The sequence below is a fragment of the Tachyglossus aculeatus genome, chromosome X3, assembly GCF_015852505.1.
Source record: "Tachyglossus aculeatus isolate mTacAcu1 chromosome X3, mTacAcu1.pri, whole genome shotgun sequence".
NCBI lineage: Eukaryota > Metazoa > Chordata > Mammalia > Monotremata > Tachyglossidae > Tachyglossus > Tachyglossus aculeatus.
Genome location: NC_052099.1, coordinates 23,123,565 through 23,411,922, shown reverse-complemented (window position 1 = coordinate 23,411,922; position 288,358 = coordinate 23,123,565). Strand labels below are relative to the sequence as shown.

At 41.0% G+C, this 288,358-nt stretch overlaps 1 protein-coding gene across 1 annotated transcript; it reads right to left on the bottom strand.

Annotated features, from left to right (window-relative positions):
* Positions 1-107,564: 107,564 nt before the first annotated feature.
* DNAH5 (dynein axonemal heavy chain 5) lies at positions 107,565-287,718 on the bottom strand. The gene is made up of 79 exons (XM_038770441.1): positions 287,662-287,718; positions 279,320-279,454; positions 277,501-277,585; positions 271,581-271,744; positions 270,194-270,415; positions 266,777-266,914; positions 264,950-265,126; positions 262,832-262,945; positions 261,877-261,984; positions 260,327-260,449; positions 259,325-259,540; positions 256,612-256,719; positions 253,425-253,510; positions 251,560-251,881; positions 249,277-249,483; positions 246,892-247,063; positions 245,923-246,068; positions 244,912-245,077; positions 242,028-242,270; positions 240,800-240,990; positions 240,494-240,584; positions 238,882-239,015; positions 238,250-238,451; positions 237,781-238,016; positions 236,967-237,185; positions 235,632-235,694; positions 235,117-235,355; positions 233,353-233,593; positions 232,587-232,786; positions 231,857-232,010; positions 229,795-229,958; positions 227,875-228,031; positions 226,506-226,718; positions 225,151-225,375; positions 223,834-224,006; positions 222,101-222,279; positions 221,526-221,713; positions 221,043-221,237; positions 219,401-219,535; positions 218,229-218,336; positions 217,500-217,653; positions 214,854-215,000; positions 211,873-212,114; positions 209,020-209,196; positions 208,256-208,457; positions 206,759-206,901; positions 206,257-206,391; positions 203,221-203,343; positions 202,314-202,527; positions 200,418-200,641; positions 198,394-198,592; positions 191,749-191,921; positions 189,824-189,954; positions 188,535-188,688; positions 186,951-187,218; positions 181,884-182,115; positions 152,896-153,010; positions 152,472-152,648; positions 148,267-148,470; positions 147,441-147,620; positions 146,404-146,541; positions 143,365-143,500; positions 141,933-142,249; positions 140,521-140,676; positions 139,841-140,023; positions 135,920-136,163; positions 134,780-134,894; positions 134,147-134,337; positions 132,011-132,132; positions 131,196-131,345; positions 129,770-130,015; positions 127,471-127,690; positions 126,266-126,471; positions 121,710-121,913; positions 119,710-119,925; positions 116,021-116,233; positions 114,581-114,733; positions 114,167-114,398; positions 107,565-107,901 (listed from the first exon to the last, which is right to left on the bottom strand). The coding sequence occupies exons 1-79, from the start codon at positions 287,716-287,718 to the stop codon at positions 107,750-107,752; spliced, it is 13,884 nt and encodes a 4,627-aa protein (XP_038626369.1). The 3' UTR covers positions 107,565-107,749.
* Between the last annotated feature and the right edge of the window lie 640 nt (positions 287,719-288,358).

Below are 288,358 nucleotides of genomic sequence, written 5' to 3'. Positions count from 1 at the left end.
GATTATTAAAACGAGACAAGCGATATTCAGGACTATGGTTGAACAGCAGAGTTTTTCAGTGGAAATAGTGTCAACTGACATTATTGCACTCAGTTACTTCTTGACACTTTCTGGCATAAAAATAGCATATTTATAGCACAGGTTTAGACAAGTCAAGATACTGAATGCTTAGCAAACTGGTGTCATCCTCTTTGTTGTTAGTTGTTATTGGTTTCAAGGATAATAAGAACCTATCAAGCATGAATTAACTTGAGGCAAAGTATGAAATCCTTCCCCATGCATCTGGGGAAAAAAAGAGGATGATTTTCATTTATTCTCAATCACAACATTACATTTCTTGTCATTTTAATACCTCATACCTAGAGTTGTGAAATATCCCACATGTTATTTATATAAGCACTTTGTACAGTGCTCTGCACACAGTAAGTGCTCAATAAATATGATTGAATGAATGAAAGGCATTAGGGTGTCCCATGTAAGCTGGATATTCATTTGGTACAATAAAATCAATAACTGTGCATTTGAATGTAAACAAATTGAAATTTTTCCATGAAGACAGACTCCACTATGGAATTAGGTAATCGACATGGGTCTCATTCTGCAATGTGAATAGAATTTTTCAATTCTTTTCTTCCCAAAATATACCACTTTGGCCCACGGCAATACTTTCACACCAGTTTCAATTTTTTTGTTTGTTAAATCAAGGGGAAACTCTGAAAGGACAAAGTGGATAATGTCTTACAGCCTCTAAATCAGAATACAAACTGTCATTTTTGTGAGTCCTTTTACCTTTCCATTCCAGTGTTATAACTTTTGTCTATCTTAAGTTAGTAGTATTTTCTTCATTGTTGAAAATATCATTTGAATTCCTCACTTTGTGTGGCCAGAATACAATAACAATGATGGCAATAATGGAACTGTTCGTGCGCTTATTATGTGCCAAGCCCTGTACTAAACACTGGGTTAGATATAAGATGAACAGTTTGGACATAGTCCCTGTCCTGCATGGGGCTCAAAGGGTATTGAATCCCCATTTTTACAGATGGGAAAACTGAGGCCCAGAGAAGTGAAGTGACTTGCCCAAGGTCACCAAGCAGGAAAGTGGAAAAGCAGGGATTAGAACCCTGGTCTTCTTATTCCTAAACTCAGGTTCCTTCCACTAGACCACACTGCTTCTTGCAGAGAATAGAAGTATGTTCTCATTGTAGCGTGGGGAAGGAAGAACTTCTCTGACATCCAGCAATACACCTCAGACAATTCCTCTGCCACTACACATTGAACAGCTCGAGCAACAAGGGATGGTAGCAAAATTGTAGAAGTTAGAGTGAGCCGTATAAAAATCTTTCTGTACTATGGGGGAAAAAAGATGAGGGCTTTAGGTGTCTGAGCCTTCATACTAGCTATCTCTGGGGCTCTTTTCAGCTGGAAAGGGGTTGGAAGGACCCCAAAACTTTGCACCCTGACAGTCATGTTCTTGCTGGGACATGGAGAGCAATAAGCCAGTAGGCAGACAGGGGTACAACACAGTGTGAAGTTCCCCACTTTTAGCTTTATCTGAATTCCAGGGTCTCCCAGGTGCTAAGAAAGTCCAGTGGCCAGACTGCATTCACCAATCCTCTATCCTCAGCCAGGGAGTATCAGACATGGGGCAGGACATCATCTGCCTCCAATGGATTCCATTTTATCTGCCCCTTCCTGCTAATATGTGGCTCCTTGTTGATCCGTGGGTGGGTCAACATTTTTCTCATCACTGTATTAAATTGATCAATCTGATTGTTTTGAGTTTTTCACACTAGGATTGTGACTGCAGATTTTACAAACTAAGCTCTCAGTTGCTAGAACTGACTTGGACCCATTGGTGAATGGCCCTTATTAAGTACTTGCAAGTTAGAGAAGAAGCATAGCCCAGTGAAAAAAGCATAGGCGGACCTGGGTTCTAATCCTGGTTCCTCCACTTATTTGCTGTGTGACCTTGAGAAAATCACTTAACATTTCAGTGCCTCACATGTCATCTGTAAAATGAGAATCAAATACCTGTTCTCCCTCCTACTTTGTCTGTGTCCCACCTGACTGACTTATATCTATCCCAGCACTTAGAAGAGAGCTTGACAGTAAGTGCTTAAATAATTTTTAAAAAAAATCAGGTGACATTTATTCTCAAGAACATTGCTTCTCTTGGTGGGGAAAATTGATTTTTCCAATAATAATTAGATATTTAATATTAAACATTTTCTATGCGCCAAGCACTAGAGTAGATACAAGATTACTATATTGGACACATCCATCTCCCACATGGAACTCACAATTAAAGAGGAAGGGAAAATGGGTATTTTATCCCTATTTTACAGGTATGAAACTGAGGCACAGATAAATGAAGGGATTTTGCCCAAGGTCACACAACAGGCAAGCAGAAGAGCTGTGTTATCCAGCTCCTGATGTCCTCCCCCATTCATTCATTCATTCAATCCAATTTATTGAGTGCTTACTGTGTGCAGAGCACCGTACTAAGCGCTTGGGAAGTACAAGTTGGTAACATAGAGATGGTCCCTACCCAACAGTGGGCTCATGCCTTTTCCAGTAGGTCATGAATTAGACCGCTCAATTAGATTCTTCTAAACTTAAAAAATCAGCAATAAAGATCAAAACTCTCCATCTACCAAAGTCTAACAAGAGTTAAATACATCACACTGCATAGCAAGATGAGAAGACAAGCAATTGTGTTTTCAAAATATTCACAGATTCAATTTTTTCCAAGGTAGCATATGGCTATATTGTATCATTTCTTTATTGGTGATGTTATTGACTTGTATTATAAGGTTCCACCAGGTGTTTATATGATAGCTTGCCCTACAAATGGTTAGATACTGAGACAATGAAATGAAAAATATTCATCTGAAATTGCAATCCAGATGCTATTTTGAAGTTGTTTCCTATAATGCTTTCAAAACCTTTTGGTTTAGCAGAAATTGCATTTCCCTTTTCATTGATGTGATACCTTGGCACAGAAAGCCTTCACCATGGCAGTAAACTCTGGGATTGTAGAAAATAGAAAATATCCCTCTCAGAAAAACACGTTAACATAACAGATTTTGAATCTATTAAAGCCACAGACATTCTGATTTCCCTTACAATTCAGGTGTAAAATTCAATTCAGTTGGGATGTCAAATGATATATATTAAATATACTGTCTTTTCAAATGCACTGATAATACAGCCCTAAGATAGCTATCTCTTTTATAATTTTATTGTATTTCAGAGTTGCTATGATGAACTACGGGATATTTATAGCACATACTGAAGGTTCTAGATACAGAAAACCACTACATTTAGAAAAATTCCCAATAATAACAATGAGTTAATCAAAAAGGCCTGACCCTGGAAGGTTTCTGGGAGTGAACATTTTTGTTTCCTCTGCAGTAGTAAAAGAAGCCAGGAAACCACATATCTGTTCTGCTATAAATTCACCTTTAAAGTGTGCCCAACCATTCTTGCTTGCTTTTTTCATGGCCCATCAAATTAAGTGGAGAATAAACTGGGCTTTGGAACCCAAATGGTGAATCATATTACCCAAATAAATGTCAACATGCCACAAAGTCCTTGCTTTATCCAGAAAATTGAGATTCATTCTACTGTTCAGAGGCAGGGTATGGATTGACAGAGGGGGAAGGATATTACAGATCGCTGAGGAAAGAAAGAAGAGACAAATGAGAGACGTACTGACCTAGCAGGCATAACTGAGGGCTACTGGGATCATTCTCATAACTGGAATGTCAATTCAGATGGGCCCAATCTCCATGGAGCAGAAAAAGATGACAGGAAGGAGGAGCTGAAGAGAAATATACTAAAGCACTTAAAAAGTTGGTGTGATGGATTGTGACAATAAAGAGGATGGCAATGAAATGGTTCGAGTTCAGCTACAAAAGCTGAAAACAGAGAAAGTGCAGTAGGTGACTGCTATAGAAAGAGCAAGATTAGGGTAGAGATTGAGGTAAATTTTAAACCACCTCCTGGGGCCATTTCAATCATCCACAGTGGTCTGGAGTATCAAACTACAGGTACCTGGAGAATATCAAATACAGTGTCGGAAGGAACTGGATGTATGCAGACGATAGCTGAGCAATCCAGAAAGGGGAATTTCCTCCAGAGAAACAATATTAAAGTCTGTTTATTTATAATGAAGAATTCTTGGGAACTGAAGAATAGAAGGGGAAGCACCTCCACAGACAAGCCTGAGATTCTCAGATTTAACATATAAGGAGCTGCAATAACATAGCTCTCATTCTTCAGGAACATTAAATTTTAGGAAACAAGTCCTGCGGAGAATTAAAATATATGTCCACATCTCAACTATAGCTCTACATCTATTTATATATACAGAGAGATATCTATCTATATGAACCATCTTTCATTTTCAATAATAATGCTATTGTCTATGAGATCCTATCCAAAAGATTGCAAACGTGACTGAAGAGGTTTATGTGTCGCCAGCAGACTGTAAACCTGTTTTGGGCAGGGACTGTCTCTCTTTATTGCTGTATTGTACTTTCCAAACACTTAATACAGGGCTCTGCACATAGTAAGTGCTCAATAAATATGGCTGAATGAATGGATGAATGACCTGCCATTTTATTTTCATGCACATAGTCTCTTGATGGGCTACAGGACTTGTCCACTATTAGATCCGCCTCTGTTTTGGGTCTTGCCTCCTGATTTCCCAATCTCTATGAAGTCAAGCTGAACACCTCAACTTCAGATTGCTACCCGCTAAACTGGTATGCTAGCAACTCCTCTATGTTGCATTACTCAAGACCCAACTTCATTTTGCCTTTAAATGATCTCTTCTTTTTTTTGTGGCGTGTGTGTGTGGTGTGTGTGTTTGCGCGTGTGTGCACACACTCATGGGACCTTGAGTTCCTCATACAGTAGCTCCTCAGATATCATCCTCATGTCATCCATTCTCTTCCCATGCTTTGTCCATCCAATGCTACAGTGTTGCTACAAGCAGTGTCTTAATGCTGGAGACCTAACTGCAATCCAGCCCCTCGCTAATGATCTTATCCTGCCATTTGAAGTTGGGTGTTGCTGCATAGGAGCAGTGTGGCCTAGGGGAAAGTGGCCTATTGTGGCCTGGAAGTGAGAGGACCTGGGTTCTAATCCCAGCTCTGCCATTGTGTGACCTTGGGCAAGTCATTCAACTTCTCTGTGCCTTTGTTCCCTCCTCTGCCAAATGGGGATTCAAAAGCTGTACTCTCACCTAGACTGTGAGAGCCTCATGAGGGACATGATTGCCTTGTATCTACTCCATCACTTAGTACAGTGCTTGGCATATAGTAAGTTCTTAAATACCACAATTATCATTGTTGGTAGGTGAAGCTGATAAAACTGTTCAAGGAACTTGATACATTTGTAGTAGGTTCCTGTGTTAGTGTCCTTGGAATAGTTGGTTCCCACAACAAATTTATAAACCATAAATTTGATGAGGCTTAGAGACTCGGCCAAAATTCCCCCCACAAGAAGTCAAAGAGCAAGAAGCAGATTTTTTTGAAGCATTGCACCTATGAAGACACAAAGTGAGAAAGGCAAAAAAGAGAGAAAAAATAGAAACCAAACATAATTTAAAGGTATAATTTTATAAAAAAAAGAAAAAGAACCAAAAACTTCCAACAGAACAAAACAAATGTATTGAAGCCCTGAATGGGTGAAATGGAAAATTTATTCTTTGAATAGTTCCTTAAAAAAGGAAATATTTCAGATAGTGTTGGAACTAGGAAATAGACCAACTTGCAAATTAGTTTTTAATTTGATTCAGAAGGAGACTAAGGAATGTAAAAAGATTGGCACACTCTCCATCAGGAGGTCTGGCTACATTACAGATCACTGAAATTGGATAAAAGTGTGCTGAACTACAACACATTTGACGAAAAACTAAAAAGAACCTATAGCACTGTAAAAACAAAGCCAAAAAGTACTAATCTTCAGAAACAGAAGAGAGAGCCTTGAAATTAGCAGCCTACAGATTTGTTTCCAAAATTGGGTAATGGTACAAAAATGAAGTGGAAAATCTGCAAACAGAGACAAATGGAATTACAAGCAATAAATTCAGAAGCCTAACAAGGCTCTACCCAGATGGTGCAACAGAACTCGCAGACTGACTGGGTACCAGGCAGAGCAGTTGAAGTTCAACTTCACTCAATGCCAGAGAACTCGGAACAAAGAGCATTTCATTCTCATAAGGGGATTTAAAATAACCAATAGCTAACAAACCAGAGATGAAGGACAATATTTTATGAGGAAATGTCACTTTGCAAAATAACTTATGTAGCTTCACACAAGTGGCTTGTTAAGGATACCTGGAACATCCCTCTGCTTCCAAAGCATGTTCATGGCTAAATCATCCTCACTGGAATGATTTGGATCACTGGGAATTTCTACAACTTTTCCCAACAACCTGTTCCGGAGTGAAATAGCAGCCCTCATCAGTTTTCCCTTATATAATTAGCTTGTAATAGTAGTAATTGTGGCATTTGTTAAGTGCTTACTATGGACCAAACACTATACTAAGTGCTGGGTTGATACAAGATAATCAGGTGCTTAGCAGAGTGTATTCCACTCAGTAGTTGCTCAGTAAGTGCCACTGGATTGATTAATTAGTATCTAAAAGCATTGCCTGCACTTTAATCCTCATGGCCTGTTCTAGGAGGAGACTGAAAATAACTATTCATAGTCCTCTATATTACAGCCCCCAATATAACTGACATCACTAGGAAACCTTTCCTGTACTGTATTTTAGAAAATATCTTTTCCAATTCCAAAGGTATTTCTTGGAGCTTAACTATTCCTTGAACAAACATTGATCACCTCAAAAATTTATAAGATGACAAATTAAAGGGGAATAACTTCATCACTGGAGAAAATAAGGGAAATTAGCAGATGAATTAAGTAAAAAATTTTGAAACGTCTGGGCTTTTTTAGTCTCCAATTTAAAATGACACAAATTGCAGGGATGTGGATAAATATTAAATAGTAATGGTAGTATTTACTGAATGCCCATTTGGAGTGTACAGGTGTTTGGGAAGTATAGAATTAAAAAAACAGTATATATTGAGCAGTTACTATCTACGGAGTACTGTACTAAAGCTTGGGAGAGTATAATACAACAGAATTAGAAGACATGTTCCCTGCCCATAAAGAGTGTACAGTCTAGAGGGGGAGACAGACGTTAATATAAATAAATGATTTATAATATAAAATTTGAAAAAATGTACATTAGTGTTGTGGGGTTGAAGGTGGGGAGAATATCAAGTTCCAAGAGGTAACAGATCCAACTGCATAGAAGGGAAAAGGGGAGAGCAAGCCGAAGAAAAGAGAGCTTAATCAGGGAAGGCCTCTTAGATAGTTGTGAAATGTTTCTTGAACAAAAGAAGTGTATAACCTAGAAGGGATGGGAGGAAAAGAGAACGAAAGAGAGAGAGAGAGAGCAAGCACTCACTTTAATACTTAAAGATAACTTTATTGATTTACTGTATTGACTGAGATCCTATCCTCACATGTGAATGTAGCTGAAATAGACCAAAGGGTGTCTAATATTCCCTTCCACAATTTGCACATAAACAGATACCTTGTTGAGGATATATCTTTCTCCAGCTCATTTCAATAATAAACTCATAATGAAACCATAACATATCCAAAATCCAAACTGGGTTTCATACAAAATGTGTTTAATTTGCCAACCATAAAAGCAGAGCACTGTACTAAGCAACTTAGCAACTTCATCATCATCATCAATCGTATTTATTGAGCGCTTACTATGTGCAGAGCACTGTACTAAGCGCTTGGGAAGTATAAATTGGCAACATATAGAGACAGTCCCTACCCAACAGTGGGCTCACAGTCTAAAAGGGGGAGACAGAGAACAAACCACTAACAAAATAAAATAAATAGAATAGATATGTACAAATAAAATAAATAGAGTAATAAATATGTACAAACATATATACATATATACAGGTGCTGTGGGGAAGGGAATGAGGTAAGATGGGGGGGATGGAGAGAGGGACGAGGGGGAGAGGAAGGAAGGGGCTCAGTCTGGGAAGGCCTACTTGTACTGAGTACTTGAGAAGTACAAGTCGGCAACATATAGATGGTCCCTACCCAACAACGGGCTCATGGTCTAGAAGGCTCACAGTCTAGTATGGTAGGAATGTCTAAAGGAATATATTTTGCTGAATCTAAAACATTCAATATTTCTGAAAAGGACCTCAAATAATGATTATCAAGTACTGGATTGAATTGCTTCTTTATCACAAGTTTCTCAGCTCAGTAGACTGCGTGGAGTTTACTCAGACTTTGAGAAAAGAAAGCACGTAGGTGCAGAATTTGGGCAATAAGAAAATTAGACTATTAGGAATATGACTCCAAAGGCTAATGAGCAATATATATTGCTCCCATAATTTTCCAGAAAACATAAGTTTGCTGGACTAATTTGTTGCTCCAGTAAATCGTTTAGGTAAGCACATCTGTTCATTTTGTCATTGTCTTTATCTTGCATTTTTATGCCCATTCTGTTAATACATATTTTAAGCTTTACACTTCAAATTTTCCATATGTTATGGTTTGTTTCCATAGTGATGCTAATATTATGCACTGAAAAATACTTAGGAATCCCAGTTGGTTTGGAGATGGATGGATTCTCCCTTCAGTGAAAGGAGCTTCTGTGGGAGGAGGAATGTGGCAGAGTGTCTCTGGCCACAAATGTTGCACCGTGGTTTCCAGAAGCCAAAGGCCCCACCTCCTCAAATTACCAGTTTGTCTTCAAAATGTGAATCCATTACTCTCATTTGCTTGCAAAGTCACCCTAAAAAGCCTATTCACCTATCATTCTCGTATCTAAGTGATTAATCAGATCTTTAAACTGGGTTCTAATCTTATCTCCTCCACTTGTCTACTAAATGACCTTGGGCAAGTCATGTAACTTCTCTGTGCCCCAGTTACCTCATGTGCATGCCTTATACTTGAAAGACAGGATTTTTACAATGCAGAATATTGCCAAATAAAACAAAGTACAAGGTAAATTAGAATTCAGCTTCAATATTTGGGCTCTAAAACCTACTTCCTATTGTTGTTTATGGATGGCTAGTAAGAAATCATAGACTAAAAGCCTCAACTCCAGTCAAAAAATTTGAATTGCAATCTCCATTAGTTCCTAGGCTCCAACTTGACACCTGTCCACATGTTTTGTTTTGTTGTCTGTCTCACCCTTCTAGACTATGAGCCTGTTGTTGGGTAGGGACCATCTCTATATGTTGCCAACTAATACTTTCCAAGCGCTCAGTGCAGTGCTTTGCACACAATAATCGCTCAATAAATATGATTGAATGAATGAATGGATTTAGGTGGCAACTGGCTTTGTAGATAATTGTATTATTGACCACTGAACACTATCATACTGCTTTGTGAAACATTGACCTTGGATATTTGATTTCAAATTATTTGTTATAACGTTCATTTTGGGGTCTTGCATACCATGGCACAAGCAAATGAGTCGTTTCTGTTCGACAACACACAACTGAAAATTCCCCCGGATATGTCCACCCTAGCTGAATATACCATTTATGATTGCCTTGTCCAAAACCTGGTCATCTGAATCCCTCCATTGTACCTTCTCTGCCTCAAACCATCTGTCCCAGGCTAATCAAACCCAATTAAAATCCATAGACTACAAAAAGACCCAAGGAAGCCCAGAGATAATTAAAGCAGAGTCTCTCTCTCGTGATCTCAGCATCAGCTCCAACACCAGCCTTAATTAACATAAAGGAAGGTTGGTGGGACGGCACAGCCGACATGAATCTTCTTAAGAAGAGAGATGATGTGATGTGTGGGCATAGAACAGAACTATGAGAGATATACTGACACAGGATCAAAATTAAGACTGACCTACAGATCAGAAACCAAAAAGAAGTGCTCACTTACTTGACCTGAGACCATGGGGGATGGAAGACAGGATCAGAGGAAGGCCTGTTCAGTTGAGGGAGATTAATAAAGAGGGCATGTAGGCTGGCTGCCAGCACCATCAATGGATATTTTAGTTGAGTGTGAATACTTGCTTGTTCATTCATGAATTTAGTACTGATGAAACGGGTTGATTCAGAGCTCTAAAGAATGGATTTTTTAATTTATGCCAACAAGAACCCAGCAGACACAGCACAGAGTAGGCAACCTTGGATTATTTTGAAAAATCATCTATATGAGATGCAATTAAAAGTCAAAGTCCACATTTAGGGAAAAGTAATGGATACTCCTAAAGGATAATGTAGTTCAGACACTTTTAGTTATTTCCCTGAGGACAATGAGTTCTGGGAAAAGTGGAAAAAAAAAACAAGTAAAACCTCTGAGTATCTTGAAAATAAACTGATCCAAGAGCTGAGGGAAGAAGGCAGAATAATGAAAGCTGAAGCAAGGAAGGAGAACTAAACAAGAATATGTACTCAGAATTAAGATTTGCAACAAAGATAACTGTATCCAAATAACAGACTGAGTCATTACTAATCAAGGAATTAAGGAGAATGAAAGGGGTTTTTACAGATCAACCAAGGAGGAAGTAAGGTCATTAATAAATCTTGATAGGACTGAAATCCACAATGTACTAAAATAATTGAGAAATTCAACTAAATTAGCAAATCTACTTTTAATGGGAAAAAAAATGAAATCAGTTTGGAAACTGGGGTGCCAATGTTCACCCAGTTAAAAACACATCACAGATTTTAACAAAGTCCGCCAAGATGTTTATATTTAGACTAGATTAAGTTCTAGAATGAATCCCCTTCACCACAGGATTCTTAACTAGGGGTGGAAACCAATCAAACCATCTTTAATTCTTTTTTTGGATGCTAAAAATAAGCCTTGACACTATTCAGGGCTCCTATAAAGAGGAATTAATTCACTCTCTTTCCCCAAACAATCATTTCTTTTCTGAAACTGTCACCAATGAGTCATATTAGGCCTATAAATAGGGATAAGAAATATTATAGAGCCTTCTGAAAATACTAATACCACATAAAGAGTAAATAATTCTTCTATTATTAGTCATCTGAGAAGCAGCATGGCTTAGTGGAAAGTCAGCGGACTCTGATTCTAAGTCCAGCTGTGCTGCCTGTCTGCTGTGTGACTTTGGGCAAGTCATTTAACTTCTCTGGGCCTCAGTTCCCTCATCTATAAAATGAGGATTAATCCCCATCATGAGCCCCATGTGGGACATGGACTGTGTCGGACCTGATTAGCTTGTATCTACCCAGAAGAGTCCGTGGCACATAGTAAGTGCTTAAATACCTTTCAGAAGGGGGATGCAAAGGTTGATGCAAAAAGGTGAAAATATCTAACAACACCTAGTTCTGCCAGAATTGTAATGTATATCCTCCACTAGACTTTAATTTCCTCAAGAGAAGGGGTTGTTTCAACCTACTCTATTCTACTCTCCTAGGTGCTTATTATGGGGTTCTCACACAGTTAGTGGTTAAAACATCAATGGTTTGCTACATGTTTTGGCTAGAACATTGCTAGGGAATAGAAAAATGTTCTTCCAACAGCATGATCCTGTTTAGAATCAATCAGATGATGAGACTGCATGCGGTAAGTTCTACAAACCATGTTTACTGCCACTATATTGTCTGTTGACTGAAATGTGGGGATTGTATGCTCATAAAACCCTGTGTTACAGAAGACATATGTTGAATTCGACCCTACATTTCCCTCACTTCATTCTAATTATTTAACATCTAGGGATATGTTACTGGTGTGAAAAGAAATACTTTGAGACCAATAGTCCAGAAGAATTGAAAATGTTTTCTTCCTTTAAACCAAATATTAATGGGCAGAAATTTTCCCACCTTGCAGGTGCAGTTACAGCAATGACATACCTACTGTGGAATGATTGGAACAAAGAACAGAATAATGAAAATACATTGCAGCTGAGGCGCATTTGGAAGAGATCATTTATGAAAGGTGAATTTATGTTTACTAAAAGCCAGGGAACAAAGAGAATGGGTGGAAAGGTAAACCATAATTTCACTGCAACATGCACAACTGCACTCCATGCTACATAGAAATAAAACGTGAATTTGTCTTAGGGGCAGTGAATAATTTATTTATATATTGCATCCTGAGAGGATTTTTTCACTTGATTTTTTACACAACAGCTTTCTTTGATTTGGGGAAAAAAATATATATCTTATACTATAGAGTGGGGTTTTTTTTTCCATGGTGAGGGGAAAAGAATCCCTGAACAGATGTTGAGTTCTGATCGCCAAACACATTCTGCTTTTGATGTGAGCCATGCTCAGAATGGATTTTTTCAGAGCACATTTGCCAGTGGTAGTCCTTACTGGGTAGTGTACATTTAATAGCAGGGAGGGAAACAGTTTGGTGCTGTTTATAGATGCCAGGGAAAAGCAGAAGGGAAAAAAATGTGGTGCTATATACATACTATGAAACACAGAGGTATGGTCAACCCAGCAGGTAACTGCCTAGAACATGGATAATACACACCTATTAGGTGAGAGAGAAAATAATTCCCTCAAATACAGGAGATAAAGCAAAATGGGTGAAAAAAATCCCCCAGCTTAAACAACGAAGGCAGAAAGATTGCCAATAAAAGCAGTTGTGCAGAGATTTTACCATTTAGGTACAAGTGCTACGTGGCCACCAAACTGCTGGCATAGCTCCAGCCAAGCTATCTATCAATCAATCAATCTGATGTTTGGGGGCTGAGTCCTGCAACAGAACAGCTGAGGGCAAACAGGGCAAGATGAAGGTCTGCAGACTGTGCTGAGAAAAACAAGGCATTAAACCAGAAACTTCATGAAACTGAAGCCTTTCCAAAAATGTAATTTTTGATTGTAAAGCTATTTTTAACTATAGCAGTGCTGAAGAGATGAAGGAGGGCATACAACACTGAGCCAAAGAAATAGCAATCTACGGGTACTTTGGAGTCAAGCCATTGTACAGTAAGTAGAAGATATTAGAATAATAATGTTTTATATTTATGGAAAGTGCATCATGCAAATGGATTAGAGTAAGGATTACATGAAGCTCTATGATGTAGATAAATTGCGATTTGTCAAGCATAAAGGGGAGATGGAAGTGGGTATAATGCACTACCATACACGGAATGAAATATGGCTCCCTGTGATGGACTTGGTGAATAAAATTATCTTCATTAACATAGCCAAGCACCATGAAGAGGGGCCCTGAAGAAATATCTTCAGTCAGCAAAGCAGGGCCTCAGATGAAAAACTACTGAGATAGACTTAAAAAAAAAACAAAACCACAAACCAAAAAAAAAAAAGGGCCAACGCTATCACTAGGAACTTAAAGTAGCATAAAATGTTATGTCCATTGAATGTTCTGCCATTTAATCAAACTTAATCAAGTGATAAAGGGCTGTCTTGGTGCCCTTGATGCTTTAATAATTTGCAACAAGCCTAGCTAATTCAGCCTGCTGAGCAGGTGATGCAAGAAAAGGTTGTGTTGTGGTTTTTTTTTTTTATTAATCTGGCATGATGGCACAGAAGAGCTGCTCATTTGGGTTGACCAAGTGGAAAGAGCATGGACCCAGGTTTTAATCCTGGCTCTGCCCCTTGCCAGCTGTGTGACCTTGGGCAAATCATTTAACTTCTCTGGGTCTCAGTAACTTCACCTGTAAATGGGAATTTAATCATCCAACCTCTGACAGACTGTGAGCTCCATGTCGGGCAGTGACTGTATCTAGCCTGAATATCTTGTATCTACCTCAGTATTTAGTATAGTTCCTGGTGCGTAGTGAGCACTTAATGAAATAGCATTCAAATAAGAGACCCCAATCCATCCCAATATACTGGTGGGGTTGACTAAGCCTGGAAGGCAGTTCCGGGCCCAGCTTCACAACCAAGCCCAATAATTTAATCATGATGATATGAAGCTGCCTACTTACTTCATAACCTCTGAATTAGCTCTAAGAAATCATCAAAAACTCCACCAAGATGGGGTGGGTGGGTGTGTTAACTCTATCATCTGACTGGAAGAGAATAGGAGGAAGCAGATGAAAAGAGCTATCAGTACAAACCATTGCTCTGGGATGGGACTAGGGGGAAGGATAAGGAGGCTACAGAGAGAAAAAAATATGGGGAGTGAGGTTAAGGAAGTAGAACATAAGAGGGCAGGAAGCAAAAGGAATGAGAAAAGTCAATGGGGAAGGTGGGGGAAAGGGAAAGAGGTGGATGAGTAGTAGAGTCTTACGACAAGACTTTACATCTGGAGCCTTGATCTCCTGTTATGTGGCACCAATCTCTTAGAAACCAGTCATTTTGCACAGTTCTAAAAACCCCTAAAATTTGCTTAGAGCTAAATTTTGGCTCAACCTCTAACTATTCAGGCAGCTACCCTATCAGTAAACATGAGAGGTCAGAATGACAAAAGCTGCTTACGGAATTGGTTGATTTCTACTATTATATCATTCCCGTAGTCACTGCTGAAGAGTTGCACTGCCATGTTTATGCAAGGAAAATGTGTAGCCTTGAAATGTGACCTGCAACTAAAGGAATGAGGCATTCATTCCAAGAGCTTTCTGTTTCCAAGGAAACCATATTCTTTATCGACACATATTTACAATGGCTCTCACAGTGGCAGACTAGGTTTCCTTATAGAACGAGGCAAAAATCAGGATTCTGAGTTATAAAATGTATGTAGAAGACTAAAATGCTAAATACGCTTCATTCTTCATACCCGAAGGCCATACGGCTTTATGGCTATCGATGTATGTGGAATTTCTGGAAGCACCAATGTGCAATCAGCATTCCCTTCTATACTGAGAATATGCGAAAAGGGTCCCTTGGTATGCAGCGGTCATCCCCGTTGGTGTTTGCAGCTCTGCCTCCTTCTCAAAGTCTGCACGATAGCATTTCTCTGATTGCTCAATGCCACTGTGACCCAGAATCCTAAAATCTCACACTTCCTCTCCATTTTGAAAGTTTCACTTCACTTGTATTTATAGTATTCTTAATAAAAATACGAATTACAATAGCTGTGGTATTTGTTAAGCACTCACTGTGTGCTAAGCACTGTCTGAAGTGCTGGGATAGATATGGGATTATCGGGTCAGGCACAATCCCTTCGCCTCTTTGTGCGCACAGTCTCCCCCTTCTAGACTGTGAGCCCACTGATGGGTAGGGACCGTCTCTATATGTTGCCGACTTGTACTTCCCAAGTGCTTAGTACAGTGCTCTGCACAGTAAGCGCTCAATAAATATGATTGAATGAATGATTGAATGAATGAATAGGAAGAACTGATATTTAATTCCCATTTTCCAGAAAAGAGAGTTTAGTGATTTGCCCAAGGTCACACAGCAGTCAAGTGGCAGAGCTGAGATTAGAAGCTAAATATCCTGACTCCTAGTCTGGTGCCAGTCCTCCTTGCAGTCTCTCTCTCTCTCTCTCTCTCTCTCTCTCTCTCTCTCTCCCCCCCCCCCCCCCCCCCCACCCACCCATCCTTTACTTTAGAAGGTGATGTTACCGACAGTGCTGGGTGCAAAGCACAAGCAAAGCACACACCCGAAATGTCCACTGCATCACTAATACTCTCAAACCCATAATGATCATAAGGAAACAGGGCTTAGTGGAAAGAGCTTCAATCTGGGGCTCAAGTTTCAGCTATGCCACTGAGCCGGCCACTTAACCTCCTTGGGAATCAGTTTCCTCATGTGTAAAATGGGGCTAAGATATGTGTTCTCCTCACCTCTTTGATTGTAAGCCTTACATCTGATAGACCACCACTCTCCCCATCTTCAAAGCTCTTCACAGCTCCTTTAAGAAGCTGTTCCTAACCTCTCATTTCTCCACCATATTTGCCTTCATTGCTGTGATGCCTACAGACTTGGGTCTTTACCCCTTAAAGACCTGGATACTCACCTCATTTCCAGCCCCACAGCACTTAGGTGTGTATTCTTCTATTCTGCTGCTTCTTCTACCTTTATTTCAACGTCCGTCTCCCCCAGTGGATTATAAGATCCTTGAGGGTAGGAATTACATCAACCAACTCTACTGTACTACTCCAAGTGCTTGGTAAAATGTTCTGCATGCAGAGGACACTCAATAAATACCACTGACAATTTCAAAGCCTCATCATTTGAGTTACCAGTCAACACCTCCCAAAGATTAAATCTCCCTTTAGCTCTGTTCAGCAAGTCTTCATTATGAAATATTATGAGTTTGAGGAGTATGAAATATCTGCATATTACTTGTGAAACTAAATATTCATCTTTAGAATGAGTTTAATCCTTCGTGGTCCTTTCCTTTTAACTGGGAGTTTAACCATTAACAGCCCCTGAAATTATACAGTCACACCTGGGCAGATAGACTAGAATATTCTGTTTAATAGGATCATGTTGAATTTGGGGTGTTACATATCCAAATACCAGATGATAATATTGTTGGAGTAATATTAATGTAGAGGTGATATTTCTGTATGATATTTCCCTCCTGGTTATATAACTGTAATAGTAAATGTGGTATTTAGTGCTTACCATGTTCCAAGCACTGTACTTATTGTTGGGGTACATAAAATGCAAGCAGTTCAGATAGTTCTCAGCCCCACATGCGGAAATCACGATCTAAGCAGAAGGGAAACAGGTATTATACTCATCACTGCAGATGAGGAAACTGAGGCACAGAGATGTTAAGTGGCATTCCCAAGGTCACACAGAAGACAAGTGGCAGAGCAGTGATTAGTACCCAAGGCTTTGGGAAAGTCTCTTAACTTCTCTGTGCCTCAGTTACCTCATCTGTAAAATGGGGATTAAGACTGTGAGCCTCACATGGGACAACCTGATCACTTTGTAACCTCTCCAGTGCTTAGAACAGTGCTTGGCAAATAGTAAGCACTTAATAAATGCCATCAATATTATTTTTATTATTATTGTGACTCCAGGCTCATCTTTTCCCTAGACCATGCTGCTTCCTCCTTTATGAAATACTGCTCTTTGGTAATCCCACACCCCCAAAATAATATTTATGGGATGCATTAAGTATTTAATGTGTGCCAAACACTGTGCTACACACTGGGGTACGTACAAGATGATCAGATCAGACCAATCCATGTCCCATATGGAACTGGATCATTTTATCAGTGGTATTTAGTGCTCAATTCTGTACTAAGTACAGTACTGTACTAAGCACTAGGGAGAGTACAGAGTTGGTGGACATGTTCTCTACCCAGAAGGAGCTTATAGTCTAGAAGGGGAAACAGACATAAAAATAAATTATGGCTATATACATCCAGTGCTGTGGGTGAACCCCAATTCAAAGTTGAGAAAACTGACAGCCAGGTAGTTTAAGTGACTTGCCCAAGTACACAGAGAAGTGTAGTGGCAGATCTATGATTAAGGTCAAGGTTTTTGACTCCCAGGGCCACCATTCCTTCTACTATGTAACATTGCCTCCCTGAGAGCACCTAACTGTCCTATTGGTCTTGCTCCTATTTACTTTATGTCCAGGGTGGTTAATTGGAGACGTGAGCTCAGGCCTGTTCTTCTTTCCCATAATACATGAGAAGTAAATACGCATAGTTTTGCACAATGAAATTAGCATCACTTAAAACGGTGAAATATTCAGGCCCTAAGACTCCCTTGTGTATGGCTTTATTTAATGGGAAATGTTTTGCACTTATGCAAAGGAACAAAAAACTTTCTAGGATATTTAAAACTGTGGGTTATTTACTATTTGAAATTTGAAACTATAAATATGTAAGAGTTTACTTGATTTTGCTCTACCTGAAACTCAATTGCTTGAAGTATTTCCTGCATCTACTTCATTCATCACCTTCTCTTTCCTGTTTTCCTTGGAGAAACAAGTTACTTAAAAAAGATCTATCTACATTGCAAATTCTTTAACTCTAGAAACACTGCAATATTCACTTGCAATGTTTCATGTGAACTCAATGAGTATCAATATCTACGCAATGTCAGACACTAGTTACCTACACACATAATTGTACACAAAAGATAGTACTCATAAAACCAAATTTCATTCAACCTTTTTACTTTTATATAGAAAGGGATTTTTAAATGGGCCAGAATCTACAGATGTGTGAAAGTCTAGTAAGCATGTTCAAAGAATTTCAAAAACTGGTAAAGTATTTCATTTAAGTATATTTTTTAAAAAAACTCGAAGCCAGTGTACTAAAGATTAGATTTACAGTCTTCTAAAAACTAATCACACAGTAACTGCAAGGCAATATTGGTAGCATGCTAGCTTTCAACACTATGCTACTATACCTAAGGTTATCTTCATCATTCTTTTATCCAGGGCCTAAATAGTGCATTAATTTGTTACTGGATGTACACAATGTAGCCCCTTCTTTCAACTACCTTGACCTATTTTCACTTCTTTTGGTGGTAAAAAATATCCAAATAATGCATCAAAAACATAAGGGCTGACACTTCCCATTCTCAATCTTCAAAGCGCTTAAAAAGCCTTCATCTGAGTAACATAACAGAGGAAAATGTATTCTTTCTAGTTCAAAGCAATTACAGTTATTTTTAACTCATACCTTAGTTATAAAGGCAACACTTTTAAGACAAGACAGTGACTCCAAACACATGCCCAGATATTGAGGACCAAAACCTGATAGTGCCTAATTTATCTGCAACTCAGAATAACTGAGAAAAGGCTCCAAGAGGGACAGGGACTTTTCTAATCTGATAACTTTGTCTCTACCACAGCCCATAGAACAGTGATTGGCACAGAGTAAGCACCTAACAAATATCATTAAAACAAATGAAATGAGCTTATGGCCTAGAAAGGAGACTAAAAAGGACATAGTAAGCACTTAGAAAATACCATAAAAAAAGATAGGACCAGATGCCCATGACATTAACATTTATGGTTACACAACTTCAGCCATGATGCTGTGAATTTAGCAATCCTCGGGTCCTCACTTTATTTCCAGTTCCTGTATTCCCATGGTCCTACAAATTTCCATTACATGATTGTTAATCAATTCCTATAACCTAGGTTGTGGAAGTTCATGCATAACTTTTCAAGTCCTCCCTTTTAACAGCTTTCCATGGGGAGGCATGAAGTTGAACTTCACAAAAGCTCTATCTACTATTTTCACAAATTTTGGGCCTTCGTTTGTGACTTGTGTCTGGTCTTCAACCACAGCAGATGCTTCAAGAAAGCACAGTCATTACTCTCTGATCTCTCTTTTTTCTTCCAACCCCAGGGAAAAGCTCTCAATCTAGGTTCCAGCTCAGCTCCCTGTGAAAGAGTAGTACCCTCAACATGTATTAAAGGGATGGACATTCACATAAGCATCCTGGTTTTCAAAACCAGCAGTGCTGCAGACTATAACCTCTCTAAAGGAGAAAAACCACTTCCAATTCTGCACTGAATTTAAGTCACTTGACTGTCTGGAATAAAAGGAGCCCTCCAGAACACTGGATTATCATTGGGCAAGAGATTCTATCAGCAGTTTCTCCCTCTTTCTGAACTAGTACTCTTCAGCAAAGATAATGTTGATGAATGGCCTGATGTTCCCCTCTAGATACAAACTATATCCTGGTTACTTTATTTGGGACTATAATCACTTGGGTTCAAAGACCACTGAACTAGGGCAGCAGAGACATCAGTCAATGACCTAGTTTCAGATCTGCTTGACAGGAAAGATAATTTACTCTACTCTTCAAATTAATCTTCCAAAGCCATTAAAGAAATTAATCTAATTGCAAGCAGACCTTTAACATAATTACAACATAAACTCCATCAGGATAGGAGAGCAAAGGCTTCTAGATCATAAGAAAAGAATGAGAGTCTATATCCCTGGAGGAAGAACATTTCCTTCAGTAACCCCCACTGATAACACATCACACTTACATGGCATTTGCCCCACTAGCTAATTAAATCTCCCAAGACCCTTTTGAGGTAGAAAAAAAGGCATCTCCATTTTGCAGTGGAAGTTGGTCATCCCCAAAACTCACTAGCTAGCACTTTATTACTTAGAAAGCCCTAATAATCTTCATTTTTGTTACTCCCAATACAAGAAGATAGATTCTCAGTGTGGAATCCTTCCACCCAAAGAAAGGAATTTAGAATAATCAAAATGTAGACTGTAAATTCCCTGTAGGCAGGAAACGTGTCTACCAGCTCTACTGCACTATACCCTCCCAAGTACTTAGTAAAGTCCTCTGCAAACTTCTGCACACAGTGAGTGCTCAATAAATACCACTGATTAACAGTCATCCTCCAGAGTAAGGCAGGGGCTGGGAAAGAAAGCCAGTCAACAGTAGGTATCAAGTTCCTAGCATGTGCTGAACATAAAGTTAACCATTTGGGAGAGTACCCTAAAAGTAAGAGGCACAATCCCCTCCATAGTAACATGAAACAATTGTTGCCCCATTGTGGGTAGGGGCTGTCTGTAACTGTTGCCAAATTGTACTTTCCAAGAGCTTAGTACAGTGCTCTGAACAATGAATGAATTCAAGACTGGCTAGACTTCAAATGTGGTTGGGGGAGAGGAAATTTCTTGCTTTTCTTTCTGATTTTACCTCTGTTATGGTACATCAGTAAATTTTCCAGCAATAAAAAGCACATGTAGCATTTAAACATAGCTAAATTCGGACAGGAAATGTAGATGCTTCTTTCACCCTCTGAGGCTAACTTTTATGTGGTCTCCAAAGACCACATAACCTCATGGAAAGACCACAGAACTGGGAGACAGAAGGCAGAGGGTCTAACCCCAGCTCTGCTCTGCATTCTTGGGCAAGTCGCTTACCTTCTTTGTGCCTGTTTCCTCTTCTGCAAGTACCTGGTTCTACCTCCACCTTAAACTTGTGTGGGACAAGGCCTATGCCATTTTGGGAAAGGGACTGGATCCTCTTTGATTATCTACCCCAGCACTTAACATGGTGCTTGGCACATGACTACTTAAATACCAGTTATTATTAACCTAAGAAACATGTTTAATTTCTTATGTCTGCCATATTTTCTTATCAACTGTCAGTGCCCTGGTTTGTTAATGTGGTCAAATAATCACAGCACTCTATTCGAAGCTTATTATATATTGGAGTATATATAAAGTTATGAGTTTCATAACCTCACTGCCGCACTGAGTTTCTTATCAAGGGTACTTTCTGAGCACTTACCATGTGCAGAGCACTGTACTAAGCACTTGGGAGAGACAATATCGCAACCTATTTTATCCTTATTGTAGATGAGAAAACCAGTCCAGAAACTTGGAACCAGAGCCAGAGGCAGGACTAAAACCCATGTGTCCTGTCCCTCAATCCCCTGCTTGCTATAGAGCCAGGTTGCCTCCCATTCTTTTGTGAAGTCAATGAACAGAGTCAAAGAGTCTAGGCACTGCTTCTCACACATTTTGTGAAAGCCAGAAGACCATATCTATAGCATTACATTTGGTGACAATGGGGCATTGTTCCATACCAAGTCGAAGCACCACAAACCTGCAGTAGCCAAACTCTTCACTATCATTAGTGTTTTCCTGGAAGCAAATGCAGAAACTCAATGGACTTTTTTCAAAGACTTGCAATTCAACTAAGTCCATCTTCAATAACAAATATCCTACAGGAGAGAATGTGTTTGGATAACCACTCTACTTCTCCCTAGAGCCTAGCAGAGTGCTAGATGCATAGTGACTCGTCAATAAATATCAGCTGGTGGCTGCTAAAGAGTGTGGAGTAACCAGCTGCCTCAGAATCATTAAACTAGATTTACACATACCCAGATCCAAGTCATCTAATGACTTTTTCCAGAATCTATAAAACTCCAAGACATGAACCATGCCCTCTTTGACCAGTTTCCAAGTTTCCTCCATAAAAGAATATTAAAAATAATAGCATACATGTTTTCCAATCCCATTTCTATTAAGGCAGCCGCAGTGATCAGTTCTGCAATTTGCCTTTCTATATTTTACCGCACATTTTATAAAATGCAGTTTGGCTGCTAATCCTGGTGAGTTTTACCTACCCTTGATGTCCTCCTGCTAATTACTTCAAGCAAGCCTAGTATTCCTGATTATAATCTTGTGCCTTTTAAATAACATCTAGTTAAAAAACAAAATGTATGAATTCTCTCTTTTATATGTTTGTTTTACAATTTAAAGATCTTTCAACTCAAAAAGATGAGTCATTTATCATCCTCATGGCCCTTACATGTTGCAAGTATTTGTTTGTTCTATTAATGCCGTCGTTTCAACATGTTTCTAATTTTTTGTGTGTTCAGGTACCTATAAGTATAGCAATACTCTTTTAGAAAGTAGCATGTGATATAGGGTTATTTGAAAATTGAAACTTCATTATAAAACTTCCCCACTGGGCACAAGATTTCTTCATCCAACAAGCTGGACAAATTCCCAGAATGCTAACACACTGAGTGAATTTGTGCAATGATGTTTTCAGGATTAGTGATATTCTGTGTGACATCACAGTGGGGGAGGAAGGAAGACAGTAGGTTGGATTCAAAACTAGGTGTGCTGCTGATTCCCATCACCTTCTAGAAAAAGGTTCAAATCAATACCATGCCATGGACAAATGCCCAATACCATCTGAAATAGTCCTATTCCAAACACAATGGAAAATTATAGAAAATCTGTGGGGGAAAATTAAACCTTTGTTCTCAGTGTTTTCTGTGCTAATGATGGGACTTGATTTATATTTCCTGATCACTCATCTACTTTGAAAGGTTTAAAGCAAAGCATTTCCCCAATATGAAGATATTTTTTGATATCATTTCATTTCTCAGAAGTATCTACCCTGGGTTACAATTAATAATCCCTTTCTCTTCACTAAAGCACTAGACCCACCCATAATTCATGATATTACATCACTTTTGCACAGACGATCTGAGAGTGCATCACTTACTGGAAGAGAACATGCAGAATTATGAGTCTCCTTTTAAGCTGCTCTGGGGTAAATTTTACTGACAATGCAATTTATACTGTTATATCATGCACTCAAAGTAAATAGTGTGGATTTACTTACTCCACAAGGACATCAGTCATGAAGACTTCAAACTGCCACTATGCATGTGGGAAAAAATGTATTTTTATAATTACAGCCTTGTTTCAATCACCATTACATGGTAATTGTCAACATGAAGAAAAGCTTCATTAAATTTTTGTGATCATTCCACTGGGAAAGTGAGAAAACCAATAACAGAGGAAACAAAAACACCCAAACTCTGTAAAACCCAGGTAATCTCTACCCATGTTGATTTCATGAAGCTTAGAATAAAAATCGGGATGTTATAATTAAATTGGAGATGCAGCATGGCTTAGTGGATAGAGCACAGGCCTGGGAGTCAGGGGGACTTGGGTTCTAATCTGGCTCCGACACTTCTCTGTGCCTCAGTTTCCTCACCTGTAAAATGAAGATTAAGACTGTGAGCCCCACGTGGGACATGGACTGTTTCCAATCTGATCAGTTTATGTCTACCCCTTAGTACAGTGCTTACCACATAGTAAATGCTAACAAATACCGTAAATAAAAAATTGGGAGGGAAGTCCAGGCACAAAGGTTTGCAATTGAAAAAGTGTGGTAACATTGCTCTTCCAGCCATGGACGGGAAATAATGATGGTCTAATTTTGTTAATCCTGTTTTTCTTAAAGTTTACACTTGCCAGCTATCACTGAAAAAGTTACCATGACAATCTATGAGAATTGAAGTTGCTTAGAACCAAATGATTCATGAAGCACTTGGACACAACAGTAGCTGAAGCTATCACACTCTAATAATACTCATGGGACATTATCAGGCTGAAGATATATTCCTAGCCCTTTAAGGTTATGTTTATCATTTGTGCTATAAACAGAATATCTTGGCCAATCAATTTTCCATCACACAGTAGCTTAAAACCTGCTCCCAGAACAGCCAAAAGCTTGAAATATTCTAAGCTCTATTTGACTCTTTTTCCAATTAACTCCAAGGTCCATGAAGTTCCAGTTCTCAGACACCCCAAAAAGCAATACTGTTTTGCCTATAGTCAGTTCTGCCATGATGTATGCTTTCCACTACACATTTTAATAATAATCATGATGGCATCTGTTAAGCGCTTACTATGTGCAAAGCACTGTTCTAAGCTCTGGGGAGGATACAAGGTGATAGATAGTCCCACGTGGGTCTCACAGTCTTTATCCCCATTTCACAGATGAGGTAACAGGCCCAGAGAAGTGAAGTGACTTCCCCAAAGTCACAGCTGACAATTGGTGGAGCTGGGATTTGAACCCATGACCTCTAACTCCCAAACCCAGGCTCTTTCCACTGAACCACGTTAGCTGCAATGCTAGTGTGAAAAGAACATTCTTTTGAAATCACAGGCCTGTGAAGGCTCAGGATGCCATGTTATCAAAACATATTGCTTGTGTGCACACTCACGGAATCAGTACAAGAGTTTAGGGTAGGGCAAGTTTTCCTTAGTGCAACCACTGCATAAGAAGAAAACCAGGAGTGCGTCCACTTAAAGGGGAATCTGCCCTCTCCAGATTTGGTTATTGCTCTAGATTTTCCCTCACTCCCCAATACACCTTCCACATTTTTCAAGATCGATTCCCAAGGAGAGAATAATTGGGCCTGAATGAAAGGATTTAGAGCAACATGCCAGTTCTTCCCATCCTATCATCTGAAACAGACTCCTTAGGAGCCAATTTACAATGTGTAATTTATTCCAGATGCCCAGTCAGAATAACTAACACTCTTGGGCCTTTTCAGAGAGCGGGTTGAAAATTGTTTAGCTGGTTGAGTTTTCTCCACATCTTTCCCCTGAATCATTTGTCCAAGACAAAAATCTATCATTAGGGACACTATGTGGTCTGCTTCCCAGTCCACAGGCTCACTGCCAGCTTATCCTTCTCTGCAATTGGCATCTCTTCTCCCTGAATTCTATCTACAGCTTCCTAGAACAATCAGAGGGATGTGTCACAAATAAGCTATCTCTTGATCGACTCATATCATTATTATGATTTCACCTCTAAAGCTAGCGTATTTTCTCTATTCCAAGTCATAAGGCAGCTGATCAGATGTAGTTTCCAACACATAAATGCTCCTTCTGAATAAAATGAGAAGAAAACTGAGGCTCAGTGAGTCTAGATCAGGGCTAGCTAACTCTTGACCTCCAACTAAGCCGAGACAAACTGTCTAAATGATAGCACAGACCCATCACCAAAGATATTGCCAATTTCTTGAAACCAATCAGTTTCAGTGGATTTTGATTCTCATCCAAACTGTGAATTCATTTCTAATTAGCAAGATCAAGCAGTCATCCAATTTAATATTTATAGAGGGAACATTCACTCATTCAATCATATTTATTGAGTTCTTATTGTGTGCAGAGCACTGTACTAAGAGCTTACAAACTGCCTTTAAATTAACCATCTAAATTCCAGCCTCTGAAGTTTACAAAAATGAAAATCCACTTGATCTGTATCATTGATAAACCTTAATCAAACAATGGTATTTACAAACCTTAATCAATCAGTGGTATTTACTCAGCTACTAGGTCCCTTGTGGATCCTCCAACTAAACTCCATGGAAGTGTATGAACGAGATTGGACCACCTCACTTTGCTCCATTGTTGATAGGGAGAAGATCAGACGAAACACCTTCAGTCCATACTTCCATGAAGTAGTATTAGAATCTGGATAAATTTCTCAAACTAGCAAAACTTGCTTAATAGAGCAGGGATTAGGTCTTGTGATAGTGCATGATGCAAGGTTTGTAAAGTATGCTGATAGCAAGGAGACACAACTTTGCTACTCTTATACAGATAAGATCTTGTCTTTTTAACAGTGTGGCTTTAAACTGTAGCATGGCAATCTGGAAAGATTTGGTAATCAGTTTTCTTCATCACCAACAGTGGACAATGGAGATGCCACACGATTTTGAACCCTGTGGAATTTCCCTAATGTTCTTTAAACATGTCTAAGCCTCATTAAAAGCAAATTTCCTCCTAGAGTCCTTCCCTAAGAACTTATTTCCTCTTATCACACTCCCTTCTGCATTGCCTTTGGAATTTCCCCCTTTATTGACCCCTTCCTCAACCCAACAGCACTTATGTACATACCTGTAATTTATATTAATGTCTGTCTTCCCTTCTAGACTGTAAGCTCATTGCGTGCAGAGAATGTGTCTACCAACTTTGTATATTGCACTCTCCCAAGTGCTTAGTACAGTGCTCTGCACACAGTAGACGTTCAAATACAATTAACTGCAATGTGGAAATGCTTGCACACACCAAAGGGATGTCTAGCATGGGCAGCCAATATCATTGCAGACAAAACAAGTGAAGGAAGGAAGGAGGAAACTGAAGGTGCTAAAGGCATCTCACAGAACAGAAACATACACCACCATAGCATCCCTGAAGAGTACAGATAACATATTGTTTTGTATAGCACTTTAATTCACGAGCATTCTCACATGACTTTTCTCATTTCTACCCTCACAAAACCCTGTGAGGTAGGCAGGAAGATTTTATTATCCTGACTTTACAGATGAGGAAACTAAGGTCCAGAGACTTTGCGTCATGCCATGGGCACATGGAACACAGTGGCAGGGCTCAGACTCAAAATCTGGGTCCTCCGGCTTTCAGACTGGCTCTCAGTGGAAAGAGCCCAGGCTTTGGAGTCAGAGGTCATGGGTTCAAATCCCGGCTCCACCAATTGTCAGCTGTGTGACTTTGGGCAAGTCAATTCACTTCTCTGTGCCTCAGTAACCTCATCTGTAAAATGCGGAGGAAGACTGTGAGCCCCCTGTGGGACAACCTGATGACCTTGTAACCTCCCCAGCGCTTAGAACAGTGCTTTGCACATAGTAAGCGCTTAATAAATGCCATTATTATTATTATTAAATATCAATTGAATGACATCATACTGCAAAAATGGCAATATCACACACAGGTCTGCTGGGTATACCTTCCAGGACTGAGGATGAGGTATACGAGAATCAGCAAACTTGAAAACTAGGAAGAGTAAAGCCTTTTAATCCCATTTCTGAGCAGCCACTCCCACAGTTAAAAACTAGAGAAAATGGCTCCCAGAGGTCACGGAGCACTTGCCAAGAAACAGTCAGAGAGGATGGTCTGCTCCACTTCTTACATGAATTAACTTTTCAAAAAGAATAATCACAAGAACATCAATGTTGCTTTACCTTGATCCATTGTTCTATGAATTACATAAACATAAAAATCTCCACCAAGAAGAGTAATTTCTATACTATTTGCACTCAAATATATTTCATGTGCCGGTCTCTCACCTAATAGTTTTGGGGGAAACTTTTCGCCCTTAAATCTGCAGGTTTAATTACTACCATGCTGTTCATAGTCACCATTTAACTTCTGTTCTAGCTGTTTCATTTATCCTGAAAAACAGTGAAACTGTGATAACCTACTGAAAAAGTTATTCCCTGGTGAAGGTATTTTTCAAAAGAGAGGGGAGAGAGGAGAAAAGAAAATGCAACACTTCCCAAGTTCTTCAAGGTCACAAACGGCCTCAGTGCCTCTCTTTGCTTTCCACTTACTCAAAGCACTTCATTTTCTCTCTTGCATGTCTGTTCCTTTGTGCCACACATTTTCTTTAGACATTGTCATATCTTCCAGAATAAACTAGTTATCTCCCCCACCCCTCTTTCTGGCTCCTGTTCTCCTAAGGAGAAGATTAAGTAACTTCATCTTCAAGGTGTGTCACTACAATTGGTCTCAGGAAAAATTCTTGACCAGCTCACAAAAGTAAGCATTGCCATAGGATTCTTAGTACATCAAGGCAAACTTCCTGTCCATCAAGGGCAGCAGTAGTAATTGTAGTGTCTGTTGAGATGCTTACTCTGTGTCACAAACTGTACTAAGTGCTGAGATAGACACAAGACAATCAGCTCCCACATGGGACTCACAGTTAATTGAGAGGGAGAACAGGTACTGAATTCCCATTTTACAGATGAAGGTACTGAGACACAGAGAATGTAAGTGACTTGCCCTTGGTCACTCAGCAGGTAAGTGGCAGAACCGGGATTAGAACCCAGAGCCTCTGACTCCCAAGCCCAGGCAGCTTATAAGAATATTTACTGAGTGCAGAGCACTGCAAAAGTGCTTAGAAGAGTGCAACCAAATTAGCAGACATCAAGGCGCTAACGATCTGGCAACAGGGATAGACACTAAATTACAAGTAAGGGAGGCAGTGAAGTATAAAGATGTGTACATTAAGTGTTGTGGGACTGGGGTGAGTACCTATATGTCTAGTGGGTATTAATTCCATTACTGCTAATTATAATAATAATGATGGTATTTGTTAGGTGCTTAGGATGGATACAGGCAAATCAAGTTGGACACAGTCCCTGTCCCATGTGGGGCTCATTGTCTCAATCCCCATTTTACAGATGAGGTGAGGCACAGAGAAGTGAAGTGACTTGCCCAAAGTCACACAGAAGACAAGTGGCAGAGGCAGGATTAGAACCCATGACCTTCTGACTCCCAAATCTGTGCTCTATCCACTACAATCGTATTTATTGAACGCTTACTGTGTGCAGAGCACTGTACTAAGCGCTTGGGAAGTACAAGTTGGCAACATATAGAGACGGTCCCTACCCAACAGTGGGATCACAGTCTAGAAGGAATGTGCCCAGCACTGTTCTAAGAGCTGGGGAGGTTACAAGGTGATCAGGTTGTCCCACAGGGGGCTCACAATCTTAATCCCCATTTTACAGATGAGGTAACTGAGGCCCAGAGAAGTGAAGTGACTTGCCCAAAGTCACACAGCTGACAAGTGGCAGAGCCGGGACTTGAACCCATGACCTCTGACTCCAAAGCCCATGCTCTTTCCACTGAGCCACGCTGCTTCTCTAAATCACCATGCTACACCATGGTGTACACTCACTACACCACTACACCATGCTGCTTCCTAAATCTGCATCAGGAAAAAAGTATTACATAGAGCAAAACAAACATCTGTGGAGATTGCCCCAGGTAGAAGAGCATGGAGCAAAAATCTGGGTTCTCCTCTGATTACAAAATTCATAATAGGGGCCTATCATGATGAATCTCATGCAACAAACAATCCTTGCCTTTAATGCAACTAAGGATCTACTGTCTCAATTTCAATATGTTCCCTTCTGGAGTCTCTCTCCTGGCAAAAAACAGCAAAAAAATACTTTAACAGTTGTGTTATCAGTCCCCCTTGCAGTCCTTTCATGCCCCAAGCTTAGAGAGAGGCTGGAACTGCCAGTCACTTAGGTGAAGCACCATAAGGGGTGGTTGTTAATTGAGATGGACAATTCTACCTATGCCCTCCAAAGGATCTCTCTGGGAACTCTTCCTTTCACTTTGGCACCACCTCTGTGCCCAACACATCACCTCCGGTGGGACGTGTTAAGTTGCAGGATAGTGTCTGGGCTTCAGGAAAGGAGAATGGCAGACACAGCACGAGTGGATCAAAGATCACACGGCTGTATTACAGAAAACTGTCAGGTAGCATTTAATTCTAATGAGGAAACTTTTGAAAAGGTTAATGGCAGGGAAAGAACATGGCCAGAAGACACTGGAAACCACAGCAGCAGAAAGCTCCCATTATTTTAGCTGAGCAATAAGATGCCACTCATGTGCCCTGCTGTGAAAGTGATGAACAAAGCCCCCGGCGTGATTCATGCTTCTTCATTTCCTTGAGTATAAGCCAAGCTTGAGATGCTATTTGGAGGAGTTGGCTATCTTTTAAGGTATCCAATTTGACAGAATTTATCTGAAGCTCTGAAATTACAAGGTGAACGGATTTCTACACCCCAGTCCCACCAGCTGCCAGCTATCTCCCATGCACCAGAGATACTAGCAATGGGTTGATCAGAAAGCCATCCATTTGAAAGCAGAAAATAACTGCCCTTGGTAAGAAAAAACATCTTCCTGCCCTTCAAGAAGTTCAAAGAGAAGCAGTGTGGCCTAGTGAGAAGCAGTGTGGCCTAGGGAAAAGAGGCCTGCAAGTCATGGGACCTGGGTTCTAACACCGGCTACACTATTTGACTGCTGTGTGACCTTGGACCAATCACTTCATTTCTCTGGGCCTCAGTTACCTCATCTGTAAAATGAGGATTACAACTCATGACTCAAGAGTCATTAAGACTCTTCTAGACTGTGAGCCCACTGTTGTGTAGGGACCATCTCTCTATGTTCCCAACTTGTAGCTCCCAAGCACTTAGTACAGTGCTCTGCACATAGTAAGCACTCAATAAATACAATTGAATGAATGAATGATTCTGAGCCCCACATTGGACATGGACTGTGTCCAACCTCATTAGCTTGAATTTACCCCAGCTCTTGATATAGTCCTGGTACATAGTAAACACTTAAATATCATTTAAAAAAATGATTTGAGAGATTAGTTCACTGGATGGACCTGAAAAATAAGAAAACATGTTATCTCCCTTGTATAGTAATAATTATAATGATGGTATTTGTTAAGCTCTATGTGCAAAGCACTGTTCTAAGCACTGGGGGATACAAGGTGATCAGGTTGTCCCACATGGGGCTCACAGTCTTAATCCCCATTTTACAGATGAGGGAACTGAGGCACAGAGAAGTTAAGTGACTTGCCCAAAGATATGATATTGTCAAAGCCATGCTGCTTCTCTATCTCTTTTAACAATCATAAAAACTTATAGCTGGAATTAGTCTTTAAACCACCCACACCGGATTCTCATGACTAGTCTGGTATATTAGTGAAGGGCTCTTTAAACAGTTTAGAATTAAGTCAGAAAATAATGAAATGCTTTATTCCTGGCTTTGCAACACTAATCACAAGAGCAATAAATAGCATGTTTGATGGCTCTCAATCCTCTACCCCAAACACTTGCTCATATGACCTCCCATCTGGGGCTGTCCAGTAGACACACTAGTTTCCAAGACCATTTGAATTTAAGAAGCCAGAGATATAGCAGTTATTAGTTGTACCTCTAGTGTAAAAATGCCCATGTGCACTTCCTGTCAACAGGATAATGTACCTTTTTCCTCAGGGTCTGAGCACTGTTTACCCTAAAAGGCAAGAGACAATGAAAGGGGTCCAACTGGATTTCTAGAGACACAGTGTACAAGTGTGCAAAGCCACTCAGTTCCACACTCACACCCATGGATATATTCTCACCATAAATAGCATTGTCTTCAAACTGAGTGCATCTCTATAAACTTATATGTTGCTTCCTCCTACAATCCTGAGAAAGAAAGGACTTTTCCTCAAGACCACTGGTAGATTTCAATTTCCATTCCCCCCAAATGTTTCAGAAAATTAAAACACTACCTTTTCCCTGATCCTCTAGTATTAATTCTACATTGGTTTCAGCAGGCTTTTTTGATCACAAAGGGTATTTACTAAAAGGCTAAAACCCATTAAACTGTAATCCACTGACTGTAGAGAAAGGAGATTTAAGGCCCAAAATGATTACCTGCATTGGGACTGAACTGCAGGATGCATGCAAAAGTATTAAGCATACAGAAACATTCTAGGAAGTCAGTTCGAAAGCTTTTAGTGTTTTGGCCAATAGTAGGTTCTTGTTAGCCCAATCAGTTTCATTCTTTTAAAGGCTAGAGAGCATATTAGTTTTTTCTCTTACAGGCAAGGGGTTCATAGCTTTATCTCCATGAAACTGTTGCACTATTTCCACTTTCACCTAATCCAGGGTCCTAGGGCCCCACTCCTTTCTCTCTTTTGCAAAACTTTCCCCAAGGGACCATGCCCTCCATCAAATGGGTTCCTCATGTCTAGGTGGGGGCTGGCACTTTCCGGGATGTGAGGATGCTGATGAGACCTGTTCTCATCCTTCCAAGCTTCAAGGGTCTCATCTTCCCCCTGGCTGCAGTTGATAAAGGAATGTACTTAGCTCTGCCCAGGGTCATTTCACAGAGAATCAAACAGGAGCCATTTAGAACTGCTAGTTCCCATTGAAGCCTCCCTTTTTATCCTGAAAGAAAGAAGACAATAATCTCCCTTTGTCAGGGCTGCCCTTTCATGAAGGGCAGCAAGAATAAATGGTGTAAACGGATGCGAAGCATATTTGCAGTGCAACAGGGCCGAGGATCTTTTCTAGGAAAGTTTCTCAATTTCAGGTTCTTCAGTAAGTTTCCTTACAAGTTGTTCCCAGTTTGGTAGAAGAATTGGTGTTCAACAGGACTTTGTGGCAAAGGATGAGAGTAAAGTGAAACTGGAGCTATAACTTCCTACTTCAGTCATCTTCCTACTGCTCCCACTATTTGTGAATCATTTTTGACTGTGTCCTCCATTATAAGGAAAGTTCCTTGAAGGCAGGAAACTTTTTGTTGTGTTTAATACAATAAGTCATGTAGGATTAGTACAGTGCTCAGTAGGTGCTCAACTAATACCAATGAATAATTAAAAGTTACCTGGAGTGAATGACGCCATCCTTTCCAAAGGGTGAATTTTGATGTTCATTCAATTGTATTTATTGAGCGCTGTGTGTAGAGTACTGTACTAAGCTCTAGTGATGCTTAAAGGAATGATGGGATATGTATATAGATACACACATATGCAGCAATAGCACAACTGACACTGATGTTAATTTACATTGGGAAGAAGCTACTCAGCTAAATTCAAAAACAAGTGCTTTACCAATGCAAGGTTAGAGCTGCATCTTTCAAATTTTTAAAATATTGGAACATACTGAGTATATGGCATGGAATTTATTTCAGCAAACAAAGCCCTGTCCTTTGTAAACCTTTAGGCCTTTCTGTCCTTTTGAATCTGAAACTGCCCTCACTCTTAACATGGAGAGAATTGCTAGAGTACAAGTTTTAGATTCCCCAAAGAATCATGTTAATTCAATGTCTTCTCTCACTCTGCTTACAGTCACTGATAAGAATAATTGTGTCATTTTCTTTTCGATTACCACTCCTAGACTCTTCTGAAAAGGGGATTCACTTGATGCTATTCAAAGTTTTCACTGCAGATTGGCACCAGAATGAGCATTCATCATCGACTTTGGAGACTTCATTGCTGTCCTTAATCCCCCAGAATGAAACGGTAATTTTAAAAGTACCAAATGGACCCATTTCTGTTACCTTATGGTTCTCCTAGGGCAGTTCTGGAGAAATAAAAAAGCATCTTTCTTCTCAAAGCCATTTAAAGATGATGTCAGGCAGTCAATTGTATTTACTGAGCACCTATGTGCAGAACACTGTACTAAGCACTTGGGAGAGTACAATACAACATTGTAACAGACACGTTCCCAATCCACAGTGAGCTTACAATCTAGAGTGGGGTTTACAGTCTTACCTAGGCACATGGGCTAAAAAGAATCAAGCCCCATGTTACTCTGGGTGTAATGTTTACACCTTGGGCAGTCACTTCATTTCTCTGTGCCTCAGTTACCTCATCTGTAAAATGGGGATTAAGACTGTGAGCCCCAGGTGGGACAATCTGATCACCTTGTAACCTCTCCAGCACTTAGAACAGTGGTTTGCACATAGTAAGTGCTTAATAAATGCCATTATTATGTTTATCAACTTTAGTAGGCACTAAGCAAATGAACTAACTAAATCTTTATGGTAGGGAACATGTCTACCAACTCTGTTGCATTGTTCTCTCCCAAGCGCTTAGTACAGTGAAATGGTACATCCTCAACCAATGCCATTGACTGATTGATGCCTGACCTTCAGGAACTTAGGCAAACAAAGCACTTGGGAGAGAACACTTGGTAGACACCTTCCCTGCCCACAAGGAGCTTAGACTCTAAAGGGGGAGACAGACATTAAAATAAGCTATGGAGATGTACACAAGTGCAATGGGGCTGAGGGCAGGGCGAATATCAAGTGCTTAAAGGGTATAATTGGGTATATGGGTGACTCAGAAGGGAGAGGGAGTAGAGGAAGTGAGGGTTTAAGTCAGGGAAGGCCACTCGGAGTAGATGTGAGATAAGAGTGAGATGCTGGGGCTAGGCCAGCTTGACCAAACCTTACGCAGGCAGACGAGGCAAATTCCCAGGATTCCATCCACTGGATGGGGAGCTGTAAGCAGTGAGGCTTCTGGAGGCCAAGATATGGCTGCTCCTGTGGGCAGGGAACATGTCTACCAGGGACTGTGTCCAAATTGACTTGGTTGTATGCACCCCAGAGCTTAGAACAGTGCTGGCACATAGTTAAGTGCTTAATAATAGTGGTATTTGTTATGTGCTTACTGTGTGTCAAGCACCATTCTAAGCTCTGGGGAAGATACAGGATAATTAGGTTGGACACAGTCCCTGGCCCACACAGGACTCACAATCTAAGTAGGGAGAACTGGTACTGAATCCTCATTTTACAGATGAGGTAACGGAAGCACAGAAAAGTGAAATGCCTTGCCCAAGGTCACACAGCAAATAAGTACTGGAGCCATGATTAGAACCCACGACCTTCTGATTCCCAGGCGCATGCTCTACACACTTGGCCACACTGCTTCAGGGCTCCTAGCTTGTGAGCTTTTAAGGTGATGGTAACTGTGCCTGCTATTTATATTTTGTGTCTATTGCAGCCCTCAGCACAGTGCTTTGGCACCTGGTATGCACTTAATACCATTGTTATTATAACTACTATGTAAAGTGTTTAAGGAAGAGACACACCTGTGTTCAGTTGCTCAGAGGCCCATTCATAGATTTTACATGTATTATCATACACTGAATGAAGCATGATGAACAGCTGTAGGGGATAGAGGGAATTAAAAAATTAATAAAAAATGAGCAGTTTATATGGCAACCAAAATACCTGCAATGTTTGCCTGCATCACAGCTCTTCCCATGCAGAGTAATGTATAATTTTTCAGGAGGACGACTGCCAAGGATGACTGCATTAACCTTGAATCATTGCTTCCTCTAGGCTGTAAATTTCTGTGAACCCGTGATGTGAAAGAGTTGGAAGAGAAGAGCAAAAGGAAGGAAAAATAACACAAGAAAGCCTCCATGTGCCTTGCCTCAGAGAAGAGACTTTACTAGAACTAGAGTTTGTCAAATCAAGGGCAGAAATCCATCTTGACCCAAACAGGGCCTGAAATTCCCACAAGGAATGCACAGCATTGTTCAGCTATGAATTCAATTTTTGTTTCTCTAACATCTTTGTAAGGTAAATGGGAGAGCTAGCTATTCCTTTCACTTACAGAGAAGTCATACTTTAGAAGGATTCAGAAACATGTCCAAGGTTACATGGAAATCAGACAGAACCTGCAATGAAATCCAATTTGCTTGAGAGCAATTAGTGGATGAGTCTATGTAAAATGCTTTGAGTTTCATATGAAAACCATGATTTAAAGCAAAAGTACTTATTACTTCCTCCTATTTAGACTGTGAGCCCCTTTGGGACAGTGACTGTGCAGGACTTGATTATCTCGTATCTACACCAGGGTTTAGTATAGTGCTTGGCACGTCTCTATATGTTGCCAACTTGTACTTCCCAAGCGCTTAGTACAGTGCTCTGCACACAGTAAGCGCTCAATAAATACGATTGATTGATTGACTAAATACCACAGTTATCATTACTTCTATTATACCAGCTCCTCAGGCTTTAAAACACACCTCACCATTCACTAAATGATGGAGCAAATAGTCCTGAGTAGAAGTAGTTCTAGATATTCAGGAGGCCCAAGTATGTTCCCTGCATCACCAAACTGAGGATTTAAGTGCACTTCAGACTCAGGCCTAGGGGCTGAAGGAGGGGGCTGCTTGCAGGTACAGCAGATCAACATAGCTAAAGATTTTGAGTGCTCACTCTGCGCAAAGTGCTGTAATTAGACACTTGGAAGAGAACAGAATTAGTGAACATGACCCCTACCTTCAAGCCATTCCTCTTTTTCTGGTCCCCAACCATACTCATACAGCAATGATCCTGGGGTGAATTTGGAGGCCTCTGAAGAAGTTCCTTAACACTAGCAACCTTGTATGACAACCTGGTTCATTTGTCCCTAAGATCAATTTGGGGTCTGAGCTTAAACAGAAAAGGAAGGAGAAAAAAACCAACGACTGTGTTAGAGAGCAGGAGAGAACATAGGAGAGGAGCAGGATTCACATGTGTCAGGAGAGTTGCCAGGGCATTGAAACACTGGCTTCTTTCCCATTGCTCCCAGTTCCCACCAAAACTAACTCTTTCCTGGACAAAACACTCAACTAGGTGAGGTCACAAGAGGAGGAGGCCTGAACTGCTGCTCGTGTCTTCTGAGTGTTCCAGGAAATGTTGGAGTTGTCACCAAGAGACAGCTGGGTCAAGTGTCCCTCTAATCCTTGTGCCTGGAAGCAGCCCAGCACCCTTCCAGGTTCCACTACTTTTCCAAGAATGTCTAGGATCCAGCATAGGTCCCGGGGATAAACTCCAGAAAGCTTTGGCCTAAATTTAACTATAAAGAGGAGGTTAATCTGGGATAGAGGCATAGGTGATGGGGTCAAGGAAGGAAGGAGTGGCTTAAAGGTAGGACTTGTGTCTACAAATTTTATTCTCTCTCAAGTACTTCATTACAGCACTTTGAACAGAGTGAGCACTCAAATACGATAAACTGATCTACTGTACTTGCAAGCAACCTACTCCTACAGCCTCTACAGACAGCATTTGAACTGATTTGATCAGTGATGGAATGTCACGTACCATTACATGTCACAAGGCTATTTCCCATTTTTCAGATGTTAGGAGCCAGCAATTACATTACTCTGAACAAGTCAGAAATTAGAGCCAACATTAATAAACATGAAATCATGTAAACTGCAATTGATGGGAGAGGGTTAAACCCTCAAAAACATTTCCTCTGAGAGAATTTTCCTATTGGCATTTAAGCTTACCCACAGTACCATTCAGTAACTCTGGACGGTAGAACTAGCAGAATGCAATCTTTCTCTCGCACATACTTCTCTTTTATTGCATGACATCTGCTGGGTTTACTTTGCCTGATATTTGCTATGATTGTTATCCACTTAATTTTTTTTCCTCTCCCCTATAATCTTCAATTTGTCTATATGGTTCTCATTGGAGGATCTGGATTTGACAGCCAACAAAACTCAAAACCATTATTTATCCAGAAAGAAGGTACAGAGCCAAGGAATGAGTTTGTGACCTTCTCTGACTTACTGTCATGCCTTCAGCCTAACCTAAGGGCCTTCTTCTAGCAGAGCAGTGACTCACTGGACCACATTTCACCCTCTCCACTGATAATGACAGCCAGGATAGGAAGACTGTTTTTGCTTCCTGAAATGGGGACTGAAACCTAGGAAGGGAACAACAATTTTGTTTAATAGCAGTAAGTGTTTATATGCCAAGTTAATTAAGTTGGACACAGTCTAATGCTACCATTCCCCAGCTCTGCTTAAGGTTAAATCTCCTCAGTGTCAGGGATTGACAATATTATGGAGACTCCAAACCCTGAAACAGTTTGGGGGTTACCCTGAGGTTTGTCTGGCAAGTTCAACTTCAAAACCAGGCTCCAGTGGCTTTGGAGCAGGAGAAGATTCTCAAGATGGAACAGAGTCCTAACGCTCCCATGACTTGGAAACTCTACGGAGGCTGGAGAATTTTTCCAAATTAACCCCCAGCCCTAACCACAAGCTGCTATGATTAGACAGAAAAAGAGCCTTGAATTACTCACTGGCCTTTGCTGTTACCACTTGGCTGGACTTCATGCGGCAACCACTGCTTAGATTGAGGACCAGGGGTCATGTCTAATTTCCACCTGTGTATTGTTTCCCAGTGCTTAGTACAGTGCTCTACATACAGTAAGCACTTTAAACAGTATTTATGAAGTTCTTGTGTGCCCAGTACTTTTATAAGCAGCGAAGTAGATACAAGTTTATCAGGGTAGATACATGTAGCAGCATGACACAATGGATAGAGCAAGGGGCCTGGAAATCAGGAAGTCATGGCTTCTAATTCCAACTCTGTCACTTTTCTGCTGTGTGCCCTGGGTCAAGTCACTTCTTTGTGCCTCAGTTACCTCACCTGGAAAATGGGGATTGAGACTGTGAGCCCCACATGGGACAGGGATTGTGTCCAAGCTGATTTGCTTCTATCCACCCCAGACTTTAGAACAGTGCCTAGAACATAGAGAGCACTTAACAAATACCACGATTATTATTGCAGTACTTGTCCCACATGGGGCTCACAATTAGAAGGGAAATTAGGTACTGAACTCCCATTTTGCCATTGAGGAAGCAGACACAAACAAGTTAAGTGACTTGTCCAAGGTCACAAAGCAGGCAGGGGGTGGAGCAGGCATCAGAACCAAGATCCTCTGGCTCCCAGGCCTGTGCTTTATAATAATAATAATGGCATTTATTATGTGCTTACTATGTGCAAAGCACTGTTCTAAGCACTGGGGAGGTAACAAAGTGATCAAGTTGTCCCACGTGGGGCTCACAGTCTTAATCCCCATTTCACAGATGAGGTAACTGAGGCCCAGAGAAGTTGTGACTTGCCCAAAGTCACACAGCAGACAAGTGGCAGAGCCAGGATTTGAACCCATGACCTCTGACTCCAAAGCCCAGGCTCTTTCCTCTGAGCCTCGCTGCTTCACTAGGCTGGCAACACATGCTTCCCACATAGTAAATAGTTACTATTACTGCCCTGGCAGATATCTGGAATGAGGGTAACCATCATTTTCCAACCTCCTCACATTAATAACACACCCTAGATCACTGCATTTTCATGAGCTCTTCATGTTCAAGAATTTCTAGAGAACTCTCTGGTCCCTGCTTCCACTTCACTGTCCTTTTTGCCCACTCTCCCAAGGCAAAATGTCACCTCAAAACACCCCTCCTCCCTAAGATAACATGTCAGCTCATCCCTGCAGCAAAACAGCTCAGTTCCTGAAGGGGAACAGAGAAACAAATGTGGAAAAGAGCTCTGTGGGTCAGATGGAAACATCAGTGAAACCTGGAGAAATACAATTGGCAAACAAATCACAGGTCATTAGTGCTCACCTGGACTGCACTTTTCCATAGCAGTTTAATTGTATTTACCCAACAGTTAATGAGCCCTTGGTTTCTGTGCAGGTCAAGTCTGTAACATGGAACTGTAAACTCAACACCCACCAACATTCCTGATTATGTTAATACCCAATGTTTGGGTGAGCGCTAAAGCGGAGATCTATTCTTAATGAATAATTTTATTTGGTTTACCAGCAGCAGAGCCAAACAAGCAACTGCAAGACAGCTGGGACTATGCCCTTTCAAGCTATATTTATGGCAATTGTCCTACTTGCCAAACCCTCAAGGTAGCCCTCCAAGGGCTGTGAGAGTTTTGCCAAGTAAACAATCCATCCTTTATGTGTTGCTATACATCATATATGATAGGCCAACTGCCTAGCTGACAGCCTAACATAAAGGGAAGAGCATAAGACTGGAAGTCAGGAGATCTGGGTTCTAATTCCAGCTCTGAGGGACCTTGGAGAGTCATTTAACCTCTTTGTGCCTCACCACCTATAAAATGGAAAGAAGACACCAGTCTCCCTGCCTCTTAAATTGTGAGCTCCATATGGGATAGGGACTATATATGATCTAATTATCCTTCACTGAGCTCAGTGCTTGGCACATAGCAAGTGATTATTATTATTATTATTAATAATAATAATAATAACGGCATTTGTAAAATGCTTACTATGTGCCAGGCACTGAACTAAGTGCTGGGGTAGATAGACACAAATTGGGTTGGAAACAGTCCCTGTCCCATGTGGGGCTCAGTCAAAATCCCCATTTTACAGATGATAGAACTGAGGCCCAGAGAAGTGAAGTGACTTGCCTGAGGTCACACAGCAGACAAGTGGTAGAGCTGGGATTAGAACCCATGACTTTCCAACTCCCAGGCCCACGCTCTTTCCACTATGGCATACTGCTTTCCTAACAGGTTCATAATGGAATTTGATAAACTGTTCTTTTTTTGCATATGAAGATTTCATCCTTGTGCCCGAATGCTAAGAGATCACCTTTTTAGAGAGATCACCTTTTTACCCTGTTCTAATGAAAATGAAAATGTATTGGGCCATCTTTGGGCCTCTGTCATAATAGTAGCAATAATGGCATCTGTTCAGAACTTTGCAGAGTGCTTGGCACATAAGCATTTGAGTAAATATAAAATAATCATTTCCCACATGGGGCTCACATTCTAAGTTGGAGGGAGAACAGGTATTGAATCCCCATTTTTCAAATGAGGGAGAGAGAAGTGACTTATGCAAGGTCACATTGCAAGTAAGTGGGATTAGAATCTAGGTCCTCTGACCCCCCAGGCCCATGCTCTTTCATTAGTCCAGGCTGCTTCCCATTTTGGTGAGCATAACATACCTAAGTAAGGCTAATAAAGATAGGTGGATATGAAGGGTGCTGTTAAAAGGCACTGCTCTCTCCAATTTAAGGCAAGATTTTAGGCTAACTACATTATGGAGAACTTTAGGTTAGGTTTAGTGAAGAAAAAATATATTCATTCATTCAATCACATTTACTGAGCGTTTACTGTGTGCAGAGCACTGTACTAAGTGCTTGGGAAGTACAAGTCGGCAACATATAGAGATGGTCCCTGCTCAACAACGGGCTCAGTCTAATTTCCTTCCTCAACCCCCAATCAGCAAGATGTGCTCGATTTATTTTGTGAGTGTGGGTGCCCCACTCTCTCACTTGACCATCAGCCTGCATTTCGATATGTACCTCTAGTCATGGAACATTTTATCAGCAGTAGACTATGCCATACTATCACCCTTTCCATACTGAGGAGTATGGTACTCAGATTGTCCTAATTAAGACTGGAGGATCTGCATCTTGCTAGAGCCAATGGAAAAGCTCATGCAAGTATAACCCCTGCCTTTCTTCCTGAAAGGCATAAATCATAGACAATAGGTCCTGGTTTTCACTAAGACCACCAATCTTGAAGCAGTGGTAGGAAACACAGAGAATGAAGAACAGTAGGATCAAGCAGCTGCACTGCAATGAGATCAGCAGAGAACATAATAAACAGGGTGGACAGAAGAAATGCTTTCAAGACACACTGTATCAAACCATTTAAAAAAATATGGCATAGTAGTGGCAGAATGGAAAACAGTAGCAATACGCAGCTTATCCTGGACGGAGGCAATCAGAAATAGGATATCTTGAGGTACAGTTTTCAGGAAGATCATGTCATCAAGAGGGACCAAATATAATGGGTAACAAATACCAAACTGCATAAAGAGAAGGTATTTTATAGTCCCACGGTATGAATAGAATGAATAGAATTCATGTTGTCATGTCAACTATACCAATAAAATTCTCACCATCAGTAGTATCATCTTCAAACTCAAGCAGCAGATCTTGTTTAACAAGATCATAACTAATTATTTTTAAGTATGACCTCAAACAGTTCTGAAATTAAATAAAATGAACTCTTCCTTTGCCCGGCAAAGAATGAGGGGCAGGTGACCATCTAACAAATAGCCAAAAGCCAAATCTCTCAAAATCTGACAAAAAACAACTCTCAAATCATACAATATACACAAAACCACACCAACACCCATCTCTATTCCTAACAATTCTAATCTTTGTTCCAGCACCAATAAAATTCTACAGTGACTGATGGGAGGGGGGGTTTGAATTTGATTTTGAGTATATCGATGAATGGCTGTGAGCATTAGAAGACATTTGTTGGCTATTGACTTTTAGGCATTATGTTTTCAGTTAACACTCTAAAACTTTTGCTGAAAACAACTGAACTACACTCACACCAAGACAACTTCTTGTTCCAAAAGACCCTGTTGACTTAATTTTCTTGACTGCTCCATTTTTAACAGAGTACACCTACTCCCCACCCCATCTCTGAGGTTCAGGAAGAGTTGAAATACCTGAATATCACAATGTGGAAAAGAAGACTACTTTTAGATCTATTTAGGACCCCAAAATGCCAAAGATATCAGCTTTTCCAGAAAGATTTCCTTGCTAAGAACTTTTAGTTAAGTGGCTCACTGTACAGATGGTTCTTTGCAATGAATCTGAATCTTCTGAAGATTTCTCATCACCAATTTCAACTCATCTCATTATAAAGCAGATGGTTTGGAGCTAGAGCCCTACCAACTTTCCACAAGCAAAATTCATAACTTTTTAAGCAAAAAAAACCCTGAAATATGACACGAATATAATGCTTTCAAGACCTTTGGACTGTCTGTTATTTTGCTGGCTGGTTTCTAATTCTATTGCTCTAATAAGAATGGACATACAGCCCTGAAATAGCCACCCATTTGCAAAGTTGCTGCAGGTTAATTTTTAACCTGGCAGGAGATGCTGTGTCAGCTCTACTCATTTTTAACAACCTACCCTCTGGCAAAAGCCTGCAGACACTTGCTTACAGCTAAGGGTAGGGTAAAGTAAGGAGCACTACTCTCTAGTCTAAATTTCTTTCCTGGTTTCTGCTCACTTTTTCTCATCAAAACTAAAGACAATCAATAAAAATTAAAAATAATAATTATGGTACTTGTGAAGTACTTACTCTGTGCCAAGCACTGTTCTAAACACTAGGGTAGATACAAGTTAGTCAGATTGGACACAGTCCCTGTCCTGCATTGGCCTCACACTCTTAATCCTTATTTTGTTTTGTTGTCTGCCTCCCCTTTCTAGACTGTGAACCCATTGTTGGGTAGGGATTGTCTGTTGCTGAATTGTACTTTCCAAGTGCTTAGTACAGTTCTCTGTACACAGTAAGTGCTCAATAAATACGATTGAATGAATGAATTTTACAGATGAGGTAACTGAGGCCCAGAGAAGTGAAGTGACTTGCCTGAGGTCATACAGCAGACATGTGGCAGAGTTGGGATGAGGACCCAGGTCCTTCTCTACTCCCACGATCATACTGTAGCCATGCTGTTTCTTCCACACTTTTAAATCAAGTATTTTTTAATGGCATTTAAGTGCTTACTAAGTGCTGGGGTAGATACAAGCTAATTAAGTTGGATACAGTCCAGGTCCCTGACGGAGCTCACAGTCAATCCCCATTTTACAATAAATACGATTGATTGATTTACAGTTGAGATAACTAAGGCACAGAGAAGTTAATGACTTGCGCAAGGTCACACAGCAAGCAAGTGGCAAAGCCAGGATTAGAATCAATCAATCGTATTTATTGAGTGCTTACTGTGTGCAGAGCACTGTACTAAGCGCTTGGGAAGTACAAGTTGAACTCAGGTCTTTCTTACTTTCAGGCCCATGCTGTATCCACTAGACCATACTGCTTCTCAGTTCTGTGAGATGAAGTTGCCCAAACCCAGATTTGCTATGTGCATTTTCAAGTGACCACCAATGAGGTCAAGTATTACCTCTAAAAGGGCAAGATTTCTAATCGGCATCCCAAATTTGATTGCTTTCACTGAATATCACTACTTTAGCAAACTGTCCCATGATGCAAAGATAGGGAAAGGAGGTGGAAACTAAATCAATAAAGTCAGCTCCACAATAATGTGTTTCCCTAAAAAGCTGCCAGGGAAATTAGGGAATGTTTCTCCAACAACGGGAGCCTGCTTGGGTAGAGGATCCAGAAGAAATGGGGCAGAAGCTGGATGAGAGCCATAACTCCAAGAGAAATTAAACAGCACCAGTCATTAGGGGTAGCAAATGCAACAGGGCAGTGAAACCATCTTTACCTGCACTCATGATAGGATTGGTCAGTCATATATTTATCTGATCAGCCACATGAATGTTTAAAAACCTCACTGCCCATCTTTTCTGAACCCAAAGCTAGGTAGATAAGTAAACTCTCCTGGAGGTAAATCTGTATTTATCAGAAGAGTATTAATACCCCCAGGCCAGCAGGATGCCACTATCCATTTGCTTATTTAACTCACTAAATGCTACCATAGTGACCTGAAGCAGTTTTGTGTCTTTCCCATCCATGTTTCCTCTGACCTGCAAAAGTGGTCAGAAAGGTTGGCAAGATTACTGGTCAATTCCCTGTTTCACTTCCACACACCTTACAAGGAACTCCTTTTTCAAAATGCCCAAATTCATTCACTAGGAAATGTTCACTCCACAACAATTGTGAGGAATAAAAATAAATGATTGTGTTCTGAAGATCTCATTTGCCTTAGGATCACTGGGAAAAGGTTTTGAAATTAATATTCTTTTCTCATAAAAAGATTCATTACATCACAAAACTTCATTGGTGGTTGGAGATTAATTACAGATCTGGAGGCTGCTTAGGCTCTTTTAGAAAAAATGGTAGGTAACTCCTGAAGGAATACAAAATGAAAAACCCCACACTTAAAGGATAGCCAATCCAGGAAGACAACCATACGTTCTCTATATCAGTCTTGCGTTGATTAAGTTAAGAAGTACTAAAATTCCATGTTTCCGACCAGTCACTTTTGTTTTCTTCCCTTTTTGGCCATATCAGGTATAAATATTTTCCAACATCATAATATACACATCTGAGCACTATCCAGGGGGTCTGAAATTTGGAGGATGGATATTCTTAAGAAGTGTTCTCAGAGCCAACAAAGAATGCTGATATAAGCCTTAGACCTAAAGGACTGTGTTATGTTACCATCACAACAGACAGCCTTATCAAGGAGGTGGGGAGGAAGGAGAACTGAATAAAGATGTGATTGAGATCCAGTTGGGCCTTGACAAGACTGAGCCTACAGAAAAGCCAAACTAAAAATAGCCATCTAGCCATCTTTTACCTCCCTAGCCACTGTGACACTACCAAATAATAAATGGCTGTTTCTTGCTGTTAATATTGGTTTTCCTGAGGTAAGCTCATTTAAGACAATGTTTTTGTAAAATTCACTTTCCAATCTATTTTACCCATATAATGCAACAGTGCCTGGGACAGAGTGAGCACTTTACAAATTCCACTATTATTATTAGGAACATAATTCTTTCATCTTTTCTTTACATTATTCATTCAATTGTATATATTGAGCACTTTGTGTGCAGAACACTGTACTAAGCACTTGGAAAGTATAAATTCGTCAACAGAGACAATTCCTACCCAACAATGGGCTCACAGTCCAGCCAAACTTTTCTTAGCAAAAGAGAGGTATGGAAAAATTAGAGTTAAGGTTGTCTAAAAAATTCAAAATTAAAAAATCCAAGATGTTATATGTCCAGCAACAATTCCAATTCTCACTTTATTCCATAACCAGAAGATTCAGTGAGGGTGAATATCTTTCTCCTCACTAATTGCTTAAGGTGGCTCTAATCACCTCATACCTATACTACAATAATTTTTTTTGCTTAATCCCAAGCATACCACCAGCAGGCCCCATTTTACCTGAATGTCCATTTCTTCCTATTATTCAGCCTCCCCAAAATCTGTTCCCAAGACATTACATAAGAACTGCTAACTCTACTTCAGCCCAAAGAGTCCATCCTTATTAATATTCTGTCTCTGACAATGGCACTAGAGACAAGGCTATCTTCATATCCAACTTGGTGATAATAGATGAGTCATCTCACACTTTCTGGCTTTTCCATTTACATCAGTAAACTTTCCTTTTAACCCATTAAGGACCTCTCACCACAATTTTACACCAACCTGTCTTGACACTACAGCTGTTAAACTACAGGTCTTTACAAAGCTCAAAATGCCAAGGCTGAAATTACTAGTCACAAGACATCTAATGAAAACTCATCTACTAGGACTAGTAGTGGAAAAACCAAAGAAAAAGTAGTTAATGATAATAATAATAGCATTTATTAAGCACTTAGTATATGCAAAGCACAATTCTAAGCACTAGGGAGGTTACAAGGTGATCGGGTTGTCCCACGTGGGGCTCACAGCGTTAATCCCCTTTTTACAGATGAGGTAACTGAGGCACAGAGAAGTTAAGTGACTTGCCCAAAGTCACACAGCTGACAATTGGCGGAGCCGGGATTTAAACCCATGACCTCTGACTCCAAAGCCCGGGCTCTTTCCATTGAGCCACGCTGCTGCTGATACTTCTGGGCATTTCAAAACTTACTAAAAAGTTTAAAAAAATGAAGAAGAAATGGGGAAAGCAAAACCAGAACAAACACTTATACTCTATATATATTTCAAAACATACACACACTCTTAGACACAAGCATTTTACATACCATTCACAGGGCAGTTCAGCTCAGCTGCTCCAACAAAACTCTCCAGCCAACGGGAGGAAGCAAGAAAAGGCCTTATGGAGCCTCTCCTCCTAAATTTAAAATCTCTGTTGGGCTTGACGATTGAATCTTAGTCCCCATAAAATTCTGGGAAACGTGAGTCCCCGGCATCAGATGCTACTAGAATACATTTATTTCCATACAGTCGTTTTGCCTTAAGTCCGCCTCTAATAGAAGCCTAAATGTTTCCACAAGCAATCGCTTCCAATAACAATTTCCTCTGGCAACAAAATGAAACCCCACAGAGCGATGAACTTTCAATGGGCCGTTTTAGGTCAAGTGCCTTGGCCCTAGAAGTAACAGAAGTTTATGACCTACCCTCCCTGGAAATTCTTTTGTTCAAGAACCATAGTCACAGCACGAGGTGCGTAGGCTAAATGTGATTAACAGATTACCTCCACCTGCATATGCATATCTATTACTGTCTGAGTGGCTAGTCAGCAGCTCTAAATACTTAACCTCAGTACAGATCTGTTGAGAAGTGTAGAAAAGTGGGGTAAGAAAAGATAGGTAATCATCATCATTAGTTATTGCGCACTTTCAGTGCACTGAGTTCCTTCCTTGAGAATTCTGAAGTAGGAGCTTAGGAACATACATCGGAAATAAAATACACAGTCCCTGTCCCGAGGAGCTTCTAATTATAGTAGGAAAGATCGGAAACAAGTTGTAAACACTCCATAGGTCCAGGAGATGTTTCAAAGAACTACGCTGGCTTTTAACAGCACTGAAGGTGGCGAATTTCATCGAAGAGTGAGTCAACTGCCAAAGATTACGTGGAAAGTGGGGAGCACGGAAATGTACAATGAAGCAGCTGTGTCTAAAACGTGCTGTTCTGAAGCAGCCACACCCAAACTCAGGAGTAGCCTATTAGGTAGATTCAGAAGCTTCAGGCAGCTCTATGCTGTCCACTGAAATTCTGGCAGGGCATTTGAGGCACATCTTTTTGGTGAAGCATTAAAAGTACCCTAGTTAGCCGACACTGTTTTTTATATATTATCCTAGCATTCACCCTTATAACACTGAATACCTCACCTTGGGACCTAACAAGCAACTGATGGCTGGATGAGAGGGAGTTCAATAGCAGAAGCTAGCAACCAGAAGACACAGCAAACAAAGGTCAGTGAACTAACGGCAGTATTTCTCTCCGTGCTCATTTCCATTCCCTCTGAAGGAAGTCTTAGAGCAGTGGTTTGCTTTTGATGTTCTAAGATATTTGTTAAGTTGCAATGATTTTAAAGCCAAAGATAAGTAATTCTAAGAAGAGGTAATTTTGTCTGAAATCTAGTTCAGATGGATATTTGACAGGATTTAGTCTCCTTACTTCACAAGGGGTACTGTGTCACCCACGCAATGGATGTTGACGCCAAACCACATTGAAAATTAAAAGGCCTCTGCTATAAGTAAATCTGAGAAATAACGTGAATTGTATTTATGAATTGATCAGTCACTTAAGAAAAATACAAAAATAACCCCAGTCAATCTAGATGGGTGAGTTATACTAGTTATGACTTAACATTAGTTTTATTGATCTGGTTTGCCTCAAAGAGTTTTGGAGGAACTGAAATCTGGTCATGTCACAAGTAGAAGATGTCATTAATGCCTTTATACAGTGAATCACCATTTTTCTTCACCACAGAAGTTACTGGCACTCTGTTTGTCACCCATTTTGGTTAACTGTAAGTGTTTGTGTGTGTGTGTGTGTGTGTGTGTATTTAAAGATAGATTTTCATTCAATCGTATTTGAGTCTTTACTGTGTGCAGAGCACTGTACCACACGCTTGGGAAGTACAAATCAGCAACATATAGAGACAGTCCCTACCCAACAACGGGCTTGCTTAATTTGACATCTAAAGAAGGCCAGAATTTCCCTTTCATTATATTTAGGTCTGGCCTGCAGGAGGCCAATCTTCACAATGTTTCATGTATCTTCACCTGATACATGTAAAGTCTCTGTCATGTGCTGACTTCCAAAGCATTTATCTTCATCATAACTAAGGCAACACTCATCAAAGAATCCCTTGTAACTCATCCTAGTTCTATGTATCTCAGAGCAACTCTTTATGAAGTTATATGGGGACTATAATGAGGCTATTGGATAAGCCCTGCCTGATTTTTTTACACCACTCTCACCCAGCTCAATCCTGCAGATTTTAGAGAAGAAATTGCTTTAATGAAGCCCTTTTGTTTGAGGTTGTTCTAAAAACATTCCAACAGACTGACGTGTAATCAGACTTCCCCAGCAGTGGGGTTCTACCTCTTGCCGTGTCCATGTCTTGATCTGTCACAGAACCAAACGTGCAATAAAGAAACAAAGCAGTAACTATAAATGGAATAATAACTGTTCCTGTGGATGGGAAGCTGATTTTGAAAGTCTCTTGATATTGAAACAATATACACTGGTGGGGGAAAAATGAAAGCAATAATAAGTACATATATCTTTATCATTTCCCTGGTGAGCTTTCCTTTTGTTACTGAAACTAGAAATCACTAATTTGGAGTTGTAAATGCAGGATGGGGGCCTGGAATGTGAGAATCATCCTTTAATCAAATCGCATTGGAGGGGTTGGGCTTAAAATAATAAGTCTGCTGTAGATAGTGATGTAATTTCTCCTTTAAATTTAAGCATTTATACTCATTTAGTAAAGTTCCTCACCTAAGAAATAAGGAGCTCTAAACATTCAGCTGAAAGTAAGAAATTGCCATACACTGTAAATGAATGTGAAAGCCATTTTCTGATATTTTCTGATATTTTAATTTGATTCAAGATTTAAATGTGGTTTATAGAATTATCACTACAGTGAAGTAGAATTACTGCAGTATTGTTCAGGACAACAGGAAAGGAAATGCAATCCCAGTTTCCTTTATTAGAAAAAGACATTATATTTATATGTATCTGGTGTAAAAGTCTGTATTATAAGGGATGAAGGCATTTCTCCCTAAAGATAAATGAACTAGGGAGAAAAGCTATACAGAATGTGAGTTGTTGAATGCTTAAAATACAAGCATTAGGACTGAATTTCTAATTAGCAGGAAATACTAAAAATGTATTGCTTTGCTTTAACCTTCAGCTCCCAATGTCAGGGTCATAAGGTGGTCTCCTTAAACTTTCCTCAGATTCACGCATGAGATAAAACTAAAACATAAGTGGTTATCCTTTATATTAGACTTTTATCACCAGAAATGTAAGATTGACACATGTTTATAAACACGTACAACCCCAATACACCCAATTTGTTCTCAAATACTAATTGGAGAAAGTATTAATTGAAATCTGATTTAGACTGTACCTTTTCTATTTTGATAGGAAGCGTATGCCATCCTATTTGTATCTCTGACAGTCTTAGTGTTCCAAAATGCAGTTGGAACTTTGGGTCTTATTAATAATGGTGGTATTTCTTAAATGCTTACTATGTGCCAAGCACTGGGGTAGAGTCAATATAATCAGACCAGACTTTAGTTACACCCATACCATTAATTAAACTTTACCATCAAACTTGAAGGACTGCTATATACATCTAATCTAGTGAAGTTTTCCCTAAGTTCTTGTGTAACTCTTTTAGGAGCACTTTACTAAAAGTGGTCCATTAATCCCTGCTAGAAAGGGATAATTTCAGAATGATGTGCTTGACTGGCTACTGATGGCTTGGACTCTTGGCATTCTTAATCTGAAATCAGAATTTTAGGAGGTTTCTGCTTGTCTAGCAGGGATACCAACCCTTTCTGAAGATCTCTTCCTGGGCAGGGATCATGTCTACCAACAATATTGTTGTGTACTCTCCCAAGGACTTAGCTCTACACACCTTTGCGCTCAACAAAGGTGCCTTTGCACTTAATAAATGCCATCATTATTATTATAACATGTTTTGTAGTAGACCTGGAGATTGAATTTAGTCTTTCCCACACTGTTATCGCTAACTAAACGTTATGTTTGTGCCTATGTATAATATCCTTCCTTACTACATAGATCTGACTCTCTTCAATTTCTATTTTACTTTGACTTTTCTTCCACCCAAGCCCTATAATCAGCCCCTAAAGGCATATTAATTCATCACATTCAGACCTGGTTTCTGTGGTTTCTAATAAGGATGGCAATGCTTGAGACAAATGGGAGGCTTTCTGGGAGAGTAACTCAGAGCCTCTCTCTTGGGGAAAAGAGATATCACTTTATCATTTTGGATCCTTCTGGTTTGCAACATTAAGTGAATGTGGCTTTGTGTGGCCATATTAATGCTAATGCTCAAGAGTTTGGAACTACTTACTGTGCATAAAAAATAATGAACTCTTCCTTGATCTCTCTGAATTTCTACCAATATTTCTCATCTCAAATGTGATGAATAACGAATGTTCAACAAAACTGACTGCATTTGCAAAGTCAATAACAGACTCATAAGCAACACAGCATTTTTGCAAGAAACACAAAAGATGCAGTTGATTATTTTTTCATTAATGTAGCCCACACTAGAAAAGAAAACAAACCAACCCAGATTCATTTTTTGACTTTTTGTACCACCTCTCCTTCATTCTTAGAAACTTTTTAATATCAAAATGTTCCCACTGTTTCGCATTATCTTAATTTTAATGCTATAATGAAATAATGTTATGGAACTCTTAAAACCTGTTCTTCTCAATGTATATGTGTTTTCTTTTATCTCTCCAATAGACATGGTATATATTCATTTCTCAAAAGTTACAAGAATAGTCCAAACTTTTTGTATGTTAAAAAGCTGGTTTTCAGGTTCAGAAAAATTCTTTTCAATTAAAAACTCTAAGAATATTCATTTCAATATGGTCAGCAGTGGTAGCATTCTTCATTACCTGAATAAGACTCTCATATAGCTTCGGATTGTCAATTGGGGCTGTTTATGGGCTGCTTAATATATTCAGAGCACTGTACTTAGTGCTGCAGAGGGATTTGGTAGACACGATTCCTGTTCCTAGGAGCTTAGGGCCTAGTCCAAATCCCAGTCCACCTACTGCAAAACTATTTATGTTTCCCACTGTTTTTCTCCACCCTTATAGTAATGGGGAGCAAAGCAGCATGGCATAGTGGATAGAGCACTGTCCTGGGAGTCAGAAGGTCATGCATTCTAATTCTGACTCTGACACTTGTCTGCTATGTGACCCTAGGCAAGTTACTTCACTTCTCTGTGCCTCAGTTACCTCATCTGTAAAATGGGGATTGAGACTGTGAGCCCCACATGAGACAGGGATTGTGTCCAACTTGATTGGCTTGTATCCACTCCAGTGCTTAGTACAGTGTCTGGCACAGAGTAAGTGCTTAACAAATACCATCATCATCATGGTTAATGGTGATGCTGATCATTATAAACTAGCAATTAATTATGCCTCATGATAAATGGCTAGAGGTCATTGATTTATAAATGTAGTGCTATCAATCAGTGGTATGTATTGAGGGCTTATTTTATTTTATATTAAGTGCTTACTATGTTCCAGGCACTATACTAAGCCCTGGGGTAGATACAAGCTAATTAGGTTGGACACAGTCCCTGTCTCATATAGGATTCACAATCTCAATCCCCATTGTACAGATGAGGTGACTGAGGCACAGAGAAGTTAAGTGACTTGCTCGAGAAAGTCCTGGGCCCATCTCAGGGCATTGTTTTTTTGTTTGGTTTTTTTTTTATGCAGAGTACTATATTAAGCAGTTGGGAGAGTACAGTACAACAAATATGTTCCCTGCCCATAGGAGCTTCCAGTCTAGAGGGGGGCACAGAAATTAAAATAAATAATGGATATGTACATAAGTGCTGTAGTGCTGAGGAAGGGGTGAATATCAAGTTCTTCAAAGGTACAGCTCCATGCTCATAAGAATTCAATGAAGAGCTCTGATATCGAGAATTAAGATGAAGGAACGCTGCCTAAAGTAGACGAGAAGTAGGTGGGTGTTTTTAAGTAGGAAGAGGTGGAGTAGCAGGATCTCCAAGCCAAAACACTTCTATTTCACGGATTCACTGAAGAAGCCTTGAAAATGAACCCATGCCCACATTCCCACAGCCCCCATAAGATCAGATAGAGAGCTAAAAAAATATGATCTCTCTTATCCTGATCATTGAATTTTCCCAAGCCAGGGGAAATCAAAGCATGTCTGCTGAGGGTAGATGGTCTGTCCTCTTAGCCTAGTGAGATGGGAAGCATCAGAAAGAATTGGGAGGAAGGAGACGGCCCTTGGTGGTGGAAGGGGCCCTCAGTTAACAAGGGTCAGATTCATTCCAATTTTTCACACCAGAAGGGGTGTATGCGTGAGTTTTAAATTTATTGAAATATTATTCGTCTAATTTTTAGGCCATTATTGGAATGCTAATTTGCTTCCATTATGTTATTACATTCTTATCTGATGCCTCGTACTCATCTTGGTTTTTCTGATCTATTTTACATGACAGAAAAAACTTCATTAAAAAGATATTTGAATCCAGAAGAGATTTGGTGCAGAATAATTGCATCCTGTAATTCTCAGACCTAGAGATTAACATAGAGGTTTGTTTCCAGTTTCAAAAGGCCTTCTCATTAGTATGACTTGCACATGGTAGTGATGCTTAGGTAAAACTGCTGTAAAAAATCATTTTGGACACTGGATTAAGGAATGTTTTGGGTTTTTTTTTTCCACTTAATGGGCAGCACATAATTTTTTCCAAAAGGGTGGTCTAGGAAATTATTTAAACATTCTCCAACCGGAATAAGTAGAAATGATCATAATTGTATGCTTTTACTCAAAGACCGAAACAGACTGAGAAGGAAATGGTGGTATAAAAAGGACCGGGCACCAGTGCTAGCTTTTGAGTTATTATTCGGGAAACTGAAAAAGACCCATCGGTGCACCAGGAAGGCGAAATAAATATTATAAAGATATTTTGAAGCAATGTTGCTAGCAATGTGTCCGAGCAGTGACTATTGAGGGGTGACCACCCTTAACAGACAGACCACCCTGATGCATAGCAACTGGGAGTGGGGTGACACTTCAATCAGTCAATCATATTTATTGAGCACTTACTGTGTGCAGTGCACTGTGCTCAGTGGTTTTGAGAATGCAATATAACAATAAACAGACATATTCCCTACCCACAACGAGCTTACAGTCAGTCTAAAGCAAAGTCTTTGTGAAGATGGGGGTGTGAAGAGGCAGATTCAAAAACAGACACAGGACATATTCAGGGCAAATCTTTAGCCCAGCACCGTGCTACTGGAATGTACAACAATGTGGGAAGGAATGTTCCCCTTCTCCATCCCCCCCCAACTCTCAACCCCCTCCTCTACTTTCCCATCCTTCCCAGCAGTATCTTCAGAGGAGATCTCCTCCCTCCTCTCAAGTGCCACCCCCTCCACCTGTGTTTCAGACCCCATTCCCTCTAACCTTATAAAAACTCTCATCTCTTCCCTCCTCCCCTCCTTAACTTCCATCTTCAACCGCTCACTCTCTAATGGTATCTTCTTCTATGCTGTCAAACATGCCCACGTCTCCCCATCCTAAAAAAACCCCTCTTGACCCCACTTCCCCCTCCAGTTATTGCCTCATCTCCCTCCAACCCTTCCTTTCCAAACTCCTAGAGTGAGTCGTCTACACTCGCTTCCTCGAATTCCTCAACTCCAACTGTCTCCTGGACCCCCGCCAATCTGGCTTCCATCCCCTCCACTCTACCAAAACTGCCGTCTCAAAGGTTACTAATGACAGCCTTCTTGCCAAATCCAATGTCTCCTGCTCTATCCTAATCCTCCTTGACCTCTCAGCTACCTTTGACATTGTCGACCATCCCCTTCTCCTCAACACGTTATCCAACCTTGGCTTCACAGACTTCATCCTCTCCTGGTTCTCCTCTTATCTCTCTGGCCATTCAATCTCAGTCTCCTTCATGGGCTCCTCCTCCCCCACCCATCCCCTATCTGTAGGGGTTCTTCAAGGGTTAGTTCTTGGTCCCTTTCTGTTCTCCATCTATATTCACTCCCTTGGTGAACTCATTCTCTCCTATGGCTTCAACTATCATCTCTACGCAGAAGACACCTAAATATTCATCTCCTCCCCTGTTCTCTCCCCCTCCCTCCAGGCTCGTATCTCCTCCTGCCTTCAGGACATTTCCACCTGGATGTCCAACCGCCACCTAAAACTCAACATGTCTAGGACTGAGCTTCTTATCTTCCCTCCCAAACCCTGTCCTCTCCCTGACTTTCCCATTACTTTGGACAGCACTACCATCCTTTCCATCTCACAAGCCCGCATCCTTGGTGTCATCCTTGACTCCGCTCTCTCAGTCAGCCCACACATCTAATCCATCATCAAAACCTGCTGGTCTCACCTTCAGAACATCGCCAAGATCTGTCATTTCCTGTCCATCCAAACCACTACCTTGTTGGTACAATCTCTCATCATATCCTGACTGGATTACTGCATCAACATCCTTTCTGATCTCCCAACCTCCTGTCTCTCCCCGCTTCAGTCTATTTTTCACTCTGCTACCTGGATTATCTTTCTACAGAAACATTCTGGGCATGTCACCCCCCCCCTCCTCAAAAATCTCCAGTGGTGGCCTATTAACCTTCACATGAAGCAAAAACTCTTCACTGTTGGCTTCAAAGCTCTCCATCACCTTGCCCCCTCCTACCTCACCTCCCTTCTATCTTTCTACAACCCAGCCTGCACACTCCAATCCTCTGCCACTAACCTCCTCACTGTGCCTCCTTCTTGCCTGTTCTGTCCCACCATCTACCCTTGGCCCACATCCTCCCTCTGGCCTGCAATGCCCTCCCTCCTCACATCCACCAAACTAGCTCTCTTCCTCCCTTCAAAGCCCTACTGAGAGCTCACCTCCTCCAGGAAGCCTTCCCAGACTGAGCCCCCTTTTCCTCTGCTCCTCCTCCCCTCCCCATCACCCCTACTCCCTCCCTCTGCTCTACCCACCTCCTCGCTCCACAGCACTTGTGTATATTTGTACATATTTGTTATTCTATTTATTTTATTAATGATGTGTGTATATATATATATAATTCTATTTGTTGCTATTGATGCCTACCTACTTGTTTTGTTTTGTTGTCTGTCTCCCTCTTCTAGACTATTAGACCGTTGTTGGGTAGGGATGTCTTTATTGCTGAATTGTATTTTCCAAGCGCTTAGTACAGTGCTCTGCATACAGTAAGAGCTCAATAAATACAGTTGAATGAATGAATGAATGTCAATCCATTGATGGTAGTTCACGCTCACTATGTGCAGAGCACTGTACTAAGCACACTTGGGAGAGTCCATTACAACAGAGTTGGTAGACAATGTTCCTGACCACAGTGAATTTACAGTCTAGAGAGGAAGACAGGAATATACAAATAAATGATGATGATGACATTTATTAAGCTCTTACTATGTGCAAAGCACTGTTCTATGCACTAAATAGACAGTGGATATGTACATAAATGCTGTGAGGCTGTCAGCCACACATCAGAGTCTTACCCCATCAGGTTCATTCTCTAAACAGTGCTACTGTGACTGGAAAATTGTCCTAAGAATTAATCAAATTGGAATTGAGTTAGCATTTTTATGTGAGAACAGGGGCGAAAAGGAGTGGGGATTTTATTGTAGGAGAGGGCATTAAGAAGGACCAAACTTCAAAGAACTGAGAGGCTGGAAATCTGCTACTTGGGTCTTTTGGGCCCTGACTTGGAAAATTCTAAGGTTTTGTTAAAGACTTGGGCTGAGCAAGGCTGTAAGTTTTGCTCCAAAGCCAGGGGGCCCCTATGCTTGCATTCAATCCTCAATGACTGTCATGCTGTGGCCAATTCAAAACAATTGTAGTCATTTACAGGAAGTTCAGATATTTATAGTTGTGAACTGAATCAGCAAGAAATAAAAAATGACGCAATTTGTGGTGAAACATCTGCTTCAATGCCTCTCAAGTGACGGCTGCTTAGTTTCCTGACAAGCAGGGGAATGATTCCTTTTGCCTACACCAAACAGCCAATCCAGCACAGAAGAGCGAGTTGGAGTCCCTTCTACGGCCTCTGTCCACAAATGGTTTGCCAGCTTCAGTTGATTCTAATTCCAGATTGTTGCTGGTTATGGTGTCTGATGAATGAGACAGAGAAGACAGGGCTTGTTTTCAGATTCCAGGCTAAATACCTGGCAGGTAGAAATTTTGGCCCCAGGAAGAAAAATCAGTTTGGAAAGTATGATAAAAATGAGGGTCTGATTTTTCAAAACCAGAAGCCTAAATTACCATTGCGGGTGCCCCTCTAATATGAATACAGAAATATCCAATCTTTATGTTATTCTCTTCCCAAATAACAAAATAGTATTTAAGTACTTACTATCAATCAATCAATCAATCAATCGTATTTATTGAGCGCTTACTATGTGCAGAGCACTGTACTAAGCGCTTGGGAAGTACAAATTGCCATCACATAGAGACAGTCCCTACCCTACGGTGGGCTCACAGTCTAAAACTACTACATATCAAAACTTGTACCAAGTATTTGAGGTAGATACAACAGAAGCAGATCAGATAAAATCTGTCCCATATGGGGCTCAAGGTCTAATGGGGAGGAAGAACAGATAGTTCATTCCCATTTTACAGATGAGACATCTGATTGTGAATATTTATTGTATGAACTTAATTCTTCCACACTCTTTTAAGCTGTTGATAAATTTTATATCATATATGTGAATGTCTCTAAACTCTGTTCATACCATTGGAACTGTTGCCATGGAAACCAAGGAACATGGAAAGAAAGAGTGAAACTTTCATTTAAAGTAGAAATTGAGCAATATAAGCAAGGGTGTAGCATTACATTGCCTGGAAAAACTCTGCCAGAAATCCAGCACCACACTGAAATAGAGCAATAATATCATCTCCTCACCAGGATTCAGTGTTTTCTCTCTGGGGGAATATAACACAGCATTGTCTTCATTAGTTAATAATAATTATGTTATCTTGGTGCTTACTATGTACCAAGCGCTGTACTAAGCTCTGGGGTAGGTACAAGATAACTAGGTCCCACATGGGGCTCACATTTTAAATAGAAAGGAAAGCAGGCACTGGATCCCTATTTTGCAGATGAGAGAACTGAGGCACAAATGAGGTAAGTGATTTGCCCAAGCTTACATGATGGATGAAGCTAGGATTCGAACCCAGGCCTTATGACTCCCAGCTCTTTCCCCAGGGCCATGCTGCTTCTGGCCTAATTTTGTTCTGCCGTAATGTGTGTCTTCACAATGCATTTTGGCTACAATGCTGTGAGAGAACTAAACATATTTCCAACACTGTTTTGATACAGTGCACTGTGGTAGGAAAAATTATTGTGCATAATATCATGCATGGTGAGTACTACAAACAGTGTGTGTTTTCCTTTACATGGTGTTCTGTGAGAACAAATTCTCCACCTTGGAGAGTTTGGGTGCACTGGTGTAGTCTGACTCAGGAATAGTTGATTACTATAGTTTCAAATTGTATATTGGGAAGCGTTATATAATTCACTCCTTCTAATGTAACCACCCCAAATTAATAAAATAAATATTTTTCTAGCACTCCACAAAATCAAGTGCTACAAAAGCTTGACTTCATAACAAATGAAGCACTACACAGCATTTGGGGTGTGCCAAAATTGAAAATATCACCATTTTGCAAATGTCAAAAGTGGCTCAGGTCTAATCCCACCATAATGGCAGAACTGAAGTTGGAATCTGGGATTCTTGATTCCTTACTCTGCTTCTTTCTGATAAAATACCTCTTATGTGGTAAATTCTTCATCACTTTTTAGTTCTTAAAGTTGCCCATTATACTATCTCATTACGTGCTAGCTCTTAAATAGGGTGAGACCATAGGGTATTTTTATGGTGAACAACAGTGCCTTCAATTGATCTAGCTATATTCCAATATTCAAAACTTAAGAATATCACCTGGACATAAAATTCCCTAGCACTAAGATTCAAAACTGTCAAAGATAATATGCAAACATTTTGGTTCGTTTCACAGTAATGTAGCTTATGAAATGTGGTACAGAATGGCACATGTTTCTCAATATCAGTGTCTGCCACTGCGATCTCAGATATTATGATCCATGATCAAAGTGCTTCTGCTAGCCTTGCCACAAGAAACAGCGTGGCTCAGTGGAAAGAGCACGGGCTTGGGAGTCAGAGGTCATGGGTTCTAATCCCCGCTCCGCCACTTGTCAGCTGTGTGACTTTCGGCGAGTCACTTCACTTCTCTGTGCCTCAGTTACCTCATCTGTAAAATGTGAGCCCCACTTGGGACAACCTGATCACCTTGTATCCTGCCTAACACTTAGAAGAGTGCTTTGCTCATAGTAAGCACTTAACAAATACCAAAATTATTATTATTATTATTCATGAGGATCAGACGAGAGAGTGTGGATGGTTCAGCACAACCATCACCACTATAAGGGACACAAGTTAAGAGCATGTCCTGAATTTCCCCTAACCTCCATCACTCAAGTCTACTAAATTTAGCAGGCTGATGTAGCAGCTCTTGTTGGTGAAGAGACAAAAGTGCTTCTTGGCACATGACTGAGCAGCCCATCCGAGAGAAGGGCTAACCCTCCTCCTAGCCCTGGTTGGGCAAGGAGCTGGCAAAGATTGGTAGGTGGTCCTTTCATCAATCAATCAGTGGCATTTATTGAGCACGTACTGTGTTCGTTGTACCAAGTGCTTGAGACCGTGCAATACAACAGAGTTGGTAGACAAGTTACATTCCCCTAAGGAGATTACTACATTAATTTGTTTTATATGAAATAGTATGTAGGAAAAATCTAGAGGATTTCTCTATAAACACATTAAAGTGTTCTATAGGAATGGGCAAAATTGAAGCGGCTAAAATCCCTACCCAATGATATAATGACCGTGGAAACCTGATTCGGATCATGGATTTATGGACAGTTCACAGATGTTCCTAGCACAGATGCTACAATAGCATTTGGACCCCCTTTGGGAGGATTTGGGTGATTTAATTCAATTTTTCCAACTAGCTAGATTTAAACTCTGGGCTTTATAAATCTTGCAGCTGAGTTGAAAGGGATTCAGTATGCAGCAGGAGCCTGTTAGGAATCTACAAGCAAATCTGCCATGGGCTGTGATGGAAGGCAAGCCACTTAAAAATGATTAGGGTTTATTCCTGGGAAGACGCTCCCTTCATGGTCACTGCTGTCATTACCCGATAATGTCCCTGACTGATTTGACAGTTGGCCCTGACTTTCCTGGGAGTTCTTCCACGTCCAAATGTTGCTGATCGTGGGCACTCCATCTGGAATGATGTTTGGCTTCCATTGCCTTTTAGGCTCAGACACATTGGCTCCACAGAGGGGCAGCCCAATCCCTCAGAAACATCGCCAACACCAGAAGACAGTTTGGGTTTTGTTACACAAATTGGAGAGGTGATAGCTCATGGAGGTGCCATGTAAAAGAGCCTCTCTAGCCTTGGATTCATTCTGACCTTGTTGACTTGAATCAAAATTAGGCATTCCAAAGATGATTGATTGTTCTAACCTTCAAGTTAGCTTGGTGAAGATCTGAAAGTCCACCAGTGTAGAGCTCTGATGACATTTGTTCCATACCTATAAGTACTATGCATAGGAACTCTACTGAGATCCCTATGTATTCACCTTTTTTTTGCTTTTTATGGTATTTGTTAAGCACTTACTAGTTGCCAGACACTGTACTAAGCACTGAGTTAGAAACAAGCTTATAAGGTTGGACACAGTCCCTGTCCCCCATAGGTTTACAGTCTTAATCTTCATTTTACACTGAGGCACAGAGAAGTTAAGTAAATTGCCCAAGATCACACAGTGGTAAGTAGGGGAGCGAGATTAGAATCAAGGACCTCTGACTCCCAAGCCTATACTTTTTCCTTGGTACTTTATAAAGAGTAACCTAAGCCCCTCTTTATACTTTGGGAAGCCATGTGGCCAAGTGTAACGAGGATAGCCCGTGGAGTCAGACGATCTCAGTTCTAATCCCAACTATGGGTTATGGTGGGCATGGCAACAAGCAATGAATGATGACACAGATACCAATGAATGGCTCACAGTCACAATACTCCACCACTTTTCTGCTATGTGACCTTGAGCAAGTCACTTCACTGCAGGCCTCAGGCTCGTTCCCCTAGGCCAATTTGCTTCCCATGACATGACAAAGCTTAATTTGAACAAAGAACAAAGGTGTGTAAGATCCCAGGCAAAACGTTATCCAGAGGCGAATTAACAGGTATTGTAATGGCCACACAATGTTCTCAGTTCAAAACGTTTTACTAAATCTAATCTGTCTCTGTTGATTGTTTCAAATCACTAACGTGTTTAGGAAATAAACTGAAGAAAATCTCAATATAGTGCAAAATTTATTGTTTTGATTATATTCTGTTCATAATCTTGATATGTAAAATGAGATTGTCTCTCATTACTCATGCGTCAGTGTAGAGTTCCTAATTAGTCTCTGATTATGATGGCATCTATATGCAATTCATAAAGAAAGCATTTTGTTAAAAAATAGTAAGGGCAAAAGTACTATTTTCATATATGGATGAAAATACAAAAAAAAATTTAAAGCAGAAACACTATCAATAATAGAAAAACCCATTTCACGAATATAACCTCTAGTTTTTCACTAGTTCAATTAATCTCTTCATACATAATTTACTTCAGTAATCAGATTTTTAGAAATATCTATTCTATTTTATTTTGTTAGTATGTTTGGTTTTGTTCTCTGTCTCCCCCTTTTAGACTGTGAGCCCACTGTTGGGTAGGGACTGTCTCTATATGTTGCCAATTTGTACTTCCCAAGCGCTTAGTACAGTGCTCTGCACATAGTAAGCGCTCAATAAATATGATTGATGATGATTAGAAATATAAGAGATTTAGTACAGACTAGGCTGAGCACAAGATAATCAGGATGACACAGTCCCTGTCCTGGCTCGTGGGGAAGAGATGAGTAAAGGAATGAGTCTTCTAATATGCACACCTACTAGTTTCGGCATGATCTTACAGTGTGTCTCAAGAAAAGATTCAAACAGCAGCTGCCGTTTACAATGCATTGTTATGAATCAATGGTATTGAGCGCTTACTGAGTGCAGAGCACTGTGCTAAGCACTTGGGAGAGTACAATAGAATTGGTAGACTCAAACCCTGCCCTCAAATAACTTACAGTCTAGTCAGTGAATTTCAAATCATCAAATAATTTTTAGATTGTTTTTAGGTTTACATAGGTTTACAGTCTTAATCCTCATTTTACGCTGAGGCACAGAGAAGTTAACTAAATTGCCCAAGATCACACAGTGGTAAGTGGGGGACCGAGATTAGAATCAAGGACCTCTGACTCCCAAGCCCATACTTTTTCCTTGGTGCTTTATAGAGAGTAACCTACGCCCCTCTTTATACTTTGGGAAGCCATGTGGCCAAGTGGAAAGAGGCCATCCCGTGGAGTCAGACGATCTCATTTCTAATCCCAAATATGGGTTATGGTGGGCATGGCAACAGGCAATGAATGATGACACAGATATCAATAATTTTTAGATTATTTTAGATTGTTTTTAAGATTGTTTTTAAGATTGTTTTAGATTGTTTTTAAGATTTTAGATTGTTTTTAGATTTTTAGATTGTTTTTAAGGATTCTGCTGTCATACCAATTCCAGTGAATAATACCATTCATATTAGTGATACTTCACATAATCTGACCATGAGAATTGAACAAAATTTTGGGGAGTGACCTAATTTGTCCTCACAAAGACATTGTTCAGACCATGGCAAGAATGTCTAGAATTTATCATGAGAGAAATTTTTGTCAGGATGTTCAGATTTAATTTGATTAAATTACCACAGCAAAGAAACAAGGAAGAACAGTAGCTCGGTGTGTACCCCAAAATATGAAATTAAGAATTTACTGGAGATGTTAATAATAATAAGAGAGGCAGCCTGGCCTAGTGGAAAGACCACGGGCCTGGGAATCAGAAGGACTTGGGTTCTAATTAACCACTGGGGTAGATAACAGGTAAATAGGGTTGGGCATAGTCCCTGTCCCGCATGAGGTTCACAGTCTTACTCCCCATTTTACAGATACACAATACACAATATAAAATGTTTTTCACATGGCCTAGTGGAAAGGGCATAAGCCTAAGAGTGAGAAGGTCATGGGTTCAAATCCCAGCTCTGCCACTTGTCAGCTGTGCGACTTTGGGCATTTAACTTCTCTGTGCCTCAGTTACCTCATCTGTAAAATGGGGATGAAGACTGTGAGCCCCAAGTGGGACACCTGATCACCTTGTAACCTCTCCAGCACTTAGAACAGTGCTTTGCACATAGTAAGTGCTTAATAAATGCTATTATTATTGTTATTATTATGTGCTAATGCTTAGAGAATATCCTATTGTTTATTAGTTCTTCTAGTTGTCGTTGTGGGATGCTTGGGCTGTCAACCTTGAAAAGAAGTTACTGGTGTATATAAATGAAATGGTCGGTTGAAAACTCTACACAACATTTCATTTTACAAAACCAAGCCATTTTTTTCAAAACTTCTTATTTATTTCTTTTCTCCTACCAGAACCAATGTATAAATCACCTGGTGCAACAAAGCCTTGCTGGGTTTTTTTTTTTCCTTAGTCACAGAATAAAAGAGGCCCTGTGTATTTATTTTTCCCTTCTGGAGCTTAAAAATGGTCAAACTAATTTTAAAAAATTTGCTCCTGGGCTAACAGCTTGTATGGTGTGTCACATTTCAGCCGTGGAGGAAAATTTGACAATTGAGTTATACCTTGAGAAATGCAGGGCTAGATAGAGAGGCAGTTGGGCTGTTTGCTCTCACTGAAAAGTAGTATTCCGCACAAAAATAAGAATGAGAGATGCAAAATCTTGTACTTTCACTGATCTGTGAAATACAAAATCTCTAACTGGACAGATTTCTTTAGCTCTGCCGTGGGACAGACATTCGGAAACAAGAGCAAATACTACAGCATAGCTGGACTCATTAAGCAGTGCATATTATCAAAGCATATATTTCACATGAAAGTGCCCTTTGCACTGTTTTTTTTAACAATTTGAAATCACAATTCTTGATAATGTGGTTCTGTAAAACAAAAGATGGCTATTTCTCCTGTTCCTTCTTTAGTTGGCGGTATATCAGAATTAAAATTCAAAATTCCTGAAACTCTAACCTGGGCTTCTTGTTTTCATGAATACTGAGGGAGTCTTATCACGTTAACTTCCAAACTCCGAGACAGACTTCTCTCTCAAAATCTTGAAAAAGATTGCCAGGAAAAAGGGAGCAGAAAATGGAAGAATTTTCTGTGTAATAAATTTCCCTTAGGAGCAGTGCAATAGAGCAATTGGGAATGTGATTGGGATCGGAATCGTGTGATCGTGAAGATTGTGGAAGGAACAAAGAGAGAATTTTTGTTCACCAAATCCCAAAATACTAGGACAAGGGCTTACACGGGACTCCTGGGAGAAGGGAGCAGGCCTATAAACTCTACTGTATTGTTCTCATCCAAGCTAGTGAAGTGCTTGGCACACAGTAAGTATTCAATAAATACCATTGATTAAAGTCCAAAATAAATCCTAGAAAGAACCTCTTCACCCTCCACCATAATAGGCATGTGGGAGTGGTTATTCATGAAGTTGTCTGGGCCCAAAATATCATCAGGTTCAAAGAGGGGCTTGCTCAATTTGTAGATGAGCAGTCCTTTATGGGTTAGTAAAAGAAAAGTTAGGGATGTAGAGGAAAAAGGCTAGAGATGTTAGACGGCACTCCCTAACCATTAGGAAGACCTCTATCACAAGGTTCCATCAAACATCCTGCTGTCACCGTCAAACAATTGTATTTATTGAAGAGCTACTATGTGCAAACCACTGTACCAAGTAGGGGTAGATCCAGTCCCTATCTCAAGGATCTTACAATCTAGCAGAGGAGAATACATTAAAATGCAAAGGGAGGACAAAGGTTAAGTGGATATCTTCATGAGTCAGTGCTTGAATGATGGGGTATATAATAATAATAATAATAACAATGGCATATATTAAGCATTTACTATGTGCAAAGCACTGTTCTAAGCCCTGGGGAGGTTACAAGGTGATCAGGTTGTCCCACAGGGGGCTCACAGTCTTCATCCCTATTTTACAGATGAGGTAACCGAGGCACAGAGAAGTGAAGTGACTTACCCAAAGTCACACAGCTGACAATTGGCAGAGCCGGGATTGAACCCATGACCTCTAACTCCAAAGCCTGTGCTCTTTCCACTGAGCCACGCTGCTCTGCCAACTACAGAAGTAGCATGGCCTAATGGAAAGAACATGAGCCTGGGAGTCGGAGGACAAGAGTTCTAATCCCAGCTTTACCACTCACTGCTGTGTGACCCTGGATGAGTCACTTAACTTCTCTGTGCCTCAGTTTCTCCTCTGTAAAATGGGGGTTACCATGTGAGCCCTATGTGAGACAAGGACTGTGTTCATCCTGAATGCCTTATATCTTCCCCAGCGGTTAGTATAGTGCACATAGTAAGTGCTTAACAAATACCATTTTAAAAAATAAGAGGTACTTGGGTGCTTAGGTTATGTGGCAGTTTCTGAAATGTCAGTTGTAGGGTGTGGAGGAAGATATAAACTGGGGGAAAGGAGACAATACTGGGCTGGATGGACAATTGTTCCAATCTTAGAGTGACAATGCCTCGCTGCTAACTGGTAGCCATCCTGTCTCTGGCCTGGAACTCCCTCCCTCCTCAAATCTGATAGACAATTACTCTCTACCTGCTTCAAATCCTTACTGAAGGCACATCTTATCCAAGAGGCCTTCCCAGATGAAGCCCCACTTACCTCATCTCCCACTCCCTTCTGCATCACCCTTAGCTCTTTTCCCCTCCCAGGCCCACAGCACTTATGTACATAACTTTAATTTTATTTGTATCGATATCTGCCTCCCCACAACCCCCAGACTGTAAGCTCATTGTGAGCAAGGAATGTGGCTGTCTATTATTGTAATATACTCTCGCAAGTGCTTAATACAGTGCTCTGCACACAGTAAGCACTCAATAAATACAATTGAATGAATGTTTTTATGCTCTTCCCCCAGCCCCTGGTTAGGGTTTTGGAGGATCAAGATAGTTGCTGTTTTTTGACACTCCCTTCCAGAGTGTCAGTGTCCTCTGGTCCAGAAGTTGAACAAGGACTTGTCTGGTCACTGTTTAGGTAAAAGATTCTTCATCCTATTTCAAACTTCATTACATGTTGTAATCCAAGAACTGAGACTCCAGTGTGTCTGACCCAGAATGAAGTCAGATAGAATATATCCTAGAATAGATCTGCTCCCCAGGATTTAGCGCTGGGATCGGAGGTTGATGAAGAAGAGGGATTGAAATAGCCCTCTTTGCTGTCCCAGTAGAGGATGCTTGATGGTGATCTGATCCCTGGATAGGAAGTGGCCTGTGAGAAGGCACAGATTTGGGGAAGCAGGAGGGACCCTTTGTAGTCTGATTATGTGTTGAAGAGCCAGTTAACAGCTACTTGCAATTCAGCACAAATAATGGTGATAATGATAGCATTTAAGCACTTACTATGTGCCAAACACTGTACTAAGTGCAGGAGTAGATACAAGATAATTAGTTTGGACACAGTCCCTATCCCTACCTATGAACTAAGTAGGTGGGAGAACAGGTATTGAATCCCCATTTTACAGATGAGGAAACTGAAGCACAGAGAAGTTGTGACTCGTGGCTCAGCAGACAGAGCCTGGGCTTGGGAGTCAGAGGCCATGGGTTCTAATCCCAGTTCCACCACTTGTCAGCTGTGTGACTTTAGGCAAGTCACTTAACTTCTCTGGGCCTCAGTTTCCTCATCTGTAAAATGGGGATTAAGACTTGAGCCCCATGTGGGACAACCTGATCACCTGTACTCCTACCAACGCTTAGAACAGTGCTTCACACATAGTTAAGCGCTTAAGAAATACCATCATTATCATTATTATTATTACTATTGCCTAAGGTCATACAGCAGGTAACTGACATAAACGGCATTAGGATCGAAGTTCAGACTCCCAGTTCCATGTTCTTTCTGCTAGGCCACACTGCTTCCTGTTTTACATCAATTCCAAATATTCCCAAATGCCCTGATGCACATTTCCTGAGGCAAAATCCATGGAGTTAAACTAGAGTTGGCAGTGTCCATAAAACCAATTTTAGTTCAGGGGTAGTCCTGTAACTCACACTTCTTTTCAGAATCTTGAGGGCAGAGACTGTGTATTATTGCCATTAATCTCTCCCAAGAACTTAGTACAGTGCCCTGCATGCCGAAGGTGCTCCGTAAATACTTCCACTTGCTCTCAATGGAAGGTTCTTTTATTAGTCGCTGCCATCCCTGATCCAACTATAATCATGCCCAATGAAATCTAAGGCTTTTGAGCTGAGCCACCACAATCATTAAGGCTAGAAATTTTTCAAGCAATGGTAGGCTTTCCCGTGTTTTAGAATAAATTCAGATTTTTCCCTCTCCTCTAAAAACCACAGTCCCAGGACATTGCTTGCATAATTCCTTTCTAGACTGTGAGCCCGTTGTTGGTTAGGGACTGTCTCTATATGTTGCCGACTTGTACTTCCCAAGCACTTAGTACAGTGCTCTGCACACAGTAAGCATTCAGTAAATACGATTGAATGAATGAATTAAATACTTTTGCTAAATATGATTTACTGTAGTCTTTTCATCAACGTTATTCATTGAGCACTATGTGCACTGTATTAAGCTCATGGGAAAGTATAATATGACATTTGGCAGATATGTTCCCCACCAAAAACAAGCTTATGGTTTTAGAGGGGGTAGATGGACATTACCATAAATGAATAATTTATTATGTATAATTTTAAAATAAGTGCTGTGGGGTTAGGGGTGAGTAAAATATCAAACGACCAAAGGTCACAGATCCATGTGCATAGACAACGCAGAAGGGAGAGGCAGCAATAGTCTTCTATTTCAACCCTTAATTTATTCCCATTCTGTTTCTCTACTGGGGATGACTTTAACTTAGTGCCCTAATTTTCTTACTGTCCCACTGCAAGACAAACCCCAGTGTTCCAGGCTGACATTTGATGGAACTAAAAGTACTTGGGCATAAGGGTTTATCATGCCATAAAATTATATCAGGAAACATTGCATTCCTAGTTCCCTTCTTTGTAAAGTGAAAGAAGAAACTGTCTGCACAAAGTCATTGGGTAGAAAAATGTGTTTTCCTTCTCTGTTTAATGCAGTTTATATGGTATCAGTGTTCTAACCTTCTCTGAGAGATGCTATGAAGATTTATCATCATCATTATCATTTATTGAACGCTTATTTTGTGCAAAGCACTTGGCTAGGAGCTGGGGGGAATTACAAGTGAAGACTAAGATGTGGTCCTTGCCCTTGAGGAGCTCACAGACTATCAGGGGAAACAAGAAATGTGCTCATAATTAGATGAAACAAAAAAGCATAAATAGCAAATACACAAGCTTACAAAGGTGGAGGGGGGATTAATGTAGGAGAGTTCTGTGCAGGGGAAGGAGGGAGAGGTTCAGTGAAGCTTTAATGGCAATGAATAACAATAATAACGATAATTATGGCATTTAGGTGCTTACTATGTGCCAGGTACTGTTCTAAGCTCTGGGGTAGATGGGGAAACAATGGTAGTGCTAATAGAACTGGTGAAATCAGGGGACCTTCACCGTGGGGAACAGCACTTAAGAGTCAGTGGGGAGTGGGGATATTTATTCTTTAGGTAATATCATAATTCCTTGGTTAAAGTGCAAGATATATCAGGATTTCATTTCCACCTACTGATGGGAAAGGAGAAGCCATTCTGCCACCTTTGCCATTCTCTCTGGGACAAGTATAGGGTCCATCGCAATATTATTACATTAAAGCTGGCCTCTCTCAAATTTGAGGTTCCTCAGACTTGTAGTTTAATAGCTGAGCTGAAATGCCTTCAGATTCCCTAGATCCTAATTTCTAATCTCCCGTGCAGTCAATGAAGCACCATTGTCAAAGTCTGACAAATCACAAATGAGTGAATTTCTCCACCAATGCCAAAATGAGAGAGATGTTAAATACCTTATTGAAATGCACAGCGAATTCCTTTATTGCCAGAGGGCTAAAGTAGCTTTCAATACTTTATTACAACTTACATGTGTTATTACTGTCTGGCACAAGAAGCTTTCTGGAGTTCTCCTTTACTTCATGGGGAAAATGTTTTGCTTTTTTCTCTCTCCACCACAGTACCAGGCTATAATTACCACCAAATATCCTTATGCAGGAACTGGGAGGGAGGGGGCTATTTACATATTTAAATTAAATGGTTACCTCCCTCGAATAGCGTCTGCCACAATTTCTCAAAATCTGTTGCTTTTATCTCTCGCTCCAAAATCCCCATCACATATGCTGCCTAGGATTTTTTTTAAAAGACGAAGTAAGCCAAACTTGCCTGTTACTGTTTTGTATCGTTAGGCAAAACGCTATAGTTCCACTTACAAAAGGTTCCCAGAAATCCTGAAAATGCTTGCAGAAGATCACAGATTTTTTAAAAAAATTCCTTTCTAATCTGTGAACTTCATAGCCCATCTTGACACTGTTTTCAGAAACAGGGAACCCCAAAGCAGTTTTTGAGTAGCCCTTTGGTAGTACCACAAAGTGGCCATTTAACAAATAGCCTTCATTTGCAGCTGTCACTCTAATTAGTTGAGCCTCTATGCTCAGTTCTTATTTCAAGAAGGTTTTTTTCCTAAGAAAATACATCTTCCAACTTGTACTTCCCAAGCGCTTAGTACAGTGCTCTGCAAACAGTAAGCGCTCAATAAATACGATTGATTGATTGATTGATCTTCCTGTGCACTCTATCCAGATATTTTAAAACATTTTATTTCACCAGACCATGGTTTTCCTTCGCTTTTAAAGGTGGGTGCTGATCCCACCTTCTCCAGAAAGTCTTAATTGATTAATCACAATATGCTAGTCACATCAACCCAGACTTGTACTTCCCAAGCGCTTAGTACAGTGCTCTGCACACAGTAAGCACTCAGTAAATACTACTGAATGAATTCCTAGCCTCAGCACTTTGGTACATGTGTATATTTGTGAGTCCATCCTCAAGTCCTTGCCATTGGGTTGTAAACTCCTGGAGGGCAGGGAGCATATGTCTTCTGTTGAACTCTCCTGAGTGCTTATTACAGCACTCTGCACTCAGGTGCTCAATAATACCATGCATGAAAGTGTCTGTCTAGTATTTAAATCAGAAGTGCAGCTCTGTATCCTATTTGTACAGCTTGAAGTAGTGGAAAAGGGCATGTAAACTGTAAGCTCTTTGTGGACAAGGATCATCTCGACCAACTCTGTTGCACTGCACTTTCCCAAGCACTTGGTTAAGTGGTCTGCATGCAGTAAGCACTCAATAACTACCAGTGACTGATCTAGGCTCATTCCTTAGGTACTATAATATTACAATCTAATTGAAAGTTCAAAATTGAGAAGGTCTTGTGCTGTCCTTAACTGCCACCGATTTGCTGGCATCAAGCACCACCCTTTTAGTTCCCAGAGATTCTCTTTGACCAGAAAAATGGTGCTCTTTGGATTTATTTCTAATTTTTGAGAGCTGGAATAGAGCAGTCTGTGTACATTGGTTCTTCAATATCCTTTCCTTTACTCTCTAATAACCTAAAAAAAATTCTATTTCAAAAAATGGAATGATTCTCCTCCATGTGAGAGGTGGGAGTACACTTACCATCATGGCTCTTTTCAGTGCCAGTCTCTGCTGTGGGAAGACAGCAATCTGGTATGTCTATTTATATTTTTCAAATCAAAACCTACAGTAAAAGAAATCTGCATAATCAAACATCCAAAATTTGAAAGTGAAACTATCGAGTGTATTGTTGGCAGACATACATTTTACCTCTCTGGAGTGGACAACACATTGTAAGGTATTTAGAACTTTAAACAGAATGGGGGAAAATGTTAACTGCATCTAAACCACTTCTCCAAGGTTTCATAGTGACTAGATGAGTAGACTATGCTGAAAATATACTGGATTTTGGTTCTGTAGCTCTTCCTAGAGAACCTAAGGGCAATAAAAATCAAAGAAATACCAATATTCTATGCCACAGCCAGTCCTGAAAAATGAAATGAGGGAGATAGGCAGTTTGCAATAGGGAATGTGACCAGGAATTTTCCCTAAGACACTATCACCCCAAATAACTGGATGTGGAGTGTGAGGTCTGCTGCCTTGATAGATTGAAGCAAAGAGTTTACTATGCATCTACTGGGTGCAGAGTACTGTCAGATTGTGGTATTTAAGTACTTACTATATGTTAAACACTGTTCTAAGGACTGGAGTAAATAAAAGTTAACAGATCAGATACAGTCCCTGTCCCACATTGGACTCACAGAAGTAGAATGAAAAACAGGCATGGAATCCCCATTCTACAGCTGAGGAAACTGAAGCACAGAGAAGTTGTGACTTGTCCAAAGTCACACACACACTGACAGAGCAGGGATTAGAAGCCTGGTCCTCTGACTCTCAGTTTTGTGCTCTTTCCATTAGGCAATGCTGCAACCCTATAACTAAGGGGTACTACGTGTTAAGGTGATGAGTGAGTTAGGGGCAGGGGGAGAGAACCTAGACCAGAGCCCTAACCACATCCATATATGTGTCTAGTTATTTAAGACAGCACAGATTCCTCTCGTTTACAGAGTTGGAATGTCAGGGAACAGAGTAAAGAAGAAAGAGGAAGCTCAGAACTTAGTTTCTAAATGACAGGACTGTCCCTTTACCTCTGTTGTGCTTTCCCAAGCACTCAGTACAATATTCTGCAAATGGTATGTTCTTAATAAATCAACAACAATCGTATTTATTGAGCGCGTACTATGTGCAGAGCACTGTACTAATAAATGTTACTGATTGAGCCTAACCTCCTATTTACTGTGTGTAGCTGGATTCATTAGACACAGATCCCCTATGTAAAGTGGGGTATCAGCTGTTTTTCCTAAACAAAGAAGAATCGGGCAATATTTTTAGGAGTATGTACGGTGTCGAAAGAATTTTGCTTAAATCTCAAATTTCCTATGTGGATGCATCTGAGAAATCTTCAAGTAGACTCTCAGCTTGACCTAGCCAGACTAAATAGAATGTCATTTAGCATTTTCAGAAGAAAAGAGCTGAATTTCTTGACCTTGAATCAATAGCCTTGGAGGTGTCAGGAGCCAATTAGCTGCTTTTGGGACACATTTGACTTATTCTGGCCTTTACAGACCATTATTACAATCATTTCCTTTCTTGTATATCTTGTTTAATAATTGCCTTGAGCAGTAAGCTCTCGGCAGATTTTAATACAAAGGATCCATTTCCTCCCTGCTAATTTGGTTTTATAAGGTGTTATGGGGACAGATGATTGTTGTAATGCTAATATGAAGCGCTGATGTGTTCTCTCAGATATTTAATTAAACTGGTTTCCCATTTATCTTGGCAAAACAAGCTGAACCAACTTAACCTAAAAAAATCAGTAGTCTACAGCCAGTATGTGTAGAGTGGGTGATGCTACTGCACCAAAGTTTCCTTTGAAGAGTCACCTTTTTGGCTGTTGGGTAGACTATTATAAATGGAATTGACTCTTTATAGTTGTTTGTCCCTCCCGAAATAGAGGGGGCAAGTTAAGACAGTGGAATGAAAGGGACTCCTGGATAGGCAAAAGAATCATAATAAATGATTGCTATGTACCAATTTCTGGGCTAGAGTCAAGACAATCAGATCAGACTCAGGGTTCATCATCTAATAGAGAAGAGAAATGGTGTTTTTTCCCCATTTTACAGATGAATACATGAAGGCATAGAGAGGTTATTTAACTTGCCCAAGGTTAAACAGCACTCAGTGACATTAGTTAGGTCTAGAACCCAGGCCTCCTGGCTCCCAGACCCAGACTTTTGGACTAGGCAGGACTGAAGTAAATTTCTATCTAGTCAATCCACAGAAACTGCTCAGGCATAGTAAAAGAGCAGGGGCCTTGCAGAGGATCTGGGTGTTAATCTGGGCAAGGCTTTGAATTTATCTGTGATTTAGTTTCTTCATTTTAAAATGGAGGGAGTTAAATCCTTGTTCTTCCTCCTCATTAGATTGTGAGCCCCAAGTAGGTCAAGGACTGTGTCCAACTTGATTACAAACTTCAGTGTTTGGCACATAGTAAGGACTTAAAAAATACCACAATTATTCTTATTATCCATATCCAAAACAGCAATGAAATTCAACCAAGTATCGAGGACCGAAGTGGAGCTCCCCAAGGCAAGTAGAGTCAGGGGCTATTTATGGGCTGCAGTGGAGGGACTAGAAGAAGGATAAGCCTAAGAAACGCTTTAGAACAAGGAAACTGGATTGGTTTTAAGATTCCGGGAAACAAAACAGCAATAGGCAAACCAATCCAACAGTGGATGGTTCATTTGGAAGAAAGGTGTGAAACCAGCCTGTGATGGAGAAGAAACAGTCACAAATAGTGAAGGAACCTTTGGTGACTAAAGCAATTTTCATAAAAACAGTAGGAAAGGAAGATTTGGGCTTGAATTAATCTCTTAAGTCACATTCATACGCAAGCAGTACTATTGTCTGTCTCGTCTCTGGAACTAAAGGATGGTAATATCTGTGCTATTCTGAATGCTTTTTTGTTTTATTTTGGTCCCGAGCACAGTTCATTTGACTTATTGTGTATTCCAAGCGCTCCCTCCAAGAATCATAAACCTGCCTCTCTCTCTCTCTCTCTCTCTCTCTCTCTGTAAAATTGCCTGGTGGCCTTCACCTCTCTAACAAACTCCTTTTTGATGGATTGTTGCATCCCGGAGCATAGTTACTGCATCAAAAGCAGATTTGTTTCATTGTCAGTTCAGCTAACATAACCCCATCCAGCCCTAGGTAGACATGATCAACAAAGATCTAATTTATCTATATTTTACATTTGTGGTGCAAGGCCTTATTCTCTGCATCAAGTCAAGCATGCAGATAGATTTTAACTAATCCAGTGTCTTTTTATTCCATGTCTTTCTTTTCTTTGGATCAATAATACTATAATCTAAATACCAAGGGACTAGTAGCCCCAGCTGCATAGGCAAAGAGTACCAAGCTACAGAGCAATGCGGGGGGACTCAGTATGCACCTGGAAAATGATGGTACTAAGCTTAATACAAGAAGTCCCCACAGAAAGAATTTGCCAGGTTTAAATTTCTAAACTGCCCCAAATTGAAATAAGAGAATACCAGCCAGTCACTTGGTAAGCATTTTACTACGTGCTGAGCATAGTACTACGCACTGGGGAGATACAGAATAATTAGGTTCAACACTGTCCCTGTCCCACATGGGGCTCACAGTCTAAGTAGGAGGGAGAACAGATATTGAATCCCCATTTTACAGGTGGGAAAACTGAGGCACAGAACTTAAGTGACTTGCCCAAGGTCACACAGGAGGCAAGTGTCAGATCTGAGATAAGTCGAGTCCCCTGACTTCCTGCCCTGTGCTCTTTACACAAAGCAGAGTGGCATAGAGGATAGAGAATGGACCTCGGGGGCAGCAGGACCTGGGTTCTAATCCCTACTCGATCACTTGTCTGCTGTGTGACATTGGGCAAGTCATTTTAACTTCTCTGGGCCAGAAATCAGGAAATGGGTTTGCTTTCCTGCCCAGGAATGTTAACTTGAAAGCCTTCTTGAGTGTGACAGATCTCATACCACTCTCAATTCCTCCAAATAATTACTGGCATTCTGTAATCTGCTGTTTAATGCTTCACCCTCTTGCTGAGAAACAGTTAAATCTGGAATTTGCAAATTTCAATTGCATAATTTTAGCATAGTTCAATGTGGTTTTTATCAGATTCTTTTGTTGGAAAGCTAAAAGTCTAATGTGAAAGATCTGCTTCAGTTTTAAAGATGAATTCTCCAACAGTTCTACTTAAAAGCCATTTCCTTGGGGAAGTAAGAGATGATGACTGCAAGGTTCCGGCTGTCACTTTATGTCATTTGTGTGCCCATATGGTTACCATTGGTATTTATAAAGGGAGGCTGTGTATCCTAGTGGAAAGTTTTTGGGACTGGGAGTAAGGAAACCTGGGTTCTAAATCAGTTCAGCCACTGGCCTTCTGTGCAACCTTGGGTAAGTGTGCTTCTAGGTACCCACTATCCCTACATTTGTGAAATTCAAATGGGATGGATCTGGTCTGAGTTGATAGTCTCTCTCCCCCAGTGCACAATGAATTGACAAACATCCCAGACTGAGCCCCCTTTTTCCTCTCCTCCCCCCATGCCCCCTGCCCTTCCTCCTTCCCCTCCCCACAGCACCTGTATATATGTTTGTACAGATTTATTTCTCTATTTATTTTACTTGTACATATTTACTATTGTATTTATTTTATTATTGATGTGTATGTAGCTATAATTCTATTTATTCTGATGGTATTGACACCTGTCTACTTGTTTGGTTTTGTTGTTCGTCTCCCCCTTCTAGACTGTGAGCCCATTGTTGGGTAGGGACCACCTCTCCATGTTGCTAACTTGTACTTCCCAAGCACTTAGTACACTGCTCTGCACACAGTAAATGCTCAGTAAATACGACTGAATGAATAAATAAAACCATAATTTTGTATTATTGTATATAAGGTTTAAAAGACTACATCTAGACATTGTCATCCCTGCGTAATGTTTCTCACGCTTTTAGAGCTTGTTACTTCTGTGCAGGACATGATGGATTTTATAGACAGCTAATCCTATAAGGATGGCTTCAAGTTAGCAGCAGGAGAGAGTTTTCCCCACACTCTCTTAGGTCAGTCCTGAGAAGACAGAGCCCATGACAGTGCCGATGTGTTACGATGGAAGGAGGGAGAGGTGGATTTGAAGGAAGAGGCGGCTTTGTTTCAGAGGGAGCTTTCAGCATATTGTTAGGTAGGGACCGTCACTATATGTTGCCAGTTTGTACTTCCCAAGCGCTTAGTACAGTGCTCTGCACACAGTAAGCACTCAATAAATATGATTGAATGAATGAATGAATGAATGAATACAGCATGGGATGATCTGAGTGTTAAGTACTAGCAGGATAGGATGAGGGAGAGGTTACTGGAAATTGACTGGTCCAGACTGAAAATGGTCTTTATTAAGTGCTTACTGTGTGAAGAGCTCTGTACTAAGTGCAGAAAAAGAATACAAAGGTGGTGATTAGAGATGGCTCCTGTCTCTGGTGGCTTGGGTAGAAGGCAAGGGCCATGTATGACCATGTAGGGCAAAGCCTGACTATTCAGGGACAGCCTTCTCTTCCACTGGTTGCTGGGGTGGCCAGGGCAGAGGAGAGGGGTGTTTGGCCTCCAGCACCTCCAGAAAGCTGTTGTCTATGGGATAGATTCCTGGGTTCATCATTTCAATCAGCAATGGTATTAAGCACTTACTGCGGGCAGAGCACTGTACTAAGCACTTAAGAGAATACATTAGAGTTGGTTGACATGATCCGTGTGCTGTAGCAAATAAATCATGTTTGTCTCTTAACACTGTTTTCAGATGATTCTTAAAAATCAATCTCATTTTTCTCAGAGATCCAAATTCCCTTCTGTGGGATTGAGAACCAGGCGACTCCATTAGCCCCAATTAAGACCGGGCAGGGCTTGGGATCTTTCGTAGCCAATGAGCACTGGCTTTGTTCCATGCACGGTCTGCCATGGTCAGTCAGGAGACCTAGGAAAACCTGATCCAGATTCATCCCTGGCAGCCAATGAGGAGGCTTCTGTCAGGAAAAGTCCTCTCAGTCTGCCAGAAAAATGTGTGTGAATCCTTCCACTGGCTAGTATTCATTCTGCTAGTCCCAACCATGAGCCTGATTTAGTCTCAGGCCAAAATATCTCTTTGCCATACACAGAGTCAGCCAGAGAAATAACACTGCAATGATTCCAGTGCCAGAGATAAAATAACCCTAGCAGTGGCACAGTTTGTCCATTTTTCTCTCCAGATCTTTCTTCCCAAAATGGATCCTAGCCATAGTCTCGATTTTGCAGAAATACTGTATCAAGGTAAGGTGCTCAAAATGGAGCTGTTTTAAATGTTTTAAAGAATATTTTAGATATTCTCATACCAATCCAGAAATTTTCAAATTCTAAGAGTTTTGAAAAAATTTTAAAGGAAAAATTTATTTAAATTCATACTATAATAATGATCATTTTTTTAAGTACTGAATTTAAAATTCTACCACCAGCATCTTCAGAATGGAAACAGGGATTTTTTTTTTTTCAGCCACCTGAATGCTGAAGGCGATTGATGGATTGGTTGGTTGGCCAGCCTTGAAATGTCAGCATTAAGTAGGCAGATGCTTCTGACAAAGCTTCAGGGAAGACAGAATATACAAATTTGATCCACAAGCTAATGCTTACTTACCTTGGACTCCCTTTTAAGAGCTTGATGTCTGCCTGAGTACCTAGCATGGTTTGCTAATCACATACCTGTAGTAACGGTGTAGCTGAAACCATGACCTCCTGTCAGTACAATTCTGGGAATTGCCATTAAGGTGTAATGCTCTGCTTGGTGTGCTGGTAATTATTAAACCCAGGTTTACATATGAACTAACCCTAATCTGCGATCCCTCTTTGATGTTATGATAAATTTCCTTTTCATCAGGAAACCTTTAGAGTTGAAAATAATTACAATTAAAAGGACAGCCCCCAAGCTCGACTCTGCCCACAGTATAATGTAGCAAGTCTTGAACCCTATGAAAATGGAAACAAATGCCCCACAAAAACGTTAAAAATTTCATAAAGAATCCAAACAAAAATTACAGGTGCCAAGTTCTTCATTCATTCAGTTGTAGTTATTGAGCTCTTACTGTGTGCAAGGCACTGTACTAAACATTTGAGAAAGTACAATACAACAATAAGCAACAACCATAAACAGACGCAAGTTACTGGAGACAACTTGATATATTGCTTGGGAGAGTTGACCAGAAAATTGCATGGTTTTTTTTTGTTGTTGTCTTTTGCAGAGAGATCACAATGACAGCTAATACCAGAAGACACCTGGGAGGCAATAAACCTCCTCCCTTTTTACTAGAAAGAACTTTCACTCATTCACAGGCCTCCTCCTATTCCTAAACCATTCCCAGTCCCAGTGAGTAATAAATATTTCCTGGGAATTCCTAGGGTATGTCGCACTGGACTCTGTGCTTGGAATAGATGTGAAAGTACCATTCAATTCTCCTATAACCCCACATAGAGGAAAAGGCTCATGATTACTGTTTACTCAAGCCCTGATCCGTGCAGCTTACAAGTGGATTACAGTTTCTTTCAACCTCTCCTTGCATTCTTTCCAAGTACACGTTTGTCATTGGAAAAACAGTCTCACTTCCCAACAGCATTCTACCCAAAATCCTCATTGTGGAAACACCGAGTGTTTAGACATGAACACTTAGTCCCTTACGATTCAGTAGGCAAGGCAAAATAGGAGAGCATATAATCAAATGAATTTGAAGCTACAAACTAATTACCAAGAGTGTGGAGAGAGAAAGAATGGGTCAGGAATGGTCCAACTGGCGTTAGTTGGCCTCTGATAATGTAAAAGGGAGGAGAGAGGTCATTTGATAAAAATAATTATTATTATTATGGTATTTGTTAAGTGCTTACTATGTGCCAAACACTGTTCTAAGCACTGGACAAATAGGATGAGACTGTTGACCTCAGGGAAATGAAAAGCATATTTCTCATTTGCGAAAAGAACTAAAATCTTAATGTTGAGGCTGTCAGCTTTCTATTTCCCTCTTTAGCTGCATGTTGGTCTCAGAAAGGATAAAGTTGCTCATGAGAAAGGGAGAAAGAAAAAATACTGGTTATGCAGAAGTACCACTGCAAATTTAGCACTTGATCCCTTAGGAAAAGATTAGCTAGTCCTCACATTGGCCCACACCCCCACATCCAAATCATCCAAACCAATGGCATTTATTGAACGCTGACTGTGTGCAGACCCCTGTATTAAACGTGCACTTAGGAGAGTACAATACAACCACTTGGTAGACATGTTCCCTGCCCACACATGCAGAGCTCTTGCTGTCAACTAAAATAAAAATCAATATAACACATACACCTACTATGAAAACAAAGTTTACTGCCTTTTTAAAAGGTAAGCATTTCTTTTACAATTGTATAATACATTTTTATTTTAGTAAGCCCATCTATTCACAAACAAAAATGATGTCTACATTTGTCTTTCATGGCTGTTTAATGAGAAACCGTTTAGTCGGTGATTTTTTTAATAAACTGTCTTATAGAGAAGGCAGAAAACTGACCTATCCTTCAGGGATAGTCTGAAGCTAAAAATAAAAAAACTGTACATATTGGTAAATTGAACTTTTCTGAATGTTAAATTCTAAGGTGAAATTTGAGGAATTGAATTTGTTGTATACATTTGCATACGACCTAAACTCGATTTTGTTTGTTTTTCCTATTTTCCATTGTATTGAATAGTTACGGCTTTCCTATTACCTTGTAGGTGGTAGGTGGAACCATAACTGAAGATTTAAAAAAATATCTAATCTCATTCCCTTCTGGGAATTCTCATCCCCCATTCCCTCTCCATCCCCCATTCCCTCTCCATTCCCCATTCCCTCTCCATCCCCCATTCTCTCATCTCTAAATCTTTCCAATCTTTCTAATACTTCTCAGCATCTGCTTGGGTAAAACCCCCTGATTCAAGCATAGGGGTTTATAAAAATTACACTAATTGTGGCATTAAGTACTTGCTGCCATTACTGTTATTATCATTATTACTGTGTTCAAGTGCTTACTATGTTCTCAATGATGGATAGAAACAGTTGAAAGAGCCCGGGCTTTGGAGTCAGAGGTCATGGGTTCGAATCCAGGCTCCATCACATGACTGCTTGTGTGACCTTGGGCAAGTCACTTAACTTCTCTGAGCCTCAGTTCCCTCATCTGTAAAATGGGGATTAAGATTGTGAGCCCCAAGTGGAGCAACTTGATCACCTTGTATTCCCCCCAGCACTTAGAACAGTGCTCTGCACATAGTAAGCACTTAACAAATGCCATTATTATTATTATTATTATTATTATTATTATTATTAATCAGGTCAGACACAGTTCCTGTCCCACACAGGGGGGTCAGTGTAAATAGGAGGAAGAAGAGGTGCTGAGAAGCAGTGTGGCTCAATGGAAAGAGCACAGGCTTGGGAGTCAGAGGTCATGGGTTCAAATTCCACACAATTGTCAGCTGTGTGACTTTGAGCAAGTCACTTAATTTCTCTGGGCCTAAGTTACCTCATTTGTAAAATGGGGATGAAGACTGTGAGCCCCACGTGATACAATCTGATCACCTTGTATCCACCCCAGCGCTTAAAACAGTGCTTTGCACATAGTAAGCACTTAAATGCCATTATTATTATTACTATTATTATTTTGAGGTATTTAATCTCTGTTCTTTCATTCATTCATATTTATTCATTCAATTGTATTTACTGTGTGCTTAATGTGGGCAGAGCACTGTATTAAGCACTTGGGAAAGTACAAAATAGCAATAAACAGACACATCCCCTGTCCACAACGAGTTTACAGTCTACAGTCTGTTTTTAACAGAGAAGTTAAACGACTTGCCCAGGGTCATACAGCAGGCAAGTGGCAGAGCTAGGATGAGAACCCAGGTCTTCTGACACCCAGGCCTGTGCTCTTTCGACTAGGCTATGCTGTTTCCATGTGCTGCATACCAGGCACTGAACTAAATGCTGAATTAGATACAAGGTAATCTGGTTGGACGCAGTTCCTGCACCACATGGGGCTCACAGTCTAAGGGAGAAGGAGATTAGATATTGAATCCCCATTTTACAGATAAAAAACTGAAGCACAGAAAAATTAAGTGACTTGCCCAAGGTCACAGAGCGGCAAGTATATGAGCAGGGATTAGACCCCTGACTCCAAGGTCCACACTTAACCAATAGGTTTAAGATGTGATCCCCACCCTCAAGGAATTTACAATCCAACTCAACAGGCTAAACACAATTAGAAGCCCTGGATGTTTTTGGCTCTTAGCTGACTCAGTGTGTATACATGGATGTCCCTTTAAGATCCATCAGATTGTGTTAAATCTTCAGTAACATGGGGATAACAATGATTTATTTCCCAAGGTTATTAACGTGATAAATGAAATCAAAGCCTAGGAAAGTCAAGTGCTTTGAAAATTAACTGAAGGCTTCTATTCCAATAGCAAAGAGACTCTTATGGATACTCAATGGCAATATTAATCTTAAGAACATAACTGCTTCCTAATGGCCTTCTGTGACAAATTCACCGCATTCTTCAACTGAGGGGAAAAATGCAGCTGATTCAGTTCTTTTGATGATACACTCAAGCCAGAGGAGATGAGCAGGAGGGAACGGATTAAAAGTATTTCTTGCCCCACCGACCAATCAATGGTATTTGAGTGTTTCTTGTGTGCAGAGCACTGTACTAAGCACTTGGAGGAGTACAGCAGTTAGTAGGCATGTCCCCTCCCCACAAGAAGTTTAGTCTAGTGGGAGACATGAATTATGGATAAATACAAGTCCACAATTAAGGTCATACCTCCTCCAAGAGGGCTTTGCCCATTAAGTCCTTCTTCATCACCTCTGCACTTTGAGCTGTGACCTTTGGGCCTTTGATACTTGCCCCACTCTCCACCCCACAGAACTTATATACGTATCTATAAATTATATATTATAGATTATATTAATGTCTGTCTCCCCTTCTAGCTGTAAATTCGACATGGGTAGAGAGGGCTTCTGCCAACTCTGTTGTACTCTCCCAGGCTCTTAGTACAGTGCTCTGCACATAGTATGTGCTTGATAAATGCCATTATTGATGATGACGATGGTGCGTAAATGTTGTGAAACAGAGGGTGGGGTGAAAAACAAGTGTTTAAAGGGTACAAAGCCTGTGTTAACCTTTAAACAACCTGTATTTGTTCCAGTGTGCTGGCTGAATAATGAGTCCAGCCTCAGTAGTCTGCAGCATTTGATTAGATGCAATTAAAATCACATCTTGACTTTTACAAAGCATCACAGTCCAATTAAATACCTGAGACTCTTGAGAAAGCAAGAAAAGCAATTGGCCCATTGTTTTCATTCCAAAATGAAATCCAAGGCAGAAATTGAGCATTACAGCCATGAAAGGCAGAGCCAATATATGACATAGAGGGTAGAGCAGATGGTCTTGGTTTTCTGGGGATATTTGGGAAACCCATTTGTCTTCAGAGACTGGGGAACCCGATTTCTAAGATAAGCATTTGGAATTGCTGGCATTTCCTTTGAGGTGGCAATTATTCAAGTAACTAGCTGATTTAGGTTGTTAATTAAACTGCAGTCAAAATCAAGGGTTTCTTGATTTCTAGAGGTTTGAATAACAGATGAATTTTAGAAGCCAGCACTTTTCATCAACACAGCCCTTACACTTTCACACCCTCACACCGTTCAACTTAGTGTCTGCCTCCTCAGCTAGTTCATAAGCTCCTTAAGGGCAAGGATCATATCGTCTAGCTCTGAAGTACTCTCCCAAGTGCACAGTTCTTTGCACACAGCAGAGGCTAAGTATTGACTGGGAGAGAAAGAAACTTGGCAGTAGTTGCCTGAAACATTGGACATGAAACATCCTGAGGGCCATTCCAATAACCATAGACAAGTCATTCACTGTTAATGAAGACTTTCTCCTTTCTCATTATGGACATAATATAGTCAGTTATGAGGCTGAAGAATTTTTCCTCTTTTCCTGTTTTGTTGCTTTTGGAAAGCACTGCCAAAATTGCAAAGTCTGACTCAGCTGCTCCCAAAATGCGGGTGACTGGTGAATTTACAGAGGGTGTCCCCTGGATTTGAAGCATCTGTGCATTTAAGAGATGAAAAATCAGCTGGTGATATTTGCCCTCCATTTCTAACAATCTAACTCGAGTTATTTTGGACTGGCTCCTGTTCAGTATTGTTACTGATGCAAACCAAGAGTCTGAGGGTGATTTTAGAACAAAGTAATTTTCATGACTTACTGTGTGAAGGAACTTCTCCAAAAGTCTATTCACTTGGATTTTCTCTGGGTCAACATATGTCCAACTGAAAAATCTAAGGCAGCTATTAGATTCTACACCTGCCTGCTCATCTTAGCCCAAGTTTAAGCTGATTGGCAACAGGGAATAGAATCTGTCCCAGTTTTGTTCCATCGTTCTAGCAGTTTCTCCTGAGTTTGTGTATTCTTTAGTTCAGTTATCCTCATTCACTGTGAGTTCAGGATTTGTGTCAAACTAAAAATGGCCCTTCATGTAAAAATTTTGGCCTAAGGTGCAGTCCTATGCAAATACAATAATAATAATAATAATAATAATAATAATAATAATAATAATAATAATAAAAGTTCACTCTGAAGTGAGTGGAGTCCAGTTCCCTGTGTAGCCCCAGTGGTGATTTGCCACTTCTCCATGCTAGAGAAGCAACCCTACCTAGTGGGAGTTTAATCCCAGCTCTGACACTTGCTTGTTTTGTGGCCTTGGGCAAGTCACTTAAATTCTCTGTGCCTGTCTTCTCATCTGTAAAAATGGAGATTAGACACCTGTCCTCCCCCTTAACCTCCCCACTGAGAAGCAGCATGGCATAGTGGAAATAGCTCAGACCTAGGAGTCAGAGTTCCTGGATTCTAATCCCAGTTTTTCCAATTGCTTGCTCTGTGACCTTGGGCAAGTCACTTACCTTCTCTGTAGGTCAGGTCCCTCATCCTTAAAAAATGGGGTTTAAATACCTCTTCTCCCTCCCTCTTAAACTGTGAGCCCCATGGGGGTAGGGGCTGTGTCCAACTTGATAAACTTGTATCTGTCCCAGTGCCTAGAACAGTGTTTGACACAGAGTAAGCGCTTAACAAATATCATTATCATGAGAAGCAGTGTGGACTACTGGAAAGAGTACAGACCAGATAGAGGACCTGAGTTCTAATCCCAGCTCCACCATGTTTTGGCAAAGTCATTTAACTTCTCGGTGCCTCAGTTCCCTCATCTGCAAAAAGGGAATTCAGTACCTGTTCTCCCCACTACTTATACTGTGAGCTTCATGTGGGACTGCATGATCTTGTATCTACCTCAGTGCTTAGTATGTGGCACAAAGTAAGCACTTAACAAATACCGCAATTATAATTATTATTAAGATGTTGGACAGGGATGTGTCTGGCCTGCTTATGTTTACCCCAGTATTCAGCTCAGTGCCTGGCATATGTAAGTGCTTAATATACACCATTTATTATTATTGTTATTACACCCTTTGGAGGAAAAAAAATCTACCACCTTTTGAATACAGCATGCAAATTCCTCTTCACGGATCCTTAGGACTGGACATCATCCATCTTTTCCTAGGGAAGGCTCTATCTAGAATGTTTCTCATGTTTACGATACACAAACAAGGGAAAATTGCCCTTTTTTAGCAAATTATATGGTGTGGAGAGGACCAGATTAACATTGCTGTGGATTTGTGGCAATTAAATTTCACGGGGCCTCTATGCAAGTGTTTCTTTCCTAATTTTGAAACGAAATGATCAAAACAACTTTTAGTAATGCACTAATAGTCTTTTATTCACAAAGCTATGCTGGGACTATATTTCATTCTTAAAATACATAGAATATGCTTTTAATTCCAGATAGCCTACTTCTTACTCTAGAATAGATGTTATATATCCCACAAGTTCGAAGATTTTATATCCAGTGCTTAGATGGAGTGAACTGAACATAATACCCTAAGTCCTTTCCACTTCCTTTCAAACAATAGTACCTATTTATAGCTCCCGGATTTCATAGATCAGTTTGTCTACACAACATAAAGAAGAACTTCTGTAACTTGAAAATATCCCAAAGTTGTGGTCTCCTTTGACCTATGAATTTTTTTTAAGTGTCCTCATTCTCAGTCTGAACCAGCTCTAGTTGTCTTTACTTCACAGTTCTTTTCATCTTTTCCCATTGGCTCAAGGAAAAAATTAATTTAGTATAGCTATTGAATGAACTTTCAAAAGCCTCCAGAATAAGAGGGTTTTAAAGCCTCCATTCCACTGTCTTCTTCACTCCCTAAATTTACTCCCAGGAATTCATCCCAAGTTGCCCGATACTTAAAAGAAAGAAAAATCAATGCAATGCTCTTTATTAATCCCAATACTTTAACTATGCAAAATAGGAGAAACAGCAAAATTGGGAAAGAGTCCTTTAGCACTGCAGCAACTTCGCTAGGATGCCTTCCTGGATCAATCACTGTCACACATTTCAGAAGCCCCAAACACAGCACACATGACAGAAAGCACAAAGCCAGGCACTTTCAACATTGCGGCTATTCCACTACCGGTTGGTAACCATAGAAACAATTGAGCCACATTAGCAATTCCCCACTATAACCTTGTGTCTATTCCTCCCTGAACGTTAATGCTGTCCCTATCAGTGATTCAAAAAGCCTGAAGTGAATAAAGCTCTTAATTTGCAGTCAAGTTTAAACTGAGAAAAGGGTGCAGTTATGCCCTTTGACAACTGACCCTTTAAGAACCATGAAGACATGTGGGTGAAGGGGACGTAATATGATGGGTAAAGGGGCAGAAACCAAAATATTTATCTCACTGATTCTTTATCACAGTCGGTCCTCGTGAACAGGACTCACATGAGGGCCTGGCAAATGTGATGTGAATCAGCACTAAATCTATCATTCCTGCAAGCTGTGCTTTCTGGAATAGTGAGTATTGTGATTATGCCAGCAGATTCATGCCTCTGGCACTAGAATTTGTTGTTATTCATTTCCTCTGTTATTTCTAGGACTGACCCTCCAGATCACGGAGGACATATTGGACCCCAAAACAGTGACTTGTTCACTAATAAACCACCAGCCCCAGGGAGACTTGAATATTTTCAAAGTACCTGCCCAGTGGCTGTGGCACAGAAGGCCACACGTCATGTCCCAAGAAGCAGCGAGATCCTTTGAACACATTCTGGACAAGGCTGTCTTATTCTGCCAAGTTATGCAGTGTCAAAACAGTCTGAAGTGTAGAACTGTTACACTTTTCTCTCAAATATCTTGAAGAACGTTCAGTGCTTTGACCGTCTAGCTCAATATCCCCTTTATCTCTCTCTGGTGCTCTTCTACTTTAAATAGTGTCAGTGCTATACAATATATGAGGATCCCTGTATCCCTTTAAAGATTTCAAGGGTACATTGCCACCCATGCCAACACCATGCAGGGGGCCAGACCTGTCATGTCAGAGATATAATTAATGACAGAAATTTCTGCAGTTTTTAGAACCTCAAGAAGCCTTTGGCTTTCATGACTCCTGTTCTCTGGACAATCGGGTCAGAAAATTGAGTCCTTGATCTGCACTATTCTGAAGCTCTTGACTTTTGTCTTTGTATTCTTATATTGTTCCGATTTTCCCTTTATAATCTTTCCTTGGGTACCCCTCACCAAACCCCCCACACTCTCCCATTTCAGATGGCAAGGGCCAAGGACTGAATCTTATTTATCCTTATCCTTATTTGTCCTTTATAGCACACTTCCCAAGGGCTTAGCACAGTGTTTTGCATATGGATCCACTCAAATCACCCAATCAGGATCAATCAATCCTATTTGAGTGCTTACTGTTAGCAGAGCACTGTACTAAGCATTTGGAAAAGTACAATATAACAGAGTTGATAGAAATGTTCCCTGCCCACAGCGAGCTTACAGTCTAGAAGAAATCAGAAATGCTGTAGAGGAATAGTATGTGAATCAAAAACATCGTGATCATGCTGAGGGGGAAGGAAGGTACAGTGCTGTGCACACAGTAAGCTCTCAATAAATATGAATGAATGAGGGAGAAATCAATCACTTATTGTATTGTATTGTAAAGTATTCATTGAGCACTTATTGTGTGTAGACACTGCATGGCATAGTGGATAAGTATGGGCCTGAGAGAAGGTCATGAGTTCTAATCCCTGCTCCACCACTTACCTGCTGTGTGGCCTTGGCAATCACTTCACTTCTCTGGGGCTCAGTTCCCTCATCTGTAAAATGGTGATTGATACTGTGAGCCCTATGTGGAGTAGGGACTGTGTCCAACCCGATTTGCTTGTATCCGCCCCAGTACAGTGCCTGGCACATAGTAAGCATTTAACAAATGCCATAATTATCATTATTATTATTATTAAACACTTACGAAGACTAGAGAAGAGAGTGGAAGAATGACAAGAGGAAGGTGGAAAGAAAATGAAGGGGATGAGTCATGAGGGTAAAGACAATACGAATAAAAAGAAAAGAGGAAGATTAGGCACATCGTACAGCATCTTCCATTTCTGTAGTCTCAAAAGTGCAAAAGACACTTAGTACAGTGCTTCTGCTTCACTTAGAGAGAAGCAGCGTGGCTAGAGAGAAGCAGCGTGGCTAAGTGGAACAAGCACGGGCTTGGGAGTCGGAGGTCATGGGTTCAAATCCCGGCTCCGCCAATTGTCAGCTGTGTGACTTTGGGCAAGTCACTTCACTTTTCTGTGCCCCAGTTACCTCATCTGTAAAATGGGGATGAAGACTGTGAGCCCCAAGTGGGACAATCTGAGCACCTTCTATCCTCCCCAGGGCTTAGAACAGTGCTTTGCACATAGTAAGCGCTTAACAATGCCATTATTATTATTTTAAGTGCATAGTACAGTGCTAAGCGCTTAGTACAGTGCTAAGCGCTTAGTACAGTGCTCTGCACACAGTAAGCGCTCAATAAATACGACTGATTGATTGATAGTACAGTGTCATGTTAATTTTGTGCTCTAGCACCATCTAGCTAATAGTGAGTGTAACTTATATCACTTTGATAAGAGACTTGAGGGGCTGGCAAAATGCACAGAGAGAACCACAAAAGACACACTGGAAAAAAAGCAGAAAGACCTGAAAGGGAAAATAGTTGCAGAAATAGTATTTATTAAACACCCACTGGGTGCAATGCACAGTACTAAGTACTGGGAAAAGTATAACTGAAGAACGAGACAAATGAGAAAACTATCCATTTTAAAGTTAACAGAACAATGGAGGAAGAGGCCAATGGTACGTACCTGTTTTGTACTACTTAAAAATGAAAAAAACAAAAAGCAGTTCCTGAGCTCTTCTTCTGAATCTGCTTTATTCCTTCCCAATTTAGTCCTTGTCCCGGTTTCCAACTTTGTGAGGTATTTCATGTTGCACACTATCCTGAAGGGATTTACATTTGAATTACATCTTCTAAGTTCTGTAAACAGCTTCTACATGATCATTCTTCTTGTGGACGCCCAATGAATGAGGAAGGAAGAACTTTCATGGGCTTCAGGGCTGGTTCAAACTATGCAGTACTGCATTTAGTAGGCCATATCATCACTGTACTTACTTGATGAGCCCTTTTATCCTGCCTTTTGTTCCCCATGTTGAATATGAACATTTTCAAACTGAATCACTGTTACTAAATCAGGACTAACTTTGGGGGTTCCATTTTATGAAGAGGAGAAAGATTCTTGAATTGCAAATGCATCCAAGAAGTACTAAAATACCTTTCGCTAGATTGACAATGTACAAGTTGCCAATCAAGGCAGTGGTTGTTGCATCAGGAGAAGAAAAATGAAGGTTGGTTCAAGGAGGCAGCTACGAGGAGTGTAATTCCAACTTAATAGTATTTATTGAGCATCTACTGTGTAAGTACTGAACTAAGTATTTCCCCCTCTAGACAGTAAGTTCTGTGTAGGTAGGGAATGTGTGCACCAACTCTGGGGAATTGTACTCTTCCAAGTGCTTAGTAAAGTGCTCTGCACACAGTAAGTGCTCAATAAATATCACTGATTGATTAATTGACTGGGAGAGTATAATAGAATTAATAGACACAGTCCCTACCCTCAGAAAGCTTGCAGTCTAATGGGAGAAGACCCTTCAGAGTAAGGGCTATGAAAAGAAAGTTAAGTGATATATTTAATGCAATCTACTAAAAGTCCTATGTGTGATACCTTTTGTAGTTTTCAAGTCTTCTGCAAAATGAAACTTCTCGGAGATTAATTTAGTCTTTTTTATCAATATTCCTGTTGGGAATAAAGAATCTAAATATAGCTAGCAAAGCAATTTAATTTTTGCTGGTGAAGTTTATTGCAGATTTTGAAAACGTGCAAATAACTTTCTAAAGAGTATCCATCTCTATCCCTTTCATCTAATTTAGATTGTGGACCTACTGTATTGTAATCTTCTCTTGCTTGGAGCCAAAACCAATCAATCAATCAATCAGTCATATTTATTGAGCGCTTACTGTGTGCAGAGCACTGTACTAAGTGCTTGGGAAGTACAAGTTGGCAACATATAGAGACAGTCCCTACCCAACAGTGGGCTCACAGTCTAAAACTAATGCAAAATGACTACAAAGACCACAGCTCCATCTCCATATGCAGGTAAGCACAATATCAAATTCTAAGGGGATGAGCATTTGCAATTATCTGACCTGAAATTTAAGAACAATTTATTTCCATTAATAGCTCTTCAAGATCACCCTTCCAAGCCAGCCCATCATCAGTCACAATTATCTAAATATTCTGTCAGTGCAGATATCTAAGTGTCTCTGAAAAGAAATAAAATATCCTCTTTTCCCATACAATGTTTAATATTTTTAGTATTTTCAAGGTAAAGTTAGGCTTGGAGAAACAAAAACATGGATTGCAACATCCCTCGTCACAATATGAATGTGGTGTTTTGTTTCTGAATAGTGCTAACTGGTATCAGGGCACTGAGATCATCTAAAATATAAAGGAACAGTTTCAAATGTATTTGTCATTTAGCCCAAAGTCACAAGTTTGCCATTGGGCCAAAACTGTTATTTCTATAGATATGGGTTCAACCCAATAGAGTATGTTTTCTAGTAATGTCGTCTTTTTTGAGAAACATTTAAAATCACTATCTGGAGAAATATTTTTTAACAAGCTCTGTGTCTCGGTTTGGCAGCCATTCCAATTTGCCTGATGAAGCTATTTTATCAGAGATCCCTCTGCATTTAATGTGTGTGTGTGTGTTTCACACTGTGTCCAACCATTCTGGTGGTAGCATATGGTTAGTTTTGTTAATTGGGCTCTTTGTTATGCTGTGTCTGCAAAGCTTCTTTTAATTTATATTCAAATGTTTGTTATCCTCTGGCAGTCTGTTTTTGCTATGTCTGTGTTTATTTTGTGACCCATGACTATAGCATGTTTTTCAAGCTGTGTTCTGGCAGATTTTTTACAGATGCCTACCATGTGTTGGCTTCCTACTGTGGTGTAATTCCTTCTTGGCTTTGTCTACCTAGCGAGCATCTGCACCGTACGGTATTATTGCAATGTGCTGTAGTTCGAGACCAAGTCTTTTGATCTGACAATTTACCAACCCTCTCATCAGCATTTTGTTAAGATAATTTCGTCCTTAAAAAGTAGTCAGACTGGAAAATTTGCACTGGCCTGGCTGACATTTTCCAGCACTGCACCCTCTCCCTCTCTCACCTTTTCCAGCTCTAGACCTCCTTTTACTGCTGTCCCTGACTTGAGGCTGAGACTGGACATGTGGTAAATATCTGGTGGATAAGCAAGTCCCCACGCAGTCTAAGCACAAAAGAGATAGACCTGAGGAGATGAGTGGCCATTTTTAAGCCTACTGCCTGATTTCTTTTAAATTTTTTTTTTGTAGACCCACAGTTCAGTATCCTTTAGGTCCAACAAGACCTTTATAAGAAACAGGACTAATTTTTTGTCCTGGATGGGTTGCTGATTGTTGGAAACGAGTGTTGGGTGAAGGGAGAGCCATGTTGCTTCACCAAACCTGTGATAAGGCACCTCTGGCTTCAGCCCTTCTGTGTCTCACATCAGAAGCTAATGAGAACTCTCACATAGTAAAAGAACAATTCATAATAAGGAATGCATGAGCCAGCCCAGACTTTTCTCCCATAGACTTAAGGAATCTAGTAGAAACTGAATAGCACATATAGCCTCTAATCTAGTCTAGGGAAACTTGGGTCCCTTCCCAATCTGTAGGGAATTTCAACTGGTCCTGAAGGGCTGCAGGGTTTGGGACTGTCAAAGTCAGATAAGCAGCATGACCCAGTGGATAGAGCACAGGCTGGGAGGCAGAAGATCCTGGGTTCTAATCCTGGCTCCACTGCTTAACTGCTGTGTGACCTTAGGCAAGTCACCTAAGTTCTCTGTGCCTCAATTACCTTATCTGTAAAGTGGGGATCAAGACTGTGAAGCCCATGTGAGATAGGGACTCGGTCCAACACAATTTGCTTGTATCCATCCACCCCAGTGCTTAGTACAGTGCCTAGCCCATAGTAAGTGCTTAACAAATATTATTATTATTACTGTTCCCCATGATTTCAAGACGGTTCTGGATGGGGAGATCAGGACTTTCCCACCAGCCCTGCAGTTTCACATACCATATTCACTTTGGGCAGCCCCCTAATCTCCAGAGGGCCATGAGTGCATTAGAATGAGGTATATAACTGGAGTGGGGTTTGGGAAGGAAGCCAGTGAAAGTAATAAGAAAATAAAGTTGCCTAAAGTGTATTAGAATGAATCTGATCAGCAGTCACTTTTTTTTTATCTGCAATTCTTGTTTTTTTTTCTTTTTTATTTTGTCTTGAATTTACTTTAGACTTGCCATCCAGTTTCAAAAGATAATGTCATCCTTCAAAGATGACCCTTTGGCAAATGCAGGGCTCAACATTGTGTTTTAAAATATGACCTCCCTTATGGTGCTTCTGGCTATGCTAGGTTTTAATAACATGCATGGAAAATGTTGTAAAAAGATAGACTATTAAGGAAAATAACTTTATAATTGACTAAAGAGTGATGTTTTGTTACAACTTAGAAAGTATGGAATCTTCCATTGCATACCTTTCCCTATAAGCATAAGAAATGCCACCCTGGGTGGCATCCATCCAAACTAGGACCTTGTCTTTAGCAGATGCGCCATGCGTGGTTTAACCTACTTTAGACTACTTTAGACTTTTTTATTCCTTTTCTCCATCTAAAATTGACCCGAAAGACATCTTCAGAAAGAAACAGTTGTGGGGAATTTGTGGCATCTGATAATTCTGAGTTATGTGATTGAAAAATACATACCATTTCAAAGTGGAGCAATGTGGATCAATTTTTCTTCATTTAAGATTATAATATTATCAGCTTTCTTGAGCAAATCTAATTAATTAAAATAATCAATCTTATTTACTGAGCACTTCTTGGGTGCAGAGCACTTGACTAAGCTCTTGGGAGAGTACAATTCAACAGAGTTTATAGACATATTCTCTGCACACCGGGAGCTTTCAGTCTAGAGGGGGAGACAGACATAAAATTAGCATCATCAAGACCTGTAACCCTCTATTTTAGTGAGCCTTTTATATTTCACTTTATCATCATTAATGATGGTTTATGAACTAGTTACTTCTAGTGAGGTCAGATCTATTCAGTTGGATGTAGAGTTATTTCAACTACCAGGCAGAGCTGAGGATAGTAACCTTAAATCATCAAATTAAATTTGGATTTATGTCCCTCACTTTACTAATTCTCAACAAACAGAATAAGCATTTTGTACAAAGCATTAAGCCCAAACCCTTGCCTATCCAGGCTCCTTTTGTTTTCAACTGAACAAAACAAAGAAGGATGATATTCCTATGCACTGAAGAAAAACAGAAAATGTTAAATGCTTAATATGGCACTTAGATACTCAGAAATTATGTCCCTTCATACTGTAAATGTAGTTAATGGCATTAGGAGAGTTAGATTTTTCCTCTTGCTAATGAACAGAAGGATCAGTGCTGAATAGCTTTCATCCTGACGGTACCCTTGTATTTCCCTGGAAGCATTCCTCAATCACTGTATGTTAAGCAGTTAGTACAGTCTCCACACAGCCACCACTCAATAAATACCACTGATTAATACAAAGATGGAGCTGTTTTGCATTACTTATTGCTAAGGGAAACTGTACAAAGTTAATCGTTCAACTCAATCAGTGGGCTTTATTGAGCCACTGCTGTATGCAGAGCACTGTACTTGGAAGAGTACAGTATCAGAGTTGATAGACATGTTTCTCCTTCTTCTTCAATTGTGTTTATTGAGTGCTTACTGTGTGCAAAGCACTGTACTAAGTTCTTGGGGGAGTGTAGTATAACATCAGACACATTCCTGCCCACAACGAGCTCACAGTCTAGAAGGGAAGACAGACATTAAATTATGGATATATACATAAATGCTGTGGGCGATATCAAGTACTTAAAGGGTTAAGATCCACGTGCATAGATGACGCAGTTGGGAGAGAGAATAGGGAAAATGAGAGCTCAGTCAGGGAAAGTCAGCCTTTTGGAGGAGAGTTTCAAATAAAGCTTTTAAGGTAGGAAGAATGGTCATCTGTCTAATATAAAGGGGAAGAGAATTCCAGGCCAGACATAGGACGTGGGCAATGAGTTGGTGGTGAGATAGACAAGACTGAGGTATAGTTAGCTAGTTTGGCGCTGGAGAAGTGAAGCAGGAAAGCTGGGTTATAGTAGGAAATCAGGAAGGTAAGATAGAAGGGGGCAGGCTGATTGAGTGCTTTAAAGATGATGGTAAGGAGTTTGTTGATGTGGAGGAGGATGGGTAACCACTGGAGGCTTTTGAGGAGAGTATAGACATGCACTGAATTCCTTTTTTGAAATGATCCAGACAATAGAGTGAATTAAGGACTGGAGTGGGGAGAGACAGGAGGCAGGGAGGTCAGTGAGGATGATGATGCAGTAGTCAAGACAGGATATAAGTGCTTACATCAGCATAGTAGCAGCTTGGATGGAGAGAGTAGCTATCATGTGCAGGAATCAAAGATGAAAGATAAAGAAATTAAGTGATTATTTCATTCTCTGTTTCTGTGAATGATCTGAAACATACCTAGAGTGGCTACTAATGGCTTTCAAGAATGCCAGTTGCCACTTTACAACACGGAAGCAATGGATGTACGCTGTGGAAGTGTTATAACTTAATGGCTTCATAAGGACACAGGAGAAGATGCCTTTCAGAAAATCTTAAGCATTCAGAGCAAATGGACATGTGACCCCGTTTTTGGTTCTAGGCCCACTGCATTCCCCAACCAGGTCCCTAAAATCACAGGTGCCACCTCCGAGCTGTGGGATTTGGTGGCAGAAAGCCCCCTAGGAGGGGGACCTAGTGTTTAAAATAAAAATACTGGACATACAAGTGTCCCCTGTCCCATGTGGATTTGGAACCCAAAAGAGTTGCTGAAAACGGGACTGCCATTGAAGTTTGAAGCCAGGCAAATGTTCACTCTTAGTCACGCCAGATTTTGTCGAGAGTTGTAGCCACAGGACTTTGGCACAGAAAGCAGGCAATCCTAGAGAGCTGTAACTAGCAATAGGGAGACTCTTTAAATCCAAATTGTTGGGAAATCTGAAAGATAAATATTCAAACTGTGCAGTGCTAGCCTTAGCAAAGAATAAACCACAAATGCGAACAAATTCAATCAATGGTGTTTGTGTGCAGAGCACTGTACTAAGCATTTGAGAAAGCACATTACAACAGAGTTGATAGCTGCAATTCCTGCCCACAAGAAGTTTACTGTTCACAGGGGGATACCGACATTAAAATAAATTATGGCTAGAGGACATAGAGCATTCAATCGTATTTATTGAGCGCTTACTGTGTGCAGAGCACTGTATAAGATATTTACATAAATCCCTTAGGGCTGGAGTATCAAAGTGCTTAAAAGGGACAAACACAAGTGCATAGTTGATGCAGGGGAGATGACAGATAGGGGAAATAATAAAGGGTTAGTCTGGGAAGGTATCTTGAAGGAGATGTGATTTTTAGGGGGTTTAGAAGGTGGGGAGATGGACTGTCAAATTCAAAGGGGAGCGGGGACAGTGTGGTTTCCAGGCCAGAGGAGGATGTGGGAAAGGGGCCAGTAATGGAATAGACATAATCACCATGTAGTAAGAGCTTTAATCCAGCTATGAATCAGACTTTGGGCTCAGTGATTCTATATAGACATATAAAATTTCAATCGGTCTGGTGTTTCAATGCTGAAGCACATTTAATGAGAGAGGTAGCATCCTAATTTGGACGTGTCTTGAATTTCATTTCTAGAAATGAGCAGCCAATTTTTTGACTCTAGGAGGGATATATTGTACTTGATTTCAACTCAGTGCTTTTCATTATTAATAGGAAATTTGGATTCTTGTTTGGGAAAGCACAGTTGAATCTCACTTCCCCTCACAGACATCAGCATGATCTCAAGAACCTAATCTGAATTTCTGGAAGAATCCTGGGGTGTGGAAAGAGTTTCACTCAGAAATAACATATCACTATTTTACATCTCCCTGTACATCTGCCAAAACAGGTATTACCCTCTGAATAAACTGGGATAGAGCAAGTCTCTGAGAGGCAGAAAGTGGAGAAAGGGAGGGGAGAGAGAGAATCCAGAGAAAGAGCAAGACAGACAGACCATTCACACAGGTGAAAGGGAACTTGGACACACAATGTCACACATAGATATGCTTTCAGGGTACTGAGTAGAAAGGGCTGGAAGAAGTGGAAACAAACAGCAGGTAAACATAGCAGCAGCTGATGCTGGCTCCCCAGAACTCCCGTTATCTGCTTCCTTGTGATTCAGTAGGCTGCTATTCTCTGGAGTGGGTAGAAATGGAGAACAGTCCCAGAATCCCTGGGAAGCAGAGGGCTGCAGCTGCTGTGCTCACTGGTGTCACAACCTACCACCTCCTACCTGTTTTGCTCAGCTCTGTGTGGCTGGAGACTTTGGAAAGTTTGTGATACCACCCCTTCCAGCAGACCTAAAAGTTGCACATTTGCCCATACCTCCATCGTTCAAGGGGATGGTGGGACAATGGGCTAATGAAGAAGTGTGGCCTGGTGGAGAGAGCGCAGGCCTAGGAGTCAGAAGGACCTGGATTCTAATCCTGGCTTGACCAGTTGTCTGCTGTGTGACCTTGGGCAAGTCACTTCACTTCTCTGTGCCTGTTACCTCATCTGTAAAATAGGAATTAAGACTGTGAGCCCCACGCGGGACATGGACTGAATCCAACTTGATTAGCTTGTATCTAGCCCAGGACTTAGTACGGTGCCTGGCACATAGTAAGTGCTTAACAAATTTCATAAAAAAAAAAAAGATGCAATATGGTGTGGTTCCCCCAAGGCTAGGCTGATAATTCTCAAATCTACCTCTCCAGCCTGACCTCTCTCCTTCTCTGCAGTCTCACATTCCCTCCAGCTTCAGGACAGCTCCACCAATAGCTCAAACCTAGCATTTTCAAAACAGAATGCCTCATCTTCACACCCAAACCCTGTCCTCCCCCTGACTTCCCTATGACTGTAGACATCGTCATCCTCCCTGTCTCACAAGCCCATACCCTTGACATTATCCTATACTCATCTCTCTTTTTCAACCCACACATTCAATCTGTCACAAAATCCTGTTGGTTTTACCTTCACAGCATCTCTAAAATTTGCCCTTTCATCTCCATTCAAACTGCTACAATGCTAATCCAGGCACTCATCATTTCCTGCCTTGACCATTGCATCAGCCTCCTTGCCTCTCCCCTCTCCAGTACCTACTTCATTTTTCTAAAAAACAAAACAAAAAAAAGAAACTGTTCAGTACTTAGTTCCCCACTCAAGAACCCCCAGTGATTGCCCATCCACTTCTACATCAAACAGCAATTCCTTACCATCAGATTGAAAGCATTCAATCAGTTCTACCCCTGCTACCTTACCTTACTATTCTCCTGCTACAACCTACTCACATACTTCACTCTAACTCCACAACCAACCTCTTGCTTCACATTCTCCCTCTGGCCTGAAATTCTCTGCCACTTTGTATACAGACCAACATTCTTCCCACCTTCAAAACCCTTCTAAAATCACATCTCCCCCAAGAGGATTTCCCTGAATAATTTTCTCTACTCATCCTCCCCTCTTTGTCTTCTACGTACTTGGTCTCTACCCCTTAAGCACTTGATATTCTTCATCCCCTCAACCCCACAGCATTTATATACAAATCTTTAGCCTCTGCCATTTTCCCCTATGTTATTTATATAGTAATAATAATAATGATGGCATTTATTAAGCACTTACTATGTGCAAAGCATTGTTCTAAGCACTGGGGAGGTTACAAAGTTATCAGGTTGTCCCACGGGGGGCTCACAGCCTTAATCCCCATTTTACAGATGAGGTAACTGAGGCACAGAGAAATTAAGTGACTTGCCCAAAGTCACACAGCTGACAATTGGCAGAGCTGGGATTTGAACCCATGACCTCTGACTCCAAAGCCCTTCTCTTTGTCTGCCCTTCCCTCTAGACTGTAAGCATCTTATCAATCACTTGTATTTCAATCAATCCCTAAGGGCAGGGATCATGTCTACCAGCTCTTTAGTGCTGGACTTTCCCATGCTCTTAGCACAGTGCTCTACACACACTAAGTACACAATAAATACTCTGCACCCACTAAATACACAATAAATACCATCGATTGGTAGGCAGCCTGGTCTTCTGGCTGAAGGCAGGGCAAAATGATGAATTCTATACCTTTTTCAGTGTTAATGAGAAGATAGTGGATAGAGTACAGCCCTGGGAGTCAGAAGGACCTGGGTTCTAGTCCTGGCTCTGCCACTTGTTAGCTGTGTGACCTTGGGCAAGCCACTTAACTTCTCTGTGTGCCTTAGTTATCTCATCTGTAAAATGGGGAGTTAAGACTGTACGCCCAATATGGGACAAGATAATCAGGTCTATTACTGTTTATTCATGTGAATAATTGGTGTCCAACCTGATTGCTTTATATCTACTCAGTGCTTAGGACAGTGCACATATAGTAAACACTTAACAAATATCATAAAAAATGGCTCATTCAGTTCATCACCCAAGTGAAGACAAGTGGGTGATATGGCTTAAACCCCAAAAAAGTAGTAAGCGCTTAAATGCCATCAAAAAAAAAGTGTTCTGGAAAGACTGATGAATCTTTTAGAGGCCATTTTTGTCCATTTCCTAGTAAAGACTGTGCCAGCCAGAGTTAAAGAGGCAGTTGATATGGACTCCTCATTGAAAGCCAGGAATTTGGCAAGAAAAATCAATAATAATAATTGTGATATTTGTTAAGCACTTCCTATTTTCCTCCTTCCCTGCTACTTAGACTGTGAGCCTTTTGAGAGACAGGGGCTGTGTCCAACCTGATTATCTTGTATCTATCCCAGTGCTTAGTACCGTGCTTGGCATATAGGATAAGCACTTAACCAGCACCATTATTCTTCTTATTATTTATGATTCTTTTAGCAAAACACTGAGCTAAATATTGGGGTAGATGCAAGATAATCAGATCTGTTACTGTTTACTCATGTGAATAATCAGGAATAAAATTGCCAAGCTAACAAAGATCCCCCCTGTTCTGTTCATCTTTTCCTCATAAATCACTAAACCAAAGCCCCAAGTAAATTGGAGGTTTTTCCTAATGCAGAGCCAGCCGCATTACCTAGAAATGCACCAGAGAGAGGACAAGCACCCATGGGGAAGTTTCAGCTCTGGACTTGAGTCATGGCAATAAGGTGACTTTTGAGCAAATCCTGAGGGAAGGAGCACCAACCCAGCAGGCGTTCACTAACCTTTCCTTAAGCACACTTTCTGGCAGCATCGTGAACTTCCTGATCTCTTCAATTCGAGAGGCACCTATTTCAAAGCCTAGTCTAAATGTTAGCATCTTTGAACAAAGCTGCTGGAGAAATGTTGCACAGGCATTGCAGAACAAAATCAAAGATGAGGACTGGGCTTCATATTCATCCCATTCCATCTCCCTAACAACCCTCAGAACAGAGGCAGGAAGACATATCTATTTTTATTTTCAATTGTTTAATTCAGCCATATTATCCTGACACATTTGTACTGTTAACTGCCCTAATCTTAAATTCTTTGTCTTGCTCCCACTATTCGTAATCATTTCTGTTTTCCTGCTTCACCATTCTTTTGAAAGCTCCTTGAAGGCAGGGAACTTGACTACTACTTAGTGTGGTATTTTGCATGCCACAGCTACATAAATGTCAATGATTTATTGGCCATTATTATTATGGTATTGTTCGGTGCTTACTATGTGTCAAGCACTGTTCTAAGGCTGAGGGTAGATTCAAGCTAGTCAGATTGGACACAGCCCTTGTCCCAGATCTTTTCATAGCATAAAAATTCTCTGTGCATCAACAGCTATGTCATTTTGTTTTCTTCTCCAAGGATAGCAAGTATTTTCTGGCTGTAAGGGTCAAAATTAGATGCTTGAGCCTGGCTCTCATCCCTGCAAACAGGAGTTTTTGCACTGCCAGCTATTTCAGGCTCCCTTTGGCTTGGACTCCGTAGAAAATTTCCCTATCACCAAATTCATTGTCCCCATCAGCACTGATCTGTTGAGTTTTGTTGAATATTTCAAGATTGCATAAAATGTAGGAGGAAAATGGATGTGTCCATCTAATACCTGCTTCACGATTTTCCATTGAATAAACTTCCTAGGAAGGACATAATGTGAACAGGCAAATGCTGTGCCAGTGTCAAACATGGCCTATTTTCTCTGTCTTGAAGCCTTTTGTATTTCCCAGGTTTATGATTCCCCCAGGCTTTTAGTTTTAAAAAATGGAAATGAAAAGATGAATATCTTCCTTGATTTGTGTTCTTAACTTGGGCACTTACCTAAGGGTTTTAATCGGAATTCCTTAAGAATCAGGATAAAAAATGTTACTCCTGCTATTAAATTCCATCATTTAAAAAAATGAACTAATTGCAGATCTACTTCCCAGTAGGGAACAGAATATTGCCCAGTGTCTTTATTAAGCTCGTATACAAAATGGTTGGTGTGTAATTCATTTCAGAGAAAAATAGTTTCATCTTAGCTTTCACAGTGCCATATGTGAATTGCTGTTACAAAGATACACATATGTAAGGAAGTTCTAATATGTAATTCCTCTAGTTCTTCAGATCTATTGACTGCTTACCTTATTTCAAAGATAATTTTAAAATTGAATCATTTTCAGAAGAATAATTTTAAAATCGATATCATCCCTTAGCAGAGCAATCAAAACATAATTCTAAGCATGTCTGGTTTTGATCTTATAAAATAAAATACAAAGGTATTAAAAGTAAAAATAAAATAAGTTAAACACTTGATTACTGCAATGTAACTGGTGAATTGTTCAAGATACCAGGAAACTTTTCTGTAGAAATGAGAGCCTCCCTCTACATTTTTTTCAGTAACCGGAAGGAAAATATCATTTAGACTCAATTTCTCCTCAGAGCTGTTTTGTGGCCCTCAGCCACATCACTATTGGGTCTTGGCTCAGAATTGGGCAAGGGGACCCTTCAGGAACACTGGAGTTTAATAAGAAATAGTGTCTTCATTTCATTCACATAAAAAAGAAATGTGCAGAGCACACAATCCCAAGAAAGCCACTGAATCAATACTTATATTTTGTTCCTGTGAATTACTATTGTCTTTGAAATTGGTAGCAGCCTTACATTGTAGTTTCACTCACAACCTACACAAAAGACTTTCCCTACCATCAAGGCTAGGATAAATAAAATAGTAGATGTGAGGCAATTATCCAAAGAAACTCTCGTTATTGGGGAACAAGAAATGGGTTTTTATTGACTGAATGATCAGTCAAATATTAATATTTTTGAGTACTCATTGTGTGCAGAGCACTGTAATAAGGTTTTGGAAGAGTACAATACAGTAGGGTTGGTAGACAAGATCCCTGCCTACAGGCGCTTACAGTCTATATAGAGAATCAATATTGACTACCTACATCAGTCAAATTCACTGAAGCAGCGTGGGCTACTGGAAAGAGTACAGGCCTGGGAGTTAAAAGACCTAGGTTATAAAGTCGGCTCTGTCACTTGTCTGATTTATGATCTTGGCCTAGTCACTTAACTTCTTTGTGCCTCAATTACCTCATAAAATAGGGATTAAGACTGTGAGCCCCAAGTGAGACATAGACTGTGTCCAGCCTGATTACCTTGTATCTCCAGCATATACAAGAGTGCCTGGGATGGAGTAAGTGCTTAACAAATACCTTTAAAATCTAATTGCCTGTTTCTACTTTGTTTATACAAATTAATTCAGGACCCACAGTTGGTGATGAGCTATGGAATTTCCTTTCCAGCAGAAGAATTTCCAAGACCTTATTCCATATGTTGTTTTTGTTGTAATAATCATGGCATCTATTAAGCCTTCACTTGGCAAGGTGGTCTGCACTAAGTACTTGGGAAGTACAGAATAACAAAGTGACAAATTCCTTGCCCAAAGGAGCTTGCACTCTAATGGAAGAAGAATATTTTCAGCTAGAATGTTGTAAATTCATAGATATTGAAAATTTATAATATTGTAAATATTGTAAATTGTAGAATAGAAATAAAAATATTTACAACTCAAAATAAATTCATCAGGCATATGCTATGGAGTATGTAAAAAAAAAAGCTCATTAAGTGCTATAATTGAAGCAATCGTGAAAATGTAACTGGGGAAAGTTTGTTGGAAGAGGTGGGATTTAAGGAAGGATTTGAATATGGGGAGAGCTGTGATCTATCTGCTTTGGGGAGGAAGTGAGTTCCAAGCTGAAGGAAACAGCCAAACTGAGAGGATGGAGAAAAGAGGAAGAGTTGAGAGCGAAGTTCAGCAACAGCTTCGCTGGGAAGGAATGAAGACCCAGAGTTGGCTTATGGCAGGAGACGAGGACAGATAGGTAAACTGGGATCATATGGCGGATATCCTTGAAGCCAGTTGTGAGGACCTGCTGTTGATGTGAAAGGACCCAGGGACTCACTGGTGGGTTTTGAGGAGGAGACGTGCACTAGAGTGGTTGGGAAGGGAACAGAAAGTATAGTTGAGTGGATAGAGCACAGGTCTGGGATCAGAAGGACCTGGGTTTTAATCCCAACTCCACCACATCTCTAGACTACAAGCGCACTATGGGCAGGGAATGTGTCCGCTAATTTTGTTGGATTCGCTCAAGTGCTTAGTAATAATAATGATGGTATTTGTTAAGCGCTTACTATGTGCACAGCACTGTTCTAAGCGCTGGGGAGGTTACAAGGTGATCAGGTTGTCCCACGGGGGACTTACAGTTTTAATCCCCATTTTACAGATGATGTAACTGAGGCCCAGAGAAGTTAAGTGACTTGCCCAAAGTCACACAGCTGACAATTGGAGGAGCCGGAATTTGAACACATGACCTCTGACTCCAATGCCCGGGCTCTTTCCACTGAGCCATGCTGCTTCCCCTAGTATAGTGTTGGGTAGGGATCGTCTCTATATGTTGCCGACTTGTACTTCCCAAGCACTTAGTACTGTGCTCTGCACACAGTTAGTGCTCAATAAATACAACTGAAAGAATGAATGCACATAGTAAGTGCTCAACTAAAATGACTGAGGTCTGCTTTGTGACCTTGGGAAAATCACTTTATTTCTCTGTTTCTGTTACCCCATCTGTAAAATGGGGATTAAAACTGTGAGCCTCACATGGGACATGGACTATGTCCAACCTAATTAGCTTGTATCAACTCTAGTGCTTAGTACAGTGTCTGGCACAAACTAAGCACTTAAAAATTACTATAAAACAAATAAATGGAGGGCGGGGAGAGTGGATTTCCCCACCTGGTACCAGCTAGAAATAAGGCCAACTCCTGGGCCAGCTCACAGGGAAGAATGGCTTCTGGATCTCTTGACTTTTCTCCATAAACCAAACATCAGTCTAAGGCAAAGCGCTATGAATGGGGACCAACTATCTAATTATCGAATCGCTCTTGTAGAATTGAAAAGACCAGAATCATAATTACCATTGACTAGCATGCAGAATCTATCAGTTCCTCTGTATTTTTTTTTCACTATCATGCTGTTCATCTATTTTTAGACCCAATAAGTAAAGAACCTAAATGCCAGATTGGACCATTGTGTTATTTTTAAAATTCTGTTCACCTTCTGAAGTTAGACTATTCTCAAATAATGGTCTTATGGCATTGCACTGTTTATAGCAATCCAACAGTCAATCAATCAGTGGCATTTATTGAGCATGCACTAAGAGCTAGGGGAGAGTACAATGCAACAGAGTTGGTACACATGTTCTTTCCCCACAAGGAGATTAATAAATTACAAATATGTACCTAAGGGCTGAGGAAGAGGTGAATACCAAGGAGTTAAAGGGACAGACTCAAGTACATAAGCAACACGGGAGAGAAGGGAGTAGGGGAAATGAGGACTTAGTACTAGCAATAACTCTCTTGCAAATTTTTACCATCAGCATAGCTTAGATGAAGATAGACAGACATCCACTCCCACAAACATTAAAGAACCTTTTCTTGACACCATAATGTTTTCTGTTGGTACTACCGGTGAAAGCTTAATCTACTGGTTTATTGGTGACCTTGTAAACTGAAAGGAGCCATATGCTGTATCATTTTTCTGTACATCAGAGAACAGAATTTTACCTTATGAAAGAAACCAAACAAGAATCAGCTTTCATTAAAATCTGGGAGAAGCTCAATATTTCTGCCCCCTTTTCTTCTTTCGAATAAACTGAGATGAAGGATTTTTGTCATTAATCTGGAAAAGGTTAGGAGGATTTAACACTTTGAGACTCTCCCCCCTTCTTTCTGCAAGATTACTCTGCTGACACCTACTGGATATCACCCAGGTACTGTTTAAACAATCGTAGAGATGGGGCAGGGCGGATAAGAATTTGGTAGCCGAATGCTGTCTAATGTGACTGTTATTAATTTTTCAAATAGAAGGATCAAAATCAGAGGTTGATACACACCAAAATTCTATAAGAAAAGGCACCGTCTTTCAAAAATGTATTTTATTCTTAGAGAAAGTTGGAATTTACTTTTGAAAATTCTAGGTGATAACTTAAGGTCAAGGTAATTATAAGGTAACCAGACATCCTGATTTTACCAACTCTATTGTATTGTCCTATCCCAAAAGCTTAGTACAAGGCCATGCAGATGGGAAGTGCTCCAAATACCATTTATTGATTAGGTGGGACCATCATATTTTGGAGAAGGTCTCTACCACCTGATTAACCTAAAATGAGAGTGGGTGTGAAGTTAGCATTGTAAATCCTGCTATATGTGAACATGGTGGGAGAAAGCCTATCAGCCGCAGTTGTCAAAGGTGGTGGCAGGAGTGGCACCGCTGCAGAGGACTCTGTGCAGAGCACTGAACTAAGTGCTTAAGAGAATTAGACTTAGTAGATGCGCTCCCTCCCACTGGAAGTTTATAGTCTAATTTCATCCCCCTCATCTTCAATAGTGGCAGCAGCCACCTCAGCCATTGTGTCCGAGGCTGAACTGGCTTTTTCCAGGCTAATGATGTGAGTTTCTGCTAGAACCAGCTGCAGCAGGGACTCCTATTCCTAGGCTAGAAAGGCCAGAACTAGGGCGACCCAGCAGCTTCCATGATTGCCGCTGCCCTCTGGCTATCACCCAGGCCTTTCCAGGCAGAAGCACAGTCGGAGGAAGGGAACCTTTCTGGAAGGCCTGAGAAGCTTCCGTGACTCACACTGTACTTACCTATAGCTTAGCCTTGTGGCAGCAACAGTGGCAATCGCTGAACAGTAGCAGTGGTGGTGATTCCTGGGCAGGTGGTGACTGCATTTGTGAGTCAGTTTATGTATCCATGTGTCAGTGTCCATGGGCCCCTTGGGTCTATATATATATATATATATATATATATACACATATGTGTGTGTGTGTGTGAGACCTTTGTCCCTCTACACTTAATCAATCGTATTTGAGTGCTTACTGTGCTTACTGTGTGCAGAGCACTGTACTAAGCGCTTGGGAAGTACAAGTTGGCAACATATAGAGACAGTCCCTACCCAACAGTGGGCTCACAGTCTAAAACCATATCTTCTCTAACCTTCTCTAACTATATCTCTCTCTTGTCTTTCTGTCCTCTCCTCCTTCTTCATCTGCCCCCCCCCCAAAAAAAAAAAAATATCCTTAAGTGATTGCTGAATATTTCAGTCCTTTTATACCATCTGAGATACTATGGATTTAAGGAAAGATGCTAGAGGGAAAGTGTACAACTTTCAAAAGTGATGCTTCGGTTGGTAAAATCCCAGCTGTGTGTGAGGGAGGCTTGAAAGACTGGTGCCTGATGGATAATATATGCCTCATTGTGGACTTGTGTCCTTCGCTGCTCTGGAATACTTATCACATACCAGGTGTCTGTTTTGACACTGACTGTTGGTTGATCTCCAGAAAACTTCCAGGTAAGGGGAGGCAGCCCTTCTCCCAAATTCAGTCCACCAATCTGGCTTGTCTGCTCTGCTCTGATGATCACCCAACTGTCTACCACTAAATCATTGCATCTGAAGCTGCCTGTCACAGTCTTGATGAACTTCAAGGCTGCCAAATTTGCTTGGCAGACACTAAAGGCCTGGTCTGTTAATGGTGTGATTTCTATCTCCTTTCTGCCAACATTAAGGTTGCCAGATGTTCTCTTTTATATGGGATTATTACTTTACAAAGGAGAAGAAGTGTGGCCTAGTAGAAAGAGTACAGGCCTCAGAGTCAGAGGACTTTACCCGGCTCTACCACTTACCTGCTGTGTGACCTTGAGCAAGTCACTTAACTTTTATGTGCCTCAGTTTCCTTATATGTAAAATGGGGATCTAATTACTGTTCTCTCTCCTATTAGCCTGTGAATCCAATGAAGGATAGGGACTGTGCCCCACCTTTTATTTTTTTTGGTTATGGTATTTAAGCTCTTACTATGTGCCAAGCACTATACTAAGCACTGGGGTAGTTACAAGATAATCAGGATAATCTCACATGGGGCTCTCACATTCTTAATCCCCATGTGCAGATGAGGTATCTGAGGCACAGAGAAGTTAAGTGATTTGCCCAAGGCCACACAGGATTATAACCCAGTTCCTCTGACTCCTGGGCCCATGCTCTTTCCACTGGGCAACACTGCTTCTCCGGACTTCAGGACCGAGAACCTGCGCAGATGAATTGATGACTGTGCTAGTGTCTTACACAAGACCAGTCACATTCTCTCTGCCAGTCAGGCTGCTGCTGGAATATGGAGTGCAATGAACAAGTAGGAGGGCAGGGATGCAGCCCATTGTCAAGTAAATGTGTAGTCTTTATCCACATTAGCCAGCCAATGGCAGAATCCTGACTAGAACCCAGGTTTCAATCAGTTAATCATATCTTTTGAGTCCCCTGACTCCCAGAATCAGGCTCTTTCCACTCAACCAGCAGCAGGGCTGGCGTTTATTAATACTGTATTACTGGTCCTAGTTTAGTCAGAAGTAATATGATTATCATTTACCCTTACAGCTGTAATTATGGAGTCATAGGAAGCACGACTGTTATAGCAATGTTTAAAACAGTGCCTGGCACATAGTAAGTGCTTAATACCATAAAAATACACACACATACACATTCAAAGAACAGGAATTGCCACAAAATCTTTACAAATAACCAATGAATACCTCTTCAGTTCATCTAAATTATCTCATTTAGACCACACCAATTGCCAGTTTTTTTTTAAACTATGTGAGTTGCCTTATTTAAAGCCTGTTAAAACTGATACTGAAACTCCACTAAATGTATTACTCCCTTCTAAGAAGATAAAGAGAAAAGAAATACCAAGGGGAAAAGAGGAAATGTGAGAAAATACAATTGGATCCTTCTTTCATCTTAAAAACATCTTTCTTGCTAAAGAAAAAAAGGAAAAAGCAGAGCATCAAATGTTCTACCCATTCTTTTTGACAGATCTTCAATCTAAAATGAGTAGTATTAAAGTGGAAATAAAAAGAAGTGGATAAAAGCACCTGTAGGTCAAAGTTATCATTTGTGACCAGTGCAATTTTCAATGACACTAATAAAATGAAGGTCAGGGATAGAGCCGATCTAAAATGGTCTTTGTATTTGCTCTAGCAGTATGCTTTGGATTAGTCATTGAGGAGAGAGATATAGAAGGGGTTTATACACATAAACTCCCACCACAGACACAAATGGTTATTCTTATAGGTCACTTTAGGAGCATCAATGAATATAGGGGACAAACACCTGCACAGAACAGTTGGGAAGCACTCCAAAGTTGAAGCAGGCATGTCTCCCTCCATTACAGATTTCACATTTCCTTCTGAACCTCAGAAGCAGTCCGGCCCTAACTTTGAAAGGCAGTGATATAAAAAGATAAAACTGATATATTTTATACAACGTGATATTTAGAGTGGTTTAAAAATGTATGTCCAGTTCTGAAAGATCATGCCAACATTCTTCAATGGTGCAAAAAGAAATGTGAAATAGCATATTCCCAATCTGTTAAAATGAGAGCTACAGTTCAGCCATTCAGAAATACGTGTTTAATAAAGACTTGCAATATTACAATCTTTTCTTCAGATGGTTCATGATTACAATTATCTTGTATCTACCTAAGCACTTAGTATGGTGCTTAGCACATGGTAAGAGCTTAACAAATATCACACTTATTATTCTTATTACAATTACTATTTTACCACATCCATAAGTCCAAATAATTTATCTATTAAAAACAAAATGTGCTTAAAATAAAATGAATGCTTTCCCAGATGACTAGTAATGTCCATATTGGTAGTCTGCTGCTAGAATAAACTGGTTGATGGCTATTTATCTCCATACCTGGAGGTCAGAACTACCCCCCCCCCCCAAAAAAAAAATGTTTCCTTTAACTGGGTCTGACTCAGAGATTCAGCACTAAATATTATTACATACCCACCATAGTTACAAAAAATACAAAGTAGGATGACTATTTGGGTAACATGCTTACAAATAAGGGTAAAAAGGAATAAGCTCAAAACAAGAGAATCAAAAGTTTGTCCAAGTTGAAATAAAAAGAAAAAAAGGTGGCATATCCCACATAGTTCCTCTGAGTCATGAGAAGCAGCGTGACTTAGTGGAAAGAGCACAGACTTGGGAGTCAGAGGTCGTGGGTTCTAATCCTGGCTCTGCCACTTGTAAGCTTTATGACTTTGGGCAAGTCACTTAACTTCTCTGTGCCTCAGTTACCTCATCTGTAAAATGGGGATTAAGACTGTGAGCCCCACATGGGACAACCTGATTCCTTGTATCTACCCCAGCGCTTAGAACAGTGCTTGGCACATAGTAAGCACTTAACAAATGCCATCATTATTACTGTTATTATTTAGAGGCAAGCCCATCTTTTTTCTTTGGGATGCTAGCTTCTCTTCTCCCATCCCCACCACCATTCTAGTTTAGTGGATGAAACTCTGAAACAAAATCTAGATAGCCTTGGAAGCAGAACATACAGCAAGCTACCTATGTGGCTTTAGAGACATGGTTTACAGCTCGCTGTTCACTTACAATATAAAAAGGAATGTGGTGGTCTTTCAATCTCTACCTTAGTAGTCAAAGAACCCAGGAAGAAAATCGTATAGGAAATTACTACCAGCTTCTTCAAAGCACTAAATAGAGCACTTTCCACCCAGCTGGTGTTCAATAAGTATTATTGATTGGTTGACCTTGAACAGCACCCAATATTGATGTAGGATAATGTTACTACAAAGAGAAAACTTATTTCTTTGGAATATTTGGGCCCAAAAGCTTTTACCCCAAATCCTCAGGGAAAACAATGAAAAACTATACCTGACAACTAAATGATTTATCATTACTTGACATCACAAAGTAAGGCAACTCCACGCAGTATCCAGTGCTCAGGAGATTGGACAGTTCTCAGATTCACTGCAGCAATATAGTTCTGGTCGGTTCGGATTGGCTTCTTGTAGATAGGACACGGATACAAACGAGGATCTTTGGAAGCTAGAGGGGGAAAGGACAATCAGTAAAATTCAACTTTAATGGGCCAGAGCGCAGGTTTATTTCTATACTACACTAATTCCTTCTACAGAACTGTTTAGTACCCTGAAGTACTGAGTGGTACTAAGATGGTCTGAAAAAGTAGGTAGATACATATTCCAAAAGATTCCATAGTGTTGGGTTTTATATTCTCTGTAGAATTCGGTAGTGTCCAAAGGGAGGTTAACCTTTAATTGAAAGTTCTCATTTTGGTTAAGTTGTTTAGAGTTACAATGAATGACACAATATCTGAAGTCGCACTGTTTCAACTACTTATGGCTTATACTTGAATATGGCCTCCTATTTTTTATAGCATTCTTCTCCGGCATTCATTCAGCCTTCTATTTACTACAATTGCATTATCTGGGCCAGTTTTTCCCAATTAAATAATAGTTTAATAGTGCTTAATATAGTGCTCTGAACACAGTAAGAGCTCAATAAATACCTTTGATAAGACTTTATTCTCCAAGCACTTTCACATTTCTTATCATTTTTATATTCACAACATTTAGGGGCATTATCCCCATTTTACAAATGAGAAAACTGAAACATAGAGAGGGTAGCTCCTGGGAAGCTTTGAATGATAATGATTATTATGGTATTGAGTGCTTTCACTGTGCTAAAGGCTAGGATAGACACAATCTTTGTTCCACAAGCAATTCACAGTCTAAGAGGGAAAAAGAATAAGAATCTCATTGCCATTTTACAGATGAAGAAACTGACTTGTGTTAGTTAAGTGACCTGGCCCAGGTCACTCTGCCTGCCGGTGGTATTTATTGAGCACTTACTGTGTGCTTGGGAGATTACAATACCACAGAGTTGGCAGAAATGTTCCCTGCCCACAACAAGTTTACAATCTAAAGGACTCCCACATTGATGTACATCACAGAAGGCTAGACTTCCTTAGCAGCAATGAGAAGGAGCATAGCCAAGTGAGAAGCAGCATGGTCTGCTGATAACAGCATGGGCCTAGGAGTTAGGTTTCTAATCCCAGGTTTGCCAACTGCTTGCTGTGTGATCTTGGGCAAGTCGTTTACCTTCTTGGTGCCTCAGTTTCCTCAGCTGCAAAACAGGGATTCAATATCTGTTCTCTCTCCTACTTAGCCTTTGAATCCCATGTGGGACAGAGGTGATGTCCAACCTGATTAACTCTTATCTGCACTAGCACTTAGAATAGCGCTTGACTTGCTTAGCAAGTACAATAATAATTTTTAAACTTTCTCCACCTTAATACTTCTCCTTTCCATCACCAAGCAATCCACTTCTCTCCAGGTCATGTTTCCTTCCCTTCTGGTCCTGAAATGAATCCTCTCTTAAGATACTGCTAGTTTTTCTAAGATAAAGTGTCAATTGATTTCAGAGGTAGAAAGAAAATCTTATCTTTGCCCTCAGAGAGATAACCTGATCTAAGGTAGGATAGCCATACCCTTAGGAATCCCAACAGCATACAGAGGTGAGTGTATTAGCCTGAAAACTCAAGCAAATGTACCTGTATTTCTCAACATGCTCTTTTCCAGACATACACTGAATTGCTCAATCAAGCAATCAATGGAATTTTTTGAGCACTTACTGCATGTAAAGTACTATACTAAGCCCTAGGAAGAGTACAGTACAACAGAATTGGTAGATCTGGTCCCTGCCCACAAGGAGCCTACAGTTTAGATGGGAAGACAGATATTGGGAAGGCAGCATGGTTTAATGGATAGAGCACAGGCCCGGGAGTCAGAGGATGTGGGTTCTAATTCCGGCTCCACCACATGCCTGCTGTGTGACCTTGAGCAAGTGACTTAACTTCTCTGATTCTGGGTGTTACCTTAACTGTAAAATGAGGATAATACTGTGAGCTCCATGTGAGACAGGGACTGTGCCCAACCTGAATAACTTGTATCTACCCCAGTGCTTACTACAGTGCTTGGCACACAGTCAGCTTATTAAAATTATTATATTAAAATTGATTTTAGTACTTGGTGATACTGGGACACAGCAGTTTCTTTATGAAGAAACCTCTGTACCCCTCCCCAGACTTTGCCATAACTGTAGACAAAAAAACACCGTTCTCCTTGTCTCACAACCCCATAATATTGGAATTATCCTTGTCTCATCTCTCTCCTTCAACATTCATACTTAGTTTGCACCCAATCCTATCAGTTTTACCTTCACAACATATCTAGAATCCATCCCTTCTTCACCTTCCAAACTGCTACCACACTGATCCAAGCACTTACAATATCCTGCCATGACTACTGTATTAGCCTTCTTGTTGACCTCCCTACCTCGCCCCTCTTGAGGCCATATTTTCGTTTTAATGCCCAGATAATTTTTCTGAAAAATTGTTCAGTCCATATCTCTCCACTCCTCAAAAACCTCCAAAGATTGCCCATCCACCTCCATGTCAAACGGGAACTCCTTACCATTAGCTTTGAGGCAATCAGCTCTCCCTCTCCTAATTCACCTCACCACTCTCCCACTACAACCTAGCCCACACACTTTGATCCTCTAACACCAACCTATCACTGAACCTCATTCTGAACCTCTAACACCAACCTATCACTGAAACCCATTGCCCACATCATTCATTCATTCATATTTAATGATGATGATGATGGCATTTATTAAGCACTATGTGCAAAGCACTGTTCTAAGAATGGGGGAGGATATGAGGTGATCAGATTGTCCCACGTGGGGCTCACAGTCTTCATCCCCATTTTACAGATGAGGCAACTGAGGCACAGAGAAGTTAAGTGACTTGCCTAAAGTCACACAGCTGACAATTGGCAGATCCAGGATTTGAACCCACGTCCTCTGACTCTCAAGCCTGTGCTCTTTCCATTGAGCCATGCTACTTCTCTATTTGAGTATCTGAGTGCTTACTGTGTGCAGAGAACTATACTAAGCACTTGGGAAAGTACAATACAGCAATAAAAACAGAAAATCCCTGCCCACAACAAGCTCACAGTCTAGAGGGGGAGATTTGGAACTCCCTCCCCCTTCATAATGTGATGGTCCGCCTCTCTCCCCATCTTAAAAGTCCTACCAAAAGGATGTCTGAGAGGCCCTACCTGAGTAAACAGGAGAAGCAGCATGGCTCAGTGGAAAGAGCACAGGCTTTGGAGTTAGAGGTCATGGGTTCAAACCCCAGCTCTGCCAACTGTCAGCTGTGTGACTTTGGGCAAGTCATTTAATGTCTCTGGGCCTCAGTTCCCTCATCTGTAAAATGGGGATTAAGACTGCGAGCCCCCCGTGGGACAACCTGATCACCTTGTAACCTCCCTAGTGCTTAGAACAGTGCTCTGCACATAGCGCTTAATAAATGCCATTATTATTATTAAACCCTCATTCTGCTATTTGCCCTCCTTTCTGCATCACTCATCCACTTGAGTCTGTATCCCTTAACCACTTGATAATCACCCTACTCTCCACCATCACTTGTGTAAACATCCTTATGATCTGTCATTCCCTGATAAGTAGCTTATCTTAAATTCTCTCTCCCTCCAGACTGTAAACTCCTTTTGGCAGAAATCACCTCAACCAAATCTACTGTGTTTTCCCGAATGCTTAGCACAATGCTATGCACACAGTAAGTGCTCGACTGATACCACTGATTGATTCGAAAAGTTACATATATACACCACCCTCAACTAAGAAGGATTTGATGAATGGTCAGAGTAAAAGATATGTTCTTTCCTGTCCATATGATCAAAGTAGTAACCTTGGTGGCTGAGTCAGTAAAGGAGGAAGGAAAAGAAGCTTTTTCTCTCACAGTAGCCCTGCTGGTGGTCCAGGCGGTTCTATTAATAATGATGGTATTTGTTAAGCGCTTACTACGTACAAAGCACTGTTCTAAGCGCTGGGGGGAATACAAGGTGACCAGGTTGTCCCACGTGGGGCTCATAGTCTTAATCCCCATTTTACAGATGAGGTAACAGGCACAGAGAAGTTAAGTGGCTTGCCCAAGGTCATACAGCTGACAAGTGGTGGAGCTGGGATTCGAACCCATGACCTCTGACTCCCAAGCCCAGGCTCTTTCCACTGAGCCACACTGGTTCTATTCCCATTTCTTCCTGTTGGGGCTGTGCCATCAGGGGTGAGGCCACATGGGGTTTTTCCCTTAGGCGGCAGGACCAGCAGGAATCCTGAAAAATAGCTGGCTAATATGCGCAGGCAAGGCCACGGTGGCTTCCAGGTTAACTTCTTGCTATGTCATGGAGTCAAGGCAGCAAACCATTGCTATTATGCTGTGGCCACTTTGACTATTAGTGGGTCCTGAATGTAAAACAAAAATCTTGGCTTACACTTCACAAGACTCATTATAAAACTGTGACTTTGAGAGCTCTTTGATCATTAACCTTACCTGCTCATGTGAAAAGGAAGCCGTAGCCAATTACTTAAATTAAAAAAGAAATATGATTTAAGGCTTGCAGATAAGGGCAGAAGCCGCATTGTCCACCAATAAACTACTTCGTGAAATGCTACATAGTGCACTAATGCAAACAATCCAATTCTGACTACCTAGGGCAAGTGAGATGGAAAAATACCATGCAAAAACATGAGTTTGACTGTTCAGCTGATGTTTTATTTCCTCCCCCACTCACCTCTTGCCAGTGCTGCTAATGAGCAGTCAAACTGACTAATGTCCAGGAGGAGTAAGGATCACCCCCAAATTGGAGAATCTGTTCCTAAATAAGCCAGAGTTAACTTCATTATAAAATTATTTAGCACAGAAAGAGTGAAGAACAGACTACTTTAAATCCAGGGGGAGAGAAGGAGAAAGCTATGCATCCTCTATGCCTGCCTCAAAACATAGAGCATCCTTGTATGGGCGTGAGAATTGCTTTCCGGAGCAGAGCTGCCACTCACTCTTGCCAGATTGGTTGTCCATATGGCAGTTCCTCGAAGGCCAGGGAATTCCCTCTGCTGCCTCCCCCCCAACAAAAAAAAAAAATTGGGGAGGGGGGGCACTTTGACCAAGGAAATTCTGGCAGATTAAAATGCGTCATTTGCAAAACAGTCATCAAAATATGATTCTCCCCTGCTTCATAAATCGATAAGCAAACACTTTATACAACTTCTACAGTGTATTATTGTGTTTTAACACAATTTTGGAGAAGTAGTATGGCCCACTGGAAAGAGCACAGGACTGGGAGCCTAAACCCAGCTCCACCACTTGCTTCCTGAGTTAGCTTGGGCAAGTCACTTAATTTCTTTGTACCTCAGTTTTGTTACCCATAAAATGGAGATTAAATATCTGTTCTTCCTCCCTCTTAAATGGCAAACTCAAAGCAGGACAGGGACTGTGTCTGATCTGAGTGTACTGTATCAAGTCCAGTGCTTTGCACATCACAATTAACATGTACCATAATTACTATTATCAGGTATTACTGAAATATATATTTGAACAATGGACAAATGGGGATCGTTAAGAGGGTGATCTTGTGCTTACTCAATTAAATATGATCAATTAACTTTACTTTATCCCCCTCTCGACTGTAAGCTAGTTGTGGACAGGGAACATATCTACTAACTTTGTTATATTGTACTCTCCCAAGTGCTTCATACAGTGCTCTGCACACAGTAAGTACTCAATAAACACAACTGATTGACTGATGGAAGCCAGGGCAACACCACTAGGGATAATCAAAGACAGAGCCTGATTTTGTCCCCTGTAGACTGGGCAAACAGGATATCAAGGCAACTAAGAGCGAAGGGAAAGAAAAAGGAGATCCATCTATCTGCCTTCCTGAGAACACTGCAGCACCACTGTGTTGAAATGGTAGAAAAGATGGATTTTGTTAGTTGAAGACCTGGTTGTTGCCACAGCAGTAGATTTATGGCTGGGATATTTGACCATTATATTGCAGCTGAGTCTCTGCTACCCTTCTGATATCTCAATGTCTCTTAAAGAGACATGTGAGGAGGAAGTGCAATATGCCATAGCACAGCTCACTGCTACCCATGGAGTGCCTCTTCAACACGAAGCAAATGAGACCTTGATGATGATACTATTAATAAGAAGAAAATTCAAATGTACACCTGCTTCAAGAGGAGACAAAGTGGGCTGACAGGGAGGTGGAAGGAAGGTGCTTTTCCCTCCGTGGCACTTGAAGCTTCATTGTATGCCTTCAGGGGTTCTGGGTAAAAGAATAAATCCTACTATCTTTACATTTTTTAAAGGCAAAATGAAAAATTTAGATTTTCATCAATTATAAGAGTCACTAAGTATGAAACCTACTGTTGTTCTCTGCATATATCCTGATAATAGGCATCAATTCAAAGAGCACTTTAGGCTTTGATTCAATGAGTTTCAAGTTCCTTTTATCCCAGCCAGCGCCTTCTAGATACAGCCCGTAGACGTAAACGCCCTCGGTGGGAGGGGCTGAGATGTCATCCTTCATCCATTTGGTGACCTCATTACAGAGTACCATGCTGTCCAGGGCCCAACCTTTGTTGGCTCTAGTTATTTCCTGGGAAAAACAGACCAAAAAACAAGGATTTATGGGATCATAATGAAAAGTCAAACTGCAGACTGAACCCATACCAGGGTTAATAAGAATACTCCCTGTTCTTCCACATCTCTCCAAATACTCAGGGGAAAAAAAAGGAAAACCTGATTCAAAACAGAGATTGTTCAAATCATCAAATTTACCTGTTTCATTGCTGTTAAGAAGCCTTGAGGGTTAAAAAAGCCAGTCATCCAGAAGCAGTTAGGCCGGCCCTCAAAAATCCAAGCATTAAACTGACGGTTCCTTTCTAAAAGCTCAGTAAACCAAAACCCCAGTGTGCTTGACTCCCAAGATGCCTGAAACAAAAAAATGTAAGCAATTTGATTTTCATTTTAAGAAACTTTTGCCTACCACGTGACTATTAATTTAACCGATAAGTACTTAAAGAATATTGTGAAAGATGCTTTGAGCTTAGAACAGTGCTTTGCACATAGTAAGCACTTAATAAATGCCATTATTATTATAGAATCAACTGTTGAAAGCTGCCTTTGGTAATGCAATGTAAAATCTCATGCGTAGTAAATAATAATATGATGTATGTTAAGCACTGTACTAAACATTTGGGTAGATACGAGGTAATCAGATCGGACACAGTCCCTGTCCCACACGGGGCTCACAGTCTAAGTGGGAGGGAAAACAGGTACTGAATCTCCATTTTACAGATGAGGAAACTGAGGAACAAATAAGTTAAGGGGGCTGCCCAAAGCCAAACAGCAGGCAAGTGGAAGAACCAGGAGCAGAACCCATGTCCTATGACTACCGGCTTGTGCTCTTTCTGCTAGGACACGCTGCTCCTGAAATACCATACTTTGCCTCACCAACAGAAGGTAATTCAACATCTGGTGACTGCTACTACTGGAAGAGCAGCATTATGATTCTGAACACTTCACCACAATTCTCCTGATGAAAAGTGCCTTACACATACCGCGTCACACCATCGGTTGATACTGAACCCAAGTAGGAGTCACTATCTCAGTAAGAAAGGAGTTACTCAAAACATTTAGATCATTTTCTCAGGTTCAATTTTCATGTTAAAAATGCAGTTGATTTACTCTCATTCATGTCCTGGCCCCCTCCACAATTAATCATGGCCACTTTTAAAATTTAGACAACCCGGAATGGCCTCAGGAAGGGGACATTCTGAAACTTAGCGAGCCTCTTCCCATTATTTCCCAAAGACAGACAGCAGGATCCTCTAAAACCCATCTTTTGATGAAAATGGTAATTGCAGTTACCATCTTAGAGCCAAACCTGGGTCAGCAGAGATAGCAGGAACTGAAGAGTGCAATTAAATAGACAACGCTACCTCTCCTCCTACCCCACAGCCTCTCGTGTTCCATCTTCACCTGCCAAATAAACTAGAACTCAGAATTCCTTCATGCTTAATTAATCACAAACTGGAACTCTGGCCTCAGATCCAGTATTGGGGTTGGACAGAACATTGTCCCCAGTACCTTTATCTAAGAGTTCCGGGAGTGCTGGCTGAGTATGCGAAAGGGGCGGGGAGATCTAAAAGAGGATGCAACTTGAATCCATGGCTAATTCTCTTCCCCGCCAAGACCGGCAGCTCAGATAATACTCACTCTTTTCCAACGGGCAGGAATCCTTGCATCATACATGCAATCGAGAGCATCGCGCAAGTTTTCGTTCATGATGATGGTTCCGTCAATGGCAAGTTTGAGATCAGTCAGGGTGTTCCTCACCAGGGTGATTATCCTTTGCATTCTATCTATCTCCTGTCTGAGAAAGATATTCATGGGTTGAATCGGTCCCATCTGTAGCAGTCTTTCTTTTACCTACCATGAAAACAGAAAAAACACTATATGAAATCAACAAGGACTAATGATTGTACATATCTTGGGACTTTACATGAAGCACATAATCTTTAAAATAATACTCCCCAATCTAGAAATGTTCATTTCCCAGCAAGGAGAAAGATCGAATACAAGACAACTTTCTACTAGGCAATATTCATAGGCTGTATCTGGTGGAGTATTCATGCTTAGTATAATAAAAACACATCTGATTCTTCATAGAATAAAACAGGAAATGATGTTTTATTAAAAAAAGGAGAACAGTGTCAGGAGGACACAAATCTTAGATAAGACTCCATAAAAAGGCAAGGATTGTAATTTATTAGCAGTGGTGCATGGGGTTATGAAAATCTCACAGTTGACTGCTCTTTGGAAAACATTCATTCACCTTCCCCTATGTGATTTCTTCCATTGGTTATACAAAAGTGGAGAGACACCATCCTACTTCCTTGGAGACAGCTGAAATTCCTCAGGTACGGATCACATTCTAGGACCCTGGACTGAAACACATTCAGGATAGCTAATGCCTTTTCTCCTTAGACCCAACCCCCAGACTTTTGGGAAACTGGAAGCTCACTCCTTGTCTAATATCATCAAAAGAATTATCGAATAATTACCCCAAATTTCTGGACCTCAATGTGAGTAGCATAAACACTTTCTTGAAATAATAATAACAACAATAATAATAATAATAATGGTGTTTTTAAGCATTCACTATATGTCTAGCCCTGTTCTAAGCATGTGTGGATACAGTCTAATCTGATTGGACACAGGGCCTATGAGCCCCAAAGTCTTAATCCCCATTTTATAGATGAGGTAATTAAGGCACAGGGAAGTGAAGTGACTTGCCCAAAGTTACACAGTGGGAAAGTGGTGGATCTGGGATTAGAACCCAGGTCCTTCAGATTCCCAGGCCCATGCTCTATCCACTAGGTCACGCTGCTTTTCAATAAAGAACATCATGGCAGGCACATTGTCAGATGTCTACTATGAGCACCACACCAAGTGGAGTTCAACAAATGCTACTAGCACACAGTAAGCACTCAATAAACACGATTGAATACTAGAACTCCACTATAGACTAGTTAATTATTCAATGAGTTTTCATTGTGTTTAGAGTTCTTAACAGATGTTTCAAGGTTTCAAAAAAGTGCATTCAGTGTGATCTTTACTTGCAAGGAGCTTACAGAGAAACTTGAGATATAACAATTTATCCATCAACATACATACCAAAAGGAAAAAAATAAGACCTCTCTTGGCTACTCTGAGGACACTTTTCCATGTCTATGCTCAGCTGTATCGACACTTTGACCAGAGGGTGAAGCAGAATTAATCAAATGAATAAAGTCAAAGTTCAAGTAGAATTCACTGCAACAAGGGAAGGGCATTTGAAGTCCAAGTGAGGCACAATCAAGGCCTGCATGATGGAATTGAGGATGGGGTCAGAATCAGAGGACTCTGACACATCTCTGAGCTCTGAGACCTACATCAAGGTTCAGAAAAGTATCTCCAACTCTACTTCTGATCCTCCTAGACCTCTCAGCTGTCTTGAACAATTGAACCATCCCCCTTCTCCTTGAAATAACCAATCTTGGCTTCAATCCATCATTGGCATTTATTGAGCACTTACTGTGTGCACAGCATCGTCCTAAAGCAGTCCAATTACACCATCCTTTCCTGATTCTCCTCCTATCTCTCTAGCCACTTCTTCTCAGTCTCTTTTGCGGGCTCCTCCTCTGCCTCCCACTCTCTGACAGTGGGGCTTTCTCAAAGCTCAGTTCTGGGTCCCCTTCTATTCTTCATCTACACCCATTACCTTGGAGAACTCATTTAGGCCTCTGATTTCAACTACCATCTTTAAATAGATTTACCTCTCAGGTCTCAGATTTTCTCCTGCCTTGAGGACATCTCTACCTGGATGTCCCCCCGACTCCTCAAAACATGTCCAAAACAGAATTAGCTATCTTCCCATCAAAACCCTGGCCTCCGCCATCATTCTCATCACTGGAGACAACAACATTATCATCCGTATTTCCCAAGCCCATACCCTTGACATTATCCTCAACTCATCTCTCTTATTCAAGCTACATATTCAACCTGTCACCAAAACCAGTCTGTTCTCCCTTCACAACATCACTAAAATTTGCCCTTTTCTCTCCAATCCAACTGCTACTATGCTGATCCAAACACTTATCATAGCTCACCTTGACTATGGCACGTGCCTTCTCAATGACCTTCCCACCTCTTTTCTCTCCCCATTTCAGACCATACTTCACTCTGTTACTCAGATCACTTTTATAAAAAAAAAAAATCAGTCCATACTCCTCAAGAGCCTCCAGTGCTTACCCATCCACCTCTACATCCAACAGAAACTTGTTACCATTGGGTTGAAAGTACTCAATCATCTCACCCCCTATCTTACCTCACTGGTTTTCTACTACAGCACATCCCACACAATTCAATCATAGCACCAGCTTACTGTGTCTAGATATCATCTAACTTGCCACCCACCCCTTTCTCACATCCTCCGTCTGGCCTGGAACTCCCTCCTCCTCCATATACTCTAGACCACCACCTTCACAACCTCATTAAGGTCACATTTCCCATGAGAAGCCTTCCCTGATTAAGCCCTCTATTCCCCGACTTCCTCTCCATTCGCACTGTCTATGCACTTGGATCTGTAGCCTTTAACCACTTAATATTCACCCCACCTCAGCCCCATAGAACTTTTATTCATATCCATAATTTAGTCTGTCTCACCATATAAGACTATAGGCTCAGTGTGGGCAAGAATGTGCCTACCGCTTCTGTTGTATTGTACTCTCCCAAGTGCCTTAGTACAGTGATCTGCACAAAATAAGGGCTCAATTACCATAGGTTGAATACTAAATCCCTGGGATGATGCCATTGATGTTCAACAAGAAAGCGAATTATTTTTGTGCTAATTTCAATGGGAGACCAGGGTACCTGCGTTGCAAAGGTTTTGACAAAGTCTTTTAAACCACAGTGACTTGGTAATAACTTTCAGTTACTCTCTGCCTTATCTTTCTTTGACCCAGATACATAATTTTTTTTTTCACACCTCCAGATAACAAGGATTAGAAATGAGGCTAGAGATATTTAAAGCCATTCACTGAATCAGAAAATGTTGACTTTTTTAATCCACACAATTTGATATTTGTCTTGAATAAGTAGTTACTTTAGCTTAAAATGAATTACCTTAGAGTAAAATACTTTGGGAGAGGGCAGCAAATGAGGGGCTCTTCATTTAGAAAAACAATCATAGGACTTCAGTAAACATTCAGTAACATAATTAGAAACATTCAAGTCAGGTTTCTTAGGCAAATGGACTCCCGTTTTTATAATAAATTTTCAGAAGTCAGTAAAAGTTGAATCTTCTTCCCCACACAGTGTATTAGCAAGAACTGTTCTTATTGCAGGGGTTTCTTTTAACTCACTTCAAATGGGGCATAGTCCAGTGGAAGCTTCTCCAGCATGTCATCAGCCAACCTGGCCACCACCATCTCTCTGGTCTCGTCTCCTCCACTAGAGCCATCTTTAGGTTGAATGCTAAGGATAGTATCCAACACATCTTTGGCAAGCTTGCTCTGATAAGTAATATCAGCATTGGGGTGGAGACCGAAGACTTCTGGAGTGTCATATGCTGGCAAGCTCTGAATCATCAAACAGAGATAATAAGTATTTGCGACTCAAAGGTAATCACGGGCTACAAAAAAAAAAATCTCTTTGGGAAATAAAGGCACCACCACCATCATAGTAAGCATTTAAATGGAACTCTGTTAGTATTCTTGAACTGCAATCAGTCACATTTGGAAAAAAGCGGAAAATTTTCCAAAACACATACGGCTGAAATACATGTCACAGAACTTCTGGCCTGGTCAGGTACTTCAGTTTTCCTTTATACGTAACCACCCCAGAGATATTGCAAAATTTTACAATAGAAGTATGTCAGTAAAAAGCTTTTATTCCTTTGTTCATTGTCTTGGTACTAATGGTCAAGTCCAGGAAGCCTTACATAAAGTACATAAGGTGCATCTGTGTTTGCTAGTAGGTATTTGATTAGATCAGCAAAGTAAGAAATAAGCAGAGCCTGGATGGGAGAAGTGTCAATGGATTCAGAGAGGATAATCCACCCCACCTTCACAAGACCCTCCCTGGCTACTAAGCAGAGTAGGAATTCCCCTTGGCTTTGCACTTTCCCAATATGCAATTTCCATGATTTCCCACCCACCATTTCAATTGGCTAAATATAATTTTAAAATGATTAGCTAATGTACTTACTTACTGGCTTTGCATCAGCCTGTCACTGAAAGCTTCTGCAGGCCACGGTTGGCATTTGCAATTCACTTTTAAAAATTAAACCATGGTGTTTATTCAGCTTCTACTTCGGTCAGAGCACTATGCTAAGGATGAGTGATTATTTCTAATGATAAATAAATTAATAAACATGATCCCTACCCTCAAGGAGCTACAATTTTCTGGGGAGACAAACACTAAAATAAATTATCAAGAAGAAGAAGCTAGAGTACATGAGATAAGTACTCACAAACCCCACTGCACTTCTGTATATTAATGGTTAGGTGGCAAAGAGGTACTGAAATAACAGTTTTACATTGCTAAGTGAAGACTGGTCCTTAATAAATGAATTTAGGGGATAAAATGAGAGGAGCATATATGGCCTTGCTCCTAATTTAAATAAAGGAAAACTCTACATCTATTTTATGACCTTATCTTTCCAATTACAGATACTGCAGTCAAGATTAACCTAAATCAGTGGCAAGACATAGCAAACTCATAGCATTATCATTAGAAACCTTTATTATTCATCTAATTTATGTTCATTACTGCTAGCTATTTTTAAAGTTCAAGATTTATTTTCACCTCGGTGACTAGGATATCACCAAAGAAAAAGGGAGCCCTGAGGTCAAGTGATTTCAGGAAACATCAAAATAAAATTCAGAAAATGTAAGGCAGATATAAATTTTTTTCTAGATTTCCTGATCACCAGTTAGCATAGACCAGATAAACTAGAAAGTCGTGAACATCTCCTAAAAGTCCCATCATAACTCTTTTCAGCACTTAGTATAATGCTTGACACACGGCAAGTGTTTAATAAGCACTGTTACTATTAAAATATCTAGCTAAGGAGTAGCATGCCTGAAAAATCCAATCAAAACAGATCCTGAGATCTCTGCTCTCTTCAGTCTTGTAATCAGTCAACAGTGATATTTACTGAATGCCTGCTGAGTGCTAAGCACTTGGGAGAATACAACAGAAGAAAAACTTACACGCTCTGTCCTATGTAAAGCAAAGCTCTACACACAATCTTTTTTACAAACTTCTCAGATTTTGATTTTGATAAAACCTGAAAAAACCCAAGTATAAAAATAAAAACATGGAGGTTTGGTGTCCCTGTAAAGTTTTGAGGATGACAAACCTGTATGTACTGAAGATAATTATCCACTGTGCTGCACTTGGGTATGCTGTAGCCTTTATAGAAGCAGAAATCTTGATTGAACATATTTTCATTGAACCAAACCTTAGCAAAAGTGTTCAGGAGTCTTTTGTCATAATCATCTGTGACTCTACCACCATACTGGATTTCACCTATCATATACTGAATCGTGTTCCAAGACATTCCCTAAAAAATGAGAGAACAGATTATGGACAATTGTTTAACAGTTTACAATTTCCTGTTTGTCTTGTTGCTCATCAATTTGGACCTTTGTTTCTTTTGGCATTAGAACAAAAATTAGATTGCTTTATACTTGTCCTTGATGTTGGAAGAAGCCACCATTGATGGATGGAGAAACTTGTCCTATGGCAGCTTGTGTCCCTAGTGTTGATACAAATCTTCCCACATAACACTTTGGACTAGTCCAGTTTTTGATCCAGTGGAAAGGCCACTATTCTGTGAATGCAGACAGCCGGGTTTTAGTCGCAGTTCTGTGGAGAACCACACGTGTGGCTCTCTGTGCTGCATCCGTGCCCACCTACTCTGTCGTTGCACTCCATGTCCCCGTGGAAACATAACTGACAGGGATGAGAGAGTGTGAGTGGCTCAGCACAAGCCTCTAACACTCTAATAATTGTAGTAATACTTAAGTGTTTACTATGTGCAAGAGTGCTGGGGTAGATATAAGTAATCACGTCCGACAGTCCCTGCTTCACATGAGGTTAACAGTCTAATCTGGAGGGAGAATGAGTGTTGAATCCCCATTTTACTGATGAGGAAACTGAGACCCAGAGACGTTAAGTGACTTGCCCATGGTCACACAGCAGACAAGTGGCAGAACAGGGATTAGAACCAATATCTCCAGACTCCTAGACCTGTGCTCTTTCACTACACCACTCTGCTTTGCACCATAATCAGTTCCTCTGCACAGGTTCTCAGAAGCTCATCCCCACCCTTTGAATTTCAAAATCATTCTTAATACTTTTATGTTAACTTTCAAATTAGCAATTAAATACATTATTAATTATTTGTGTAACCAAAATTGGCATTCCAATCATTCCAAATGAACCTCTTGAGAATTTACAGCTCACCTCTGATGCATTTTAGGCAAAAGAACATATGAAATGCAGTGCCAAAATAAGTTCCGACAAAACGTACTCCTACTGACTCTAGATGTGTTGGTTGCCATCAAGAAGAAGTTCTGAATTGTTGAAGTATATTGTTCCAATATACATTATGACCCTCTATTTTTCATGCATTTTCTATTTCTTTGATCTTCCCTCTCCTCTGCTCCCCACAAAATTCATGTGATTATTATTTCTCACATTTAATGTATATGGCTCTCTGCATTTAAATTTTTATGAATCAATTTACTTTTAATCTTGGCACTGTATTGATTTCTGGGATGTTTTCAAAAATGAAAGCAGAGAATTCAAGGCCTTGGATTGCCTCTGGGGCTCCAAATGATCCCCCACCACCCCTGCAAAACAAATCAGCTTTTTCCATACTTAATAAGGTATCCTAATTTTTTTAACAAAGCTGCACCTGCTTAACATACACTAACAAAATGGAGGAAACATTTCCTTCTACTTCAAAGAAGGTGAAAACTACCTTGCTTACCTTATGAAAATTATTCACATTTTGCTCCCCCAGTATTCTACCCAGCTAAGGAAAATTAGAAACAAAATTTCCTCTATTTTCAGGTTACTCTTATCTAAAATAAACCAAGTTTCCACAGCTCTATTCCTTCTCATTCAGCACAGCTGCAGAATGATTTCCATGACTGCATTTTCAAAACATCGCAAAAGTTAGTCAGCTGGAGAGGCTTTGTTGGGGTCAGACTGTCTACATATAACACAGCATAAGAATGGAAACCTTGGTATATTATTCTTGAGCCCAATAGCTTGGGGCTAGAGTACCCATTCAAACTGATTTTCTTTGCTTTTTATAAAAACAATCTATGGGTTTTAGGAATTAAGGTGACTAAACCTTAGAACTAAAAACAAAGACATGGGTGATGCTGGTGGAAACACTAACATCAATCAGTCATATTGATGAAGAGGATGAAGACTTCATCCTCAAAATAAGGCTTCAGGGTCACTTTTTTTTTTTTTTTTTTAGAAACTACGTTTTTGTCTCTATCTTCCAAATAATTCTGTGATATATTTGAGAGGTACAATAAGAAGGTGATCTTGGCAGCACCGAAAAGTCCAGGGAATAACATGTAAAGACAGCCAGCATTCTAAATGGAGAAAGCTTGTGGTGATCCTTAAAGCCAGTGATAAGGGGATCCTGCTTGATGCAGAGGGATAGTTAGTCATTTACACTAAGAATGAATGAACATCAAAGGAGAACACACTTGACTCTAATCATCCTTTGCCCTGGTCGGAGACAGAACAGGGCTGACTGGACCAGGAGTCTCACTTAGTGATTGGCATTTCTTAGGCTTGTTCATACTTAAGGCCAAAAAACCTAGGGAACTAATGATGAATGGAAAATAAAGATAGGAGAATTAGTGTGGTTGCTGAAAAGTATGGTGTGCTGACTTCAAACCTGAACTGTGTACTGAACTGTCTTGTAGATAAGGTCCAAAGAGTTCAAAGGAAAGAAATAAGATTTAAAGAATTAGACTATGGGAACTAGGATTGTTTAGTTCACAGCAAAATAAGGGAGCAGTAGAATTTAATAGTGTCTGAGGTGGAAAGAAGATGGAAACTATAAATCAAAGGAATTTATTGAGGGCTTACTTTGTGCAGGACACTGTACTAAGCACTGGGGAGAGTACAGTACAACATAATTAGCGTATAGTCTAGAGACAAGTTTACAGCTTAGAGATGAGTTGGTGATATACAACTTCTAGGATAAAACAGGAGGCATAAACAAGCATGGAGAAATTGGGTAGGGGTAAAAGGAATATTTCTTTATATTGACTAACTTCTGGAATGTGTTTGTGAAGTGGGTTGAAGAATCGCATGTCTGAAGATTAACATACACAGGGGACTGGCTGAGGATCTTAAATCCTTGACAGTTCTTGGGTTCTTTAAGGCTTGGCTACTAGCTAAGAAAGGGAAGTAACTTCCATTTTTCTTTTAATGATCACACTAGTCATCCTCATGACACTGCTTAACCAAATAAAACAGAGGCTGACTACCTGTTCTACCTTCCTCTTAAACTGTCAGACAGGATGAGACTGAACTAATTGTACTGTATCAACCCCAGTGTTTAGCACATAAGAAATCCACAATTCTTAGTGTTTGGGCAATGGGACATATCATCTGTAAGAGACTGGAAAAACATAAGGAAACAAAACCTTACCATCATACCACCCCAAGCACCAAAGTAGTTTCCTGTAAAATGTTTTTCATTACTGTCAAAATGATATCACTGAACTAATATACTAATATAGAGGCTGGATTTTTTTAATAATTGAGAGGGATAATGGGTCTGGCAGTCAGAATCAATCAATCAATCGTATTTATTGAGCGCTTACTGTGTGCAGAGCACTGTACTAAGCACTTGGGAAGTACAAGTTGGCAACATATAGAGACAGTCCCTACCCAACAGTGGGCTCACAGTCTAAAAGGGGGAGAAGACCTGGAGTCTAATCCTGACCCCACCACCTGTCTTCTCTGTGATCTTGGGCAAGTCACTTAACTTCTCTTTGCCTCAATTACCTCATCTGTAAAATGGGGATTGACTGCAAGCCTCATGTACAACATGAACCATGCTCAACATTGTTAGCTTGCATCTACAACAGCCCTTTGTACAGTGCCTGGCACATAGTAAGTGCTTAACAAATGCCATTAAAAATAAATAGTTGATTTTTATATGATGTTATGGTAACTAGCCTTATTATTAAAATACTTCTACTGAAACTCCATGTGTACCTGAAGCATTTTTGTTACTTTATTTTAAAGACCAATAAGTAACTGTCATGGACATAGAAAATTATCAAATAAAAACTCTATATACTGAAATAAATCTACTGTAAACCCTGATAAGCAGTTTAAAAAAACTGTATTTTCTTCTGATAATCAAATAGTGATTTTTATGTGATAATCATGGAAACACAATAAATCAGACAAAGCAAATTAATACTGTTTGAAGGAGGTTTTAAGTTATCCCAGCAAGTTCATTCATACTTTCATTTTTATCTAAACAAATGTTTGCCTTCTCAGGTGATCTGAATCGAAAGGAGAGGTAAGGCAAACATTAAACGTTAAAATCAGTGATAATTTTAGAAAGGAGTTTAGGATTTAATTTTCAGTTTTCAAGATTGAGACCAGCTTTCAGAAAAACCTCTCGATTGCCTTATTTAAAAATACAGCCTTACTCCAGAAGAAAAAAAAAACACATGAAATTGACATTGTATATCCCCCAAATAGGCAAGTATTTAAAACTAAACTTAGTGGATAGTAATAGTTTTTATAAGACCAAGATGATCATCTCACTTGGAGATGATTTGCATATGTTAGTCATTTTGAAAATGCAAAAGTGAGTGAAGAAACGACAAAGTCACAGGACATAAAGCACAATACCTTTTTGATATCTATGTCATCTAAATGGTTTTGAATGAACTGCACAGTAGCATTAAAGTCCGCCTGGTTAAACTCATAGGGGATATTCCACCCCAGTGGCCCAAACTTTCTCCTCTCTTGGACTGTAGAATGTAGAAAACCCACAGCATATAACATTGGTTTCCACTGAACCATATTGCTGACATCCAGAAAATCCTGGTTGATTCCTATTAGGACAGAGCAGGTCAATATCAGCTGAGAATATACTTTATTCAGGAATAAACCATTTAGTGCTGCCTGCTGCCACCTGTTTTGTTTCGGATTCGTTCAAGCACTTACATTAATTTAACCAACCAAGAGGGACATAGGAAAGAAAGGGTTAAGTGGAAGGGGGCAGAAGAAACCCTGGCAAATTCAGCACAGCATCACCGAAAGCCAGTCAATCAAACAACAGTTGGGGCAAAGGCATTCTAGGCAATGTCCTTTGGGGCAACTCGCCCAGATGCCAACTCTCTGGGGCTACGGGGTTTGGGGGAGGAGGAAATTTGCTGGTCTGCCCATGCTCTGCTCACCTATAGGGTGGAAAGCCATAATTTTTTCCCCCTTAGAGTAAGCAAGGCTAATGCAGTAAAATAATGACTCCAACAAGACCTAAGAGCTTCTGGACCAAAGAGATGCAAAGTTCAGTCTTTCTGAGTCTGTAGGTCTTTGAAGCTGGCCTGCCACTCTTGAACTGCATTCTGTTTGTTCTTCCCCAACCTTCCTAAAAGCTTTCCAAATGGCCTCAAAAATAAATGACCCAATAGACTGTAGGCATTCCAAATCTCCTTTTGGGGACAGCCACTTTCTTTAGTCCAGGGTTGTTAGTGGGAATTCAAAAACTCCAGAAGAACAATCTATAATCAACCATGAGCCAAGAAGAGTAGCAAGAAGGAAAAAAAATAGCGGTCAAATGAACATTAAATAACCTATATACGTGAACACGGAATGAGATATGAAGAACTCTGATTTTCTCCTCAAGGTTGCAGTTTTTACTATATGGTTTGGCATCAAAGGAAAATTACTTAACTTCTTCCACCTGTTAAGTGGGGATTACAGCACTGATCTCATGGGGGTGCAGATTGGTCTGAATCATTCATCTGTACAAAGCTCTTTGGAAAATATAGCTAAGATAAAAAAAATCATTGCATGCAATCCTCTCAATTTAGAAAAATGCTTCCACTCACCTCCATATGTTCTCTTCAGACCAGCCCTAAGCCCCTGAGGAGGCTCACTGGTGAATTTAATGGACATTTGAAGAAGGGTAATGGGAAACTGCTTGTGAACCTCAGTGGTCATCCACAGTCGGAAGGCATCATGAACCACTTCTGTTTCTGTAATCGTTTCCATTAGCTCTTCCAGGAAATCAAGCCCCAAGTGGCAGTTCTGCAGAAGGGCCCATCCGCCCTGTGCCAACCAAATCAACAGGGAAATATTATTTTTCTCTATACACACCCACACACATGAGACTCAATGTTAAACTCTAAAGAAATTAAGGCTTTAGTGAATAAAGAGAGATACCAAGTGTCTGTCATCAAAGTGGGAAAATCAACAGGGTAGATAGTTAAGAGGTTTTTCACTTGCTTTTGGTGTACAGATTTGATCACATGGATTAGAGATTTGTGTATGGACGGCACATAATGTGAGAACGCAACCAATAGGGAAATCGAAACCAGACCTGGGGAACATGGGATCGTGTCAGAGATGTCAAACTAAAATTAAAGTTCAAGTAATTATGCAGGCAGGACCATATTAGCATAGTTGGGTGATATGAAATAGCTGCCAGAAGTTCACTAAAAATAAAATAATTTTGCCACGATCATGTAGTAAACTAGCAACAGGTATTTGAATATCAATATTTCCCCATTTTAAATGGCAAACCATGCTTTATATAGCCCAAACAAAAGAATCAGAGGAAATTTTTTGCTGTGCTTTTGCTGCCGTAGCCTACCTCAGAGTGATGATTGTAGTCCTAAAATATTTTAATCATAAAGAAAAAGACTCAGTGTTAACTGGACCAGCCTGTGCTGGCATACACTGACATCTAGTAACAGTCTGGTTTAATTCAGCTTTAGAAAGCACACAGTCTTGATAGTGAATGGAGAGATTTATAATAATAGCTTAATTTAGGATATTGGTGTGAATGATCAGAAGACAAATTTAGAGTTCAACTTTGATATTTATCCACTCACAACCTCCATCTCAATCAGAGTTTTCAATCAAATGGAATCTTAAATAGTTAACAGCTTTTTTCTCCTTCCTCTTATCTGTAAAATATTTTAGAATCTGTTTACTCCACTAGAACGTAAGCTTCTTGGGGATGCGACAATGTCATCTAATAATATTTCTGTTGTACTCTCCTAAGAGCATAGTACAGTGCTCTGCATAGAGCAGGTTCTCAATAAATGCCATTGATAAGCAAATTGCTTCCTGCATGAAATAAGCATTCTTGAAGGTACATTAAATCTCCAAGCCACAATTCCACCAATTAGTGTGCTGCAACAGAAACAGATCAAATAGTATTGTTGAGCCCGAATCACCCAGATTATCTGTCTCCACCTTCTAAATTAGCCAGACTGTAGAGAAACGAGGATAAAATAGACCTGCATATACCTCCTATCTGGCTTCTACTTTGGTCTGATGCTTCAAGAATTGAAACTTCAGTAACCAGAATATAGGTTCATTTTAAACCCACATTACATTGCTATCAGTTCTTTCTGTCTCCAAATCTACTGACAAAGTTCTTTTTCTAAGGTCAAGCAACATGAGAATAAGAGTTACCCCGCAACGCACACAAGGTTTCTCGACTGGGAATGAAGTTTAAGGTGGTGCCAAACTTGTATGGGTTATTTTCAATCAGCAGAAGAATGACTGTGCAGATTGACACTGATGGCAATCGCATTTCCCCTAACAACCAAGGCCAGATGCAGGCCACACCCCCAAGGCCCTCCGGCCAATTTGGGGGACCATCAGCATTGGGATGGTCCTTCCTCCTCTCTAATACCATGGCTCCAACAGCTGCAGTGAGAGGGAGAGGACAAGGGGGACCATACAGGTCACAGAAGCCCGCCGGGTAATTGGGGAAAGAGCAGAGAAAGCTGGCTTTCTATTCTCTAGCTCCCAGAGGTGCATAGCTGATAAACTACTAAATCATAGAACATGGATACAGGCCTTTTCTGAACAATACAATAAGAGCAAGTTTATAAATTTTTTCTCTAAAATTTCTAAAACTATACAGACTATACGCTCATTGGGCAGAGAACATATCTACCAGCTTTTATAGTGTTCTCTCCCAAGCACTTAGTACAGTGATCTGCATACAGTATGCGCTCAATAAATAAGATAGATTGTATTTGGACTAGATAGGTATCCTGTTGTTCCAGTGCCCAATAAGTGCATAAATCCTAGTAGCCACATATTTCAGTAATATGCTTCCTCTCAGAAGCGCTGTGTGTAAAGTTTCCACCAAACTAGGGTTTGTCTTACATGTGCCATGGTCTGCTGTAAAAGTTTACGAGCGTGGACCTCTTGCCCTTGGCCCATGGAAACGTAACGGGTTTCGATTTTCATTCTTTTTCCCAGGGCAATGATGGAATCAGTTGGATCTGAGCCCATCGACAGAAAGCAGATGAGAGGAGTGCGTCGGTCAGAATCCTCCCACGTCTTCTCCAGGTCCAGGATAACTCCTTCGGCATATTTCTCCCCCATAGTGTCCATTATATATTTTCGGGCCTACAGAAAACAAAGCACCGAACACTGCGACACCACGAAGCAAGATGATAAAGCAACATTTCATCTGTTTTTGAAGATGGACATCTCTGGCATCTGGGCATTTCTTGAGGTCTCTTCCAGATCTACAATTCTATAATAGTGAAACTAAACAAGTGTCTCTCAGGATAAGAGTAAGAAAGAAAGCAGAATATTCGGGTGATAAAAATTATTAGAATCTAATCAAAGTAATAATAGGATAAATTGTATGAAGAGGTCTCACCAGTGTTAAACCGGCACTTTTGAAGCTCCAACTATCATTCTAGAAAAGCCCCAGAGACCTGGACTGTTCTTCAAGAATAACAAGTTGCAATCACAATGAATTCAATTAAAAGGGCATTCTAAAAAAAGCCCATGTGGCTAAATTTAATGCACAGAAAAGTCCTGTAAAAGAATATTTCCTGCCTCCTGAGCCTACCAGATTTTTTCATTTGCTTGTGAGTTGGACAAAAGCTGCATTTTTCTGAAACTCTTGTATTTTATTTTTCTGAAAGCAAGGGCATTTTTAGATAGCCATACTGGACTCAATAATTTCACCTCCTTTATTTGAGTTCTATTTCAATAGCATTATTAGCCAACTAAGGTGCGTAAACATTTCCTTTGACTATTTGCCAGTATTTCCCCAAACCAACTTCGCTTTGCATCTTTAATTTGTCTAAATACCATATGACATCAAAGGACTGACCCTGAAGCCAAACACTGACTATGAGAAGCAGCATAGCGTAGTGGACAGGGCACGGGACTGGCAGGCAAAGGTCATGGGTTCTAATCCTGACTCCAACACGTGTCTGCTGCGTGACCTTGGATAAGTCATTCCACTTCTCTGGGCCTTAGTTACCTCATCTGTAAAATGGGGATTGAGACGGTGAGCCCCATGTGGGACAGGGACTGTGTCCAGACAGATCTGCTTGTATCCACCCCAGCGCCTAGTACAGTGCCTGGCAAATAGTTAATTGCTTAACAAATACCATAATCATTATTATTATTGTTTATAAGTGTAAAAGCGCATCTTTTAGCATAAAAGATGGAAAAACCTGCATGAACAAAAATGCATTGAATTAAACATCTTTAAATGGGTACTAAAAGTTCAAATGTAAAAACTCTCCCATGTTAAAATGTTATTTTAATCATGCCAGCCATCTACCTGAGCGATGGTTCTATCAGGACACCAGGATCGAATGAGGAGGAGACGTTTAAAACAGTCAAGGGAATGATCATATGAATTTGGAACAGGTTCTTCCTCAGGGTTTTCTTTATCAAACCAAATTTTCCACAGTTTCTCATTTCTCGATATCTGAAAACATCAATGGATACAAAGAGTGTCACAAAATAGAAATCCAACTGTAATAGGTCATTCAGCAAATATTTTTATTAGTGTCTACAGAATGAGGTGAAGATTTGATCCCTTAATCTCTCTATGGACAGTGAGCTGAGGCAGAAAGATGGGTGGGTGGGAGAGAATCAATCATATTTACTGAGCGCTTATTGTGTGCAGAGTACTGTACTTAGTGCTTGGGAGAGTATAATATAACAGAGTTGGTAAGCATATTCCCTGGCAACAATGAGCTCACAATCTAGAAGGGGAAAAACCTGTACGTATCCAAAGTGTATTTATATGAATACACTTATAAGTAAGTGCTGTGGGGCTGAGGGAGGGGTGAATGAAAGCGAAAGATGAGATCAAAGAGACCAACTGATTCACCTGGCTGTGGATAGCTCTAATAAGAAAAATGATCCCACACCATTCATTTACCTCAGAGGCTCAGGTGAACATTTCCCATGTAAAATGGGAATTAAGATTGTGAGCCTAGGTAGGACAGAGACTGTGTCCAGTCTGATTAACCTGTATCTACCCCAGGGCTTAGTACAGTACCTGGCACATAGTGAGCATTTAACAAATACCACAATTATTGTTATTATACCAAAGCTATTTAAGACACTTTAGAACACGCTCCCTACCTGAACAAGGACATCTGAAAATTGTCTGAGTTGACTGAGTTCCACTAAATTCAGCCATGTCATGTCCAGAATCCATTTGGCTGGTTTAGGAGGACAAGCCTTAAGATCTAGTGAGGCACCTCCTGAAAAGTTAAAACACACAATACAGCCTAAATATCTCCTTTTCACATTAAAACAAATCAAAAAGTCCTTAAATCTCTTTAAATTTGCTGAAAAGCATTGCACTTCGTAAAGATGAAAGTACTGACAGGCGTATGTTGATTTCTAAAATATAATTTAAAACATGATGATTGCATTAGAAGTTTTGATGAAATACCTTTAAAGAAGAATTTTCCAATGTCAGCGCAGTGGCATATTTTAAGTAAAGACTTTCATTAGTCACAGATGTCAAGCAGTAATGTGTGTGGAAGATGGAATATATTTTTAGGGATTCTATTCCATAAATTAGTGCATTATTTTATTTCCATCATCAGCGTACTCATCAGACTTCAGTAATATTTATATATGTTGGTTAAGTGTTTCTACACAAAATATACCAGTACATAGACATTGCTTCAGTTCCTTCATCTCTAGTGCCCAGGTAGCCTGATAGAATGCACAGGGACCCTTATAATAAATGGCACATCATCTACTGCATATCCTGTTTTAGAAACAAGTTTAGTCTTCAAAAAAGGTCCTAAAAAAGAGTTCCCCTGTGTTAGACACAGGCTCTAACATCACATTTTCCACTGCTTCATGGGCTAAGTCTTAACATATAATAAACCTGCTCATCATTCACTAGGAATCACATCAGGAAATAAGATAATTCTAGTTCGTTTCTATTGAACACACCCCCACTTTATCCAAACCATTTATCATCCACAAAAATCAACTTCGGTACCTTTTCAAGGAAAATGAGGGGCTCTGAATTACTTCAAAGATATTGCAATAAAAATGTTAGGTATGGAAAAGGATACAAATCAAACCGTTAGACTTTCAAACAACATTTATAAACCTAAGACTATTACTCTGTGCTAAAGAAATTCTCCATCAACTGCCACAATGGGAAAAGTATGAGGAGCTAACGTGGGTGTCAGGTGAAAGCTGCCACCTTTCAAAAATGGTAGGTACAGACGTGTATAAATCCTGCAGTTACTACCCTATAAATCTTTCTTGACTGTCTCAAGAATAGGTACTCAAGGACAGAGTGAAATAGAAACACATATCATGTTAATGTGAATCAAATAACTGAGAAATTAATTTTCACTCACACTGACCAAGCTGGTTCCTCAAGACACTGCATTTTGTGATGCACATATTTTCCTCATTCTTAAACTGAATGGCTCCAGATTAACTGTGCTGCTCATGAACAAGGATCTAAAAAGGCTCAACTATCAACATCTACAAATTATTCCACCTCTTTTATTCCCTGAGGAAATAGAGGTAGTTTATTTAGTTCATCCAAGCCAGTGCTCAGAAGGAAGAAATTTATCATCATCATCAATCGTATTTATTGAGCGCTTACTATGTGCAGAGCACTGTACTAAGCGCTTGGGAAGTACAAATTGGCAACATACAGAGACAGTCCCTACCCAACAGTGGGCTTACATCTTCCCAAGAATCCAGGTTTTATTTTAAACAAAATCCAGGGAGGTAATAAATGCATGTTTTCCATTTGCTAATGAAAAAGTCACTCTGCTTCATTAGCAATGCCAATGACTGCAAAGAATTATTACCTTAGTGTGGACTAAGCCAGAATTAATACCAAAAGTTATTCAATCTGATATGCTTTTGGCACTGAGTGAAATAATAGATCATTCCTATGGAAGAGGACACCAAGATGTCTGTAAGTCCAGTCCTATGTTTGAATAGGTGGACAGGTGGTTTTCAAGATAAATACAATATGCCTTTATATGAAATGTATAGGAAGGTCTTCATCCCTTTGTCACTTATGAGTTTTACTGATGCCATTTAAGTTCTTGCTTTCTAAAAATACACATAGGTATTAAATAAAATAGGATTTTCTACTAAATCTTTCCGAACATAATTTTAAGTCACCAAAAATGAAGAGAACATATCCATTAGAAAAAATACACTTTGAAGGTCACTCATGATAACTCCAACTTATTCAGCTTGGCACATTTTTGTTCTATTGACCTTTTATCAGAGTAAGAAACTCTTCATGCTTTACTCTGTTTCTCTGCATGTCGATCTTCAGAGTAAGCAGCAAAGTGAACAAGAACTTGTGTTCCTCATACAATCCTCGAGCAGCATATTTATAAACTTCGTAGGTCATATGTTCAATAATATTAGCAATTCTTTTACTTGTAATGGGACTCTTGACAGATCTGTTGAAAAGAAAATGTAAATCAAGTTAATTTCTGGGCACATTTCAATAGTTGATTAAGAACTATACAGAATCAGAAACCCAAGAAAAATAAATCATATTTCCATACAATGAGAGTGAATATAAAAATAATGAGTCCTTTCAAAAGGGAGTAATACAATCAATTCCTCACCTTTGTCTAAATCACTTGCAGGGCATTAACACTCATAGTAATGCCCCGGGAACCATCTTAAACTAACAGAAACAAATGAAATCTAGAAATCAAATTAGATAAGGTTTCACCTGGACATATCACTATAAAATTGGAATGTCATGTTAACACATTGCCTGATCATCATCCTTGGATCTAACTGGAAAAGTGAGATTCCCCATTAGCAAAGAAAAATGAATTCATCTAGCCAATCGATGTAAAATGGAGCTCAACTTCCTCTAGAGTATCTTACCTGGCTATAGAAAGGTCAAACAGCCCCAGAAACTGTCGAAGTGAAGTCTGATACATTACATTGACCATGCTCATCTCTGTGATGAGGAAATAAAGGATGCTTCCTCTAGTGGCCACTGAAATACAAAGAGCAAGTCTTCTAAGTGCAGGCAAAATCAATCATACTGACTTAGAAACCTGACTGTAAACCTGAATAATTGACTATTACTGACCCTAACCAATGACCATTTTGCAACTGGAAGTATGATGGATTGATTGATCACTGTAAGGTTTGCAGTTGAATTGTTAATGGAACTGCATCATAAATGAGGTGTGGCAAATTGTGAGTCATTAAATATTGATAAATTCTACACTCATATTTTAGTTTCCCAAGAGTTAAGTAAATGGGAATCACTACTCTCAAATGGGGCCTTTAATCACTTAATAAATATACATTTATATTCCACTAAAGTTTTTAAAAAGGCAAAGAACACTTGGAAGACTTGTGGAAATCATTTAAGAATCAGTAGCTGAAGGACCAAAATTAATCTTTATATGTTGAGTTATTTCTTCTGTAAGCTTTAACGTTTTGCCAAATGAACCACTACAAATAACATGCACAAAAGAATTCAATCCAACACAACTACATTTTTCAGAACAATTTCTAACAAGGAAATGAACTGAAATATTTCCACTGATATTGATGATAGCATTTGTTAAGCGCTTACTATGTGCAAAGCAGTGTTCTAAGCGCTGGGGAGGATATAAGGTGATTAGGTTGTCCCACATGGAGCTCACAGTCTTAATTCCCATTTTACAGATGAGGTAACTGAGGCACAGAGAAGTGAAATGACTTGCCCAAAGTCACACAGCTGACAATTGGTGGAGCCGGCATTTGAACCCATGACCTCTGACTCCCAAGCCCGGGCTCTTTCCACTGAGCCAGGCTGCTTCTCTAAGCCAAGCTGCTGCTTCCAATCAAAAGCATGAATGTATTTACATTTTTAAGGACTATATAGCACTTAGGCTTTCATACCAAAAGATCAGTCAAATTTTTGCAGACATTTACACAACTTGTTTGTTTTTATGCCCACTTTCAAATCCCCTTCTCTTTGGCTCTCTTCATTTGCCTGTGACATTTGCCTTTCATTATCAAACTCACCGGGTCTGTACTCTTCCCGGGCTGAGTTAATCTGTATTTCTGTCTCAGCAGAGATCTCCAGTTTCTGTGTCACTTCTTCAGCCGTCTTCTTGGTGTTGCTCAAAACAGCAATGAGGCTCTCATCTTCCACTAGTGACCCCTGAGTACTTGTCAGGCGGTAAAGCAAATTATCTTCCAATTCTTTCATCCTTCTTTTGTTTGCCATCACATCTTCCATAAGATCAGTTCTTTCCTTTTCCAATTCCTGTTGATTTCCATAAAGAGATTTTTTCCCCTTTGCAGATACATACTGATATTTAAAAATTTCCCACAAAGCTATCTGAAGGCCTCTCTTTAAAGCATAAACTCTCGAACTGCTGCTGTTTGGCAGTTATAAAAAAAAGGTACTTAAAGGGAAAATGAAAGAGAGGAGGTTTAGCTGAAAGTAGCAGAAGAGCAGGAGAGAAGGTAATGTGCTCTAGAATACAACTTTCTCTAAAAAGACAACATTGGCAATACACTCCTTGTTACAATATGCTAGACTGTAAATTCCTTGACTGCAAAGATCCTGTCTACCTACTCTATTGTACTCTCCTAAATACTTCATAGAGCACTCTGTCCACAATAAAAACTCAATAAATACCACTTGTTGATTGGTTGTGATGAGAAGCAGCATGATGTAGTGGATAAAGTATGGGCTTAGGAGACAGAAGGTCATGGGTTCTAATCCCGGCTCCGCGGCTTGTCTGCTGTGTGACTTTGGGCAAGTAATAATAGTTATGGTATTTGTTAAGCACTTACTATGTGCCAAGCACTGTTCTAAGCACTGGGGTAGATACAAGGTAATCAGGTTGTCCCACGTGGGGCTCATGATCTTAATTCCCCATTTTACAGATGAGGCAACTGAGGCAAAGAAAAGTTAAGTGGCTTACCCAAGATCACAAAGCAGAAAAGTGGTGGAACAGGAATGGAACCACATCCTCTGACTCCCAAAGCCCTTGCTCTTTCCACTAAACCATGCTGCTTCCCACTTCACTTGTCTGTGCCTCAGTTTCTTCATCTGTAAAATGGGGATTAGACTTTGAGCCCCATGTGTGCCCCAAAGCTTCCCAAAGGGAAAGGGAATGAATCTCTGAGGCATGGGTTAAATTATTCAGGGTCTGATAAAGAAGAAGTAATTAAAAAGATGAGGTATTGTAAAGGCCTGGTGGGCAATTACACATTTTGGTAATGTTGCTGATGAAGCAATTTGTGCCCAATTAGATCAATCTTACATTTGGAAAGTTACCTGGACTCTTTCCAAAGGGTTGATAAAAGGTTAAGGTGTATGTTTCCTTAACAGAATACAACTACTGAGTAGAGTCAACATAAAGCCACTGAACAAAAGCACCCTGACAGAAGCAGAAACAATTCAAAGTTTAACTGGAGATTGAAGAAGCAATTTATGAGATAGTTGAGTGCAGTATCTAAACTTCAACTCTAAGAACTTAGTGAACAAAATACTCAATAAATACCAATATTAAAATGATATTTATTAAGCGCTTACTGTGTGTGATTGATTTAGAGACACTAAAGAAAGGAAAGTGTATAGAATATTGGAATACAAGCATTTTGTAGTCAAAACAAAGTCAAAACAAATGAGGACATTTTCTTTGTTTAATTTCAATTCAAGATGTCAAGTCTGCAGAACTGAAATGGAATTAAAATGATGGTTTGATCCCAGATTCAAATTTCTGGCCAGAACATATTCTTGTTTTATAACTGCAAACTGAAATTCTACAGAAGACCATTAGATCAAGATTTACAGAGGAAATTGCACACAGTAGAATAAGTTGTAAAGATAGAGGAAATTGCATTTGGCAGAATAAAGTTGTGAAGAGGATTAAACTAGAAATGAAATAGGAATGAAGATAAAATAAAAAGTCTGTGCTTAACATTTTTATATGAAATGCATACAACTTCTGCCACTCACATTGATATGATGGCTATAAACCAACACAGAAAATAAGTAATGTTCATGCTTCTGTTGCCCATATTACACGCAGCTGCACCAGAAGTGGGCCTGTCTCATGGGGAAGAAAGGAAGAAAGAAAGTGACTACTGCATGGGAGCTTTAAACCAGAAGCAAAATCAAAAATGTAAGAGCTAGGCCTCTAGGGGATGGAAGAAAGACAGCAGTGTGGAAGAGAAGCAGGAAACCGTAGAAGAAAGTCAAGGTGAGATGACAGTACGAAATCACTTCCCTTGGTTGCCTCAGGATATTTCTTTCTAATAATTCTTTGAATGTTAAGAAAAAAATCAGTGCCTTTCAACCATATTACTTCCCAAACCAGTGCAGAAAGTATCTTCTGAAAAATAATGAATTTGCGTAATAAAAGCAGGTGGATAATCATTATTCCTGAGTAGATTCTTTTAATAAAATATATCAATAACAATCATTGTGGCATTTATCCAATGTTTACTATGAGTTCAGTGCTTGGGTAAATGCAAGGTTATGAGATTGGACACATTCCTCCACAGAGCTCATAATCTGTCTTATCTTCATTTTCCACATGAGGAAACTGAAGCCCATAGAAGTTTTGTGACTTACCCAAAGTTACACAGTAAGTCAGTGGCAGAGATAGGCCCTAAAGCTAGGTCTTCTGATTCCCAGTTCCACCATCTTTCCACCTACCTCGCTGGTAAAATGAAATTAATGATGATACTGCACACAGTAAGCGCTCAATAAATACGATTGATGATGATGATGATACAAATGACCATTAAAAATGTGGGGCTTTTTAGGAGAAAATATTTTTGGTTTGTTTGTTTTTAATGGTATTTCTTAAGCAATTACTATGTGCCAGTTTCTGTACTAAATCCTCACATCCTCATATCTGCCAAACTAGCTCTCTTCCTCTCTTCAAAGCCCTACTGAGGGCTCACCTCCTCCAGGAGGCCTTCCCAGACTGAGCCCCCCTTTTTCCCTCTGCTCCTCCTCCTCTCCCCATCGCCCTTACTCCCTCCCTCTGCTCTACCCCCTTCCCTACCCCACAGCACTTGTGTATATTTGTACATATTATTATATTTATTTTATTAATGATGTATATATGTCTATTATTCTATTTATCTATTCTGATGCATTAGCCTGTCTACTTGTTTTGTTTTCTGTCTCCCCCATCTAGTCTGTGAGCCCGTTGTTGGGTAGGGATTGTCTCTGTTGCCAAATTGTACTTTCCAAGCACTTAGTACAGTGCTCTGCACACAGTAAGTGCTCAATAAATACGATTGAATGAATGAATACTAAGCATTGGGGTATGTACAAAATAATCAGTTCAGACACAGTCCCTGTCACCCACAAAGGGCTCACAGTCTGAATCCCCATTTTACAGATGAGGTAATTACAGCACAGAGAAGTTAAGTGACTTGCTCAAGGTCACACAGCAGACAAGTGGCAGAGCCAAGATTAGAACCAGCGTGGTGTAGCGAATAGAGCAAGAGCCTGGGGGTCAGAAGGTCATGGGCTCTAATCCCAGTTCTGCCATTTGTTTGCTGTGTGACCTTGGGCAAATCACTTCACTTCTCTGTGTCTCAGTTACCTCATCTGTAAAATGAGGATGAGAGTATGAGCCCAATGTGGGAGAGGGACTGTGTTCATCCCGATTTGCTCATATCTACCCCAGCGCTTAGCACAGTGCCTGACACACAGTAAGCGCTTAACAAATACTACAGTTATTATTATTAACCAAGGGCCCCTGATTCCCAGGCCTGGGGGCTTCCCGCTAGGCCTTGCTTCTTCTCTGTTACTAAAATGTGTTAATTAGTAGATGAACAGAAAGAAAAGTGACTTTAACTGTGACTAAATATCTCTCCCAAACAATCCATTCTTTGATGAACCCTAAATTATAAAAACCAATGCTTTGCCTCATTGACAAAAGGGAGCAGCAGTTACTGTCCACCTACTTGTTTCTCTGTGAGAATGACTCTTCCCAGTAACTGATCTTCCAGACCTTTTATGGTGACGGTAAAGTCAACGATGGCAGTGCGGGCGCTGATTTCGGGGGTGTATGCGGGGTTCGGCAGTTTAGTGGTGATGTACAGCCTGAAGCCATCCATGACATCTACTTCCTTGTCACCAACTTTTACCTTGTTATAAAACAAAAGTTAGAGTAAAAAGAGAAAAGCATAAATACAGCTATTTAATGGAGGAGGTACTTAGGATAATCTTCAATTAAAAGACCATCCAGCAAACTCCCTTCAACTTCAGACTTGCTCACCAGAGAAACACTTTAATCCACCCTATTTCAGAATGATGGCGACTGTGAGCCCACTGTTGGGTAGGGACTGTCTCTATATGTTGCCAACTTGTACTTCCCAAGCTCTTAGTACAGTGCTCTGCACACAGTAAGCACTCAATAAATACGATTGATTGATTGATTGACTGTATTCATGAACATGCAGTACAAAAGGAAAATGGACTATCAAGAAAATCTTCTTTATTCCTGCTCTGATTACTAGGAAATAAACAACGTGCCAAGTTGCTTATACAGAAAATTAAATAGGGGGAATTCAGCTTCAAGAACTTTCATTATCTCTCCCTCTAATTGTACTCCTTTACATCATTTTCTACTAATTTAGCCTACCTTAAAGGTGGATCCTGTTTTAATAAAGTTTCTTTCCAAAACATTATCCAGGGCTGGGTCTAGATCTTCCCCAATGTCTTCGATTAGCAGTGGCCTGCCAAGGGAAAGGCTATCTTCCAAATGATTTCTGAAGTACTTGTGATTGAGAGATGTGATCTGGAAATTCAAACATTCACTTGACGTATATTCTACACAAGTGTAAGAGCTGGAATGTTAACCATAGGCACCTATCTTGGAAAATGGCATAAATTGGATCTATTAATTTATAGACAATTCCTTCTCACTGTAAGTGAACCCTGGTTCTTGTGTAAAAATAATTACTTGTAAAATAGTATACAGTTCCAAATCCCTTTAAAGTTCATTCATACCAAGCAGGACTCTCATGAGGCATCCAAAGACTTCCCAGCTACAGTGCTTCTGACATTTCTTCACCTATCTTTTCCACTATTCTACTAAACTCTACCGTCCTGGCAACTTCCCCACCCACCTTCACACCCTACCCTCTCTCCTATCCCAGCCTTCAAGTGCGACAACTAAAAGGGTAAATAATATGGCTTATACTAATAACCGCAGTGTTTGTTAAGCACTTATTATGGGCCGGGCACCGTCAGATCGGATGCAGTCCCTGACCCACACACGGCTGAAGGTTTAACGGGGAAGGAGTACGGGTGTTTAATCTTCATTTCAGAGATGAGAAAACTGAGGCACAGAGAAGTTAAGTGCCTTGTCCAAGGTCACACAGCAAGCAAGTGGTAGAGTCAGGATTAGAAGTCAGGTCTCCTAACTCCTTGGCCTGCGCTCTTTCCACTATGTCATGCTGTTTCTCGTTCCTGAGGGCAGGTGACCTAGAAATTTTAGCAGGAGAGGTAGCCTTCCCCCTAACTGATTTCTGCCTGGCCTGGCGATGGCTTTGGAAAGCGGCCAATGGAAACTTGTCTCTCAGCCCTTGTGCCAACTCTCTCCATTGTCTTTCCCACCCCGGCAGTCATGACTCCTCCAGCCCCTACTGCTGCCACTCAACCTGAAGAAAGCTTTTTCTAGGCCTCTGAAAACCAGTGAACTATGCAATTAGAAATGTACAGAGGGGAAACACAAAGCAGAAGTGCCCAAGAATATCCTTTGTTTTAAGACTGGTAACTTTGACTTTAAGCCAAACCAGATTCCAATACCCAATCTTAAATAACATTTATTTAGGCCACCAATGCACAAAACACTGTTCTAAGTGCTATACCAAAATTATTCTTGATATCACTCGCAAAAATAGCATAGATAAAGACCATTTCAAGAAAGTGGTTTGTAACTGTCATTTCAGCAGCCTCGTAAAAATGTCAAACTGGTCTACAGTTCAGCATGATTTCTGGAAGCAAAGTAAAAGTTGTCCAGGAAAAGGGATGAGCTTTGAGACAAATTACCTGAAGTTCATGTCTGTTTTCCTTATTTTTAATCCATATTCTTCCCTGAGCCTGTGGATCAATCAACAAAGGATAGCGAGACGCTTTTGTGACAATGATCCCGTTCTGCACAGATAGGTCATCATTTGGCAATCCTTGGAGGTTCCACTCACTAATGGTGGGCGCATCTATCAGCATCTCATTTAGATTCAGATTATTGTCAAATGGGATTTGTCGAATAATCATCTCCTTCTGCCAGTCGTTTAACAGCAGATTACGGAATTCTTGGTTAAAGGGTCCAGAGTATGATAGAAAAGCTGTAGCCAGCAGCACATCTCCTAAAAGAGAAAGGATTGTGCAAGTTTCAACAGCCATATGGTTTGTCATGGTTCCTTCAGGCTTGAAATGCTTAGATTAAATCACGAATCTTTAGACACAGGGGACAGATCGACATGGCCTAGTCAAAGAGCACCAGATTGTAAATCAGTATCTCTGGGTTCTATAATCCCAACCGTGTCACTGGCCTGTTGTCCGATTGTCTGACCTTGTGCAAGTCACTGAACTGCACTGTGCTTCTATTCCCTCATCTGAAATATGGGGATAAACCCTCCATACCTCTAAAAAATTATGAGGCCTGAGTGGAACAAGGATTGAACCTAGTACAGTGCTCTGCTCACAGTAAGCACTCAATAAATACAATTGAATGAATGAATAAACTGATTAACTTGAATCTACCCCCAACACTTAGCACAACATTTGGCCCATAGTAAGAACTTAGTAGATATCCTAGTTGATAATAATAATAATTGTGGTATTTGTTAAGCACTTACTATATGTCAAGTATTGTTCTAAGCGCTGGGGAAGATACAAGATAATCAGGTCAGACACCCAGGGCTCACAATCTATGTAGGAAGGTTTGAATCCCCATTTTACAGATGAGGTAACTGAGGCACAGAGCAGTTAAGTGACTTGCCCAGGATCACACAGCAAGCACATGGTGAAGCCAGAATTAGAACCCAGGTCCTCTGACTCCAAAGCCCGTGCTCTTTCCACTAGGCCAAAATGGGAGTTCTCACAAGGCTAGTCCTGGGTAGTGGACATTATTTAATATTTTTACTGAGGCTTTGTTGTTTGAAATTGAGAATGAACTCATTATGTATATGAGTATATTATGCGTATGAGGCTGCTCACACCTCAGAAAGCAGCTTCTAATTGACCACTCCTAACCCTCTAACAGAGGAAACCAGAACATCACATCATGATCAATAGTTTAGGTGATGCAGTATATCACCCTTGAGAAAAATCAAGAACTACTCAAATCTATGTGGTCTCGGGGCTTAAAATACAACTGACAGGTATTGGGAACAAAATATTTTAATCCTTTTTCAGGTTAATTTCTAGGTTATCTGTCTTTGGTATAGGACGGCTTATTGCCATTTTTGATTATACATACCCACAAGCCTTTTGGTTTGTATAGAAAATTCTTTACTTTGTTGAGTCCACCTTTCTTTCTCCCCTGCCAGTCCACTAATCAGCCTAGAAGCTGTTTTCATCTTGTGTCTACAGCGTTCTGCATCTTCAAGCAGCGTCTATCAACACCAAAAACATACATGGAAAAAACATCTCCACTGAGTTGATGATATGAGCTGTTCATTTAGAAAGAAACAATAGATTATAAAACTTTGGGTAAGAGGAATTTCTAAGTCATATTCAGATGACAAGAGTATTCCACAGGAAGCAAAGATGATTGGCAGTGCCAGAGCATATTCTAAATGGTTTGACAACTTCCCCATGACCATGCTGTTCTCTGCATTCCCAAGATATTACTATTAATGAAAAGCAATAAGTGGTGTAAGCACCTAGTCATCAGAAGAGAGAAGCATACAATATGCTACTTCATTCCAATTCCACTGTAATGTGTTCATTTAATTTTTAATTAAATTAAAATTAAAATTTCATTTTAATTTTTTAATTCATACATTATCTAAAAAATGAATACATATTTTTAGACTGGAAGTGTACATTCAGCCATAGAGTTTTAACTGCTAACTTGAGAGATTTGTCATGGGAATATCACAAAATCAATCAGTCAATGGTATTTATTGAGCACTTATTGTTTGCACAGCACTGTACTAAGCACTTGGGAACGTACAAAACAACAGAGTTGGTTGATGCCATACCTGTCCACGACGACCTTAAAGACAAATGGCTCCCTCCTATGACCTTCTTTTGCATTGGTGTACATTTAATGGATTTTTAAATTATTATGGAATTAAATCAAAATTATTAAAATTATTATGGAATGAAAAACATCAATGATAGAACATTAACAAGTTAAATATGTTTCCCATGTTTACATTTTATGAAGAGCAAAGAGAAATTCTTTTATAAAGGGGATTAAGAATGCTGATAAATTGTATGAAAAGAAATTAGACTAAATGAAAGTCAGGAAAATCTTCTAATGCTCAATTGGAACTATCAGACTGTAGTTTAATCTTCCATGTGATGAAATTTTTATCTGCCTAAAATGCTCTAGTTAAAAAAGCTGACTTTTTCACATTGTAATTCTAATTTTCCAAGATTGTGAGTGCAATTAGTAGTGGCACCAAGGATTTTTGTGGGACAGTACTTTAGAGAATTCTTTAAGAACTGGGAAACCTTTTTTCCAATTTTTATGAAGCTTAATTTTAACTTTTAAAAAAAATCTGCATTTCACCTCTGGTGATGTGAATATAAAAAGATAACATGCCTGTCTTTGGGGCTCAAAATGTTTCTGGTGCTGAAATTTTTATCAGAGAAGTAGCGTGGCCTATTAGAAAAAGTAAACGCCTGGCCCTGTGCCTTGCCTTCCGTGTGACCTTAATAATAATAATGGTACTTGTTAAGCACTTATATGTGCCAAGCACTGTTCTAAGCACTGAGGTAGATACAAGGAAATCAGATTGTCCCCCATGGGGTTCATAGTCTTAATCCCCATTTTACAGATAATAATAATAATAATGATGATGGCATTTATTAAGCACTTACTATGTGCAAAGCACTGTTCTAAGCACTGAAAAAAATAATGATGGCATTTATTAAGTGCTTACTATGTGCAAAGCACTGTTCCAAGTGCTTGGGAGGTTACAATGTGATCAGGTTGTCCCACAGCGGGGCTCACAGTCTTAATCTCCATTTTACAGTTGAGGTAACAGGCACAGAGAAGTTAAGTGACTTGCCCAAAGTCACATAGCTGACAATTGGTGGAGCCGGGATTTGAACCCATAACCTCTGACTCCATAGCCCATGCTCTTTCCACTGAGCCACACTGCTTCTCTGCTTCTCAGTTACAGATGAGGTAACTGAGGCATAGAGACATTAAGTGACTTGCCTGAAGTCACACAGCCGATAAGTGGTGGAACCGGGATTAGAACCCACGACCTTGGGTGGGCAAGTCACTTAACTCTTCTGTGCCTCAGTTTTCTCATCTGTAAAACAAGGATTCAACGTCCTCCCTCCCCTCTTATACTGTGATCCCCATGTGGAACAGGGTCTGTCCCCAATCTGATTGTATCATGCTTAGTACTCTGCTTGTATAGAGCACTTAAATACCACAATTATTACTGCTATTTTTATTACATGCCTGATAACCACACCACAGTTCAGCAATCACTCCTACATTGTGTACTCCATGAAGACTACCCTTTGCTGCACTATTGCATTTGCTCCCTAGTGCCTAGCCCCATTTTTATTTCTCCCACTCTGTCTCCCCCTTCTAGACTGTGAGCCCACTGTTGGGTAGGTACTGTCTCTATATGTTGCCAACTTGTACTTCCCAAGTGCTTAGTACAGTGCTCTGCACACAGTAAGCACTCAATAAATACGATTGAATGACTGAATGCCCTAATTTTCTTAATGCCTTTTCCATGAGAAAATGAAGACATGGAAATGCCTCTTTCCCATTTCTAATTCCCAAATGTTAGGCTGGTCTAGTTTCTGATGCTGAATTAACAGACATGTATTGTTCGAAGTTTTGTTTCATTGTCTCTCAAACATTTCCTTTGCCCACTATGTTTAATTTCCCTGCAACAGTTTATCTCAAAGCAACTTTTTCGTACCCTGCAGGTTGTTCATTGATCCATATTGGCCATTGTTGTACAGATTACAGGGAACACCAGTTGGAGTCCTTTACAATAACTCTGTAGATACATTCTGCTTTAACTCAGGGGTCACGTTCTTGAAGAACGCTGTCTTAAGGAAACCTTGGGTTTTAGCACTCATTCTGTCTTCAACCCTGCGCACATGATGCACAATCATTTCTTCATACCCCAAGTCACACTGTAGCCAAAGACGCACATTGTCAGAAGAATATTCCCCAATTCTACCAACTGGCTCTCTGGCCAAATGGCAGCAGGAAAACATGTAATATGGTAGACGTCACTGGTCAATTACCAGCTCTTCACTTATTATAAAGAACACTGAACTGTTTTTCCTTATTATAAAGAACACTGACCTGTTTTTCTTTCATGGCCTTTTCATAATCTCCTTGCACAATGTCCAGTTCAGTTTGCTTATCATCCAGTTCTGCCTGAGCCTTTTGTAAATCCAGCATGGCAGTGTCATGCCGATTTTCTTGCACTGCCAGGTTAGCCTGAATAGGACATGCAGAGAGTAAATAAAAAGGCAGGAATTAAAAATTATAGACTGTGGCATTATTTCAAGTTATATCAGTTACAGATTAACTTCTACTTGGCAAAAACCATTACCCATCAGATGGATTCTGACCTTCTAACTCCTTAGATACATTGCAGTCAAGGTGGCATGTTCTAAGGTAAATAACCCCTGGAAAGGAAGTAGATTAACCCTAATCCGAAATAAAGTGACATCCAAATACAAACAGTTTGAATTCAAATAACTTCAAGAACATTTTAATGTGAGGTAATTTGGAGACGGTCAAACATATAGAAGCTATAGGATCATCATTACAAATATCTAATAAAAATACTCTCCTGGGAAGAAAAACTAAAGTTTTCCAGAACGACATGGTAAAATTACCATCATACTCTCTCAACATAGGCCTTTCGCGATTCCCAGATGTCTTTTGACTAGCTGATTTGGAACAGGAGTTTGGAAGCTCCTTGTGGGCAGGAAACAAATCTATCAATTCTGTGGTATTACACTCTCCCAAGGTTATTACAGTGCTCTGCACACAGTAAGCACTCAATAAAGACCACTGTATTGATTAATTAATTAGAACTACTTAAGTAGGAAACCAGGGACCAAGGGTATACTCAATTCATTGAACAGAGGCTTAGAAAAACAGGGAATTGCAGACTAAAAGAAAGGCTGAAAATTTTGCAACCCACAGTGGATTTATGAGCACGGACAGGAGAAATACGGAACACTGCTTTTCCTCCATCTGCTCTCTTCAAGTGGCAGAGCCAGCACAATTGTTTGAAGGCTCCTATTCCATGGTGCATAATCAAAGTGGATGTCCTTGAAGATCCTTACACAGGGGATTTCTGTGAGTCTATAAAGGGAAGCACTTACCTTCAAGGGAAGCACTTCTTTGTTGATAGAAAAAAACGAAGCCATAGCTTTGGTCCAGGAGCACAATCCTGCCACATTTCCACATACACGTTTTGCAGTTTCAATGTTGTAGTCTGGCATCTCAAAGTAAGGACTCAAAAACTCAATCACTTCCTCATTGATGGAGTCTTTTGGAAATTGCTAAGGAGAAAGGATTTAAATAAATTCATCTTCTCCCATAATATGACCAAGATTACATTTATTATTCAACTTAATTAACAACAGTAGAAGGTAGCATATCTAGGCATTGTCCCAAAGCATTATCATCTAGAAGAGTGTTTTGCTTTTTTTTTGGTTTGGGGTTTTTTAATGGTATTTGTAAGCACTATGTGCCAGGCACTGTACTAAGCGCTGGGATAGATACAAGTAATCAGGTTGGACACACTCAATGTCCTAAACAGGGAAGAGTCTTAATCCCCATTTTACAGATGAGGTGATCGAGGCACAGAGAGACGGTGAGCCCGTTGTTGGGTAGGAACCATCTCTATATGTTGCCAACTTGTACTTCCCAAGCACTTAGTACAGTGCTCTGCACACAGTAAGCGCTCAATAAATATGACTGAGTGAATGAATGACACATAGCAGACAAGTGGTAGAGCCAGGATTAAAATTCACCCAGGTGAATCTGAAAAATCTCTGTGAATCCTCATTCCTAAAATCGATGGACAAAATAGTAAATAATGCATACAACTGCTAGATCGTTCATACAGACAAATTCTGTTTTGGGTTCCAGAAAACCCAGTAATGATTTCACTGGGCTCCCGTCTCACCTTTTTAAAATAGGTACCTGTAAATTTTGCAAGAAGTTCCCGGCTGTCATCAGTTTCAAGGACTCCTGCCATGAAGGAGTAGAACAAGCTTTCTCCAGATCAGCTTTCACGGCGTTGACTTTCCTTTGGAACAGCAGCAACACACAATCCATGATGCGCATAATTAGATGAGGGGGTCGACCCAGAGTGCGGACAGTGGCTATATCTGAAGGCTTGATTGTCTAAGAAATTGAGAAGAGGGAGGCTAGGAATCTTATGTCTCAGACCACCTATGGGTTAGTAAGACTTTTTAATCTGTAAATTTATTGAGGGTCAGAGAACATGTGTCTAACTTCTTTTGTATTGCTCAGGTGGTAACTACAGTGCTGTACAATCATTAAATATCACCAATTGACTGATTAACCAAAATCTATACAACTTCACCAACACCTGGCCCACAGAGATGATCAGACAGAGAAAAGGGAAGAGAAAACCTGACAGTGACTGTGGAGACTGCTTATAAGAGAAATGAGATTTATGGCAAAAAAAGGTATATTCCGGGAAAGTGCAATGTGATTGTGTAGGCTGGAGAACTAAAGACTGAGAAGGAAAACTCATTTTTTTTTCCAAAAAGTTTGTTTAGCACAAGCATCCAAAATTGAGAGGAATACAGGACAGAGGCAGAAAAAAGATTCATGCTGAATTTTTTCAATAGTCATCTCTTTGGAGGAAAAGGAAAATGTCATCAGAAATAAATAGGATACTCAACATTTTGGCAGTGATTGGGTTTTAAACACAAAAGTCTCACAAATGTGTGGTTGGCTGGTGGTTTTGTCATTCGTTAATTATGTAGATCACGAATCTGTTTCTCTCAAGACAACATAGTACTGTCACAATAAACTGAGAGTAGATTGCTGCCCCTGGGCTGACAGATGGAATAATTATAGGTTTCTTAGCTGGAAATTGACCTTTAAATGAAGAAAGTCGTGCAACACAAATTTCCCTGTGCTCTCAGGAAGTACCATTCTGTTGCTAGCAGACATAGTTACAATTCCAAGGAAAAGGAGTAAATGGATCTTTAAAACAGGCTTGGGTGACAATGGCCATTCTTCCATTTAAATTGTTGATGGAACAAGCACTGAAGCTTTTACAGTAATTATGAACTCTACTCTTTTCCACATCCCCTTCAAGAAGCCAGCAGGGTTCAGTGGAAAGAGCACGGGCTTTGGAGTCAGAGGTCATGGGTTCGAATTCCAGTTCCACCACTTGTCAGCTGTGTGACTTTGGGCAAGTCATTTAACTTCTCTGTGCCTCACTTACCTCATCTGTAGAATGGGGATTAAGACTGTGAGCCCCCCATGGGACAAACTGACCACCTTGTGACCTCCCCAGCACTTAGAACGGTGTTTTGCACATAGTAGGTGCTTAATAAATGCCATTATTATTATTATTATTATTATCCCCTGGCACAACTCTGCTTCCCTAGAACTCAGGGTTTACATTCTTGGTGAGTATCATGCTGAGGAAAAGTTACATTAAAGCACATGCTTCTTGACGCAACCATTTCTTCTGACTCAGTTCTGGGTCTCCTATTTTCCATCTACACCCACTCCCTTGGAGAATTAATTCGTCCCCATGGCTTCAATTACCATCTCTACACGGATGATTCTGAAATTTACCTCTCCTTTCCCGACCTCTCTCCGTCTCTGTAGTCTCACATTTCCTCCTGCCTGCAGGACATTTATACCTGGAAGTCTCACTGACTGTTCAAACTAAACATGTCCAAAACAGAACTCCTCTTCTTCCCACCCAAACCCTGTCCTCCCATGCTTCTCCGATCACCATAGACAATATTAGTACTCTACTATCTCACAAGACTTTAACTTTGGCGTTATCCTAGACTCATTTCTTTCATTAAACCCACATATTCAATCTGCCACCAAATCCTGTCAGTCCTATCTTCACAACATCGCTAAAACCCACCCTTTCCTCTCCACCCAAAGTTTTGTTATACTGATCCGAACACTTGTCCTACCCTGCCTTGACTATTGCAGCTTCCCTTTTTTATCTCCCCGCCTCCTGTCTCTCCCCAGTTCAGTTCATATTTCACTCTGCTGCCTGGATCACTTTTCTAAAAAATCCTTTCAGTCCACATCTCCCACTCTTCAAGAACCTCCAGTGGATCCCCATCCACTTCAGCATCAAAGAGAAACTCCTCACCATCGACTTTAAAGCACTCAATCAGCTCACCCCCTCCTAACTTAAATTGCTGATCTCCTTCTACATGCCAGCCCAAGCGCTTCACTCCTCTAGAGCCAACTTTCTCACTGTGCCTCTATCTCATCTGTCCTGCCAACAACACCTTTCCCACAGCCTCTCTCTCTCTTACCCGAAACTCCTTCCTCCTCCACATATTCCACCTTCATTCTCCCCACCTTTGAAGTCTCAGTAAAATCACAACCCCTCCAAGAGCCTTCCCCAAATAAGCCCTCTTTTCCCCTGCGGCTTCTACCTTCTGTGTTTCTTGTTAAGGGTCTTTATATATGATTCATCTCAGCCCTAAAGCATTTATCTCATCTTCATAAGTTATTCATTTATTAAAATAATAATAATAATTGTGGTATTTGGTAAGTACTTACTGTGTGCCAGGCACTGTGCTAAGCTCTGAACTGGATACAAGCTCTTCACAATGGACACAGTTCCTGTCCAATGTGGGGCTCACAGTTTCAATCCCATTTTACAGATGAGGTAACTGAGGCCCAGAGAAGTGAAGTGCCTTGCCCACGGTCACATAGAAGACAAGTGGCAGTGCTGGGATTAGAAACCATGACTTTCTACTCCCAGTCCCCTGCTCTATCCACTACAGCAGGCTACTTCTCATGTCTGCCTCCCTGTCTAGACTGTAAGCTCCTTGTGGGCAGGGAATGTGTCTACCAATTCTTGCATGGTATTCTCCCAAGAGTTTAGTATAGTGCTCTGAGCATAATAAATCCTCGATACCGTTGATTCTGATGTCATATCATGTTCTATTCAAATAGACATGTGACATTCCTTAGTTCTCCAACAGGGTCCTATCTAAAGCACATAATGAAAACCCATTTCTGGAAGAAATAAGTGTACTGTTTGAGTCTTGTTACCAAGAAAGAGATACACCAAAGGCCAATTCTTGGTTTGGTCAGAAGGAAACAACAAAATAAATAAATATAATTTGAAGCTAAAGTTGACAAGATCCTCCAAAATATTGGATAAGAACATGGATAGGCCCTAACCAAACAAAACTGTTGCCCAGTTGACTCCAGATTTTGGAGCTTTCAAAAATTTACAGCAATCCCATTTGGAGAAATAAATTAATAATAATCATGGTATTTAATTAAGCCCCCTCTCAGGGTTGCACCTGGGAAGTTTCCAGTACTCTACCAGTCTCGACTATGGGACGGAGAGCCAAGCAGAGGCATACCCATTCCATTCCTAGCTTGGGCAGTGGCCAGTGAGTGGCAGGCAATCTGTTACAAGTCAAAATTCCCCTGTCCTGGGCAGCAGCATCATGGGGGAGAGTCGAGGGCAGAGACTCAGGTTGACTTTGCAGAAGAAGGCAATGGTAAACCACTTCCATATTTCTAACAAGAAAACTCTAAGCCTACACCACCAGAACAACTGCAGATGGGGGTGGGGCATTCTGGGAGAGATGTGTCATTGGTGTCGCTGTGGGTCGGAGATGATGCGACAGCATAAGACATATTTAATTAAACACTTCCTATATGATCAGCACTCTACTAAGCGTGGGGAAGGTACATAATAATCAGGTCCCAGTTTCTGTCCCACATGGGTGCTCACAGTGTAAGTAGGAAGGAGAACAGGGAGAGCCACTTTATGAATGAGGAAACAAGCATAGAGAATTTAAGTGACTCGCCCAAAGTCATACAGTTGGCCGAGATTAGAACACAGGTCCTCTGACTCCTAGGCCCATGCTATTTTCACTAGTCCACACTGCTTCTCAAGTGGTTGAAACACATACTTTAAAGCCTCAATCACTGAAAGACAAACCTGAACATCAGTCCAGCAGTGGGATGCTCATGCATTTACTTTTCTGTAAACTCCTTGAAAGCAGAGATCATGTCTTCTGCTTGTTCCGTACTTTCCCGGACCCCCATACATATGGAATTGATTCACTGACTGATGGTGTATTAGTTCTCATTTTTTATTTAACCTCTGAGAAGAAGACATGAGAGGTTTCGCTACGAACCTGTAAAGCCGCTTCTGCCTCTTCTAAGGCTGGTTTGGCTGCCTCCAGCTTTTCCTCAGCAATTGCTTTGTCTGCAGAGATGCTGTCTACAATAGCCTGGGCTTTGTCCTTGACCTTCTGAACTTCAGCCTTCACCAGCTCTGCAGCCTGTGCCTTTACAGTCACTTCTTTTAACACCTGACATCCCCAGAACGACAACCAAAGAACACAGCTGAAAAGCAGTGAACATTGATTTTAATGCATGAAATTTAAACTATTCTTTCAAAAAGAAAAAATCCTTTAATACCAGTAATAGAGCTATGAAATAATGAATAAGAAGAATTCATTTGCTTTGACTCTCCTACTCCTTTACATCATTAGTGTCAGAAGGGAAGGAAATAAAAATAAATTAGAAAACAAAACACTTGCACAAGAATGTCCCCACCATATCCGCTTTGTCATTCGCAACTTGCAGCTCCTTTTCTTTCACTTCTAATTCTTTGCTCAATGATACAATCGACTCAGATGCCTCTTTCAGCTTTTCCAATCCAGTATTCATTCTAGAATCAATGATCAAAACAAGCAGTCTTTGTAGTGAACGACAATACTGGGAGATAGAGTTCCCATTTTCAGAGGAGTAGAACTGTCTTTCGATTTAATGATGGCACTGCTCACTGTGAGACTGCATCCAGGGGTGAGAGCATTACATAAAGAGACTCTCTTGGCTACTAACGCACTAGGCCCTTGAAGATAGAGCAGCAGCCAACGTTTCTGATCCTGAGACATTTGGACAGATTTCCCTTTCCCCTCTGCTGAAATCTGATTCTCATTTGCTCCAGGTACAAGGGGATGCCAGATGTCTAAAATTAATCAATAGTACTTACTAAGCACCTACTCTGGTCAGATCACCCTATGAGGCAATTGAGGGAGTTCAATAAAGGTAAAAGACATAATCTCTGTCTTCCAGAAGCACCCAATCTAAGTAAAAAAATAAGTTTGCAGAGGGTATATTATTTTGATTTTTATTTGTCACTAACTAACTCTCCACCTTATTCCTCCTCCTCCTGCTTTGCCTATACACTTAGGTCTTCACAGCCTAATAATAATAATGGCATTTATTAAGTGCTTACTATGTGCAAAGCACTGTTCTAAGTGCTGTTCTAAGGTTACAAGATGATCAGGTTGTACCACGGGGGGCTCACAGTCTTCATCCCCATTTTACAGATGAGGTAACTGAGGCCCAGAGAAGTGAAGTGACTTGCCCAAAGTCACACAGCTGACAAGTGACAGAGCCGGGATTTGAACCCATGACCTCTGACTCCAAAGCCCATGCCCTTTCCACTGAGCCACGCTGCTTCTCTTGTCATCTCCCCCTAGTCATCTCCCCTCCCACCCTGCCCCACTAACATTACTTATGTATGAATCGATCAACGGTATTTATTGCACCCTTACTGTATGAGAATACTGTACTAAGTGCTCGTACTAAGAGTTGGGAAACATGCTCCCTTCCCACAAAGAGTTTAAAGTCCAGAGGGGAGACAGACATAAATATGGATATATTACATAAATAAATTACATAAGTGCTCAGAGCGGGTGAATATCAAGTGCTACAGGACATAGATCCAAGTGCATAAATGATGCAGAAGGGAGAGGGAGTAGGAATAAAGAGGGCTTAATCAGGGAAGACCTGTTGGAGGAGGTGTGGTTTTAATATGGCTTTGAAGGTGGGGAGAGCAGTGGTCTGTCATATATGAAGGGGGAGAGACTTCCAGGACAGAAGGAGGATGTTGGGTAGGGACTGTCTCTATATATTGCCAATTTCTACTTCCCAAGCGCTTAGTACAGTGCTCTGCACATAGTAAGCGCTCAATAAATACGATTGATGATGAGAGGGCAGGGGACTGGGAGTCACAAGGCTTGCTGCTGATTGTCTGCTGCATGTGGACAGGGTAGTGGCCTGGGAATCACAAGGTTTGCTGACATTTGTCTGCTGCGTAGGGACAGGGTAGTGGCCTGGGAGTCACAAGGTTTGCTGCCAATTGATTTTGTTCTCTGTCTCCCCCTTTTAGACTGTGAGCCCACTGTTGGGTAGGGACTGTCTCTATATGTTGCCAATTTGTACCTCCCAAGTGCTTAGTACAGTGCTCTGCACATAGTAAGCGCTCAATAAATACGATTGATGATGACAGGGTAGGGGCCTGGGAGTCACAAGGATTGCTGCCATTTGTCTGCTGCATGGGGACAGGGTAGGGGCCTGGGAGTCACAAGGTTTGCTGCCGTTTGTCTGCTGCATGGGGACAGGGTACGGGCCTGGGAGTCACAAGGTTTGCTGCCATTTGGTTTTGTTCTCTGTCTCCCCCTTTTAGACTGTGAGCCCACTGTTGGGTAGGGACTGTCTCTATATGTTGCCAATTTGTACTTCCCAAGCGCTTAGTACAGTGCTCTGCACATAGTAAGCGCTCAATAAATACGATTGATGATGACAGGGTAGGGGCCTGGGAGTCACAAGGTTTGCTGTCATTTGTCTGCTGCATGGGGACAGGGAAGGGGCCTGGGAGTCACAAGGTTTGCTGACATTTGGTTTTGTTCTCTGTCTCCCCTTTTTAGACTGTGAGCCCACTGTTGGGTAGGGACTGTCTCTATATGTTGCCAATTTGTACTTCCCAAACGCTTAGTACAGTGCTCTGCACATAGTAAGCACTCAATAAATACGATTGATGATGACAGGGCAGGGGCCTGGGAGTCACAAGTTTTGCTGCCATTTATCTGCTGCATGGGGACAGGGTAGGGGCCTGGGAGTCACAAGGTTTCTTGCCATTTGGTTTTGTTGTCTGTCTCCCCCTTTTAGACTGTGAGCCCACAGTTGGGTAGGGACTGTCTCTATATGTTGCCAATTTGTACATCCCAAGCGCATAGTACAGTGCTCTGCACATAGTAAGCGCTCAATAAATACGATTGATGATGACAGGGTAGGGGCCTGGGAGTCACAAGGTTTGCTGCCATTTGTCTGCTGCATGGGGAAAGGGTAGGGGCCAGGGAGTCACAAGGTTTGCTGCCATTTGGTTTTGTTCTCTGTCTCCCCCTTTTAGACTGTGAGCCCACTGTTGGGTAGGGACTGTCTCTATATGTTGCCAATTTGTACTTCCCAAGCGCTTAGTACAGTGCTCTGCACATAGTAAGCGCTCAATAAATACGATTGATGATGACAGGGTAGGGGCCTGGGAGTCACAAGGTTTGCTGTCATTTGTCTGCTGCATGGGGACAGGGAAGGGGCCTGGGAGTCACAAGGTTTGCTGACATTTGGTTTTGTTCTCTGTCTCCCCTTTTTAGACTGTGAGCCCACTGTTGGGTAGGGACTGTCTCTATATGTTGCCAATTTGTACTTCCCAAACGCTTAGTACAGTGCTCTGCACATAGTAAGCACTCAATAAATACGATTGATGATGACAGGGTAGGGGCCTGGGAGTCACAAGGTTTGCAGCCATTTGTCTGCTGCATGGGGACAGGGGAGGGACCTGGGAGTCACAAGATTTGCTGCCATTTGTCTGCCGCGTAGGGACAGGGTAGGGGCCTTGGAGTCACAAGGTTTGCTGCCATTTGGTTTTGTTCTCTGTCTCCCCCTTTTAGACTGTGAGCCCACTGTTGGGTAAGGACTGTCTCTATATGTTGCCAAATTGAACTTCACAAGCGCTTAGTATAGTGCTCTGCACATAGTAAGCACTCAATAAATACGATTGATGATGACAGGGTAGGGGCCTGGGAGTCACAAGGTTTGCTGCCGTTTCTCTGCTGCATGGGGACAGGGTTGGGGCCTGGGAGTAACAAGGTTTGCTGCCATTTATCTGCTGCATAGGGACAGGGTAGGGGCCTGGGAGTCACAAGGTTTGCTGCCATTTATCTGCTGCATGGGGACAGGGTAGGGGCATGGGAATCACAAGGTTTGCTGCCAATTGGTTTTGTTCTCGGTCTCCCCCTTTTAGACTGTGAGCCCACTGTTGGGTAGGGACTGTCTCTACAGGATGCCAATTTGTACTTCTCAAGCACTTAGTACAGTGCTCTGCACATAATAAGCGCTCAATAAATACGATTGATGATGATGATGATGATGACAGGGTAGGGGCCTGGAAGTCACAAGGTTTGCTGCCATTTGTCTGCTGCATGGGGACAGGGTAGGGGCCTGGGAGTCACAAGGTTTCCTGCCATTTGGTTTTGTTGTCTGTCTCCCCCTTTTAGATTGTGAGCCCACTGTTGGGTAGGGACAGTCTCTATATGTTGCCAATTTGTATTTCCCAAGCGCTTAGTACAGTGCTCTGCACATAGTAAGCACTCAATAAATACGATTGATGATGACAGGGCAGGGGCCTGGGAGTCACAAGTTTTGCTGCCATTTATCTGCTGCATGGGGACAGGGTAGGGGCCTGGGAGTCACAAGGTTTCTTGCCATTTGGTTTTGTTGTCTGTCTCCCCCTTTTAGACTGTGAGCCCACTGTTGGGTAGGGACTGTCTCTATATGTTGCCAATTTGTACATCCCAAGCGCATAGTACAGTGCTCTGCACATAGTAAGCGCTCAATAAATACGATTGATGATGACAGGGTAGGGGCCTGGGAGTCACAAGGTTTGCTGCCATTTGTCTGCTGCATGGGGACAGGGTAGGGGCCAGGGAGTCACAAGGTTTGCTGCCATTTGGTTTTGTTCTCTGTCTCCCCCTTTTAGACTGTGAGCCCACTGTTGGGTAGGGACTGTCTCTATATGTTGCCAATTTGTACTTCCCAGGCGCTTAGTACAGTGCTCTGCACATAGTAAGCGCTCAATAAATACTTTTGATGATGACAGGGTAGGGGCCTGGGAGTCACAAGGTTTGCTGCCATTTGTCTGCTGCATGGGGACAGGGTAGGGGCCTGGGAGTCACAAGATTTGCTGCCATTTGTCTGCTGCGTAGGGACAGGGTAGGGGCCTTGGAGTCACAAGGTTTGCTGCCATTTGGTTTTGCTCTCTGTCTCCCCCTTTTCGACTGTGAGCCCACTGTTGGGTAGGGACTGTCTCTATATGTTGCCAATTTGTACTTCCCAAGCGCTTAGTACAGTGCTCTGCACATAGTAAGCGCTCAATAAATACGATTGATGATGACAGGGTAGGGGTCTGGGAGTCACAAGGTTTGCTGCCATTTATCTGCTGCATGGGGACAGGGTAGGGGCCTGGGAGTCACAAGGTTTGCTGCCATTTGGTTTTGTTCTCTGTCTCCCCCTTTTAGACTGTGAGCCCACTGTTGGGTAGGGACTGTCTCTATATGTTGCCAATTTGTACTTCCCAAGCTCTTAGTACACTCCTCTGCATATAGTAAGCGCTCAATAAATACGATTGATGATGACAGGGTAGGTGCCTGGGAGTCACAAGGTTTGCTGCCATTTGTCTGCTGCATGGGGACAACGTAGGGGCCTGGGAGTCACAAGGTTTGCTGCCATTTGGTTTTGTTCTCTGTCTCCCCCTTTTAGACTGTGAGCCCACTGTTGGGTAGCGACTGTCTCTATATGTTGCCAATTTGTACTGCCCAAGCGCTTAGTACAGTGCTCTGCACATAGTAAGCGCTCAATAAATACGATTGATGATGACAGGGTAGGGGCCTGGGAGTCACAAGGTTTGCTGCCGTTTGTCTGCTGCATGGGGACAGGGTTGGGGCCTGGGAGTAACAAGGTTTGCTGCCATTTATCTGCTGCATAGGGACAGGGTAGGGGCCTGGGAGTCACAAGGTTTGCTGCCATTTATCTACTGCATGGGGACATGGTAGGGGCCTGGGAGTCACAAGGTTTGCTGCCAATTGGTTTTGTTCTCGGTCTACCCCTTTTAGACTGTGAGCCCACTGTTGGGTAGGGACTGTCTCTACAGGATGCCAACTTGTACTTCCCAAGCGCTTAGTACAGTGCTCTGCACATAATAAGCGCTCAATAAATACGATTGATGATGATGATGATGATGACAGGGTAGGGGCCTGGAAGTCACAAGGTTTGCTGCCATTTGTCTGCTGCATGGGGACAGGGTAGGGGCCTGGGAGTCACAAGGTTTCCTGCCATCTGGTTTTGTTGTCTGTCTCCCCCTTTTAGATTGTGAGCCCAATGTTGGGTAGGCACTGTCTCTATATGTTGCCAATTTGTATTTCCAAAGCGCATAGTACAGTGCTCTGCACATAGTAAGCACTCAATAAATACGATTGATGATGACAGGGCAGGGGCCTGGAAGTCACAAGTTTTGCTGCCATTTATCTGCTGCATGGGGACAGGGTAGGGGCCTGGGAGTCACAAGGTTTGCTGCCATTTGGTTTTGTTCTCTGTCTCCCCCTTTTAGACTGTGAGCCCACTGTTGGGTAGGGACTGTCTCTATATGTTGCCAATTTGTACTTCCCAAGCGCTTAGTACAGTGCTCTGCACATAATAAGCGCTCAATAAATACGATTGATGATGACAGGGTAGGGGCCTGGGAGTCACAAGGTTTGCTGCCATTTGTCTGCTGCATGGGGACAGGGTAGGGGCCTGGGAGTCACAAGGTTTGCTGCCATTTGTCTGCTGCGTAGGGACAGGGTAGGGGCCTTGGAGTCACAAGGTTTGCTGCCATTTGGTTTTGTTCTCTGTCTCCCCCTTTTAGACTGTGAGCCCACTGTTTGGTAGGGACTGTCTCTATATGTTGCCAATTTGTACTTCCCAAGCGCTTAGTACAGTGCTCTGCACATAGTAAGCGCTCAATAAATACGATTGATGATGACAGGGTAGGGGCCTGGGAGTCACAAGGTTTGCTGCCATTTATCTGCTGCATGGGGACAGGGTAGGGGCCTGGGAGTCACAAGGTTTGCTGCCATTTGGTTTTGTTCTCTGTCTCCCCCTTTTAGACTGTGAGCCCACTGTTGGGTAGCGACTGTGTCTATATGTTGCCAATTTGTACTTCCCAAGCGCTTAGTACAGTGCTCTGCACATAGTATGCGCTCAATAAATACGATTGATGATGACAGGGTAGGGGCCTGGGAGTCACAAGGTTTGCTGCCATTTATCTGCTGCATGGGGACAGGGTAGGGGCCTGGGAGTCACAAGGTTTGCTGCCATTTGGTTTTGTTCTCTGTCTCCCCCTTTTAGACTGTGAGCCCACTGTTGGGTAGCGACTGTGTCTATATGTTGCCAATTTGTACTTCCCAAGCGCTTAGTACAGTGCTCTGCACATAGTAAGCGCTCAATAAATACGATTGATGATGACAGGGTAGGGGCCTGGGAATCACAAGGATTGCTGCCATTTATCTGCTGCATGGGGACAGGGTAGGGGCCTGGGAGTCACAAGGCTTGCTGCCATTTGGTTTTGTTCTCTGTCTCACCCTTTTAGACGGTGAGCCCACTGTTGGGTAGGGACTGTCTCTATATGTTGCCAATTTGTACATCCCAAGCGCTTAGTACAGTGTTCTGCACATAGTAAGCGCTCAATAAATACGATTGATGATGACAGGGTAGGGGCCTGGGAGTCACAAGATTTGCTGCCATTTGTCTGCTGCATGGGGACAGGGTAGCGGCCTGGGAGTCACAAGGTTTGCTGCCATTTGTCTCCTGCGTAGGGACAGGGTAGGGGCCTGGGGGTCACAAGGTTTGCTGCCATTTGGTTTTGTTCTCTGTCTCCGCCTTTTAAACTGTGAGCCCACTGTTGAGTAGGGACTGTCTCTATATGTTGCCAATTTGTACTTTTCAAGTGCTTAGTACAGTGCTCTGCACATAGTAAGTGCTCAATAAATACGATTGATGATGTCAGGGTACGGGCCTGGGAGTCACAAGGTTTGCTGCCATTTATCTGCTGCATGGGGACTGGATAGGGGCCAGGGAGTCACAAGGTTTGCTGCCATTTGGTTTTGTTCTCTGTCTCCCCCTTTTAGACTGTGAGCCCACTGTTGGGTAGGGACTGTCTCTATATGTTGCCAATTTGTACTTCCGAAACGCTTAGTACAGTGCTCTGCACATAGTAAGCGCTCAATAAATACGATTGATGATGTCAGGGTACGGGCCTGGGAGTCACAAGGTTTGCTGCCATTTATCTGCTGCATGGGGACTGGATAGGGGCCTGGGAGTCACAAGGTTTGCTGCTATTTGGTTTTGTTCTCTGTCTCCCCCTTTTAGACTGTGAGCCCACTGTTGGCTATGGACTGTCTCTATATGTTGCCAATTTGTACTTCCCAAGCGCTTAGTAGAGTGCTCTGCAAATAGTAAGCACTCAATAAATATGATTGATGATGACAGGGTAGGGGACTGGGAGTCACAAGGATTGCTGCCCTTTGACTGCTGCATGGGGACAGGGTAGGGGCCTGGGAGTCACAAGGTTTGCTGCCATTTGGTTTTGTTCTCTGTCTCCCCCTTTTAGACTGTGAGCCCACTGTTGGGTAGGGACTGTCTCTATATGTTGCCAATTGGTACTTCCCAAGCGCTTAGTACAGTGCTCTGCACATAGTAAGCGCTCAATAAATACGATTGATGATGACAGGGTAGGGGCCTGGGAGTCACAAGGTTTGCTGCCATTTGTCTGCTGCATGGGGACAGGGTAGGGGCCTGGGAGTCACAAGGTTTGCTGCCATTTGTCTGCTGCGTAGGGACAGGGTAGGGGCCTGGGTGTCAAAAGGTTTGCTGCCATTTGGTTTTGTTCTCTGTCTCCCCCTTTTAGACTGTGAGCCCACTGTTGGGTAGGGACTGTCTCTATATGTTGCCAATTTGTACTTCTCAAGCGCTTAGTACAGTGCTCTGCACATAGTAAGCGCTCAATAAATACGATTGATGATGTCAGGGTACGGGCCTGGGAGTCACAAGGTTTGCTGCCATTTATCTGCTGCAAGGGGACTGGATAGGGTCCTGGGAGTCAGAAGGTTTGCTACCATTTGGTTTTGTTCTCTGTCTCCCCCTTTTAGACTGTGAGCCCACTGTTGGGTAGGGACTGTCTCTATATGTTGCCAATTTGTACTTCCCAAGCGCTTAGTACAGTGCTCTGCACATAGTAAGCGCTCAATAAATACAATTGATGATGACAGGGTAGGGGCCTGGGAGTCACAAGGTTTGCTGCCATTTGTCTGCTGCATGGGGACAAGGTAGGGGCCTGGGAGTCACAAGGTTTGCTGCGATTTGGTTTTGTTCTCTGTCTCCCCCTTTTAGACTGTGAGCCCACTGTTGGGTAGCGACTGTCTCTATATGTTGCCAATTTGTACTTCCCAAGCGCTTAGTACAGTGCAACTGCACATAGTAAGCGCTCAATAAATACGATTGATGATGTCAGGGTACGGGCCTGGGAGTCACAAGGTTTGCTGCCATTTATCTGCTGCATGGGGACTGGATAGGGGCCTGGGAGTCACCAGGTTTGCTGCTATTTGGTTTTGTTCTCTGTCTCCCCCTTTTAGACTGTGAGCCCACTGTTGGGTAGGGACTGTCTCTATATGTTGCCAATTTGTACTTCCCAAGCGCTTAGTACAGTACTCTGCACATAGTAAGCGCTCAATAAATACGATTGATGATGACAGGGTAGGGGCCTGGGAGTCACAAGGTTTGCTGCCATTTGTCTGCTGCATGGGGACAAGGTAGGGGCGTGGGAGTCACAAGATTTACTGCGATTTGGTTTTGTTCTCTGTCTCCCCCTTTTAGACTGTGAGCCCACTGTTGGGTAGCGACTGTCTCTATATGTTGCCAATTTGTACTTCCCAAGCGCTTAGTACAGTGCTCTGCACATAGTAAGCGCTCAATAAATACGATTGATGATGACAGGGTAGGGGCCTGGGAGTCACAAGGATTGCTGCCATTTGTCTGCTGCATGGGGACAGGGTAGGGGCCTGGGAGTCACAAGGTTTGCTGCCGTTTGTCTGCTGCATGGGGACAGGGTACGGGCCTGGGAGTCACAAGGTTTGCTGCCATTTGGTTTTGTTCTCTGTCTCCCCCTTTTAGACTGTGAGCCCACTGTTGGGTAGGGACTGTCTCTATATGTTGCCAATTTGTACTTCCCAAGCGCTTAGTACAGTGCTCTGCACATAGTAAGCGCTCAATAAATACGATTGATGATGACAGGGTAGGGGCCTGGGAGTCACAAGGTTTGCTGTCATTTGTCTGCTGCATGGGGACAGGGAAGGGGCCTGGGAGTCACAAGGTTTGCTGACATTTGGTTTTGTTCTCTGTCTCCCCTTTTTAGACTGTGAGCCCACTGTTGGGTAGGGACTGTCTCTATATGTTGCCAATTTGTACTTCCCAAACGCTTAGTACAGTGCTCTGCACATAGTAAGCACTCAATAAATACGATTGATGATGACAGGGTAGGGGCCTGGGAGTCACAAGGTTTGCAGCCATTTGTCTGCTGCATGGGGACAGGGGAGGGACCTGGGAGTCACAAGATTTGCTGCCATTTGTCTGCCGCGTAGGGACAGGGTAGGGGCCTTGGAGTCACAAGGTTTGCTGCCATTTGGTTTTGTTCTCTGTCTCCCCCTTTTAGACTGTGAGCCCACTGTTGGGTAAGGACTGTCTCTATATGTTGCCAAATTGAACTTCACAAGCGCTTAGTATAGTGCTCTGCACATAGTAAGCACTCAATAAATACGATTGATGATGACAGGGTAGGGGCCTGGGAGTCACAAGGTTTGCTGCCGTTTCTCTGCTGCATGGGGACAGGGTAGGGGCCTGGGAGTCACAAGGTTTGCTGCCATTTGTCTGCTGCATGGGGACAGGGTAGGGGCCTGGGAGTCACAAGATTTGCTGCCATTTGTCTGCTGCGTAGGGACAGGGTAGGGGCCTTGGAGTCACAAGGTTTGCTGCCATTTGGTTTTGCTCTCTGTCTCCCCCTTTTCGACTGTGAGCCCACTGTTGGGTAGGGACTGTCTCTATATGTTGCCAATTTGTACTTCCCAAGCGCTTAGTACAGTGCTCTGCACATAGTAAGCGCTCAATAAATACGATTGATGATGACAGGGTAGGGGTCTGGGAGTCACAAGGTTTGCTGCCATTTATCTGCTGCATGGGGACAGGGTAGGGGCCTGGGAGTCACAAGGTTTGCTGCCATTTGGTTTTGTTCTCTGTCTCCACCTTTTAGACTGTGAGCCCACTGTTGAGTAGGGACTTTCTCTATATGTTGCCAATTTGTACTTTCCAAGCGCTTAGTACAGTGCTCTGCACATAGTAAGCGCTCAATAAATACGATTGATGATGTCAGGGTACGGGCCTGGGAGTCACAAGGTTTGCTGCCATTTATCTGCTGCATGGGGACTGGATAGGGGCCTGGGAGTCACAAGGTGTGCTGCCGTTTGGTTTTGTTCTCTGTCTCCCCCTTTTAGACTGTGAGCCCACTGTTGGGTAGGGACTGTCTCTATATGTTGCCAATTTGTACTTCCCAAGCTCTTAGTACACTCCTCTGCATATAGTAAGCGCTCAATAAATACGATTGATGATGACAGGGTAGGTGCCTGGGAGTCACAAGGTTTGCTGCCATTTGTCTGCTGCATGGGGACAACGTAGGGGCCTGGGAGTCACAAGGTTTGCTGCCATTTGGTTTTGTTCTCTGTCTCCCCCTTTTAGACTGTGAGCCCACTGTTGGGTAGCGACTGTCTCTATATGTTGCCAATTTGTACTGCCCAAGCGCTTAGTACAGTGCTCTGCACATAGTAAGCGCTCAATAAATACGATTGATGATGACAGGGTAGGGGCCTGAGAGTCACAAGGTTTGCTGCCGTTTGTCTGCTGCATGGGGACAGGGTTGGGGCCTGGGAGTAACAAGGTTTGCTGCCATTTATCTGCTGCATAGGGACAGGGTAGGGGCCTGGGAGTCACAAGGTTTGCTGCCATTTATCTACTGCATGGGGACATGGTAGGGGCCTGGGAGTCACAAGGTTTGCTGCCAATTGGTTTTGTTCTCGGTCTACCCCTTTTAGACTGTGAGCCCACTGTTGGGTAGGGACTGTCTCTACAGGATGCCAACTTGTACTTCCCAAGCGCTTAGTACAGTGCTCTGCACATAATAAGCGCTCAATAAATACGATTGATGATGATGATGATGATGACAGGGTAGGGGCCTGGAAGTCACAAGGTTTGCTGCCATTTGTCTGCTGCATGGGGACAGGGTAGGGGCCTGGGAGTCACAAGGTTTCCTGCCATCTGGTTTTGTTGTCTGTCTCCCCCTTTTAGATTGTGAGCCCAATGTTGGGTAGGCACTGTCTCTATATGTTGCCAATTTGTATTTCCAAAGCGCATAGTACAGTGCTCTGCACATAGTAAGCACTCAATAAATACGATTGATGATGACAGGGCAGGGGCCTGGAAGTCACAAGTTTTGCTGCCATTTATCTGCTGCATGGGGACAGGGTAGGGGCCTGGGAGTCACAAGGTTTGCTGCCATTTGGTTTTGTTCTCTGTCTCCCCCTTTTAGACTGTGAGCCCACTGTTGGGTAGGGACTGTCTCTATATGTTGCCAATTTGTACTTCCCAAGCGCTTAGTACAGTGCTCGGCACATAATAAGCGCTCAATAAATACGATTGATGATGACAGGGTAGGGGCCTGGGAGTCACAAGGTTTGCTGCCATTTGTCTGCTGCATGGGGACAGGGTAGGGGCCTGGGAGTCACAAGGTTTGCTGCCATTTGTCTGCTGCGTAGGGACAGGGTAGGGGCCTTGGAGTCACAAGGTTTGCTGCCATTTGGTTTTGTTCTCTGTCTCCCCCTTTTAGACTGTGAGCCCACTGTTTGGTAGGGACTGTCTCTATATGTTGCCAATTTGTACTTCCCAAGCGCTTAGTACAGTGCTCTGCACATAGTAAGCGCTCAATAAATACGATTGATGATGACAGGGTAGGGGCCTGGGAGTCACAAGGTTTGCTGCCATTTATCTGCTGCATGGGGACAGGGTAGGGGCCTGGGAGTCACAAGGTTTGCTGCCATTTGGTTTTGTTCTCTGTCTCCCCCTTTTAGACTGTGAGCCCACTGTTGGGTAGCGACTGTGTCTATATGTTGCCAATTTGTACTTCCCAAGCGCTTAGTACAGTGCTCTGCACATAGTAAGCACTCAATAAATACGATTGATGATGACAGGGTAGGGGCCTGGGAGTCACAAGGTTTGCTGCCATTTATCTGATGCATGGGGACAGGGTAGGGGCCTGGGAGTCACAAGGTTTGCTGCCATTTGGTTTTGTTCTCTGTCTCCCCCTTTTAGACTGTGAGCCCACTGTTGGGTAGCGACTGTGTCTATATGTTGCCAATTTGTACTTCCCAAGCGCTTAGTACAGTGCTCTGCACATAGTAAGCGCTCAATAAATACGATTGATGATGACAGGGTAGGGGCCTGGGAATCACAAGGATTGCTGCCATTTATCTGCTGCATGGGGACAGGGTAGGGGCCTGGGAGTCACAAGGCTTGCTGCCATTTGGTTTTGTTCTCTGTCTCACCCTTTTAGACGGTGAGCCCACTGTTGGGTAGGGACTGTCTCTATATGTTGCCAATTTGTACTTCCCAAGCGCTTAGTACAGTGCTCTGCACATAGTAAGCGCTCAATAAATACGATTGATGATGACAGGGTAGGGGCCTGGGAGTCACAAGATTTGCTGCCATTTGTCTGCTGCATGGGGACAGGGTAGCGGCCTGGGAGTCACAAGGTTTGCTGCCATTTGTCTCCTGCGTAGGGACAGGGTAGGGGCCTGGGGGTCACAAGGTTTGCTGCCATTTGGTTTTGTTCTCTGTCTCCGCCTTTTAAACTGTGAGCCCACTGTTGAGTAGGGACTGTCTCTATATGTTGCCAATTTGTACTTTTCAAGTGCTTAGTACAGTGCTCTGCACATAGTAAGTGCTCAATAAATACGATTGATGATGTCAGGGTACGGGCCTGGGAGTCACAAGGTTTGCTGCCATTTATCTGCTGCATGGGGACTGGATAGGGGCCAGGGAGTCACAAGGTTTGCTGCCATTTGGTTTTGTTCTCTGTCTCCCCCTTTTAGACTGTGAGCCCACTGTTGGGTAGGGACTGTCTCTATATGTTGCCAATTTGTACTTCCGAAACGCTTAGTACAGTGCTCTGCAGATAGTAAGCGCTCAATAAATACGATTGATGATGTCAGGGTACGGGCCTGGGAGTCACAAGGTTTGCTGCCCTTTATCTGCTGCATGGGGACTGGATAGGGGCCTGGGAGTCACAAGGTTTGCTGCTATTTGGTTTTGTTCTCTGTCTCCCCCTTTTAGACTGTGAGCCCACTGTTGGCTATGGACTGTCTCTATATGTTGCCAATTTGTACTTCCCAAGCGCTTAGTAGAGTGCTCTGCAAATAGTAAGCGCTCAATAAATGCAATTGATGATGACAGGGTAGGGGACTGGGAGTCACAAGGATTGCTGCCCTTTGTCTGCTGCATGGGGACAGGGTAGGGGCCTGGGAGTCACAAGGTTTGCTGCCATTTGGTTTTGTTCTCTGTCTCCCCCTTTTAGACTGTGAGCCCACTGTTGGGTAGGGACTGTCTCTATATGTTGCCAATTGGTACTTCCCAAGCGCTTAGTACAGTGCTCTGCACATAGTAAGCGCTCAATAAATACGATTGATGATGACAGGGTAGGGGCCTGGGAGTCACAAGGTTTGCTGCCATTTGTCTGCTGCATGGGGACAGGGTAGGGGCCTGGGAGTCACAAGGTTTGCTGCCATTTGTCTGCTGCGTAGGGACAGGGTAGGGGCCTGGGTGTCAAAAGGTTTGCTGCCATTTGGTTTTGTTCTCTGTCTCCCCCTTTTAGACTGTGAGCCCACTGTTGGGTAGGGACTGTCTCTATATGTTGCCAATTTGTACTTCCCAAGCGCTTAGTACAGTGCTCTGCACATAGTAAGCGCTCAATAAATACAATTGATGATGACAGGGTAGGGGCCTGGGAGTCACAAGGTTTGCTGCCATTTGTCTGCTGCATGGGGACAAGGTAGGGGCCTGGGAGTCACAAGGTTTGCTGCGATTTGGTTTTGTTCTCTGTCTCCCCCTTTTAGACTGTGAGCCCACTGTTGGGTAGCGACTGTCTCTATATGTTGCCAATTTGTACTTCCCAAGCGCTTAGTACAGTGCAACTGCACATAGTAAGCGCTCAATAAATACGATTGATGATGTCAGGGTACGGGCCTGGGAGTCACAAGGTTTGCTGCCATTTATCTGCTGCATGGGGACTGGATAGGGGCCTGGGAGTCACCAGGTTTGCTGCTATTTGGTTTTGTTCTCTGTCTCCCCCTTTTAGACTGTGAGCCCACTGTTGGGTAGGGACTGTCTCTATATGTTGCCAATTTGTACTTCCCAAGCGCTTAGTACAGTACTCTGCACATAGTAAGCGCTCAATAAATACGATTGATGATGACAGGGTAGGGGCCTGGGAGTCACAAGGTTTGCTGCCATTTGTCTGCTGCATGGGGACAAGGTAGGGGCGTGGGAGTCACAAGATTTACTGCGATTTGGTTTTGTTCTCTGTCTCCCCCTTTTAGACTGTGAGCCCACTGTTGGGTAGCGACTGTCTCTATATGTTGCCAATTTGTACTTCCCAAGCGCTTAGTACAGTGCTCTCCACATAGTAAGCGCTCAATAAATACGATTGTTGATGACAGGGTAGGGGCCTGGGAGTCACAAGGTTTGCTGCCATTTGTCTGCTGCATGGGGACAAGGTAGGGGCGTGGGAGTCACAAGATTTACTGCGATTTGGTTTTGTTCTCTGTCTCCCCCTTTTAGACTCTGAGCCCACTGTTGGGTAGCGACTGTCTCTATATGTTGCCAATTTGTACTTCCCAAGCGCTTAGTACAGTGCTCTCCACATAGTAAGTGCTCAATAAATACGATTGATGATGACAGGGTAGGGGCCTGGGAATCACAAGGTTTGCTGCCATTTGTCTGCTGCATGGGGAGAGGGTAGTGGCCTGGGAGTCACAACGTTTGCTGCCATTTGGTTTTGTTCTCTGTCTCCCCCTTTTAGACTGTGAGCCCACTGTTGGGTAGGGACTGTCTCTATATGTTGCCAATTTGTACTGCCCAAGCGCTTAGTACAGTGCTCTGCACATAGTAAGCGCTCAATAAATACGATTGATGATGACAGGGTAGGTGCCTGGGAGTCACAAGGTTTGCTGCCATTTGTCTGCTGCATGGGGACAAGGTAGGGGCCTGGGAGTCACAAGGTTTGCTGCCATTTGGTTTTGTTCTCTGTCTCCCCCTTGTAGACTGTGAGCCCACTGTTGGGTAGCGACTGTCTCTATATGTTGCCAATTTGTACTTCCCAAGCGCTTAGTACAGTGCTCTCCACATAGTAAGCGCTCAATAAATACGATTGTTGATGACAGGGTAGGGGCCTGGGAGTCACAAGGTTTGCTGCCATTTGTCTGCTGCATGGGGACAAGGTAGGGGCGTGGGAGTCACAAGATTTACTGCGATTTGGTTTTGTTCTCTGTCTCCCCCTTTTAGACTCTGAGCCCACTGTTGGGTAGCGACTGTCTCTATATGTTGCCAATTTGTACTTCCCAAGCGCTTAGTACAGTGCTCTCCACATAGTAAGTGCTCAATAAATACGATTGATGATGACAGGGTAGGGGCCTGGGAATCACAAGGTTTGCTGCCATTTGTCTGCTGCATGGGGAGAGGGTAGTGGCCTGGGAGTCACAAGGTTTGCTGCCATTTGGTTTTGTTCTCTGTCTCCCCCTTTTAGACTGTGAGCCCACTGTTGGGTAGGGACTGTCTCTATATGTTGCCAATTTGTACTGCCCAAGCGCTTAGTACAGTGCTCTGCACATAGTAAGCGCTCAATAAATACGATTGATGATGACAGGGTAGGTGCCTGGGAGTCACAAGGTTTGCTGCCATTTGTCTGCTGCATGGGGACAAGGTAGGGGCCTGGGAGTCACAAGGTTTGCTGCCATTTGGTTTTGTTCTCTGTCTCCCCCTTGTAGACTGTGAGCCCACTGTTGGGTAGCGACTGTCTCTATATGTTGCCAATTTGTACTTCCCAAGCGCTTAGTACAGTGCTCTGCACATAGTAAGCGCTCAATAAATACGATTGATGATGACAGGGTAGGGGCCTGGGAGTCACAAGGTTTGCTGCCATTTGTCTGCTACATGGGGACAGGGTAGCGGCGTGGGAGTCACAAGGTTTGCTGCCATTTGTCTCCTGCGTAGGGACAGGGTAGGGGCCTGGGAGTCACAAGGTTTGCTGCCATTTGGTTTTGTTCTCTGTCTCCGCCTTTTAGACTGTGAGCCCACTGTTGCGTAGGGACTGTCTCTATACGTTGCCAATTTGTACTTTCCAAGCGCTTAGTACAGTGCTCTGCACATAGTAAGCGCTCAATAAATACGATTGATGATGTCAGGGTACGGGCCTGGGAGTCACAAGGTTTGCTGCCATTTATCTGCTGCATGGGGACTGGATAGGGGCCTGGGAGTCACAAGGTTTGCTGCCATTTGGTTTTGTTCTCTGTCTCCCCCTTTTAGACTCTGAGCCCACTGTTGGGTAGCGACTGTCTCTATATGTTGCCAATTTGTACTTCCCAAGCGCTTAGTATAGTGCTCTGCACATAGTAAGCGCTCAATAAATACGATTGATGATGACAGGGTAGGGGCCTGGGAGTCACAACGTTTGCTGCCATTTGTCTGCTGCATGGGGAGAGGGTAGGGGCCTGGGAGTCACAAGGTTTGCTGCCATTTGGTTTTGTTCTCTGTCTCCCCCTTTTAGACTGTGAGCCCACTGTTGGGTAGGGACTGTCTCTATATGTTGCCAATTTGTACTTCCCAAGCACTTAGTACAGTGCTCTGCACATAGTAAGCGCTCAATAAATACGATTGATGATGACAGGGTAGGTGCCTGGGAGTCACAAGGTTTGCTGCCATTTGTCTGCTGCATAGGGACAGGGTAGGGGCCTGGGAGTCACCATGTTTGCTGCTATTTGGTTTTGTTCTCTGTCTCCCCCTTTTAGACTGTGAGCGCACTGTTGGGTAGGGACTGTCTCTATATGTTGCCAATTTGTACTTCCCAAGCGCTTAGTACAGTACTCTGCACATAGTAAGCGCTCAATAAATACGATTGATGATGACAGGGTAGGGGCCTGGGAGTCACAAGGTTTGCTGCCATTTGTCTGCTGCATGGGGACAAGGTAGGGGCCTGGGAGTCACAAGGTTTGCTGCCATTTGGTTTTGTTCTCTGTCTCCCCCTTTTAGACTGTGAGCCCACTACTGGGTAGCGACTGTCTCTATATGATGCCAATTTGTACTTCCCAAGCGTTTAGTACAGTGCTCTGCATATAGTAAGCTCTCAATAAATACGATTGATGATGACAGGGTAGGGGCCTGGGAGTCACAAGGTTTGCTGCCATTTGTCTGCTGCATGGGGACAGGGTAGGGGCCTGGGAGTCACAAGGTTTGCTGCCATTTGTCTGCTGCATAGGGACAGGGTAGGGGCCTTGGAGTCACAAGGTTTGCTGCCATTTGTCTGCTGCATAGGGACAGGGTAGGGGCCTGGGAGTCACAAGGTTTCCTGCCATTTGGTTTTGTTGTCTGTCTCCCCCTTTCAGACTGTGAGCCCACTGTTGCATAGGGACTGTCTCTATATGTTGCCAATTTGTACTTCACAAGCGCTTAGTACAGTGCTCTGCACATAGTAAGTGCTCAATAAATACGATTGATGATGACAGGGTAGGGGCCTGGGAGTCACAAGGTTTGCTGCCATTTATCTGCTGCATGGGGACAGGGTAGGGGCCTGGGAGTCACAAGGTTTGCTGCCATTTGGTTTTGTTCTCTGTCTCCGCCCTTTAGACTGTGAGCCCACTGTTGAGAAGGGACTGTCTCTATATGTTGCAAATTTGTACTTTCCAAGCGCTTAGTACAGTGCTCTGCACATAGTAAGCGCTCAATAAATACGATTGATGATGTCAGGGTACGGGCCTGGGAGTCACAAGGTTTGCTGCCATTTATCTGCTGCATGGGGACTGGATAGGGGCCTGGGAGTCACAAGGTTTGCTGCCATTTGGTTTTGTTCTCTGTCTCCCCCTTTTAGACTGTGAGCCCACTGTTGGGTAGGGACTGTCTCTATATGTTGCCAATTTGTACTTCCCAAGCTCTTAGTACAGTGCTCTGCACATAGTAAGCGCTCAATAAATACGATTGATGATGTCAGGGTACGGGCCTGGGAGTCACAAGGTTTGCTGCCATTTATCTGCTGCATGGGGACTGGATAGGGGCCTGGGAGTCACAAGGTTTGCTGCCATCTGGTTTTGTTCTCTGTCTCCCCCTTTTAGACTGTGAGCCCACTGTTGGGTAGGAACTGTCCCTATATGTTGCCAATTTGTACTTCCCAAGCGCTTAGTACAGTGCTCTGCACATAGTAAGCGCTCAATAAATACGATTGATGATGACAGGGTAGGGGCCTGGGAGTCACAAGGTTTGCTGCGATTTGGTTTTGTTCTCTGTCTCCCCCTTTTAGAATGTGAGCCCACTGTTGGGTAGCGACTGTCTCTATATGTTGCCAATTTGTACTTCCCAAGCGCTTAGTACAGTGCTCTGCACATAGTAAGTGCTCAATAAATACGATTGATGATGACAGGGTAGGGGCCTGGGAGTCACATGGATTGCTGCCATTTGTCTGCTGCATGGGGACAGGGTAGGGGCCTGGGAGTCACAAGGTTTGCTGCCATTTGTTTTTGTTCTCTGTCTCCCCCTTTTAGACTGTGAGCCCACTGTTGGGTAGGGACTGTCTCTATATGTTGCCAATTTGTACTTCCCAAGCGCTTAGTACAGTGCTCTGCACATAGTAAGCACTCAATAAATACGATTGATGATGACAGGGTAGGTGCCTGGGAGTCACAACCTTTACTGCCATTTATCTGCTGCATGGGGACAGGGTAGGGGCCTGGGAGTCACAAGGTTTCCTGACATTTGGTTTTGTTGTCTGTCTCCCCCTTTCAGACTGTGAGCCCACTGTTGGGTAGCGACTGTCTCTATATGTTGCCAATTTGTACTTCCCAAGCGCTTAGTACAGTGCTCTGCACATAGTAAGCGTTCAATAAATACGATTGATGATGACAGGGTAGGGGCCTGGGAGTCACAAGGTTTGCTGCCATTTATCTGCTGCATGGGGACTGGATAGGGGCCTGGGAGTCACAAGGTTTGCTGCCATTTGGTTTTGTTCTCTGTCTCCGCCTTTTAGACTGTGAGCTCACTGTTGAGTAGGGACTTTCTCTATATGTTGCCAATTTGTACTTCCCAAGCGCTTAGTACAGTGCTCTGCACATAGTAAGTGCTCAATAAATACGATTGATGATGACAGGGTAGGGGCCTGGGAGTCACAAGGTTTGCTGCCATTTGTCTGCTGCATGGGGACAGGGTAGGGGCCTGGGAGTCACAAGGTTTGCTGCCATTTATCTGCTGCGTAGGGACAGGGTAGGGGCCTTGGAGTCACAAGGTTTGCTGCCAACTGGTTTTGTTCTCTGTCTCCCCCTTTTAGACTGTGAGCCCACTGTTGGGTAGTGACTGTCTCTATATGTTGCCAATTTGTACTTCCCAAGCGCTTAGTACAGTGCTCTGCACATAGTAAGCGCTCAATAAATACAATTGATGATGACAGGGTAGGGGCCTGGGAGTCACCATGTTTGCTGCCATTTGTCTGCTGCATGGGGACAGGGTAGGGGCCTGGGAGTCACAAGGTTTGCTGCCAATTGGTTTTGTTCTCTGTCTCCCCCTTTTAGACTGTGAGCCCACTGTTGGGTAGGGACTGTCTCTACATGTTGCCAATTTGTACTTTCCAAGCGCTTAGTACAGTGCTCTGCACATAGTAAGCGCTCAATAAATACGATTGATGATGTCAGGGTACGGGCCTGGGAGTCACAAGGTTTGCTGCCATTTATCTGCTGCAAGGGGACTGGATAGGGGCCTGGGAGTCACAAGGTTTGCTACCATTTGGTTTTGTTCTCTGTCTCCCCCTTTTAGACTGTGAGCCCACTGTTGGGTAGGGACTGTCTCTATATGTTGCCAATTTGTACTTCCCAAGCGCTTAGTACAGTGCTCTGCACATAGTAAGCGCTCAATAAATACGATTGATGATGACAGGGTAGGGGCCTGGGAGTCACAAGGTTTGCTGCCATTTGTCTGCTGCATGGGGAGAGGGTAGGGGCCTGGGAGTCACAAGGTTTGCTGCCATTTGGTTTTGTTCTCTGTCTCCCCCTTTTAGACTGTGAGCCCACTGTTGGGTAGGGACTGTCTCTATATGTTGCCAATTTGTACTTCCCAAGCGCTTAGTACAGTGCTCTGCACATAGTAAGCGCTCAATAAATACGATTGTTGATGACAGGGTAGGGGCCTGGGAGTCACAAGGTTTGCTGCCATTTGTCTGCTGCATGGGGAGAGGGTAGGGGCCTGGGAGTCACAAGGTTTGCTGCCATTTGTCTCCTGCGTAGGGACAGGGTAGGGGCCTGGGAGTCACAAGGTTTGCTGCCATTTGGTTTTGTTCTCTGTCTCCCCCTTTTAGACTGTGAGCCCACTGTTGAGTAGGGACTGTCTCTATACGTTGCCAATTTGTACTTTCCAAGCGCTTAGTACAGTGCTCTGCACATAGTAAGCGCTCAATAAATACGATTGATGATGTCAGGGTACGGGCCTGGGAGTCACAAGGTTTGCTGCCATTTATCTGCTGCATGGGGAGTGGATAGGGGCCTGGGAGTCACAAGGTTTGCTGCCATTTGGTTTTGTTCTCTGTCTCCCCCTTTTAGACTCTGAGCCCACTGTTGGGTAGGGACTGTCTCTATATGTTGCCAATTTGTACTTCCCAAGCGCTTAGTACAGTGCTCTGCACATAGTAAGCGCTCAATAAATACGATTGATGATGTCAGGGTAGGGGCCTGGGAGTCAGAAGGTTTGCTGCCATTTGTCTGCTGCATGGGGAGAGGGTAGGGGTCTGGGAGTCACAAGGTTTGCTGCCATTTGGTTTTGTTCTCTGTCTCCCCCTTTTAGACTGGGAGCCCACTGTTGGGTAGGGACTGTCTCTATATGTTGCCAACTTGTACTTCCCAAGCGCTTAGTACAGTGCTCTGCACATAGTAAGCGCTCAATAAATACGATTGATGATGACAGGGTAGGGGCCTGGGAGTCACAAGGTTTGCTGCCATTTGTCTGCTGCATGGGGACAAGGTAGGGGCCTGGGAGTCACAAGGTTTGCTGCCATTTGGTTTTGTTCTCTGTCTCCCCCTTTTAGACTGTGAGCCCACTGTTGGGCAGGGACTGTCTCTATATGTTGCCAATTTGTACTTCCCAAGCGTTTAGTACAGTGCTCTGCATATAGTAAGCTCTCAATAAATACGATTGATGATGACAGGGTAGGGGCCTGGGAGTCACAAGGTTTGCTGCTATTTGGTTTTCTCCTCTGTCTCCCCCTTTTAGACTGTAAGCCCACTGTTGGGTAGGGACTGTCTCTATATGTTGCCAATTTGTACTTCCCAAGCGCTTAGTACAGTGCTCTGCACATAGTAAGCGCTCAATAAATACAATTGATGATGACAGGGTAGGGGCCTGGGAGTCACAAGGATTGCTGCCATTTGTCTGCTGCATGGGGACAGGGTAGGGGCCTGGGAGTCACAAGGTTTGCTGCCATTTGGGTTTGTTCTCTGTTTCCCACTTTTAGACTGTGAGCCCACTGTTGGGTAGGGACTGTCTCTATATGTTGCCAATTTGTACTTCCCAAGCGCTTAGTACAGTGCTCTGCACATAGTAAGCGCTCAATAAATATGATTGATGATGACAGGGTAGGGGCCTGGGAGTCACAGGTTTTGCTGCCATTTGTCTGCTGCATGGGGAGAGGGTCGGGGCCTGGGAGTCACAAGGTTTGCTGCCATTTGTCTGCTGCGTAGGGACAGGGTAGGGGCCTGGGAGTCAAAAGGTTTCCTGCCATTTGGTTTTGTTCTCTGTCTCCCCCTTTTAGACTGTAAGCCCACTGTTGGGTAGGGACTGTCTCTATATGTTGCCAAATTGAACTTCCCAAGTGCTTAGTACAGTGCTCTGCATATAGTAAGCGCTCAATAAATACGATTGATGATGACAGGGTAGGGGCCTGGGAGTCACAAGGTTTGCTGCCATTTGGTTTTGTTCTCTGTCTCCCCCTTTTAGACAGTGAGCCCACTGTTGAGTAGGTACTGTCTCTATATGTTGCCAATTTGTACTTTCCAAGCGGTTAGTACAGTGCTGTGCACATAGTAAGCGCTCAATAAATACGATTGATGATGTCAGGGTACGGGCCTGGGAGTCACAAGGTTTGCTGCCATTTATCTGCTGCATGGGGACTGGAAAGGGGCCTGGGAGTCAAAAGGTTTGCTGCTATTTGGTTTTGTTCTCTGTCTCCCCCCTTTTAGACTGTAAGCCCACTGTTGGGTAGGGACTGTCTCTATATGTTGCCAATTTGTACTTCCCAAGCGCTTAGTACAGTGCTCTGCACATAGTAAGCGCTCAATAAATACGATTGATGATGACAGGGTAGGGGCCTGGGAGTCACAAGGTTTGCTGCCATTTGTCTGCTGCATGGGGACAGGGTAGGGGCCTGGGAGTCACAAGGTTTGCTGCCATTTGTCTGCTGCATAGGGACAGGGTAGGGGCCTTGGAGTCACAAGGTTTGCTGCCAATTGGTTTTGTTCTCTGTCTCCCCCTTTTAGACTGTGAGCCCACTTTTGGGTAGGGACTGTCTCTACATGTTGCCAATTTGTACTTCCCAAGCGCTTAGTACAGTGCTCTGCACATAGTAAGCGCTCAATAAATACGATTGATGATGACAGGGTAGGGGCCTGGGAGTCACAAGGTTTGCTGCCATTTATCTGCTGCATGGGGACAGGGTAGGGGCCTGGGAGTCACAAGGTTTGCTGCCATTTGGTTTTGTTCTCTGTCTCCGCCCTTTAGACTGTGAGTCCACTGTTGAGTAGGGACTGTCTCTATATGTTGCCAATTTGTACTTTCCAAGCGCTTAGTACAGTGCTCTTCACATAGTAAGCGCTCAATAAATACGATTGATGCTGTCAGGGTACGGGCCTGGGAGTCACAAGGTTTGCTGCCATTTATCTGCTGCATGGGGACTGGATAGGGGCCTGGGAATCACAAGGTTTGCTGCCTTTTGGTTTTGTTCTCTGTCTCCCCCTTTTAGACTGTGAGCCCAGTGTTGGGTAGGGACTGTCTCTATATGTTGCCAATTTGTACTTTCCAAGCGCTTAGTACAGTGCTCTGCACATAGTAAGCACTCAATAAATACGATTGATGATGTCATGGTACGGGCCTGGGAGTCACAAGGTTTGCTGCCATTTATCTGCTGCATGGGGACTGGATAGGGGCCTGGGAGTCACAAGGTTTGCTGCCATTTGGTTTTGTTCCCTGTCTCCCCCTTTTAGACTGTGAGCCCACTGTTGGGTAGGGACTGTCTCTATATGTTGCCAATTTGTACTTCCCAAGCGCTTAGTACAGTGCTCTGCACATAGTAAGCGCTCAATAAATACGATTGATGATGTCAGGGTACGGGCCTGGGAGTCACAATGTTTGCTGCCATTTATCTGCTGCATGGGGACTGGATAGGGGCCTGGGAGTCAAACGGTTTGCTGCCATTTGGTTTTGTTCTCTGTCTCCCCCTTTTAGACAGTGAGCCCACTGTTGCGTAGGAACTGTCTCTATATGTTGCCAATTTGTACTTCCCAAGCGCTTAGTACAGTGCTCTGCACATAGTAAGCACTCAATAAATATGATTGATGATGACAGGGTAGGGGCCTGGGAGTCACAAGGTTTGCTGCGATTTGGTTTTGTTCTCTGTCTCCCCCTTTTAGACTGTGAGCCCACTGTTGGGTAGGGACTGTCTCTATATGTTGCCAATTTGTACTTTCCAAGCGCTTAGTACAGTGCTCTTCACATAGTAAGCGCTCAATAAATACGATTGATGCTGTCAGGGTAGGGGCCTGGGAGTCACAAGGTTTGCTGCCATTTATCTGCTGCATGGGGACTGGATAGGGGCCTGGGAGTCACAAGGTTTGCTGCCATTTGGTTTTGTTCCCTGTCTCCCCCTTTTAGACTGTGAGCCCACTGTTGGGTAGCGACTGTCTCTATATGTTGCCAATTTGTACTTCCCAAGCGCTTAGTACAGTGCTCTGCACATAGTAAGTGCTCAATAAATACGATTGATGATGACAGGGTAGGGGCCTGGGAGTCACATGGATTGCTGCCATTTGTCTGCTGCATGGGGACAGGGTAGGGGCCTGGGAGTCACAAGGTTTGCTGCCATTTGTTTTTGTTCTCTGTCTCCCCCTTTTAGACTGTGAGCCCACTGTTGGGTAGGGACTGTCTCTATATGTTGCCAATTTGTACTTCCCAAGCGCTTAGTACAGTGCTCTGCACATAGTAAGCACTCAATAAATACGATTGATGATGACAGGGTAGGGGCCTGGGAGTCACAACCTTTACTGCCATTTATCTGCTGCATGGGGACAGGGTAGGGGCCTGGGAGTCACAATCAATCAATCAATCAATCAATCAATCGTATTTATTGAGCGCTTACTATGTGCAGAGCACTGTACTAAGCGCTTGGGAAGTACAAATTGGCATCACATAGAGACAGTCCCTACCCAACAGTGGGCTCACAGTCTAAAAGGGGGAGACAGAGAACTGAACCAAACATACCAACAAAATAAAATAAGTAGGATAGAAATGTACAAGTAAAATAAATAAATAAATAAATAAATAGAGTAATAAATATGTACAACCATATATACATATATACAGGTGCTGTGGGGAAGGGAAGGAGGTAAGACGGGGGGATGGAGAGGGGGACGAGGGGGAGAGGAAAGAAGGGGCTCAGTCTGGGAAGGCCTCCTGGAGGAGGTGAGCTCTCAGCAGGGCCTTGAAGGGAGGAAGAGAGCTAGCTTGGCGGATGGGCAGAGGGAGGGCATTCCAGGCCCGGGGGATGACGTGGGCCGGGGGTCGATGGCGGGACAGGCGAGAGCGAGGTACGGTGAGGAGATTAGTGGTGGAGGAGCGGAGGGTGCGGGCTGGGCAGTAGAAGGAGAGAAGGGAGGTGAGGTAGGAGGGGGCGAGGTGATGGAGAGCCTTGAAGCCCAGGGTGAGGAGTTTCTGCTTGATGCGCAGATTGATCGGTAGCCATTGGAGGTTTTTGAGGAGGGGAGTAATATGTCCAGAGCGTTTCTGGACAAAGATAATCCGGGCAGCAGCATGAAGTATGGATTGAAGTGGAGAGAGACACGAGGATGGGAGATCAGAGAGAAGGCTAGTGCAGTAGTCCAGACGGGATAGGATGAGAGCTTGAATTAGCAGGGTAGCAGTTTGGATGGAGAGGAAAGGGCGGATCTTGGCAATGTTGCGGAGCTGAGACCGGCAGGTTTTGGTGACGGCTTGGATGTGAGGGGTGAATGAGAGAGCGGAGTCGAGGATGACACCAAGGTTGCGGGCTTGTGAGACGGGAAGGATGGTAGTGCCGTCAACAGAGATGGGAAAGTCAGGGAGAGGACAAGGTTTGGGAGGGAAGACAAGGAGCTCAGTCTTCGACATGTTGAGCTTTAGGTGGCGGGCGGACATCCAGATGGAGATGTCCTGAAGGCAGGAGGAGATGCGAGCCTGGAGGGAGGGGGAGAGAGCAGGGGCAGAGATGTAGATCTGGGTGTCATCAGCGTAGAGATGATAGTGGAAGCCGTGGGAGCGAATGAGGTCACCAAGGGAGTGAGTGTAGATTGAGAACAGAAGGGGACCAAGCACTGAACCTTGGGGAACCCCCACAGTAAGAGGATGGGAGGGGGAGGAGGAGCCTGCAAAAGAGACTGAGAAAGAACGACCGGAGAGATAAGAGGAGAACCAGGAGAGGACGGAGTCTGTGAAGCCAAGGTCAGATAACGTGTTGAGGAGAAGGGGGTGGTCCACAGTGTCAAAGGCAGCTGAGAGGTCGAGGAGGATTAGGACAGAGTATGAGCCGTTGGATTTGGCAAGCAGGAGGTCATTGGTGACCTTTGAGAGCGCAGTTTCCGTGGAATGAAGGGGACGGAAGCCAGACTGGAGGGGGTCGAGGAGAGAGTTGTTGTTGAGGAATTCTAGGCAGCGCGTGTAGACAACTCGTTCAAGGAGTTGCTGCCATTTGGTTTTGTTCTCTGTCTCCCCCTTTTAGACTGTGAGCCCACTTTTCGGTAGGAACTGTCTCTATATGTTGCCAAATTGAACTTCCCAAGCGCTTAGTACAGTGCTCTGCACATAGTAAGTGCTCAATAAATACGATTGATGATGACATGGTAGGGGCCTGGGAGTAACAAGGTTTGCTGCCGTTTGTCTGCTGCCGTTTGTCTGCTGCATGGGGACAGGGTTGGGGCCTGGGAGTAACAAGGTTTGCTGCCATTTTTCTGCTGCATAGTGACAGGGTAGGGGCCTAGGAGTCACAAGGTTTGCTGCCATTTGTCTGCTGCATGGGGACAGGGTAGGGGCCTGGGAGTCACAAGGTTTGCTGCCAATTGGTTTTGTTCTCTGTCTCCCCCTTTCAGACTGTGAGCCCACTGTTGGGTAGGGACTGTCTCTATATGTTGCCAATTTGTACTTCCCAAGCGCTTAGTACAGTGCTCTGCACATAGTAAGCGCTCAATAAATACGATTGATGATGACAGGGTAGGGGCCTGGGAGTCACAAGGTTTGCTGCCATTTGTCTGCTGCATGGGCACAGGGTAGGGGCCTGGGAGTCACAAGGTTTGCTGCCATTTCGTTTTGTTCTCTGTCTCCCTCTTTTAGACTGTGAGCCTACTGTTGGGTAGGGACTGTCTCCATATGTTGCCAATTTGTACTTCCCAAGCGCTTAGTACAGTGCTCTGCACATAGTAAGCGCTCAATAAATACGATTGATGATGACAGGGTAGGGGCCTGGGAGTCACAAGGTTTGCTGCCATTTGTCTGCTGCATGGGGACAGGGTAGGGGCCTGGGAGTCACAAGGTTTGCTGCCATTTCGTTTTGTTCTCTGTCTCCCTCTTTTAGACTGTGAGCCTACTGTTGGGTAGGGACTGTCTCCATATGTTGCCAATTTGTACTTCCCAAGCGCTTAGTACAGTGCTCTGCACATAGTAAGCGCTCAATAAATACGATTGATGATGACAGGGTAGGGGCCTGGGAGTCACAAGGTTTGCTGCCATTTGTCTGCTGCATGGGGACAGGGTAGGGGCCTGGGAGTCACAAGCTTTGCTGCCATTTGTCTGCTGCATAGGGACAGGGTAGGGGCCTTGGAGTCACAAGGTTTGCTGCCAATTGGTTTTGTTCTCTGTCTCCCCCTTTTAGACTGTGAGCCCACTGTTTGGTAGGGACTGTCTCTACATGATGCCAATTTGTACTTCCCAAGCGCTTAGTACAGTGCTCTGCACATAGTAAGCGCTCAATAAATACGATTGATGATGACAGGGTAGGGGCCTGGGAGTCACAAGGTTTGCTGCCATTTATCTGCTGCATGGGGACAGGGTAGGGGCCTGGGAGTCACAAGGTTTGCTGCCATTTGGTTTTGTTCTCTGTCTCCCCCTTTTAGACTGTGAGCCCACTGTTGGGTAGGGACTGTCTCTATATGTTGCCAATTTGTACTTCCCAAGCGCTTAGTACAGTGCTCTGCACATAGTAAGCGCTCAATAAATACGATTGATGATGATGATGATGATGATGATGTGACAAGGGGTCATCGGCAAGATAAACAAGATCGAGGTGTGGTGAATAAATTGGTAGAGGAGGATGATGATGATGATGGCATTCCTTAAGCGCATACTATGTGCAAAGCACTGTTCTAAGCGCTGGGGGGAATACAAGGTAATCAGGTTGTTCCACATGTAGCTCACAGTCTTAATCCCCATTTTACAGATGAGGTAACTGAGGCCCAGAGAAGTGAAGTGACTTGCTCAAAGTCACACAGCTGATAAGTGGCAGAGCTGGGATTATGTACAGACTGGGTTATAGCAGGAAATAGAGTGGTAAGGTAGGACAGCTAGAGCTGATTGAGTGCTTTAAAGAAGATGGTAAGGAGTTATTCTGATGACTTGACACCTCTCCACATGTTTTGTTGCCTGTCTCCCCCTTCTAGACTGTGAGCCCGTTGTTGGTTAGGGACTATCTCTATATGTTGCCAACTTGTACTTCCCAAGTGCTTAGTACACAGTAAGCACTCAATAAATATGATTGAATGAATGAATTAGTTTTTTTAATGCTGATATTAAGGAGTTTCTGGTGCTTTCCCCATACCTGCAATTTATTTTAGTGTCTGTCTCCCATAATTGATTTTAAGCTCCTTTACAGGCAAGAAATTCTGTCTACTAACTCTAATACACTCTCCCAAGTGTTCTTTAAAATGTCCTGCTCCAAATCAGTGTTAAGTACACATTCTTGAGTTATTGCAACAAATCAGGTTTCCTAACTTGACTGATTTGCAATCATTTTTAAGGGAAAAAGCAAATCTTACCTGTGGGCCAAAGTCTGCACTTCAGCATGCTTTTCCCGATATATTGACTTATACCCCTGGATGAAGGAGAGGTAGGACTTGGGAGTCACATGAGTGGCACGGCGAAATCTCTGGAAATAGTCAACACACTTTTCGGCTACTCCATCCTGGAAGGAACCCATGCATTGGACTACCTCTCTTTTAGTTTCCGAAGTGCAGTCAATATCATAGGATGATAAGAAGTGTTCGGAGACTGTCAGAAAAAAGACCCCCCCCAAACATACTTTGTGAGCTTTGAGCAAAACATCTTTCTTTTCATCTAAATGATTATAAATAGTTGTCTGAATTTGAAAAAGATGCCACTGATGGGTGTATGTGGGACTTAAAAGGCCAGTGTGGGAAACACCGTCCTGCCAATCTAAATGTAGATGATAACTGTTAAGTGTTTCTCTGAGGAAATGTACCAAAAAAAAAAGAGATCCCTGATTTGTAGACTTTACTAAAAATTTGAAATTTTTCCACAATGCAATGCCATTTTCTAGTCCAAATGAGGAATCTCTACATCCAGATTGTATATCATGTTTCTGTTTAAAACCAATACAATGAAATGTCTCCATTTATCCTAATCGTATACAAAAACATTTGAAAATCTGACTTGGTTCTTTAGCCTGAGAGCCTTCTTCCTCTGCTCTTTGGTTCTGGAGGCACAAGGGCTGGTTTAAAAATGTACAGGACACATTTCTGAAATTCAAGATTCTGATAGGCAGCATGCTCAAATTACCACTTTCACTAATAATTTAAAAGGATATGAATGCATTTGTTATTCCTCAGGCCTTGCTAATTTTGGATAAAAACGCATGAACCCCATGTTTAAAGTTTGTATTTTAATCATTCTTACTTTTAGGAGTTGCTATTTCTAGGGACAAGCATACCTTTATAGTAAATTATGTATCAAAAGCGAACAGATGAAGCATGAATTTGATGAAAATATAGGCCATACACACACACACACACACACACACACACACACACACACACACACACACACACACACACATAGTGGTCCTTCAAATTGGAAGATGCTACTGTATCTTGTATTTACCCCAGTGTTTAGAACAGTGTCTGACACATAGTAAGAACTTAACAAATACCATTATTATTATTATTATTATTACCGATGGTGAGAGTTTCAGTGTATGCTGGCGTGGCTGACAAGATCGGGTAAGAGGGTGAAATTGGATCCATGAATTTGTGAGTTTCACTGAGAGAATCTCTTACCCCATGCATACTGCTTCTATTGAAACAGGGCATCTTGTCGAGGACCATCTCATTTGTGGGGAGCGTTGCTCAGACATCAAATTGCAAATTTCCCCTAGCAATGACCAGACTGGAGCTATTTTTCTCAGCTCAATAAACATGATTGAATGAATGAGTGAAAGGAGTGGTATATCCTTCTGCTAGCAGGATATCCACTGGAGTTATTTTTTTTTTTTAATGGTATTTGTTAAGCACTGTACTAAGCACTAGGGTAGATTTAAGGTAATTGGATTAGGCAGAGTCCCTGCCCCATGTAAAACTCGGTCTTTAATCCCCATTTTACAGGTGAAGAAACAGGCACAGAGAAGTTAAGTGGCTTGCCCAAGGTCACATAGCAGACAAGGGGCAGAACCGAGATTAGAACCCACATACTCTGACTCCCCGGACCGTGCTCTTTCAAGTAAACCACACTGCTACCTCAGCATTGCTTCAATTGCTGGTGGTCTGACACTATTATATGTACTCTCCCAAGTGCTTAGAACAATGCTGTGCACATAGGAAATTAGCAACAAATACCACTGCACACTCGAAGTAAATAAACCAGGATTGTAAGGCTACGAAAATAAGTATACCTGAAGGTTCATCACCACTGGAAAGTTCAAGTTAGGTACCATTAGGAATTTTTTTTTTACTCCTTACAGTGTAACATTAGGGGGGACAATAAGAACTGGGAAGCAATGTTGCCTAGAGGAAAAAGCACAGATCAGGGAATCAGAGGACCTGGGTTCTAATACCAAACTCTGCCACTTACCTGCTGTGTGACCTCAGGTAAGCTGTTAACTTCTCTCTACTTCAAGTTCCTCATCTATAAAATGGGTATTAAATCCTTCTCCCTCCTACTTAGACTCTGAAACCCATATGGGATAGGGACTGTATCCATCCTGATTATCCTGTATCTACCCCAAATTTAGTAAAGAGCCTGGAACACAGTGCTGGTTTTACTAAGTGCTAAATTAGCGCTAAGTACTGTATTGTTAGTGCTTAGTACAGTACTCTGCTCACAGTAAATGCTCTATAAATACGATTGAATAAATTGAATGAACATACTAAATGCATAACAAGTATTATTATTATTCAAATTAAAATTAAGAACCAAATCATAGGTTTTCAGAAAAATTTTAAATTTATAGCTGCACTTTAAGGGTGAATAGTGCTTACTGAAGTATACAAAATAAATACTGGATTTTCTGGTAAGAAGTAGCTCGAATCATTCTTGGATGCTGTTTTCTGAAAGATGAGTATGTACAATTCAATCATTTACTCTTCCAGCCTGGATAATTAGATGGAAGCAGTTGCAGTTAATTGCCCAACCTGGAATTCACTATGGTAGAAAATGAAACAATAATTTTCTATAAGCCTGGTTTTAATTATGTAAGAAGTGTCTGAAGCTTTTGTGTGAGACATTCAAGTTGAGGGGGTTATTTTTAGTTGAGGTGCAATAGGATTTTAAAATAAATAGTCAATTGTTCTGCTTGAATATTTCATCTAGAAGAATTGTAATTACCAAATTTTGGAGGTTAGCAAAATTTTAAAAGAGGTTAATTGATTTGAGTAATGACTTGGGGCTCACAAAGGTACACAGAGGATTATTGGAGAGAAAGAGGGGAGTAATTTGCAATGTGAGAAACTAAGAACTATTTTCAAGATGATTAAAAAAAAGTTTGCATTATTGTAAGGATTTTTCTTCAATACAGGGGTTTATGGGAACCTGGCATTTTGCAATGTAAAAAATCATTCTTTTAGAATGTATCTTTAAAAAATCCAGTGATGGTGAGTCAATTTGTGAAAAATGTTTTGAGTGGAATTCCATATATTTTATATGTTTATATGAATACAGTTATCGAAGATTAAACCACAGAAATAATTTGGCCAAATTATAATTTTACAAGTGCTAATGCATATAGTTTCATATTTCTGTAGCTTTTATTTTCTGGTCCAGTGCTACTGGTTCATGAAAATATTAGAGTAAAAGGTTGACCTTAAAAGTCAATGAGTAAATAGATTAGTAAAAAGTCTTTCCTGCATGAAAAAGATAGTTTCAACTGTATTCAGGTCTATGGGTGAAGTTAATAATTCAATCTCTAACCAGGAGCCTCTACAAAAGGTACGTTAGCTGAAGTACAAACTTAGAATATGAATTGTTTGAGACTGCGTTGACTTTTTTAGTATCATAAACAGACCATATCTTCTGCTAATTTAGTAAATTAAGGCCCATCTACAGTATCTGTTGGATGTGTTTGATTCTCAGAAATGTTCAAGGAATCCAGACTGTGATATGTCCCAAAAATATTCTGCATCATTACTTTTGATAGTCCAACTTCCATTAAATAAAATTTAGAACATTTTTATATAGAGAAGGGATGCACTTGACAATGACGCTCTTTTTTAATCATTTTGTGCAGATGTGACACAAGTAGCCTAAAACTCCCCAGTATCACCTTACTTTTTTGCTTGTATTGTTGAAGCAGCGTGGCTCAGTGGAAAGAGCACAGGCTTTGGAGTTAGAGGTCATGGGTTCAAATCCCAACTCCGCCACTGTGTGTGACTGTCAGCTGTGTGACTTTGGGCAAGTCACTTCACTTCTCTGTGCCTCAGTTACCTCATCTGTAAAATGGGGATTAAGACTGTGAGCCCCCCGTGGGACAACATGATCACCATGTAACCTCCCCAGCGCTTAGTGCAGTGCTTTGCACATAGTAAGTGCTTAATAAATGCCATTATTATTATTATCTTAGTATTTCACTGGGGGTTTTGGGGTTTTACCATTTCATCTTTCCCTATGTGTCTATCACCAGTCCTCTGACCCAAGTCTTGGACTTAGAACAGTGCTTGACACATAGTAAGCACTTAAATACCATCATCATGATTATTAGTATTATTATTAGACTGTGAACCCCTTGGGATCAGGGACCATGTCTATTTTTCATCCATGTATTTTTTTCCAGAGCTTTGTACCCAGGAGTAATCAATGACTCTGACTATCAATGACTAAGACTATTACTTCATCGTTTGCAAGTAAAGATTGTTTTCTGCTGGACCATTGCATTTGTTTCCCACAGTCCCTGATGCTCTTTTTGCTTCTCCTTCGCAGGTTTTTCCAAAAGCCTCTGCCTCAAGTCACCCCATTTCTGATTGCTGCCTCCATCCACTGTCTGTTGCTATATCCCATAACGATGTGACTGAATCATTGGATCTTCATAGCATTTCTTCTGTCCACCCACTTTAGCATTACCTAATTTTATCTCATCACACCTAGAGTAGTTTTTTGGATATCTCACTTGTTTTCATCCATTTGCCTCACATCTCTCATCCAGGAAAGGAGAGATGGGAGGAGAATGCCTCAGTGATGGTGGGTCTGACTGTATTCCAGGACCTCATTGTGCATGATCACATCTTATTAAGTGATAATAATAATGGTATTTGTTAAGCGCTTACTATGTGCAAAGCGCTGTTCTAAGCGCTGGGGAGGTTACAAGGTGATCAGGTTGTCCCACGGGGGGCTCACAGTTTTAATCACCATTTTACAGATGAGGTAACTGAGGCACAGAGAAGTTAAGTGACTTGCCCAAAGTTACACAGCTGACAGTTGCCAGAGTCGGGATTTGAACCCATGACCTCTGACTCCAAAGCCCATGCTGTGCACCTAGAGGGCACTGTTAAAACTGTTCTGAATATCAGGAAGGACATTTCTGGAAGGTCCAAATCTCACAAGCTTAGAAACCTTTGTAAAGCAGTTTGGTCGACATCCAAAATTGAAAATTGTAAGCATACCAGCAACCAGTGCATCCTTAGGCCATCGGCTGAACCAATCTGTAGTGCACCCTGAAATGAGTGCAGGGAACTTCAGAGCTCTATTTCGGAATTTTTCACCCACTGGAGAAAAGCAAAGGATAACATGGAGGTTGCGCCGAACCCGACTCATGAAGTAATCATACAGATTCTCATTGGTTGGAGGACGCTTAGGATGCTCCCTCTTCAGAACTGATATGAGGTCACCATTGATTTCATCAATTTCATCCCAGGCAAACAAGTTGGATACCTTAAAAGTAAGAACAGCTATTCAATTCAATTATCAGGTAAATGTAAATACATTATTTTAGAATTTTTTTTAAAAAAAAAGCTCTCCCAGGAACTTAGTACAATGTTCTGCACACAGTAGGCACTGTAAATACATTGTAGTAGAATTATTTTTAAAAAAAGCTCTCCCAGGAACTTAGTACAATGCTCTGCATACAGTAGGCACCCAGCAAATACTTCTGATGGATTGATGAGTGAGAGGAACATACAGCCATTTAAAAGTGGCCAACATGAGGCCAACATGAGGTAAAAAGAAAATGTTTACTCTAAGCTTCCATACCCTTATACAAACAATGCCGCCTTGAACCCCAATTAACAGGATTTTTTTTTTTAAGTCAGGGGTTCTGCCATAATGGTTTAGCAATATCTGACCTATTGGTCAGCAAGTCAGTTACGTAAATTTGATACGCATTTTCTTTTGTCACATTTCTTGTAGGTGGGTTGAAAATCAATACACTGGGGTAATGCAGGCAAGCTGTCTTTCCATTTGATGGGGTTCTCCTGGATTCTTTATCTACTCGATTGGCAGCTCCTTCAGCAATGCTGTTTTTTCCTGCATTTCCCATGCCCTGCCATCAGGTCACCTGCACTCTGGAGACTGCTCTGGTATCAACAAGGGTGTGGAAGAAGCAAGGGTCCCAGACTGAAGAATGGAAAACTCTAAATTTCTATTAAGAAGATATGTTGACATCTAACCACCAAAGTTGACTATTCAAGCTGCTCTGGGATACCTGGCTCCAGAACTGGTCTGGTCCACCCAACACAATCCCTGCTAACGTTTGCCCAATGCAGAGTGGCCAATTTACCACTGGGAGCATAGAATCAGGGATTTTAGGAGAGATAAGACTGGGAGGGGGCAGGCTTTAAAGGGCTAGTGGGTCAAAAAGTTGCCATAGGGATTCTAATTTTCCTGATTGGAAACTGTCAGATACCCCAGCTCAAACAGCTGTGCAGACCACTATCCACATTGCATAGGAACCTACGGTTAGCACAAATCAGGAAGCTTGTGGTTATTCAGGCCTGAATTTTAAATTCTTATCTTGTCTTTTGAGAGCCTACGACAGTTTTCTCATGCCCATTTCAGTTCTTCGGATCAAACGGTATTAAGGGTGTTCTATGCAGACCCCCTGCAAATGGTTTTCTTCCTCATCTAACAATCACCTAATATTTCAATCATACAGTTCAATTATTTGATGACATGCAGAGCAGAAAGCTAGAAAGAGACATGGAGAGTGACGGAAGAATCCAAAGCATTAAGAAAAAACCTAGAAGTCCTACCTCACCGGATGATAGAACATTATTCAGGTATTCCAAGAATGACTCTTCTTTAATCTCATTGTCTGTAAAAATGAAACTGATGCCTTTGTCATGTTGGCCTGCTGTTTTGTACAAAAACTTCAAGTCTTCCATCAGATTTGTAGTGGTATAGGATCTAGAAAAAAATATTGTGATTATTCTCTGGGCTAAATTTCACCACAAGCCTTATAATCTACTCATTCTGAATTGAAGTTAAATTGGCTAGATAGAAAAAAGATAAATTGATAAATGTGGATTAAATAAAGAATGTTAACCTCTAATAACTTATCAACAGAGGATCATATGGGAGTACAAATGCAGAGAAAGTGATTGGAAGAAGTTGAAAAATCGCTTGACAAGGTTTAAACAGAAAATATACAAAGAACTGAAAGAGGTTGTGAGCTTGCACTTTGTAGATAAAGAGACCAAAACCAGCCTGTTCCCCTCATCTTAAAAAAACTCAAACCACTTGTTCCAACATTCGGGGCCATTAAAATATAGAAGTTAATTTTTCACAAATGATATGGAGAAATCTTCACATAGTGTTTATTATATACCCCAGTCACATCGGGAAAACAATCTAAGATAAATCAGGGGCAAGGATAATATCTTGTATTTCCTTTGTATTTTTCCCCAAGCATCCAATAGCTGCTCAATAAATATTATTGTTCCTGATATTTATGGATGTCATGAATCTGCTGCTGGACCTGCCAAATCTCCCAGCAAGCCCTCCCAGTTGGACCACCGCTACGAAAATTCAACCAGAATGATGCTCAAACCAATCAGCGCTTAGAACGGTGCTTGACACGTAGTAAGTGCTTAACAAATGCCATTAGAAAAATAATTCAAAGAACTCCCCTTTCAATGAGGAAAGGAAAGGAGATAAACGTGGCCTATGAGATACATATTAATGTGACATTCTTCTGGCTTTGATTCAATAGTATTTAGGGAGGGTCTATTGTGTGCAAGGCACTGTACTAAGTGCTGGAAAAAAATACAAGGATAAGAATTAGAAATTACATAGGTTCATCTTCAAATATATATATTGCACTGTATTTTGCATGAGGTGAGGTGTCCAGAACATCTTCACAAATGGTCACATGGAGTAAATATTATAGAAACTCAACCGGAAGGAAGCAAAGGCAAGGAGCTTGGAGGGCGTCTACATTTGAAAGAAGCAAATATTTTCTTTCTCGAGCTCTTCAATCACCATCGCTGATGAATGTTAAAATCCATCTAAGGGTGATAGGTATGGAAGTCTGATGACCCACCTGGTTAAAGTGATCTGAAATATTTCATAGCCAGCAATGAATGAGGCCAGTTTAGTTAAACTCTGCTTCCCAGAGCCTCCAACACCAACAAGGAGAGCATTTCCTCGAGGGGTACGAATCACCCGAGAAATCTGGAACATATTTTGGAAAAACTCAGCCAACAGATTAGAAATATGAAAAAAAACATTTGCATCATGAATGTACTATGACCATCGTTATGGAATCACTACAGTGGATGAGTTTTATGATCACTGGATTGAAAGGTTAAGGTCAGAGAGAAGAACACTAAGTTTTTAGGTGAAAACCAAATCCACAGGCAGGGTTATTTTTTAGGGTCAGGCTACTCAGGCTGCCCTTAGGTTTTGTTATTATTATTATTGTTATTATTATGGCATTTGTTAAGTGCTTACTATATGCCAGGCACTGTTCTAAGTACTGGGGTAGATATACAAGCTAATCAGGAAGGGCATAATCCATGTCCCACCTGGGGTTCTCAGTCTTAATCCCCATTTCACAGATGAGGTAACTGAGGCACAGAGAAGTTAAGTGACTTGCCAGAAGTCACACATCAGAAAAGTGCCAGAGCCAGGATTAGCCAGGTCCTTCTGACTTTCAGGCTTGTGCTCTATTCGCTAGGCCATGCTGTTTCTCAGCCTTCTAAGGTTCCAGTCAGCTCAGATGGTGCCAGTCTCCTGCCTGTGAATCAATCCAGCAATTGTATTTATTGAATGCTACTGTGTGCAGGGCACTTTAAGACATGAGAGAGTAAAATAACATAGAGTTGGCAGATATGATTCCTGCCCTCAAGGAGCTTACAGCCTAGAGGCTGTCATTTTACCTACTCAAACATTAACCACATACAGACCCTTCTCCCCTGGGAGCTTTTTTATTTAAGTCTGGTCCTGCCAGTGGAGTTCAATAGAGAAACCTGAAAAATACCATTTTCTATTTTCAAGTACTTAGGACTTATGGGAAAAGTATGTGGAACTTCTGTTTCATAAAAGTTTGTTTTATTTTCCCCAGTAGTCTCATTTTTTTAAAAAAAAAAACCTGTTAACCTACTAACTACCCAATGAGCACTCTCCCCACCTTCAAAACATTGTTGAAGACACATTTCCTTCCAAGAGGCCTTCCCTGATTAAGGCCTCATTTCCTCTTCTCCCACTCCCTTCTGCATCACCCCTGCACTTGGATTTGATCCCTCTAGTCACCTCTTCCTCAGCCCCACAGCACTTATGTACATATCCATTATTTATCTATTTATATTCATACCTGTCACCCCTCCGGACTGAAATCTCGTTGTGGGCTGGAAACGTCTCTACCAACTCTGTTGCACTGTTCTCTCCCAAGCGCTTATGTTCACAGTAAGCACCGAATGAACATGACTGATTAATACAGTAGTGTGCATATTCTAAAAATATTTATTAAATATTAAAACTCGGTACAGGGATCCCATACTTCTCATTAATGGGAACTCAATAGAGGAGTTTCACCCAGGTACTAAAAGTTACCTAAATATAAGTTATTCTTTTCACAACAGGATAATAAGCAGCCATTTTAACTGTTTTCTCAACTCGGATGTCAGCCGCGTTCACACTAGGCAATGAAAACATTGAGCTACAGGCACAAAGCCCCCACTAGATAAAATTATCCTATCACATATCTGAAGTGCACCCAACATAACATCAAATCTACAGGCATGACATTGTATCTAGTTCAGGTATTAAGTTAAAACATGCCCTCAGGTTTATTTTTAAATGGCAAATTCCTACCTAGTTCAGGTATTAAGTTAAAACATGCCCTTAGGTTTATTTTTAAATGGCAAATTCCTCAGGGAGATGAAACAAAAGATAAAAAAAAAGAATCAGGTGTCAAGCTAACAGACTGTCATTTCCACGAGGCACTATTAACAACAGACATTGTACCTTGACTAAATGAATCATAGCATCTGTAAAAAACACCATATCCATGCCTGTTCCACGGACATTCTCGTTATATATTTGTAGAAATGTATTTAAACGATCTCTGAGATGAACAAAAGATTGGATTGGCTCATAGATCTTTGGAATGTTGACTTCGGTTTCTTCAGTTTCCTCCTCTGTGACACAAATAAACCAATGATTTTAGGATGGAAACAGTAACCGTTTCTACTTTCTCCAACTCCGCTTAAAATTTGTTACAATTTTTTTCATAGTTTATCACAGCAGATAGGGAGTATTAAAAGCGCACAAAATAGAGGCAATCACAGAAGTGCAGTCTTATCTAGGTTTTAGTAAAGGTGTTCAATCCATTCCTTTTGACATCCTCACTGAATGTTAGATGGGTGTACAACTGTCAATAAATCAATTAATTGTACTGAGAGAGTGCCATCCAACAGTATTGACAGACATGTTTTCTGCCCACAATTAGTTTACAGGCTAGAGAAACTGTCTTGATGGTCAACATGCCAAGTGTGCCATGTTGCACTGTAACACTGTGGGTCCCATAGGAACTGGGGTTTTGTTAATGTTATTTGCTAAGTGCTTACTATGTGCCAGATGCTGTACTAAGCGCTGGGGTAGATACAAGCTAATCAGGTTGGATTCGGTCCATGTTCCACATGGGTCCCACAGTCTCAATTCCCATTTCACAGATGAGGTAACTAAGGCACAGAAAAGTGAGACTGTGAGCTCGTTGTCTAGACTGTGAGCTCATTGTGGGCAGAGAGTGTGTCTGATGTTATACTGTACTCTCCCAAGCACTGAGTACAGTGCTTTGCACATAGTAAGCACTCAACAAATATGAATAATAATAATAAGTAGTTAAGTGACTTGCCACGGTCACACAGCAGACAAGTGGAAGAGTCAGGATTAGAAGCCAGGTCCTTCTGACTCCAAGGTCTGTGCTGTAGCCACTAAGCAACATTGCATCCCAATATCAATTCAGTAGCTTTATTGATGATTTAGGGGAAGGAATCAAGCATATGCTCATTAAATCTGTCAATGAGATTAAATTGGCCAGGGTTGCTAACATTTCAAGTCTTTCATTGTCCTCTCCCAAGCACTTTAGAACAGTGCTCCCCACAGCACCTGTATATATGTTTGTATGTATTTATTACTCTATTTGTACATATTTATTCTATTTATTTTATTTTGTTAATATGCTTTGTTTTGTTGTCTGTCTCCCCCTTCTAGACTGTGAGCCCACTGTTGGGTAGGGACCATCTCTATATGTTGCCAACTTGTACTTCCCAAGCGCTTAGTACTGTGCTCTGCACACAGTAAGTGCTCAATAAATATGATTTAATGAATGAATGAATAGTAAGCATTCAATAAATACCACTGATCGATTGATAGTAACAGAATTCAAAGTGACAAAGCAAGTGGAACACAAGTCCTACAAAGCAGAATGAGAGTGCCACAAAGACACAAAACAATCATCACCACCACATAGGATTAGGAAAGGCTGACAGGAGTCCAGAGCAACTGAAATCATTTGGTCTGGGAACAGCAAAGGGAGGTGTGTGTTCTTGGCATTTTGTGAACTAGGGCCAGTTCCAAACAAGGCACATTCAAGATGAAAAGACTTCACTGTAATTCACTAAATACTTACAAAACTGTTAAATCATTTTCCATTTAAAGAATTCTCTCAAAGACAATGCACATCCTTCCACACACAAAAAAATATATAACAAATCAGTGAAATGTATATGGGTAAGCAATACTGTTGTCCTAATGCTATGGTAGTTTTCAGCATAGTTAATGAAGCATCTTTAACCAAGCAGTTCACAATCAATATGGACAAAGTAACAATCACGAACCAAAATTTAAGAACATATTTTAAGTATAAAAATGGAGAAGCTGCTTGGCCAAGTGGAAAGAACCCAGACCTGGGGGTCAGAGGACCTGGGTTCTAATCTCACCTCTGCCACTTGTCTGCTGTGTGGCCTTGGGGAAGTCACTTGACTTCTCTGTGTCTCAGTTCCCTCATCCCATTGAATTGAGATTCAATTCCTGTTCTCCTTCCTACTTAGACTGTGGGACCATGTGGGACCTGATATCTACCCCAGCACTCAGCACAGTGCTTGCCACATAGTAAGCACTTAACAAAAAACACTAGTATTGGAGAAGCAGCGTGGCTCAGTGTATAGAGCACGGGCTTTGGAGTCGGAGTTCATGGGTTCAAATCCCAGCTCCGCCAATTGTCAGCTGTGTGATTTTGGGCAAGTCACTTCATTTCTCTGTGCCTCAGTTACCTCATCTGTAAAGTGGGGATGAAGATTGTGATCCCCCCCCCCACCCCCGTGGGACAACCTGATCACCATGTAACCTCTCCAGTGCTTAGAATGGTGCTTTGCACATAGTAAGCACTTAATAAATGCCATTATAAAAAAATAGTATTATTATGAACAATGAATAGGTACAGATGCTCATTTGATTTTCTCTGTTTAGTTTCCATACAGTTTGGCCTTGTAACTCTCAACAAGTGAAAATTCCATAGGTAAATAATGATTACTATCAATATTACCAGCCTAATCTATTCCTTCAACCACTAATAAGTTCCTTGGGGACAGGGAACGTGACTACCTACCCTGTTATACTGTACTCTCCCAAGTGGTTAGTACAGTGCTCTACACATAGTAAGCACTCAATAAATGTTGGATTGATTATCTTATTTTTTTTATTCTTGGCAACTCTCAACTTGAAATTTAAGACAGAAAGAGATAAAAGAAAAGCAACCCCAATGCAGGGAAAAGCATTTTCAGTGTGAAACACCGAAGCAAATACTGTGTTTCTCCTTAATAGGTTGAACTCTCCCCAGTCAATTAAGGTTGCTTATCCCTTTTTTTCATTAATATTCTTGATTTGGGAGATAATCCTCTCTCAACATTCATCCCCAGTAATAAATGAGATCCCAAACACCTTCCATCAAATGATGCTTACATTTATCATTTATTATAGATATATAACATATATATGGGCCTTAAAGACCCAACTTTTCAATAAAGTTATCATGAAAAAATACTGTCATTTTGGCAAGAGTGGAATAGAGAACTGGAGTCATTTTTCCTTAAGTCCACTGTTACTACCTCTTACATTAGCAAGATGCATAGTTTGGTTTGTATGCCACTGAATAGTTTGGTTTTCAGCACACTGAGGTTATTAAGAAATGACGAATGTCTTTAATCTTTCCAAACTTCTGATTTTAGTAGTGTGTCATTGCCATGGGGCCTTCTCTATTGCTGCTGCCTTGTCTGTGACACAACTTGATCCTACTGCCACATAGGAATGATTTCTGTAAAAATGCCTTTGTTTCCAAAATAATACACTTTGCCTCACAGGTGCAGAAATAGCCTAAAAGCAGTAATGCTGATTTTAACAGTAAATTATAAGCAAGTTGGCAAACTTCTCAACTGGTTTACAGAGGAAAATAACTTCAAGCTACAGTATTTTCCCAAATTAATACTGATACTCAAAGAATATCCTGAAAAATGTTATGAAGATATAATCCATTTTAAATATACAATACACACAACACTTCTTAGAATTTCTAAATTTGCATTCAAACTAAAAAAACTTTTCACTCCCAAAAGCCAAACTGGAAATTGTTTAGTAACAGGCAAATAAATATGTCAATGACACTTCTACTAAATAGTAAAATCTGGGCACTTGGAAATTAATTTAATGGTTTTTCACATTTTAAAAATCTGCATAAACATCATATTTACAGAGTTTTCAAACTCTTCCTTTCCTAACATATCTACAGTCTTGTTTTAACATTACTGGGAAAAGAAGTACTAACAGTGTGCCCAAGATTGTATCATTCGTATGCTCTTACTAATAGTATTTGTTATTTGACAGAAAATACTGAATTCCAGCATTGTCCCAAATGCACTAAAATGCTGATTATCCAAACATCTGTTATCTACACTAATCAGGTCTCCAAACTAAGACAGTTTGAATAACCACACACACAAAAAAAAATCATATTTGAGAACAAAATTGGGTGAACACCTGTCTGGGAAAGTCCAACCCGATTTTGTTTGTGTCTTCAAACTTGATTATTTCCACTAGGGCTTGGTGCGAATTACTCCAGATAATCATTGTATTTTTGTAATAAGCCATCATGTTCCTTTACATTAGAAGGGACAGTGCATTTGCTATCAAAGCAAACACGCTTTAGTTGTGGTTTACTCCTTGTTAAACTAAGGCTGATTATATTTTCAGCCAAAGGTAGATGGTATTTAAAAAAAAAAAAAAAACCATACATTGTGACTGTCTTACCTTTCCGATGCCTTCTCTTCTCCAGGCCTAATTTTTTCTAAATGTGTCAGTTTTGGGTTTTGGGTTTTTGTTTTTTTTTTTTTAATTGCTGTTCTTGTTTTGGTATGGGGGACAGTTCCAAACACATACCCAGCAATAAACCTATTTTTCCCCCTGTCATTCAAACCCTTCTGACCTGCAACTCCATCCCTTATATTATATTTGCAGCTAAATGTCATCTTATTTGCCAGGATTGCTAAAGACAGCCCTGTGTCCTTCTACCATCTTGAAGGCATAAATATAATAATAATAATAATAATGGCCAGTGCAAAGCATTGTTCTAAGCATGGGGGAGGTTACAAGGTGATCAGGTTGTCCCACAGGGGACTCACAATCTTAATCCCCATTTTACAGATGAGGTAACTGAGGCACAGAGAGGTGAAGTGACTTGCCCAAAGTCACACAGCTGACGTGTGGCTCAGTGGAAAGATCCCGGGCTTTGGAGTAAGAGGTCATGGGTTCAAATCCCAGCTCTACCACTTGTCAGCTGTGTGACTTTGGGCAAGTCACTTAACTTCTCTGAGCCTCAGTTACCTCATCTGTAAAATGGGGATGTGAGCCCCACGTGGGACAACGTGATGACCTTGTAACCTCCCCAGTGCTTAGAACTGTGCTTTCCACATAGTAAGCGCTTAATAAATGCCATAAAAAAGTGGAAGAGCCAGGATTAGAACCCATGACCTCTGACTCCCAAGCTTGGGCTCTTTCCACTGAGCCATGCTGCTTCTTTTAATATGTCCAGGAAGCTGCATTTTTCTATGTTGCCTAGTATAAAAAATTCCAATTCCAAAATGTGCTTATTTCACAGATTCTCCAATCTAATATGAGGTGATGTTAGAGTAATCTCATGTTCATAAGAATATATACTTAAATAGTCATATAAAATATCCAAAAACTTGGTCAATGTGCACATTTTTCAATGTGCCTGCTCGCTGACTGAAATGAGGCAATTGAAAGATCTATAGCTCAACTATAGTGTCTGAAAGAAATATTCTGCTCCATAAAATGAAGAAATAGCAGAGGTAAATTTCCAGAAGAAAACAGTTTTGAAAAAATACTAATTTAAGAGAGGAAGGGAAATTTATGAGTAATCTACACTAGAATACAGTACACTCCCTTTTTTCTGTATGATGTTCTTGACAAGATAAAGCTCTCATTAAATCTAACATATAGCTACTTAACAGGTTTGTGATAGTCTACTCACTGGTTCTACACCTCTTCTTCCTCTGCTGATTACATTTTAATAGTTCAATCTTTGTTTTCACCATTTTCTCCTTTTTGGGCATCTCTATCCATCTGGAAGGTCTACTCATTTGTTTTCTACGTTACTGAATTCATAATTCTTGTTTCTATTCATAATTCTTGTTTCTATCTATCCTATCCAGAGTGAATTTCCTGAAGTTATCCTACTGCTCTGAAAACGAGTCAACTCGGAATTTGGGACTATTCATCCAGAAGTCTGATGTTTCAGAATAAAAGAATAATTCCCAGCATTCATTTTTTTCTATCCTTCTGTGTGACTGCTGTGATAGCCTCCTGTCACCTAAAAAGTCCCCTAATTGGTCAGCACTGTCCTTCACCTTTCCCCCTTGGTGGTGATGTTTTGGGGTTTTTGTCCTATAACTGACACTGTATATCTCCATTTTTATTCACCCTGGTTTACAATGGTCACAGGAGGAGTTAGATAAAGCTTAACACTAGGAAGCATTAGGAGGTGAGAAACTCAGAGAACCATAGGGATGGAGAGAGAAACACACAAAGAGAAAAACAGACAAAGACAAAACAGGGCAGACACTGACAGGTAAGGTCAGAGACCAAAAGAGACCGTCAGATGAGGCCAAGATACAGAAGGGAAGGAAAACAGACGGTATGAGGGGTAAAAGACAAATGGGGACACAGACTTTGTTGTGGCTCTTCCTCTGATGCCTTTTGCTGCTTCAGTCCTCTGTTATCAATAGAGGAGATTATTTGAAAAGGAAGGAGAGGGGAAGACATAGTGGGACCTCAGCTTTCAGAGTGTTTGAGTCCATTGGTTTTTAGTAACATCTTTTAGACAGCTATTTGTGACCTGTCTTTTACCTTAAGCCCCCAAGTTTAATCTTGGGCTATTCTGTTTGAAACAGTATTAAAAATACCATTGGACACCTAATTGTTTCAAAATATCTGAATAAAAATATAAAACAGGAATTAAAGCTACTATTTTATTTTTAAAAATTCTTCTTCCTTCAGGCAACATGATTTTCATCCCTGCATTGTTTTAATAATTACCTGTAGCTTCAGGTGCATCTCTTAAGAAATCCACAAAATAAGTGTCAATGCCACAGTCCACCAAGAGTCTTTTCTCTTTTCCAAATTCCTCCTCCACCAATTTAATGAGAGCTGAATCAAACCAGTTCACATCCTCTTCTACTGTGAAACGATCTGCAATAACCCGCTTACATTCGTGTTTCCACAACTTTATCAAGACCTGATCAAAGAACAATCACAATCTGTGAAAGGGTCTAAACACGTACAGAAAGTCATGATACAATTCTGAGATCTGGCATGAAACAGATTCCCCTTTCGACAACTCAATCAAGCATCAGTCTTCAATCAACGGAATTTACTGAGCATCTGAGTGCACAATATTAGACTAAGCACTTGGAAGAGTGCCACAGACATAAGATATTCCCTATCTTCAGGGAATTTTTACAATCTCATGGGTGAACAAAAATGACTTCCAAATAGCGGGAGAAAAGAGAAAGAATGTGGGTAAAATAGAGGGTGAATAGCAAAATGAAATATTGGAATATATACAAGTGGTAGGGCTGAAAATAAATAGGTACATGCTAAGGATGGTTGTTTGATGCAATTTATGTTGAGAATGAATTGCTCCCTGAAGGAAGTGGAACTTGGCCCATCCTTTGAAGACTTTGCTTTTTACATTAGTGTGGCAAGCTAAGAACATGCTAATTCACCTATTGTAAATAAATAATAATAATCATTGTGGTATCTTTTATAGTATTTGTTAGGCACTTACTATGTGCCTGGAACTGAATGAGGTGCTGGAGTGGATATAAGCTAGTCAGCATGGACACAGTCCAGGTCCCACATGAGGCTTATTGTCTCAGTCCCCATTTTACAGATGAGATAATTGAGGTACAGAAAAGTTAGATGACTTGCCTACACAGCAGACAAGTGATAGAGCTGGGATTAGAACCCAAAGCTTTCTGAATTCTAGGCCCATGCTCTATCCACTAGGCCATGTTGCTTCTTTGTTAAGTTTTGGGTAGGGACCGTCTCTGTTGACGATTTGTACTTCCCAAGCGCTTAGTACAGTGTTCTGCACACAGTAAGCACTCAATAAATATGATTGATTGAATGAATGAATGAATGTGGGACAACCTGATTACCTTGTATCTCCCCCAGCTATTAGAACAGTGTTTGGCACATAGTAAGCACTAAACAAAAAACATCATTATAGAGAAGCAGCGTGGCTCAGTGGAAACAACACAGGCTTTGGAGTCAGAGGTTATGGGTTCAAATCCCAGCTCCGCCAATTGTCAGCTGTGTGACTTTGGGCAAGTCACTTAACTTCTCTGGGCCTCAGTTCCTTCATCTGTCAAATGGGGATTAAGACTGTGAGTCCCTGTGGGACAACCTGATCACATTGTAACCTCCTCAGTGCTTAGAACAGTGCTTTGCACTCAGTAAGTGCTTAATAAATGCCATTATTATTATTAAGTACCAGGCTCTGTATTAAGCAATGAGGTAAGTACAAAATATTCAGCTTAGACACAGTTCCTGTCCCACGTGGAGCTCATCATCTAAGTAGAGTGAGAAGGATTTAGTCCCCATTTTGCAGATGAGGAAACTGAAGCCCAGAAAAATTAAGTGACTTGCCCAAGGTCACAAAGCAGAGAAGTGGTGGAGTCAAGACCCAGGTCCTCTGACTCCAAGGCCAGTGTTCTTTTAACACCAAATTTTCTCCACTTCATTTGTTGTCAGTTGGAGAAAATGAGAACTCTGAAGCGATGACTTTCCAAAAAGTCCAGGTAGAGAAAAAATTTCAAAAGCCCAACTCGAATTAAATGCAAGTGGAAAGGAATGTACATTTTCCAAACATGTGCTTGAGAACAATGGAAGAAACCAAATGTGTGATTCATCAACTCACCTGATTACCCTACTTATTGATTATAGGCACATTCACATCATCAGTAAAGACACTCATTTTCCTTCTGGCAGGAAGCCCAGAGGTTGTGCCCATTTGTCTGTCAACATAAATACTACCAATCCTCAAGTACCACACTTACATCTGGTTCGCCAATAACTTCACAGGTTGTATTCAGCATCCCCTGCCAGATTTTAGAAAGGTCTCGAAGATTGAAAATGTAATGAAATTTAGCAGGGGTGGGCAGCATCTTCATTTTGGTCACTTGCCACAGCCTACGAGTCAAGGGTACCAGCCTAATCACAGAATCCCTAACGTCTTCCGAGAAGCCCCTTTGACAACAGTAGTGCCCGGCACCAATCACACCTGAAAGATAGAAATCACACATTTAGACAGGTTGACAGAAAATATAAAAATCCTCCAGAAAGGGAGGATTTTTTTAGGGATATAAAGGGCAAACTTATCTTACAAAGGTACCCTATGCCCAGGTATCCATTCTGTCTTTTTTATATACTGTAAAATAAGCCTACATGGTATATAAACTGACACCCAATCCTAAGATATAATACACACACACATCATGGTGCATTTAGCAAGGCAAACCTAGTCTATTTTAATAATTTTATAACAAAACCTTAGAGAAGGCCTTCTCCAATTCTCTTTAAGGAATTCTTCCCCATTATCATGGCATTCGTATTAGACAAATATCGCTTAAATTTAAAGATGAAAAATATTGATAAGATAAGGCAGAAGTCAGAAAAACTCTCCATATTTTACTCATACAATACTACTCCAATTCAGAGGGTGTAGATGAGGAGTCAGCTCTGCAAACTTGTAAATTGGATTGACTGGGGCAAATGCAGGCAATAATAAAGCACCCTTCCACAGGTTCTGTTGCACATGTTTCACCAAACCAGTGGACTTCTGGGTGGTACATTACAAGATGCTGTGGACATACCCACAGTCTACACAATATTGCTCAGATGACTATAAGAAAGCCTTCAATATCATTATCATTGGTATTTATTGAGCACTTACTGCGTACAGAGCACTGAACCAAGCGCTTGGGAGAGTACAATACAAAAGAGTTGGTAGACACATTCCCTTCCCATATCTGCAAGGTTCTTGTGGGCAAAGATCATTTAATTTCCTTCCAATGAACTTTGCCCAAGCACTTACTACAGTACTTTTCACTCAGTAGTTGCTCAATAAATACCAACAAATAGCATTGATTAATTAATTGAATGTGAACCAGCATTCCCTGACCTAGAGCACTGAGGCACTGCAACAGTGTCTGCCTGTTTTCATTCCTTCCATGACACAGGAAAGTTAAAATAAGAGGCTGGAGAGAAGAGGAAAAGGAACAAGAGGCTTTACACCTCACTGTGGCTTGAGGCCTCAGGGTGGTTGGTGTAGTCCTTGGGATTCATCTTTGTAAGACTATATTTACCAGAAATTTGGGAATAATAATAATAATGGCATTTATTAAGCGTTTACTATGTGCATAGCACTGTTCTTAGCACTAGGGGGATACAAGGTGAACAGGTTGTCCCACGTGGGACTCTCAGTCTTAATCCCCATTTTACAGATGAGGTAACTGAGGCCCAGAGAAGTTAAGTGACTTGCCCAAAGTCACACAGCTGACAAGTGGCAGATGATCATCAAGTCAGGAGCATTCCAAAGAGAATCTAAAGCCCCTGATTGTGAATGGGAAGTACAAACCACTCCTGCCAACTTTTCTGAGCTTTGTATCCAAAGTTCAAGTTTGACAATTGGGCACCCAACATCGGTTGACTTTTAGGACCATCACATCCAGATCGGTGTATGTTATCATCTAAATACTGCACGCATTCTCCAGGAGATAGAAAGACACCTTGGGAAGAAAGGATTACCCCCAAGGAGTGGACAATCATGGTATAGGAGGGAAAAGAGCTGCTCCTCAGCTTCTTCTGTGTCTGCTGATTACATATCCGAATCCACCCTCTCTGGCCTCCCTATCTACTGCTCTCTCCTCCAGCTTAGTTACAAATCGTCTTACCAAAGATCTTGTCAATAGAAGCATTGGAAGGCAAAGTGCAGTTGAAAATAGAAAATTGTCTCTTGAGTCTCTGGGGGATGTCGTTGCGGCCTCCTCCAGGATGGATCATGGCAGCCAAAAACTGGATGTCTACAATGTTGGTAAACTCCCCAGGTTTCTCAATGTTATAGAATCCATTTTGTTCCATCAGTTGCCGAACGATCTCATTAGTCACCTGAAAGAGACCCCTCGTAATTAAAGCAAATGGTTTATTCAGTTCTATTATGTCCAGGAGTCAACTATTTCTGTATACCCAGCTCTTCATAAATTTTTATTTATTTATTTTACTTGTACATATCTATTCTATTTATTTTATTTTGTTAGTATGTTTGGTTTTGTTCTCTGTCTCCCCCTTTTAGACTGTGAGCCCACTGTTGGGCAGGGACTGTCTCTATAGGTTGCCAACTTGTACTTCCCAATTGCTTAGTACAGTGCTCTGCACACAGTAAGCGTTCAATAAATACGATTGATTGATTGATTCAGTAATCTGAGTGTTGGGTTCTCTCAAAACCCCGTGTTCAGAAAAACTCTCACTACAGGACCCACCCACACTCTCTGATGTCCCATGCATGTGCCCAAAGGTATTTCTTCCAAAATCACAGCAGCTATATTCTAAGAGGCTTGTACTCTTGGATAAATGTACCCTAACTCCCTAACTACAATCCGCACAAAATATGCACATTATGACCAGAGTACTCAGTCATATTTATTGAATGCAGCATTTGACTAAGCATTTGAGAGAGTACTCAAAAATTCAACATTAAACTCAGATATTTAGAGATTTAATACAACTGGAAAGGAATGTTCATTTTCCAACATATGCTTGAGAACAGTGGAAGAAATCAAATGTGTGATGCCATCAACTCACCTGATCTCCCCATTCATTGATTATAGGCATGTTCACATCATCAATAAAGACAGTCATTTTCTTTCCTGCAGGAGGCCCATAGGTTGTGCCCATTCGTTTGTCAACATAACTCTCTATTGTCCGCTATTAAATAAAATAACCAAAAGAAAAATTAAGCAAATAATATGAATACAAAAAGAATATGAACTAAAATGAAATAAAGCCATAAGGGATTTTCTGGAAATAGCTGGCATCTCATTTGCCTAGTAACTAGTAAGAAACAAAAGTCACTTTTTCCTGAACCGTCTCAATCTGTGCAAAAGACAGTTCAAAGACTAGGTTATTCTAATCATTTCAACTTGCTAAATTATAAGTTCCTTGAAGGCAGGGATCACGGCTATATTTTTGAACTCTCCAAGCCTTTACTACAGTGCTTCACACAGAATAAGCTCTCAAAGATACTACCGATTGACCGAACCCACTGAATTGCATTGGGTAAAAAGTCTGGCTGAAAATGGAAAGCTAAAGAAATTCAGGAGTGAATGGAAAGCAGAATGTTTCTAAATGGGGCACCAGTAAAAGAATAAGTGCATGGGTGACTGCTCTTGTTTCAGTGGTTTAAGAAGCAGTGTGGTCTAGTGGATAAATGGGCCTGAAAGTCAGAAGGATATGGGTTTAATTCCAGTTCCACTTGTCTGCTATGTGACCTTGGGCAAGTCGCTTAACTTCTCTGTACTTCAGTTCTCTCATCTGTAAAATGGGGATTAAGACTGTGAGCCTCATGGGGGACAGTAACTGTGACAACTGGGTTAACGTGTATCTAGTCCCAGAGCTTAGTACAGTGCCTGTCACATAGTAAGCATTTAAACAAATACCATAAAAAAAGCCAATGCTTTATTTTTCCTTTTTCATCCCCACTGAAGCAGGAGGGCTCCCTCGCTGTCCCTCACTGGTGTGTGCCAAAGGGAGAACTAGGTCTCACTGCAGCTCCAGTCCTCGCCAAAGGCCATAGCCTGGGGGCCGGCAACATGCCAGGGCAACCAGTCGGTCACCGATATGGCTCCCAGTTCCTGCAGTGGGATGGAACTGGCTTCAGGCAGGATGTGAGGGGCACAGGGCCTCTCCAGGGTGGGGACAGAGGACAGCCAGCCTCCAGTTCTGCTACACCCACTCTTTCCAGGAGTTTGGTAGTTATATTTCATATACTAAAACGCAATATCTTAGCCTGCAACTAAGGGTGCTAACCTTTTCCACTTCTGCAAGCTAATTAGCCAGATACTGTCACAAACATAAGTTAGTCTTTTTCAGCCGGTCATTTATGCTTTCTGAATTTTTATTTCTTAAATTCAAACTCCAGAAGCTAAATCATTCATTTTGTGCTCCTTTTGACCAAAGTTGTTATCTAAATACAAAAAGCAATTTTATCCACAATGTTGAAATTTGTGAAGACCAATGGCACCTGCATTGCATTAGTGGATCCTACAGTGCCCCTCCATTATCTCCAAGAGAAAAAGAAAATATGACATCAGAAATAGGAAGGAGAAATAACATTGCATGACCCAGACATTGAAAAATCACTAGAATACTGGCTGGTGATGATTAATGGACAATTTACAAAACACTGAGAGTAGAGAAAACTACACCCCTGAAGAGGTCATCTCTGCAGAAACATTGTGTAGCATCACTCTGTGCTTTTGTAGTTTGTAAATATATGACTGTGCTCAAAGAAAATTTCCCTGCAAAAGGAAAATAAAAGAGCTAAGGTTTTGAAGAGAGTTGACCTTTGTTAAAATGAAATTCTGTCGAGAACAGAGGCAAATTCAGTCAGTAATTGTATCACACTGCTGGTCTCGAGCTTCTCTAGTCTGCCCCAGGCCAGAAAGGATTACACTATTTCATCCCAAAGGTTCTGAAGCTGCTAAAGTCCATGCCAAAGAAGGGAGGTGGAGTTGCCTAGTGAGAAGAGCAAGGCATGGGAGTCCCTGGATGCCTGTGTGACTATGGGCAAGTCCTCTAAGCCTCAGTTTCCTCAACTGTAAAATGAGGGTAATAATTCCTGCCTCTCCCTATCTCACAGGGATGTTGAAGATAACATAAATTGACTGTGGTGAAAGTGCTCGGCAAAAACAAAAAAGGGCTATTCAAATTAAAGTTATTACCCATAGCATTCTCCCAGTCCCCGCCCAGCCCTATTTCCAAGGTCTCTATATTCTGTAAGCTCCTTGTAGACAAGGACTATGTCTACCATTATATTGTACTCTCCCAAGTGCTGTACAGTGCTCTGCATTCTGTAAGTGCTGGAAAATACAATTGATTAATTGATCTGGGGATATTAAAAGGTTGTCTGAGGGCAAAAGAAAGAAGGATGGGAGGGAAGAAAGGCTAGAGAAGAGATGGACCAGTCCTGAGCCTCACACACTAAAATAGGTCACACACTAGGTCACACCCCTTAGTCCAGGGAGTTAGTAGTATCTAGATACTCTAGAACGTCCAGCCCCAATTCATCTCCCTTGGGTTTGATTTATTTCCTGTTTTCTCCACAGCCAACTAGCAAAGGGAGTTCAAGGGGCAGAGGGATAGGGGTCCCAGGGCCCACCCCGCTTGATGTTCCAAAGCCTTGATAATCAATCAATCCACCATACTGAGCACTGACTGAGTGCAGAGCTCTGTTCTGAGCACTTGGAGAGAACAATACAACAGCTGAGCCTTTTAGACATGGCTCAACATTGATGTGGTGACTTCTGGATGCCTTATACTGGTAGGAGATACTATTTCAGTTCACTGTCCAGCCAGCAAACAGTTGGGACCACCCTAATAGTAATGATGGCAATAGTGATGTTGATAGTAGAGCATACTAGGTGATTAGCACTGTGCTGAACAATGAAGAAGGAAGATGATAATCAGTACAGTCACAATCCCCTACCCCATACAGCCTCACAGTCTAAAAGGAGATATGGACCAGAATTTAAGGCCCCGTTCTCTAAATGCAAAGGGACAGTGAAGCACATGCTCAGAGTGGCTCTCGACCTCACTAAACATTCACACTCGAGGTAGTACCTGGAACATCAATGGGGTGGTTGCAGAAGAAAAGTTTAGATTCTTGGCCATATGGCTTTCAGAATTATATTTTGACATAAATCCTTTGATGATGACCGTCTTTGCCGTTCCTTGCTCACCAATTAACAGCACAGCCTAAAGACGAGAATTTAAATAAAATAAAAATATATATTTTTTATTTTTTTAGAATTTCAAGTGAGTCCAAGATATGAAGGGCCTGAAGTGCCTCCAAACTTAGGAGGGTGGCCACAAAGTCACCAGTGTCCCTGTGGTTCAGAATTTGTGCAGCAGAAATAAGCATTTAATTATTAAGTGTTTCCAATACTAATGACCTTAGGTAAAATAAATAGGGCAATAATACAACCAGGCCTCCATACACATACAATTATTTCTCCCAGACAGCCAATCCAAACACGTTGACAGAAACGGATTAGTCCTCAGATTGCCAAAGACATGCCCCCTTAGTCAAGTACACTTAGCAAATAAGTTAGAGAAATCGTACCTTGCCCTGCTTAGCAACCGTTTTAATTAGGAAATCAGTCCTCACGTTGTCAACATTTGGCACCAGAATGGAACCATATTCCGGAGTAATATCAGAAGGATAAACATATTCTTCGATACGTGTATTCCAGTGCATCCATTTACCTGGTTAGGACAAAACAAATGAAAATCTTCATGACCACTGGCACTTTACGCCTAAATGATGCCCACTCTTCAAAGGATCACAATTTTAGCCCCCAATGTCGTAAACATAATGAGCTTTAGAAATAAATACCCACAAGCTGAACCCGCAGTTCAAGGCAGATACTGACATTCCTATATGCAGCTCTACGGCCAGAATGGAATGAAAAGTCAAAGGGGAAACTAAATGACATTAGTTTATAATTGGAAATTGCCACTAATCTCTGCCTTTTCATAAGACTCAGCATTTTAAAATAATAATCAGAGCAACCATACCCTGCTATAAAAGTGGTATTTCATTTCTAATTCAATCATCTGTGTTCAATAAAAACAGGACTTTATTCAACCATTTCAAAGACACCTGGGTTTTAGTGGGTGGACAGTATTTCATTATTAGGTTTGCCAAACTGAAATTTTCAAGTGTGATTCCGGAAGCTCCATAAAGCATTCAATTTTTAAAGTGAGGGTTTTGCTTGTGTCATACCTAGACATTTCATTTTTTTTTTAATTTTAAACTCTTTCACAATTTGTGCTATTGTAATAACTGGAAATATTTATCCAATTTCCAAAAGCACTTTGCTTCTGAAATCAAATACTAGGACTGTGTATATACATTCTCAGAGGCATTTAGTAATACTTTTTTGAACAGGCTTTTGAATGAAGAACCTAAGCTATACTAGAAATATAAAGTCTTCAATACAGGGTGCCCAGTGAACAACCCATAAATATTTCAGAATGAAATGAAAGAAACACAAATCACCTTTTAGTCACATAAGTGGGGGTGGGTAAAAAGATCTCAGTCTTACCTCTTCTAAACATGTAAATTGTAAAATTTTTTACAATAAAAATGCAATTCATGTTTGGTTTCCTCATTCATGCAAAATCAATTCCAAACATGCAACATTTTAAATGTGGAAATTTTACTGGCTAGTACTGAATCAGAATCAGGAAATCCCATGCCTTGGGAAAAGGGTCTCGGACTGAAAGTAAGGAGGACTTGGTTCTATTCCCCTTTCTGCCAACAGCTTGCTATGGGAAACTGGATAACTCACAACCTCTCTGGGACTCAATTATCTCATCTGTAAAATGGGGATCAGACACCTGCTTTCCCTACCTCTTAGATTACGATCTTTGTGTGGATCAGGGACTGTCTGATCTGATTATCTCTTATCTACCCCAGCACTTGTAGAATGCTTGCCACATATTGTCTAATAAAATCACGCCTATTTGGTAGGTATAGTAGAAATAGTTGCCTAGATCACATCTGTTGTTCTCAAAAATCTATTCACTCATATTTGACCCTTTTTTTGCATCTCACCATCACTGGTCACATAGTAGTCAAACATAGTCTCTTCATTTCCTGCTGGTTGTGGCAAATCCAATTTCAGTGTTTCATGAGATCGAAGCCAGTGTTCCATTTTATGCCGGTCATCTAGCTCCACCAAAGCGCCAACACTCCACATCAGAGAGAAAATATAGAGTCTCTCCAGGTGTTCAGATGTTACCTCTCCACCTTGTTCCTGGAGAATGAAGAAGTATCTTTTGATGACACAGTCACCCTCAAACTAAAATACTGGGACTCAAAGTTATATTTTAATGATCGAGCTATGTGAGTAAAAAATGTTCCTTCCACCTTGATTGCAAAATTCAAGTTAGACCTAATTTTTTTTAAAAAAGATCTTCATTTTAACAGTAATAAGTCTAAAAAAGACTGCATTATTCTGAATTCTGGTGCTTAGAACAGTTCTCTGCACAAAATAGCACTTAATAGTCTACTACTGTATCATACAAGTTTCTCATTCACAAGCAAAGCAGTAGCAGTAACTGAGAGGTCAAAGACCTTCACACATTTGTTTTTCTCCTTTTAATTTATTTAGTTTACTGCATCTTACCAACTCTTTTGTATTGTACAATCTCAAGTATTTAATATAGTGCTCTGTTCACATTAAGCACACAGTGAATATGATTGATTGACTGATCTTGATCATAGCTTCAAACCAAGCATTCATTTTCACAGATCAGCTCAGTTGGTCAGAAGAAAACTTTATCTGAAATTCTGATTAATCTGAACTCTTAGGTTACCTTTGGAGGGATAAGTCCTTGTAGCATATTGATGCTTTGCACAATGACAAAGGACTCCAGCATCTCTATTTTGTACTCCAAGCTCTGGATACTGAAGCGATACAATTCGGAGAAGGATTCCGTATACAGCCGGCGGAGGATTTCAGCTTCTTGTGGAGAACGCTTTTTCAAAAAACCCTATTAGTGTAGAGAAATTTTGGAATTGGACAACAAAACTCTAGCCACCAAAGGAAAGGAGTATTTGCAATTTGTAGGTATGAAAATTCAGAACACTTCATATGCAATGTGTTTGAGATTAGAGGTGCAGAATTTCAACCCCATTTTCCTGGAGGGAAGGAGAAGGGAGAATTCTCCTGGGAGAATAGAGGAATGAGGAGGTGAACCTAGGGTTCCCAGAAGAGCTAGAAAAAGAGGGAAGAACAGGACTTTCAGACTTTTAGAAATGAAATGCTTCCTGTATTAATAATTAATAATAATTATGGCATTTGTTAAGAGCTTACTATGTTCCAGGCACTGTACTAAGAACTGGGGTGGATACAAGCAAATCAGGTTGGACAGAGTACATGTCCCCCATGGAGCTCACAGTTTCAATCCCCGTTTTACAGATGAGGTAACTGAGGAACAGGGAAGTTAAGTGACTTGCTCAAGGCCACACAGCAGGCAAGTGACGGAGATGGGATTAGAACCCATGATCTTCTGAAACCAGACCTGGGCTTTATCTATTATGCAATGCTGCTTCCCCAATCTTCCTAAAATCTTATTAAAATAAAAGGAAATATATAGAAATGTGAGTAAATTGAAATTAGGAAAATGAGGGTTGTTTTTTTTTAATCAAGTAAGAAGTTAGCCAAAAACAAAGCATAAGTGCTGGATTGGACATGCATGATCTTGAGGTGAATTCACATTCCCCTCACATTCTATAAAATAATATTGTACAACTAGTACAGGAGTATACGTATGTGTGAATCAATGAGTGAAACCATTCTAAGAGAAATGTATGAGATTGAGAATTCTTCATGGATTCTTGTTACTTTCCCATGACCTTATAAACAATAGAACATATAACATTCTGGAGTTAATGCAACATGGAATCATTCACTTGAGCTCTTAAACAATTCAGATTCTTAAAGTGTATTGATTCTAACAGGCCTCCTAAAGCAGTATTAGCTATAAACTCATTCCCCAAAATGCCTTCCAATCTTTTAAAAATTGACCACCTGCTTTTTTAGGCCTGTATCTCATTTCTAACTACTGTCAAGAGGAAAAGGCATACTTAAAAAATAAATGCAAGAAATTCTAATTTGGTATTGTTGGTGTAATGGATATTTAGAGTCAGGCACATTTCCAGGATATGGATTTGGAATATAATTAAGATGACATTTTCAAGGGGGATCAAGGGAATGAGAAAAAAGGAGTCTTGAATGAACTAAACTACACTATGTTCTTCCATAATATGTTTTCATTAGTGGAGAGAATGTCATCAGGGAGTCAGAGAACACTAACTGACAACACCTGTCTATATGGATAGAATGTGATGTTGGAAGAGATGTAAATCGAGGCTTTTTCTAGACTGTGAATTTTCCTTAAAACTGGAACCAACATCATACATAGCCCTGTACTAAAGAAATACTCAGTGTATTTTGCTGTCCTTAGTTCAACTGAGACAAGTTTTTCCATTTATTCCAGGAATTCGCTTTGCTTATGAAGAACATAACTCTACATTTTATGGCTATGGTGGTGATATTTCATTTCCAGTCAGCTTCTTACATTCTGATCTCCCTAGTTCAGTTTCCTTCATCTTTAGTCCATATGGAAATGGTGTTGAACTTTTATTAACGATTATGAGCTCTACATTCCTATAGGACAAGCTATAACATCAGCAACAGTCAACATTTACATTCAAAAATTGGAATGATACTCATCAACTTTTTTAATTGAAATAATTTCCTAAAATTGAACTTTATGCACTAGCTGAATGCAAAATGTCACAGCCTGTTTGTAACAAATATTTACCCAGTGGAACTTAACTAGAGAAATAACTGAAGCATTCATCCCATAAAACAGCCAATGCTATCTAAAACAAACCATCCTGAAGGGAAAAAGATATAACAGCAATGAAAACATGATAGTTTTTTGGCACTTGAAGTTAAAAAATCAGTGGTGATGGAACGCCTTAATTTTACAGTGAATTTCACACTGTAAAATACACACCCACATTCTATATATCAAAGTTTAAATAATAATTTAAAACAAAATCACACAAATGCACACATGTACACAAATGGGTGCATTTGCACAAACAGTCCTGCCTTGGATTCACGGAGACAACACATAGAGAAGAAAAAGTCAAAGAAAAACTAAAATGAAGGCTTGGGGAAACCTGGGGGCTGGAAGAAGACAACTGGGTGAAGGCAAGGGCACCAGTGGAAGGGGAGACCTGAGATTATAGATTATAGAATACAGGGATTGAAGACCAAATTCAGGGGAAGAACAAGGGTGTAGGAGTAGGCAGAGATTAAGTCCAGGAGAAAGAGGTACAGTGCTCAGCACATAGTAAGTGCTTAACAAGTACCATTATCATCATCCTCATCATCAAAGAGGAGTCTGAGGGAAGGTAGAGGCTGAGGGCAAATGGTGAGTCTACAAGGAGATAGGAATCTAATAGATGCTCAGATCCGTGAAAAAGATGAGAAGCAGGAAAAAGGAGGGATGCAGAGCCAACTGATGTAAAAATGTGGGTGAGAAAGGGAAAATTTGGGAGGGTCCCACAAGAACAGTTGCTATAAATGCAAATAGAGGTATATAAATCTTAGATGATTATTATATTGAGGCACTGGATCTCTTGTACTATACCTCAAGAATAGGACTCCAGTTGAGGACAGAAGAACTCATAAAAACCATACCATTCCGAGAAACAGTGGCAGGAGATGCATTGTCAATATTATGAGGCTCAAACACTATTTTGCAATTAGGGGCCATTGGAATACGATCCCCATTTGCGAGAGTAAGAGTCTTGTTGTCATCCAACACTGAATTTAGATTTTCAATCCAGATAGCATCAACCGGCCCATCAAGAACTATCCATACATGTTCCCCTACAAAATCAAAATAGAATAATTTTACATTTATCAGAAGGAACAATGTTTCACCTTAGAAAATGAACACTATAGCCATTCAAATTACGTTTTAGGTCTGCCACAGAATAAACAGCTGTTGCGTAACAGTTAAATTCATATATGGAAACCAACCTGATCACAAGCCATCAGTAGGAATGATAAATAAGAGTTCCATTAGTCACTCAGAATCCGTTTAGCATTAAAAGACAATTATATTAAATGGGCTAATGCTGGCCTTTATTCAACACCTATAACTTATTAATAGGGACAAATTTAGCAATCCTAATCTTGTCTTTACCATTCAGGAACCAGAGAACATACTGTTGACCAATCAATAAATCATACATATTGAGTGCTTACCGTAAGCAGAACACTGCACTAAACACTTGGGAGAGTACAATATAATAGAGTTGCTAGACACATTCCCTGCTCACAATGACCAGAAACATATATAAACATATTTAATAATCTAAACAGATTAAATTAACTGCTCAAATTTCTGTGTGTGTGGTGACCGGATTTGGAGTGGCTTAAAATGAAATGGTTTGGACTGTGCTGAACTATGCACTCAGTTAGCATTTAATAAATACGATTGAATGAATTATGGTCAGATTTGGCAAGAGTTGGGTGTTTTCAAAACACCTAGAGAGTCTTTGAAAAGAAGACAAGGGAATTGCAGAGTAGCTGCATGGCTCAGTGGAAAGAGCACAGGCTTGAGAATCAGAGGTCATGGGTTCAAATCTCAGCTCTGCCAATTATCAGCCGTGTGACTTTGGGCAAATCACTTCACTTCTCTGGGACTCAGTTACCTCATCTGTAAAATGGGGATTAAGACTGTGAGCCCCACGTGGGACAACCTGATGACCTTGTATCCTCCCCAGTGCTTAGAACAGTGCTCGGCACATAGTAAGTGCTTAACAAATGCCATTTTTAAGAAAAGGAGAAACTATTTATCCCAAGAATCAAGGGAGCTGATTTCCTACTTTTTTCCTCTAAAGTCAAGGGTGGTCTTGGATAAAGTAAAGTCCTCAGAGTTTTCATGTGGTGTTTGGGGAGGGGGCAGGGCAGAGACAAAACATTTCTCTTTCCTCCTGGTGCTAGTGGAGCAGAGAAGACTTTGCTCCAGCTCTGCAGATCAGACTCCACCAAGGAAGAAGTTCCAATTCCCAAATTAAGGGAATGGGAAGTGGCCCAGGGAAGTGGGAGTTGGCCATCTAGTTTGGAATTTTCTGGTGCAAATCTCAGTTTATGGGTTTAAATCTTTACTTTCCTGCATTCTTTTTAAATTGTATCTCCAATTAAAATATCATTTGTTTCCAGACTTATGTAATCAGAGTTTTACCATATTTAGGATCAGACAGAGCCCAGCCACTAACCCATCTCCCTGTTCCCATTCCTGTGCAAGCTCCTTAAATGGCCTGTAAACACCTGAAGCTTTCACTTTCTCTCCATCATCTTAAGATAACGGACATGGAAAAGTTGTGGGCTTGATAAGATAGAAGATCAGTTCTTGTCACATATGTGATTCATGTGAGCTGACACGATCACATAATAACAACAACAACATATACCACATTGCTACTTCTTTTACCCTCTTCCTCCATTTAAGCATCTTTGTTATATGATTATCAGGCTTTAGAAGTGTAGAGTTTTCACCAGTTTTCACTGGCGACAGACACATTCTTTAAACGGCTGCTGCAAGAGCTTGTTTCTTTCAAAGAAAAAGAACCATACTACACTAGGAAAATAACAGCCAGAGAAAAGTATATTTCTACTTTGAGTACTTTATCTAATAACCAATAAGTAAAGAATATGGGTCTGGGAGCCAGGAGACCTGGGTTCCAGTTCCACTTGCTGCATGATCTTAGGAAGTTAGTCTGTGCCTTGGTTTTCTCATCTGTAAAACGGGGATGATGCCCACCCACTTATATTACTTACTCTTTTGTGAGTACCATGTGGAACTTGGACTGTATCCAATCTGATTACCTTTTACCCATCCTAGTGTTTAGTGTGGCCCATGGCAATGCCTTATACCATAATTTAATTAATAAAGGTGATCTTTGTTGTTACAACCATTGAAAAGCAGTAGAAAGAGCACGGTCCCGGGAGTCAGAGGACATGGAATCTAATTCTGGCTCTGCAACCTGCCTGCTATGTGACCTTGGGCAAATCACTTAAACTTTTCTGTGCCTCAGTTACCTCGTCTGCAAAATGGGGATTAAGCCTGGGTGCTCCAAGAGGGACATAGACTGTGTCCAACCTGATTATCTTGTATCTAACCCAACACTTTGTTAATTGCTTACTATGTGCCAGGCATTGTAACTAACACCATAAAAAGATGTGGCCCAACGATACACTATATTAAGAGACTTAATTAAATGTTAAACAATAATACAGTTTTTGCATTGGTGTTAAGCTTAACTCACTAAATGCCAGGAGTCTCTCTTTATGGCTTTACAAAGCTACACAACTTCACATATAGGACTAATATTACAGGGAAAATGTTCCAGAAATTCACTGCTTTCACATTCACTAATTTCACATTTTAACAAGTAGGATTCTTAAACATCCTAAAGTTTAATTTCTAATTTGTGTTTAAGGTCCCTTAACTGTATGGCTTAATACAATTCTTCCTTCCCTTTCGCTTCGCATCATAAACTGTGACTTACTGGAAAAGCATATTTTCTTCTAGAGAGCACAATGGGATTTCATTTTTACCTTTCTTTGCTTTCAAAGTTTTCCTCCAAAGGGTGGAGAAAATCCCATCTGTCCAGTCATTTGTTGCTACATCCAAACGGCCAAACATCTGTGAGGCCGTGATTGCCTTGGGATTCATTCGCATCTCACGGTGTGGCTGTCCACAATCTGAAGAAAGGAAGAATTGGGCTTAATCTCTTGTGAAGGACTTGGACTTGAAGCAAAAACTCATTGTATTCCATTACAGTAATCTCTAATATACACTCACTCCCAAGAAAATGCAAGATTGTCCTAGAGGTGTCACTTTCTAAGTGCATGGGTAAAAAAGGGTGGGAAGCTTCTAGTGAAGCTGAGAGGACAGGGAGAGTGACAGTCTTCAAAGACCTAAATGGGGCCGAAAAACCCAATTAGCACTCCTTTTCACCTGACTCTGAAACTCCTAGGTCTATTCAGTCTCAAAAGGTCTCAAAAGGTCTCAAATCTTGTCAGATGAGATCTGAAATAAGACTAGGTAACCCCCCTCAAAATCATATGGTTTTTGCTTCCATAGCTGGAAGTCTTTGGGAGCACTGACTTTTGTTTGTGAGACAGGGCGAGTGGTTGTGTTGTCTACAGTGATAGGAAAGTCATGGGGAGGACGGGGGTAGGGTGGCAATATGAGGAGTTCTGTTTTGGATATGTTAAGTTTGAGGTCTCTGAGTAGAGATGTCTTGGACAAAAGGAAATATGAGTCTGCAGAGAAGAAGAAAGGTCAGGGCTGGTGTGGAGGGGGATTAGATTTGGGAATCATCCACATAGAGGTGGTAGTTGAAAATGTAGGAATAAATGATTTCTCTATTGGAGTGAGTATAAATGCAAAATGGAAGGGGACCCAGAACTGAGCCTTGAGACCCCTACAGTTAAAGGGTGGGAGGCAGAGGAGGAGCCTGACAAAGAGGTTGCGAAGGAGTTGTTAGAGAGATAGGAGGAAAACCAGGAGCAGACAGTGCCAGCATAACCAAGGTAAAATAATGTTTCCAGGAAAAGGGGGACAGATAATCAAAGGGCATGACATTAAGATCTGGGTGCAATTATTCTGCCTCTTGTAACTTCACATTACTTTGAAATGTGTGACCTATGATATTTCAAATTTGCTAAGATTCAATTTGACAGCTGAATTTTATTTTTCTAGGGACAGTCAGATTGCCAGAAACCTTTATATATAAAAAAATTTAGATCATGAGTATTAAAAATACTAAAATTCAAATGGTATATATATGTATGTATATATATGTATATATATATATTATCAGTGTCTTCATGTATTCATGTTTCGTCTTCAGATTAAGATATGATTGATTTAGCTGATATTCATATAAAAGGTTCTCTCTGGACAATAACAAAGATATCTAAGGTTTGGGGGAAATAAATATAACAATCAGCATGTATTATACTCTTCATTCCATAGTCAACTGGATAAACTGGGGAATAGATAATTTTGTTAAGTCCCAAAATAAAGTATCTGGGGGCAAGATAAAGAAAAAACCTGGGATTCCACCCAAGTTCTACTAGCAAGAATATGTTGTCTACCCTAGGGATGAGTTCTTTTGCAGACTACTTCTCATTGGCGCACACGAGCAAAGGTATGTGATTTTTAGGGTTAACTCTATAGATGAAACTTATTAAAGTATGTTGGAGAGATCTAACCCCAAATGTTTCCCCGGATCAGAACTCCCTCCTTCCCCTCAGACAGAACGTAGTTTTCTCTACATTCAAAACACTCCTAAAATCCTACCTCCTCCAACAGTTTTCCCTAATTTTCCAGCCCCCAGAGCCACATCATCCACTCAGCCAACTCTAGCACTTGGTGTATTTCTACCTCCCTTAGCACTCATGTTTATATGTTTACTCAATTACTAGGACCACTCAGTTGTAAATATTTTTATATTTGTCTCTCTCATTAAAGTGTAAACTCCTTGTAGGCAGAGAATGTGCCTCTTCTTTTTTCTGTACTTCCCAAGTGTGTAGTACAGTCTTCCACACTGAGGGGAACTCAATAACTGCTACTACTAGAGAATTATTAACTGTTCAGGAACTGCCTGAAACCTGTGGGGCCACCGCCAATCCTGTTGCCCTTGGCCTGCCCTGACATATGCCTACTGAATCATACTCTTCTGCCATCAGCCTGCCCCAACCTCAATCTGTCTACCACATTAGTCTTGGATATTGATGTTTTTGCCACGTGTAAAAACCTATCCGTTTATTTAGCACAGCATGTTGAGAGACGACAAGCCTGGTAATACAAGGATCTGGGTTCTAAACCTGACTCTGTCACTTGTTTGATGTGTGACCCTGGGCAAGTCACTTAATTTCCTCTGTGCCTGTGTCCTCATCAGGGAAATGGCGACTCAATACCTGTTTCTCCCTTCTAAATGTGAGCCCCATGTGGGACAGACACTGTGTTTTATATCTATTCTAGCATTTAATACAGTGCTTGGCACATGATAAGCACTTAAATACCACCATTATTATTATGGTTGTTATTATCATGAAACTTACAAGAGGGATAAGATACCTGGTTCTCTCTGCTACTTGGACTGTGAGTTCTGTGTGGGACAGGCACTGTGCCTGATCTGATTACCTTGTATCTACTTCAACAATCTCAATCTTAAGCAGGGCTCTCCTTACCTGTCATGGACTTCATCAAGGTATGGATACAGGTAGTTTTCCCAGCTCCACTAGGTCCTAAGGTCATCATCCCATGCCTCACTCTTTGAGTTTCAAAGAGCTGAATGACTTTTAGTTTCCAAGGAGGATGGCTAATTAATCCAGCTTCTTCCACCTTAAAAAAGACCATATACCCAGATCATGCCAAAGTGCATGTAAGAGAATCCATTCTATCAAAGTGTGGTGCACTTCAGCTTATCTTCTGTTAAGTCAATCTTCTTAGTTACTAAGGACTTTGAAACTTCCACAAAATCTAGCATTATACATATAATGGTCTGCCACAAGATTAAAGTAAAATGTTATTTTTATCAGTACTGAGTAGGAATCCAGACTTGCAAAAATGTACTGAGTTAACTGTTTTATCCATTTTATATGTTGTTTTTGATTCTAAAAATCTCAGGAAAGTTTTATTCTATCATATGATTTGTCATCTGCTAGGAAACAACTTTTCAATGCCATCTGGCAGGTGGGAAAAGTGAAACATGGAGATATTGTCATTTACTGACCATCCTTGTGCAGATCTCTGATGAAGTCATAGTTAGAACCCAGAACCCTCACAATATGTGCAGCAAGTTGCATCAAATGCAAAGAATAAACATATCTTCCATGGGCTTGACACTTAAGCTTTCCTTTTAAATCTAGGAGAGAACTAACCCAAAATGCCTTTTTTTCGATATGAAATAACTTTACCTGTCTATTGATGGCAGCTTCTAGTGCTGGGTAGCCTGCCTTGTCCAACTGAATGCTTGGAAACAGGTCTTCAATTAAACTCAGAAATAAGGGTTCATCCTCATCTATCTATGGAAAAGATGGAAAGATTATCATATAAAAATAAGAATCAATAAAATCAAGCGAGCATTGTTCTGTGGGAATGCAAGGGAAATTTCCATTGTTTGGAAATAGGGCTGATGAAAAGCCTACAGTAGGTGATTAGTAGACTAATCATAAAATTGATAGCCTGACTGAACCACATGTCACAAAATCACTTCCTCTAGCATTATGTATTCCTACCTTGAGATTCCCTTGTGTAAGAGTGGCATTTGGGAAGGAGAGAATTCAGGGATGAAAAGAGGAGACTTAAGGGAGAAAAGGATGTCATACTTCATAAGTGTAAATGTAGTCCCAAAGGTACTGGCAGCCATCTTTGTTCTTGAAACAATTCTCATAAACCATTGTCAGGAATTTAGATGGGTGCTAAGCGCTAGCACCCTGCAGGAACTCAGTCTCTTCTGGGACAATTTAATCCCCAGAAACTCTCCTTCCAGAGAAGAATGACATAACAATAATATTCCAGATAGAGAGCCCAGAAAGTAGGGATTTTCATAAATGACTCAACAAATCCATGAGGCAGAATCACACTCTCGGGACCATTGATTAGCAGAACAAAAGAGAAAGAACTGAGGCTAGAAATGGAGATTTTTCTAAACAGCCACACTGTTCTTGCCACCAACTCAACCTCTTCTAATTCCCCAACACTAGGCTCCAGGACAAACAGCACTGAGAACCCTTACTCTGCCTCCCCTTCTTGTCTCACAGTCTAGATATAGCTGCAACTCTATAGTTTTCATATGTTAAAAAAACTCACTGAATACGTGAGCAAGCTATTATCTTTAAACCATGTTGGACTAACAATTATTATTGATTACAATTCCTCACACCACATTTAGGAGGAGAATAGCAAAGGTCAGAAATTGTTCACAGCTTTCAATGTTTGGAGAGGGAATTTGTGTGTGTCATCCAGGGCTTTGTCTGTGGAGCCACAGAGACCAGGCCTGGGGCAAGTCCCCAGTGCACCTTCAGTTTAACTGGTCTGCCCATCTGCAACTCATCTTCAGCATTCAACTTATCTCTGCAAAACTTACCAGTTTAGAAAGATTCATATCTCTTAGAACCCTCATGACAATAGTTGATTCAGTATCATCAGGATTGGCTCTTTTAGCGGCTCCCAGAGTCCGAAGTACAGATAAAATATTACGCAGGCCAAAGTCATAATGCACCTAAGAAATTTGAGATACATCTGATTTTTTAAATTTGAGTACAGTTAATCAAATTTTTCAATAGGCATGCTGTCAGTATAATAATTATTTTCCTTATAATTAGGTACAAACAATGGACAATATCCATGGTTTGGCAGCCAAATAGAGAGTTACTCAAAACAATTCTTGTGATTCTTGCCCCTCAATTCGCACCCTTTTTGTGCTCAATTAGTAGAATATGTAAATTGATATATACAGAAGTGTGAAGAGATGATTTTAGTTCAAAAATCCTGAGGAAGTGGAAAAGTACTCAGGTGATAGTCAGGAAGATGTGACCTGAATGGAAAAATTAGTTGGTGAAATTTCAGGAAGTCTTTTGAAGGGAATGGGAGCTCCAGAAAGGAGGAACGCCCAGGGATTTGGAAGGGAGAGTGTGAGATTGGGTGGAGTGTGAGCATAGGAGAGGTGGGTAGAAAGATAATCAATCTATCAATTGTATTTACTGAGTGCTTTCTGTATGCAGAGCATTGTACTAAGTACTTGGGAGACTACGACAACAATATAACAGATAATTCCCTGTGCACATTGAGTTTACAGTTTATAGGACATGAGTATAAATAAATTACAGATATGTACATAAGTGCTGTGGAGCTGGGGGCGGGGTGGGGTGGAAGTGAATAATGGAGAAGTCAGGGTGACAGAAGGGAGTGGGAAAACCCAGTGTGGGCAGGAATTATCTCTCTTTGTTGCTGAATTGTACTTTCCAAGTACTTAGTACAGTGCTCTGAAACATAGTAAGTGCTCAATAAATACAATTGATTGAATGAATGAAAAGAGGAAATGAGGGCATAGTCAAGGAAAGGCCTCCTGGAGGTGTGTCTTCAATAAGGTTTTGAAGGAGGGGAGAGTAACTGTGAGTCAGATATAAAAAGGGAGGGCATTCCAGGCCAGAGGCAGGACATAGGTTGACAGCGAGATAAACAAAATAGGGGTACAGTGAGTAAGTTGGCATTAGAGTGGCAAGGTGTGTGGGCTGGGTTGTAGCAGGAGAGTAGTGAGGTGAGGTAGGAGGGGATGAGGTGACTGAGTGCTTTAAAGACATTGTGGTAAGGAGTTTCTGTTCTGTTTGACACAGAGGTAGATGTATAACCACTGGAAGACCTTGAGGAGTGGGAAAACAAGGCCTGAACATTTTTACAGAAAAATGATCTGGGCAGCAGAGTGAAGTCTGAACTGGAGTAGGGAGAAACAGGAGGCAGGGAGCAAGAAAGTTGAAGATGTGCCTTCAAGCCAGTGATCAGGAGTATCTATTTGATGCGAAGGTGAATGAGTGACCATTGGAAATTATAGAGGAGTGAGGAGCAAGATTATTTGGTGAAGAGCTTTGAAAGTAAAGGAAAGGCATCTATATTGATCTGGAAATGGACGGGGACCACTGGAAGGGAAGAGAGCAACAGAGTAATCCAGTTGAAGCAATGGTCTTAGATAATTATTTTAGCAGCAGGATGTTGGATTAATAGAGTCACACCTGCTTAGAGAGTTGCTCCTCACATAACTTGTACAAGGTGAAAAATTTTCTTGCCAGAACAATGTTGTCAATGAAACCACAGCTGGCCAGCTTCACCCGAATGATGATTTGACGGTCAGGAACCATCATAGCTACTGAACGGAAGTTAATTTTCAGGTTTTCAGGAAGCTCCTGTCGACCAGCATACCCAGGGTTCTGAAGAGGAGAGAGGAAAGCCAGTACAACAGTTCATACCTGCACAACATTAGAAGATAAAGTCTAGTTGCAACAAATCTGTAAAGACCCCTAGATAACTGCAAAACTTAACATCCAATCTACAATATGAAAGGTATTTAACACTGGAAGCGTTCAAGTACTGCACAAGTTTACAATTTATCTCAGCTTCCAAGGATGCAAATCAACTCTAATTCGGTTACAAGGAAAGAGTCAGCCCTGGGATAATGTTGCTGAAATTGGTCAGGAAATTGGTCCAGATTGTCTTACCATAGTTAGGAACAGTCCAAATTCAGGGTTCATCTCCACATTGTCTCCATCAGTGAAGATAAAATGTTTTTTTCTTTCCTTCTTACATTTCAGAATAATTGCAATTTGCTGTGCAGCAACTGACAGCACAGGTAAATCAATACGATTAAATTCATCAAAACAGCCCCAGGATCCTGACTGGGCCAGCCCTTAAAGCAGAATTGAGAGACCATTCAATTACTAAATTACATCAGTGAATTACATCACTAAGGATAGGAAATTATAGGGGAATTGCCAGCTTTCCTCTGGCTAACCTCTGCGGTAACTCATGACTCTGTTCATCCCGAGAAGAAAATAATGATGCTCACTGCTTGGGAATAAAAAACCGTGTGTAAAGTGGTCAAAACTGATGTGGTCTAGTGGAAAGAGTGCCAGCCTGGGAGTCAGGGGACCTGGGTTCTAATCCTGGCTCCACTACTTGCCTGCTATACGGGCTTGGGCAAGTCGCTTAACTTCTCTGTGCCTCAGTTACTTAATCTGTAAAATGGGGATTAAGTCTCTAGACCCAAATGTGCACAAAAGAAATCAACTTTCACCTTTAAAAATTCTCCCAAGTCCTCGGAAATCCATCTGGTCAGAGCAGTTGAAGACCACTACATATTTTCCGAGACATCTTCCCATGTCTTTGGTGGTTTCTGTTTTGCCAGTCCCCGCTGGTCCAGCTGGCGCTCCTCCCATACTCATTCCCAGAGCCTGAGCCAGGGTGATATAACACCTAGATGGGAAAACACTACTGTTATGGAGGAGGCTGAGGCATGGATTAAGTGAGAGTTAGAAACACACAGAACATTTCCCTCCACTTCCATCTCTCTCACTAGCCCACTTACTCCACTGTTTGCCTGACAATCCCAGCTGAGACCAGAAGTTCAGAAATTAACCACAATCAGAGAGGGGAAAAAAACAAGTTTAGAGATGGCCATTATGTTTGCCACAACAGTACTGGTTTTAGTCCCCTTCCCTTTTTCCTCACTCTCCTCCCTGGCTCTGAAACCTGCCCAAATATCCCAAGTTTGACCTTGTATCTCAGCAGCAGAGTCATTCTGGCCTGGTTATTCCTTCACCCACATGCTCATGAGAAGCAGCTTGGCTCAGTGGAAAGAGCCCGGGCTTTGGAGTCAAAGGTCACAGGTTCAAATTCCAGCTCCACCAATTGTTAGCTGTGTGACTTTGGGCAAGTCACTTCACTTCATTCCTCAGTTACCTCATTTGTAAAATGGGGATGAAGTCTGTGAGCCCCACGTGGGACATCCTGATCACTTTGTATCCTCCCCAGTGTTTTGCACATAGTGAGCGCCTAACAAATGCCACTGTTATTACTATGCATCTCTGCTCTGATCCTCCTTTTTGTAACTAAAAGCAAGAAGGATTTAAAAGGTACACGTCTGAGCCTGTTTTGAACTTGGGAGCTAACTACTGGAAATTATCCTGTTCCCTTAGTAGGGCAGAGAACCGATTCCTTTAGTTTCCAACTCTACGCTTCATTATGTGACTGATTCATTTTCCCCTCTGACACTGGTAATGGGCCTTCCATATTGATGGTGACATCAAAATCTCAGGTTTCACTAGTTTACAATCATTTTCCCCCATGCCTCTCAAATGCTTCCTTGGTTGTCTCTGTAGGGTCATTAGTAGCTCACGGCCCCAGGCATCAGACTCCACCCACATACACACATCATTTTTTTAATTGACCCTCTCATTGTATTACCATGCACTGAGTGCACTTTATCTGGATGTGCAACATTGACTCCAATTGATCTAGGTGCAGCTGAATCACTTGCCTTCCAATTGAAACTGGGCCAGAACATGACTCTGCTTGAGACCAGTCCCTAAGCCATCCCTAGACCCAAAAGCTTGGCTTGATTCTGGGCTCCTAAGATGGTTCAAGAACAGACTGAACCAAGCCCACCACACAGTGATTTGAATTCCTGTGTGTGTTTTTGTATCAGGGCTAGAGGCTGTAGGGGGAAATGGAAGAGCATCACCTAACTTATGGATCTCAAAAAGGAGATAGAATAGGAAGCAATAATTTCCTTGCCTTTGGGAGAGGGATAAGTTGTGCTGCCTTCCTCCAGGGCAGAACAGCCGGGTTTGTATGAGCACCAAGCATAAAACATTTATGAACACTTGTACATAATTCTAGAAATTGTTGAACAGACTGTCAAAGGCTTCAGAGACAAGAGAGAAACAGACAAAACCTGAAGAGACAGAGCAAATGCCCCTAAGTATCTTGAAAGGAAGAAAGGGGAACATCACAGACTCCTTCCGTCACCTATCTGTGAGAGGCGTTATGACAAGCCTGTCGGTACAGCCTAAGAATTCATTTTGGTATGTAAAAGCCACATCTGTGATATGAATCATCATCTTGTCGGTGTCTTCATTAAAATAAAATCTGCACTGTTTCAGCCACTCAAAATCCGTAGGGTTCTTGATATGCATGCGACACTGGAATTGAAAATCTATGTATTATTATCAGAGAAATTAGAATATTTAAACCTGACAAACAAGAGACTTAGCATTCAGTCCGAGTCCTCTGAACAGAAGAATCACACTGAAGTGTTGCTTCCATGTTTCTGAACTGACACAAGTCACTGTCTTCTAAGGAATGGCTGACCTCGATCTTTCCAAGGCAATGGTGAACTTGGGGTATGGGACACAGAAAGAGGGAAGTTGCAGCATAAGACTTTTTTTTTTTGAAAAATGAAATATTTTCACAGGATTTTTTCCAGCAGATTTTTCCTCCAGAGTGGCAGGAAAAATCCCTGAGAAGCTATTTTTCATTTACATTGAAAAAGGGAAAGTCAGTTCCATTCCTGAACTTTCTCACCACCCACAGATGACAGAACCAGTCAAAAACTATCAAACATTCAGCTGCCTAAACTTTGTCTGCAACATTTTTTAAAAAAAGGTAAGTGACAGATTTGGACATTTAATATTCTATTATTGTTTTTGGATTGATAACAGCTTTTGCTTTGCTGCTATATTCCCAGTATTCCAAGTTTTCCAAATCCTTTTTTAATCAGCTGGCCTAAATATATCAAACAAATGATAAAATGGGAGTAAGAAAAAGCACTCAGACTACAAGATCAACCCCAAAACTACCAATACTTTCTGATTCTGTTAAATAAGGAATTCCTGCTTTGAGAACTATTTTTGGAATTTAAGAAAACAGATACGCTTCCTCTCTTTGTTTACCAAAAAAAGCTGTTCCATTAACTGTCTTTAAGGATCAAATGTTGTAAAACATCCAGAAAATTATGGCATCAGAAATATAGAAAATAGAATTTAAAGGCTGATCTACAAATCAAAGATCTTGAGTGGCATAGTGATATTTTTCTTTCATGTTGATTAGTAATAATATATGGCATCTTTGCAGTAGTGAGCAGATCATCTCTTAAAATTGATGATTATGTAAGAGAATTGGGCACTTGATTCTCTTTTCCATACTAGAAGGTTCAAAGTTACCCATTTATGAAAGGCTAAGAAACATAAGCAGATCAGACACAGTTCCATGTCCCACTTGGAGCCCAGTCTAACCTAATCTACGTGACTACTTTTATTGTTTACTGTCCAATTAGGAAAGCTTTACCAAGTCATCAAAGATATCCCGCTGGTGCACATGGATGGTAATCAAAGTCTCGTATTTCACCCTCTCCACAGAGCTCAGATCCTTTGTTGTCATGCCTATCAGTGTGTTTAGTAGTTCTAGAAATGTCTCATTTGTCTTCTGCATGATTTTTTTATCAAATTTGGCATTTGAAAGTGCTTCTTCCGAGTCCCTTGTCCACATCATTTGAATTCCTAACAATCCAACCTTACAAAAAAAAAATTGTAAATGTTAATGCATACATAAATGTTAAATAGGATTTTTGTAAATAAGTTTTATTTGTCACCATGATAGCCTGTACTGTTTTGAGGTCTCTTTAACCTTTCTTCTGGAAGGTCACATGTACATGGGCTTATATTGGTACGAGTTTTTTTTTTTCCCCCAAAGACCTCTCAAATGACTACCATCATTCCTTGGCTTTCTAGGTAGAGACTACTGGATCCCATTCTTTCCCCCCACCCTAGGTGGTAATGAAGTGGACACAAGTCCCTTCAAAATGTCCAAAGAGCTTCTTCCCCACCTAACAAGTCGTCCTTTTCCCCATCCTGACCTGCAATTTGCCATACCCTAGGTGGAACCACCATACAAGTGACTGATACCTCAGGTGACCAACCTTCTTTGGGAAGGGGAAAATGAAGATTTATACTCTCCCTCAGAAACCACTAACTTTCCTCAACCTCCGAGCATGAATAGCCTAACGTAATTTTCACACGATCAAAATCAATTACACAAGGAAAAACCTGTGAATTCACTTTCAGAACATTCACAAAACTAACAAAATTTCTTCATTCTAACTGTAAACATCATATTATAACTTTTCCTGAGTTAAATTATAATGGAAACTATCATTGGACAAGTCAAGAAAATTCAAAGGAGAAGAACAATTATTGCATTTTGTTAAGCACTTACTATGTGCCAAAGAACTCGTTTAAATTTAGGGGATGATAATCAGATTGGACACAGTCCCTTTCTACAAGCTAGGAAGGAAGGGGAAAAGGTATTTTATTCCCATTTTACAGATAAGGAAACTGAGGAACAGAGTAATTAAATGGCTTTCCCAAAGACACACAGCAAGCAAGTGGTAGAGCCAGGACCAGGTAAAGGACTTTTCCTGCCCCAGTCAGACTGACCCACCATAAAGAGGGTGGCACAAGGCTTTGAGTTGGCCCTGGAACTCTGAAAAAAGTGTTAAGGGAGGGCTTTTGGGATAATAAGAGCGGGGAAATGGCAATTTGTGAGGAATGCCTCCTGACGAAGATAGATTTTCACCTCAAAATATCAAGTATAACAAATATGAGCAATCCCCACTAAACATTAACCCATTTTAATACACAGACCTGAGCCGGGAAGGAAGAGAGAAATTCAATCAGCTGGAAGTCATTTTCCTGAATATTTGAGGCTGCCTGGCGAATCACAAGATGTAATGAGGACTGAGATTCTTTCAGGAGAGAATTGAGCCAAACTTCCACATTACCGTCTGCCATTACAGGTTTATCCAAGTCAATCGTCTCACCCTCTCGAGAAGAAATTGATAGAATACGATCGTAGATCTAGGTCAGAAACAAGAAAATAGTTATGTTTATGGAAATAAAGATAAATGCATTAACTTTTTCCAGTTCTATTTTCTTCTACCAACCTCACCAGTTTTCTTTACTGCAACTTGTATCTTCCTTATACTAAGGATTTCATCACAAGAAAGTAAGAGAGACAGTTATTCGATCAATGGGATTTATTGAACCCCTACTGTGGGCAGAAGAGTGTACTAAATGTTTGGTAGGCTACAAAAGAAATAAAAAATCTGCTGCCTTCCCTCAAGAAGTTTACAGTCTAGTCAGGGAGACAGACAAATAAATTACCAATAGGTTAATAAATGCATAATAAAGATTTTATTCATCTGATTGCAAGAGAGCACACAGTAAGCGCACACAGTAAGCGCTCAATAAGACTGAATGAAATATGATTTAATGAAAGAGGGAAAAAACTGAGAATGGGATTTTGTGACTTCTTATTTAACTTTAAATAATATTAGCCTACCTTTATTTTTTAAACTATAGCACCAATACTACTATGGTGAGAATATAAATTATTTATATTTCAGCCTTTCTGCAGCTTTTCTAAGTTGGCTTACCTTGATGCACAAAATTATGTCTACAGGCTTATCTATGTAAATATTCTGCACCAGTTATCCACAATATATTGGAAAAAAATAATAAATTAGGGTAGTTCTGTATGCTAAAAAAGGATAATCTTTTGGACTCACTCCTGATATTACTCACCTAATGGTGCTAATTCAGGTCAGTGAACCCACCTCAATCTCAGGAAACAAAAACTTCTGACCACAGAAGTATTACATGTTTCTATGAAGCAGAATTCTTGTGAAATTGCTTCTTGAGAAACAGCATGACCTAATGGAAAGAGCCCAGTCCAGGAACAACAGGAAATGGGTTCTAATCCAAGCTCTGCCATGTGCTTGCGGTGTGACCTCGGGCAAGTCACTTAACTTCTCTGGGCCTCAGTTAATTCATCTGTAAAATGGGAACTAGGGCTGTGAGCCTCATGTGGAGCAGGACTGTGTCCAACCTGATTAGCTTGTATCTACTCCAGCACTTAGTACAGTGTCTGGCGCATAGTCATCATTCAACAAATACCATTAAAAAGTTTCTGATCAAGATAAAAATTACATTAAGGAATCAGAACTGAACACACCTTTTCATGGAACTGGACAACTTTAACATTGTCAAAGACGTTCAAAAGATGAGCTTGGATTGTGTGGGAATCTGATGCCTGGCCAAGAATCTCCAGAAGGGCAGGGTCCGAAACAAAAAAGAAACGAGGAAAGCAAAGTCGTTTTTTCTCCAGGTATCTGAAGAAAACAGGGGAGGGAAAAGAAAAAGGGTAGTTAATATGCATTTTAACTCTTTTTTTCCAGCAACTCAATGGACTCCTCTATAAAAGAGATGTTCACTTCCCATCTGCCATCTTAATGGTATTGTTGCTATTAATGGTAGGAATTCAAACCTCCCAGATTCTGATGGGAAAGAAAGTGTTTTCGTGCAGTTGGTAGTATGTGAACTTTGTATGTGTAATTCATTATGAGAAAAAATTATAGGACAATCAGGAGACCAGAAATTAAAGACAATATTAAATGAGTATAATCAATCTACTCCATGAAACCACCCCCAAATTCACGGGGTGCACACTTATTTTGACTGTAGACTCGTGTGCTCAATTGGACCAGCCAGATAAGGGCCGGACACAAACTCTTCCCGCCTCTCAAAATGAAGCATGGGACCATATATCTCCTACAGTGCTCTGCACATGGTAAGCACTCAAATACAATTGATTGAGGGGAAGGAAAAAAGATTCAGAGAAAGGAGAAACTGCACTTCTGCCTGTGGCAGATCCTAACTACTTTCCAGCCTGCCAGGGAGGTACTATGCAACCACTGCAGACCTTAGTTTTGGGAGCCCAGAGGGGCAGGGGTGACCAACTGCAACTTCCTCAGAAGGGAGAGCAGCCATTTCCACCACAGTGAAATAACCAAATCTGGCCTCAGGTTGAGTTTTGCCAATCCCTGCAATAGTGCATAGAATCAAGCCAAGTAGCCTCCTCAAATATATAACCAATAACATGTTTCTAAAACCAAGGTTACTGATACTAGTGCCAGACATTAATTTCCCTTTAATAATAACAACAATAATTGTGGAATTTGTTAAGCACTTACTAGGTGCCAAGGGGAAGCAGCATAACCTAGTGGAAAGAGCACAGGCCAGGGAGTAAGAAGACTTAGATTCTAATCCAGCTCTACCTCTTTTATACTGTGTGACCTCAAGTCTCTGTACCTCAGTTTCCTCATCTGTAAAATGGGGATTAAATCCTACTCCCTCCAACGTAAACCGTTAGCCCCATTTCGGACATAGACTATGTCCAACCCAAACAGCTTATATGTACCCCAGCACATAGTGCAGTGCTTGGCACTTAGCAAGCACCTAACACAATCATTATTATTATTAATACTAAGAGCTGGGGTAGACAATATAAGCAGATCAGATTCATTTAATCGTATTTATTGAGTGCTTACTGTGTGCAGGTGCAATCCCTGTCCCACATAGGTGTGGCAGTCCAATGGAGAGGGAGAACAGGTATCTTATACATATCTCTACAGATGAGGAGACTGAGGAGCAGAGAAGTTACGTGACTTGCCCCAGGTCACGCAGCAGGTAAGTGGAAGAGATTAGAAAGTCAGTTTCCTAACTCCCAGGCCTGTGCTCTTAACACACTAGGCCACTCTGCTTTACACACTTCTTTGTATTTCCTATTCTGGGATACACGATGACTTGAGCCACGCACCTCAAAGAAAGTGGGTGAAATGACCTGTTGTGTAATATACATAAAATGAACAGTGGGACACAGCCATCTATTAAAAATTGAATCCATAAGATTCTGTGCATTTTATGGACAGGAGCTTTAAAAGCGACATTAACAATAACGTTAACAAAGTGCTACCATCCTTAGCTAATCTTAGTAGCAACTGTGCCATGAGTCAGAGAAATAAACTTGGTAAACCTAGGGTCAATCAATTCTAAGGCAATCTGTCATCCAGGTGAAGAATGCAAAAGGTCTTACCCAGTAAGTGATTTCTGACAGATTTCCAGCTGTTCTAACAGATGTGGTAATAGCTGCCCCATTGTTTCATCGCCAACACAGCACTGGACTATGTTTGTCATCTCATGTGCCCGTGTCATGATTTTCGCCCAGGATTTATCTATGTTCAAAAAACGCTTGGCTTCCTATTGACATGACAAAAAATGGACATACACATTCGAAATGATGGCAAGATTTGGATTTTACAGTTGAAATATTTTAGGCACGTATTCCATGCAGCATCCATTCTTTCCTTCAGTCAAACTCAAAACGTTCCCCTTCCTTTCTAGGGCCTGTCATTTCTCTGCCATTGCTTCGCTATTTTTCTATTGGGTATTTCTATTATTCTTATGAGGCATGCCTTCTTCCAGGCTGCTCCAATAACTATCCAGATCTCTACGCTTTTCTAGAATACTCTCAATCAGTGGTACCTCTTGTGTTCCTAAAACAGAGGCAAAACACGCATTTCCTGCCCTCAAGGCACTTACAATCACCCTTCTTCTCTCAAAACCACCACAAATTGCAACTACCTGATGATGAATTCAGAGTCATCGATCATGACTCAGAAGAGATATCACAGAGTCAAGACTGGCTGTCCTTTTACCTACTGGTCATGTATGGCTGTCGGCACAAAGGGCAGCCATGTGTTGGATATCACTGGGAAGGGGACAGAAAACCAGACAGAAAGGCAGAGTTTTGCCCCTATCTGAAACTACGGTATACTGTGGTTTACCACAGTGCACCTCTAGACTATAATCTTGTTGTGGGCAGTGAACAACTCTGTTTTACTGTACTTTCCTATGTGCATGGCCTAGTGGATACAGCATGGACCCAGGAGTCAAACCTGGGTTCTAGTATCAGCTCTGCCACTTGTCTGCTGTGTGACCTTGGGCAAGTCACTTAACTTCTCTGTGACTCAGTTACTTTAGCTGTAAACTGGGGATTTAAGACTGTAAGCCCCATGTGGGACATGGACTGTGTCCAACCTAATTGCCTTGCTTAGAACAGTACCTAGAACATAGTAAGCACTTAACAAATACCATAAAAACTGCTTCATACAGTGCCCTGCACAGATTAAGTGCTCAACATATACAGTTCGTTGATTGATACCATTATTTGGAGTCCTAGAGTACTCTGAGCAACTTCGGAAGCACAATGTGGCTGAAGAAGATACAGTGAAGGGCAATCAAGATGATCATTTGGAGAATCAAAGTGCTTCGTTTAGAGGATGAGCCAAAAGAGATCAGGGCTCTTTGGTTTGCAAAGATCCTGGCTGGCATGATTGAAGTCTACAGAATTATGAAGGGTGTGGACAAGTAGATGTATAGCAAATCTGAATGTATCCAGATAACGATACTTGAGGTTGGAAGATTCAAAGCAAGCAAAAGAAAATACTTTTTCCCCACACCAGGTGAATTGGTTACCACATGAAGTTGTGCATGCAGAAAATATCAATATGTGAAAAAAGAATTTAGATAAATTCATATAATACAACTCTGTTGTATTATACTCTCCCAAGCACTCTGCACATGGTAAGCAATACAACTGTTGGGCATTTTATATCCCATAATGGTATCATTAAATTCAAAATGCAGAAAAACAAAGAAAAGTCTCAAGACACCCTCTCTGCAAGTCTAAATCAGGCAACCACTACACTGAATGGAGAGTTTAGGGAATTGCCTGTATATTTTTAGGTCACAGTTTTATTTGACAGGTATAATTAGATATTTTGAAATCCAAATATTTTTTTCTAAATGGCACTTGTGCATCCTGATAACTGCTTCAAAACTCTACATTCTTTAATAAATCTTAGCTAGACATTTTCCAAAGAAATCTTCCAGCAGTGGGAATTCATCATTGTATTGCCTTTCCTTCAGGAACTACTATATTTCACAACACTGAAACATTTTCCCTCCCCTTAAAAGCGATGGGCCAAGTTAAATGATGGTGAGGGAAAGAATGAGATGTTGAACTTCCTTTACATGTTTTGGTCAAAGCTGTTGCTACTTCCTTTAATTTTATAATCTGATGAAACATATAAAACCTTTGGAAGCTGTTTGGCGATGTCTCCACCCACAAAGACTGCTTCTAAATAAATCCACAGGTTCTGCACGGTCATCCAGTTTTCAATGATGTCTGTGGTGTTGGAGAGGTAATGTACCCACTTTTGGATCTGGGCCTTGAATGGAGTGTTGTACCTAAAATTGAAATAACAATAATGGCATATTTTCCATCCCCAATCAAAATTGTTGAAGAAATAGATTAAACTGATTTGGAACACATTACAACCAAAGATCATGTTCATCCATCCTCAGGAAAAAGTCAGAAATATAGTCATAAATGATGAGAACTAAATATTACATATGATTTGAAAGCTAAGGGATTCATTTGATTGAGTACTCCTATTACTCTAATTCCTTGTATTTTTAAAATAAATCCCAGTCTTTCAGTATGCACATGGTTCCACAATGCATTTTAGAAAGAATGCTGTTAGGAATCCGAGGAATGTTTTTCAGACAATATGTGCCTGTCTGGATCCAACAAAACTGTCATGTCAAAAGGAGAGGTCATGCAGACATGTGCAGAGCTGGTTAAGATGTGTGTACTCTGGGGCAAGTTCTCCTCAACTGAGGGGTTCGTTAGGACCACCACTCCTGCATTATAAGAGGGTATTCCTGATCAGTAGTCCAAGTTTTTTGCCAACAAGGTATTTATTCTTATTCCTTTGACTCTACAGTTTTTGGTCTTTGTGAGACAGACCATCATCCTATTACCTGTTGCTCATCAGAGAACCCAGAATCATCAGGCTATCTTCCATGCTGGCTATAGTTTCTGAAGTGCTGTCTCCTCTCAAGAGTAGTTCACCACGGGTTTTGAAGTTGGCAAAGCTAAAGGTTTTGTTGTCCCATTCAGCAATCACCTGTTTTAACTTCTGCTCAATGTCTCTCTCTTTCACAGCACTGATACAGATGTCCTACCAAAATGGCAATACACAGAACTAGGAATGCATCACAAACAATCCCATCAATAAACAAGTTGTAACAGAATCTGGAGAGATGGCTACTCTAAAGGCACTTTGGAACTTCTAACAAAAGCTGAAATGAAAATGAAGAAGTGTTCTTGACAGATAGAACTTAACTTTGCAAGTAGGTATCCACCATAAGATATCTTAATAAATTAACTTGGAATGTAAATTCACATCAATGACCTGCAACAATCTTTCTTAAAACAAGAAACATCCTTCATCTGTGCCCGCAATTAAATGTGAGTATGGCTTAAATCTAAAATGCACAATGATGTATAGAGGAACAGTGGATGAAAGCACAACACAAACTGCTTGAAAAACAGTCCTGAAACTGTACACTTCTGGGTAGATAAACAGTCAGTTGAGAAGATATGAGAAATAATGAGGCTATTTAAAGGACTGTTCGTTCTGTGTCTTTTGACTAAGCTCAAGAATTTATCCATCTTTTTATATTAAAGCTATGTTTATACAATGTCATCATCTCTCTCCCTTGGGCTCATCTCAGAAAACTGTACCTCAATTTCTTCTTTGTATTTTAGAAGAGGCGCATTCATGATATTTCTCAGTTTGAAGGTCTCATTCTCCACATCAAAACTATGCCCCGTTAGGGTTGCTATTCTTTTCCAGTGGCGTGTCATCATGGCTCTATTAGACATGTGCTCCAGCAATGGACAACACTCATTGAAGTCCTCAATGGTCTTCTTCAGGTCCTGAAAAGCCTGCCAGTCCTTCAAAGCACGTGGCAATTTACGGCATCTGAAAATAGAAACATCTGTGAAAGACTTCCCCAACTAATCATCAGTACCACACATCTTATCAGTGCTCCAGCCGCCTCTTCCATCTATGTATTTATTAATTTTTGATCATCTTCAGTATCTCTATAACTAACCTAACATTACTACTGCTCATGAATATTTCTATGTCTGTCTTCCCCATTAGACTGCAAGCTCCCTATGCTTCTTTTGTATGTACTGGTGCTTACCATCTGCAGAGCACTATACTAACCACTTGGCAACAAAAGTGCCTAATACAGTGCCCTACATTCAGGAGGTACTCAATAAAGTCCATTACCATTACTACTGCTCACAATCAATCAATGGTACTTACTGAGTGCTTACTGTATGCAGAGAACTCTACTAAGTGTTTGGGAAAGTACAATACAATAGAGACGGCAGACAAAATCCCCACCCACAAGTCATTTACAAGTCTTCTGATTTTTTTCATGCAGGTGACACACTGCATTGTGCTATGACTACATCATAGCATAGATTAAATTACAATACTCAGATTTTATGTATATCAATTACAATCTCAATCTTGCCTTCACCAGAATGGAAGCAGGGTTCCAATAATCATTCATTCATTCTATTGTAGTTATTGAATGCTTACTGTGTGCAGAGCACCGTACTAATTACTTGGGAAAGTATATTGTACAGTCTGCATGTACAACAATAAACAATGAATAGTCTGCATATGCAACAGAGAGCAGATCTTGCTAGAAACCAGGTCCAATGGGATAAGATCACAAGTTATTATTATAATTAATAGTAGTAATACTAATAATAACAATGTGGTATTTGTTAAGTGCTTACTATGTGCCAAGCACTGTACAGTCAGTCAGTAAATGCTTATATTTACTGTGTGCAGAGCACTGTATTAGGAGCTTGGGAGAGTACAATATAAGAGAGGTATTCCCTGCCTACAACTAAGCACTGGAGGAGATGTAAGATCATCAGTCCTATGTGGGACTCAAATTTTAAGTAGGAGGGAGAACAGGTATTGAATCATCATTTTACAAATGAGGGAACTGAGGCCCAGAGAAGTTAAGTGACTTGCCCAAAGTCATGCAGCAGACAAGTAGAAGAGGCAGTATTAGAACCCAGGTCCTCTGACTACGAAGCCCGTTCTCTTCCCACTAGGCCATGCTGCTTCAGACCTTCCAATATGGCTCTCCTGAATCCAATACTCTATAAAGATGTAAAATAATCCAGGAACCTTGTTTTTTTATAAGGAACAAATCAATATATATGTTCAGGGAAGTATGAAGGACAGGTCTCTGGAAAGTGACAGTTTAAGTAAGCTAGAAATAGTAAAGTTGATAAAGATGATTGTCTTATTTTCAATCACAGGATGTCATACTTGTGGTCAATCCATCCATTCTACTACTGGATAATCAGAGGGTCAAAGATTCTTTCCTAAATTCCTTGTGGGGGGCAGGAAATAAAGTCCCTCACAATTCCCACACAGAAAGCAATTTACATTAAGGTGCAAATTCTCACCTGTTCTGGAATTCAAGTAGTTCATTGTTAATTTTTTCAATATTCACTTCTGACCAAAGGATTTCATGATAACTATTTACAGTGTCTGTGACACTACTGTACAGGCCGTAGAGTTTCTGTAGAAGATTAAGTTGCTTCTTTATTTCCAGAAGCTGAGGATACTGGGTAACTGGCAGACCAAAAAGCTCCTCTCCACCTGTACAGGTGATGTATTTGCGATGGAGGCTGTCAAATCGATTCTAACAATATAAATAAGAAAGTTATTCATACAGGATATAAGAGAACAAAGATGGGCTTGAACTGATGAAAGAGGTAAGTGGAAATGCACATCTTCATAATCACTGGGCATTTAGAGGTATTTTCTTCCATATATGGTTGTTACATGCAAACTTATCTCTGACTTTAACCTCTTCTACAAGACTAGGACCCTCTAACGTCACTCAGTAAAAATGTTAAAGCACTGAAGTTTCTAGGTGCAATGTGGTTAGAAGGTGCTTGAAATTAGAATGGATTACCTGAAACATCATAAGCCGATCACTGGCTTCCTGAGGCTCCAGGCCCATCACCATTGGACCATTCTGAAAGAGAAGCAAAAGTTAAAATAATCTATCAGTACAATAAACTACGCTATCCATTTATTAGATTTCAAGCACAGGAAGAAACCTTAATTCTGGTTAATCATTTCTGGGAAGCAGCATGGCCAAGTGGAAAGAGCACAGGCCTGAGAGTCAGAGGACGTGGGTTCTAAACCCACCTCTGCCTCTTGCCTGCTTTGTGATCTTGGGTAAGTTGCTGACCTTCCCTGTGCCTCAGTTCCCTCATCTGAACAACAGAGATTCAATGGCTGTTCTCCCTCCTAATTAGACTGTGATCCCCAAGTAGGACCTGATTATCTTGTATCTACCCCCAACACTTAATACAGTGCTCCACACATTGTGTGCGCTTAACAAACACTATCGTTATTATTATTACTGTGACCATATATATGGACCTTGTTGTGAACATGTTATAGAAAGCCTTTCTCTAGTGAGTCATTAAATTTGGACACTTAAATTTCTTCAAGCCAAAGAATCCATAATTCCAATTATTCTCAGGATGCTTGACCCTAAAGAATGAGTCACAATTCCTTTTCTGAGGTAAAGAAACCAAGGTACATGAGGAAAAACATATTTTGACCTATTCATTTACAAACAAGAACAAGTTCTAATTATTGCATGGTTGTAAACAAAAACATTCAGAAAATAAAACTATTCTCAATCTTCAAATTTAGTTTCTTCCCCAAATCCCCAAATCTGTTAGCTTCTATTGCACTGTTTCGATGAGATTAAGCTGTCTATCAAGTTTCCTAAGTCATCACTCATCAATGCCAAGTTTTGTCTCATCTGCCCAGGGCTTAGAACAGTGCTAGACATATAGTAAGTGTTCAACAAATATCAACTCATTATTATTATTGTTTTTTCCACAGCACTTGATAATGATGAAGAATCTCATGACACTAAAAAGAAAAACTGAAGAAAAGGTGTCTCATGAACATCTGTCCGCATAACATTGACCTGAGTGACTGATTTCCTTAATCCTCTAACACGGGTAGCTTTTCAAAGTTTCACATTAATCCTTCCTCTTTATAGAGGGAAAAGGGAGTCATGGAAAATGAAGGTCAAACCAAATTTCTGCTCCATTAAGGCAACCTAATAATATATTTTTATATATATATATATATATATATATATATATATATATATATGATATATATCATGTTTCCCAGCTTTAAGAATTGCTCATTTTAAAACCCAAGCTTGACCCTTTCCACTACTGCATCCCCCTGTTTCCGGAGTAGGTTTGAGGAGTACCGTATCATAGTCGAAATAGAACTGATCACAGTCTTCGATGAAAATCTCCACAGTATTAATGAGTTCTTCCCTGAAATGAGGCTGCAAGGCGACCAACTCATTCTGTACATCCTTTGCTCGGACTAAAAGCTTCTCCCAAGTGTAGCGCAAGGTATCAACTTTCTCCATCTCCTCCTTAGCCACTAGGAGTTCATATTTGTTCAATAAAGCATAGGATTCCTGTCCAAAAAAGGTTGCATTTGCATTTACAAATACAGGGATGAGAGTTCTTCCATCCTTCTAACTAAATAGGGCCAGAGGCATAAAAGATCTGCATGAATTTATGTGAATGACAAATGACGAATGGATCATAAAAATACTAGAGATGGACGAGTAAACACATGTTCATATTTTGGGGGTGGGGATGGGCCTAAATGCCAGGGTGAGGCAGGAGGGAGAGAAAACAGGATGAGAGCTGAGTCAGAGATAGCTTCTTGAAGGAGATATGTTTCTAGTATGGCTTGGAAGATGGAGAGAGTGCTGACTGAAGATAGGCTTGATTTGAAAAATAAGTGAATTGAGTGCTGGATTTGTGGAAGAAGGACTTCCCAGAAAAGAGGAAGGATGTGAGCAAGGAGTTAACAGTGGATGAAACAAGACTGAGGAACAGTGTGTAAATTGGTATAAAGGGAATGAAATGTGCAGGATGGGTTGTAGTGGGAGAGGAGCAAGGAAAAGCAGGGGTGACATCGCTGACTGAATCAGTTTCTCCCTTTATACCCAGGATTGTCTCTGATTCTTCCCCCATGTCCAAGTCATAATTCCTGTCAGTCACCTCAATAGGTCCAACTTGAAAGTCTATCAGGATTTGCTGTTCTCGGATTTCTTTAAGCGCAGCCATGGCTATTCTGAAGTCATCCAAGTCTTTAATCGGACGATTCAGTTTTTTGACAATGTCTTCCACAAACGTGAAAACACTTTCCATCTCCATTCTATACTTTGCATTACAATGACGACCCAAGTCAACCATCCAGGCTTTGGTTTCTGCAGTCAGAGCCAGCTTCAGGTCAGCTGAAAAATAAATCACTCACAGTACCGTTTTGGAAACTTTGCAGAATAACAGGAAAAAATCCTAAAAACACAGCAACACTAAATAGGGAAAAACGTTCCATACGGTGAGCTAACCTTAACATAGGCTCTGCAAAAATGCAAGCCCTGCAAAGAGGAGAACTGAGTTGTACCAATCTGGAAGGATCACTCTCTTTAATGAATTTCAATAAACATTTGAAAGAATATATACCTACCAGTGTATAATGCAATGGCTCCTACACAGATATATTCCGGCTCAGAATTAATTTCCTGCTCTAAGCCTCGGAAATAGAGGATCTGGGATTCAAATTCAGAAAGCAAAGGCTTCTCCAAAATAAACATCTCAATGGCTTCTTTTTTCTCCTTCTTCCAGATATGATGGTAGCATTTGAAGCGCTTTAGGGTTGTAATAACATCCTAAAGCACATCAAAAGGAAACATTAAAATCCACCCAGAGGGAAGACTATGAGTTCATTCACTCATTCATATTTATTGTGCGCTTACTGTGTGCAGAGCAATGTACTAAGCGCTTAGAAAATACAATTCAGAGTTGCCAAAGTCAGTTAAGGTTTCCAATGCTTTGGGGAAAGTTTCATCTTCCATTCCTTGTTTAGCTCAAGAGCACATAAGAGAGAGAGAAAGGGGAGTGAGAGAGAGTGACAGAGAGAGAGAGAGAGAGAGAGAGAGAGAGAGAGAGAGAGAGAGAGAGAGAAAGACAGATATCCAATCACACCAACACTACCTCTCTTCAACCTTGGGGACTAAAAATCAAGCTTTTGAGAATTAATTAGGATCAAGTGTGTTGCAAAAAAATCTCAATGGCTAAATGCTGATCCTCTTGCCTTACCTTTTTGGTAGCGTTGATAACCGTACTAAGCACAGAGACTAATTTAACCATCTCCTTATTGTCAGAAACAGTTTTGTAATAGTTTGGGTTTTGCTGAGGAACAAGCATATTCACTGATGTTTTCTCAACTGCATCTAAATGAAGAAAACAAGAGTTCACAATAACAATACAATAAAGTTACTCCCAAATAGATTAAACTTGCTTTAAATTAGCTCCTTCTGGTTACTGTGCAATGGCATTTTCTCGTAGTACAAAGCTTTCTGAAATTTTTTTTAGGACACTCTACATCACATACACTACTCAGTTGTAAAACAATGAAACTTGATTTCTACGTTATGTTTGCTTTCCTACCTTAGCCCATGGAGCAGGGACTGAGGAAGAAGAAAAGCAAACTAGAATAGCTGGAAGCAGCTAAACAGAGACACTCTTAGCATTTGTGACTACCACCTATTGAAAAATCAAATCAAGGTGGTCAGCGTGGTCATTATGGACAGGAAACGTATCTGCTAATTCTGCTGTATTGTATTCTCCCAATTGCTCTGCACAAGGTAAGGGCTCAATAAATACCACTAACTGATTTATTGATTGCTATGGCCATCCTAGTGGTGACTCTAGTGGAGCATGACCTAGTGGAAAGAGCATATATGAAAGGCCACTAAACACTTCACATGAAGTGCTACATTTTTCAGTCGTGTCCAAGCTGTGAGGGAATATATCCCAGTATTGGAGCTTCGGTCTCCCCAGAGTGGAGTTCAATCCAAATCAATCATATTTATTGAACACTTACTGTGTGCAGAACACTGCACTAGGTGCTTGGGAGAGTATAATATAACAAAGTTGGTAGACATGCTCCCTGCCCATAGTGAAGCAGCATTGCAAAGTGGTTAGAGAACAGGCCTGGGACTCAGAAGATCATGAGTTCTAATAGCAGCTCTTCCACTTGTCTGCTGTGTGACCTTGGGCAAGGCACTTCACTTCTCTTTGCCTCAGTTACCTTATCGGTAAAGTGGGGATTGAGAATGGGCGCCCCATGTGGAATGAGCGTGGCTCAGTGGAAAGAGCATGGGCTTTGGAGTCAGAGGTTATGGGTTCAAACCCTGGCTCCGCCAGTTGCCAGCTGTGTGACTTTGGGCAAGTCACTTAACTTCTCTGGGCCTCAGTTACCTCATCTGCAAAATGGGGATTAAGACTGTGAGCCCCCCGTGGGACAACCTGATCACCTTGTAACCTCCCCAGCACTTAGAACAGTGCTTTCCACATAGTAAGCGCTTAATAAATGCTTTTATTATTATTATTATAGCAGGGACTGTAGCCAACCCAACCTGCTCGTATCCATCCAAGTGGTTAGTACAGTGCCTGGCACACAGTAAGTGCTTAACTAATATCACAATTGCCCAACTTGCTGGTATCCATTCAAGCGCTTAGTACAGTGCCTGGGACACAGTAAGTGCTTAACAAATACCACAACTACAACTAACAAGCTTGAACCTGGTGTTACAGCCATCCTGTTGGGTAGTTTCAGACCTACCAGTTTAGTACTACATCAAAGTTTTCATCTAAGATGTTAATGTTCATCTGATGTTTAATTATTAAAGTCCAAGAAGATACTTACCTTGAACTCCACTGTCTCCCATTTCATCATCAGAGTCAATGTCTCGGTCATGATTTCGCAAACCTGCTATTTTACTCTGAAGCATCTTTTTCTACAAAGCAAAGGACTATTTTCAGGCCTATTGCATTTAGGCTTGAGAAGAAAAAAAATAATTCAATCACCGGTATTCACTGAGTGCTTACTGTGTGCAGAGAGCTCTGTACTAAGCTCCCCAAAAAGTACAACAGAGTTGGTACACACAATCCCTGCCGACAAGAAGCTTACAGTCTACTTACTAGGAATGATTCTTTTCCATTCAAAACAAACCTTGGATAGCCTCTCCTTACTCCACTGCCCAACTCCTTTCATGACGCTGACCACACACTCCACTGCTCTGTTCAGAGTCTGCTGGATGTCATCCAAAATGGGCACCATGACAACATTTGGGATTGACAGCGTAATGCTGCTCCGAAAAATGGGCAAACCTCCCTGCTTCAGCTTGGAAGAATTCTCACCATCTGAATGAAAGAAAATAGAAGGTAAAGAATTCATAAAATTTCTTAATATCTTGAGGCTGAATAATTAAATCGGTCAAATACCCTCTGAATATCTGATTTTGCTAGTGTGCATGGTGACAGAGCAAACACAGCACTAACCATCAAATTGGACCCCTGTCATTTTCTAGTGGATAAAATGCAGTCTCCCTTCCTTATATTATTAGTCTGCATTTGCTGCTGAGGAACAGAAGCAGAATGGGCTGTTAGCTTTTCTCTCACGTTTTCAAAAGCCGGCAGTTAATTTTCCCTCTTGGCCTACCACTCCTCCATAAGAGAAGAACATTTTCAGAATGTTAAATTTCAAGAACCTGGAGTATAGGAATCTTCACTGAACTCTCTCAAACATTTAGTACAGTACTCTGCAAACAGCAGGTACTCAATAAATACTGATTATTAAGTTCAGGGACCTTTTCATTCATTCATTCAATCGTATTTATTGAGTGCTTACTGTGTGCAGACCACTGTACTAAGCACTTGAGAAGTACAAAGGCAGTCAGCATTTACCACAGCTCCCACTAGAAGGTAAAGTCTTACCTTACCCACAAACACAATCTTAACTTACAGGTGACACAGACTTCTTAAATGTACGGCTTCATATGGGTTCAAAGTTAAACCTGAAGAAAAACACCCAACTCAAATAAACATTATTTGCGACCTTAGGCAAGCCACAACTTCTCTGGGCCTCAGTTCCTTCATCTGCAATACAGTCCACATGGCATAGGAACTGTGACTGATCTGATTAGCTTGTACTTAACACAGGGTGTTTCTCATAGTGCATATGTAATAAATGCCATAATTATTACCATTTATGAATACTTCCGAATAAAAATTTTTCCATCAATGGTAGTATTGAACATTACTGTGTGCAGAGCACACTTGGAAGACTACACTATAACAGTTGATAGACAGGTACCCTGCCCACAGGGAGCTTATAGTTTAGAGTCCATCGCTACACACACCCAGAAGAATCTGGAATTCTCCCAGAGGAACACAAATACCTAAGAAGCTAGTGGTGGTGGAGGAATGAATGCGCCTGCGGATCATCTCTAAGGTGTTCCGCGTGACCTTCAGAAGGGCATCAATATTCCGATGGCTGAAATGGGAAAGCAATTCCTGTGCTGCTGCTTCTAAAGTTTCATTTTCCTTCTTTTTCCTACTCATCAGAGGAGAGGGTCCAATTCCAGTTTGACTGCCACTGAGGGACGATGCCAGAGTATCTGATTTTCTCTCCTCCTCTTGCCCTGAAGGAAAATCACAAAAATAATAATAATTTTGGTATTTGTTAAGCACTTCCTATGTGCCAGGCACTATATTAAGCGCTGGAAAGAGGTGATGGGGATAATATGAGCATTACAAATGAAACATATGAAACTCAATGACTGTGTGAGCAAATGGCCAAGACCCCTGAATGCAGAGGGACAGGAATAAGAGGGAGTTGTGCTTTGAATTTACTACAAATTCACAATACCATTGATACATAATTTATAAACTATACGTCCTCTAAATCAAGTTTATAATACGCTGGGGGCAAGGCAAAGCTCAAAACAGAGCATACTTGAATCCAGAGGAGGAAAAGGGGAAAGGGAGAAAAGACACAGTAAAAGGGAAAAAGGAAAAGGGGAACGGGAAAGGGGAGGAAAGGGTGAAAGCAAGAAAGGGGCAAAGGGGAAACTGAAAATGGGAAAAGGGAAGGGAAAAGGGAATGGAGAGGAATGGAGAAGGCACACTCGTCCTGCTCCTCTTCCTTCACTCGACTCTGACCTCTGCTGACAAGTTCTCCTTCATAGCCACTCCCCAGTGACTTCCTCTGCTGCTGTCCCTGGCTCTTCCAGAATTTCTGTCCAAGCTAGGCATGGTGGCTGAGAGAAGTAGCAGCAGAGGGGGTACAACGGATGGTGCAATTGCCTCCATCCAGCCTTGCCACAACCAGCCATCAGAGGCTCAAACAGAAGTTACTCTGGAAATGCTCCAGTCAACTTAGCCAAGAATTCTTATTCCTGGTCTCTAGGGCCACACTGCAGCTTTAATAATAATGTTGATGGCATTTATTAAGCACTTACTATGTGCAAAGCACTGTTCTAAGCGCTGGGGAGGTTACAAGGTGATCAGGTTGACCCACGGGGTGCTCACAGTCTTCATCCCCATTTTACAGATGAGGGCACTGAGGCACAGAGAAGTTAAGTGACTTGCCCTAAGTCACACAGCTGACAAGTGGCGGAGCCAGGATTTGAATCCATGACTTCTGACTCCAAAGCCCGGGCTCTTTTTCACTGAGCCATGCTGCTTCTCATGAAAGCCCTTGGTGAAAGAGGACTCTGCTAATGCTTCTTCTTCAGAGGAAGCCACAGCCACCTTCGCTTCCCTGACTGAGGAACTCTGTATCGTGTCTCTGGAGAAAAGTGGGATCTTTTATGTCTTATCTTATGCTGTCAGGTCATGTCCAACACATCGCGACTCCATGGACACACCTCTCCCAGAACGCCCCACCTCTATCTGCAATCGTTCTGGTGGTATTTTCTTGGTAAAAATGTGGAAGTGGCTTACCATTGCCTTCTTCCACAGAGTAAACGTGAGTCTCAGCCCTCGACTCTCTCCTCTGCCGCTGCTGTCCAGCACAGGTGAGTTTTGACTTGTAGCAGATTACCTTCCATCGCTAGCCACTGCCCAGGCTATGAATGGAATGGCTGTGCCTCTGCTTGGCTCTCTCTCCCATTGCCGAGACTGATTGAGTACAGTACTGGAAACTCTCCAGATGCGATCCAGAGAGGGGGATCCTTTATGGGTCCTGTCTAAATTCCCCCAAATTTAGAATGATCCTGCTTAAAGCAAGCCTCTGGTGACCATACTGCTAAACACAAATCTTGCCTAACAGGTGTCTCGGGACTCTCAAATCAAATAAGTTCAAAGTAAAAAAAAAACTGAAGAAATTACATGCTTCACCACCACATCAATTAGATTTATGATTTCATACTTATAAATATATCTTTTAAGTAAGGGTCACACTCTAAACTGTTATAATATCTTGGTAAACAATTTAATGGAACTTATTTGTTTCTGAATTGTATACACTTCATTGTGATAGGGAAACAAAGTATTTCCTTCTAAAAATCAATCAATCAATCAATCAATCGTATTTATTGAGCGCTTACTATGTGCAGAGCACTGTACTAAGCGCTTGGGAAGTACAAATTGGCAACACATAGAGACAGTCCCTACCCAACAGTGGGCTCACAGTCTAAAAGGGGGAGACAGAGAACAGAACCAAACATACCAACAAAATAAAATAAATAGGATAGAAATGTACAAGTAAAATAAATAAATAAATAAATAAACAGAGTAATAAATATGTACAACCATATATACATATATACAGGTGCTGTGGGGAAGGGAAGGAGGTAAGATGGGGGGATGGAGAGGGGGACGAGGGGGAGAGGAGGGAAGGGGCTCAGTCTGGGAAGGCCTCCTGGAGGAGGTGAGCTCTCAGCAGGGCCTTGAAGGGAGGAAGAGAGCTAGCTTGGCGGATGGGCAGAGGGAGGGCATTCCAGGCCCGGGGGATGACGTGGGCCGGGGGTCGACGGCGGGACAGGCGAGAACGAGGTACAGTGAGGAGATTAGCGGTGGAGGAGCGGAGGGTGCGGGCTGGGCAGTAGAAGGAGAGAAGGGAGGTGAGGTAGGAGGGGGCGAGGGGATGGAGAGCCTTGAAGCCCAGGGTGAGGAGTTTCTGCCTGATGCGCAGATTGATTGGTAGCCACTGGAGATTTTTGAGGAGGGGAGTAATATGCCCAGAGCGTTTCTGGACAAAGATAATCCGGGCAGCAGCATGAAGTATGGATTGAAGTGGGGAGAGACACGAGGATGGGTAAGAGAAAAATATTCTCTTACCTGTACTTTCACTAGTTGGAGCAATGGTATTGGCATCCACTAATTTTCCATCATCTCCTGTGGATTGAACTTCCATGTCCAGTAACATATTGATTAGTTCATTGGCTGCTTCCTCCACTAACAGGCTTTTAAAATTCAAAACTTGGGTACCCCTTGCACAGAGCTCCTAATACGTAAAACAGTAGTGTCATTACAGTTTTCACTTTTTTTGCATTCCATTTAGTTTAACGTAGTCACAATTATGGTAATAAAGGTATTTTGTAAGTGTTTGCTCTGTACAAAGTACTAAAGGTATACTACAGATACAGGATAATCAAATCAGACACAGTCACTGTCTCACACGGAACTCACAGTCTAAGGGGAAGGGAAAAGAGATATTGCAGCCCCATTTTACAGATGAGGAAATAAGAACAAGGTCACATACCAGGTAGGTGGCACAGCCTCCTGATTTCCAGTCCTGCGCTTTTTCCACTAGGCTATGCTGCCTCTCAATTATTTGGCACTATAACCCAAGAAGTGCATTTGAGGAGAATGATTTCCTTAGCACAGTCTTGGAATTCCTTTGATCACCACCTAATACATGACTGTAGGCTAGACTGTAAGCTCAATGTGGGCAGGGAATTTGTCTGTTATATTGTACTCTCCTAAGTGCTTAGTACAGTGCTCTGCACATAATAAGCACTCAATAAATATGATTGAATGAATGACCATAATTGCCTTTCAAAACCCAATATGAGGGTGGTGAATGCTATAATTCATCATTACCAATCATTTGAAAATTTGCCCCTGTTTAAATCAGCTGTTCAGAACTCAGCACATCTCATGTTTCAAATTACTGTCAGGAAACTCATCCAATTTTAGCAATCCTACCATTAAATTACTGTTTTACATTTTGCTAATTAGCACAGCATTTATGTGTAAAGAACATAATTTAAACATCCCTTGCCAAAAGCAAATTTTTTTTAAAAGCACCAAAACATTTTCAAAAGAAAAAAAAGAATCACTTGTCACCTTAGTCATTTGGAGAAATTCTTCACATGAAAGTGGCTCATCTTCAGGTAATAAGCAAAGAGGAACCTCTTCCATTTCTTCCAGGACAGCATCAATCCGAAACTCAATCAAATCATTGACCCGATCTAACATCCATTCCAACTCGCCTTTGAAAATACAACACACACACACACACACACACACAAATTCAACCAAAGGAGCTAGTTAAAAGCCACATACAATGATTTGCAAGAAAGTGAAATTATTTTTAAAACTGACTACTTAAGTAATATTGTGACTTTTAAAAATTATTTCGAAAGATGGAAACTGATGCTCATTTTCAAAATAAAAGCACTAAAGGTATGAAGTACTTCAAGTAACAGTGTTGCCTAGTGGAAAGAGCATGGCTCTGGGAGTCAGAGGACCTGGGTTCTAATCCTGGCTCTGCCACTTGTCTGCTATGTGACCTTGGGCAGGTCACTTAACTTCTCTGTGCCTCAGTTCCCTCAAATGGAAAATGGGAACTAAGATTATGAGCACCATTTGGGATGAGGACTGTGATCGACCTAATTATCTCAAATCTATCCCAATGCTTAGAACATGCTTGAAACATAAGTACTAAACCAACATCATAAAAAATGGAACAATCAGGGTTATTCCGCTAATTCCCTCTCTAAGTTACCCATATATCTCAAAATGTGGATCCCATAATGTTTTGGCCTCCTGGAAAACATCGGATGTAACAATTTCCTGTCTATCAGCTTAAGTTACAATTGAAATAGAAATAAAAGCAGTAAAACTGATGATTGATTCGTAGACCTTAGATCACTGATTCAAAGAGTTTCTTCACAATAGCCGATCTCTGAAAATCCCCAGTTGTGTAAAAACATTGCTTCTCATTTCGCAAACAGCACAGAAGAAACTAGATGGTGGCCGTCATTAGAAATTAGATGCACTCAATTGGAAAATAATGATCAAACTAAGACTTACTAATCATTTCAAAAGTGTTTTCTAAATACTTCTCAATGTTCATTGATGTCCAATTCAGTGAAGTTAAACCAGGCTGAATAGCTTCATCTACTCTGGCCAGGTGAGGACCCATCAGTTGTTCAATGGGGGGTTGTATTTTTGCCTTAACTCTCTTATATTCGGCAAGCATCATCTGAAAGGCAATGAAGTGAGGGGATGAATTAATGTAGAAGGCTGTGTATTTCTGCAAACTAGTCACAGAACCGGTCATTGGAAACACAGAATCAGCTTGCCTTTGCAACAAATCTGATACATAATTTTAAGTCATTAACTTCTCTGGATGGTATCCACTAATCGATTAAATCAGGATAAAATCTGTGCTTATTATAAGAGTTTAATAGTAAATTATTTTAAAATAATTTCAAATTAAAGTCCTTTCATAATCTGTGTAATATTACCTTTCAAGGGACAGATAAATTAATGACTCTGTATAAGACATCACAAATAACAGATATGATAGAAGTATCAAAATCAATTATTTTGGGTCATCCTGAATAGACGTTCTTATAGTTTTTATGTAATTACAGTAGATTTATTTTATTCCCATTTTGTTTTATCTCCCCAGTGCCTACAGTCACCTTCACAACCACCACCTTGTCTCCCATTTTAAAGTGCTCCCAATTTTGTTTTGCTGTTCACAAGGGTGGATTATGGCAGTTTTCCCCAAACTTTTGTTTTGTTCAAAGACCTTGAAGTATAGCACCACCATCTTTCCTGTCTCACAAGCCCTTGGCATTATCCTGGACTCTCCTCTCTCTCTTTCATCCCACATATTCAAACTATCACTAAATCCTGTCAGTTCAACCTTCACAACATCACAACAGATTTTACTGCCCTATTCTCTCCATCTGAACTGCTACCATGTTAATCCAAGCATTTAGTTTACCCCGCCTTGATTACTGCAGCAGCCTCCTTGCTGACCTCCCTTTTTCCTGTCTCTTCCCAGTCCGGTACTTCCTTCACTTGCTGCCCAGTTCATTTTACTACAGATACATCCAGTCCATGTTTCCCCACTCCTCAAGACCCTTCAGTGGTTGTCCATGTACCTCCACATCAAACAAATTCCTGTCCATCTGTTTTACAGCACTCGTTCGCCTTGCCCAGCCCTACCTCTCCTTTATATTCTCCTAATACAACCCAGCTAGCACACTTTGTTCCTCTAATACCAACCCACTCACTGTACCTCAATCTTATGTATCTCATTGCTGACTACTTGCCCACATCCTGCCACTAACCTGGAATGCCCTCCCTTTTCATATCCAACTGACAATTCCCCTCCCATTCATTCAATCAGTAGTATTTATTAAGCACTTACTGGGCGCAGAACACTGTACTAGGCACTTGGGAAAGGACAATACAACAACAAACAGTAACATCCCTGCCCACAAGTAGCTCACAGCCTAGAGGGGAGGAGATAGACATCAATACAAATACAAAATCAATACAAATAAAGCCTTATTGAAGGGTTATCTCCTCCATGTGGCCTCTCCTAAGCACTCATTTCTTTTTCTCCCACTCCCTTCTGCATTGCCCTGATTTGATCCCTTTTATTCACCCCTCACCCTCAGACCCAGAGCATTTATATATAAAGCTGTAATTTATTTCATTGATGTCTGTCTCCCTCTCTAGACTGTAAGCTCATTGTGGGCAGGAAATTGTGTCTGTTACACTGTTCTACTGTACTGTCCCAAGAGCTTAGTTCAGTGCTCTGCACACAGTAATTACTCAATAAATACAATTGATTGATTGATTCTCCCTACATTGTGAGGCTCTCTACAAGTGGGGACTACCTTTGATTCCTTTTTTTAGGTATATTTCAAGCATCTAGTACAGTATCATACACATTATGAGAACTTGATTAGTGTTACAATGAGTAAATTACTCAATTTTTGAAAGTTCATACATTACTTCAAACCCATAGGGTCTGTCCATGAAGTTACTTCTTGCTATATTCACTGGCATTTGGATGAGTTAGTGCACATACAAGAATGAGGCAGTGCACTGCTTTTCTTTCAGCAAAATCAGATGCATCTTTTTCTTGAAACAACAATCTTGGAATATGATGAAAATGCAAATAATTAAAGTTCCATTGTACAGAAGAGGATGATGTGAAATTTTCCCCAAAATTCCCAGTAAAGATAGTGGGGAAAGTAAAAACAGAACCTCCACCCTCTGAGTGATGGTCTATCCATTATTCTACTAACACACAAAATTGCCTAGCCATTTTGAAGCTAGAGCATGAGAATGGGCATCAAATTCATCCAGGAGAAGAACAAAATCATTATTGCTCTTTAACCAAATCAGTTTTCTATCTATAAAACTTTATCCTCTTAAAGACCAACATACCTGCATTTTACTGAAGTTCATTTTGTAGAAGTCCCGTCTCTGCTGGAGAACACTTGCGAAAGTTGGAATTTCAAGACCCATCTGTAACATGCACTCTGTTTCTCGAATTAAAGTTGATATCTGTGGGTCAAAATTCACAAATAGTTCTCTTGTTTCTGGAGACTTCACCAATAAGGATGCCTGAAATCCTGTTCTAGTTAATTCAACCTGTGGACAGAAAATGAAAGACAGAGGCAAATAAAGGCCTGGGGCCATCAGCCTTCCAAGATGACTTACTTGAGAGGTGACCAACAGTAAAACTTCAGAGCCATTTGGATGGAAAAACGCACCACCCTTGAATTTTTTTACTATTATTATTTATTACTATTGTCCCAATCTCCTTTAAGAGGTCTTCCCTGACCAAGCTCTTATTTCCCTACCCTCAGGGTCACCTATGCACTTGGTTGTATACCCCTTAAGCACTTTGATACTCATCCCAGCCCCACAGCACAAATGTGCATAATCCTTTCAATCTATTACCCCTATCTGTAATTTATTTTAATGTCTGTCACACCCAACACCTGCACACGCACGCACGCACACACACACACACACACACACACACACACACACACACACGCCCCTCTAGACTATAAGTTCAAGAAACATCCACATGTGCACAGGGAAACTAAACTAAGAGGCCAAAGCCTCATTCATTCTCAGTCCTACAGCACTTAGGTAAATAGCCTTATAGTCTACTATTTCCCCTATATGTAATTTATTTTAAGGTCTCTCTCTCTCTCTCTCTCTCTCTCCATCTAGACTGTAAGTTCCTTGAAGGCAGGGATCATGTATCCAGCTCTATTATATACTATTTTCATAAGCTCTTAGTAAAGCGCTCTGCACACAGTAACTGCTCAATAAATATCTTTAAGTGAATGCCATCTGTATCTTTCCATTTTAGTACATCTAGTGAAGTCGTGCCTAACAGTGGCTAAAATATGCTATTTTAATTATCAATCCTGCTTAGACACTGAAACATACAGAGCAAAGGAAAAACCAAAACAACCCACGTCCTCATGTCCCTGCTAAATTAGCCCTCTCCAGGGCCCAGGAATCCACTTGTAGAACATTGCATTGCATTTAAATACCGAGTTCATCTGAATATATTATGGTCCCGATTTATTAAATGGTTAATATATGCTAAGCACTGGGGTAAATACAAAATAATCAGATAAGCAGAGTTCCTCTCCCTCACAGAGCTCACAATCTATTGATCCCATAATCAGCATATTATTATAATTATTTATTGGCAACTAAGGAAAATGAGGCCAGAGAGTCTAAGTGTTTTACCCAGGGTTACACAGTAGGGACTAAGACACAGGCTTCCTGACTACCAATCTGATACCTTTGACCACACTGCCTTCTTAAATATGGGTAGATCCATGGGAAGCTTATCAATGCTATACAGTAGGATATGGGAGGGTACCATGCGTATACTTCAAGAGACATAATTCTCAGGTTCTTAAATAAGCAGCGTGGCTCAATGGAAAGAACACGGGCTTTGGAGTCAGAGGTCATGGGTTCACATCCCAGCTCTGCCAATTATCAGCTATGTGACTTTGGGCAAGTCACTTAACTTCTCTGTGCTTCAGTTACCTCATCTGTAAAATGGGGATTAAGACTGTGAGCCCCCTTTGGGACAACCTAATCACCTTGTAACCTCCCCAGCACGTAGAACAGTGGTTTGCACATAGTACATGCTTAATAAATTCCATCATTATTATTATTAGTATTAGACTATGGGTGGCAATATGATCCTCTTTATGTGACTGCAATACCTCCTGACCTGAAACTCGTATCAAGGAGATCCAACAAAGCAGGGCTTCCAAAACAGATTTCTGATGTAGGGACCATCTCTATATGCTGCTAATTTGTACTTCCCAAGCACTTAGTACAGTGCTCTGCACACAGTAAGCACTCAATAAATATGATTGAATAAATGAATGAATGAATGTAGATTAGGGTGAGAAACTACTTGTGATGGACATGATAAGGTGAGGCAAGTACCCTCTTACTCCACTTCTTTTAGAGCAATCTCCCCCTCTCCCTTATCTGATTAGGCAGTAGGGTATTTTTCATTTCGTTGGCTGATTCTACTCCTCGGAAATTCAGGCTGCAAACAACTTGGGAAAAACATTTGGCATGGCCAGAAAAATAAGAAAATCATTGTTAGAGCAGTACTTCAAAAATTTCCCTAAACACAATTAGTACAAGCCCGGAAAAGGGACAGCATTGTCTTACTTGCTGAAGCCATGCTCTGTGGTAGAGAATTTCAAATTCCAAGAGAACTCTTGCCACCTTGTTGTAATTCCGGACTATGCGCTTGGCTTCCACTGTCTGGAGCACATTGCGATGCTGCTGGAAGAGGTTCATTGGTTGCTGAATTCTGTAGAAGAGCTGACGGGCCCACAGGATTTTCCCAGCTATAGGAGGCTGGTCCCTACCCAAAGGAGGATCGTCTTTCTGCCTAGTATACATCCTGGAGATCATCTCAATGTCAAGGCCAAAGTTCTCAAGGATAATCAGATATTTATCATCAACTCCAAGATTAGGGATTCCCAACCTTAATAATGAAATGCAAAAATAAATTAATAATGACAATAATTGTTGTATTTGTTGAGTGCTGTGTATAAGGCACTATAAGCAGCGTTGGGGTGAATACAAGCAAATCGGGTTAGATATAGTCCCTGTCCCACATGGTGCTCACACAGTCTTGTTCCTCATTTTACAGATGAGATAACTGAGGCACAGAAAAGTGAAGTGACTTGCCCAAGGTCACATAGCAGGCAAGGGGCAGAGTCAGGATTAGAATCCAGGACCTTCTGATGACACCCAGACCCGTGTTGTAACCACTAGGTCATGCTTCTTCTCAATTACAGATAGTAGTAGTAGTAGTATGGTATTTGTTAAGGGCTTACTATGCCTCAAGCACTTGTTCAAAATACTAGGGTAGCTACAAATTAATCAGGTTGGAAGAAAAGATAAAAGAAAAACAATATTTTTGATTAATTTAATGTGACCTATGTCTCTCCATTTTAGTGCAAATAGTAAAGTTTGACTTCACTAATACCTAATTCTTCTTCAAATGCTGCCAAGTCGTTTCCGACCCATAGCGACTCCATGGACACAAACTCTTCAAAATGTCCCATCTTCTGTCATAATGTCATTCTGGTATGATTATCCATAGAGTTTTCTTGGTGAAGATACGGAAGGGGTTTACCAGTGCTGCCTTCTCACAGTAAAAACTTGAGTCTCTGCTGTTATCTTTGATCAATGTTTTGATCACTTGATCACCTGCCTTTGACTATTTCCCATGCCCAGCACAGGTGAATCAATTTTGTCTGACACTTACGCTTAGACCTTTCCATTATGGGTAGCCCAAGATGGCATAACTCTAAGCTTCATCAGCATATGCAAACTTTCCTGCCACAATGGGGCATCAACTCACAGGAGACACCTAAAACCTTCACTAATATCTAACAACAATCCTCATGCCAATTTTCTGGAAACAATCCCCAGGGAAGATTGGCCAAATGGCTGAAACAAGGGATTCCAGAACTGTGTCTTGATTATTTACCTTATCAGCCCCAATGCTTAGTTCAGGATTTAGTGTTCAATAAATACGGTCATTATTATAACAAATCTTCCCAGTTTTATCACTAGTTTACACTGGGGCCATTTTTACACTGAGAAAAATAATGAAGTCCCAATCATACACAATCACAATGACTTTTATATTGGTGTTCACTATGATGGCATTCACTGAAGGACTGTACCTTCAACCCTTATGTCAGAACTGGAGTTTCAATGCCAGTGCTGATAAGGCTAGCAAAGGATAGCCCTTTGAATATATGCAGTATGGCAAAAATACGTCAGATTGTACTACAGGGAAATTACACAATCTTTGCCTGAATTATTTCCCTAAGTTTCAGTTATTTGACTCAACCACTTTGAAATATAAAAACATAACAGGGTCTCAGTTAGAAAAAACACTATTTTTTTCCCTTCTAAGTTGTCATTCCATACGAAATTAGTTATATTATCCTCTAGCATACTAGTTGAAGAGAGTAGGGCAGTCAGTTGGTGGCTTGAGATTTTAATTTTACCTTTCAAATTTCTTCAACATAGTCAGTGCGTTCTCTGTGTTCTGTATCTTTTCAAATGTGTCATCCATGAATATTCGTATTTGATTCTAAGATGAAAATAATAAAATGCCAAATGAGCATTTAAATCTAGGTTAATCAAGCAGAACCAACATTGAAAATCAGATATTCCTAAAAGGCGTGATTTCTCTCTTTTCCCCAGCTGGCTGCACCCAATTGGTAATTTACATTCTAGACTAGACTAGCACAGACTGCCTAGCTTTGACAGAATACTAGAAAATAGATTGGGCATAATTAAACTAGAATAAATCAATCAATTTGGCATTGTCGAATGGATCAGGGCATTGGGAGATACTGAAAAATATGAGAACACTCCAGGAGAAAGCCACATGCATAGTGGAAAGAGCATGGGCCTCGGCGGGAGAGGTACTGGCTTCTAATCCCAGCTCTGTCAGTTGCTTGCTGTGTGCTTGGGCAAGTCACTTAACTTCTCTGGGCCTCAGTTACCTCATCTGTTAAGTAGGGATTAAACCCTCTCCAACTTAGTCTGTGAGCCCCATTTGGGACAGGGACAAACTGATAAATTTGAAGCTACCCCAGAGTTAGAATAGTGCTTGATGTATTAAAGACTTCAAAAAAAAAAAAAAAAGAGATACGTGGACATTTTAAAGGATACAAGTTGGGGTCAGTGAGCTTCCCCATTTACTAAACCCTGGTACGCATGAAATGCAAAGTGGGGGCAGACATCAACAGCTGAGAGCAGCTGTTTTCTTGGAGAATGTTTAATAACACAGATATACATACCGCTTACTGTGCTAACATCAATGATCTACTCCTTCCTCAAACACCTAATAAGTCTAACAGGCAAAAAGGCATTTTCCCAGTGTGCTGCCTCTATTAGGAGCTTGAGAAAAGGAAGCTCAGGGGGGGAAGCACCCTGACCCTTGCTCTTTTGAAGTCACTGAGCAGAAAAGAACCAATTTGAACGTGGTTTTCTAAGCTGGACTCCTAGACTCACTAATCTCAAGTCCCTTGGTAAGACCTGAGAGTTTCCAGTCTGTACTGAAAAGACCCAATCTGGTGACTTTCTGATTTGCTAAGCTTGCCTCTCCTAAGTCTCATCCCCTGTTAAAATCCCTGCACCTTTCTGGCCCCTTGCTCAAAATGAAAATTTGGCATCTCTGCCAAACAACATAAAAGACTCCAGTTCTAATTATACTGTATCAATTTCATGTATTATGCATCCCAAAATAGAATAATTATGTGCAAATCTAAAGCAGCATTTTGGAAATAATTCCCATCATGGATTTGTTCCTATTAATAAAAGTTCTTAAACTCTGTATTTTGTCATTCCACCGTTTAAAGTACTTCATTTTGAAGCATTTAACATAGTCAAATAAAAAATAGGGTTACCTGATAGTTACATAAATGCCACAAACATATTAAAACCCCTGAGATGTATGTTTAAGGGGTTGGATGGCTGAACAACATTCTCATTTATTTCAGACATACATATTTACAAATAACAGATATCGATATAACAAAGGTTTTATGAGTACCCAGACTTAGAGTGTTGATAAAGATATTAGCCCTCAATGTTTTAATCAGGAGCAACTTGAATGACTGTAATCTCCATATTCTGAGAGGCATTATAATTTACTTGCTAAATATTTCTGAAAGCAATCAGATCCTATTTGCATCCCCTGCCCTAAATGAAATAGAAGAAAATGGTTTATTTTTAAAGAGAGAGGTACCTTGTCATGACTAAGCTTTCCTTTTATCTCCACTGAATAAACCATAGGAGCAATGACAGGACTGGGAGATTTTTCCAAGAGTGAAATGGTAGCCAAGGAGGAATGCTGAAAAGGGGGAGAACTTGACATTGCCTCCTCCTTTCCCTTAGAGATCAGTGACCTCAGCACTCACAGTCCATTAGCCAAAGAAGAACAGAAAGGAAAATGATGTTGGGGCAACTCCAAGGTTTTACTTTATAATGCTAGATGCATAACCAGACCACTCTCCTCTTTACCCTTCTGCAACCCCTCCTTTCTGCTCTCTCTCTCCCTGCTATGCCTCGTACTGCCCCTTTCTGCTTTCTTTTTCTTCCTCATTTCCCATCACTGTCCATCCTTCCATCCTGGCTTTGAGTGTTTACTGGCCAAAAAGGATAAATCTCAAAGACTAGATAAGTGAAACAGGTCACAGAGAGAACTCTAGCCATCCCACTATGAAAATAGAATTCCCCATTACAACGGTCCCCCCTCAATATGTGTCAATCACTGAGGTGGGTACAAAATAATCAGTTCCCCCTCCAGACTGTAAACTTGTTGTGGGCAGGGATGTGAATACCAATTATATTGTGTTATACAGCACAATATAAGTAGGTAGATAGATAGATCACGGGCCTGGGTTCTAAATCCGGCTTCACCACTTGTCTGCTGTGTGACCTTGGACAAGTCACTTCAATTCCCTGTGCCTCAGCTACCTCACCTGTAAAACGGGGATTAAGACTGTGAGCCTCATGTGGGACGTGAACTGTGTCCAACCTGACTAGCTTGTATCTACCCAGTGCTTTGTACAGTGCCTTGCACATAAACACAGTTCAAACAAAGAAAAGAGATGCTTAGTACTGTACTCTGTACACAGTAAGCACTCAGTAAATACCATTATTTGTTTCAGTCACTGTCTGTGCGTCACTAGGCTTGCATTCTGAGACAGAGGGACAGCAGGAACTCCATTTTACAGATGAGAAAACTGAGGCAAAGAGGAGGTTATCTTATAAATGATATTTATTAGATATACAACATCTTTATATCTAGTGGAGGATATCTTATAATGATTAAATTAGATATAAAACATCTGCATATTCAAAAGCATTCCCAACTTCTAAAAGGAAGTTGTACAACAGAAGGATGTGAAAGAGGAGGAAGAGAAAGAGAACATTTGTTCATCTTAGACCAAAGTGGAGGGTTATTAGAAATCATTATACAAAGCTGTATTTATGATCCTTTAATCCATAAGCAAAAGCACTCAATTATTAATCTGAAATCAAAAAACACTGTCAGAGGTTGATATCAGCCATCTGTATAATGAAGCTACCGCTCCCTTCAGAATTCTAAAAGATTAGTATATTCAGAAGAGGAAAAAATAAACTTGAGAATGTCAGTAGGAATTTTATCATATAACCTACATGAAGGTCATTGGTCTCCTTGCAAAACTCTTCATAATCCTGATCAAAATCAGTTTTTCGCTGGTCTAAGAAGTCATACTCCTTTTTCTTAATGGTGGCAACAATGCTCTAAAGAATTTTTTGAAATAAAACATTGGTAAAATATATCTATTTTACAACATGCAGTGCTTAAATATACAGTCTTTTTATTTAAATCAAATTGTTAAAGTCTACCTTTCTTGTTTCTTCATGATCACACAAATGTATTTTATATAAGTCTTACAATAGTTTGCTTTTATAACCACTGAATCACAAACTGTTATTTGGACTGACTGTGGTACCAAGATAAAGATAAAATTCACCATCAGAAGATGTTCAAACACTAAGGGCTAAATATGCATGTGATTATATACATATGCTTTTACATTTAAGTTTCAAAATCCACTTTAAAATAACCACACAAGTGAAATACAGCCGGTTAGAGTGGCTTCAGGATACAGGAAGGTTATTTTTTTCATTTTGTGATGTCACAAAGATACACTTCCAAAAGAACAAACTCCAGTACACGGAGGAAATATGTTACAGTAATGAGGGGAACATTCAAAGCAGTAGGCTCTTCCATGCCTTAAATGCCTGTTAACAGAGAAGGAGTGTTGCCCAGTTGACAGGGCCTGGGACTCAGAAGGACCTGAATTCTAACCCTGAGTCCGCCATTTGTCTGCTGTGTGACCTTGGGAAAGTCACTTCACTTCTCTGTGCCTCATTTCCCTCATCTGCAAAATAGGGATTAAAACTGTAAAACGTGGACTGTGTCCAACTTGATTAGTTTGCATCTACCCATGCACTTACAACAGTGCCTAGCACACAATAAGCACTTAACAAATACCATTAAAAAAAGAACTAATTTTCAAAACCAAAATCCACAGCATGAACAGTCCTTAAAATTCATTACCTCCCACTGCTACTGCATAACTGCTGTTTATGCAAATGAAAGTATGAATCAGTCAGGTCCTTGAAGGGTTTTATTTTGTTTTTACCCAAATAATGAGCTAGCCCCCTTTGGTGGTGAGCTCCATCCCCATTCTTCATCTCAAAATCTGGTCTCTGCCCCCTGAAGTGCACAACAGTCAGAATTTTGGCTCTCCGGGATTCAAGGAATTGCCTGAATCATAGCCATCATTTTAGTTTAAGCCAAGTCATCTGTCACAGCATGTTCATAAACAAGAAGGTGGAGATCTGACTCAATGGCAGCAGTTGAGTTGGATGGCTTTGTGAAGAGGTGTATCAGTAGGTGGTCAATTTATCACTTTGACGTAGGGTCCAAAAGTGAACGGGAATTTTAGGTATGTGAACAGAGGAGGACATGGACACCAAAGAAATAACAGGCCAGAAGGTCACTAAAGTCTTAACTCCTCCTAGAGGCCTTTCCTGATCTATCCTTCATTTCCCTATCCAATCTGTATCTTCTATCCTCTTGGTCTGACCCATTAAGAACTTTAAAACTCATCCCAGCACCAGACTACATTTGGGCTTACCATTTTTACTCTGCTATTTTCTCTATCCATAATTTAACATCTGTTTCCCCCTCGAATGTAAACTCTAGGCAAGGTTCGTTTCTACCAACTCCATCATATTGTAACTCTCCCAAGTGCTTAGTTCAATACTCTACACACCGTAAGCTCTCAATAAATACAACTGATTGATTCTGGCTCTTTTTATCTCTGATTGCAAGCTCTAAGGCCTTGCAAGAGCAAAATTTGGAGGGCAGCTCAAAGAACTGAGGGAGAGACTTCCCCCACCTCTGCTGTTGGCATATGACTACCTAACATATATTAATGTGAAAGTGTACATGTATGTAATGCTTTAATTTTCTGGCACTGTCTCATAATGTTCATGATGGGAGGGTAAATTGAAAGGTATAAGGGTAAGGAAGAGGGATTTGGGATTCAGAGGTGGGACTCTGGGGGAATTTGAATAGGAGAGTGAGAGTAGCAGAGCAGGAGTACCAGTTGGGTGAACTGTACAACTTCTTGTATTTAGAACTAATTCCCTTTTTCCTCCTCCCCACCACCTGTTAACCTGTTGCCTGTTAACAGAGGAGGAGTGTTGCCTAGTTGACAGGGCTTGGGACTCAGAAGGACCTGGATTCTAACCCTGAGTCCGCCATTTGTCTGCTATGTGACCTTGGGAAAGTCACTTCACTTCTCTGTGCCTCAGTTCCCTCATCTGTAAAATGGAGATTAAGACTGTGAAACATGGACTGTGTCCAACCTGATTACTTTGCATCTACCCATGCACTTACAACAGTGCCAAGCACACAATAAGCACTAAGAATGGGGATGGAATGCACCACCAAAGGGGGCTAGCTCATTATTTGGGTAAAAACAAAACAAAAAAAGCCCTTCAAGGACCTGATTCATACTTTCATTTACATAAACAGCAGTTATGCAGTAGCAGTGGGAGGTTATGAATTTTAAGGACTGTTCATGCTGTGGATTTTGGTTTTGAAAATTAGTTCTTTTTTTAATGGTATTTAATATTTTGTGACTAGCTGCAAGGTACTAATATTTTTTTATTTGTTTTTTGAAGTGAAACAAATAGGAAAAGAACTGCAAGTCTAACAATAAGATACTTGTATCTTATCCAGAGTATCCAGATTATCAAACACAGCTAATTGTATAAAATGTAGAAACTTAATGCCAAATGATATCAAAGTTACTTTGTGAAATGTTACCTGATAATTGGTTGCCATAATTTCCAGCCCCTCAATTTTGGAGTCTTGAAGAACAGAATAGGTTGTAATTGTTGTGAAGATATGCATTATCTTATTTAGACGTCGATGGAAGGTTTCAAATTTTCCGAAAATATACATCTCACTGAAATCAAAATGTCTTTCATTTGGACATTGTTCAAGTTCTTGCTTAGTCTTGTGAAAGCAGTGCTGATATTCCTTTACATCAGAAGGGCAAATAAAATGTTTTAACAATGGAAAATCATTTGGAAGACATTAACATCATTCTCCTTGTCAGGAGAAGAAATGTACCCAAGTAGGAGTCTTGGAGAAGCTATCACAGAAAACTAAGAAGTGATTGCTCTATTCTGATGCGACAAGAGATGAAGTAGTGTGGCCTAATGAAAAGAGTATGGACCAGGAGTGGGAGGAACTGAGTTCTAATCCCAGCTCTCCCACTTGCTTTGCACACAGTAAGCACTCAATAAATACAACTGAATGAATGAACTTGCCTGTTGTGTCAACTTGGACAAATCACATAGTTTCTCTGTGCCTTAATTTCCTCATTTGTAAAATGGGGATTTTACAACTTAGACTCCTACTTAGATTGGGATTCCCAAATGGGACAGGGACAGTGTCCAATTTGATTACCTTGTATTTACCTGGCATTTAGTACAGTGCTCGTTGGCACACAGTAAGCACTTAATACCATTATTATTATTGTTACTATTATCATTATCAGGTATGAAATTATCCCACTAGATCGTCAAGTCCTTGAGCACAGGGATCATGTCTCCTAACTCTACTGTAGTCTCATGAGCACTTAATACATGTTTAATAATTATAGATTGATTGAAAGGAATGAATCCAAACTCATATCTTTCAGATGACAAGAACTCCAAGCACTGGTTGCTACAGGAAGACTTATATGCACAGATTATGTGACATCATGAATGTAAAGTATCATATCTCTGTTTAGTTATTACTTACAGCGCTTGAGATTACCTGTTTAAGCCTGATGGCTGCTAACAATTTTTCCATAACTACATTCTGGGGCTGCTCCCAGATGGTGGCAGTGGAGTTGTTGGTAAGGTAAGCTTTACACGCTGTTATCATCTGATTCGTTACCTAGGTCATTAAAGAGATGATAGTTTATAAATTGCTAAGGAATAAGAGAAAGGAGAGAGAGAGAGAGAGAGAGAGAAAGAACAAGCATGTGAGAGGGAAAAGAATAAGGAGACAAGGGCCCAGGACTTCCTGACTTCAACCAGACTGAAATCAATGAACTATGATCCAATGAGTCAATTATGGAATACAGTCAAGATAAATTAAGCCATTGGTCTAATACTTGACCTACTTTAAGGACTGCCCCTCAACTGTAAGCTCCTTGTAGGCAGGCAATGTGTCTACCGACTCTGTTGCATTGTACTCTCCCAAGCACTTAGTATACTGCTCTGCACCCAATAAAAGCCCAATAAATATCACTGTTACTTCTTGGGCAAGTCACTTAACTTCAGTGTTCTCACCCATAAAGTGAAACTACAAAATCTACCCTCCCAAGCACTTAGTATGTAGGAGAAACTACCAATCAGAGGAAATAGTCCCTTTGAACCAACTGGGACATGAAAATTCTGTGCTTGGATCCAGTGTGGAAATGCAGTCATTTCGAAATGCAGTCATTTCCTTGACAGAATAAAAAACAATGGTAAAAAAGAAAAAAAAAAACCACTTACAATGCTATGTTGTGTTTAAAGAGGAAGAAGAACAGAGAGTAAAACAAAGGAAAGTTCGAGGCTAACATAAGCATTATTTTTTCCATGATATTCAGCTAGAAAGCTTAGCTTTTGAGAGCAGGAGAGTCTAGAGCTGCTAAGAGCTGGCAGGGTCTATTGACTCTTCCTCTCTCCATTCAACTTTTCCTACCCTCGGTTAATAATAATGATGGCATTTGTTAAGCGCTTACTCCGTAACTCCATAACTATGGGTCCCAAACCAGACAACACTGGAGTGAGAAGCTGCAGGAATTGGCTAGCATAGAGTGACATTTGTTTCTCAGAGAGACCCAACTTGTTCGAGGCCTGGGTCTCCAAACAAGAGATCCTTAATGTTATGACCAGTTATATAAATCTCCCTTTATAATCTTGCAAAGATCATTATTTATTTGCTTAGAAATTTGCAGTTATTTATTTCTCTGGGGGAATATCTGTGATCCCCACATTCTTATCAAGGGAACTCATCAACTCACCTCTTTGGCCACAGAAGCTGAACTCCAAATAACATTTCCTTCAAAATTTGCAAGAGTTATAAATAATCAAATCCCTCCCACGATCTCTAATTTTTGAGGCAACAAAGAAAGGTTTTGTTTGTTCACCCTTGCAATTCAGTCAGCTCAGAAAGTAACCTCAACATTCATAATAACTAGATTGCTGGTGAAACCATGGGTTTTTCAGTAAGCAGAAAACCCGGACATTTATGCGCTGACAGTGTAACTCTTCAATTAAAACCAGACAAATATAAAAATGTAAATGAATGAAGACTTTATGCTGTGCATTCACCTTGACAAACAAAGAAGTTATCCTCTCAGAAGTGTTATAATAATGAGATATACAATGGATCATTTTAATCGCATTTATGAGTGCAGGGATAGTATCAACCATGGAGACCTGAAATAGAGAGAACATACATTTTTGTGGGAGGAAAAAAAAAAATCAATTTTGAGTAACTCTAATGTGCAATACAGCAATATTGACCTGGAAAATTTCTATTAATTTTCAACATTATGCAACAAGTATCTAATATTTTTGAATAGGCACCACAAAAGAATAATTACATTGCCACAGTTTAGTTACCAGAGGTTATTGAGATAATAAAACTTTTAATCAAAATGCAAAGAACCCTTGCTCATCGCTAATGACAAGGCCAGTTTCAGTGAAAAATATTGTTAATTCCCCCCAAATTGATTTTGAAATTAAAGCAACGAATGATTTAGGCGTTGAATAGCCTGTAGAATCACAGAAATAGTTTGGTTGATAAGGCTAACTCAGAGCTTACTAAAATATGCATCTTACAATCAAATTCAATTTGTTTTAAAGAAAAATGGGGTATGATATAAATTAACAGTAAAATTTTGCATTTTAAGGATAAAGGCTAGACAGAATTTTGTTACAAGCAAACATATCTTTAAAGAATGTTCCAACTGCGTCTTCACTCGGGGAAATGGAAATCTGTTTTCATATCAGGTGGTACAAGAAATCTCATTTATTAATGTTTCTCTTTTCTTTCTATTCGAAGAAGATACTACTTCTAGTGAAGTCCACATACAAGTGTGTATGTGGCTGAATAGGGTAGTGTAAGACCTACTGTTCCAGCCACGTAAAAAGGTTTTCTCTCATTACGTTTGTATCTCCTGGTGCTGTTTTCTCTTAATCTAGTCATTAATACATAAATTCTTGGTATGTGTTATGTCAATTCAAAAATGTAGAAATTCAAGTGCGAGAAATGTGTACTTACAGGATCACTGCTGTACAAGGGGTCACAACACTTTTCCAGAGCGTACAAATATTTCACATTGTCTTTGGCCTCATTAGCTGCATCAGTGATGCGTGCATCTACCTTCTGCCAAACCTAGGCAAAAATTAGGGAAAATAGCAATGACTCAGGAACTCAGACTGGTGGGGAACCCACACACTGCCAGGTGTGAATTTGGATATGAGCCTATCTTTTTCCAAACAAAAAACAACCTTCTCAAATTTGCTACACAAAAGCACGGATGTTGTTTTTAAAAAGGTTGCATTCCAATCACCCCAGTAACTGTGATGAAACCAAAACATAAATTGAGGAGGTTATTTCAGCATCACGTTAGACGTGCTTACTTTTCATTTTGAGTGCTGGGGTGAGAAGGGGGCAAGGGTTTTAGGGAAGGAACAGCCGAGAAAGAGAGAACAGAACAGAAAGCCACTATTTGGGGTCCTTTTCAGCCCTGACTGTAAGAATTCAGATCTTGGTCAGAGACCTTGGATGATCAACTCTGAGAACTGCCTGGGGCCGTCACCCATCGCCTCACCAGCATGAAGAGGGCACCTACACAACTTATATTTCATTGTGAAACCAAGATAACAAGATCCACTACCTACTACAGATAAAATAATCTTGTTAATACTAATAGGGAATTGGGAAGCAGAGTAACCTAGTGGAAAGAATGCAGTCCTGGGAGTCAGACGAGCCGGGTTCTAATCCCAGCTCCACCACTTGTCCACAGTGTGACCTTGGACAAGTCACTTTACTTGTCTCTACCTCACTTACCTGTTCCATACTTAAAGTGTGAACCCCATGTGGGACAGGGACTGCATCCAGCTTGATTAATCTTTTCATATGGTATCTGTTAAGAGCTTACTATGTGCCAGACCCTGTACTAAGCCCTGGGGTAGATAAAAGTTAATCAGATTGGTCACAGTCTCTGGCCTACAAAGAGTTTAGAGTCATTATTCCCATTTTACAGATAGGGTAACAAGCACAGAGAGGTTAGGTGATTTGCTCAAGGTCACACAGCAAAGCAGACAGGATTAGAACCCAGGTCCTTCTGACTCCTGTGCTCTATCCACTAGGCTATGGTGCTTCTCAACTTGTATCTATTCTAGTGTTTAGGACAGTGCTTGACAAACGGTAACCACTTAACAAATACCATTAAAAAAAAAAGTGTCACTCTCAGTTTGGAGGTGAGTTTAGTTGAGGTCTCAGGATAGAAATGCAGAACTGCCTGATTTCATTTTCTAGTCCTTCTTTTTTCACCTAACACAATGTCACTGAAAGCCCAAGAGGCAGTCAAAAGCACATCAGTAAAATAAGTACTTTATTTGGCACCTCTTCATGGTGTTATGTTAAACTCTGTATGTTTTCCTAACTATCCTTTTCCTATTTCACCAAGATAATTACACATGCAAGTCTACTTCATTAATTGCACTCCCAACAATTGGTTTTGTATATGTATACTTACATTGCTATGTAATGGGAACTCCTACTTAGTCTTCAATACTAAGGTAATGATATAGTAACTACCCCAGTGCTTAGCACAGGGTTGTTGTTTATTTAACAAGTGAGCTGGAAATACTTTCATTCTAAAGCTAAACATATACAACAAAAGAACTATAGAACATGTACATTTTTGTCAATAATCTCCACTTTATGTACTGTGACTTTCTTGCCTTCAGGCCTACAAATCATGTATTTTCCCTTTTAATTTTCTAATGAAATAGAATATGAAAAAAAGCCAAAAAAATCGATGTGAAAAACTTCTAGGAAAGTCAAAGGAAAGCTAACAAGGAAGGGAGAAGCAGCATTGCCTAGTGGATAGAGCACCAGCCTGGAATTCAGAAGGACCTGAGTTCTAATCCCAGCTCTGCCACTTTGCTGTGTGACATTGGGCAAGTCACTTAACTTCTCTGTGCCTCAGTTGCCTCATCTGTATAATGGGAATTACGACTGTGAGCCCCATGTGGGAAAGGGACTCTGTCCAATCTGATTAACCCCAAAGCTTAGAAGAATGCTTGGCACATAGTAAGCGCTAAACAAATACCATTATTATTATTATTGCTAGTATTATTATCATCATCATTACTAAGGGCAGAGAACCTTTAGAAGTTTTGATTTGGCCATAGCGAGCACTCTTAGCACCATCTTCACATCTGGGCTTTTCAGCTGGTCCAGAAGATGGTTGAATTTGGAAAGTCGTTTTTTCCAGTGCTCCAACTCTGCTCGTGGCCCCAAGTCATCCGCCTCCTTCCGTAATTGATCATTTTCAGCCAGGACCTTGAATCACAGAGAAACAAATTCAGCTTAGCGGGGTGGAATTAAGAACATTTCACTTCAGCAAGGCCTAAGTAAATGATGATCCGTGCCTCAAGACATGTTAAAACATCAACAAGCTGTGTCAGAGACCTGCCCTAGTAGGCTCAGGGCTATGGCAGAATGGTATTTAAGAACATCACAACAGAGAAATAGCATCTTGAGGACCAAAATGATTCTGTCTATAACAGAGATATCAGGATGCTTCAAGGGGCAGTGTGATATTCTTATGTTGACATCTATCCTGTTGATTAGGGACAAACTGTCTACCTTCCCTCTATCTCACTTTCCTTCCAGTAACCCATTATGATTTTAACAGCTATAAATAATCCAAATTTTCAGCCCGCACAACTTCCTCTATAAAAATGACAATACGCTTACTACCTCTTCTACCAAGAAAGGTTCAAAACCAGTAAACAAAGTACCTTCATATGGCCACTTAACTTCTCTGTGCCTCGGTTATCCCATCTGTAAAATGGGGATTAAGACTGTGAACCCCATGGAGGACATGGATTGTGGCCAACCAGTTTATCTTCTATCTACCCCAGCACTTAGTACAGTGCCTGGCGCATACTAAGCACTTAAAAAAAATGGCAGGGGGAGCCTTTGGGTCCTAGTGGCAGGGATTTGATGAACAATTATTTGTTCACCCCGCCAACCCCCTTTTTTACTTGAAACTCATTTGTTTCCTCTTTCTAGACTGCAGAATCTCTGGGTCCATCCTCATTCAGACACTTCTCCGTCCTATAGATCTTAGTGACCTTCCTCTAGATCTTCTCCAGCTTTATTCTGTCTTTCATCAAACTAGGTGAACAGAACTGCGAGGGTGTTTCAGGTATTAATTCCTTCTTATCCCTCCCCTGGACTTCCCTCACCCTCAACCTCTTTCCATTTATTCGTAAAAGCTCCTCTTCTAGCTCATAACACCCTGGACACTGCTGGCAACAGTGTGGTCCGATGCTGTGGTTAGCTAACAGCTAATAAAGTTCCAGAGGCTCTATCTCCCTAGGAAATTAAACAGATTTAACGTCTCAAAACTTTAAATTTGTTCTAGGAGAATTATGGTACTTTCAATGGTTCTGATATTAGGGATTTCCGTTAATAATATATTTGCTTCACAAATGTAGCCAAGAAACAATCACACTGAGATCTGGCTATTTAAGGACACTATAGCCTTAGAAGTTTCCAATGTAGCTCAGACGATTAACTTACTTTTCTGCTTTTATTTTTAGTACTGATTTTGCAAAGTCTCCTGGAAGTATAGAATTTTCTGGAATTTATACAGAAAAATTGAAAAGTCTGAGTGAAAAACCTAACTAGGCCTTAGCTCCTTGTATTTCTGCACAAATTAAGCCCATTACAGATTCTTGTTTGACTTATCGGGAGTTTTTCAGCTACGCTGGGCAGTCCTAGGTTAATCTAACCAGAGACAGATACAGACATTTATATTCAAGCAATGGTCTGTTGTCTCTAATCCTGTCAAGATTAGAGAAAATAAATGCAATCCAGAGAGCTATGGGGTAGTATAAATGACAGTTCTGACACATTTTCTGTGGATTTTTCCATGAATTACCTATTTTCTTTTGGAAATGAATGAAGAGATATGAAAATTACCTGTTCAATTTGTTTGATCCAAACCTTAATACACCCCTCTATTCTTTCCAACCCCTCAGCGCTGTTAGCTACAGAGAGGAAGTCAGCAGGGTCTTTCAGAGTTTTTAAGTCGTATAGTTCACATTTTTGAAGGTTCACCTAGGTAAAAATAAAAATTAAAGTCAAATTAGGGGGTTTTGGCATTCTAGGGGTAGGGGTTGGTGGTTTTTAAAGCATGAAATTCCAAAAGGAATGCTTAGAGGGTACCAGGTCAGTGTCAGAAGAAAATCATATTTTTCTTCTCTCCTTTTGGTTGGGGGTGGGGGGGGGGGGATTTTTTTATTTGCTTTGCCTGTTTTCACAAGAAATATAAATCTCTCTACGACCCTGACCAAAGTCAATCTGAGTGACAATTCCAAGCGCTTAGTACAGTGCTCTGAACACACTAAGCGCTCAATAAATACGACTGCTTGAATGAAAAGGCAAAACGAGAATCTAGAGGAACAAAGGCCACTAGGGGGGCGCAGGTTACATATTGTAAAGTATTTTGGAACTTTCTAGGCTAAACTTAAATTATCAGGGAGCTTGGAAGGAATTTTATCTGATACCGCTCTTCAAGTTATTATCTCACTCAAGTTTCTGCGCACAGCATATAGAGTCTTTTTCCTTTTAATTATGTATGAATTGTAGCTCAGTGGAAAGAGCCCTGGCTTTGGAGTCAGGGTCATGGATTCAAATCCAAACTGACAATTGTCAGCTGTGTGACTTTGGGCAAGTCACTTAACTTCTCTGTGCCTCAGTTCCTGCATCTGTCAAATTGGGATGAAGATTGTGAGCCCCCCGTGGGACAATCTGATCACCTTGTAACCTCTCCAGCGCTTAGAACAGGGCTTTGCACATAGTAAGCACTTAACAACTGTCATTATTATAGAGAAGCAGCATGGCTTGGTGGAAAGATCACAGGTTTGGGAGTCAGAGGTCATGGGTTCTAATCCCGGCCCTGCCACTTGTCAGCTGTGTGACTTTGGGTAAGTCACTTAACTTCTCTGTGCCTTAGTTATCTCATCTGTAAAACGTGAATTAAGACTGTGAGCCCCACGTGGGACAACCTGATTACCTTGTATCCCCCCCAGTGCTTAGAAGAGTGCTTTGCACATAGTAAGCACTTAAATGCCATTATTATTACTATAAATCTCTTCAGTTTCCAATCCCAGTGTACACTAGGCCCTGGCAATGAGTGGAAAGGATGATGACTACAGGCCTACTGCCCTCATTACTCTCCTGGCAGTATCACTATGATGACCGCTCTATACCCTGGAGTGGGATCTGGGGTCCAGCCACGTGGAGAACTGCAGGAGATGTAATGAAGCATGGGGACATTGAAACCAGAGAGGTAAGAGGAGCCATGAGCAGAGGAAGAGGAAAGGACAAAGGCAGCCCATCCCTGTGTGTGCAGAAGGTGGAGAAACACCTAACACAAGAGCTTTTCAGCATTCCCAGGCAAGGAGCCTCAAGGCTGGTGGACCAGATGGCCTCTTGAGAGCCCATCACCTTCCATGAGTCCAAAATTTTACTATGATGCATACACAGTACAATCAAACATTTATTGAGTACTTACTGTGTGCAGAGCACTGTACTAAATGCTTGGGAAAAATATAATATAAAAGAGTTGGTAGATACATTCCCTGTCCACAAAGCTTACAGTCTAGTTTACTCCAATCCTACTGCACCTGGCATTGGTCCATTCCCAAATGATTGCCCATAACTCTCCCCTCTACCAATCCTGGATCTTCTGGAGACAAAAAGCAGGATTCTGATTTTGGAGAGCCAGAGAACTGAGGAAACTGCCTTGGTATGAGTGATTTGAGGACAGGGATTGTGGGAATTAAACCACTAAATTAAGCCACTTTCCCCTGAAGCAACCTCCACCAATTCTCTTTATCTTTGTCCATCAAGAGGCCAGAGTCCAAGAAGTCAGTGGTTGAGAGAGGAGGGAAGTGATGAGTATGGGTCAGGGATAGCTGTGGCAAGATAAGGGGATGGGTTCAATTCTCTCCCCTCCAACCTCTAATGAGCCAGCCTGGATTCAAGTTCTGACAACCATCCTCACCCACATTTCCTCTCCCAGCTCCCTGGTTAGGCACTGGGGATTGCTAAGACTAAGGGAAGGATTGCTAAGGGATTAAAGGAGGTCCCATCCTTACTCCTCTGGCTTTCCCAGAATTGAGGTGTCCTTACTCCTCTGGCTTTCCCAGAATTGAGGTGTCCTGGAGTCAACAGCTGTTCACCTTAGCTCTGTAAAGCAGATGTAGATTAAGCAACAGTCACCTATTCTCCCAGAAGCTAACTGTCTGGCGAGAGGAGATGACCCCAAACAGACCAGTCCCATTCATTAGTTATCGGTAGCAGTTTAACTAGTGACTGTTCCTACAATTCAACAGTAGGTGGTTAACCACATAATCAAAATGGAATTTGCCATAAATTAAAAGGTGGAAACATTCTCCATGTAAGTTCCAGATGATATTAGTTTGTCCTTCAATTTACCCAAAATAAATGGGACTTGATATTCAGATGGGAAGGGTTTGAGAGGGAAGAATCAAATGACACTGTTTCTCTTCCTACTCAATCATATAACCGTCAATAGTGGTTCAGATTTTACATTAGATTCAATGCTCATTGGGAAGTCAATATGAACTGGGTGTTCCACTGAGCATGTAATTTCACCCAGTGCCTGCTTCCCACCACCCTAGAGGCCTCTTCTAGAAATAATTGATGCTGAAATACCTTGAGAAGCAGAAAGCCCTAGTGAAAGAGCTCAGGGCTTGGAATCAGAAGACCTGGCTCCTAAGCATGGCTCTGCCCCTTTCCTGCTGTGTGACCATATGCAAGTCACTAGCAGCATGACATAGTGCATAGAGCACGGAACCGGGAGTCAGAAGATCATGGGTTCTAGTCCCAGCTCTGCCACTTGTCTGCTGTGTGACCTTGGACAAGTCACTTCACTTCTCTGGGTCTCAGGCACCTCATCTGTCAAACAGGGATTGAGATCGTGAGCCCATGTGCAACAGGGGCTGTGTCCAATGTGATCTGCTTGTATCCACCCCAGTTCTTAATACAGTACATGGCATAAAGTAAGCTGCTTAACAAATACCACAATTATTATTTTCCTTGTGCCTCAGCTTTCTCATCGGCAAAGTGGGGATTAAATGCTCATTCTCCATCCCCCTTAGACTCTGAGTCCCAGGAGGGGCAAGGCCTGTGCATGATATGATTGCATTGTATCTACCCCAGTGCTTAATACTGTGCTTGGCACATAATAAGCACTTAAAAACCACAATTATTTTAATTAAGAAGCACAACAAAGGCCCAGATAAAGCATAACCTATGTGATTTATCACAAGGCTCACGGGTTAGGAAGGAACCCATGCACAAGCTTACCTTCTCTTTCAAGCTCTGCTGAGCACCACGAAGGACAGTCACAAAGCTTTCCAGAGAGCCCAGTAAATCCTGCTGAATGGTAGCAGCTTGCTGGAGGCCAGCCAGTTCACCCCACCCCCCGTTCAGTGTCTTCACGGCTGGAATAAAGATTTCTGACAGCAGGTGCTGCACACTGCTTAAAAGGCCTCCATCCACAGCATCCAGCATGTTGAAACTCACTTCCTGGAAAAAAATAAAAACCATGCCCTCGATTTCTGTTTTAGAAACCAACCTCGCTCTGCAAAGTGGCAAATCTGAATGGACTTTCTGTAGCAACATTAAATTTGGAAAAGACAGTTTCAGTGCATTACCATGCATTGATTGTAGAGGGATTCTTTTCAATCAGTTCTGCCTGAAGATCTATTTAAAGTAATATGCTTTATATGTTTTACCTAGCAAGATGGGTCCCGTCAAAAGTTTCCCCAAAACAGTAGGCATCTCATTTTCCTTCATGATTTATGAATGATTTCATTTCTAAGCTACAACTACAACATGAATAAATTGTTGGCTACCTTTTCTTAACTTGTAACTTCTAAGACTTGTACAATAAGAACAATAATGCAAGATCCTACCCTGTGCTTTGGTGGCAATAATGAATTCATATGTACAGAGGGATGTAATGTTACAAACTGCAGTATGCTGCCCTGTCCTTGGTCTTCACCTATAACAATTCTTTTGGATCACTCTTGTTCTGAAGATAATAGCTCTTTCGATTCTCAGACAGCACATCTGCCTTTTCCCTTTTTGGCACTTATTACATAGCTCCCAGCCCTCATTTACTTCATTTATGCTTTTAAAGATCACCTTTAAAAGAGCATGATATGATGTAACTCTCCTACCAGCCTCCAAATACTTCTTTCACCCTGATATTACAAACCAACTGAATGTCCTTTTTCTTAATGCCTAGCTCCTTTTCTGTTTGGCGTTAGTTGTTTATATTAGAAATACATGTGCCAACTGACTAGTGCAATGGCCAAAATAGTATGCACCACCGATAAAGTTTGTTTTATTTCCTCCTCCCCCACCATTCACTTGCTTCTCCTTCCAAATCACTGCTTGGCATTGATGTTAAGAATGATATGCATAATTGGTGAATCAGCCAACTCTAACCCCTACATTCTGTGATTACATAGGCCAATACAGAGCCAGGTTTTATCCAAAATTATTTCTCTCCTGACGAACTGGTTTGAACAAAGGAAAAAAAACGGGAATCTCTCAGAGCCCTTGACTTGGATAGTTTTGCCAAGATCCTCAACTACTTCTCGGCTCGTGAACAACCCAACTTGAACCAGAACTGAAGGCCTTTTCCCTACAGTACATTGCAGGAAATAATTTATCTGACTCCTACCTGGTGGATATTTTCGGAGGTGATGGCTTTGGATGTATCAGTTCTGATGAAGAACACACAGACACCAGTAAGAGCCACATCTTTTCCTTCTGTCACGAACACCTTGGGTTTTTTCATCCTTCCTGAAAGGGGAGTCACCCCTCCTCCTGGAAGGTCAAAATGTCCTGCAAGTGAAATAATTATAACACTGAGTTTCCCTTCCTGTGAGCATCACCACCTAGAAGGCAGATTAAGGCCCAGGAATTAATCTCCAAAGATTTCATTCATTCATTCAATTGTATTTATTGAGCACATAATGTGTGCAGAGCACTGTACCGAGTGCTTGGGAGAGTAAATAAATTATCACATTCCCTGTCCACAACGAGCTTACAGTCTAGAGTGGGGGAGAAAGACATCAATCCAAATACATAAAATTACAGATATGTACGTAAGTACTGCGGGGCTGGGATCAAGGAAGAGCAAAGGGAGTAAGTCAGGGTGGCGCAGAAGAGACTGGGCGATGAGGAAAAATGGGACCTAGTCTGAGATGGCCTCTTAGAAGTGCTCCTGAATGATTTCATTCAGAATATGCTTTAATGTTAGCTGAGGCACATTTTTCCAGGGAGTGTCTTAGCCTCTTCGAAATCTTTGGATATTGTAACAGTGAACTCCGTAGCTAGGAAAGGCTTTTTCTCTCAGGACATATCCCTTTTTACTTAAACCTCAGTATCATTGTCTATATTTTGGTAAACTCAAGATTGATTTGAGGCTATTTTTATTATTCAGGTCTCTCTGAAAAGGTCAGCAAATACCAAACTAGATGTCTCTCTTGATTAAGCACTGCATCTCCATGAGACATACAATAATAATAAAAATAATAATATTTGTTAAGGTCTTATTAAGTGCCAACTACTGTACTAAGTGCTCAGGTAAATGCAAAATAATCAGGATGGACATAGTCCAACTGTGTTTCTCTCTGGTTTAAAAAACTCAAGCTGATGGTGACTATTTAGCTACGTATGTCATTCTTGGGCCTTGTTAATCAAACATGCCTGGCTAGCTCTGCCATTCCCTGAACAAGCCCTCTCTCCTTCCACCCACCTATAGTTACACTAACTATATTCAATTCCTCTGGGCAGCTTTTCAGTCTGGAGGTCTCTTGCCGGACTGAGTCGCATTTATCATTAATCAATCAATCAACTGTATTTTTTGAACACTTACTGGGTGCAGAGCACTGTTCTAAACACTTAGGAGAGTGAAATACAATAGAATAGATAGATACAATCCATGCCCACAAGCACCTTACAGGCTATAGGTTTAGACAGATACACATGAATACACACATAAATACTTTGGGGATGGAGTGAAAATCAAAGTCCTTAAGGGGTAAAGACCTACATACGGCGCTTTGCACAGAGTAAGTGCTCAATAAATACTACTGAATGAATGACTGTATGCATAGGCAACACCACAGGGAAGGTGAAGAGAGGAAGTGACTTTGAAGACAGAGAGAATGGTGCTCTGTCATATAATAATAATAATGACATTTGTTAAGTGCTTACTATGTGTGTGTGTATATATATATATATATATATATATATATATATATACACATACTATATATATGAATGGAGTGAGAGTTTCAGAGTTTCAGGCCAGAGGAAGGATGTGAGCAAGGTATCGGTGTTAAGAAAGATGAGCCAGAAGTACAGTGAGATTGGTGTTAGAGGAAAGAAGTGTGCGGGTTGGGTTGCAGCAGGTCATCATCATCATCAGTGGTATTTGTTAAGCACTTACTATGTGCACAGCACTGTACTAAGCACTTGGGAGAGTATAATACAGCAGAGTTAGTAGACATGTTCCCTGTCCAGAGCAAGCTTACAGCCTAGGGGGGAAAATCAGCGAGGTAAGGTAGGAGGAGGAAAGCTGATTTATGCTTTAAAGTCAATGATGGCCATCATCATCATCAACATCATTATTTTACAATTCAGCATGACCTTCACTAGAACAAAGTGAAATCATTCATAATTCTTCTCAAGCTTCCAGGAAAATCAAGAAAACATAACAAGATGGCCAAGTGATGAGGACTGAACAACATGATGAGGCAGTCTCCCATAGAGATTGACAGATGGGATTTATTCTCCACTTAGGATGCTTTCAAGAATTAAAACCGGAGCTGAATGAAAGACTTGAGATTCAGTATATAGTTGGATATAATGGTAGGAAAGACATTTAATCAAAGGTAGAAAATGTCAGAAAACAACATCAGAAAAAAACATAAGGAACAAATAAGGATGAGTTTTCAAACAATTCAAGTAGAAAGTCAGGAAGCTCAAAGGCATAATAGCATGGTATAAATGTGTATGTGTGCCTATCTGTATGGACTTCCCATTGAATTGATCCTAATTACTAGGACCTGGTCCTTCTCAGTCTTGCACAGTCATTTTTGTCTGTCGTGAATTCAAACTAGAGGGATATAGGAGAGGGAAGGAGGGTGACAAACAAACAGTGAACATCATCACCCCACTATCCAACCCTTTCCCAGATCTACGTCAGATATTTGAACCTGTAAAAGTGTAAATCTGATACTACTGACCTCACAGAACACAGTTCAGGTTTCCTAGCCAAGGATTATCACATGTTAGAGGTACACTCTCCAGATGCCTTACCACTTTATCTAAAAGGTCAAAGATTGGTATTCCAGAGGAAACCTTGTCTAAGAAAAGGTGAGAAGATGTCGGAACACAGTTTTTAGAGGCAGCAAGATTTTTCTGCGATGGGGCTGGGTAACATTTAGGTGGGATCTGATTGAACTTTTGAAGTTATATTTTGAACAGCATAGGGTTTGGGTTTTTTTGGGGGGAGGGTAATTTCCAATGGACACGAGCAGAAAGATTGCACAATTTAAACATCTAGTAAGGCACAAAGTATATTAAAGTTGATAAGTTCACTGTAGGGAAAAAGAATTATAAGATAATTCTAAGAGGCCTCTTTAAATAAAAATACAAGATCATTTATGACAGGAGACTATCATTATCATCATATTCAGAATTCCTAAAACACTTTTATCAAAATATAGCCCAAAACAATTTTATCAATCATATTTACTGAACACTTACCATAGTACAGAGCACTGTACTAAGCACTTGGAAGATTACAAAATGACCAAATTAGCGGAAACATTTCCTGCCCATAGCGAACTTACAGTCTAGGGGAAATAAATGACCACCAACGTCTCACAGAAGGTATAATTACTATTCCTATTATATTCTGAAAAATTCTCCATAAAAATCAAACTGAGATCATGCTAAGAATCTGAAAATACAAATTACCTCGTATACAAGTTTACAATACAATTACATTATATTGTATATTACTTTGTATACAATACAATTACTTTGTATACAAGTAGGCTAATGGAAAGTATACATGGGACTGGGTTTTAGTCCCAGCTCTGCCACTGATCTTCTTTGTTACCTTGGGCAAGTCACTTAACCTTTCTGGGACCCAGTTTCCCCATAAATTCCCCGCTTTCCTTTCCCTCTTGGATCCTGAGCTCCATTCGGGACAGAGACTGTGTTAATCAATCAAAGGTATTTATTGAGTACTTACTATGTGCAGAGCACTGTACTATGTACTGTGTGCTTGGGAGAGAACAGTATGACAGAGTTGTGCCCAATCTTATCATCTACCCAAGGATTAGTTTAGTGTTTGGAACACACACACATACACTTAAGTGTTATAATGAAAAAATGAAATCACTACATATGAAAAATGAAAAAGTAATGCTCCTCAGCTCCACATAATTAGTGTTTTTATTTATACACATACACACACATAATTACATGTGCATTTTTGCCTTCAAAACATTCATCTCAAACCCTTCTAAGCTTTAATAAACCCCCTGAGTACCATAATAATATCAGGTCAATAAGCCTGGAAAATGCCAGGGATTTACAGTATTCAAGAATGCTATTCTTCATTTTCAGACGATGAAACATAATCATGCATTGCAAGCTAAAAGCAATAAACTAATTTCCCATTTGCAAGAGGATCATAATAAAGTCATAAAAATCCAAGGATGTATGTGGCATTTTTAGTAACAACTCTAAAACCTCCATTTATGTGCAGGCTGCAATCTTAAACAACAACTATCCTGTAAAATCTGTTTAATAATAAAAATATAAGTGTTTGCTGCCTAGCATGAATTCACAGAAATGTATGGGAATGCCACTTGGATGAAATGTCAAACCTACCAGGACACTTTACTAAGGTTTATATTATAATGACCCAAAAATATATAGCAGCCCTTCATATTTAAATATGGCACCATTAAGGGTGAAGTTTTTCTGTGGATGCAAATGGTGGTGAACATGCCTTTGCAGGACTGACCACCCTGACCACTCCAAGGTAGCCACAAATCATGGCTCTTGTTGTGTGGGATGCTCGTTCTTTGAAGCTCCTGGCGCTGTTTTGATTTTTGCCTCTTTTCGGTGATCACCGTTGAAGCTTCTGGTGATGATGACGATGGCATTTATTAAGTGCTTATTATGTGCAAAGAACTGTTCTAAGCGCTGGGAAGGTTACAAGGTGATCAGGTCGTCCCACAAGTGGCTCACAGTCTTAATCCCCATTTTACAGATGAGGTAACTGAGGCACAGAGAAGTTAAGTGACTTACCCAAAGTCGCACAGCTTGAAGAGAGCCATAGATTGCATCACAACAAGCTATGATGCTGCACTGCATAAAGTGGTGCTTTAGTATAGTAATAATAATAATAATAATAATAACAGTGGCATTGTTAAGTACTTGCTGTGTATCAAGCACTGGCATAAATACAATACAATCTGATCAGATCGACTTCTACCCCCTTTGCTTTCCATTGTCCCATTTCAGCTCCCAGATAGTAGGCTCTTGGGTGCCCTTCGTCATTCATTTTCCTCACACATCTGAACTGATGTGTTAGGTATATGGTTTAAAAGCAAATAGACAATCTGTTCAGAGCCTCGTTATTTGTGATATGTCCTGATATGATGTGTCTGACCTGATTACCACATATCTACTGCAGCACTTACTACAGTGTCTGGCTCAAAGTGCTAAATGAATAAATACCACAGTTATTATTCGTTGGTGCTGAGAACGCACTTTGATGCTATAGAACTGTTCAAGCCAGAAATGTTGTCTGAAGTGTCGAGGTTTGGGCAGTGAGGCTTAGTGGAAAGAGCACGGGCCTGTGAGTCAGAAGGATCTGAGTTCTAATTCTGGCTCTGCCACTTTCCTGCTGTGTGCCCTTGGGCAAGTCACTTCACTTTTCCGTGCCTCAGTTACCTCATCTGTAAAATGGGGATTAAGACTGAGTTCCATGCAGGACAGGGCTGCATCATCATCATCATCATCATCAATCGTATTTATTGAGCTCTTACTGTGTGCAGAGCACTGTATTAAGTGCTTATCCAACGCTATCTAAGCGCTATCCAGCGCTTATCTAAGCGCTGCATCCAACCAGATTTGCTTTTGTCCACCCCAGCACTTAGTACAGTGCCTGGAACAGAGTAAGTGCTTAATAAATACCATAATTATTATTATCATTATCAGCAGTAGTAGTTTTATAAAACTTTAGTTTGTTCCTTGTGGGCAGGGAATGTTTCCACCAACTCTATTTTATTGAGCTCTCCCAAGCTCTTAGTACATGCTCTGCACAGTAAGCACTCAAAAAATATGATTGATTGGTTCCACATTGCCACCAAACTATCGGAAAGTTTCTCTTGGGACATGACGGCTATGCATCCTGATAATTCTAGAGTAGACTGTGATACTACAGCCCTAGAAAATATACCAACTCATTATTAACCACCTATCTTAATCAGGTGTAAGAAAGGTCAACTCAACCTGCAGTAGACTCCTGTTTGGTGGCACTTGAAAAGAAACTATAACCTGCCTACCTGCTTCAGCTGCCTCCCTTTCTTGATAGTAAAACATGATGTGACGGAGACCTCCAACAGCAAAGAGTTGATCAATTTGCTCAATCTGTGAAAAATAAATGGAAGATTAATGAATATATTGGATTAGAATCTACTTTATTACAGTGATTTTCAAAAACCCGGGCAACAGTACATAATCAGTGAATGAAGGTGTAAAGAATACTGTGGTCATCTAGGCAATAAGCTCCTTGTGGCCAGAGAACAGGTCTATGAGCTCTGTTGTATTGTTCTTTCCTCAACACTTACTACGGTGCCCTGCACAAAGTAAATGCTCAATAAATACATTTAAAAAATTAAATAAATGTAATATAATAGCATTTATAAATACTATTTATTAATAGTCAATCCTCCTGCCTCAGTCAGTCACAGACATATTTGGGTGTTTCACACCCAAAAGTGAAAGGAAACTATTTCATTCCCTTTTCTTTTTACTTGGAAGAAATGATATTAAAATACAGCAACATATAATCTAAGATGCTTAGACTTAAAAGGTTTATCACCACTCTCACTTGTTACTTACTTTTCTAAATTCTTGTCTTCTACATTAACAGCATTTACTGAAACCCCTTCATTCACGCAGAATACCATACTAGCACTTGGAGGCAGACAAAAAAAATAGAGGTGATCTGCGACCTTGAGGAGTTAATCTAACAGAGATTTGTCTATGTATTGTTTCCTTGGTATTTTGTTAGCGTAGATCTATTTCATTTTCTTAAAGTCTAGTGACTGAATTACAAGTTCTTCGATGGTAAAGATCAGATTGCTTTCTAAAGAACAGCCAAACACACTGTAGATCATTAAGATGAAATAACATTAATCACTGAAAATGGTCTGAGAACACACGACAAAGACCCTAAATAAGCAAGTTACAGGCAGACAAAAGCACAAGTGTACCTAAAGAAGACCCTGTTCCATTTGCACACGAGGGTGAGAGAAACAAATCTGGTCTGCACATTTTATCATCAATAATGGTGTTTATTAAGGTGCTTACTGTTTGCACAGCACTGTACTGTTTGGGAGAGGACAATACAACACAGTCGGTAGATACATTCCTTGCCCACAACAAGAAAAACTGGATCCCTCCTCATATGGAATTTGAAATTGCCAATGTTTCCATTTCTAGTCTCCCAAGGAAATAAATATTAAAATATTCAACCACATAGAAACAGTGTGGCCTAGTGGAAAGACCATGGGCCTGGGAGTCTGAAGACCTGGCCCTAATACTGACTCCGCCAAGTGTCTGCTGAGACCTTGGGCAAATCACTTATCTTCTCTGGGCCTCAGTTACCACATCTGTGAAATGGAGGTTAATATTGTGAGCCTCATGGAGGACATGGACTGGGTCCAACCTGATTAGCTTGTGTCTATCTCAGTGCTTAGTACAGTGCCTGGCTTAAAGTAAGCACTTAACAAATACCATTAAAAAAAAGAATCAGGAAAGCAGAGATCCACACCCTCAACCTGCAAGAGACCAGAAGACTAGTAAGTCTCTCTAAGGGGTCCATCCTTTCCTTTTTCAAAACAGCCGCCTTTGGTCACAAATTAAAATTGTGGCAGCCCCAATTCTTTCCCACTGTAGTATATGGTAAAAACTCCACAAGTATTTGTTATTGCCCCATTAGAGAGTAAGCTCCTTGTAGGTAAGCAATATGTCATGTGCTTCAATGGCACATCTCAAACCCTTAGTCTAGTGGACTGCATTCAATAGGTAGTCAGCGAATGTCTAATACTACTCTTCCCACCTATAATGGTGATCGTGAGGATGACAAAAGCACCGTACCTGATTTCCCTCAAGAATAGCATCTTCTACCTCAGCCTTCTCCAGATCCACACAGGAAGCTACTGTTGCAAATAAATAATCATGTCTGCCATCCAAATGAGACCGTTTAGCTTCCTTCTCTTCCTTGAGCTTTTGCTGAAAAGGAAAATAAAAGTGTGTTCACTGTGCAATGACTTCATTCCATTGTATTTTCTCCAGCCTGTTGTATTTAAATAGCATTGAAGAAAGATGGGTTCCTCCTTCACTTTGTATTCTTTCAAACTCATCTACATTTAGTAGAGTGGTCATTCTTCCTGTTTCATATCAGACGGTGCAGTATTTAGCTGGTCTGTCCCCTGCCTGGAACGCATACGGCATCTGGTATTTTGGCTTTAAACACACAGGTTCCCTCTGGCTCAGTTCCCTCTACAAAGTCCTGTGGTTCCAAAGCAGCAGCTGGGTTTACACAGCAGACCTGGGTAGAGAAAGCAGCTCTAGAGAAAGGGGCTGTGCAGGGGTTCCCACCAACCACCCACTCCAAATTCTCTGGATCTCCACTATAGGTTGCATAAACCAGCATGGTGTAATCAACATCATCATCATCATCAATCGTATTTATTGAGCGCTTACTATGTGCAGAGCACTGTATTAAGCGCTTGGGAAGTACAAGTTGGCAACATATAGAGACAGTCCCTACCCAACAGTGGGCTCACAGTCTAAAAGGGGGAGACAGAGAACAAAACCAAACATACTAACAAAATAAATTAAATAGAATAGATATGTACAAGTAAAATAAATAATAAATAGAGTAATATGTACAAACATATATACAGGTAATGGATAATTGTAATGGATAGCCAACAGGCCTGGGAGTCAGAGGGTCATGGGTTCTAATCCCTACTCTTACACTTCATTCATTCCATCACAGCAGACACTTGTCTGCTGTGTGACCCTGGGCAAGTCACTTCACTTGTCTCTGCCTCAGTTACCTCATCTGCAAAATGGGGATTGAAACTGTAAGCCCCACATGGGACAGGGACTGTAGCCAATTTGATTTGCTTGTATCCACCCCAGTGCTTAATACCATCATTATTATTCTATCATTACATTGTGTTGTATAAATTATATGTCACATGGCATAACATGCACTTGTTACACATCAGCAAAGGAACATCTGGTATTCACAAGTTTATTAATAATAATAATAATAATAATAGTATTTTACAGATGAGGCACAGAGGTTCATTCATTCATTCAGTTGTATTTATTGAGCACTTACTGTGTGCAGAGCACTGTACTAAGCGCTAGAGATCTTAAGTGACTTGCCCAAGTTCACACAGCGGACAAGTGGTGGACCTGGAATTAGAACTTTCAACCTCTGATACCCAGATCTGTGCTAGGCCACTAGGCCACGCTGTCTCTGTCAGTGCCCACCCTTAGTCTTATCTATAAGTGCTCACCTAGGGAACTGGCAATTTTTTTTTTTATCTTCCACTCTAGTAAATTATTACACTATAATGTATTTCTCAAACTAAACTCAATGCCTGGAGAGTCACTAATTATAATTGGAAGATGAGTCCATTCTTTTAATCTTACCTCCTTCCATTCCCCACAGCACCTGTATATATGTATATACGTTTGTACATATTTATTACTCTATTTATTTATTTATTTTACTTGTACATATCTATTCTATTTTATTTTGTTAGTATGTTTGGTTTTGTTCTCTGTCTCCCCCTTTTAGACTGTAAGCCCACTGTTGGGTAGGGACTGTCTCTATATGTTGCCAACTTGTACTTCCCAAGTGCTTAGTACAGTGCTCTGCACACAGTAAGCGCTCAATAAATACGATTGATTGATTGATTGATTTAAGCCTGTTGACATTTCCTGGTTACATCAGTAAAGAACCATATATGAGCCTTTGAGCTACATTTTGTAATAAGGCTTACATCTGAGTTCACATATCTCTCCCGTACTGTCTGCCAAATGGGGACTGTGAGGTTTACAAGACAGGGAAGGTAGAAGGAGGAAGAGCAGGAAAATTGTTCTGAGCCTCAAGCCCAATGTTTACCACAGGCTGAAGTCCCCTCAGTTAAGGAGTGAGCATCTACAGCTGGGTGGATTCTCATCACTTTTGCACCTCTTTATCCACCTGGTGGGAAGCAATGGCTGTGTGCCCCCAAAGGAGAGAGGTCATGACAGCTTCTCTTGTGCACTCTTTCCATCCCCACCTCTCTCCGACTGAACAGAGCCATGGGGAGCTAAGTAGTAAGGCCTACACAATGCCAGCATCTGTTCATTCATTCATTCATTCAATCGTATTTATTGAGCGCTTACTGTGTGCAGAGCACTGTACTACGCGCCAGGAAACCAGAGCTTGAGGGAAGGAATGCCAGGGCACTCAGCATAACTCCTGTCCCACATTCTGCATCACTCTAGACCAGGCTCTGGACCCTGGATATGCAAGGGTTTTCAAATCCAGTTAACTCACTCCTCTTCAAACTCTACACTCCAGCTCCTAATTAATCTAATTCCCAGTTGTAAAAAACATACCCTAGCAAGGGACCAAATAGCCTTTTAAAATAGTTGCTAGTATTATTGTTCTTGCAGATTACAAATATTCATCTCATTTCACTTTCAGTATTCCTTTTTTTATAAATATTTCCAAATGATACTAAATCCCAATTTAATTTCCCTAGTGATAAAGGATTCCAACTTCCCTGATAGATATTCTGGAAGCGAAACACAAATAATATCATTAAAAGCTCTGGAGATTCAGCAAGTTTTGAATTAAAAAAAGTTTACCACACTGGATGAAATATAAGGTGTAACTGAATACCAAGCATCTATTTTCACACCCGTAAAGTAGAACACACACTGGTTTTATCTTGAATTGGCTGAAATCTTCCACCTCAATCTTTGAGTTTGTCCTTCATTTCATTTACTCCTAAAACCCAAAAGAACTATCCCACATCTTCAATTGCTTGGACAACTGTGCTCTTGAATCTGTTCTTATTGATTCTCCATAGAAATTCATCTATTTTTTAAATTGGCCACAATCAGCAGTCTCAGTTGGCAACTATCTTAGGGTGCTTAAGGAATTGGTGGAATATTCTTGCAGAGTCAATAGCTGTCATTTTCTGGACTGGGGACCTCTCAGAAGATTGGAAAAGGGCAAACGGATCCATCTTTAAAAAGAGGGAAAGGCCTTACTTTCAGGTTGGGTGTTTTTGTTTTACCTTTCCCTATAGGTCTGTCATCAACCCTCCCCCATACTTATTCTTGGATTGTGAGCCCCTTACAAGTTAGGAATAGGGTTTAATGCTCACCCATGAATCTTTTCCCAATGCTTAGTACATTATTTTGCACATGGTGTACAATAAATACTATTAAATGACTAAATAAAAAAGAGCTCACAACCTCTGGGCTTTCTTACTCCTTTACTAAGTACTCCCCTTGTCATCATGACAGCAACAGCCCCTCTTTTGCTAGCATGGGTTTGCTCTCAAGGAGGCCCATGTTTCTAGAAAAGGACAGTTGTTCCCACTTTGATTCTGAAAACCAAGTGCCCCCAAAGCATCAAGAGCTCCTCTGAAGGGGAAGAAAGTCTAAGGAGGAGCTCTCCCTCCTCTGTAGCCTTCTTCCCAACCCTTCTCTCTTCCTGAAGGTAATGTCACTAAATACTGTCCTGGATGAGTCAGTAGCATTTATTGAGCACTTAGTAGGGGGCAGAGCACTGTATTAAGTTCTTGGGAGAATGAAATATAACAAAGATGGTAGACACATTCCCTGACCAGAACAAGCTTACAGTCTAGAAGGGGAGACATTAATATAAATAAATGAATTATAGATAAGTGCTGTGGGACAGAGAGGCATGTGTAATAGGTGCAAATCCAAATGCGTACACACTTCTGAGCATGCATAGAAGAGAGTGGTAGAAGAGAAGCAGCTTACTGGAAAGAACATGGGCTTGGGAATCACAGATCGTGGGTTCTAATCCCAGCTCCACACTGTCAGCTGTGTGACTTTGGGCAGGTCACTTTACTTCTCTGTGCCTCAGTTACCTCATCTGTAAAATGGGGATTAAGACTATGAGCCACAACCTCACTACCTTGTATCCACCCCAAAGCTTAGAACAGTCCTTGACACATAGTAAGCGCTTAACAAATAATAATAATAATAATAATAATAAGAGAAAAGGAGGGGTTAGTCAGGGAAGTCCTCTTGGAGGAGATGTGCCCTCAAGAAGGCTTTGAAGGTGGGTAGAGTGATCGCCTGTCAGATGTGAAGAAGAAGGGTATTCCAAGCCAGAGGTAGGACCTAGCTGAGAGGTCAGCGGCGAGATGGATGAGATCGAGGTACAGTGAGGAGGTTGGTATTAGAGGAGCAAAGTGTGGGGCTGGGTTTTGGTAGAAAAGTGGAGAGGTAAGGTAGGAGTCAATGTAATAGTCAAAATTCCCTTAGAAGAAAAGAATTGCACAGGTTTGTAGCTCCCACTTTTTTTTCTGAAGGCATCCTAATTTTTTCATGTTTTTTCTGATATTTATATATCCATACATCTGTAATCTATTTTAACGTCTGTCTCCCCATCTAGTCTGTAAGCTCCACATGGGCAGGGATCATCTATACCTACATCTCTGTAATCTCCCAACTACTCAGTTCAGTGTTCAGCACACAGTAAGTGCTCAAGTATCACTGATTGATTGATTTCTCTATAAATGGCTTGGCCTGAGCCATTTAGTTTAAAAAAAAAAAAAAAGGCAAGACTAGGGCATGGACTCCCATTCCAATAACTGCACAGTTACTGAGATTCTACCATCTGTGCTTTAGATTCCACAATACTCTCCAGAAAAGGTTTTATTAGATTGCCTTTGAAGAAAAGTAACCAAACCTTCTCCCAATCACCACCAATCTACAAGCTGCAAAGAGAGTAGTCTCTGGTGTATTCACAGTAGAGCTTGATCTATCAGAGAAAGCAGAAGGAGGGTGTAATTTATTTTAATGCCTATCTCCCCTGTTAGATTGCAAATTCCTTAAAGGCAGAGATTCTGTCTACTTACTCTACTGTACTCTCCCAAATGCTCTGTACAGTATTGTTTTTTTAAAGTATTTGTTAAGTGCTATGTGCCAGGTACTGTTCAAAGCACTGGGTAGATGCAAGGTAATCAGGTTGGACACAGTCCTCGTCCCACATGGGGCTCATAGTCTTACTTCCCCCATTTTATGGATAAGGAAAATGAGGCACAGAGAAGCTAAGTGTCTTACCCAAGGTCATACAGCAGACATGTGGTGGAGCCGGGATTAGAACCTAGGTTCTTCTGATTCCCAGTCCCATGCTCTATCCACTAGGCCATGCTACTTCAAGAACTCAGTAAATTCCACGGAAAGATGGATTAGGTGGGAGCATAAGGAAATTAGCATTCTCTCCGATGTAACAGATCATAAAATGCAAGCTCATTGTGGGCAAGGAATGTGTTTATTGTTCTCTCCCAAGTGCTTAGTACAGTGCTCTGCATACAGTAAATGCTCAATAAATACAATTGACTGAATAGATCCCATTAGACTGCACACACCTTGAGGGCAAAGCATTTAGTCAACCAAGTATTTAGTTCAATGCTCACTGCACAATAGGTGCTCAATAAATACTATCGACTGGAGATCTTGGCAACACCCAACACCCACTGGTGCCCTACCATCACATATGGGAAGTTCTGCCTTTTGGAGAATCAAGATTAGAAATAAAATGGGCCACAACGTACAAAGTTTTTCACCTTCTTAGAGTTTTGATTTTCCCAGCAGATCATTAAACCACATGAAAGGTTGAAACTACCTTCACCTCTCAGGAGTTTCAAAATGTGAAGTGCTTGAGCAAATCCAAGCAAGTCTGGACTTGATTAACATCTAATGTTCAAACTGGTTTGAACCAGTTTGACTATTTTTAATCAGGTGAGTAACTGCAGCATTGATATGTCTTCCGATTTCAAAGGAGGAGCCTAAGCATCTGGGCTGTGATGCAACATTCTTCCTTGGCAGAAACACTACCCAGCGTTGTAAAGGAAGCAAATATTCCTGCTACCCAACAATGAATCATTTGAAATGTTGACTTTTGTACATCAATAACTTTGCCTGTTGCATTTCTTCCAAGTTTGCTTCATATTCATCCTTTAAACTAAATCTTGGAGAAAGATGTTTCATTCCCAGGTCCAGAGACTTTTTCTTTCCATGTCCAACAATTGATAGCCATCACTGGTCCTCAAAGAGAACAAACATCCACTATTTCCAAATATTACTTTTCTGCTGCCCCAGTTGATTGTAAGCTTGAAGGTAAGGAATTTGAGTATTCCTCCTGTTATACTTTTCCAAGTGCTTAATTCAATGAATAGAACTCAGCAGTAGCTCAATAAATGCCATCTACTGACAGGATTACTCTACCTGTGCTAGGTTCAAGAGCTAACCTAACAGCTTGATGCCGGACCAAAGTAAAGGCAAGAATAGAAGAATTCACCACTGAAATAAAACACTACAGCGAGCCAAAAGAGCGAATTAAATAATTCAAATGCAAGCCAACTAGTTTGGAAACACAACTCCTAAGACAATGTGCAACGGACTTCCACTGGTAAATCTATAACCCTTCACAAATTACTGCTCATGATCAGGGCCAGTTGAAGGCTAGGACTTGAGCAATAGAAACCTGGGGGGAATCCAAGCTTATTTCGCTCAATTAATCAGTCAGTGGTTTTCACTGACATTGGTACCTGAATCTGACTGTGAAGCAAAATGGTTGGAGAGTGAGATACTTCAGTGATATTGGTACCACAATTTAGAACTGGGGTGAGGAATGGGGGTAGGGGTATGGAGAGCACTGATCATCTCTGAAATCCAGGAAGAGGCCAGATAAATCTTACTTGAAAAAAGTATCTTCTTCCTTACTCATTCCAAGCCCTGGTATTTGTTCTCCTGGGCCCCTACCTTTATTGCCATTGACTGTTTATTAAGTGCTATTATCTTCCTCATTTATAGAGATACTGAAATTCCTGGGAAAAGGCCCTGCTTGTTACATATATTCTTGTTACATATATGGCATAGATTCTATCAACTCAGAACACAAGAATATTTAATTCATATAGTTAGCCATTTTAAATTAAACTGATTAAATCCACTAATTCCTCATGAATTGTAGTCTCTCATGGCTTACATTAGTAACCTCTCCTTCACACTTGCTGTCAAGTTTCTCTTGTCTTGCAACTAGAAATAACGCTGTAGAAACTCATTATTTTTAGAGATATTTAGAGTGTGGATAGCTCAACACAAACCATCACTACTATTAAAAAAACAACTCAGGTGCATGTCCTGTTGGAGTAAGACATAACTCTCACCTCTTGACCACTGGTGTCTGAACATTACTCCCCCATATGGCAAGGGGCGAGAAAAGATTACCTACTGTACTTTCCTAGACAAAGTAAGCAAGAGATTTTCTCTCACCATCTTCGTCATCTCACCATCTTCAAACTGAAAGCCAACTCTACTGCTAGGAAGCTTGATTACCCACATAAACAGGCAAAGAGAGAGATACAGAAAAAAAGAAATACCCTTTCTCATTTTTCCATCTAGGATCCATAAAAGAGATCGACTTCGTTTTTTTAGGGTGTCTTCTGTCTTATCAGTCACAAATATATTACTCAACATTTTGGCAAGTTTTCCCTCCAACTCTAAGTCTATGAAGAATGAAAGGGCCACTGGTCTTATTATTTTTGGCAACTCACACTTTATTTTGATATCTTCAGGGGGTCGTTTTGTATTTTACATCAAAAGGACCTCATCTCAAATTATTAGAAATTAGACAAAAGCCGACAACTGAAAAGTTTGCACTCTAAGGCCCTACCCAGCTACAAATGTAACTTTTTATGATGAGAATCCACAAAGCTTTCAGAAAAGAATCACTACCTGTTTTCCCTAAAGAACTGATATTCCCCAAAGATGTATAGCCTCTCCAGTTACAATATATCTAAGTATGAGAATGAGAAACAAAGAGAAAGTTAATCTCTAGACTGTAAACTACTTATAAGCAGAAACACATCTTCCAACTCTGTTGTACTGTACTCACCCAAGCACTTAGTACAGTGCTCTGCATACTGTAAATGCTCAATAAGTACCAATGATTGATTATTATTCATTTTTCCTCTACTTGAAATATTCATTTGTGACTACAACCCTGTCGAACTGGGACACTGAGTACAGAGGCTAATTCCACAGCCAGTCAAGTGTGAAAACTGCCTTGATTCTTTTACTCCGGGATTTTTCAAAACAGAATTGATGATCGTCTCTAGGCCTGAAACAAGTTTACCAACAGTATTATGACTTACCGTTAAAACACGAGTGATACTTTGTTTCCATAGTTGCCTCCTACCCGTCCTGATCATTGTAGAAGCATGAAGACCTTATAGAATATGGAAGGTCAATTTTTCCTCAACGATCTTGTAACACTCTGGTGGCCTTCATTCATTGTACAGCAATCTTTAAAGTGAAATACCTTCTGAAGGACTACTGGCTTCAAATCAGGCTCACATCTCTCAATCCCTCCCGTCAAGAACTAATGTACAGATATTAAATGTTAATGAATTCAAAATAAAAAGTCAGAATGTAAAACAGGAAATTCCTCTTCATCTAGAGCCTGGGTCACTGGATCACTCAACATTCAGCGGCCTGTGTTGTTAAGGCGATGCTATGTGCATGCTCTATTGTTTACCTAAACTAAGCTCTTAATCTTACATAACAGCTAGCCGGACTATTTTAATAGCCTGATTGCCCAAATACATAAACCTGATATCATCTTAACTCAATTGACTCCCCCACTATAAGTCTCTTATCAACAGAATTATTTCAGTCATTTTCTTTAAATAGTATCTACCTAGAAAGAAGGGATTGTACCATTCCAAATGAATCCTCTAAAGAGTTACCCCTAGAACCTTTAAAATAAACAAAACAAATCCTTTTGGTTTGTTTAGCTTATGCAATGTCAAGTCACAATACTGTGATACGGTCAGTTAGATTAACTAGGTT

Excerpts from the sequence above, each read along its gene's own strand:
- DNAH5 (XM_038770441.1), bottom strand. The coding sequence starts at position 287,718 with ATGATCAGGACGGGTAGGAGGCAACTATGGAAACAAAGTATCACTCGT. Across the intron at positions 256,720-259,324 it reads TTATGGCAACCAATTATCAG|AGCATTGTTGCCACCATTAA; the intron begins GTAACATTTCAC and ends AAAATTCTTTAG. Across the intron at positions 187,219-188,534 it reads ATGTTCTATCATCCGGTGAG|GTATCCAACTTGTTTGCCTG; the intron begins GTAGGACTTCTA and ends CTTACTTTTAAG.